The 243,793-nt window shown below is 37.7% G+C and overlaps 9 protein-coding genes and 2 long non-coding RNA genes across 19 annotated transcripts in view; 6 read left to right on the top strand and 5 right to left on the bottom strand.

The window, feature by feature from the left end:
* Window positions 1–224: 224 nt before the first annotated feature.
* On the bottom strand, window positions 225–98,442 carry LOC129741261 (myosin heavy chain 95F). Of its 7 annotated transcripts, none has more exons than XM_055732995.1 (16): window positions 98,317–98,442; window positions 97,403–97,641; window positions 78,688–78,885; window positions 18,498–18,931; window positions 10,023–10,096; window positions 8,826–9,945; window positions 8,593–8,757; window positions 8,305–8,528; window positions 8,051–8,248; window positions 7,490–7,922; window positions 6,963–7,425; window positions 6,804–6,894; window positions 6,545–6,684; window positions 5,904–5,951; window positions 1,848–2,086; window positions 225–1,729 (listed from the first exon to the last, which is right to left on the bottom strand). In XM_055732995.1, the coding sequence occupies exons 4-16, from the start codon at window positions 18,679–18,681 to the stop codon at window positions 1,374–1,376; spliced, it is 3,735 nt and encodes a 1,244-aa protein (XP_055588970.1). In that variant the 5' UTR covers window positions 18,682–18,931; window positions 78,688–78,885; window positions 97,403–97,641; window positions 98,317–98,442; the 3' UTR covers window positions 225–1,373. The 7 variants fall into 7 exon arrangements, with proteins under 7 accessions (XP_055588970.1, XP_055588977.1, XP_055588953.1 ...); XM_055733002.1 differs by having other exon boundaries at window positions 78,688–78,830; XM_055732978.1 differs by having other exon boundaries at window positions 97,407–97,641.
* Window positions 98,443–99,473: 1,031 nt separating this feature from the next.
* On the top strand, window positions 99,474–101,623 carry LOC129749820 (pre-mRNA-processing factor 17). Its single transcript, XM_055744913.1, has 4 exons — window positions 99,474–100,100; window positions 100,155–100,895; window positions 100,955–101,310; window positions 101,370–101,623. The coding sequence occupies exons 1-4, from the start codon at window positions 99,567–99,569 to the stop codon at window positions 101,545–101,547; spliced, it is 1,809 nt and encodes a 602-aa protein (XP_055600888.1). The 5' UTR covers window positions 99,474–99,566; the 3' UTR covers window positions 101,548–101,623.
* LOC129749828 (negative elongation factor B) lies at window positions 101,605–103,771 on the bottom strand. Its single transcript, XM_055744925.1, has 3 exons — window positions 103,510–103,771; window positions 102,348–103,440; window positions 101,605–102,287 (listed from the first exon to the last, which is right to left on the bottom strand). The coding sequence occupies exons 1-3, from the start codon at window positions 103,584–103,586 to the stop codon at window positions 101,694–101,696; spliced, it is 1,764 nt and encodes a 587-aa protein (XP_055600900.1). The 5' UTR covers window positions 103,587–103,771; the 3' UTR covers window positions 101,605–101,693.
* A 1,347-nt stretch (window positions 103,772–105,118) lies between these two features.
* On the top strand, window positions 105,119–107,970 carry LOC129755130 (pyruvate dehydrogenase [acetyl-transferring]-phosphatase 1, mitochondrial). Its single transcript, XM_055751471.1, has 4 exons — window positions 105,119–105,539; window positions 105,705–106,013; window positions 106,076–106,367; window positions 106,823–107,970. Exons 1-4 carry the CDS (start codon window positions 105,408–105,410, stop codon window positions 107,497–107,499), a joined length of 1,410 nt encoding a protein of 469 aa, XP_055607446.1. The 5' UTR covers window positions 105,119–105,407; the 3' UTR covers window positions 107,500–107,970.
* Window positions 107,971–110,226: 2,256 nt separating this feature from the next.
* LOC129757440 (ras-related protein Ral-a) lies at window positions 110,227–199,166 on the bottom strand. Of its 2 annotated transcripts, none has more exons than XM_055754668.1 (5): window positions 198,900–199,166; window positions 135,119–136,286; window positions 120,016–120,176; window positions 119,779–119,953; window positions 110,227–112,240 (listed from the first exon to the last, which is right to left on the bottom strand). In XM_055754668.1, exons 2-5 carry the CDS (start codon window positions 135,269–135,271, stop codon window positions 112,124–112,126), a joined length of 606 nt encoding a protein of 201 aa, XP_055610643.1. In that variant the 5' UTR covers window positions 135,272–136,286; window positions 198,900–199,166; the 3' UTR covers window positions 110,227–112,123. The 2 variants fall into 2 exon arrangements, with proteins under 2 accessions (XP_055610643.1, XP_055610651.1); XM_055754676.1 differs by having other exon boundaries at window positions 110,227–111,040.
* A 1,059-nt stretch (window positions 199,167–200,225) lies between these two features.
* Window positions 200,226–208,469, top strand: LOC129751105 (E3 ubiquitin-protein ligase Hakai). Of its 2 annotated transcripts, none has more exons than XM_055746401.1 (3): window positions 200,226–200,982; window positions 206,891–207,416; window positions 207,546–208,469. In XM_055746401.1, the coding sequence occupies exons 1-3, from the start codon at window positions 200,542–200,544 to the stop codon at window positions 207,758–207,760; spliced, it is 1,182 nt and encodes a 393-aa protein (XP_055602376.1). In that variant the 5' UTR covers window positions 200,226–200,541; the 3' UTR covers window positions 207,761–208,469. The 2 variants fall into 2 exon arrangements, with proteins under 2 accessions (XP_055602376.1, XP_055602385.1); XM_055746410.1 differs by having other exon boundaries at window positions 206,891–207,448; window positions 207,546–207,686.
* Window positions 208,353–209,415, bottom strand: LOC129751112 (phosphomevalonate kinase). Its single transcript, XM_055746421.1, has 2 exons — window positions 209,243–209,415; window positions 208,353–209,017 (listed from the first exon to the last, which is right to left on the bottom strand). The coding sequence occupies exons 1-2, from the start codon at window positions 209,323–209,325 to the stop codon at window positions 208,549–208,551; spliced, it is 552 nt and encodes a 183-aa protein (XP_055602396.1). The 5' UTR covers window positions 209,326–209,415; the 3' UTR covers window positions 208,353–208,548.
* Window positions 209,416–220,305: 10,890 nt separating this feature from the next.
* On the top strand, window positions 220,306–227,024 carry LOC129738454 (outer dynein arm-docking complex subunit 3). The gene is made up of 4 exons (XM_055729659.1): window positions 220,306–220,404; window positions 220,467–221,363; window positions 225,226–225,403; window positions 225,469–227,024. The coding sequence occupies exons 1-4, from the start codon at window positions 220,314–220,316 to the stop codon at window positions 226,112–226,114; spliced, it is 1,812 nt and encodes a 603-aa protein (XP_055585634.1). The 5' UTR covers window positions 220,306–220,313; the 3' UTR covers window positions 226,115–227,024.
* LOC129738452 (polycomb protein Pcl) lies at window positions 226,170–240,167 on the bottom strand. Its single transcript, XM_055729658.1, has 7 exons — window positions 239,947–240,167; window positions 235,204–236,117; window positions 235,030–235,135; window positions 234,592–234,960; window positions 234,292–234,527; window positions 233,438–234,227; window positions 226,170–228,812 (listed from the first exon to the last, which is right to left on the bottom strand). Exons 2-7 carry the CDS (start codon window positions 236,082–236,084, stop codon window positions 228,117–228,119), a joined length of 3,078 nt encoding a protein of 1,025 aa, XP_055585633.1. The 5' UTR covers window positions 236,085–236,117; window positions 239,947–240,167; the 3' UTR covers window positions 226,170–228,116.
* Window positions 240,168–240,245: 78 nt separating this feature from the next.
* On the top strand, window positions 240,246–240,877 carry LOC129745079 (uncharacterized). Its single transcript, XR_008737070.1, has 3 exons — window positions 240,246–240,428; window positions 240,504–240,604; window positions 240,670–240,877. It is a non-coding gene; the product is annotated as an uncharacterized LOC129745079 (long non-coding RNA).
* Window positions 240,878–241,252: 375 nt separating this feature from the next.
* The window catches only part of LOC129739248 (uncharacterized), a 2,821-nt gene continuing 280 nt past the window's right edge, over window positions 241,253–243,793 (top strand). Inside the window, exons 1-6 of the long non-coding RNA XR_008735777.1 lie at window positions 241,253–241,564; window positions 241,626–241,715; window positions 241,791–241,986; window positions 242,057–242,383; window positions 242,895–242,973; window positions 243,031–243,793. The exon at window positions 243,031–243,793 is cut by the window's right edge and continues 280 nt beyond it. This is a non-coding gene — a long non-coding RNA (uncharacterized LOC129739248). The remainder of the gene's footprint in view (window positions 241,565–241,625; window positions 241,716–241,790; window positions 241,987–242,056; window positions 242,384–242,894; window positions 242,974–243,030) is intronic.

Here is a 243,793-nt window from a genome sequence, read left to right as displayed (position 1 = left end):
ATAAAAGGAAACGGTCAAATACTATGTGGAACAAACCTTAGACTGCCTACTTTCACTTTCATGCTGACGAAACCTTAAAAAACTGGCTAGAAACTTTTGACACCCTGCGCGTTCTTTTCGAACAAAGTTAACGCACCAGGCGTTATGTAACATTCAAGGACACCCTGTAAAAAATTACACGCCAACGGCTTTCTTTTATTCTACTTCACTGACAAACTACCGGCTTGTGTTTAGCATTCTTTTAAAAAACTCAAGCAATTTATTATAGCGTATCGATCGGGTATCGGGATGTAAAACAACAAATCAAGAAAATCACTTGTGTCTAATGAAGCAGCAGCAGATTTCGCAAAGTTTACGTAGTTGTGTTCCCCTTCCAATGGTTTCATTTTTTCTGCTATTTTTTGTGGAGTTGTGGAATTGATAAAAAAGTTATCTCGCATATATAAGAGAGTGAAGAGAACGTTTAAATAAATCTTTCAGTTTCAGTAAAATATGACTACATACTCTGCTTCTCAAAGTACAACTGTATCGTAAATATTGTTTGATTTGTTTTTCGTCATATACATTGAACATTGGTTTATTTGTTGATGTGTGTTTGTTTTAAATATATTCAGCGAAATTTTCTCGCGAATCGATACTAAATAGTCTCTCACATACCAACAGATATATAGATTTTTGTTTTAATTTTTTTTGTCGTGTCAGAACAGTATAAGTTTTATAGCTTCTTTGAAGACAGATGTTTGCACTATTTTTTCTGAAGGAATTTTGTTTTAGTTTTGTTAGATGTTGTTCAATAAATAAAATAGTTGTCTCTATTCTTTTTCTCTTCTTTCAAAAATGGTAAACATATCGATGGTTTTTTTATAAAGGTTGTTTGTCTTTTACTGTTGTTGTTTATTTTAAAACGGTTTTTTTTTTCTAGATGCTTCGTCAAACCAGAACTCACACCTATACGCAAAATAAAAAAAAAGTTTGACTATTAACTATAATACGGTTTTGTTGAAAATTTCCCGAGCATTGGGAAAATTAACTCTCTGCAGACAAGTGGCTGAATAATTTCAATTGCAATATGGAATCGACTGAAATACTGTCAATCTGTTTCAAACTCTTGTGGTTCTCTCTACTTTTCGTTGGATGTTACCAAAAGCACCTGGAATGTACTATGTAATTATGAATTTTGCTTCCCGAAAGGGTGGAAAAAAGGCACCTAAACTCAAGACACTGGAAAGACAACTTTCAGCTAGAATTTTGTATATTTTATGTTTGGAACTGGACCACCCAAACTTACCATTTTGATGTAAATCAATATTAAAAATAAATATTTTCATAGAAGTTCAAAATCCTGTCTTTGAGGGAGTTTGTCTTCCCTCGAACTAAGCTCCCTTGCCAGTCTTCTTGTACGGTTTGCCACCGTTTCGTTCCCACTCCCGGTTGAACTCATGCTCTAGAATTTCGGCACCCCGCTTCCTGGTCAGGCCCGTCTCTTCCAGACTCAGCTCGCACATCTGCATATCGTCAACGCCGGCAACCAACAGAATCGGAGGCTTGTCGGCATGCAGCTCCATCTGGCGGGCTACGTATTGGCCGTCAAAGTGCGCATACCACCAGCCCCGTTTGTTGTTGTCCTCCTGGTTCGGACTGGGCCGCACAAACGGGATGCGGAAGTAGCGATGCACCATGCCGTTGGTAATTTCCTGCTTCGGCGAAAGACGCGGCGGCGCTCGGGATGCTACAAGAAAGAAAAGAAGGGTTGAACGTTGAAATTGTATATTTAAACTCATCACTCTCTGGAAAAATGCCGGTCCATTCTCAGTGCCAAACGGCATCCGCCCAAAACTCATACACACCTGCTTCCATGACGCTACGCGGGGCCCGCTCGTTCTCGTCCATTGTGGTGCGCTTGCGGTTCTTTGCCTTCCAGGCGTGGTACACCTTCAGGCGCCGGTGGAATTCGTGCCGGCACGCCTCCAGCAGCTCGATGTCGCAGCTGGTATTGATCGCGTCCCGCAGCTCCGAGTACTTCCACTTCGACAGGTCGTACTTTTGCTTCTCGATCAGCTGCTGATGGGCGCGGATCGCTTCAGATCTGATCGGGCCAAGCGAATGAAGAAAACAGGTTTTAGGATAATTTACGTAGTTTTACCGATATTAAAAGGGAGTGGAAGTTTCTACTTTATATATCATGCAACATTGAGTGGAGAAAACTTAATTTAGGGAACATTTTGTGAGACAGTTGTGTTGTTTGTATTATTTGTTAACAAAAGCTTGTGGGTTATTGATGTTGTGCTTTGTAGAACTGGAGAGTGAAATAAGGTGACAGATCCCAAATGAGTTGAATATTCCGAAACCAAAGTGTTGTTAAAAAAGTCTGTTAACTCGTCACCCGAAAACGGGTGACGCTTTCTTATACAAACTTAGTTAGCTTTCAGTTGGATTTCTAAGGAAATTCGAGATTAAGTGCACAAGTTCACCGCATTTATAAATGAGTAATCGTTCAGTTTACTTGATCGAGGATCCAATTAAGCCGATTAAGAACAAACATGTAGAATTAACAAAAAGTTGAAGGTCCTTAAACTTAAGTTACGATAAGGCTGTACTCGAGAAAAAAAGTAGAGGCACATTGGTTTGTTTGAAACACTCGATCTGATGGGTTATATTTATACCATTTTGACTGAAACATACTGAGAGAATAATGTTTGCTTTGGTGAATTTCAAACTGTTCAGAAGGTATTTCACATTAAAATTGAGATAAATTTGGAATATTTGCTTTCAAAATCCTGCAAATAACAGCGGATTGAGACTTCTGCAGGTTGAGTAAACTTAAAGCGTGTCTTCTGGTAGCTGAGAACATTATAAGTGGATTGAGACTTCTGCTAGTTGGGAATAAAGAAAGTAGAGTCTTCTGTTAGTTGAAAACATTGTAAGTGAATTGAGACTTCTGCTTATAAAGAATAATTAAAGCAGGTCGGGTCTTCTGTTGGCTGAGATCCCTAGGAAAAGATTTTGACTTCTGCTAGTTGAGAACACTATAAGTGGATTGAGACTTCTTCTAATTAAAAATAATGAAAGCATATTGGACCGTCTGTTAGTTGCGATCACTATAAGTAGATTGAGACTTTTTCAAATTGAGAATAATGAAATTTGATTGGATTTTCTGTTAGTTGAAACATTGTAAGTGGATTGAGACTTCTGCTAGTTGAGAATAAAGAAAGTAGAGTCTTCTGTTAGTTGAAAACATTGTAAGTGGATTGAGACTTCTGCTGAAGCAGGTCAGGTCTTCTGTTGGTTGAGATCCCCAGAAGAAGATTGAGACTTCAGATCTTTGAGTCGATTGGAAGAAGATTGAGACTTCTGCTGGTTGAGTAAACTAAAAGTGGATTGAAAATTCTGCTAGTTAAGAATAATGTTTGTAGATTGAGTCTTCTGGTAGTTGATGAGACTACCAGAATGAGACTTGTGCTCATTAAGAATAAAGGAATTAGATAGGGTATAGTTCTGATAGTTCAAAGCCTTGCAAGTGGATTGAGACTTCTGCTGATGTATTCGTTGCGCCAAAAAAGATTGAGACTTCTGTTGAGAATACTATAAGGGGATTGAAACTTCTGCTAGTTGAGAATTTCAAGTAGTCTTCTATTAGTTGAAATTTTTTTAAGTAGATTTAGACTTCTGCTAATTAAGAATAATAAAACCAGGTTGGGTATACTGTTTCGGCTCGTTGAGTGAAATGGAAATAGGCAAAGATTTTTTTGCTTTTGAATCGAATGAAAGCAGATCGGGATCTCGGCTAGTTGCTAAAGCTGATTGAGATTGCCGTCAGTTGAAAAAAAAAGAAAAAAAGGTTGAGAAATTTGCGAGCTAGGTAGTAAGTTAAGAATGAGTGTTTTATTAGATGAGTAACGTGAAAGCAGATTGAGACTTCTGATAGTCTGAAAGCAGTCTGAAAGCAGCTTGAGACTTTTCTAGTTTAATAAAAAATGATGGCAACTCATGCTGGTTGAATAATCTTAAAATAGATTGAAACTTTTGCTAGCGAAAGCTTGCTTATTGAGCAAACTATAAGTGGTTTGATGTTCTTCTGATTGAGAATAGTGATTCTGCATTGAGACTTTTATAAGTTGATCCATTTGAGAAAAATAAAATTAGATCGGCTCTTCTGTAGGTTGAAAACATTATAAGTGGATGGAGACTTCTGCTCATTCAGGTTTGTTCTTGTTACTTGAGAGATAAGTATCCATATAAGTAAATTGAGACTTCGGTTCGTTGAGTCCAATGAAAATAGATTAAGACTTCTGCTTGTTCAGAACAGTGGAAGTAGATCGAGATTCCTGCTAATGACGAAAATTGATTGAGACCTCCGCTAGCTCACAATATTAAAAATGTTTTTGCGATTTTAGCAAATTGAGAATTTTGTATGAATTCTAGTTTAGTAAAATAAAAGCAGATTGAGACTTCTGAGAGCTAAGAATTATGAAAGCAGATTGAGACTTCTTTTGTTGAATTAGGTTAAAACTAATTGACAATTGATTCTGCTTTGGCTAGTTCAGTAATCTTGAAGTAGATTGAAACTTTTGCTAGTAGAGAATAACGGCAGCAGATTGAGACTTCTGCTGGCTGAGAATACTATAAGTGGATTGAGATTCATCTAGTTGAGAATGATGAAAGAGGGTTTGAGACTTTTGCTTGTTGAGAGAAAGATTGAAGTTTCTGATAAGATAGATTGAAGCTTCTGTTGGTTGGGAATAATCTAAGCATATTGAAACTTCTACTGTCGTTATAGTAGATTCAGACTTCGTCTAAGTATTTAAGAAAAAATGATAGTGGATGGAGTATGATTTCTACTGGTTGAAAATAATGAAAGTGAATTGAGACTTCTGGTGAGTAAGAATCATGAAAGCGGAATTGAGGCCTCCGCAGGTTGAATAAAATTGATTGAGACTTCTGCCAATTGAGTGAAGTAGTAGCAGATAAGGACTTCTGATAGTTGAATATAATAAAAGCGAATCGATACTTGTGCTGATCCATATTTGAAAATAATGAGTGCAAAATGCATAAAATGATATTAGGGCATATTGTTGGGCTGCTGTTAGTTGAAACTTTAGATGCGAATTGAGACTTCTGCTAGCTGAGTACAGTGGAGGAAGTTGAGACTTCTGCTTGTTGGGAATAATGAAAGCAAATTGAGGTTTCTAATGGTTGAGAAGAATTAAAATTGATAACGAATTCTGGTGGTTAAAAATGTATGAAAGTGGATTAAGACTTCGGCTAGATGAGAATTATGAAAGTTTGAGACTTCTGCTATTTAGATTTTATAATACTTAAAAACGATAATTTGCTTTTTAAAAGAAAAGTTCCACTGGTCGACTTCTACTGGTTGAAAAAAAATGAAACAGAATGAAGTTTTGGCTAGTTAAAAAGTATGAACGCAGATTAAAATTTTTGCCATTTGGAGAAAAGGCAAGCAGACTGCTGGTCAATTGGTAACGATAAAGTTTAGTAAATTTGTCATTTTTTTAATACAGTCTCTTTCTTGTAGTTAAAATTTGATTTAAATGTAAAAAATAAGTACCACGATGACCTCTTTTCATCAACACATATTGAAAATTAAAGATCACGTTTTATTAGCCTTTAACATATTTTTTTAAAGTTTAGCGATAGATAGATATTAACAATGAAAAAGGTTAGATCATGAGCTTATCTACGACAGAGTACAGTTATCACTAACTAATGCGAATAAATAATGGCCAAAAAGATGAACGAGAAATACTACAGAAAACAACATAAAAAAAGGACCATACGAAAGGGAGGAGGTAAACTATTTTTAGCAATGCTTTTTCAACTAAGTAATTAACAGATTACAGAGCTAGAGAAAAAAAAAGGAGTTCACTAATAACAACGACAAATACCTGATCAATCGATTCGGATTACCCAAAGGCGTAACTTCTGGCGTACCGCTGTGGAAAATATGGTCGAATAACGGAATACATGGTTTGGATGATGTTATTCAATTTGCTACTGTGTAGGTTTGGTTTTGTTTTTGTTTTTTTTTTTTTTTTTTGGTATTGAGTTTCGAGCATTTTGAGTGGGATGCTTAAATATTTTCTATTTTTCTATGATAGCAAATGAATGGATGGGGACAGGTACGAAATTTACAGGGCTGGTGTAATTTTTGTTTGTGTTTAGAGGTGCAACGTTAAAAAAAGAACGAACTCAAGAAATGTGAAATAAAGTAAACTGTGAACTTTGTCATAAAAAGATAATCCAAAGGAAACAATATGTACATTTTAGGTCAAATTTTGACAAGTCCGTGTGAACAAAACGAAAGCAAATGACAGCATGAATTAGCTTATCTTCTAGCAGTACTTTGTACAGTTATTTCTATTTTTAAAATTACTTTTACCCTGTAGAATTCTAAAAGTGTGAAACGGGGAAGGGGCGAGAGAAAGAATACCGACTGAAGATTTCATCAGTGGGTAGAATCAGGTTTGATTCAACTGAATGAATGTTTTATGAGAAAACCAAAGAAGAAAAAGTTAAAAAGACATACTTTCTCAACAACGGAGGACTGTCCTCGACCTGGCCGTTGGATTCCTGGGCCAATCGGAGAGCGAGCTCGTGGTCACGCCGCTCCTGTTCCAACTGCTGGCGATAAGCGATGTCCTCCTGGGCTTCCTTTTCCAGTTGAGCCTGAAAATCAGCATTGAGGTTTTTACTCTCTGGAGCCACCGTTTTCAAATATTTTGGAAGGTAGTTTTCCTTCATCTAAAGAATTTCAAAAACAGTACAAGTTTTAATTTATAACACACCTGAAGTGCCAGAGCTGCTTTTCGGTCCTCTTCTTCCTGTCTCAAACGGCGAGCCTCATCTTCTTTACGGCGGGTCTCGATTTCTGCTTTCCTGTGAATTTGATAAAAACCATTTCATGAGTCAAATCCTAGTTGAAATTCCAAACGATCTGGTCTTACTTTTTCCTATTTTCTTCCTCCTCACGAAGCCGTCGCTCCTCTTCCTCTTTGGCTTTCCGTTCCGCTTCCAGAGCTGCCTGAATCTTGCGTAACCGTTCCTGTTCTTCCGCGTTCCGTTGCTCCTGCAGCTTGATGTGAATCATCTTCATCTGGGCGTCAATCTTGGACATCACTCCGCCGTACAGTCCGTCGATTTCGGCTTGGGTAATTTTCGGATTGCCCTTGATCTTTCGGACGGCTTCCTCGATGGCTCGCTGCACATCGGCCACCTGCCTCAGCATGTTGTCCCGTTCGCTCTTCAACTCGTTGGCAATCTCCTGCATCTTGCCCATGTTCGTTTTGATCGCATTGATCTTTATGATACCCTTGATGCGCGGTTGATGACGTTTACGCGCCAGATAGCCCCGAATCGTTTTCTGCGCAATAAGGACGCACTTGTTCCGGTAGATGATACGATTTTTTACTGGAATAATGAAAACGAACTTTAGTCTGAATCCTTAACCGAGAAAAGTTAACAGTAAACTTACATTTAATAACACAAATTGCACAAAACACGGACTTGATCCAGCGGGATCGCACCAGCCACTTCTTGACGTTGGCAACGATCGCCTTCAAATTTTCCGGATCCGACTTCATGATCCGATCGAACTCGACAAATTTCCCGGGCCGGAAGAATACCTTGGTGATGCCGAACTTGAAATCTTTATCGTTGAGCTTGAGCGAGTGCAGCATCGCCTCGCAGAAGGTACGCGGATTTAGGCGGGCCAGCTCAGGTGGAAGGTAGGATTTGTACATGTTGTACAGCTCGCTAAACGGTACCCGGGACGGGTAGCCGTACTCCATAAGCTCCAGCACCGAGGTGGTTCCCGAGCATTTCAGCTGCGCCAGGGCCAAGCTACCCTCGAATTCGTGATCGATCATGCGACTGTTCGGCTTTATACACCGGATGAAGTTGGTACCCTGTAAGGAAAAATAGGATGATCAAAAGTTCTGAATCCTATTTTATTCTTATCCTATATCCGTCTATAACCCATAACTAAAGTTCAAGAATTCTGAATTTATCGGCTTATCGGCTTAAGGGTACTCACATTTTTCTCCAGCTTTTCCATCAGCTCGCCCAACTGTGATTTGAACTTGGACCCGACGGAAATGAAGGACAACTTGCCCTTGCTCGAAGTAGCCTTGCCACTGGCAAACAACCGCTTCAACAGTGGATTTTCCGATTCCTGAACCAGCCCCTCCAGGGAAGCGTGCAGGGCATCGTTGTTCTTCTCGATAAATTGATTCTGAAAGAAAATTTCATTCAAACGATGAGCTAAAAACGGGTGTGAGAGTCGCTTACGGTATTATAGCAGACGGCTCCGGCAAAGTGGCGCACCAGGAAACCCTCGTCGTCCCGCAGCACCCGGTGAGCCTTCAGGCGGGAGGCTCGCGGCAAAGACAGCCGAAAGTGCCCTGGCCAAGCGCTGTGCACTTCCGCCGTGAAGTGCGCATACGACGGCTTCGGCAGCTTCGATTCCTCGTCCAACAGGTTGAAGATGCCACCCGATTTGGCTTCGATGAGTTCTAGAAACCAAAAAAAAATCACTCAGTTTAAATTTTATCAAGAATTAAGACGTTTAAAACCTACCGATAATATCCTGATTGTCAGTGAATTTAATCTCCGGAACGTTGAGACCTTCTCGCTTGTACAGGTCCTGTTCGGCGGCAAGAATGTTGTCGTTGAAGAACTTTTGCAACTTCTCATTGCAGTAGTTGATGCAGAACTGCTCGAAAGAGTTCACGGTGAAGTATTCTGAAAACAAGAGAACCCTTCTTCATTACGAACTTGCCTTCTACAGAATTCAATGAACTCAAACTCACCAAAACCAGCAATATCCAGTACACCGATATAATAACTAGACGCCTGGAAGGGAATGTTCTGATTGATCAGCGACACAATGTGATCGAACAATCTGGAATACAGCGCCTTAGCCAACGCATCCCGTGCGTTGTTTGCTTCGTAAATTTTAAGCGGCACCATAATTACCGTACCCTTGATGCCGCCACCCTTACTCTGCATCACTCGCGAAACCAAAGCCTGTCTCAGCTCAAACGGATCCAATCCGATAAGCTTTGCGGTGATGACCAGCGCCTTCTCGGAAGCTGAAGCCACTCGACAACCACCCTTGGCATCCTCAGGATTATCTTCGAAGTTAATGTTGCCCAAATGCAGCACCGCAGCCACCAGTGCATAGATTTCAAACTTCTGCCCATCCGACAGTCCCAAACGGGAGAGCGCCTGATCCAGATCATGGAAATCGTTGAAATCATCCAAAATCGGGTCTTTCAGCGAACCCTTACTCATGTGATCCTTAGACTTCTGTGAGTTCGGAATCTTCCGATCCGTCTCACCAGTAGAAAAATACTGGGTACACCCGGCCAAATACCGATAGTCATCCGGTTTTCCGATCAGCAGCTTATCCCTCAACTGCTGCGGCGCACCGGCACAAAGCAGATAGAACACATGGTAGTTACGTTCCTCCAGACTTTGGGTACAAATTCGGCTCTTCTCCAGCAGATAATGTGAAATGTGTCCTCCCACCACCTGACACTTGCTGTCGTAATGCACCTCGATAAACTTGCCAAAACGGGAGCTATTATTGTTCCTGGTAGTTTTTGCATTACCAAACGCTTCCAGAATCGGATTAGCGTCCAGAATCTTCTGCTCAATGGGTCCGGCAGCCGAAGCTGCATCGCACAGGTATTTCAGCAAATATTTGGTACTCTCCGTCTTACCGGCACCTGATTCTCCCGATACGATGATCGATTGGGACATCTTGAGCACCCGCATGTCCCGGATGGCCTTATCGGCGATGGCGTAAACGTGCGGCGGCAGCTCCCCCAGCGATTTGCCATTGTACCGCTTGATCGTAGCCTTGGAGTAGAGATCACGGATTTCCTTGTACGGGTTGACCGCTATCAGGATGTTTGCCACGAAGGTCTGCGCCGTGGGAAGAAACAGGGTGGTCAATACGTGACGACAAATAAGAAAACTAATTCTCAGGGACAAATACTTACATAGATTTTGTCCTTATAGTATCGATTTTTAATATTGTCTAGAAGGGTAGCCTCATTTAGGAACATCAATTCACCTGAAATGGATCAAATAAACTTTTATTAGAAACTTATATCATTTATCGAAAGACTTAAAGAACAGACGAATAGGTGAAAAGCCTATTCATTGAAAACCATTATTTCCTTTTTCTGCCTACGAAATCAGATAAAAGCACGCTTACCCGAAAGATTGACAAGGCTCAATAGTCTTAAACATATACAAAAGTGATTTTGAGTTTACTCGCATGCCGTTTGGTTGAAGAAATGAGCCTGCGACATTCCGGTGCGTTATGAATATAAAGGGCTCAAGAAACACGACCAGTCAGAAAAGGGTGGTCATAAAACCTGATTCTTACAGCGCGTCTAGAGATCCTAATCGACCATATCGAACATTTAAACCGATAGCCAAATGTAGACAGAAGCGAAACAAGTAAGAATTGATTGTATTTTGACTTTCCTCGGTATGAAACAGACAAATGGAAGGTATATTCCATCTATTTCGGTGTCTAGGAAGTTCACCTATAGGCTCGCGATAGAAACCACCCTCGTTAAGCAAGTAGAGAGTATCCAGGGCGTCAACGTACTCTTCATGAAGGGAGGTTCCCTCAATTCATTGATGGTAACAAACGAACGAAGACGTTGGATAACGACCCCGCACCGGAAGCAGAATCACCCGTTCACCCAATTCTAATTTAATTTGAAGAATTCTAGAGCTTAAATCTCCTCGATATCAAGGGTAAAAAAAAGGGATTCGAAGCGTAATAAGACAAGATGAATCTTCATTCAATAGATTCAACAAGTGTTGATTTGATAAGGCAATAGTCTTGGTGGCGAATCAAATAGTAGTAAGACTGAAGTCGAGAACAAAAATGTTTAAGATGTGGATGGATTCCGAAGATGTCGAGGAACTTAAGATGTGGTTATGAAATGCAGGTGTGGACGAATCTTGCTCATTAGAGAGAAACTCTATTTATTTTTTGCTCTACGGCAATGGTATCCCTTAATAATGTATAATTTCTCTGCATGGCAATCATGACAAGGCGGATCCACCGCTGATCACATCTCAAGTTCTCGCACATTGTCGGCACAACGTAAAACACGATGTGTTAATGCATCTTTTTAATATCACCGCAAGGCAGACAGAGTGGCAAGGAATCGTGACCCAATCTGTCCACTTCGCCGTGATTTCCGCTCATTCAAATACCATCTTACGGGATCGAACGATGATCTCGGCAATCAAGACCTTTTCCTCTAAGCGTTCTCACAACTGCTGCCTTCCCAGCATATTTCCGCAGGTCATGCGTAGCCATTGCCGGTGGTCGATCATAACGTCCAGGTGCCTAATCGGACTCTAGGAGACTGCACTTTCTCTTTCGGAGAGGTTCCATCAGTTTTACTTTCGTTTGGATGGCAATTCTTAACAACTCGTCGTACGAAATGCTCCACAGGATCAAACCTTGTGCGACCCTGCTGAGATCTCCAGTGTTTTCTCTCCATTGCTGTTCATAAGCTGTAGATTTCGATTGTGAGAATAGCCAAAACATATATGCAGGGATACTCACACTCGGTGTGATTGGCCTAGCTCTGCAGGTCAGGAGTATCAAACTTGTGGCATCAGAATGAAGCCCCAAATTAGGAAAATTGTTATATGATTTTAATAGCCGTAATTTTTATGATTATAATTTTAATGGCATGCTCGGCGGAATGAAAGCAAGAGAGAATTTTATTTTTTATCAATTAAATTTGAAAGAAAGGGCGATAGACAGGCATTAGTGCGCCAATATGCGAAAGCTTGATAGGTGTAGAAATTTTAGGCCAGAGGGCATGTTGATGAAAAGCTCCCATGAATTGTCCTGCCTTTGCTCTACACTAGCTAACTATACATGAGAAACTGGGAAAGAAAATTTCCATGTATAGCGAGCCCAGTGGTTTGAGAGCGTGGTTTCCATATGCGAGAACAGTTCTAGCGACGTTACGTTGCCATTTTTTCAGACTCGCTGCGAATAGTTGCTACTTGTCGATTTTTTCGCATTTCACCAGGTGTCAAACTTGGTCCGAATGAAGGTTCGATATGAGGCCCTGAGAGCCAAAGAGGTATAACTGCAAATTCATTGATTTTTATTTAACAACGCCAAACGATTCTTGATATTTCAAACCCTATTTGATGATTTTTTCAGATTTTTAGAATTTTATTTACGTGCTTTTACGTTCGAAAGACAAATACAACGAATGGTCAAATACGACAACTTAAAAGCGTGTTTTCTCTAAAATAAGCTTTCAAATAAAGCTTGCTTCATTTAGAATTGGAATAAACTTTTGCTTATATTGTGGAGCTCTTGGTGGACGGATTTGAAAGTTTTCGGCGCCCACGTGTCGGGAATTTTGTCAGCCTTACGTATGTATGTTTGACATTCCGCAAAACAACTGTAAATTTGAAACAATCAACATGTAAGCCGAAAGAAAGGAAAAAAATGTGCACAGTTATTTGGAATATATATTGTAGTATGCATTCAGGCTAGTTAAACAGCTGAAATTGCCAGAAACACCACATGGTGCGTTATCAAACGGTATAAGGGAAGATTTACGACGATTAGGAAGCCTCAAGCCAATCGTCGGAGTGGAACTGTCGACCGGAAACTGCGTGGTAAGATTTTGAAGACGATTAAGAGGAATTCCAATCTGTCGGAGATGGATTTCGACTCCGGGAAGGAATTAAGTCGTATCGAGCTAGCAAACAGCCAAATCGGACCATAAAACGGAATAGTGTGGCCAAAATTCGTGCTCATAAGCTGTACGACCAGATGCTGACCAAGTTCGACGGGTGTCCTCTGATGGACGATGAAACCTATTTCAAGGCTGACTTTGGGCAAATTCCAGGCCAAAAATTTTACTTGGCAACGGCTCGGGGGGATGTTTCAGCCAAATTTAAATTTATTTTTGCCGACAAATTTGCACGAAATTTTATTATTTGGCAGGACTTTTACCGTTGTGGCAAAAATACGAAAGTTTTCGTTACAAATAAAACAATGACGTCAGAACTATACCAAAGAGAATGTCTCCAAAAACGAATTTTGCCATTCATTGGATCCCACGACCATCCCTTAATGTTTTGGCGAGATTTTGGTAAACTGTCATTAGAGCAAAGTCGTTCAAGAATGGTATGAAAAGAAAGAGGTCCAGTTTGTTCCAAAAAACCTTAACCCACCCAACTGCCCCCAGTTCCGCCCAAAAACAAAACAGCTGCTCACAAATTTGCTCAACCGTCCGTAGCGAAATTATAAGGATTATTCCTACAATGAAATTGGAAAAGAAGTGGAAACAAATGGTACTGCTGGTGGTGACCGAATTTGCGGTGGAAAACTGAAGTGATTGGAACTTACTTGCTGGATTTCAACGTTCTTCTACGCGCTAAGGATTCAGGTGAAAACCATCCATTTTATTTTCCTCTTGTTAACCTTGCTCACTGTCATTGTTGATACACAGCTGTGTAGCGTCGCGTTAACTTGTCGTGCAACATTGCATTCACACGCTATCGAGGTGAAATATTTCACAGCTACAGTCAACCACTGTTAAATCGTAATGGATCCCGATGAAATTATCTGTGTAGTTTGTGAAGGAGTTGAGAAAGATCCGAATAAAGTTATTGTGTGTTCCCAATGTCACCAGTGCGCGCATTTCCGATGTAAAAACATCCGGGGAAACGCAGTTAGGAAAATGCAAGAGGCTGACTACTTCTGCAACACTGAATGCCAGGCCATGTACTTTAGGATGAGAGGGAACAAAGTAGCCGAAGATCGAGTCTTGAACGAGATGAGAAAGGTCCTGAGTGAAGTGCGCGACCTGAAGGAGTCTAACATTGCCACTCAAAATGAGTTGAGAGAAATTAAGCTCTTGAATATAGCTATTATTCTGGGTGTACCTTGTTTGGAAAACGAAACCACAGGAAACGTCGTTACAAATATTGCAACAGTCATAGGCTGCGATCTTCCGAGTGATGCGATTATCGAAGCTAAACGACTACGCTCAGCAAGGCCTGATGGCACGCATCCGCCTATAAAGGTTGTTTTTAAGGAGAGGAGGAAAGGAACAACTTTTCGCTAAAAAGAGACTGCGTGGCCCGTTGAATGCAGCTGAGCTTGGAGCTCAATATAATAAATCAACTGGAAGAGTAGTAATACGCGATGAATTGACCACACAGGGACTAGACTTGCTACGAGAAGTACGAGGAGCTCAGGAACAACTTGGCTTGCAATTTGTGTGGCCCGGCAGAGATGGAGCAATCCTTACCAAACGGCGCTCTGACTCGAAAATCGAGATTGTCCGCGCTAAAGAAGACCTACGGAAGCTCGAATTGTGGTAAGTGAAACGTGGGTGAAATCCGGTGACACACAAATATTCAAAATCAATGGATTCGATGCAATATTCTCCTGTCGTGGAACATCGCATGGTGGCCTAGCAGTGTATACACGTAGTGACTTGAACGTCGACCTAGAGGAAACAGATGAAGATGATGGTTTTCACTACATTCGAATACGAGTTCGCTTGGGTAACCGTCCTCTCCTTTTACATGCTGTATATCGTCCACCTGCATTTCGTTTCGCAAATTTCGTCGAGAAGCTGGAAGGTAAACTGTCTCTGAATAACCAGTGTCTCGATTCGATTCTCTTAGGAGATACCAACGTGCCAGTCAACCTATCGAACAACATTGTCGGAGAGTATCTGAGGATCTTAGAGTCGCACAACATGTTTATGGTAAATAATGCTGTTACACGGCCAGCTAGTGGAAATATTCTCGTTCATGTCGCCTGTTCACTGAGTATCTCTTCAACAATTAACGAAACTATTTGTACAGAGACAAGCGACCATAGTATGGTCGTTATTACACTGTTGACCAGCACCAATAAAGGAGTTAAATTCTTGAATAAAAGCATCGTCAATCACCACCAGCTGAACACGGAATTCGCGGAAGCACTACTAAACATTCCATCAAGCCTTTCTGCAAACGAAAAAGTCGTCTTCATAACTGACAGATATAACGAAATCCTAAGTTGCGCTACAAAAACAATAACAGTGAATGCAAAGGTGAAGAGGAACTGTCCGTGAATGTCCTACGATGTCTGGAAATTGATGTCAACCAAAGACAAGATCTGGAAGTACTGTAAACGCAACCCTGCGGACGCACCAGCTAAGACCCTTCTGAAAAACGTCTCAAACAGACTGTTAAAATTGAAAAGTCAATGTAAACGGTCGTATTACTTTCGACTTCTGCAATCGGCAACTCCAAAGCAATCTTGGAAATTCGTCAACGAAGCTCTAGGTCGTGAGTCCGAAGACCACAGTAAAATCACGCTGACGTTTGAAGAGGAAGTACAAACTGATCCAGTTCAGGTTTCGAATAGTATCAACGATTACTTCTGCAACGTAGGAACTCAACTGGCTTCAAATATCATCAGTAATAGGGATATTCAGCGTTCCAATAATATTCGCTAAAACTTGCCTTCCTTATTCTGTTGATGAAGTATTGTTGCAAATCAGCAATCTCGACTCCAATAAATCCCCTGGTCCTGATAATACCACCGTGGCCACAGTGAAAGCCCACCACATGGCGTTTTCGAATATTCTGACAGATATTTTCAATGAAATTATCGAAACCGGATAGATCTAACGTATCTAACTACCGGCCAATCTCTACGCTCTCCATATTGAACAAAGTCATCGAAAAACTACTTGTTGCTAGGGTAAGTGAATACCTAACAAGGTATGACCTCATAAGTCCACGCCAATATGGCTTCCGAAAGGGATGCAGCACCTTAACCGCAACTACTGAACTATTGGAGGACGTGTACGATGATTTGGACAGTCGTAAATATGCTGGCGCCCTGTTCTTGGATCTGAGAAAAGTGTTCGATACGATTGATCATTCGTTGCTACTACAGAAACTGGAATGGTATGGGATACGAGGCCAGCCCCTCCGGTTAATCGAAAGCTATTTATCAGCCCGTCAACAATTTGTGTCCTTAAAAGGAGTATCAAGCGTCAAAAGGCCCATAACGACAGGTGTACCACAGGGAAGCAACTTGGGCCCGCTGATGTTCTTGGTCTTTATCAACGATCTCCCGCTGATGAACCTGCACGGCAAAGTTCGGCTTTTTCCCGACGACACCCTAATCTCGTACAGCAATGCCAGTCCCCTTCAGATAGACATCAATCAGATGAAGACCTGGTGGAATAAGATAGCTAAAACTATGGACGAAGAACGCGCACACCACCGCCTAAAGAGCCGTGTTAGAGGAAAAAATCCAGAATTCCTTTGAGACCGTGACGAATAATTTTATCCGGATTTTTTTCAAGTATGAAGAAAACGCTACATTTTTATAAAAAAAAATATCTTTAATCCAATAATAAATAAGTGACATACAGGCAATTGTTTTTGTTTCAATTCTATCTGAAGCAAGCTTTACTTAAAGCCATTTGGCTCCAAGAGCCTCATATGATAACACAAATTAAAGTTTTGTGTCATAATTTCCAGGACTGTAAAAATAATTAAGGTTAACTTGGTGTGGAATTATCAATCATAAAATCTAACTGTTCAAGTTGTAGAAGAATATAGTTGATTCCATTGCTCTGTTTTCCTTAAAGCAGCATCATTAGCCAATTCGATTATGTTTTGTGACAGACTCATGGAGCTTTTCTCATCACAGCTTTATGTGAGCAACACCCCTGACCTACATTAAAAAGCCAATATTTACAGTAGAAAGTAATAGGCTGCTTTCTTAAAACACTAACAAATTATATGTTCAATAATTTTGCCATTTACTTGAATCATGTAACTGAAACTATGTTTTGCAACAAAAAAACATCACAAAACAAAAGGTGGTGGGCAGGCAATCAATTCTGAAGCGCTCTTTTCTAGATTATCTTAAAACAATGCGGATTGAAGCAATATTATAAGCAAAGAAAGCCGGTAAAAGTTCTCCACCAGATCAATCCAATCCAAAACAAGGTGCTGATGATGGTAGATACCTTCATCATAGACAGTTAGATGGATGCTAATTAATGACTGCCCTGGGCGATGTCATTAAGACGAACATTATTGTTGCTTTATTTTTCCTCTAGGTGTTCAATTATCTATATTCTGCAAGCCTCTACTACTGGCAAGAAGTGAAAAATCATAGTGCTTTGTTGTTTTCAAAATTGTCGATGTCTTGAATCCACGTGTTATGTCATTTTTTTTTTCGATTGTGTTATTTTTCTGGTTGGTCTTGTTTACGGTTTATGGTTTTCTCTCCACATCACGATGCGTGAAAAAGATGTCATATTTTCCATTGTTTTCCTTTGCTTATAACGAACTGAAACGAGCCAGGTGACAGCTAATTGCTGCAACGAGGCGAACTTCACGTTCGTTTGTCATCAATTAAGAGGACTGTTTTCCTTAATATAATATGTCTCGCGTGAGCTTTCATTACGTCGTACGAAACATCTTAAAAATTCACAGAAAATTGCTGCAAAAGTTATCAAAACAACTTTAAAATTTGTATTTCACATATAGAATATGTTGCAAATATTCTAAACGGAAAGAAGTTGCGACTATTTTATGTCAGTTTTCGTATTATTTCGTAATAAAACTCTTTGTTTACATTTTGATTCATACGACGTAATAAAAGCTCACGCGAGTTGTGATGTTTACATTGCGTTTTTTGTCAAATTTAACGCCTTTTAGAAAAACTAATGCTTGACTGATACTTCAATATATTTACTGTTGACTTTATGAGGGGTTTTTGTCGAATTGTTGATTGTTCTTCAAACCCCTAAAGTTCTTACAACGTGTTACAACACACTGAAAAAAAAACTTCCAATGTCAAATGCCAAAACACCGTCCAAAACTATACATCAAGAAACAAAAACCGAATTCAAAACATCAACAACAACCTTCCCACCGCCTTACTGGCAAACCGTTGATCACTGGTCGTGGGTAAATGTTGAAATGCTGTACATACACCCAAAGCATTTAACATGGATATGAACAGTGGTTAATAACCGTGTAGGAACATTTCGCGTGCTTTTTCCCCGCGCGATCCACACTCACTCACTCGCTCGTTTTGCGATGATACAATGCAACAATCTTCGAAGTCGGCTCCCATATGCTTTTGAGGCTCATAAATATACGGGGGTCGCCCCGGCACCTTGCGACATCATTCCATCCGGTTTGAACAACCAGTTAAAACCGGCGGCAGATCGATTCGGCAATAATTTTGTCGATACGGATCTTTGGTGGTTGTCGTACTGTTTATGATTTCATTCGATTTTTGATGGTTTGCAATTTTGATAGAGACAATTTATACTATCAAGAAAATCTGTCAGTTTTCGCTCACTAACTTTTTCCAGTGTCTATCTAACTTAATTGTTAGATCTAATAAATTTTCATTGTTTTATACTCACAGTTATCATCATGATCGGACACGGATTCGCAGGACGGGAAGATATCCTCCGGGATGCAGCTGCGCTTCTGAAGTTTGTTATCGACCGGAAGCACCTCGTACTCGCGGCCTCCGATTTCCGTGATCCGGCCCTGGATGTAGCCCTGCTGGGAATCCCTAGCCCATACCAGCTGGGAGTCCCACATGGTGGTGGACTCGATGATTTAGGCTCACCCGATCGTTTAGGGACGACAATGTGGCTGGCCACCGATGAAGTTTTTCAGAAAAGGGCTGACCCGATTCACCCCTGCCTACAACAAACGGTTGACCCGGTTTGCTCCCGTTCCTGGTTGTCCCGATTCCGTTTTTTTTTTCTTTTTCAAAAACTAAAGGCGAGCCACGACCACGACGAACCCGTTCAACCTTCTAGGCGGACACGAACTGTTAGCCGGATATCTGGAAGAGAAGGAAAAATGTGTGTGTGGAAAATGAGTGATTAGATAAGAGCGTTTTTATTATCTTTCTATTTGCTTTATGTCAAGTGGGGCCCTACCAGCTAGCTGGGCTAAGCTAGACCGGGGTTTTTAGAGTTACTCGAAATGAGTGAATCAAATGATCTAATAGGTTTTTAATACTGTTTTATTTAAAAAAAAAAACTAGTATGATTCAAGTTTGTAGCTCTTTCGACAATGTTTGTAATAGCATTTTCACGAGTCAAGATTTAATTTGAGAAAGCTATTCAACTCAATCCCAGTCGGTCTGGATTTTGTCAGACAAAGAGGATCGAGTGTGTCAATATGACAATACAAATAAAATCGTTTTAATTAGGTTGAAAATAAGTCCATGTTTATTCCACTTAAACCCTGAGAATAGGAATTGATTGATTGATTACAGAGACTTTAAACTTACTGAATAGGAATGCTCTTCAAGAGTATCATTTGATATAACATGAATTGGCAAAAGAAATCCACCGATATGGAACCATGGCAGTGAAAAAAAACAGAGTTTACTTAGAGTAAAGTTAAGCCTAAACCCAAGCAGATATCAATTGTGATCCTGAACTTGTTTCTGTTCCGTTCCAAATGTTATATCTTGATCCTAATCCTGGTGCTGATCTGAAACATCCTGATGTGCAACCTGATTGTCATTCTAATCTAAAACCTCATCATGATCTTGACCCTTATCTTTGTCCTGAACGTGAGCTTTATCCCGAACAAGATTCTGATCTTGATCTGGAACCTATATCTAATTCTGATAAGGTACTTTTAATTTCTGATCCTGCTCTAGAACCAGGTTCCTGGTCTCTGGATCCTGATCCAGAGACCTTACTTCTGGTTTAGAACCTGATGTTGATCCTTAACTTTATACAGATTCTGACTCTTAACCTTCTCCTGCATGAATATGAAATCATGGAAAAACAAGTTTTCATCGTTGAACACAGTTTTACTCATAGTTTACAGCAGTCTTATCTGCTGAATCATCCCAAATCCCAACACTTCTGTTCAAATAGATGTTCGTGTGATTGAAATCCATTGGAAAGCTGAAAGAATGTTTTTACAGTTTTTCAGAATTTTCTCACTTGTTCATAGAATAAGGTTGTCAGATTTTTTCAGCACGCATCCGGACCGGATGATTCCGGGCTGTTTTATATAAAAACCTGGCAAAATCCAAGTATTTGATTCACAAATTTTCAATCACAGCTAAGCAAAACCAGGCAATTCGGCAACACAACTTGTTTTCTTTTTAGTTTGATTCAAGAATGAGAATGAGAACAAATTCGGGGAAATCCGGGCTTTTCCAATAAAATCTGGGCAATCGGGTCAGGCCGGACTTTTCCCAAATTTTATATTAAATATCCGGGCCAATCAGGTTAAAACCAGGCAATTTGGCAACCTTATCATAGAAATTTAGGTTTGAATATTAAATTTTAAGTTAATCCCATTTTGGAGGCTCTGGTTCCATGTTCTAAAAACCAAAATTTTATTTCTATAAGTTTAGGATTCTTGATTTTCAGTTCTAATAATCATAAGAAATTAGAAATGAAAAGCTGCTTTGAAATCCTTGTTCGAATTCGGTTTTGCATTTCATATAAAATTTGAATCATGTTTTTCGGAAATCAAATGCATTTTCAATATTTTGATAATAGTTTTCTGAATATGAGAAAAGAAGAAGAAATTTGTTTTCTAATCAAATTCGAAGTTCTCAAACTTCATTCTAACACAAAATATAAACATTTAAAGCTTCTAAGTAGCGATCCGATATTGAAAACCAGATTCTGATTTATTCTTCTAAATTCACATTTTGAATCAGATTCACAAAACAGATTTAAAATAAACAATTAAAATAATGAATTGAGATTAAACCAGCACTACAGAATTAAAATAATATATTCATGAATGAGGCTCATGAAATTCTGAACTGGAATTAATATTCGGAAATCATATTTTTTGTACATTTCGGAAATCATATAGAAATTCGGAAACAGATTCAAAGTTCAATTTTTGAATTCAGGTTTAGAATTCAGATTTAAAATTCAGAAAAAGATTTAGCTTGTGAATGAGTTTTTCAATCAACATAAAATTGCTGAGTAATTCAAGAGAACATAAACTTAAAAATTTGCTTGTCAATTCAATTTCATGATTTCCAAGTTTTTTATCAGAATAAGATTGAACACACAATTCAGTTGAAAATCACAAATGTAAAGTAGAATTTGAGTTTATTTTCTAAGTTTTGATTCATGCAAAATATCCCAAATTATATCATTTACACGATTTTTGATACGGAATTGATTCTTTATGAAAAATATTTCCTGTTTAAGAAACATGTATCTGATCTTCACCTAAGAAATCTGTACATTTTTTTTATTTTTTCGGTGTATTGTTAAAATGATTAATATTGCAGCTTGTTTAAAGCCAAATTTCCAACTAAAATCATGAATTTAGGTCAAGTTAGCATCAAGCAATTTTTTTTGGGAAATTTTATTTATTTTCATCAAATGTTAGAATCTTGGAATTAACAAAAGAGTTTAGAGGATTGGGCTTGTTTGATGTGAGTTTAAAATAAGTTTTTTAAAGAAATTGAAGGCTACCCTAAACAGAAAGATTTAACCATCGATGAAAGCAAATTGCATATTTTGTTTCTAGAGGTTTCATTAAAAAAAATTTAGCTCACCCTTTAGGCTAAGGACAACTTTTCTAATGTTACTTTTTTAAGGTTTTATTAATGTCACTTTACCATCCTTGTGGGATTCGTGTCTTCTCTTAAGTTACAATTTCATACGAAAACTTTTCATAAGTACTTAAAAACGAATAATCATATTGTTACAAACATAAATTGTTTTTATTTTTTTTTCATTCGTGTGTTGTTAGACAAAAATTCGTGTGTTAGACAAAAATCAAAGGTAAAAATTAATCACCAAACCCCCCCCCCCCCCCCCCATGAGTCGGTTCTTCCTACGGCCCTGATAGTTTCTATAATACCTTCAAACCTCTACATATTAAGAGAGGGGGGCTCCCATCCAAAGTTAATGAATATGACACAATTCGAAAAAATTTCGGACCCGACGAAGAATGACCTTAATGGATTAAATTCCTATAAAAAAAGAAAAAAATCCGGAAATGTCTTAACCGATTAACATGAAATTTGGTGTGAAGCTGTTTTCAAGATCGGGAATGCTTTCTTTAATACTTTCAAATTTCTCCGAATCCAAAAAGAGGGAGTCCCATACAAAATTTACAAAAAATTTGTTACAATTCGAACAATTTTTAGAAACTACTGAACCGATCAACGTGAAATCTGTTGAGTAGCCTTTTTCAAGACCGGGATTTATATGATACTTTCAAACCCTTCCTAATCAAGAAAGAATGGAGGGGGGGGGGGGGGCTTTAGATCCCTATAGACTCAAAAACTACTGAACTGATCACTGTGAAATTTGGTATGTAAGAGTTTTTAGGATCGGAGATAGTTTCTCAAATACTTTCAAACAACTTAAAGGAAGGGGGGCTCCCAAACAAAATTATTAAAAATATGACAAAATTCGAAAAATTTTCGGAAACTACTGCACCAATAAACGTGAAATTTGATGTGTAGCCCAAACCTCTCCAAACCCTAAAAAAGGGGGGGGGGCTTCTATAAACAAATAACAAAAAAAAAACAAATGTTATACAATCATCGAAATATTTTTGTTTAAAATTGATTAACGTGATTTTTTGAATTGACAAATAAGCTTTAACCAAATTAGATGATATTCAGATATATATTGTATTGATAGACGCTTCCTAACTTCTCGACTGAGTACACTCGTATTCAACACAACATATTATCAACAAAACCAATGTCTTAGTGTTTCATAAAGATTGACACACATTTGATTATGTACAAATTTGTCTATATCGAAATACTCCTCCCGATTAAAAAAGGGACGATTTTTTTTTTATTTAAAGGGTTTATTTATTGTATTGAAGATCTCTCCTATTTTTTACTAAAAGGTGGCTCCATCAACTTTCAAACCTTGAATTAGACTCAAGGCAATCTAGAAGCTCAGATGCCATGAAAAATAGTTTGCTTTTGAATAATTTTGAAATTTAAGCAAAAAGAAAGTATATTTAAACTATGATAATTTTAACGAACTTAATATTTTCCATGGAAGGGGTAGCAAATCACACCGGGTCAGCTAGTGCTTTATAAAATCTTCTCATATTTTGAATATTTAATGTCCTTTTTCATGGCTTGGCTTGTATATAACGATTTTTCTCTTCAAAATTCTACTTTAAAAAAAAAAAACGAACACACACATATAGGATCTCAGTGAAACTTCATGTTTCTTTGAAGAGATCTAAATTCTACTTAAGACTAAGCGTACATCTTTCAAGGATATAATGGCTAGCATTTTACTAATGCTAATACCACCAACTCACAGAAAGAGTACTATGTTTGCCGTGACCAAGACTTGATCTCACGACATTTGGCTTAGAAGACTTGAACGCTATCCTCTAGGCCACGGTCGGCGGCAACTTGTTTTTGAAGATGCAAACAAGGCGAACAAAAAAATACTAATCAAAAAATTTCTTTCCGTTCAAAACATAAATAGCTCTTCCGCTCAATTCATTGTCATGTGTGCGGATGATCTTTAATTACACTTGAAATAAATTATTTGCTTTTAAAAAAGTTTCATGAAGTCTTGGAGAGCATATTTTATAATCTTGAAACTTTTCTAGGAAATCATAATTCAACTATTATATTCTCTTTTTAACGGTATAAATAAGCCAGCGTGTTTCAAAATCTGCGAAATGAATTTTTTGGACTTTATTAAAATTACTAAAGAATAGTCGATATTCCTGGATATGTAATGCCCTAGTCATTTGAGCTGAAGATTCGTCAAAATAAATGAAATCGTGAATGAAACAGGACTGATCTTGAACTGTTTAAATAAAATTAATAGTAAAATGTTACGAGATATTTTTTTTATTAGAAACCTTAGATTTCGATAGGAGCTAGTTTTTGATAAAAATTTTCAACCGGGCATATTTTCCAGCTCCAAATAAAAAATTAACGTAGAATGAATAAAACACGATATTGCCAATAAAAAACGATCGAACGAAATTCTCCCCTTTCTCTGGAGAATAAGAAGTTCCTTTCGTTAGAAAATAAAGATGTTATTAGCTATAGTGATTTCAATTAAAAAACAACATACTTTTTGTTTTGTGAGCATCTGGTTAAAATTTCTAATTTAAATTGATCGTTGCTCGAGTCCTTTAAGTATAAATAACCCATTTTTGTTCTGATCTTTATATATCGTTTCTACACCCACAAATAAGGCTCTACTCCAATAATGAACTTCCTTGGAGGTGGAATTATCGGCATAAGATTTCGGATTCATTGGCATAAGATTCCAGACCAGCATTAACCAGCTTTCTAATAACTCACTTTAACCTCCCAGCGCAACCGCGTTGCAGATGTCTGAGAGAAACCAAATAAAACATTGTCCCATATCCTACCATAAGTATCAAATTTTGTGTCGGCAAAAGGGGTCATCCATATTAACAATTCACTATGTTTGCTATGTTGACGTTACAATGCATCTGATTGTCATGCAATATTCCACTTCGGGGTTTAATGTGCACATGAAATCCGAAATTTTCACGCAGGTGAGTGCCAACCAGCGACAATGAAAAAGATGTTTGACAGATAGATTTGGTCAACATGAAATGTCGCCAAAATGTTTCTTATCAATAAGGATACTCTTAAAATAAAGGTATTTTCTTCAGTGTTAGGAATATGGAAATTTTTTTTTTAACAATAACATTTAATATTTAAGAGGAGAAATCACCGTGAATTTGTTTTTTTTTATGAAATGAATTTGCGGCTTTATCGGTGAGGGTTAAAGAGTTGAAATGAAAGACGGATAGAAGATCAGAAGAAAATTCTAAGGTGGTGAAAAGAGCGAAGAGCATTTGAAATAGAAGCTTGACCACATACTAAATTCTTTGTCCCACACCAATTAACTGTATTGAAGAAGTAGTACCCAATAGAGAAGGCACTACGTTTTTCGATACAGTTAATTATGGATGGTTCGACCGCCATGTGAGTGTGCACATGTGCCGAACGGACAAAAAATTTAGCATGTGGTTGCTCTGTTAAGTCTTCTATTGTGCGATATCGTTCCATCGATGGCTAGGTAGATTTCTTATTTTCGTTTTGTGCGGATGTTCCAACTGGATTGAGTTGTCGCATACGGTCAACGGTCAGAAATCTTGGCCTAACTATTTTCGATTATCGGAACGATGTTTTGTAATTGATTTTTATAGCCGAATTATTTTTATTATTTAAGAGGAGAAATCACCGTGAATTTGTTTTTTTTTATGAAATGAATTTGCGGCTTTATCGGTGAGGGTTAAAGAGTTGAAATGAAAGACGGATAGAAGATCAGAAGAAGAGCCTTCTCTATTGGGTACTACTTCTTCAATACAGTTAATTGGTGTGGGACAAAGAATTTAGTATGTGGTCAAGCTTCTATTTCAAATGCTCTTCGCTCTTTTCACCACCTTAGAATTTTCTTCTGATCTTCTATCCGTCTTTCATTTCAACTCTTTAACCCTCACCGATAAAGCCGCAAATTCATTTCATAAAAAATAACATTTAATCTGATCACATTTTTACTGTTCATAGCAAAACGAAGTTCATACGGGATCAGCTAGTTTTCTATAAGATTAGATTCACTGAATAAGGTTGCTTGATTGGCTGGATTTTACCCGAATGTTTTCACTATATTTGTAAAACAAAGAAAAAATTAAACTGCGTGATAACATTTATGTATTTTGCGTCCAAAAATGTTTTTTGAACCAAGATTATCCAAATAATCTCTCTGATATGTTTCGATGAAAAACAAACAACTTTTCGAGTTTCTTTATTTTTTTTAATTCAATTGAAGAATTCTCAAATTTGCCTGGATATTGCCCAGATTTTGGGTTATAAACTTTGGAATCGAATGCCTGGTTTTTTCAAAGTTTTTAGATAACATAGCCTGGATTTGCTCTACCCGGATAAGTGCGGAAAAATATCTGGTGAGCTTTGAATCATTTCCGATTTTCTGGTTCCAAATTTTTTTCTATAAAAATCAAAATTTTTTGCCTGTCTTCAGATTGTGGAATCTGTATCCCGTTTATTATTCTTGATTTTCAGTTCGGTTTATTATTGGGAAAATTCCTGATTCGAATCTTGGTTTTGCAGATAAAACTAAAATTTGATCTATTTTCCATGTTCGAAACTCTTCATTCCGGAATATAAAAAGAAAAAAAATTAAATAAATCATTTTAAAGATTTCGTTTAGAAATTTTTACTTTAAATTCTTATGCAGAATTGAAAGTTCCATAATGTTGGTCCAGAATTGAAATATCAGAGTTTCATCATTCGGAATTTTCATTCATATTCACTAGTTGAATAATTAATAAATAATTGAAAAAATATAGAAAATCAAAGATTCAAAATTTAATGAAGAGATTTAAGGATTCTGTTTTAAAATTCTCTTTATGATTCATAATTATTGGGGAATTTTGTTTAGAATTTAGATTCTTAAATCGATTTCAAATTAGGAATTCTGAATTTTTATTCAGGTTCAAAATGCAGAATTGAAATTAACCCTTTAATGCATGACTTTTTTTTTAAATGAGAATTGCAGTTATTGATTCAGTGAAATAAAAACATTTTAATTCAAATAATAAAACTGAACAGGTTTGAAGTCGTCATTTTGAGTATTAACACTAGAAAGACCGCACCAGTCAAAATGACTGGTTGGACACTTTGTTTGTTGAATATCTTTTGCATACTTTGCTTTAAAAATTCGCAAAAAATACGACTTTTCATGAATTTTGAATCTCTACAAAACTGTGTATTTTTCATTTCACTAACTCTTTTAATAAGCGAAAAAAATTTCGCCATGGACACTCGGACCGTGACCAGTCAAAATGACTGGTAAAATTCACAACCCTATAACTCAATCAAGATAAATTTTTTTCGCTTGCTTTTGGTTTCATTTGCACGCTACATTCAAGACAATGAGTCCTAGTTGATTTATGGTGGGCAGAAATGTGTCATTCGTTATGAAATTATTGATTTTCGATGCGAAGTCGTGATGATTTGAAAAAAAGTTCTCGGATTGGCCGCTGGGTGGCGCTTCAAGCACTTGACTCCCAATTTTTTTGGTCTGTTTTGTTGCTCAACTATAATCGAACTTTCTGTCAAAATTTTGCGAAATTTCATGAAGATTTTTAAAGTTATGTTAGATTTAATACATGTCCATCCGAGTAAACGAGTAGTTTTAGGTGATAAATATGTTTTACACTAAACTAGAATGAGTAAATTATTATGAATTGAGTACTTATTTATTCAAATTTGAAGACATCAGCTATGAAACTGAATAATTAAAATGATATTTCAACATGGGTGCACGATATATTCTTATATGTTGGTTATCCACCATGGGTGCACGGATTCACCGCAGTTTCTGCCCAAGTATGTATTCACATGCATTCTTAGATTATTTGGCTCGACAAATTTCCAATGCAAGTTCACTTACAGGTATTCCGGCATCCGTGTATAAACCTGGCCAGCTGGCAACTGATTGAACATTCTTATTATAAGAGGAAACACATCTTACCTGTCGGCAACTTATGTGGTTTGAACCCAAGAATTTTCTTGCCGATACAAGGAATCGAACCCAGTACGCCTGGCATACCTAGATCAGACTCGCGCCAGCCTATCTGATAGACCACATCGGATGTGGATATTTCAACATGGGTGCACGGAATGGCTGCCGCCGTTGTATATTATATAGAGTGAAATAGTTTTCAAATTGCTTCAGAACACAACATATTTTTGAGTTAGATATGATAGGTATTTGAAATGCAATATTTGTCAATCGAAAAACTTTTAAGGAAAAACAAATCAACGTGTACATTTGACAATGTTGCTTCATTATTTTTATTTTCACTGTTTTCCGTCGCATGACATAACTTGATGCATATAATCCCTAAAACTCACTCGGTCCATGGTAACCGTTTTCCAATTTCTTGGATGTTGATCTGATCTTATCAGATAAATGTACGATTGCAAAAACCTGTTTTGTAACAATAAATAAATAAATTTATTATTTCAAGATAAAATTGAAATATTTCTTTTCCAGGAATGAAAAAACGGAACTTTATATAAAAATTGTTATTTCAATCATTATGTCTCAACATGGAAGACATGGTTTCGACTTTGGTTTAGTTAAGATTTGTAAAAATGCTTTTTAAAAATTTGCAAAAAGTCCAATATTTGATTAAAACGCGGTGAATCCGTGCACTCATAGTGAAAAACCATGTATATAACACAAATTTTTATTTCAATCTATAAAAGTCTTTATTCTTTACCTTCAGCATGCAAAAAAATTGATTTTGGATGAATAGCGGTGAATCCGTGCACCCATGGTAAATTGCTCTACTTATAGAAAACATATGCTTCAAAACCTTCAATATTAGGTATAGTTTATAGTCAACGTGTTGAAAAATTTCAGAACGATGGATGCTAGAAAATATCTACTAAAACAAAATTGAAGTGAAACCGGGCACCCATGGTCAATACCCATAGCCATTCAACATGATTTTATAATTAGATTGATAATGTGTTTTAATTTTTTGCTAATTATTTAAAATATTCATTTTATGACATAAACGCATTCGTCAACTATGCCAAAATGAGGTGATTCCGTGCACCCATGGTGGAAAAATGTTTCCATTTTATAACAAAAATATTATAGAACAAGTTACAAAGTAATATCAAAAGAAAAAATTTCAAAATAATATGTAATAAAAAAATTTCCGTTTTACCAGTCATTTTGACTGGTCACGGTCAGAATAGGTATATTCAATTTGCTGGTCCTTTAGTGTCAAAAAGGTGCTTGGAAACTTCCAAAGCGATTTCCTCGCAACTCGTTAAGTGGCTCATATGACCTAATCAAAACAAATTCTAAGAAATATCTTTTTGCGTCAAAACAGATGTTGTAAGGGAACCCCTTTTCGTGAAGTCGGAGGGTCATAAAGATTGTTGTACAAACCATTCTTGGCCTAAAAATTCATGGAAATTCAAGTCATTGTGACCGCACGTTTTTTTTATTTTCTGATTTTCTTTGGGATTTGTTTAGAAAAGCCAATCAATTTGATCACGGAACCGAACTTCCGAACGTGACAAACCGGAGCATCCCCACTTCTGTTCGGTCGCTCCATACTGAGTCACCAGCACCGATTTCACCGAGTCAGTCAGCTAGTCGGTCGGTGTGGCAGAATTCCTATTATCAGCTGGAGGTTTTCTATCGCAAGGTAGTAGGTATACACGGGAAATGGCCAAGTTTGTAGCTAGTAGATGACTGCATACATATGTGGATATGAACGAGAAGTGAAACGAGAGAAATGTAGTGGACAGTAACGTGTACAATGCCCCGAACACGTATGAGCTCTCCAGGAACTTGCCCGTTCAAAAATATACTGTAGATAGGTTGCTTGAATTCGAACCGGGAGCACGCTTTTACTAGAAAGCTTACACAAATGTACTCTTCGCTGCCAGCTCTAGATATGTATGTAACTGTGGAATTGTGATGTTGTCGTTTGCTGCTGCTGATGGTGATGACAAATTTCATGACGATGATTGGCGAAATGAAGTGATAAATTACGATGAATATGACCTTGCAAATGTGTGCAAATGTCATCAGATTTCATTGTGTCGAATAGTAGAAAGCGATCGGGAAATGATGTTGATCATAGATATTAAAAATGGCAATGCCTGTTAATTTTTTTTCAAATATCAAAAACTTACAGGGAATGATTGTAGAAAACATATCTAAGATCTTTAAAAAATTCCAAAGGAAAACGAAATTTATTCACCACTAAGTGAATCGCAAACGATTACATTCAACGCATTATTGAACAAAAGAAAAAAAAATGCCAACAAAAACAAAAAGCACACAAAAAAAGTCATCGCATGTTTCACACCATTTGCCAGGGATAGTTAAGGGCTCATAAATATTAACGGCACTAGTTTACACCCCCGTCTAAACACTGATTAGCGCTGTTACAATTATGTTGTTTTTGCGCCATCGTGCTCCGTTAACACTTCCAGTTGTTCAGTAAGGACCGAAAAAAAAATCGATCATCGATTCGGAAACGGCTCGCCCCTGTCTTCAAATATGATAACTAAGATATCACACTTTACACGATTCGGTTTTAAAATTGCCAACCATTTGGGTATCCGTTTTCCTCACCTACAATGGTCGAATAACGCCAAGCAAAAAGACAGCAGAAAAAATCCCATATACGGTAAGAGGTGCACCAGTTAGTTTTTCTTTCTGCTAACTTTCACTTTATCTAATATCTTTCCAATGTCCGCTTGCCTGCCACACGTTCATTTTTCCCTGACAGGCGCCCAAGATGCATTTGTTCATGCACATAGCCGAGGTTCAATTGCAGTTCACCTCAAACGGAACACAAACCGGTTGCGGCACAAGAGTTTTTTCCCAGCCATCCGACCCTCCGTTGTCCGAGCTTTGGACGTATGTAACTTCTTCGAATGAATAAATGCATTCACTTTCCGTTACCGATCGACCAGCTTCATGAAGGAGACGCTCCGCGCAAAATTATGTTTATGCAATGGAAATTATTTTCTTAGCGAATAATAATTAAGGTAAGCTTATAAAATCTGGGCAAAAAGGATACTCGGATATAGATATGCGTTGTTTACAAAACAAAGACATTCGGTTCAGTGGCTACAGCTCCTATTCTTTGATCAGAAAAAAGTAAATTACCTGGATAACAATATCGATATGTTTTACTTTCGACTGATATGTAGATATTTCTCAAAAAGAGACAGTCAGATTCGGATAAGACATTTCTCCGCTGATGGCGACCGTCAAAAAGTGATTTAACAAATTTAAACGAGATGGCTGGAACAGTAGACATGTCGCGTTTGGACAACAAGCACCGTAGAGAATGCTATAGAGGTATTTCCTACAGACATTTAGGTAAAGACCTTTTAGCTTAACACCAACACAATTACGGAAGTGAGCTATGGTGCTTAATTCGAAATCTTATTTTTTTTTTCTACAGCCACAAATGATCTGTCATTGGTATGAAATTGTACACTCTTAAGTTGTTTGCCTTTTTTCACTGTCATCCTGAATATGTAAACAAAATACTCAAATCTAAACTTCTTACAAGACTCAGAAACATTCGTCAAAGTGAGGGAATCTAGCATTTAATTTGATGTCCTTGGATTGCTTGTAAAAAATACATTTTTAACACTAAATTGAATATTGATTTTCACCGAACTCATATATTTACTAGATATCCAAGCGCAAATCATACAGGTAAAGAAATGGTATTGATGTTTTTGATGATGATGATTTTTTGTAAACACAATACTCAAGTGTGAATTTCATTTGAAAAAAGCTTATGTTCAATTCAAACTTATAAAATCATTCTTTTAACTATCATTCGTCCCAGATTTTTTTTAACCGTTGGAGTTTTACACCCAAAGCAGAGATTTCCAAATTTCAATGACGATTGGAACTAACTTTATACCAAAAAATGTGCTGAAACGTCATTGCACGATTACGCCAAAGATGACATGATCGCCTTGTGACTACTGACACAAAGACTTGATCTCTCGAGCAAAATAATGCATTGCCACTATATACAAACATTCTAGCAAAACAAGATATTTTTGTCAGGGATCTTCATGCTTTTGGAAAATTCATCCCAGAAACATGGGAATTTAAACAAACACGCACACAGCGCTGGATCGATTCCTTCAATTTTATTCACGCTTGCTTCCTGGCGTTTGACCAGTGTTATCCTCTTTTGTCTTATGATGGGAATGGGAGGAACGAAAAATGGGTTTTGCTTCGCAGTTTTTCAACTTTTTTTGTTACTTTTTTATTTTTTATTTTCATTTCAAATTAATCAAAATTAATGTAAAACGTAATATTAGCATGTAATTTTTCAATTCAGCTGATTTATAATAGTTTTAAACTATAAAAATATGAATTTTTCCTTGTTTTACTGCCTTAAACTAATATAATTGAGCCAAACTGAAAATTTTTATGCTAATATAAGGTTTTACATCAATTTTGACAAATTTTAAATAAAAATTTAAAATAAAAAAGTCACAAAAAAAACCTTTCGATTTTGGCAACATTGGCACAGGTGCTCAATCAAGCCTTCAAATGTGGCGAACCACTTTGCAAATTAGGTTTCTTTCAATTACAAATTCTTTTATTTTCTTTTCGGGCTATCGATCACCTTAATTTTTCAGTTGGTCTTCATACAAGTTTTTTTTGGCGGGCTACATATTGGTCTTTTTTGATTTTTGGATAAAAAATCCTATTGCCCTTTCGGCATAAGAGGTTCATGAACTTCATATTTCTATATGGCCGATGATCTTTTTGAGACGTCATATTTCTTCATTGGGTTTTAGGCTACAGATTTTCTTTTTCGCTCGTTTGCTCTACTACTCTTTCGGGCTATCGAATACTTAGTAAGCATTATAGGCCTCTATTTATTTCCTAACCAGGATTGAGGACTACTGCAATAAATGCTCCGTTACTTCCTTGAACTGATGACCCCCAAAATTGTCACCCAAAATCAGTCCCGATAGTGGACCAGTTTGCCTCCAGGATCCAAGCCTTTTGTTTCAAATAATCGAAGGCGAAGCTCTTTTATGCGCTTCATTGCAGTACGTCGCCTTCGGATAGCATGGTATCATGCCTGGTAGATCTGAGAGTATCAATCTCTTGAAATACACGTCTTTTTGTCTCAATCAGTTTGAGATTTAAAAAAAAAATTGATGCGGTGTACACAGATATCAAAGACGCTTTGGGGCATTATTATTTGCCCTTTTTTCAAGGATCTGATAACAAGCGTAGGAGACGGAACGGAAATTGGATACGCTGATGACCTTACCTTTTTTGTAAACAGATTTACTGTAGATTTTCAAAGCATAGGATTTTACAAAATCCATCAAACGGATTCGGATTTCTTTTGGGTTCAATAACAAGTGTGAACATTTTGGTGGCTCTAAGATTTAAAATGGGCTGTAGCAAAAAACTCAAAATTTGTATGGTAATTTGTATGTTGCGCTGAACTCAAATTCCTTTGGCTCCATTTTATTGCTGAATTTTCAAAGATTAACATTGCCGAAGACAGTGAACCTCTACGAAGCGCCATTCAAAAGAAATGACAATTTCAAAATTGAACAATTGAATTTCATTTTTTTCACATCTTTTCAAATGGCACCCCTGCACCTTATTTTGGATACACAAAAAACAATAAAAAGGTAAAATTTACCGAGATAGCAAGGTGAACGCCCGTGGAAGCCAAAAAGGTATCTTCTACCTCTTCACAGCGAAGTAAAGTTTAGCTGTATTGAGCTGGGAAAAGGTACAATTCACCGAGAAAGAGGTAAATCCAAAAATGGTAAAACTTACCTCGTAGCAAGGTGAAGTTGACTTGGATTGAGCTAAACAAAATGGTACAATTAGTCTCGAAAAAATGTTACTATTTTCCGTACACGTGGTCCTCACGAGCCTGGGGAAGAAACTTAACCTGGACTTGCCTCTCAACATTTTTTTTTTTTCAAAACACGGTTTTACATTTCAACAATAATTATAAGTAGAGATGTACCGAATATTCGGCGCCGAATACAGCCAAAAAACCGTTAAGCGGAATATTCGGCTCACCGAATAGTTGAGGCAAGTATTCGGCCGAATAGGCCGAATAGGCCGAATACTTGTTATTCAAATTTTATACACTAACAGATTTATCAAATTTTTCAACTTATTTTGGATAATTTATAAAATATCAAAAAGAAATGTTGAAAATAATACAAAATCAACAAAAATGTATGGTTTCAGTAAATGAATTTGGGTGTAGCCGTGCATATTTCACTGTAGATAGCTTTGATAATCGTTTATTCCAGATTTTTTCATATATCCAGGCTTGTGAATAAATCCAATAAAGTCAAATCTGACCGGAATGGTCGGATATTATTTGAAATTCCCGAATTTTACCCAGGATTATTTGCTTAATCAAATAGATACCAAAATTTATCTGTGATAATTTTTATATTTTGCGTTAAAAAACGATTCGTTAGGGTAAATTTAAATATAAACATTAATTTTTCTTAGGTACGATTTCAACACTGCTGCTGTGATTAGATGAAAACATTAAATTTTAAGTAATTTACTTTATTTTTCCTCTAGTATGTTTGAGAATAATGCCTAGATTCTGTTGAGATATGTTTTTTTTACAAATATTTCAAAAAATTGTTCAGACCCGGCTGTGTAGATTCGTTTGGTAGAAAATATGGTACCTATTTTTAAAGTTAAAGATCATCATTTTTTTGGCAACTATTTTGAAGACATCTAACTAAAATTCGATATTCATCTGATTTAATATAAAATAAGCAATTTCAAATAGCTTGGCACCCGGTTTGAAACTTTTTGTCTCAGATTTCACAAGAACCCAATCTCTTCGATGACAAACGTCCTAGAAGTGACAATTCATCTTATGTCCATCGAACTATTGGTGAAATTTTGAAAATCAAAGAGACCTCAATTTAAAGAAGATCTGATGTTTTATACATCTGGTTGAAGATAATCGATTCAAAAACATAAGGAATATCAAGATGGAAAAAGTAGAAGAAAAAAGAAATTGTCGCTTTTTAATTTCTATTAAAAACTCAACAGAATATTCGACCGAATATTCGGCCGAATAGTTGAAAAAGTCAATATTCGGTATTCGGCCGTTCGCCGAATACCACTATTCGGTACATCTCTAATTATAAGGTTAAATATCGTATTCATCTTAAATTGATATAAATTTTTGAATGAATGAACAAAATTTATTTTTATTGAAGAAACCAACCAAACTAGGTAGCATTTACCTTTTAAACAGTAAATGGGAAAACGGTATTATTTATTATTTTGTAAGGTGAAAATTTACCTTTTTGCTAGGTGAATGAAAAAAAGGTAAAATGTACCGAAAAGGATGGGTGGAAAAAATCGACTCTCCTCACGGTAAATTTTACCTTTTTTTTTTATTTTCCGTGTAAGAGCCATTATACGTTGAAAACTAGCTGGCGTGTTTTCCCATAAGCAGGATTGTTTTCGTGTCATTGCAATCGATTGGTTCGATTGTCGTGAAAGTTAGTATAACGAGGTGTTTCGGGGCCAGAAATCGTTTCTGATAAGTTTCAAACCTCGTAAGCCCCCATATAAAATCAACTTAAAATAAGACACAAGCTTTCATTTTCCACGTGATTTGTATCAAATTTGGTACACTTGTATATTTTTCGGGAGGAGATGGGACCACTCCAACCACGGTAAAGGGAGGCGCTCCCATAGCAAATCGATGCAAAATCTCAATTAATGTTAGTGGCTTTTTCTTTCGTATTTTGTTGGCAATAATAATAGTCATAGTTCCTCCCATTTTCAATTAAGTTCTGTAAATATCGCCAGTAGAAAAATTGATCAAATCATTAATTACTGTTACATTCCTTTTCTGAGGTGGAGAGGGTCTTTTGAAACAATGAGCGATTTTGCTGTTCAAAAATTTCAAGGGTAACCATATTTATAAAAATTACTGGAAAAATGATCGATTTGTCCCGTATTCTACGTCGATTTCTTACACGCAAAATAATTTTCACTTAAAAAGTAAGTGACATGTGTAGTGAATTTTCGCCATACGTAATTTCATTTGAATTTTAAGTGATGGGTCAAGTGAGTTCACTTAAGTGACTGGTCAAGTGAATTACACTATGACGTTCAAGTGAAATTTATCTGAATTTCTAAGTAAGTTTCAAGTTAATTATCTCTCGCGTTTTCAAATAAAAGAACATTTATAGAACACCACTTCGATTTCAAGGACTTACATTACGCTTTCGCCATAAATTTATTGATTGGAAAATTCCATCGTGATCCCAAGGCAGATCGGTTACTGCGGATAGTGCGACTTCTAAATCTTACCTGCTGCAAACCAGAAAATCTGTCCAGTCCAACCCACAAGCTGAAACATGATAACACTTTTAAATAACTTTTTCTTACATCACGTTTAACCAAACTACCGCCAAAATCGCCTAGTAATGAATTGGGAAAATCCAAATCCAGCATAAGCTTTAAACGCTGCTCTTTGGAATTTGCCATTTTGAACTCTGAAAATAAACACAATTACAACCCAACATTCACTTGAAATTCGAGCGATGGGGAAGTGAATATTTTTTCTCACTTCAAATTTAAGTGACAACTGAAGTGAATGTGGATGAATTCACTCGAAATTTAAGTGACTGCCAAGTGAAATGTATATGTCGCACATGAATGGAAGAAAATTACTGAACCCTTGTTTTTCAGTGAAAAATCATGTGTATTTTAAGAGTGAATTTGGGTTCAGTGTATGGGACCCCCTCCCCCCCCCCCCTTCCCGCATATGGGAAAACATACCAGCTAGTTTCCAACGTATAATGGCAGTGCAGGGGTGCCATTTGAAAAGATGTAGAAAAATGAAATTAAATTATTCAATTTTGAAATTGACATATCTTTTGACCGACGCATCTTAGAGGTTCACGTTCTTGGGCAAAAATGCTATCTGAATCTTCAGCAATAAGATGCGTCTAAAAGATTTTGAGTTCAGCGCAACAATCCCTGTAGGATTTTTTGAACAAAAAAGTCACTTTCTTCATACTAATTCCCATACAAACTTGATTTTTTTTCCTACAGCCCATTTCAAATCCTAGAACCGTCAAAATTTGCACACTTATTATTGGGCCCCATCGGGTTCCTGATCGCGTTTGGTACTTTTTGGTCCGATTCTGACCAGTCTAATGTACAGTACACGACTAATCATTTGTGACCCGAGACGACTTCAAGTTCATAAAGTGAATGAACTAGACTAGCTCATCCAGTGTTTCGAAACACCTTTCCAAGTAATGTTAGTAATCCTCAATCCCTGCAGTTCTCATAGAATCCTGTTTCGAAATGCTAAACGAAGGATCGTTCACCCCACGACGGTTATCGCCACCGGGGTGGTAGATGGCTTAAATCTGTTTTACATTTTCCTACCCTCGACTTTCATTTTCCCTGCTTAGCGCCCAAAGACAGATACACCAACCGGTCCTCGGGTGGATTATTTATCGATGGAAAAAAAGAAACTAACCAACTACCAGCTAGTGATAGTTAGTGATTGAATTTTGCTGAACAGGATTTGCATCTTCTCGCCACTAGGCGAAGGCAATGAACGAAAGTACTGCTTGGAAAAGTGAATTCATGCTATATCATCCGATGTTGCAACTGGAAGTTGACTCAGCTTCACGTCGAGTGGGTGGTTTATCATTTTCTAATGTCATTAAGGAACCGGTAATGCAGTTTCAGCGAACATTTTCTGCAGCAAGGTCGCTTGTTCATGACCGTTAGAGTGAACCATTTCATTTCTCTCGAACCGGTAGGTTCGGAGTGAAAAGTTTTCAAGCCGTAGGCTTCAACTGATGTTTCTCGAATTAAAAACTATGAAAAAGACAAATTGAATCGTGAAAGTCATGTTGAAAACAAACCACACGTCGTCGTCGTCATGCGAAAGCCGGTAAACAAAAAATTACCATCAGCTTTGTTCAAGTAGTCGGAACTGAAAACTCACCTGTAGTTTTGATTCCAGCGCGAGGCAGCGTGAATTCGCGGCTCAAATCTCCCCCTGGATCGAATTCGAATAGAACGTGATCACAGGGGGGTGCTCATGGAAGCGTAACGCTACCGAGACTATTCGGTACTGGTGCGCAGCTCATCTGTAGACTCTTTCTCTGTCTCCCTTCTAAATTGAGCTGTAGATTAATTTTTCAAAAGGGCGTTTAAAATTAAGAATATTTTCGAACTTCTTCCTCTACGTGATGAAACGTTCAGAATCATTCGACCTTCTTCTTAATTTATTTTTTTCGATTGTTTACTCGATTTTGAAAAACTATTCCAGGTTTGGCTGAATCGCGAAGTTTGTTTCGTTTCCATCGCGTCTGTGGGCGTCACATGCTTTCCCACGTAATGACTGCGAGAGTTGTGAGTGCGAATAAATAAATTTAATCGTAACCCTGAATTAGGGTATCGAGTACGATACGGTTGGAAATGTATTGGGCACAAAATTGAGACTTAATGCCGGTTACAATGTTTTTTTTTTATTTACCGGTAACATAAAACTGACAAAATCTAGAACAGGAGATATTAGAATTTGTGACGCCTAAACTCATTTGTCTATACTTATTTACCAGCAGGTTTTGCTCTATAGTTTTAATTACAGCCCCTTCAATAGCAATTGCATAAGGTACATACGTCGCAACTTTAATTTCTCCCTTACGATTAAAAGTTGAATGAAAAATAATGCTTGCAACTCTCTAGTCTGCTGGTTTGCATGGATCGTGATGGGTGCAGTGGTCGATGTAGTTTAGACATCCGTTGACCTTTGAGCGATAAAACACAGAACTGATTTCTAGATTCAACTTAAACTTAAATTATGCCAAATCCCGGTTTATAATTGAGTAATTTAGTAATATTGACCAATGAGAGAACTAGAAAATAATTGTCGCTGGCTACGATTCGAAGACAATGAGAGCAAAATCTTGCGCTCTCTTGCATTCTTCCGATAGGTACGAATAAGGTGTCGTATAACGCGGAATTGGTGTAGTTTTCGTCACTTAAGAAATTAAAAAAATGTATGTATGTACAGTACCGTTCATAATTGTATAGAAATTGAAAGCTCGCGCTCAGTCATTTTGACTTTGAACTTCCATAACTTTTTTCTCAGATAATATTTTTTGATCAAATTTTCTGCGTAAGATAGATCAACTATAACACAATCATATCACGAAATTTGAGCTTTCTAAACATGTTTTGGGTAGAGATAAAGTAATTCTACAAAAATCGGACTTTTTGGACTTTTACCATTCAAACTACAATATCTCAGAAACTACGCAACGCTTTTTATTGAAATTTTGCAGATTGGTTTTTTAAATATAAAGTTAACATGTCTGAAGTTTTTGGAAAGTTTTATCGATGAAATCAAAAGTTATGCGATGTTCAATGTTTCAGGCATGAATCTTAAAATACGATTTCTTTAGAATTTTGGACGAATGTTTCCATAGGAAAATCGTATTTTATGGATAACAACCAGTAATTCTGTTTTAAGTAAAAACCTTAAACAATATTGTGACATTCTGATTTTAAAACACAAATTGACCATTTATTCATTTTTTTCTTTTTTTTTTTTCATTGCTTCTGTTAGACATTATTTGACTGATTTGTAGATGGAAAAGATATTATTCTCATGAATCGTCCAAAATTGTATAGAAATCGCATTTTTAGGTTCATGCCTGAAATATTCTACATCGCGTAACTTTTGATCCCATCGAAAGAACTTTTCAAAAACTTCAGACATGATAACTTTATACTTCAACAATCACTCTGCAAAATTTCAATTAAAAACTTTGCGTAGTTTCTGAGATATTGCAGTTTGAATGGTAAAAGTAAAAAGAGTCCGATTTTCGCAGAATTACTGTATCTCTGGCCATACAATTTTTAGAAAGCTCAAATTTTTTCATTTGATCGATCTCAGTTTTGCTCCTCCGCCGATGGAAAAATGGGATTAGTTTTAGTTCGCACTTCGAACTCCGTTTTGAACGATCGCAAGGAGGAAAAATGGAACTCAATACCAATTCCAAAGGTTTTCCCGGTTTTTTCACGGTTTTTTCCCGGTTACAAATGATGATTTTGCCGATATTTATTAAACTCGTTTTTTTATTAAAAATCATGGTGAATAAAAAGTTGAATGTAAAGGCCTCAAATTTCTAACCATTGTATCCCAAAACTTAACCGGTAAGAAATCATGATAAATACTTTCAACACGTAATCTTTTCGTGTCAAATTGACAGGTTTTCATAATTTTTTTAAACGAATCTAAGGAAATTGGCATCTAATCAAAAACCAAGTCCGGTTAACTTGAGCTTGAAACTATAATGTAGTATTTTTGAGCCACTGAGAAATTTTCTGGAATTTGTATAGAGTTGTTGAAACAAATTTTATAGTGGGGATTTGTCTTACAAAACTTAAAATTATCAGATTGCAAGAAAATATTTAGTTATTTTCTGAACGCAGTTAATTTTTTTTGTACAAATCCAAACACATGTTTTAGAAAAAAATGTATTTTTACTTCAAAACAATGAATAACCCTAGTCATTTGAAGTGAATATTCGTCAAAATATAGAAAATTTTGTATAAGACAGGACTGAACTTTAATCGTTTGAATGTAAGATATTATTTTGTCATAGGGTAAAGACCTTATATTTTGACTGGAGCTTGTTTTCGACACAATTTTTACATAAGACGTATATTCCAGCGTAGGAAACTTTAAGCAAAAGTTTAACGTAGGAACATTGAAAAATCAAGATCTTTTTCTGGTGAAAAAAGGATGCAACTTTGCTTAAAAACGTCTCACGCTGCTAAAAACTTTGCTTTTTGCATAAAATAGTTTTATTAAATACGTACATCGAGAACTGAATCAATTGATGTCGAAAACTAAAGCTGGTATGTAGTCGGAAACTAGATAACATAAAAGGTTATTAGGTACCACATTAAGGACCGCAAAGAAATCTACGCCAAGAAACACCGAAATTTGACACGCCATATATCTATCAGAAACCACTGGATTCAATTGTACAAACTTGTTGACATTGAGTTACCAAACATGTTGTGTTTAGTTTTGTCGATAATAGTTTCATTACTACATTTAAAACATTTGAGTTATGCTTATAAGTGTAGCACACTTGCAGAGATCGAAAAAATATGATATCTCATACACATCGCTTCGCAATTAGTTAAAAATGCGATTCAAACTTCTTTTGTTTACTAAAAAAAGGAAGGAAACATGAAAATTTTCCCGGTGAGGTGCTGAAATTCCCGGTTTTTTCCCGGTTTCCCGGTGCCGCGGTGATATTCCAAAGTTTTTCCCGGTATTCCCGGTTTCCCGGTTCGCTAGCAACCCTGTCAATACAATCGAACTTCATACAATCGAACTATGATTTGACCACGGTCAAAACAGCACTTCAATGGCAGCCCTCAACTTTGAGTTTGACTGAGTAATCGCAAAACTAAGTTCTGACCAGCACACTCAAAACTAAGTTCGACAACCGAATTCCAATTTGAACTTTTTTTATGCCTTTATTCGTAGCTACCCGAAATCCGCTTCGGCAAAAATGGCACGAATGGGATTAGTTTTGAGTTCGCAGTTCGAACTCCGTTTTGAACCATCGCATTCGAACTACATTTAAAAAAAGGAGCGTGCAGTTCTCATTTAATGGGTGTCCCGTTTCTTTCACAAGACAAAGGACTACCTTGAAAGGAGGCCAAACGCCAGGAAGCCACTGTTGTGCGTTTTTTAGTGATTGATCGGTGGCAGAAAGCCTATGACAAATATCCCTCGTCCTCGATCTGCTGAAGTAGTACACTGGTTAAGATGTCGGATTGACAAGACGATAAAAAAATGTTGTAAATTCGATTCTCACTTTCCTACGGCACTGTGTTTTTTGTTGTTGTTTTGTTTCTGGGATGAATTATCCAATAGGAAGAAAAACCCATAAAATGTTGTTCTTTTTTCGCTTGAATGTAGTGGTTATGCATCATTTTGGTTGGGAGCTAGGGTCTTTATGCCAATAGTGCTTTTTCAAACATATCATCTTTGGCGCAGTGCACATTTCAGCGCATTTACGGCACAGAGATCTGTTAAATAGACATTGGATTTTTGCAACCTCTTCTATGGGTGTACTATTATGAGATCTTGTTTGATGTAAATAAACAAAGGGTCTCATAAGTGTAAAACTATTTTTTTTCACCATGAATGGTTTTCATTTAACCTGATGCGTCGCCTTTGGCTCAATTCTCATGATCATTGATACTGTCGAAAATAAACGAGTACGGTATACCTAAACTTCTTTCATAAAAAATCTAATTTTTCCTTGCTTTTCCAATAATTGAGCTCGTGAAGAATTTTTCGCAATCTACACCTTTCCGTTTGACGGCCTCTTATCAGCGTTGCTCAGTTTCGTTCTGGCCGTTCTATAATTACATTTCGAGTGGTCTTACGATCCAAGAACTAATATTTCCTAATTCAGCATACAAAGAATGACAGAAAACCTCAATGGAACGCATTCGTCTTCTATGGCTTCAGCAGTTTGTTTGACGTAATTCAAACCTGAACTTAGCTACCGGTGCAAATATTCTAAACTAAAAGGTAGAAAAAGGAACTTATTTTGACATAGTTTGAAACTGGCAAAACGCGACACAAAACTCTAAGCGTGGAACATGATTGATCAATTTTAACGGAAATGCATCATAACTGCATAACACGCCACCGACAGACTGACAGACAGCAATTGGTGTCACGACAAATCCACGGTGGACTCCAGCGAGCGCATAGACGAAGACGACGACGGATGGAAAAAAAACCATGTTGTGTAAACAAAAACTGAACAGAGTAGTTATTTATAAGTAACAACAAACAGGCCCAGTGAAGGCAGAATTACAAGAAAAACGTTCAGTTTTGTTTTCCACAAGCTTAACACTTTGCTGCTGCCCCTCCCTCTATCATCGGATTTTGAAATCTGGGTCGAAGTTGGAAGTGTGCATTTTGTACCTTCCAATTCCAAATGGCTGGAAAACCGTGAACCATAGAAATTACGATGGAGTTTCACAACCAACAACTTCGATGGAAACATCGATGTGTGATATGGTACCCTCACAAATCAGAGTCAACTTTTGAAATGAAAAACAAACAATTGAAGTATTTCGTCAACTGTGTGATAAAAATGGTTAAAATTAAAGTTCAATGACCTTTAACCTTAATGAACATGGCTGAATATGAGCATGATCAATGAATTTAAAATCTATAGACTAACTTTAAGGCATCTATTAAAAATTCAATCACTGACCATATTGCCATGTTAGTTTTCTCCCGCCAACTTCAAAGTCAAACTCCCGAGAGTACCGAAAAATTAAACCTTTTTCCAAACCAATTGTTGTTCCCAGACAATACCGCAGTTTCCGAAAACAACAACGGGTCTCTAATATAATTTATGAAGTGCTGAACCAAATTGGTACCGCATTAGTCACAAAGATTACCATCAGCATACTATAGTATAACGATGATGATGATGATCATCATCATCAACATCATCCCCATCGTTGTTGTCGTCTTATTCAGAGCTGCTAGGTAGTCATTTTTCATCGTTTGTCTCTTCCTCCCGCACTTATCCGGTTCTCCCACGCGTATCCGTATTATTTTTGGGTAGTTTTCTATTTCTATTTAACTCTTTCAAATTTGAGTGCAATGAAAGTTTGCTTACACTTATGTCGTTAAAGGTGGTTTAAGGTCAATTGGTAAGTTGGAGATGGTGCCATCGGGAGAAATGGCGAAAGGCGATGAAACTAGAACTGTTAATAACGAAGTAGTACAGAAGAAAAAGAACACATATCTTCGGGTGGTTTTCGATTGATTGAGTTCAAATCTAAAATTTTCAACACTTTCACATAAAGAACTTGAACAAAATCTAGATCGAGGATAACAAGAACACACACAATTGTTTGTAGCTCTAGCACGTGTGGCATCGATTTATTCATTCCCACTACTTATGACTCAGGGCATTATATGTTCTGATATTCTGGAAAATGTCTTCGGCGGATATTTCAAGTCTTTTATTTTGCCTAATAAAACCCTTTGGCCTTTTTTCCTTAAATGGATGAATTTTAAACAGCCAAGTTTACAATTAATATTTTTCAATTATTTCGAAACCCCAGAAAACGAAATTGATTTGAAATTTCAAATGAAACCAAAATAATCACAGAAATAAAATACATTTATTATAACCCAGATTTAAAAAGAAACTGAATCCGAATTTTGAAATAAATTACCGATCAGATAAGTTTCTTATTAATGATGGTTAAAAAAATTTCAGTAAAATGATAATAATTGTTGTTTAGTAATCGTCTTAATTAACATTCCTTTTCTTCTTGTAAATGGTTATAAAATTAAGAATAAGAATATTGCATTTAATTTTTCTTAATACTGTGATGAACAAAACAGAGACGCGAAAGACCTAGTTTAATAGGCTAAATGCGTCTATAAAACTTAAAAAAATCATTTTAAATTGAAGGCTTGATTGAAAAATTACGTTGTATATTTGGAATTGGATGAAATATTTAAACAAGCTATGAGTTGTGAATTCTTGATTAAGCAAGAAAGAATTTATTAAAACACATACTTCAAGATTAAATTAAATTTGATCTAAAAAGAAAATCTATTTCACAATAATTTCACAATAATAACTTCAAATATGTATATAGCAACAAGTTCTGTTCCTCGCATTAAAAAGTTTTGTATTTTCAACAATCCTCAACAAATCCTCATTGAAAGCTTATACTGACAAAATACAGGTTGAGAAATGAGTGATTTCTTTAATCATTAATAAGAAACTGATAGAAATAAAAATAAGAAATTCAATGATTTGTTATAAATATTGAAATCACACAGCAAATCCTTTTTCCAATAATGTTGCGCATTAAAATTTTGCTTTAAAGTTGTTACTTCGAACTTTTTATAGATTAAAAAAAAAAAGAACGATTCAAAAAATGTTATTTAAAGAAATAAAATAACTGAAACGTTTACAAATTTTCAAGCGCAGGTTTTATGGTTTAAAACTTCTAGCATTGAATATTTTGACGCCGTCGAAGTACTGGATCCTGGAAAGGACTAAAGGTAGAAACTACGATTTTCTTATGAAAATTTTAAGATTTGTAGGCTTCCAAGAAGATTACGTTTTCGAAACACAATAATTCAGAATTGAAAAACAATGCGAAACTTATTAACATTTTTTAACATAAGATGATTTGAAAGATACATTCCTAGTTTCGGTGATATGGAGGTCTTAAGTTTACAAATTAATTAGTTTTCCTAATAAAGAAAAACTTTACGCTTACAATATCGGAAGACTGAATACCACCTTATGTGAAAAATGCCATGAAAATGATAATAATTACCACAGAATGTCAAAGTGTAATGCAGCTAGAATAGTTACAGATTGGGTAAAAAATTTGATAAGGAAAAAGTTTAAGATAAACCTGGTAGAACTAGAAGATTTTTTATCAGTAGATATTGATGATAATAATAAAAATGAAAAAGCAGCAATGTGAATGACGATTCGTTGTACTTCCCATTGCATAAAGCATTTCCCAAACGCGAATTTGTTCATGTTAAAAAAAGAAATTAGAGAAATGAGATGGGAGAATAGAAAGCGATATGAAAAATGTTTTGGTCAAAAGCTTAATATCTGTTAGGGAATTACAGGAAAGGACAGGTTTAGGTCTTTATTGTAGCATAGCTCTGATGTAATTTAGATTAATTTTAATTCCTCAAAAAAAAAAAAAAAAAAACAAAAAAAAATCAATCATGGATGCTCTAACAAATCTACATGAAAGTATAAAACTAATTCTTAAATAGTTGATTATACTCCATTGAATTTCGGAATCATTATGATTATGATGATAATGATGAATGATCTCATTTTCATATGTGATGAAAGAAATTAGAGAAACATGAGCTATCAAAGAACGAAAGAACATAAGCCGTATATATCATGAAAATTTCGAAAAAGATACAACGGCTCACCGACAGGACTTGAACCTGCAATCTCCGCTTCGGTACAACGGCGCGTTAGCCAATTCCACCACGGTGAACGTGATGGAACCGGCGAACACGAGCAATCGAGTTCTGCCGATCAACTGCTGGACCTTCTATCGAAACACCATGTATATCCCGCATGTGATCTTTCCCTCTATTGATCTCTCTTGTTTCTCTAACCCCACCCATCGACTCGGGATTTTAGCCGAGCGAGCACATGGTCGATTGCTTCGGGTTTGCCGCAACTTACGGTCAGATGAAGAAGCAATCAGTGCCGCTCAAGGTTCCGAGCAGACCAGTTACACAGGGAGGTGTTGCTCTGTTGAAATCAATACTAATGTTATGAAATCGCTTGGTACATCTTTGTACCTGAAAATGATCACATTTTCATATGTGATGAAAGAAATTAGAGAAACATGAACTATCAAAGAACGAAAGAACATAAGCCGTATATATCATGAAAATTTCGAAAAAGATACAACGGCTCACCGACAGGACTTGAACCTGCAATCTCCGCTTCGGTACAACGGCGCGTTAGCCAATTCCACCACGGTGAACGTGATGTGCTCGCTCGGCTAAAATCCCGAGTCGATGGGTGGGGTTAGAGAAACAAGAGAGATCAATAGAGTTCCCTCTATTGATCTCTCTTGTTTCTCTTGATCACATGCGGGATATACATGGTGTTTCGATAGAAGGTCCAGCAGTTGATCGGCAGAGCTCGATTGCTCGTGTTCGCCGGTTCCATCACGTTCACCGTGGTGGAATTGGCTAACGCGCCGTTGTACCGAAGCGGAGATTGCAGGTTCAAGTCCTGTCGGTGAGCCGTTGTATCTTTTTCGAAATTTTCATGATATATACGGCTTATGTTCTTTCGTTCTTTGATAGTTCATGTTTCTCTAATTTCTTTCATCACATATGAAAATGTGATCATTTTCAGGTACAAAGATGTACCAAGCGATTTCATAACATCAGTATTGATGAATGATCTAAAAAGTTCATTTCTACAGTTTTGAAAAATTGGAAAGTTATGATAACTTGCGATCTAAGTTGAAGTTGATAACTGAATTGCAAATCGAAACGTACAATTCAAAATAAGTTTAGATTCGCGAACATTATGAAGAGTCGTATAATGAAATATCTTAAGTGTAGTTGAATAATTTATAAAAAAAAAGTTTCTAACTTCGAGCCAATTTTCTGACGTATTTGATAACGTATTTTTAAACACCTTTTGTGTTGAGATTCAATGATTTCCCTGTAAATTCATTTGCAACATAAAAACGATGTTAAAAAGAAAAAAATAGGAGGAACTACCGAAGATCAAGACACTGACAGATCAGTGTAAACATAACATCAAAAACAAACAACAGACAGCAAACAACAGTATGACGATCGCTAGATAAAGTAAGATTAAATTAGTTCTTGTAAAATCGAAAATTATATAATTAAAAAATTTAATTTTAAGGTCCACTGAGGAGTAGCGAAACGCCAAAAGTAGCTCGAAACGTTTGGACCAACTGGCAAGTAATTTTCTTTTTAATTTTCGCCGAAAAAAGTCGATGAAAACAACAAACATTACTTACATATAAAAGAATTAAAAAAATTAAGTTTATTGATGTTTGCGTTTTTTTTTCACTAGTACGTTTCTGAGTATGTTCTCAGAATGACTTACTGGGCTCGCACTAATTCGTCGAGCCCAAATGAAAAACCATTTATCTAGTTATACTAAGTCAAGTATAGAATACAATACTAAATACTAATACTAAATAACTCAATATTGTTATTAGAACCATCTTTGCTCAATTGCTTTTACTTATAAGATGGTTGAAGCGGGAAAAACATTTTAATAATATCTCAAAAAGAAACAATAATCACATTTAATGCCCGAGAAAAAACCTCATTTTTGATTGCGAGTTGTAAAAAATCTATTCAAAACTAATGTTAAATTTATATATCAATGGAAAGCCAATAACTTGATCAACAAAATCCAGTCAAAAAATTATACGAACTCGTCCGAACTCTTAAGGTTATAACTTACTGAAAAAAGGCATTATTTTGGATATTTTGTAGTATATCTCCTTTCTTAGTTGAAATATGCATATTTGAAATGTTCCACAAAATTGTGTGTATCAACAATTTGAACAATTTTCTCGAACATACCAAGTTTGTAAATCGTATACTAAAAAAGATATTAAATTAATATCTTGCTAGCGGGGTTGCTGGCAAACCGGGAATACCGGGAAAAACTTTGGAATTCCATCTCATCACCGGGAAAAACCGGGAATTTCGGCACATCACCGGGAAAATTTACATGTTAGGAAATTTTTCACGGAGTTTCAAAATTATTTTTAAATTGATTTCTGAATTTAAGAGCAGTTTTCGCCAATCCCGGTATACATTTACATGAGGTAACACTTATTTTCGTTCATTAGTAACAAACAAAGTTTGAATAGATTTCCTAACTCATTGCGCTACAAAAACGAGATTTTTTTTCTCTCAGCAAGTTTGCTACACTAACAAGTATAATTCAAATGTTCTAAATTTTATAATTACACTATAATCGACAAAACTAAACACAAAACGTTTGTAAATTAACAATACTAAGTTTGTAAAAATTGGTCCAGTGGTTTCTTATAGATATAGAGTGTCGACATTCAGTGTTTCTTGGCGTAGATTTTTTCGCGGTCCTTATTATGCTACCTAAAACTTTTAATGTTCTTTATAGTTTACGACTACCAGTTTTAGTTTTCGGCGTCAAATGGTTCAGTATTCGATTAACACGTTTCATTAAATTATTTCATGCAGAAACCAAATATTTTGGTAGCGTTAGATTTTTTTAAGCAGAGTTACATTTTTCTTACGAAAGAAATATCTTTTTTGCCAGAAAAAGATATTTTTTTCAACGTTGTTGTTTTTTTTTGTTCTGTTTTTGTTTAATTGGCCTGAGGAGCGAAGCCTATATAACGTATTGATTTTTTTTACTCTTCCAACGTTAAATTTTTGCTTAAAGTTTCCTGAGCTGGAATATATGTTTTATTGTAAAAATTCTGTCGAAATCTAAGGTCTCTAGTTCAGCCCTGTCTTATTCACAATTTTCAATATTTTCACGAATCAAAAGTTCATATGACTAAGGCACTACTGAATTTATTTATTGTTTTGTATGAAGAAAAATATTTTTGTCTATAACCTGTCTTTGGATTTCTATAAAAAAAAAATAACTGCAGTAAGAAAATAACTAAACATTTCCCTGCAATCTGATGATTTTAAGTTTTGTAAGACAAATTCATATTCAAATTGACAAGATTATTTAATATTATATTTCGATATATTTTCTACAAATTTCTATATAAACAGTACAATTTTTTTCTTCAACTCAGTACAAAATTTATGAAAATTTGAAGATCGAGTAAGCTGACAGCTGACCTTTCTAGACAAATTGTTAAAATTGTGGAGCAAAACAATGAATATTCCAATTTCGTTGGATTTGATTAAAAATAATGAAAACCTGTCAATTCGATGCGAAAAGACAACGTGTTGAAAGACGTTGAGTAAGTTAAAGTTTAAAAGTTAAAAAAAAATTGTTAGACATTTTAGGCCTTATTGAATTTTTTATTCGCCTTGATTTTATATTCAAAATCGAGTATAATAAGTACCGAGAAAATCGTCATTTTTAACCGGGAAAAAAACCGGAAAAAAACTTTGGAATTTCAAAACGAAAAATCGCTAGCAACCGTGTATTAAATATAAACTCATCTTTAAAATTTACTTCAATGCCGGTAATGTTTGACCGAATAGAATGTAAAATTCCAGTTACATTTACTGAACTTTCGGTAAATTTTACTAAAAAAACTGTAATTTTCAATCAAAATATCTGAGATTTTACACAAAAGAGATTAAAATCGAGTTAAAAATGTACCATTGTTGAAAATTTTACCGGGTTCAGTCAATTTGTGTCGGTAGATCGAAGCATGTTTAAGATATTCAATTCACATAGCAGAAACGAACACATTTATCGCTGTAGGGATCTTTTCAGTGACCTATAAAGGTGACAATTACTCTGTTGTTTTTCTAAACATAAAAACAATTCACCTGAGGCAATTGCTTATTTATTTAGGTATTCACTTTCGATGTGCTCCAATTAATTGTTTGAAACTAAAAGTCGAGAGTACCCGCCGCCGTTGGCAGAACACAAATGGCTCGACAACAAGTGCCCTTTTTTCTTGCTAAGATTTCTAGAGTTGGGTATTTGTTTTTTACCTTTAGAAGGTACAGAGCGCAAAACAAAAAAATAACAATTCTCTAAATAGAAACTAAAGCTAAACCTTCTTCTATGAGAACACACACAATGGTTATATAAATCGTCAACAGTTCGCCGAAAGAATGGTTCACGTCGAAAGAAGAAGAAGAAGGCGTGCTAATTTGCATGGAATCTGCTGACTTTTTCTTCATTTCTAGAGCCACCTCACCAACCGACTGATGGAGATTGTTTGTGGATAGCTAACGATTGGAACGCCACACTTCTAGGGGAAGCCATTCTGATGTAAGGGTGTTGAGAAATGAGCTCTAGATCGTATCTGTGTAAGATCACTGGTCTGAATTGATCTTAATGGTGATTTAAGAGGGTTTTTGGAAAAGTGGTTGTAATCGGTGGAACTTTCCTTTTACGGTCGCCATATAATAATGCAAAATATTCAGCCCATTACCAAACCTTCTGGCGTAGGTTTGGATTAATGATACCATCGTTAGTCGAACACCTAATGTTCTCCATTTGTGGATTTGTGGATTTGTGGAAGACTAGTAATTCAAAACTAATTATAGTGGTATCCCATACAAATTCGGGAAGAATGCATACAAAAGTATATGGCTCTCCAGGTCGAAGACGTTTTGTCCGATCAACACGCAACCAATCCTAGGCCTAGAAATTTCTTACGTCTTTCGAGGTTTGAAATCAACTTAAAGTCATCGCACTTCGCCATTTGCCGGCAATGTTTATGCTTTTGCAGATGACCTGTTATACCACAAAACGGGTCATAGAGAAAATCGGCGGCAATCGTTCGTCAGTCAGTAGTGTTGTACCTACTTATTTATAGTGATAGAAGAGTGAAAAGTTGAAAAGTGAAGTCTCGGGCTCGGGCCCAGGGTATAACAAACGAAAAAAAAACACACCATAACCTAGATATATGTGCTCGATGGTCATGTTTTGTGCTGACTGACTATGTACCTCCCGATTTTTCTTCCGGGTGATTTTTTTCTCTTCCACTTTTGAGCTTCCCAGTCAATCCGTACCGGTGCAATGAACGCTCTATTCCTCCTTGGAGCCATTATTTTGCGGTTTCAATGTAAGGAGGGGCTGCTACAGTAGCGTAGAAAAAGGCTTCCATGAACTCTAGCTTTCCAGCTAAACTATGTACCTCGATGCTATTTTGTTTAGCAATTCACGATGTGGGTCAGTCAGCGAGTTTAAACTAGCAACAACAAAAAAAAAACAGGAAACTTTTGAACTGCGGGAGTGCAATATCTCACTGGGTCATTAGGAAAATTTCAGGCAAATGTATGCTATTGTGGCTATTGCAAGGTAGGGAATGATAAATTGAGCATAATTGAATCATCGGAGTGTTATTTATACGTCATATTAGACGTGAGCTGTATAGAACACCCCGTTTGGAAGGTTTCAAGATAAGCGATGGCGTGAAACTATATTCGAACGTTAGAATATACCGTATGCATGCCATGCAATGCTATTATTTATGATGACCGGAAAATGATGTACATATTGCAATTTTCATGTTCTAATAATCAGGAAATAGTTAGGAAATAAACTGTCTGAAGGACTCCAAGATCCAATAATGAAAACTTTGTAGTATCCTTCAGAAGATCTAAAACATGTTTGTTAAGCATAGAATCCAATGTGTCGTAAATGATCTGAAAAGTACGATAGTGTGTGTGTCCAATACAAATATTAAAAATGTGGAGTGGTTCAGTATAATTTCAAAATCAAAATAATTTTTGTTTATTTTGCTTGGACGTCATTAACGAAAACGGGTGTACCGTACCGATGTTTTGGTATCACAACATCAGTTTCACATGACGTCTCAATGTGAATTTGGTACCATAATGCAAAGACCTTTAAGACCTTTAAATGGGCTTTGACTATCAAAAAAATCAAATTCATCTACATAAGCATTTGATTTAAAAACTTGTTTATAGATTAAAAAAAGAGGGTTGAATGCAGGCTCAGCCCTTGGAACTTCAACTCTTCATTGAAAGTTAATGAACAACCTACGTTTTGCCTGTATAAAGGATCGAAGTTTAAGAATCCTCAAATCGTTTTGGATGCGTTTTCTGTGTTTGTGTACAGAAGCAAATTGAAAGTGCTCAACAATATCGTTTGCTGTTGTAGAAGCAAAACTTTATTTCAGTTCGGATGCCTCTCTGGGAGGTGGACTGAGTCGATTTGGGGTCATTTTTGAATTTCTCAACTCCTGGGGTCTGAAAAGTTTCGTTTTGGTTTAAAACACATCCATGATTTTTTGCAGAATTTTTAAGTACCATAACGTTTACATGAGTAAATTTAAACTTTTAGATTTATATGGGAAAATTAAATATTTTGTACTGAAAAATCAACATCATTTTTGTTATTTCTGTGGAACAGAGCCTACTAATGGTTTTTGTAACTTTATAAATTCTCTAAGGAAATTTTCCGCTGAACAAAAAATAAATTTGACATCACTGCTAGTGCCTCGCGAATATTACATGAAAAGGAGTCATGCAATACCTCGCTAGGCACCCAGCAGTGATGTCAATTTTATTTGTTGTTATTCAATGCCAAAAGACATGTCCCCATTCAATATCTTATAAATTTTTTGTCTTATAAGATACGAAGTAACGGTCTACGAAAAATTTGCTCAACGGAAAATTTTCTCTAGAGAGTTTATAAATTAAACCAAAAACCATTAGTAGGCTCGGTTATACAGAAGAAACAAAAAAATATGTTGATTTTTCAGTAATAAATATTCAATTTTCCCTTACAAACTTGAAAGTTCAAATTTACCAGAATAAACGTTACTTAAAAATTCTGCAAAAATTCATGGATAAGTTTTAATTCAAAACGAAGCTTTTCAGACCCCATGGTTTGAGAAATGACCCCAAATCGACTCAGTCTTCTGGGGAGACATTGATTGAATTTTGAGCTATTTTTTATCACTAAATCTGTGTCACAGAACATAGAATTTTGGAAATATTCTAAGGTTTCAAAGATTCTTTAAATTTTGTTCCTATTTTCAAAATTATAATTTTTTATGTTAGTAAAAACGTTGGATTTCTTACTTTGAACTGAAAAAAATATGATAAGATTGGAAAAGCTAAATTATTTTTCTCAAGTAAAATGTAAAAAGACGCAATTTTTCATGACTTTTTAATAAAATAGAATCACAGAATATTCGGGTAAAATCACAAAAACTCTGAATTTTTTTCGCGGAAACACAGATTTTTTTTCTGCAACCTTCCATATCAGCCAGTTTTTAGAAGAATACACCTTTGGTTTTCTATAGAAATTGAACTGATCTCTTTATAATAGCTCATATAGCTCATAATAGCTCAAGCTCATGTAAAATGTTGTAGCGTTATAATTAGATACGTGTAGCTGTTTCAATCCTACCAATAGAATGAAAAAAAAAACAAAGATGTGTACAGTGTCGGACAATAGAATAGGACCGCTCTAATGCAAAATATTCAAATCACCTTTAAACTGCCAATTCAAATGTAATAATATGCGACACCTAGCGGCAAGCACTTATTGTAGTATGCCAACTCTGTATACCGCACGTCTGTCACAATCAAAGCAATCCGTTTGTTCTACTCGACCAGAAAGCTGTCAGAGGGTGAAAAAAGTTGCGTCATAAAATACGACCAGCTCATTGGTTCGGCTGTTCCGGCATTTTCAGCGCTCTAGAATTGAAGAAAAGGTGTTGTTTTCGATGTTGTTTGTCCATTTTCGTGTCCTGGTAAGTATTTCCCATAAAATTAATCATGTAAATCATGAAAACAAACAAAAAATAAAGATTTCCTTTCTCCTACTCTGTTTTCAGCGAAAAAGCGATGGGTCGGCACAGCCAGACGGAGGTCTAGCGAGCGATCATCCGGAATTTGTACAAGGCAGCAAAAGCCAACGCGAGATTGCCGACTTAGGAAGGTCGAAAACTTTCGTTTTCAACGCGCTTCACAGCACCGGCAAACGGGAACTGACCGGCCGCCCCCGCAAAACGACGCCGAAGGACGAACGACGCCGAAGATCAGAGACGAGCTGAACTTATCTGTGAGTTCCCGAACGGTTCAGCGACGGTTGGCGGAGAAGGGACTAGGAGGAAAAAGTCCCCGGAAGGTGCCGATGCTGACGCCGAAGCACTTGAAGGCGCGGCTGAAGTATGCGAAGGACCAATTCGATTGGGTCGGTCCGGAAAAGGAGAAACTATGAAGAAATGTGCTGTGGTCGGATGAGACCAAAGTGAACCTCATCGGCTCGGACGGAAAGAGTTGGGTCCATCGCCCACTCGGCTGTGCGTATATGCCCCAGTATACAAATAAAACATTCAAACATGGAGGAGGTAGCATCATGGTGTGGGGGTGCTTTTCTTGGTACGGGGTGGGTCCCTTGTACTGGATCGACCGGATTATGGACCAGCATCTCTACGCCCAGATACTTCGGGAAGTAATGCTGCCACATGCCGAGTGGGAGATGCTCCTAAAGTGGCAGTTCCAGCAGGACAACGACCCCAAACATACCGCTAAAACGGTTAAAAAGTGGTTCCAGGATAATAAGGTAGACGTTATACCACCAAGTACTAACCCTGCAAATCGATCACGGTATGAATTTCCTTTTTTTATTTTTTTTTTACTATGAATTCTAAAGCGGTCCTATTTTATGTCGCGTTATTTTAGTCAGTTAGTATGCTTAAAACGCATTTTTGAATTAAGGACAATTTTTTTAACTACGGATGATTTTAATTTCTTCGAAGAATGGAATTTACAATTTGTAAATGGTTTGATGCACTTAAATAGAAATTTTTTCTCAAAGTTTTGTCACTTTCTGTTTTGGATTGAGCTGTGGTCCTATTCTATTGTCCGACACTGTATATAATTTTAAGAGTGTAAGCTGTCACACAAAAAACACACACGCTCGTTTTTTAACCATTTAAGGTTCTTAAATCCATTTTATGGTTTTCGTTTCGAAACCGCCAATATGGTTATTTTTCATCAATTTCAAAAATGCCACTGATGGCATGCCCAAGTAACACACAAAATTCAGATAGGTTTTATAATTTTTGAACACTAGTTTATAAAGGACGTATAATAGCCTTTATTGGTTTAAAAAGCATTTAATGATAACCTTTTTACAACTAGTCTCTAGGACATCTACACGCGCATTATATATCCAACTTATAAAACAACATTAAACTTCTGAGATTTGATTTTTATTAGGCACTTTGAGTGCCCTATAAAACATTTTTATATTTGAAAAGATGAACGATTTGAAAATGTTTAAGTATATCTTCCTATGAACCTGTTCAGATTTATAAAAGCCATTTCAAACCAATTTATAGTATTCGTGTTCTTATACGGTCATTACAAGTGGCTTAGGTTTTAAACAGGCAAATAAATAACTTTTCGTGGCGTCTATAAACCGTTTATGAGGAACTAAAACTTCTATACGCTGTGAAAGTTTTATAAAAATTATTCGGTCGAATAATTGGCTTACAACAGTCAGTCGTTTCTCAATTGACCAAAATGTCAACAATGGAAGGTTTTCTGTGGAAAAATCTGTAATTTCCTCCAATTATCAGGAACGGCATGCAGCATAATTTATTACCTGATAAGAGTGCGTAATGTTGTGGAAGAAACTCAGGTGTAAGTGAAGTATTTTGTTTGTTCTCAGCCGCAGATTTGTTTTATTTTTTCGCGAAATTAATCAAAAGATTATCCTAAAATTTTAAAGTGTGCTATAAGAAAAAACATATGGTGCATTATGTTATATTTTTCAACTCAATAAAAAAATGAATGAATGATTTAAAAAATGTCTTTTAACTATCCGCCAAAAATATTCAAATCAAATAGAACCTTTTTGATTTGCTTCAAAAAAACTCATTAAGCCTGAAGCAGTTTTGAAGGAAAGACTCCACAAACGTTTATAAAACAAAAAAGTTATTTAAAAGAAAAATAGTTTTATTAGCAGTTTTCAGAAAGCAAAATCGTTTTATAAGAGTTAAATAACGACTTTTATTAATTTCATATATTAGCGCCATTTGTTAGACAAATAATGGTGAATTTATAAATTATATCTTTCTAATTTTGAGAGTAACTCTTATCTCTCAACCCACACATTATAAACTTGGATATCCTTATTGCTGAGATAATATTTTAAAATTTATTTACAAACCAAAAGATGATTCAAAAGTTGAAAGCAAAATTTACCCGATCTATTTAATTGGATTGTTATTGTTTAAAAGAACGATTTACAGCAGGCCCATAATTTTTTTCACATTTTCTCATACCTATTTGCGGTAAATTTGAAAGCGCAAGTAAATAAACAGCATGTATTGAGCATTTCGGCTTAGAAAATAGCATTGAATTACCTAAAAACAATTAAGATATCCTTTTTGCTTCGTTTTTTCATTTTTGATTTGAATAAGATTCAATTGTTTTGTAAATTATTATTGAAAACCCAATTCCGGAGCAGAATTATTTGTAGATGAAAATAATATAATAAATAGGTTTTATAAGCGAAATTCACACAGAACTCTGAAAGTTGATTTGAATTGGCAAGGTTTTATTATTTGCTCTGCAGAACCTACTGCAGAAGGGCCTTTTTGTGCTACTAAGCGTTGTATTGCAGTTTTATAGATCCTTACATAACCGGACGAGGTTTTATAGCTTTAATTTATAGTTGGTATGGAGTTCCTTATAAAACCTAAATTGTTACTTGGGATGGGTTCTATTCTCATCTCGGTACTGGGTATTAAATGTTAATCTTTAAGTTGTCCACGTCATTTATTCAGTCTGTAAAGCCTAAATCGGCTAAGACGGTGTATGTCTTTTCAAAGAAGGAATTATAACCAATTTGGCAGTTTTCGAGCATTAACCACAAAAGGGTTGAAAAACTACACAAACATTTTAAAAGCTATCGGAAGCCGAAGCCTTCCAATTTTCTTGTTTTTCTCGCACGAATCAAATAAGTTTTGAAGTAATTCCTTGCTTATGAATTGGGAGAACGTGAAAGGTAATAAACTTATCGTATTTTTTTATCCTTTAAAATCCCAACCGAAAAAAACGTCGGACTGCCCGGAGAACATCACCCACTGAATGTGGTGGAAATTTTGTCGATATTGAGTCTGAGCTGAAGCTCAAAATTTCAATCTGAAAAAATAAAAATTCTTGCATGTTTGACAATCGTGTTTTTTTCTAATCTTAGGGGAGATAAGGGCATAACGAGCACCCAGGGCATAATAAGCACTCCCAAAAGTGCGTATTTTCTTAAACAAATTTTCATGAGGATTTGTTTCGTACTACCTATAGTATTAATTTTTCACCAAAAAAGAAATATACTTTTCATCTTTACAGAAATATAAAATAATAACCAGCTAGGTTCTCAAGTGACGAAAATATTATAATTTTTGAGCACCACCAAATAAGCGTATATTACCTTTAAATCATCTTGATCTGAAATGTACGCACTGCCACATGATCTACACATTGTTTCTCAATTTTCACCATCATCAATTTTTTTATTTTTCACTTTAATTCAATTAAAAACACGTTTTTACTTAAATTTGTTGACCTGGGGCGAACAGAGCACTTTTAAACAGGGCAAGATGAGCGTTTTCTGCCGTATATTCTAGCAGCAAATTCAAATCGATGAAGTCAACTGAATAATAGAGCTACAGCTTGACTTATTTCATCTGCCGATTTGGCCTATTGGTAAGGTGTCGGAGAGGTAATCAGTAGACTCGAGTTCGATTCCTGTTCGAGGGGATTTTTTTCACATACTATTCATGATTTTTTTTTTATTGTTATATTATAAAGCTAGTAGCATCATCCGTCAAACATAACACCAGAAACATAATGTATGAGCATGTGTTAATTCTTTGAATTCTACAAACAGACCAAGATTATTTTGTTATTGCTTTTTTTGATGAATCTACACGCTTCACCGTTTAGTGCAAAATGCATCGATCATGAATGATAAATGAAAAAAAAATCACCTTGACCAGGAATCGAACTCGAGTCTACTGATTACCTCTCCGACACCTTACCAATAGGTCAAATCGTCAGATGAAACAAGCTCTATTATTCAGCTGACTTCATCGAGTCGAATTCGCTGCAAGATTCCGCAGCAGAGAACGCTCATCTTGATTTGATTATTGGTGCTTATACTACCCCAGGGGGGTTCTCGTTATGCCCCTACAGTGACTGGTTTTCAGCTTTCGGCAAAAAATTTTAAAATGCATTTTTAAACGTTTTTATCTACTTTTTCAAATTTCATCCAATTAGAGAATAGACTATTTGAGTGTCTGAACACGAAACAATAATGTAATTCAAATATTATAGCTGTTCTCTGTGGTTAAATAAGTGTTTCCTTAAGGTGGCCATTATGCCCTTATCTCCCCTACATGTAAGGAAACGAGAAAAAAACATTTTTGCAGCTAGTCTTCCAAAATCTGAATTTTCTTTAAAATTAACCATTTTTCGACTAGTCCGTTTTTTTTATCAAGGTTGAGAAAAATAACCATATTTCAACTTCTCCCCGAAAAGTCATTTTATGGGTTCTCATGAAGAACTCATAAAATAAGATAACGCGGAAAAAGGTCAAATATGGTTATTTAAAAACTATAAATGGTTAATAAAATACGAGCGTGCATGGAAACATAAACAAGGATCAAAACAAAAGCGTACAACGATTCAATTCAAGATAGCCGTATGTTTCGTGCCATCCGTTGCACACAGGAGCCGCAGTCCGTAAAGGACCGGATCATTCCGCATCAGCTGATGAAGGCGAGCGAATACAAGTCGGTTAGAACGAATCGGATAAAAATACATTCTTCCTTAACTCCACAAAAGTTTCGATAACAATCCAGCCCCAACGGATTGAATGCCAAAACGAGCAAAGCTGAAGGTAGAACCAGCTTATTAATACCAACGGCTCCAACTCAGAGAGTGAAGAAATAGCGTTGCAAAAATTATTAAGAAACAGAGAAAAACAATGTTTGTTTTCTATTGGGCTTGGGCCTGCTGAAAAGAATAAAGCTTGCTCTTTACTCTTGCACAGATTTCCATAAGATTGACAGCTAATCGGAGTGAAATTGGAGTGAAGGCTATTGCTTTATCTGTTTAACACATGAGAAATCGTAAATTCTCGTCTAGAGCCAATCAGCTAGGATGTGGCCAACAGACCCAGTTGCAAGCAGTCGAAAGTGCTCCGGGCAGTCGATGTGCGTCCGTGGAGCAGTGTTGCCAGTTCCTGTGATAGTTGTCCCGACGGAAAAGCTGTGATATGGATGTTGTTCGTCTAGTTTGTCTGCTTGTACAATAATGTAGGAAATATCCTCGAAGGATTTACGCTTAGAGTTAAGTAAACGGAATCTCTTCGAGGAAACATTAGTATTTTTTATCATTTTCATGTTTCTGGGATAAATTATTCAACAGGATGAAAATTTCTGATTTTTTTTTTTGGTTTTGCTAGAATGTTTGTATGTAGTCATGCTCATGTCATCTTCGGCGCAATGTATGTTTTAGCACATTTTTGGCATAAATCAAGCTCCAATCGTCATCGAAACCATTGGATCACTTAATTGGGTGTAGTAAATAACTCTAAAACGCTAGTCAGTCTAAACAAATAAGTAGCAAAGAATTTCAACAATTTTATGATAATCTTATGCAAGCAAAACCAAAAACATCTTAACAATAACTGTAAGCTTATGTTCACTTCTTACCAAAATGTTTTTGCACGGATCTGCCATGTTTAACAACCATTTGGTGCGCCACTTATCCATTTGTACGTAGTTTACCACCCCAGAAAACCGGTTTTTCTTTCTAATCATTTTCCTCCTCCCCGAACATATGTTTCGTATTGCACGGCGAGAGCTTTCCACGCCACCAGCATCTTGACTATACTAACTGACTGATTCCGATTGAGGCGGAGAAAAATTGCGCACTTTTTCCTCTACTTACATTGTTCACTTTTTGTTTGTCATATTTACTAAATGGTGTCTACCTATCTCTCTGTTTTTTTTTGTTTTATTGCCAGCCATGTATTTATAACCTACTTCCGACAGCTGTTTCCCTTGTTTCCGTCGTCGTCTGAGAGTTTGTGATTCATCGTTATAAGGTACACAAACACTCTCGTCATGGTGTGTTTGGGGACCTGGCAAATGATGGTAACAAATTGAGCTTAACGAATCAGCTTTTCAGTCAGCTTAATCTTCGAAGCTCTCGGAAAAGGAAAGGTAAAACATTGCACATGTGTATTACGATCTTAATCACAGCTCTACCTTCTGCTAGCGTTGATACTAGGCCTACCAGCAAGTAGTGGAAACAGCTAAATAGATTCAATCGAAGGAATAAGCGATGAAACCGATTTCCTCCACAAATCCGCCACCATTATAGTTAAATGCATATTAATGAACCGGGTAGTTATGGGCAATTATCCACAAACAGAGTCAGTGCGTGTGTTCGGTTCGACTGACTGGGGGATGTGTTTGGTTGAGGTTTACTTTTTATGGAAGTTTTCTGGTACCGAGCAGCTTCAGCACCGGAACAACTTCTTTGACAGTGTTCTGTGTGAGTGTCTCAAAGTCTCAAAACCTCGAAGGGGGTCCTTAACTAAAGCAAGCTTTAATAATGTCGTTATATAAAACGCTCTGTTTCTAGTGAAACACTGACAGTTCCGATCAAGCACTTGATTAGTAGCTCTGCGATTCATACGCCTAGATTGATCAGATCAGTCAATCAACAGCTTTTCAGACGTAACACGAAAGAATCAAAATAATCAAAATTCTTAAAACGGAACCCCTAATGATCGCCAAACCAATGAAGATCAGCCTTTTTTGAATTCAATAATAAATAACTGGAATACTTCCACACAAACATTGTAACTGATCTCAACTGAAAACAGCAACAAAAAAAAACGCTCTTCAAGTAGCTGCTCCGGAATTCCAACGGTGCACGACTGACTGTTGGAAGCCAACAACAAAATAAACATTCCACCAAATGTTGCATTTTTGCTTAGATTTTTTCCCCGTTTTGTCTTTCCTCGTTCAAGATCAAGATCCATCATTCACTTGTTTTGCCTCCTTGTGGGATAAGTGGCGTTTGTTGCTTTTATATTTCGGGGGAAATTCGGATTCGGATTCGGATCTCTGGATAAAGTAACGGCAGATTGCCACAAATTTGTGGGGGTCTTGGCCGCGGCAAAAAAAATGGAAGCATATTGTTTCTCGTTTTTGAATCCACATTTGCTTTGGTTTTTTACAGCATGTACAGCTGAGATGAATAAGATACCGATGATTCTAGCCCCATCTCAAATTAACGCTCTTCATGATGGCTTCAAGTGTGCAACCGATCTTTGCCGAAAACGGAATCTGTTTCAAATGAAATCCGCCCTAAAGATTTTGATGACAAAATTTTTAGATCTGAAATTTGCGTTTTAAATCGTAGAGTAAAATAAATACTTTAATTTTATATCTGTACGAGCTGACCCGGTGGGCTTTGCTACACCTTCCAAAAATAAATGTACAAATTTACTTAAATTTTAATTTTGGTATATATTATTTTTAATCAAACTTCATCATAATACAGAGGCCACAACTTAAAAATGGGAGCTGCAGCTTGAGTCCCGAATTGCAATACAAAGATGATTTCATATTATTTACTGAAACTATAGATTTGTTTTTTTTAAGATCTGAAATTTGAGCTCTGCTTTTAAAGCTTCATGATTTCTTAAATAATGCCAACATAATTGTTTTCCTGGTTTGGATTCCCCATCTTCTCCCTTTTCCAAAGTGGAAAGGCTCACGAATTTCCATGAAACATTTGTCACATTTATTCGATAAGTTTTCAAGTTATGCCTAATATTCGTTCGCAAGAAACCCCTCTTAAATAAAATACGATCCATTTTTTGACAAATTCTTTCTTTATGCCAAAAAAACTTATCCCCTTCATGTTTTCTAATTTCTTCCCCCACTTCTTGAAGCAGGCTGATTAACCCGGCTCGAGTTTACAAAAATTTTGGAATTCCAATAAAAGTTAAAAGTTGAAATTTGTTGCATATTGTACTTGATGGAAAAATAATTTTCAATACCAGTCAATAGGATGAATTGGGGCTGAAGTTTTTGGAGTATTTTCCTAATATTCTGCCTTCCAGCACATCCAGCTCCCGATTAGCTTTAGATGATGGATTTTCTGGAGCTGAAAAAATAAGCTGTAGAAAAAAAACGGTGAAGAATATTTTTGAATAACCATTTTCAAATAGCTTGTTTTCACCTTCTTCGACCTTCGAAGCAGTTTAAATTAACATCCATTTTTTCAACAAAATTATGTGAAAAAATGTTCCGCCTTATGCCAAATTTGTAAATATTTGAGAGACATTACAACTTGAAGTGTTCCCAAACAGCAGCTGTCATGGTATGAAAACTGGTGATTTTTTACAGTGCAAATTACTTCATTTTTATTTATCTACGCAATTAAAAAATGCAAATAAAATTTATAAAAGATTCAATGAACCAAGGAAATGATTGGTTTGAAAAGAAAAATATGTTTAGATTTTCTTGTTATTCGGCCGAATCACAGTAATTATCTCTGCTTTGTCGTAAAGAACATATGTTAAGATTGCCAGAATTTTTTTCTGTACGTATCCGGGACGTACAAATCCTGGCTATATTATCTAAAAACCAGGAAAAATCCGAGCATTTGATTTCAAAATTGTCGACCAAAATCCGTACAACATCCGAAAACGTTTTGTCAAAACCTATAAATTACTTATAAAAAATCAAGAAAAAAAATTGAAAAAAGGTTACTCATTATATTTTATCGGCAGATTTTAAATTGTATATTAGGCTTTCAAAAAAACCTTTGATGATTATTTTAATGAAACATGCTTAAAAAATTTCGTTTTGGGTGCATAAATTAAAAAAAAAAATGTACAACACTATTTGGTTTTTTTATTTTATTTGAGAATGAGAATAAACCCGGGCAAACCCGTATAAAACGGGCAATCTGGCAACCTTAACATATGTCCTTATAGAACCGATTTGTTTTTTTTTTCAGATTCCAATTGAAGCATTTGGCTGTTTGTTTTAGAAAAATTCTGAGCATTGTTGGTGGTTATCTTCGTTTTCATTCAAGATTAAGTGATATATTTCAAGATTTAAACTTAACGACATTATATAACATTGATTTGAAAAGTAGATTTTTTGAAAATCGAATCGATTGAAAAGAAATAATCTGTACAGGCTACGATGGTTTTATGCATTCATTTTATTTTCTAGAAATTTTCATGTAAATATCACTCAAAATCTTATAAACTCAACTTACACTTTTATCAAAAATTATCCAAAAACCAGGCAAAATCCGAGCATTTGATTTTAAAATTGTCGACAAAAATCCGGGCAAACATCCTTGCAAATTTTGTCAAAACCTAGGAATTACTTATAGAAAATCAAGATTTTTTTTTATTTTTGGTTCAGCAGTTTTTAAATTGTGTTTTAGGCTTTCAAAAAACCTTTCATGATTATTTTCATAAAACTTGTTTAAAAAACTTCGTTTTTGGTGCGTAAAAAAATGCACCATCACTATTTGTTTTTTTTTATTTGATTCGAGAATGAGAATAAACCCGGGCATACCTGTATAAAACCGGGTAACCTTTACATATGTCCCTATATAACGGATTTGTTTTTTTTCAGATTCCAATTGAAGAATTTGGATGTTCTGTTTTTAAAAAAAATCTGAGCAATGTTGGTGGTGATCTGCGTTTTCATTCAAGATTAAGTGATATATTTCAAGATTTAAGCTTAACGACTATATCTGTTATATAACATTTAATTGAAAAGCAGATTTTTTGAAAATTGAATAGATCGAAAAGAAATAATCTGGTTTTATGTATTCATTTTATTCTCTAGAAAATTTCATGTAAATATCACTCCAGGCGCGGTCCTATGGGGGGGGGGGGGTGATCGGGGTGATCACCCCCCCCCCAAGCGGCAAAAATCCGTTACAAAATACCCGTAAAAGCTCGAATTTCTATAAAAAGTTGGAAGTTTTCTTAGTAGATGTGCTTTCCAATTTTAGAAATTTTCCACTCCGTGGGGGTGTTTATTCAACAAAAAAAGTTAATTTATCACTTAAAAGGCTCAATATTGAAAAAAATCGGTCCACCAAACTCAAGCAGCTGTAACTTAGGATTCCCTGGACTGAATTATACCGAATAACTTTTATTGATAAGTACTCAACAAAAGTGTGTTGTTGAGTGTTGATTTGGAATTTGCAATTGATTAAATGTAGGGACAACTTTTATTTTAAATTGTTACTAATTTCCCTCATATGCCTCAATTAGCACGAGCAAATCGCAACAAATTCTAGTATTTGCTTCAAATTCAGAGCTTCTGAATTCTTGATTTTGTTTTGAATTTTAATGAAATGAAAAATTTGGAAAAGTCATATAGGGGGGTGAAAATTGTAATAATACTGAAATACTTGAAATATTTGTTCCGCTTTCATCATACATTTATTGCCTACAATTGCAAAATAAAAAATCAGGTTCTGAATCACAGTAAAGATTCTCTTTCGCGAGAGTTTTTCAGCTTCAAATCCACCATTCAAATATGGATTATAAACTTAAAATTAATAACCTATATTATGAAACTCAAAAACAAAAATTTAAATTTCAAATCTGATTTTCTTTAATTCTGTTTGAAATCACATCACATCACATCAAACATTCATATTAAGGATGACTATGAAAAAAATACAAATACTGCCAAACAGAAATTGAATATAAATATTCATAGTAAGAGTAAATTTAAAAAAAATCCTCTCAAGAGATTTCAGCATCAATAAATCGAAGAAAGAGATTACGTTTTATGACTTTTGCGTTTCCTTTGAGTTTTTAGTGCCAAAAAGGAACAAAAAAGTATTTATATCAGCTGTTCCAGGAATTGGTGTTAGAGATAAAGATCTTAATTCATCTCTAGAACCCAAAATCTGCATTCAAAACTTTAACACAAGAAAACAAAATTCACATTTTCCGAAGTGCAAAGAATTTTAAAACTGATTTCAACTTATTTAGGAGCTCTAAATGCAAATTTGTATTATTTTATCAGCTTTTTTTTCCAGTATGAATTTTGAAAATACAAGGTTCATTGGAGAAATATGTGCACTTTTGAGCAAAAGTGTAAATTATAAAAAGAAAATTGAAAAAAAGGTATGTATGTATGTATGTATGAAAACCCACCAGTGGCTGATAGGTCTTTCGACCCGAGGCGGTACGGGAAGTCTCGATCGCATATTCAAATATTGTTCAAGCTTAACTCATAAACAATATTTGCAGCACAACCAAGGGGTCCGTTACCACTGGCTTGGGACAGGTTTGACTCATCTCACTCCCTTCCAACTGTTCGAAACAAATGAAAAATTCTGAAAAGGTTCCAAAGTAACCTACTCATTATTGTAAATTTGTCGAGATACTCCGGCTGGCTTGAACCCACAATCCATTGTATATCAGTCTTCCGATCGTTTGATGTCCTGTCCAATCCTCCCACTAAACCCCATATAGAGTTAAGCTATTTTGAACATATGAAAAAAATAATAACACTTTTTACATCTTACCTCTTTTCCATTTGAAAAGGATACTTGTTTTCATATAACAAAATTTTCCGGAAATATTTAAAAGGCATGAACGGGCTAGCCTGGATATATATAAAAAAATCTGGAATAACGATACTCAAAAAATAAAGTTATTAACAGTGAAAAAAGAAAATTGAAAAAAAGGTATTAACTTAATGATTAATTTTCATAAAGACTGTGAGTAATTTACCATTGAAAAAAAAATTATAGAAGTAAGTAGCTTTCCCCATTTTGTAAAATACGAAGATTATCTAGACGAAATCTGTATTGCCTTTTTTCCGGGAATTTGTTACTTTTTAGCATTCTTCCCTCTGACCTGCATCGTTGAATGAATAAAGGATAATGAAAAGATCTAACATATTTTTTGTTGTTCAGGTTAGTTTCTTCATCAATTATCATTGATCGATTTCACTCTGAACTGCTAAGTTTTAAAATGACTCAATGCCAGAAAATAAGAAGGAAAAAACAGACAAAAAAATTCGAGCTTGAGACGCAAAAAGCTTTCAAAATCAGTTTGCCACGGTTTTAATTTTTCCCTTGTGAATTAAAACTATCCCCTTATCATTCCATTATTTTTTCGGCAACAAGGCATTCTATCATGCAAAACAGTCAGAAAATCTTTAAGTGATTTTTAACCAACACTCCTGGATTTCTAGATCTACAGCATTTATGTCACCGATACTGGTTTCAGCTCATCTACACAATAATATTGAAATTTTAATTTAAAATCAAGCTTTATGTTTGATATTCTTAATCTGAAAGCTTGGCTATTTCTATTGCAAATGATTGAGACTGTTCACTAAAGAAGAGTATTAACATTCAGAGTTAACCCTTCATTTCATAATTTTCTTTATAATTCAAAATTATTTAAAAAATTGGTAATTATGTGAAAGTGAACAAAGATTATCTAATCACTTTTCTTTGTATTTTATTTGTTGTAATACAATTAAAAATTACAAATTTTGAATGGAAACTTTAAATTCAAGAGCAAATCGAATAAAATTCGGTTCCAGAATTTAGAAACTGATTTTGATAATCGGTTTTTTTTCTACTTAATTTATATTTAAAGTGTAGATTTTATATATTGTGTTTCCAAATTTAAAAATTATAATACTAAATTTCCAAATCACGGTTCAGTAAAATACCCCAATGAAGAATTGAATGCCCATTAGTTATGTTTGTTAATACGGGCTTATCGGTGAAAAGTAAAATACTTCCGATAAATTATAAATTATCAGAGCGCTAATATTGAGAAGCTCAGGAAAAAAATTATGATAACTTGAATTTTGTTTTCTACGTGTTCATCTCTCAACAACGTGTGTATTATTTTCATTGAAAAAATTACATTTATAACGAGAAATTTTTTAAAGAGCTCTTAAAGTGACAATTCTAAAATACCAGATATACCTACAAATAAAAAAAAAATATCAAAATTTTTCGCAGTGGTTATTAAAGATTCGGTGGTTGTTTTATAAAGGGGTAACCCCCCCCCCCCCCCCCCCCCCCCCACGCAATCCCTCCCTTCTCCTTTCGCTCACTCAAATGATTGTTTTTTTCATCAGATATTAACGTTCCTTTATATTGACTGATTTTTGAAAATTGGAAAATCACCCCCCCCCCCCCCCAAGAACCGACTCTAGGACCGCCCCTGTATCACTCAAAATCAATTGATGGTCACACCATTTCCATTACTTGATTTTTTTTACTATTAAACCTGGGTTTGGAAATTTATTACCTATTTTTATTATTGTGAACTATAAAATTTAACTTATCATATATGTTTGCAACAGGACAAATTTGAATACAAAAAAGATTTTATCTCTGACTTTGATTACAATCATGAACTATGAGTTTGAATAAGTTTTTTAATGTTCGAAATGGATATTTTTTCTAATCGTGAATTCACATTTAAAATTTTTTTTATTTATTTCGAGACCTTACAGCAAAAATTTTCAATCAACCCTCCAACCGAAAATGAAGAATAAAAATGTAAATTAAGAGGGGTTACAATTAACATTAATTAGGTATCATTTTACTAAACAATTTTTAATCATGTTAATTTTTGATTTGTTTTGTTTCAAAATTCGGAATAAATTTGTTGTTTTTTTATATTTTATGTCCTCTAATTCTATGCACTGATCCTTATGCCCGATGCTTTTAATCCTGGTTTTATTCATAATTTTCATTTAGAATTGTCTCCTGGTGATTTGGAAATGTTGATTTCAAAATTGAAACTAGACTGCTTAAAATTTATTTTCAAGCAAATTATATATTAATTGCGCAACACCCCAGGCGAGATGTTATCAATTATCCAACAGTGAAATAAATTACAGAAATCGTAACCATCTTAGAAAACGGTGCTGTAAAATTTTGAAAGTGAAATTTTTTTCGCCCTAGTTACGTTTGCTTACCGCTATGATGTTAATTTTTACTACTCGGTCATGAATATTCAAAGTTTGTGACTATCTATCTTTCTAGTGCGCTCAGCCTTTTTCTCAAAACTACCCCCATGTACGTAACATCAAAATTGGAATAAGGTTTCTGGTTTTATCATTCCGCAAAATACACACTTTTCAGCTTCTATTACAGGGGGCCTACCTACCCAGATAAAAAAAATGCTAAAGCCTCAAATTCACCCAGATACGTCCATTATTATGATTATGATGGTGCGGCTTGCTCTCTATCTGTGGTTTTGCGTTGAATAGTGTAAATAATCTCACCTGATGCGTTGAGATGAAGCAAACACACAACAACAACAACGAAAAAAAAACAAAAGCAATTAGGTGTTACAAATTGCAGCTTCAGAGAAGCCACCGACGCCATCAGGCAGGGGCCGGCCGCGTGTCTAGGAAATTTCTTGGCAAATGGGGATACTTTAGCTAGGGGCTCAATTCAACTTCTTCGCAATTGACCCGTGCTGTTGCCGTAATTAAGTCATAGTTCAGGTGTGTGTATTTTCTGTTTGTTTCACCCTTTCGCAGCTCATTGTCTGTCTAGAGCTGTGTTATTTGGCTAATGAATCATTTAGCAACCCTCCCGAAAAAAATATTTGTGCAAAACCTTTTTTCTTTGTAAACAATATCAAAAACAAAGTTTGTCAAAATTCCAACAAATCTCTACTAAAGGTTCTGTTTAAAGGTGCTGAATTTTCAAAAATGATACATAATCTATTAACTTAATTGTTGCTCAGCTCTGTGGGTGGGAGTTTCCCGCAAGCATCTTTTCCTACACGCGCATCTCTTGCGTATTGCGACGCAACACTTGCTCTATAGGTAGTGGTGATGCTGTTTTTTTTTTAATTACATAGACTTTATTGCACAACCTGCATAAGGGACCCTCCCCTGGTTTGGCAGAAGGTGAAGAGGAAAAACAATATTACGAAGTCTTGCTCATCTTTCCAGTCCGATGGGCAGGAGTAGGTGGGTGGTTTTAAGCCATATGTTTTGATCAAGAAGTAACCGTCTTTAATCATTGCCATACAGCGTTTTGTTTAGGTTTGAGTCTGTTTGAAATAAAAGTTAAGATTCAACTTGAACATATTCGCAGGATTAAAATAAAACCTGCAAAGATGGCAATCATTTAAATGAGATTAAGCCAAAAAGGAATTTTATATAGAACCATTGAAATGACTGAGGAGTTATCTAGAGAATCTTCCTTGTTAGGTTGCACAATGAAACTGGTCCTCGGCATTGATTTGTGCCAATATTTATCTGCATAACACACAACAGGTGTACCCGTTAAACTCCCTAAAACGTTTGATTAGGACGAATATTTAACCTCGAATGTTTTCACGGTCCAATTGAGTTCTTATTGAACATAATCCGTTGAACTCTACTGCTACACTTGAAATTCTTGCCGCCGACCGTGGCCTAGAAGAAAGCGTTCAAGTCTTCTAAGCCAGAGGTCATGAGATCGAGTCTCGATCACGGCACACATAGTACTCTTTCTGTGGACTGGTGGTGTTAGCATCAGTACGATGCATTAAACCCTTGAAAGATGTACGCTTTAGTCTTAAGTAGAATTTAGATCTCTTCAAAGAAACATGAAGTTTCACTGAGATCCTATTTGTGTGTGTGTTCGTTTAAAAAAAAAAAATTATCACGTGAGAGCTAGTTGAAAACATAGGTACTTGTATAGATGAGTATTTGCCACAATACTTCTAGATCTACGAGACTCTCATGTAGAAAAAAGCTCACATTTTTTGTTAAAACTCCTAAAGTATAAGTGAACCAAATGAAATCATGGAGAGTCATTATTTACGTGATTTGTTAGGTGAATGTAACGTTTACATTTATTTCTAGTGTAGCCAACAGCATGTATTGTGGATGTATTTTGGAAAACAACATAAAGCTCTTTTATAGTTCAGTACTCCTTTTGCTTTGAATCTAACATATCTTAGTTCACTTAAGGTTTAACTTTATAACATGAGAAACTTGTTCTGTGAACCCAATCCCAGCAAACATTTTGGTACCTATGTTTATTTCAAGAAACAACGAATAAAACTTACCAAAATAGCATATAACTACATACAGAAGTGAAGGCGATATATTTATAATGGCTGGATTCCAACATTAAACTTGCGATTTATCCTCCAACAAGTCAAATATACGAGTATGAATAATTTGAGAGAAAAAGTGGAGATTGGAACAATTGAAAAAGAAAGTCACGACGTTGCCGAGATTCGAACTAACGCCCTACGAATTCGCTTCCCGACGTCTTGCCACGAGGCTGTCTGGTGTAAATTTACCTATAACTTAAGAGAGGATCTCAAAACTCGGCAAATGTTCTCTTTTTGGGGCAAAGGAAGAGCCCAATCATCGTGAATAAGAACATTTCAATCATATTTTTAATCGCCAGTAACCAATTAGCAAATTTGCGAATTTTGAGCTTTATCATTCGCCCGATTCGTTTGAAAGGGTGTCGTAAATAAATCAGGTAAAGCCACTTATTCGAACATTTACACGATGTGTGATGAAAAATGCCATTTTGAACGGCTTTATTTCATCTATTGTACGATATCATGTTAGCTGGGATGCAGCTTTGCCTAAAGAAATTCGTTTCAATATGACGGTGAGGCTGCAAGATTTTTTTTACCAAAAATGTCATCTTTTTTACACTGCAGGTATTTTTTAAAAACTTGTCAATATAGTTTAAAGTATATTACAGCGATTGTGTGTTTACCACTGTGGCATCTTGAAATATGCCTTCTTTACTTTCTCACCACGAGAGTGTATGAATGACAAACGAAGTTAACACGTTCGTCGCCATGGGACCCATATTCGGGTGACGTGAATTTCCTGAGAAGCCCCGTCACATCAAAAAGCGTGTGACGCTCTCTTACTTAAGTTAGCCGCTCAGTGAAGCCACACGTTGCAAATCTTGGAATCTCCCTCTTTTTTCTCGCTCCGAGAATTTCTTTGGGCTTGGCTAGCAAAACTACCAAAATGAGCGTGGCGACGAACGTGTTAAGCAATCAATAGCACAACTGAACTTTGCAGCATCCAGCTAGTAATCAGGTCAGTTGTGCGCCAATCTCGAGATGAACCCTTAGATGGGGCGTCCAAGATTCCACTACAGGCTATTATCATGTTCGAAATACTTACGCATCAAATAATAACCGTTATATTGGAATCAATTTCATCAAGCTGCATTTTGTCCACAACAGAAAAATGTAACGCTAGTCGAAGTAATTTATGAAGATGTTAGCAAACCGATGTATTTTTTTTTTTGATTATCGTTTTAATATTACATTTTTTCTATGTAGAGTAAGATGGCGCAAAAGTACGAGTCGGGTAAAAGTACGTTTTGAGAATGTCACAAGCTGAGAACAGCAAAACTCCAAACTCTGGCGTGGATTGATAATGATTGAGAAAACCTTCATCCAGGTATAATTTTTTTTCGCAGGAATTGAAAATACTCCGAAAAATGAGAAGAGTAGCTTTTCTTGAATAAATGATGTAATATTGAAAATAACGCCAAACATGTTTGGGCAATCTAAATTCAAACATTCAATGAAAATGTTGATGTGTATCTTTAGTTGTTTTCAACCACTATCAAATGCCGGAGAAAGAATTTCATCTATATGTCTCTGTTTTTCACAATAAATAGTGAATCACAACAAACCATGAAGGGGCAAAAGTACGAACTGCAAATGGGGCATACGAATGATAAACAGGGCCTACTGAAGTAAATCTGAATGGAAGGTTTTAACTTTGTTTTTAAATGCACTGGAAACATCAGCGCATGTTTTTGTATCTACAAGACCTGCTCGCGCAAAAAATTGCTCGAATACGATAAGAACTGGATTCCGTAAACCAGTTGAATATGGACAATTAGTGGAGAGTTCCAAATTCGCGCAGGTTGGATTTGTATCAGAAGCGAACACAGAAGCTGATGCTGTAGACCAAGATTGATATGAAATAATTTTCCTCTTGACTTCATGCAGAATTGTGGAATTTTTAAAGGGTCGTACTTTTATCCCGCATCATTCGAACTTTTGCCCCAGAGTTGGGGTAAGAGTACGTTACGATAGCAGTTTGTCATTTTCACTACTGCTATCAAATGCGTCGATAGATTATTTTCGTAATTTTTTAGAAGAGAGGTAAAATCAAATCACATGCTGTTCTTGGTTTTTTGGTAAAACAACTGCAAAAATGAAATTGAATTTTGTCGAACCGTAGAAAACATAAATCACATACTATATGACTGCATCAACTTCAATCAACTAAGAACAAATTATGATATACTGGTCAATACAAAAGATTTAATTGAAATACTTAGAAATAATAGCATATCAGAAAATAAGGATCTGTCCGACTTTTTGAGAGATACAAAGAGGAACATCTGAAGATACTTAATCAATAAATGAACATCAAATGAAAGTTAATAAATAGTAAATGTTACTTAACTAATGAAATCACTAACCCCATGGGAATAAACGGCCGAATTAAATAACACGCGAACTGTAAATAAAAACAAAACAGTAAAAATCCACAAAACTTGGCATATTCTGGATCGATAGGTTTACAGCCAAAAGAAAGAGAGAAAAAAAACGGCAAAATTTTCTAAAAATAGGATAGCACTAAGAGCAAGTTCACTGGTGTTGGGAAAAAGTGGTAGTAATTTTGACATTTTGAAAATTTTACCATGCAAAAATCTTTTCAAGATCTTGGGGCGTTCTATTTTTTTACAACACTGTTTCTATTTCAGCCGTATGTGATAGAAATATTGCTATTTTTGCATCACAGCATGCGTAAATACAACACGTGTTGTAAAAAAATTAGAAGGCACAGATCTTGAAAATGTTTTTACAAGGCAAAATTTTCAAAACGTGCCGTAAGTGTCAAAATTTCTACCACTTTTTCCCAACACCAGTGAACTTACTCTAAGGTCGTACTTTTACCCCACCATACAATAATATCACAACCAGCGATGTTATTTCACATCAAGTAGTCAAAGTTTATCCAAATTGACATTTGATTTGCTGAACGTATCAGGAAGATTTGTTTTTCTGGTGAGTATGACCAATTTTCTCAAAAAAAACTTAGCAAAACTAATATGTGTCGAGTTGAGAGGACCAAGGACACCGGCAAAAATGAAAAAGAAAGAAAGATTTGGAACCATCCGTAGGAAAAGGTTAATATATTTTTCAATCGGACTATCCTCAAAGAGCTTATTTCCAATTTATTTTATTAGGAAAGAACTGTTACGGATAGAAAAACACACACTGGCTGTTTCTTCCTAAGGATACGGAACCTCGAACTTCAAATATTACTGATACGGTGCCTGAGTTAAATGAAAAATAGTTTGAACAGCTATCGTTTCATGGCAAATTATGTGGTCAGAAGTTCAAGTGCAATGTTTCGACAGGATTTCCATAGTTCCAGCTCAATCGGTGCTGCTGGCTATGTTTGGCACAGGAACCTGTCTTCTTAAGTCTTAAAAGATTAGTGAGAGGGTACTTTCTATCCGAACGACCCACAAAGGGCAGCTCTCACTTAGGATATGAATATTATGCAAGAGATGGATGATATTTTCAAATAAATTATCTACCAACAGTTTGAATATAACTGCTCATCTTAATTCTCATTCAATTTTCTGATACTTATACTGATACATTAAACTATGAATAATCGTGCCCGAATTTTTCTGCTGCGATACATACTTTTGATGTAATTCGTTTATAATAATAATTAGTTGCAAGGAGTTAAACATTGATAATTTTCTAATTATTGTATCTTCGAAGTTGAAAACACCATGAATATACTTTTGTCCAAGAAGAAACAAAGTTTCGCGGTCTTGAAAAAATTGACTCTTTACTAAAATCTTCGATTGAAACAGCATTCCCATATTCTACAGTTTTGTTCAAAATGTAAATAATTTTCACAATGGATTTTAACCTTTTTACTTAAGTCAATATATGGATCTCAAAAAAGTAAATTGTAAAAAAATCAGACTCAAAATTCAAAACAGATGGAAGCAAATTGAAAAGAATCACTCATGTTAAAATTGTCCTCAAATTAGTCAAATTCAAATTGACTGACGATTCACTAAAGCAGGGGTTTTTAGATCGTGCTCCGCGGAGCACTTGGTGCTCCGCGAAGCTTTTAAAAGTGCTCCGCGACGTACGCAACGAAAATCATACACCAACCGTGCAAAACTCTGATTTTTTAATCGTTTCATTTTCATCGAAGCATAACAAAAAAAATCAGAGGGCATCATATAGTACAAGTGAATAAATTCAATAAATGTGACTAAATAGCAACTATTTTCAGATTTTTTTTCGTTTAATCTTTATTCAGTAGGATTACAACACAACTGCAACTGGTGATGCATCAACTAGAAGCTAACATAATCTTTGAAAGAAGTCTTGGACGAAAGCGTTAAAATAATCAACTTTATTAAGGCTCGACCAAAAAATTCAAGGTCATGTTGCGAATTTAGCTGGTTATCTCGTTGAAAAACGTTGTTTCGCCTGTTTGAATTAAGATCGGAAGTTTGAACGTTTTTGTGCGACAATAATTTTGCATTGGGGGTCAAATTGAATGATGATCAGTGGCTCGTCAGGTTGGCTTATTTGGTTGACATTTTTCATTAAATGAATGACTCGAGTCTTTCAATGCAAGTTAAAGGAATGAAAATCTTCGATTCAACCAGCAAAATCATGGCCTTCAAGAGAAAAATCAAATTTTTGGAGGAATCGCTCAAAAATCGCAACCAAAATTTCAGCTTTCCATATTTAAGATGCATTCAATCAGAAATAACCTCGAAGTTATCCTCCAAAAATTTCCAAGAATTCAACGAACATTTGCTGCTACGTATTTTGACAATCAAAATACTTTTCGTTGAAAACTTTTTTTTTGTGTTCCTTGATGTAAAGTTAAACTAACAGGCCCACGTTTCTAAAAAGATCATTTACAATTACAATTATAATGTTTTTCCGCAGGATTTGTTGAACAGCAACATTTCCCTGAAGAGTATCATAAAAAGATCGAAGACTTAAAATTGGTGGAACAGCCAGTTTCTTTCGGTGCCAAAGAAACCAGAATCATTAATCTCGCAAGAATTTTTTTTTGTTTCGATTATAGTCGTTTTAACATCTTTATGTCATTCGCGACTCATATCAACGATGAAGTTGGCGGACAAGTCATTGAAAAACTTATCCGGTACAACTGTGATCGATGTTTACTCTTGGGCTCGAACTCACGGACATCGACTCAGAAAGCAACTGATTTGCCAACTGAGCTATATCACAAGCCCCTCGCAAGAATATGAATGCTTGATAGATATGACAAAGCTACAGGAATGATTGCATCCAAGAAGTCGTTGGAGGAGTTTTGTTGTCAACTGAAAAATGAATTTCAAATTTTGTCCGATAAAGCAAAACTTATTCGATTGCCGTTTTCCACAGTTTATCTATGTGAGTCTGGATTTTCCACATATCTCGCAACGAAGACAAAATACCGATGCCGACTAAACGCGGAACCAGACGTCAGGTTACAACAGGTGACACAAATTGAACCAAACATGTTACAGCTTGAAAAATCGAAGAAAGCGTATTTGTTCTTTTGAAATTATTAATTTTTGATGACACATGTTTTTGTTAATAAAAACAAGACTATTCAAAAATTAGCCATTCATTACAGATTTTATGGACTACGATGACAAGACTTACCTTATTTAAACGATAAATACTGTCAAGTTTTCAAAATTCGGGTTTCTAATTCTTTCAAAAATGCAGGTGCTCCGCCAAAAAATTTTTATTTTAAAAGTGCTCCGCCGAACAAATGATCTGAAAACCCCTGCACTAAAGGCAACAGTTTCCCAAATTATAGACGAAAAGTGTTTTTCAATTGCAACCTAATCGAATCTGCAATTTTTTTTTAATATAATGGCACTAAGGTCGTACTTTTACCCCACCATACTATAAATTATTTTCCTGAATTCCGAAAAAAATGTTCAAAGAGCTGAACACTCAAAGAGAACCTCTTAAGGAATAAAAATTAAATTCATCAAAATCACATAGAACAATGATTTTTTTTTTCTATATTTCTATTAAATTCTCAAGTGACAATTAATTCCCGAAAGCATCAAATTGCAAACGCGAGATCGGTACCAGTACAAATTCAAATCTCGAGCTCAAATTCGGCATCATTGATGATATTAAATTACTAACTTAAACAGTCACCGGATCCAGGTAAGTGTATTCAACTGCCAGGTGTACTATTATATACTTACCAAACATGTACCATTCACAACCATTCTCAAACACTTTTGCACAACAATTGAAAATGAAAAAAAAAGCGCAACAACACCCAGATAGATTGGTGCAATTAATGGGTGTGGGGAAGGCGGATTGCTGCTCTCAATGGAAAACGGAATTCCCACATTTGGATTTGAATTGTATATGGATCGGCTTGCCCAGGCAGCTGAATGATGCGCAATTTCGGTGGACATGTATTTGATTCTATCCTCATTTAACGAAAATTCAACCAACTACCTTTAAATAAATCTGGAAGGTAAATTTAATATTTTGTTGCCATCTCTGCCAGCTATAATTGAAAGTAATTCGTGTAGGCCCTTGAGACCGAAATGATGTGTCGTTGGCTAACACAGCCCATGCCTATCATTAAGTGATTGAAAAATTGCTGCACTCTCAAGTACCGAACCACTTCAATTTGTTTGAAATCGATTGATATGGGTCCAGTCGGTCGGTGCCGGAGCAACACTTGTTTCAAGTCATGTACTTGACAGGTGAAAATTGTACGGAATCTCTCTGTATACAGTCAGACGAACCGTTTAAATTCCTGTGTGCCGGGATAGAGCACACGTCATTTTGATTGCTATCGGTCCTACAAAGAAACAAGATTGCCAGGTCTTTATCAAAAAATGAATTGCTTCAACGAAGGTGAAGGAACAAATTTTCAGCCGGATTGCTTGTCGAACTTCGAACCCAACACAATGGCGATCCTGCCAGTCATTCGTTTCGAACGTTTTCAGAGTGCCGTTACCCTATTGAGCCGATTATTTCACGGATGATACGAATTGGAGCAATTCCAGACCATCATCATCATCATCAGAATCAGCAACATACGTCGGGGAGCTTTATTATTTTTTTCTTCGCTCAAGGAACACTCATGTACTGATAACTGCTGCTGCTGCTGCTTGCAAAGATAAGATACACATTAGACTGCCCCAAATTTGTATGGGAAATTCAAAACCTGTGAAATGTTATGCGCTGCAGGCTAAAATTGATCCTAGGCCTAGTACTAGATCTCATGCCAAATTTGGGCCAGATTGGATCACGGGAAGGGGTCGTTCAACGAGCCTGAAGTTTGTATGGGATTTTGAGACATTTTGTTCGGGAGAAACATGAAAAACTAGTTTTTCATCAATAACTTTGGTTCCCGTCGGCCGATTTCTTTCAAAAACGGGTTTTCTTAAAGCCTAAATTATGAGAAACATTTCATCTGAAGACTGCATATCGAAAAAAGTTAAGACAAAAAAGTTATTAGGCTTCCAAAATGGGCTAACTTTTTTTACGGTGGTATTCATCACTGCTAATGAGGCGTCAATAAGTTCGACCGCCCCGACTCATTTACAGTGATGAATACCATCCTTAAAAAAGTTAGCCTATTTTGGAAGCCTAATAACTTTTTTGTCTTAACTCTTATCGATATGCAGTCTTCAGATGAAATGTTTTTCATAATTTAGGCTTTAAGAAAACCCGTTTTTGAAAGAAATCGGCCGACGGGAACCAAAGTTATTGATGAAAAACTGGTTTTTCATGTTTCTCCCGAACAAAATGTCTCAAAATTCCATACAAACTTCAGGCTCGTTGAGCGACCCCTTCTCGTGATCCGATCTGACCCAAATTTGGCATGAGATCTTGTACTAGGCCTAGGATCAATTTCAGCCTGCAGCGCATAACTTTTTCAAAAGTCGGGTCATTTGTGGCACTCTAATACACATCTAACTGATTCTGGTATGAGTGCAAGCAAGCATTGAACGAAAATTCTTCTGATAAGGTCGTCGAATGTTGCTAGACGTTGACAGGAGAAATTTTCGATACAAGAACAAACTACGGTTTTTGGTGACCATTTTGCTGTACTTTTTCACTCTTTCAATATCAATGTTCCGATCGGCTTATGTTTCACAATTTTATACATGAACAATTGGAAATTTTAGAGTGCTTTAATTTAAAAAAAATCACTTGTCAAATGTAATTGGGATTGGGCGTTTCGTTCTAACAAAATGGGAAAAAAGTTCCGTATCTCAGGAATAAAATCAGGTTTCTCTGAAAATCATAGGAAACATTAGTGTCAGTAGCTACAGGTGAAATTGTCAGCCATTTTCTTTAGCTCTATTAAAATTTTGTTCTTTAAATTCATTTCGACTTTTGGGCTGATGAAATCATACGTTTTAGAACTCAGTTCAATTTTCATTCTTTTTATGTTATTTTTTAGGAAATTATGTGAATTAAATTCAGATATTCCAATCAACATACTACAGTTATTATTAAGAACTAAACGAAGATATTTCATCACTTACCTACCGTTGATTCGGCAAAGTCCTCTCACCCAGCTAGGCAGCAAACACTTTCGATGATTACGGCTGGTGGTGGTTTAACTGTTTCAAAGCTACAACAATTCACGGCTGGCCGTACGTGAAGCACTCCGATTTTGTTGATAACACTTCTCCGAATAGTAGGGCGATTACACTCGATTCAATTCTTGGGATTAGCGGTATCTACCGATAGAGACAGTTAAAACCAGAGATTGGACAAATATCTTAAAACTCAGTATGTTGCAGTCCGACCACAAGTTGAACGATGAAGTTTTTATGACGAATACCGAAGACTGACAGCTGACTTTGGAAGACTTGTTAAAAACAAGAATCTTAAATTTTGATGCATTTTCAGAAAAAAATTATATCGAAGACTAATGCTAATTGAAAACAAGCGAAAAACAGGTTCATTTGAGGATTTTTAAAACAAAGAAGGCAGAGGATGATTCATATTCATCAGAGTTGTATTTTTTCTTGATAAGCTTTTAGATTGTTGTTGGCAGTCATGCTGATAAGTTGGTTAAACGTTATAAAGTGCTAAACAAATTGAAAATTCAAATAAAACAATTTACACAGAATTAGCTTAGCTTAGCTTAGCTTAGCTTAGCTTGATTGACTGCTCACATCCACCTTAAATCGTTGAACCTGATATGCTTTATCAACAAAATTCAATTTATAATGCATATATTTTTATCCCTCGTTTCAAAACCTTGCTCGATCAAAAATAAATTACTTTAATGAAATCAGCTTTACAAAATATGCATTTCAAATTCCACGATCGCAGGCGTGGCTCAGTAGAACAAGTTCCACATCGCCAATGGTTGCTACTCCGTGATTGACCGAGGCCACCAATTTTGTTCAAAGGTCAAATGAATGGTGTCTGGGACTGACAGCACATTCACAATGCCCAAAACTGATGCTCTCTCTTTAAATATCAATAACGGCGCCGGCCACGTCCTAGCAGTCAATAGATAGATTGGAAGAAAGAGAAAGGGATGAAAGAATGATTTTGTGCTTTAGGACCGAGGTCACCTCTGCATCCTAGCAAATAATTTTGGTTTGGAGTTTGGGTAAAAGGATATAATCAGGAGACACTTTTGACTAGTGCAATAGTTTTGGTTGTAAATATGCTTCTGTTGTTTAATATAATTAGATGAATAAATAATGAGAACTTTTTTTTTTCTTTCTGTTTATCCATTTTGATAGAACAAGAATTTACAGAGAGGCTGTGACCGTCGATGACGGAAGTGTTTAGTTTCAGCGGAAAAAATCATGTGCCTTTAAACCCTTATTTTATAGTTCGTTTGTCCTTATTATTTATGTAATCCATCAACTATCAAGAAGTTTTTGGACGTTCTCGACGTGTTTCAAGAGAGTGAAGCTCATCTTATCTGAAAATCTGATCCAGTTCCTGTCTTCCTGGAGTGGTGTCGGCCGCTCATACTGATCGTGGATGAACCTTCGGAGTCATTCATTCATGTTTTTTGGTCCGCAAAAACGTCAAAGCTAAGTATTCTCGTGATTTTTCTAATCAGTCAATCAAAACTTCTATGTAGGGATTTGAACTTTAACACTACGATGTTTTCAATGTAGCAAATTATTAATAAATATTTGTGCCATATTAATAATGTCCCAAAAAACATTTCGTCATTTGGATGCGATGATTATGAACCATCCAATCGTTATTTCACCAATTCAAATTTTAAGTTCAATTGCAATGTTTGCATGTTTTGTTGTGGTTGAAGAAAAAAACGGGAAGTCGGTGATGAATTCTTCAATAAAAAATGCTGAAAAATTAACATAATTTTTATATGTGATCACAGTTTCCATTTCTGTTGAAATTGATAAAAGTTCTATTTTTACGAGTTTTCTCCAACGGTTCAATCAATTATGTTTTTTATTTCATTCTATTTCTGAGTTTTTCACCAAATTATTAGAACTTCTAAACTATTTATTGGTTATTAAATTCCCACATAAATATGATTAAGAACATCAGTTTGAATATAATTTTGAACTTTAAATGATGTTAGCAACGACTATCAGAGATATGAAGATAAGAATAAAGTTTATACATTCAATTGACTTCAATTGTGTTTTATTCATAATTACCATTCAAAAACATTTTTTCTTATCTGGCTAAGTTTTAATATATTTTTTTTATTAACAAATAAGGCGTTTTACTTATAAAGAATTCATGTGCCATGTGAGTATTTTTCCTAGCATTATGTCAGTAAGAGGGGGGTAGATGTTATAATAAAACATTATATTTCAGCAGAAAAAGCTATCAGCACAACACTAGTCAAAAGTGTTTCCTAATCATTTCCCTTCCCCTACATTCCCAACCAAATTGTTTTGCAAGGATGCAGAGGTGACCTCGGTCCTTAGGCGTAAATTTGTTCTTTCATCCCTTTCTCATTTTTCCTAATCTATCTATTAACTACTAGGACGTGGCCGGCGCCGTTATTGATGTTTATAGAGAGAGCATCAGTTTTGTGCATTTTGAATATGTAGCCAATCCCAGGTTCCGTTTATTTGACCTCTGAACAAAATTGATGGCCTCGGTCACTATCGGAGTAGCAACCATTGGCGATGTGGAACTTGTTCTACTTAGCCACGCCTGCGATCTTGGAATCCGAAATGCATTTAATTGTATTTAAACCAAATTTAAAAATCAATCACAGATTATACAAGAATACTTTCAAATTCTTCATACTGTGACCGCCCGAGTTGTACCCGGTCACTTAAATGCCACCCACGTCAGATTAAAAACAACTCTCCTCAAAATAAACCTCTAAAGGTACACCGTCCGCTCGAAATTTACTTCGAATTTCGCGTAATAACAATTACAAAACTTCGACCGATCACTTACCCGTCTGAGTAATAACTGCCTCTCCTTCGTAGTTCCATTGTCCACCTCTTCATTAACTTCACTAGGGTGGTCTGTCACAACGCCCCCCTCCTAGCGAATACTGCGAATGGCACATTTGTCGTTTTCGCGTTATTTGTAGTTTCTGCCATTCGCGAAAGTTCCCTTTTTAGGGGATTTAATTTGTGGTTGTTTGGTCATAGTAGAACGGTTTCAGCAAGCTGATATGGAACCGTCCTCGCTCCTTTCGATTGTGTGGGTGGACCAAACAATAGACATCTTCATGCAAAACTTTCGAAACCTCATAAGGCCCTTCGTAGACCATGAAGAATTTTCTTATTTCTCCATGTTGCTCTGAAGAAACTGGATTAGCTTTTACCAGGACCAGACTACCCACTTCAAACTTAGGTGACGGCTCTGGTGCTCTGCGGTTACGTTCCTTGGCCTTACGGATAAGAGTTGCCCGTACGACATCTAAGTTTACCCCCATGTACTCCTCGGAATTTGTCGGATATTCTACCAGATTACGTAAAGGGTAGGCTGTGACCGTCGATGACGGAAGTATTTTTTTTGTGAGGAAAATTTTCTCTAGCGTTTTTTCTTGGAAATTTATTCGATAAACATATTTCTATTTGTGGATCTATCAGGAAAAGACAAACAAAGTGTAGTCTAGATTGTGATAGATGCTGAAGTGCTAGAGAGAGCTCGAACTAAGCCCTCCGGATCAATCCAGCAGAAGTTTTGTCAAGCGATTATCCGAAATGCAGGGAGAACACCGGATAGAAACTTAAGATAAGTGGTGTTTTATGTAAAAGAATTGAACAAAGATATTGTTACCACCAGAATTTCCATTTAAACATAAATTGATATTTCAGATACGAATTTGAATTTTTGACAAGTGCTAAAAAGCTGATAAATGATTCGTTGATCGATTTGGTTCTTTAATGTTATACTACACAAGTAAACGATAAATTTCGAGTGCGTCAGAGACTAAAATTTAAAGAATAAACCTTGAAATTGCGAATGGGTGCTGGCACTACACCTTCCGGAAAGACTGAGGAGTAATTTCTTCAAAGTGACCATGACGAGTATTTCCATTTTATTTTTATTTAGGTGTTAGCTGTATAATATTGTTTACTTGGATGTACTGGCTAAAATTATCTATCAAAACATTGCAAAGTTACTATATTAACTTTACTAATAAGCCGAAATCAAAACTTAAAGAAAAAATCATTTAAAATTTCTTGCTAATAATGTTTATAAATGAAGGTAGTGTTATAATGCTTTCGGCTTCGAACTTCCGCCAAATGAAGGAATTCTGACACGAAAATCGAACTTTCTTTTTAGTGATGCAATGAATTCTAAATTCAAATCTTATTCTTTCCGAATAACATACATACATGCATCTATTTTGATGAAATATCCAATGAGATTTTAAAAAGAATTAAGCTCATTTTTAGGCTTTATTGTACAATAGCGATATTATTATTTTTTTTTAAATTTTCATGGTTTTTTTTATTTCGTTAACTGGCATTATGAAAGCTAGAAAAGCTATGTAAACATTTTTTTTCTAGATTTAGAAGCTGTTTTTTTCGACTAGATTGATGAGAGTTGTTTTTGGAATTAAATTTTAAATGATAGACAGAAGAATTAATTCATTTATATAACAAAGTTGTTTAAATATTATTTATTAATTCCATTATTGTATCTTTGTTGATGTTTATATCACTGGCGCTATGGATAGAGTTCATTTATTAGGTAGATAAAGAACGTCTTCATTATTAAAAGTTTTTATACCTAAACATTCTACCCAAAACAGAGATTATCAGTCTGTTATTATGAATGATCGAATTTTCATGTTCATTCATCATCGTTTTACTTGTTGCAATTCAAATTAGGGTTTTCATAGTCAGCGCTCAAATAAAAAATCGGTTAACCGTCAACTTGATATGCCATTGGATTATGCCACTATATAAAAGAAATATTTTTACAAATTTATGTTTACACTTGGTAATAGTCGCTAATTTTTTTTTATCACCATTTAACCTAACATACTCATGCCTGCTTCTATAGAAACTTAATGAGTCAGGAAAATAATATTTATTGTTCATCGCAACACTAGTCAAAAGTGTCTCCTAACCAATTCCTTTAACCCCTATCCCAACCAAAATTATTTTGCTAGGATGCAGAGGTGACCTCGGTCCTAAAGCACAAAATAGATCTTTCATCCTTTTCTCTTTCTTCCAATCTATCTATTGACTACTAGGACGTGGCCGGCGCCGTTATTGACGTTAAAAGAGAGAGCATCAGTTTTGAGCAGTGTGAATGAGCTGCTAATCCCAAGCATCATTCATTTGACCTCTGATCAAAATTGATGGCCTCGGTCAATCACGGAGTAGCAACCATTGGCAATGTGGAACTTGTTCTACTGAGCCACGCCAGCGATCGTGGACCTCGAAGTGATTGTTATCATAATATGTTTTTCGAACAAGCAATGCATACATTTTCTACAACCATGCACTTCGGGTTTTACGGTTTAAGGTGGATGTGAGTGGTTAATCAAGCTAAGCTAAGCTAAGCTAAGCTAAGCTAAGCTAAGCTTTGATAGAACAAGAATTTACAGATATTTTTACTGTGTTAAAGTTTTAAAAACTAATAAATTTAAACCTGGTCAAATTCAATGAAACTTTAATTTTTAAATTCAGAAAAATATATTGAAATAAAATATTACATGATTTTAATTCATAAATCTTTCTAAACATTATTTAAAAAAATTATAACAATAATCTAAAAAATATTCTTTTGTTTTATTCAAACCAAATAAAATGTTATTTAGGCTGATGCCTAATCTACTCCACAGTGGAACACAATTTAGACTTGGAGTTGGATCTGTTTAAGAAAATCGAATAGAACAAATGATTTTAAGGTAAACTCGTAAGAGATCCAACAGACAATGAAAATAAAGCGTGCCTTGAGCCAGATTTTCCATAAACTAATTATCTTATAAACTATGGAATAATAAAACCATAACAGTAATTTAACAACGCGCTATTCAAGAGTAATTTTATTAAAAAATGGAGCTGAGTGAGTAAATAAGTTAAAATTCCACGTAGATGTTTGTTGATAAGATTAAACACCTTGTCAAATAAAACAATTTACACAGAATTGAATAAAAACCCACAGATGAACAGATCTGTTGCCCTGTTGAAAAGTTACGAATCAATGTTTGAGGACCTCATTCTTGAAAGGGCGCACCCTGCAAACATGGAATAGTATAAGAAATGATAACTTAAGTCGTTTACAATGGTGTTGCGAATCGCAATTTCTACTGCATAGTGAAAAAATCGTATAAAATGTCGTCTGAAGTCAGTTTAAATCGGATATGATAGAAAGTCCGCCATATTTGTAAATTTTGAAATGATTTTGCTTCCGCCCGGACTACACGCAGTGATGTCAACCTTCCAGATTTGGTCTGGATCTTCCAGACTTTTTGGACTTTCGTCAGACATTTTTTAAGTTCCCAAACTTTTATCATTTCTTCCAGACGTTTCCAGACTTTGAAGTTTGGACAAGAAATGATTTACAAAACAGTGAAAATTAAAATTTGTTGAGATGAAATGGCAGGAAATGATAAGATTTATATTGGAAAGTGATGAATGCTACAAAGTTGTATGTAAAACAGGAAGTTTAGCAAAAAATGTGCGCCGCTATTACCCACAATGTTTCTATGATTGATAGTGGTGAATAGAATGTATGAATATTACACGAGGAATGCGCATCTGTGTAGTATAGCGATCTGGCGACCAAAAAAAAGTTCGTCATCCAGATAGTTCCACACATTTCCAGACATTTTTTTCAAAATCTTCCAGACCTTTTCGAAAAACAGTTGGCATCTCTGACTACAAGTGAGAAAATCATCGTCATGTTCTCTCTGCAACCAGCAATGCATCCAGATGGCTAAAAATCATATAGGAATTGAGTAATATTGAGCAATGAGAGATCTGTAAAATATTGTCGGACGTTGGCAGCGATTTGAAGGCTATAAGAGCAAAATCTTGCGCTCTTTTGAATGTTTCCGGTAGGTACGAATAAAGAGTCGGATAACGTCCAATTGGTGTAGTTTTCGTCGCTTACGAGAGAAACAAAATTTATGTATGTATATTGCCTCCACTTTGGTAGGTATGAAAATGCTGTTTTTTTGTCAACTTTTAAACGATCTTTCTATAATGTATATGGAACGTATAATAAAACAGAATATGAATATAACTACAAAAATGCGATCTCAAAAATAAATAAACCTATATTTAATTTGTTGCTAGATGGGATACAGTTACATGTAAGTTGTGAACTTGATAAATTTCTCTTATTAATTTCATCTTCATTCTTTACGAAAAAGGAGCTATCTAACAACTTTGGCCAAGTTAGAGGAACCAATTGATTACAGCCAGTTACAACAGTACCGATTCTAGGCTTCCATAGTCCTGCATCTAATACTTCATGAAAATATTAAAGGGCGAAGACGAAATTATTGCGATACATTCTACAGGGCATACATTTTTTACCATTTGGCATGACATTTTCGGTGTCGCAATAATTTCGTGTTCGCCCTTTAAATTGGTCTAAAATTATTTATTTATTTATTTATTTGGTAACAAATCAACGGATCACATGTTGATCCCAATGATTAAAGGTATATAAAACAAGTCTATTAAACTTTTTAGGACATGTGTTATGGGAAGTCGACTTACCGTAGGCAAAGCTACGAATAAATGATTCTCAAAACTTTAAATTTTAGTTTGATTTATAATTTAGGCAACATTTTACCCCACATTTCCCTATTACATATTGCGATCAGATATCAATTGTCACTTACGGCATCCTCCATGAAGGCGCTGCAGCGCACTGTGTGGCCACGGTTCGGCTTCATCCTCTGCCCTGATGTGAGCAAATTTTTCTTCGCCGCCTTCGGTGTTGGTTTCGGATCTGCTGTCGTCTTCGTTTTGCCCAAGTGGCCAATGCCACTGATGGATAGCAGCCTGCGCCTCTGTTGACGTTCGCCGGCCAACGCAAATGCTGATGCTGTGATGCAAACTGGAAAGCAGCTTGTGCTGCTGGAGCTGATGCGTCTGGGCACCACCGTCGTTGCTGCTAGCTGACCTGTTGAGTGAGCGCGGTTTACGCTTCCGTTGAATTTGTGCGGCCGACCAGGCCACGGATGCCACAGCTGACAGTGCGGCATGGAAAATCCTGCTGACGTAGTAACCGACCGGTAGCACATGAGCCACGAAATGATGGTCGAACCGAAAAGGCACAGTGGATGCTGATGTGGTGAGAAAATTCCTGCTGGAGCTGCTTTAAACCGACGACACCAATCACCTCGACCGATGCTGCTGCGGACGCAGCGGATTGCGAGCACCTCGGGGACCGATGTCCCAATTGATTCGATCGACGATGGGATCGAAAACGTGAAGCTGGCGCCGCAGGTGGCGATTTTCCTGCCGAAACCGCCTTAAATTGTGCTGCTAAAGCACCGGAACAATCCCAAACTGGATTGCTAATTAATGTTGCAATTGCTGGTGCAGTGGAGACGAAACTGGTGAGAATGATGTGTGGCTTGTGGCCCCCCTTGTGCTGCCACTGGAATAGCCAACTGCCTGCTGAGAAGCTGCCAATTCGCCCTGTGGACGATTCCACCGTCGTTTCTGCTGGTAGCTAATCTTGGCCACCACCTTGGCCTATCTGCCGATGTTTTTCCTTCGGAGGTTCTCTCCGCCGGAAGTCAATCGCCGGATGTGACGTGTAGTGATGAAATGCACTGGGGTATAAAGAAAAAAAGGGGCCTTTGTAGACCCCTTTTTGCATGGGATTTTCCCCGATGGCAATCGTTCCGGGCGTGGCGGAGGGTTACTTTTTGGATTCTCCTATCGGATCGGCGTTGACCTTGCTCGGCCGTTGGTGGACCTCGAAATCGGAATATAAAATCTGCGGTGTGCTCCTGCGATGTGGATCCGCTTTTTCTGATGCTGTCGCTCTGTTGCGGTTCGAGAGCTTCTTTTTGTCACACTCGAGGGCTATTTATGCCCGAAACTCGGCGCACACGCTTTTTTTTCCGACAGCCAGCACGCTGTCACAAATTTTTCCGTCCGACACTTCTCAATTTTCTCCCGGAACTGGATCTGTCAGACGGGATTTTTTCTTTTTTCGTCCCTGTAGGAATTTGCCGACTTCTGCTCGAATTCTGTCAAACCGTGCTGGTTTGTGTTCGAATTTTTTCCGATCAGGGATGCAATCGGTTTATGTTGTACGCTTAATGTAATTTAGTTAAGGGATGGGTTTTATCAAAAATAATGTTGCCATTCGCTCATATCGTATCGAAAGTATCATGACTAACGTAAAGTAAAACTTATATGTAACACATGTTGAGACTCTTTGTGGGAATTTCGAGGCTCGAGGCATAGAGTAAGGTTGCCAGAAATTTGTCAACACGTATTCGGGCCGGCACAACCGAGTTATTTTATCTTAAAACTTGGATAAATCCGGACAATATCCAGTCAAATTTGATCGAAATCCAGGAATTACTCAACAAAAATCGAGACAAAAAAAACTTGAAAAAAAAATTTCTATCAAAACTTAACAGCAGATTTTAACAGCAGTTTTTTTTTATATTTTAGGCTTCCATAGAACCTTTCATAATTATTTTTATAAAACTTGCTCAGAAAATTTCGTTTCGTAAATAAAAAAAAACAAAACATTTGTTTTTTTTTTGGTTCGATTTGGCAAATAAGGTGAATAAAAAGCGCCATATCCGGGATTTTTCAATGAAATCCGGGCTAAGTAACCGGACTGGACTGTCCGAGCAAACCGGGATAAATACGGCCAATCTGGCAGGCTTACTCTAGAACCCCTTTTTAAGACTCTTTTGAGTTTCTTTTTCACACTTTTATACTTGTTATTAAGCAATTTTCAAACTTTCTTGAGACTCTAAAGAACAGTTAAAAGACTCTTTTAATTTTTTTTTTTAAGATTGTTTCGAGATTTTTCTGACTGTTGTGAGGCTGTTTTTAAACTCTTCTGAGACTCTTTTACAGATCTTTTAGGATTCTTGAGACACCTTAGGGTATTTTCGAGACACTTATAAGACTGTTTTGAAACTCTTTCAGGTATTTTTGAGACTCTTTAAGGACTTTCCCAGAGAAGATTGAAACTCATTTAACACGTTCGTCGCCACGGCACCCATATTCGGGTGACGGGTGTATTTCCTGGGGGCCCCGTCACATCAAAAAGCGTGTGACGCCCTCTTACTTGAGTTTACCGCTCAGCTTCGCCACACGTTTCAAATATGGGAGTTCTCCCTCTTTGCATTCTCTCTCTGAAAATTTCTTTGGGCCCGGCTAGCAAAACTACCAAAATGAGCGTGGCGACGAACGTGTTAAGCTCATTCTTTGAAGCTTTCCTTGACTTTCTTTTGAATCTTTTGAAGTTGTTCTCAAACTATCTTCAAACTCTTTAGAGACATGATTTAAGACTCTTCTGAGACTCTCCTAAGACTCTTTGGTGTCTGTTGTTTGGCTCTATAAATGCTCTTCTGAAAATTCAAAAAGTCTTTGAAAGCAAAGGTTTGGAAGAGCATTTGTATTATAAGCATCAGGCTATTGTGTGTTCAATAGAAATAGATATTCTCTACAAGCTGGAGATGCTAATAAAACAAATGCGATTCCAAACTTTTGCTTCTGACATCGCGCAGGGAAAAGCTAGAAGAAAACACACGTACCTAGTAGAATGCGCTGTATGTGCTTTCATAGAAATCGTTGTTTTTAATGCAAACATGGAAAAGTAAAATTGATGTATCTCGCTTGGATACAAGTGAATACAGACGGTTGTACCTAATTCTTGAAGACGAAATCTTTGACTTCATTTTGCATCTAAAGCGGGCTGCCCGATGTTGCCCAGTGTTTATAAAGTTAGGCGTGAAAAAGCCCTATTTTCGGTAATCTTTTTAACATAGCTTTGCAGTATCACATTTTACAAACTTGAAATATTCAACAAAGTGGTGTATTTTAGTAAGACAAACGACTTTGTGCAACATATTATTAATTTTAAAATTAACTGAAAAAAGTTTTTATTAAAAAACTGATTTTTAGAGGTTAAGTTTTTTATTTGGCCGATATCTCTGAGAATGATTATTTTATAAACTTGGCATCTGAGACAAAGTTGTAGAAAATTGGATTTTAAACAAGTTTGTCCAAGACATCAAAAAGCTAAAGGCTATAACAATGAAGTTAGAAATTTTATCTCACTTGTAGGGGGATTCATCAGAAAAATAATATTTTTTTTTATTATAGAACTGATTTTTTTTTATTATAGAACTGATTTGTCAGTCAAACTTCTCCGAAAACACCAATAAGCGTAAACGTGACCTTAGAAAGTTATAAGCAACGATCACGTTTTTCGCATTTTTTACCACTGTGCTGTGGAGCAAACGCACATTTTAGTCATACGAATTCGACCTTTTCTGAATTTCATCTCCAGAATAGTTCAGCATAATCTTTTACCTCTACCTCTACGCAAAATACTTTTAACATCTGTAATTTTGATCCTTTTTTTTAGTTTATTTTTACGACCTTATTGATGAATGTTATGTTCTCATAGTGAGAACATTTCGAGATTTGAAAACTATAGATGGATAGCAGAAGATTAGAAGGAAATTACAGGTGTTGAAAATAAGCGAATAAAAAATTTTAGGAAGCATTTTCACCACATACTTAAATTTTGTTTATTTTTAACACCTGTAACTTTCTTCTAATCTTCTTCTATCCATCTATAATTTTAAAATCTTGAAATGTTTTCACTATGATAACATAATATTCAGCGATAAGGCCGTAAAAATTAATTTCAAACAAAAGTTCACGGTGATTAATCTTAATTAAGTAATTTTGATTCAGAATCAAAAAATTATATATGGGTGTGAGTAGTAAAAAAAGATGAATATTATGGATTTGGTTTTAAAATGGTTTTGAATTTGTAAACGGTTGTTGGGGAAAAAAAATATTTTTAATACCTTTTTTTTAATAATAGCTGCACAAAATAAAAACTCAACAAAAAAGTCGAAAATTACTTCTTCTAATATCATCTTGGGAATAAGTGCGATATTTATTGAAATAAGCATTTGAATAAAGTTTTGAAAAATCCATCAAGGTATGCAACGTAGTTTAAAAAAAACTAGTACCAAGTTTTTCGGAGACGGACAAATTTTGACACTCTATAAGCCGTTTCAAATAAAGAATTTACAAAAAAATATTGACACTCAAAAAATTCTTCACATGAAGGTCTCGTGAAAAAGCGTATAGTTATTCGCCACTGTAAAAATAACGTGAAATCTATGTAAATTTTAATTCGCAAACAACTTTTTTTAATGAATTTCTCAGAAAGAAATTTGTGTTAACACATTGCGGACCAAATACGAGACGAGGTGCATCGTTTTTTCGGTTGCCGCTTGAATGCTACACTAAGAAGCATAACTCAAACGTTATGAATCTAAAATAATGAAACTTTATTCTATAAAATTTAACACACACTACCAGTAAATCAAAAGTTCTAAATTTTTAGTTTTTTCCAGTGGTTTCTGAGATACAGATAGTGTTCCGAATTTTGTTGTTTAACGGCTTCGCAGTCCTCAATGTGTTGATATTGCTTCAAAAAATGTATTCCCCAAATGTATCGTAAATCTGGGGTGAAATTATGAATCCTATTCGATTCGAGATACTCGTTTCGAGTTCTAAATTTTAACATACTAGATTTCGAGTAAACCGGGTAATAGATCATCTCGAAACGTTCCATTCGAATCGAGCTCGTTCAAGATCGGTAATACCAAAGTCGGTCGAATCGAACGAAACTCGATTGTTTCGAGTTCCATAATCCCGCCCCTGGTTTTAGGATCTTTAAAATTAGAGCTTCTAGTTCTGATTACCTTAAAATGTTTGAGATTTGAAAAATTTGGTTCGAATAAAAACAATGAGTTTTAGGCAACCTAGATCGAAGAAAGCAAATTTTATCACTCCAAAAATTATTTACATTAAGGTTGCATGAAAAAGTTTAAAGGTATTTGTCACTGTAGAGAATAAGAGTACTAGCAAATATTATAACTTATAATCCGAGATAAGGTTTACTCGGAAATTACATTATGTTTAAAAAAATTGTAGGCTATCGATATTTTCAGTATTGGCTCCTCAACTACCATGTGTGTTGAGACAATAAGAAATGAGAGAATGGCGAGTTAATTCTCTCCCATGTAAAGGAAAAACATCGCATCATTGGAAAGACAGAGAAAAATAGAAAGAGAGAAAGCAGGATATCAAAGATCAGTCTATTAACGAATTTTATCGCGAATGGTTAGTTTTTCTGTCATCCGCAAAAAAAGGCGGGTGAAGTGAAACCAGTGTGAAAACGAGGAAAGGTTACGACAAATGGCGCAGTCGGTAAGATATTATTTATTTGATATTTCGCAAAAAAAAATGAAATAGCGACCTGGTTCCGGTTTACCCCGAGAATTAGAGGTAACGCCTAAATAATAATAAAAAACAATGCGACCCGGTTCCGGTAATTTCCAAGAACCCGAGGTGACGCTTAAAAGAAACACAATTATAGCGACCCGGTTCCGACGAACTCGAGGTGACGCTTTGAAAAAAATGCGACCCGGTTCCGGTATTTTCCGAGAACCCGAGGTGACGCTTGATGAAATCAATAATTTAGCGACCCGGTTCTGGCGAACCCGAGGTGACGCTTCGATGAAAAAATGCGACCCGGTTCCGACGAACCCGAGGTGACGCTTTGAGAAAAAAAAATGCGACCCGGTTCCGGTAATTTCCTAGAACCCGAGGTGACGCTCAATGAAATCATTATCATAGCGACCCGGTTCCGGCGAACCCGAGGTGACGCTTTATGGAAAAATGCGACCCGGTTCCGGTCATTTCCGAGAACCCGAGGTGACGCTTAAAGGAATTATAATTATAGCGACCCGGTTCCGGCGAACCCGAGGTGACGCTTTGATGAAGCAAATGCGACCCGGTTCCGATGATTTTCGAGAACCCGAGGTGACGCTCGATGGAATCCTAATTATAGCGACCCGGTTCCGGTGAACCCGAGGTGACGCTGTGGATAAAAAAAAAAAAATAAATAAATAAGTTCCCTGGTTCCGACGAACCCGAGGGGACGCTTCAAAAAAAGAAGGCGAAATGGTTCCGGCGATTAAAGAAAATCTGAGGTGACGCTGATAGAATCATGATTATAGCGACCCGGTCCCGGCGAATCTGAGTGTCACTTCGATGAAAATAAAAGCGACCCGTTACCGGTTTTTCTGAATGATGTTATTAAAAAAAAAAACGACATGTCCTGAGAATTTCCGAAAAACTGTGGTGACGACTGTTGGAATCATAATTAGTGAGTCGGTTCCGGTTCATCATGAGGTGACGCACTCATGAATTTTCAAAAAAAAATGTATATTCCGAAGTATTCTCAATTGATCATACGCTCGCTTGATATTGAATACGTATGAAGCTCGAATGTCAGCACATGTATCACTATATAACACTGGAAATTATGTCGGGTCAATGCACTAATTGTGGATCAAAATTCAAGCGTTTTTCTCGAAAACAAGCCTAACAACGAATTAAGATAATTAAAGAATCTAAAATTACAACCTAGATCCAGAGTGAAAATCTGTATTAAAACATTAAGACTAAACTTTGAATAAAAAAAATAGAATACCATGCTCGAAAATTAATCATGCTTAGAAAGCTAAAACTGACTACGAGTCTGAAAGCTTAATTTTTAGTACAGTTTGAAAACTTGATTATTACATGTCAACAGAATCCTCAACAAGAATCGAAGCTCTGTGTGATGTCCAATAATAAGCAGTTCAAACGGCTAAAGATGAAATCTGTAATTTTATAGAACGAACACAAACTTGAACAAACAACGGTTGAAAAATTATTTTTTTATTTTGTTATAAAAATCTAAACATGCACGAGAAGTTAAAACAAAATGAGAAATAGTTTCTGTAGTCAAAAGTTGTATTCCGGAATATACACTCAATCAAAATAACGATCTAAAGTGTTGTTTTGTTTGTTTAAATATTTGAATAGAAATCTTAATTATTCATGGGTGTTTGTAGTATGAAGTCAAAATTCGGGGCTGGGACAACTGAACGAAACAAAATGGAATGATTAATTTATAATAAGATCAAAACCTGTAATATCTGATGAAATTTTCCAATGATTCATGAAGGAGACTTATGCTACATTTTAATATAAGTTCAACATAAGTTTAAGGCCGTTCACAGTATCAGCAAGAACGATCAACGCCAAGAACGATCAGCAAAAGCAACACTCCATCCGATGGAGAATGAGAACGGTTCAATTATATCGTCATTGAGCTCGTTGCTTGAAGGATTATTTCAAATTATTCACGGAGCCTTAGTTTATTAGAACAAGCAATTGCCAGTATCCGAAGGGCAATCAGGGATTGTACCTTCTTCGATTAATAGTAGGACTATAAACAAGTCGTTCATTCAAGCTGAAATGCTGTTATGAGAGACGAACATAACTTCAATAGGTATTTGTTAGGTTAATCCATGGTATTAATGGGAAAAAGCGAAACCTGAAAAGTAGTAAAACAGAATTGACAAACAAAATAATCACAAATCAATACTAAGTGCACTACGGAATTTTCTGGATTAAAACGTTAAGCACGAATGATAATGGTTGAACAGATTAAATAAGTCTACCCACAAATTTCTCGCACTGGTTAATAGGTATTTTCTTTCGATTACGGTGGTTCTGCTATGACATATCGTTTAGTGATCCTTGAGAATCAGCAATGGAAGACACACATTAGAAAAGTGTTATCAAGCAATGAGTAAATAATCTCTGCTTACAGATTTCTACTAGTGATATTTTTCAAAACTAATCAATCTTCAATGCTGTTTGGTTTGTGATGTTCATCGCATTTAACAGATTAATTTTTCTGGACATCCAATTTGTAAACCGACCAGTCGCCAATAAAGCGACCAGTTGCCTGAAGTGAACGTCTTTATCAATAATAGAAGGGTGACTCTCTTCCGGTTATTTATGGGTTATTCGAATTACATGTTGATCAAGCAATGCAAAACAGAAGAAAGTTACATGAAAGAGGTTATAGGAAGAAGTTCGTATGGCTAACGTCACTTGAAGCTATAAATGGAATTTATAATGGCTCGAGTAGCTAGTAATCTGGGTTGGACAGGTGAATGTAAAAACGAGGCGTAGTCGAGCATTCTCGACAAGAGTTTACGGTAACAAGAATGAAATTGTTGTAACGACACACCATCATAACATACCAAAGTTGAACTTGAATTGACTGTAACTTATATTTTATTAAATATTAATTTGACTTAGTGAGACAGAAAATACTTGTAAACGAATGTTTCAGAAAAAATACATTGATTTGAAAACATTAAACTCACACTAATTTTATTCAAGGGTGAAAATTGCAAATAACTTAATATATTTCAGGCTAAATTCGACGAAAATAAAAAAGATTGGTTCACAATTTTCTGACATTGTAAACATAGAAAAAGTGAACTTACTCATCCAAATTTTGTAAAAAGAAATTTTAACTATGCTTTACGAAAATTCAAGCTCTAGATATTTAAGCTCTAATATCATATTATAACAATGCATACCTAGGTTTATATTTTCCAAGAAGAAAATACGAATTTATATTGAAACAACTCAGCCAGAATGAACTGTTACAAGCTACAAGCCAAATGCTATTACTTGTTGAGAAGACTAGTTATAGTACTGATAATAGCATTAATTCTGACGAAATGAGAGGAAACTGAATTAGATTTGGAAGTAAATTAAAAAAAAAAAAAAAAGATTTTCGGCAATTCATAAAACCACTTAAAAAAAAAACCTCTTTGGAATCTTTTGAAATAGATAGAACTCGCAAAACAAGTGTATACAAAGCTAATATACTCTCAATTAGATAGGTAATATGCTCACTTGAGATCGAATAGGTACAAATAAAGCTGGAATATTGGCGATTTGCTTTGAGAATATCCGGAATACAGGTTGCATTTCGGACCCCTTCGTCGTCTTTCGCCAGTGCGCTTCAGGAACATTAGGGCTTGACCTACGTTCCGATTCCGATGAGTGATAGCGTTTGCTGTCCACCATAATCAGGATCTTGTGTAGGATGCCGGGAGTTTATGGATATCTTCAAATTCGCAGGAGTCACTTGTGCTTGGACTATTCTTCAAGGATGTGTCTCTGGTTGTCAAATAAATTTGTTGACATTTCTTGTCAAAGTCTTGGCAAAAAACAAAAAAAAAAATTGCATACAAGCAAAAATCGATCTGGCCTCTACTGTAAAGGCGTTCAAGATTGAACGCAAGATACATTAAGTGAAATATACACGCAAAAAAAAAATCGATCAAATTAAAATTTAACATTTCATGATAAAGCATAAAAGATAATGAAAAAAAAAATGATGATTTAACGTAATTTAATAAGTTTAGAAGTGTAGAATAGAATAAATACATAGCATATGAAATATCGTTCTACAATCGGATACAATTTTCACGCATTTTGAGGAGATACTAACGATGTTCAATTAACTATTTTGTATAACTCAACAAGGGCACTATTGTTTAAAGAGTGTCAAGAGTAGAGGAAAGGGGCAATGTAGAGAATAAGAGTACTAGCAAATATTATAACTTATAATCCGAGATAAGGTTTACTCGGAAATTACATTATGTTTAAAAAAATTGTAGGCTATCGATATTTTCAGTATTGGCTCCTCAACTACCATGTGTGTTGAGACAATAAGAAATGAGAGAATGGCGAGTTAATTCTCTCCCATGTAAAGGAAAAACATCGCATCATTGGAAAGACAGAGAAAAATAGAAAGAGAGAAAGCAGGATATCAAAGATCAGTCTATTAACGAATTTTATCGCGAATGGTTAGTTTTTCTGTCATCCGCAAAAAAAGGCGGGTGAAGTGAAACCAGTGTGAAAACGAGGAAAGGTTACGACAGTCACAACTTGTTTTTTAATTAAATTCACAGAAAATTACACTTTTACGTTAAAATATAATCAGTAAATCTGTCGTTAATTAAATTTAGGATATTGATAATGAGAGCAGCTCCTCGTTCCGAACTTTAAAAATGTTAAGAGATTCGAAAAATTTGATTCGAACAAAAACACGGAAGTTTAAAGGTACATATATCCTGAATCGTATAGATAAATTCCAACACTCAAAAAATTCTTCACGTGAAAGCTATGAGTAAAAGTACATAGAAATTTGACAACTTAAAAATAACGTGAAATTTACGAGTTGTAGGTTAACCAGTTAACTAACTTAATTTGAAGCGAAAATATAATGCTTTAAAGGTTTGCATTACTTTTTATTCAGCAGAAACTCGGATTTTTTAATATCTTCAGGATTTTCGGGATCAATTTTCGCCGAAAATCTAGAAAAAAAAAGTCAACAATAAAGTTTTACTGAGTTTGGTTTGGTTTAGGGAACTTTTTTTTGTAGATATTTGAAGTTTTGAATACATTAATCAAATAGACAGACTTCCATAAAGATACATGCATATGTAGAAAAGGACAGTTAGTCTGTAATTGAAATCATTGGAACAAAACAATATGGAAATGGAGGGGAACATGAAAAGTCCAACTGCGTCATAAAAACTTATCGTTCTTCCCAGTGCAGTGGTCGGACGTGTCCATCTTCGTCTTCAACCATCTCTACCGAGGTACCGTTCGTTCAATGGTTCTCTTCTCTTCCACTTACCGACTGACTGATTCATCAAATACGTGAATGATCCGTGGGTTGTATTGTACTTATGCCGTACAAAACAGCTGTAAATCAAGATAATCTCTCTCCGCGCACTTTTGGGACGCCATTCACCCAACGTTTCCCTTTTTTTCAAACACCAATTTGATCACTTTGAATTTTCACCTTCTATGTTGGACACTGTCTAATTTTTATCATAGGTGCCACACTCTCCAAAAAAATATGGTTTTTAACACCTGGAAGAATAGGAAGAAACTAGCTCATGACTTCTGGTTGGTTTCATGGAACTCGAACCCAGCAGTAGCGTAGCACTAATTAGCTTAACAATAATTCCCGTAGGTTCTTGCACTTATGCGCGACGGTCGAAGACAATGTCCGCGTATGGCCTGACCACGAACGGTGCACCGCCCATTCTAATGAGGACAGGTGTAAAAAACAAAAAAAAACACGCAAACACAACCGGAAACGTCAATAGCCTACTACTTCCTGTCCAGAATTTGGACACATTCTGGTAATGATTCGATTGCTCTCTCTCTGTCTTTGCGACCGGTTCCGCTCGAATCCGATTCCGGTAAAGCACCACATCCACTACTCATCCATCAGTCGATATGGAAAAATTCGCCTTTTTTAATAACCGTGAAACGATTGGCCCAGGCCAGCAGTGTTGTTTGTTGCGTGAAAAACAAACAGTAAAAATAAGAAAAATTTGCCACGGGAGCAGTTCTGCTAGCTGTTTTCCCCCTGGACGGAATAGAATGCACACAATAAACGGGGTTCCAGTCCGAACGAGGTATCAGAAGCAAAATAAAGAGAGAGCAAACGGTGTTGCTTTTTTTTTTGTTTTCCCCCGTTGTATTCCAGAGCCAGAGCTAGAGGAATCAACTGAAAGACCCAAAACACGGATTACACACCCCGGGACCGGGAACCAGCACAGCACACAAAACTAAAACCGAACCGACCGACTCAAACGTCAAACGGGAACTAACCGGAGCCAGGCTCGAGCAAAAGCTTTTTTGTGAAAACGCAGCAAGCAGCTGGCTGAAGTTCGATTTGGCTCCAGCAGTCGCAGAGCGAGAAGCTTATTTTGCTTGCTTGCTTGCTGTAGTTGCTGGGTTTTTCTGCTGTTTTCCGTTTTTGGTTTCACTTGAACTTCAGTCAAGTGAAACCAAAATCTAGAGCAAAGCGTACCTATACTGATGGTACTGATGCAATTGTTCGACGGTTGGTGACAACGAACGTGTTACGTTTTTCTTGTGAAGATTATATTATTTTTTAAAAGTGTGATTGGAACCATATGTTTTCATAACCGCAAGCCACCCCCTCGCTCCTAGTTACAATACTGAACTTTAGAAAGGGTGAGCTATTGTAAAAGCTGAAGCTGATGCATAGATCCTGAAGGAAATCAATCATAACCTCGACAGCCCCAAAAACCTAAATTTAATAAACAAAACTATTCGATACCAGTTAACGGGGGTGTTGAAATTTAAAATATTAATAGGCATTTCAACATAACAAGATAATTAAGAATCTGATGTTCTTCTCTAAAATGAACCACACGTTTGTAACGAATACGCGCCACGTGACAGTCGTTCGGAGCTTTTTCCCTTTCCGGATTTTCCTGTGAGGTCTGTTCAATGAGAAATTTGAATCGCTGTGGGCCAACGCGAAGCGATCAAAAAAATAATTAAAAATATATTTTGGTTCAATTCGGGAAAAAATGCGCTGTTCTGGAGACAGAAAATAAATTTTCCAAGTAATTCAAAAACTCTTTATAAAAAGCAAACAGTCAGCCTTAATAAATATCTTTCCAACCAGTCATTAATAAAAACTCTATAACGCGAAATATTAATGTTATATTTATATTGATCCTTCATGTAGGGAATAGTATCTAGGTAAATAGATGAAATTCAAAACGATCTGAGTGTTAAAATCTTTTTAAAGCGTTCTTCATATTCAAGGGTAGAGAGGGATTAACGGAAAAAGCTCCTCATTTTCGTGCAAATTTCACTCCACCTTTGACGACATTAAAAAAAACTGGCAACGCTGCGCGAGTTCCACAAAACGACTTCAAACGTAAACAATCCTTTCTCCGCAGGTTAATTTCCCGATGTAGCATCGTTATTACTCCGGAATTTACCAGTAAATTAAGTGATCAAAGACCATGCTAGGACTGCAGGCATACGCCAGCGAAGGAAGTGGCAGCGGCAGCAGCAGCGAAGATACGGACCAGGAAGAATCGACCAATCAGGCAGTGAAAGCGAAACCAGCTCCGGACCCAGATGCACTAGCACATTTGAAACCACTTCCGACAGATAGCGCTAACTCAATGGCTAAATCGCTCCAAGTATGCGCGGCCCCGCTCGTCGTCCCAACCGGGCAGGTTGAGGTGGCCCGGATGTTGGCTCCCTCCACAAACGAGCTTTGCTACAATCCGCGATTTGAGGAGCTGTTTGCTCCGGTTGCGGGTCCGGTTAATCCGTTTCTGACGGAACAGATGCGAGCTCCGAAGAATATGTTGACGGGTTTTGTGGAAACGGCGCATATAAGCGATTTCCAGTTCGAGAATCAGCGCAAGACTTTTCACAGCTACGGCTACGCGCTGGATCCTTCGATTGATGCGATTGCTGGTAGTTCTGGGACTTCGGCTGTAGTGGAGAAGGTCGAGGAAGGACCCAGTTACGTTGGGCATCTACAGGTTACTATCTCTATCAATTTTGTTTTATGGAATTTACTGAAACTTAATTTTCAGGCTGCCTACGACACCGACGGAAAAACCGTCTTCGAATCGGCGAAAGCCAATCGTTCCGGGGACAAGCGGAAACGCCAGAAAAACGACAAACCAGAGGATGTGGAAGGTTTTTTGGGTCCTTGGGGCAAGTTCGAGGATGAGCAAACGATCGCTCGACCGAGCGAGCAGGAACGAGCCGAAATAGAGGAGATGATGGCCAAGAAGCAGCGACGCAACCGGGTTGTAGAGGACAAACCGATAGAAGAGAAATCTATTCTACATATAAAGGATTCCGTGGATTATCAGGGTCGATCGTTCCTGCATCCGCCGCACGATGTGGGTGTCAGCTTGCGGAAAGGAAGTGCTCCGGATCGCTGCTTCCTGCCAAAGGCCCACATTCACACCTGGACCGGACATACGAAGGGAATTTCGGCGATACGATGGTTCCCCAAATCCGCTCATCTTATGCTGTCCTGTAGCATGGATACTAGGATAAAGATTTGGGAGGTTTATAACGAACGGCGCTGCGTCAGGACCTACTCGGGTCATAGGCAAGCCGTTCGGGATGTAGATTTCAACAACCGGGGCGATAAATTCGTGTCTGCCGGCTACGATCGGTATCTGAAGTTGTGGGACACCGAAACGGGTGACGTTATTTCCCGCTTCAGTTCCCGCAAGATACCGTTCTGCGTAAAGTTCCATCCGGATTATAACAAGCAGCATCTGTTCGTAGCGGGGACGTCCGACAAAAAAATTATTTGTGTAAGTTTTGCTAAGCCATTTGTTTTGAAGGTTGCTAAATTGAAAATTTTCATTTTCAGTGGGACACCCGAAGCGGAGAAATCGTTCAGGAGTACGACCGGCATTTGGGAGCGGTCAATACGATTACTTTCGTTGATGAGAATCGACGATTTGTGACCACCTCCGACGACAAGAGTTTGCGGGTCTGGGAATGGGACATTCCGGTCGATATGAAGTATATTGCCGATCCGACGATGCATTCCATGCCGGCCGTTACCCTGTCGCCGAACGGAAAATGGTTGGCCTGTCAGAGTCTGGACAACAAGATCGTCATCTTCTCGGCCATCAATCGTTTCAAGATGAATCGGAAGAAGTCTTTCACCGGACATATGGTTTCCGGGTATGCCTGTAACTTGTCCTTTTCGCCGGATATGAGGTAAGTGCGCACAATTCATCATTAATGTTTCGATTTAACATTCTTTGTTTCGTTTCCAGCTATCTGGTTTCCGGCGACGGCGACGGCAAATGCTACATCTGGGACTGGAAGACGACCAAGCTGTACAAAAAGTGGCAAGCGCACGACAACGTCTGTATCGCCACCCTGTGGCATCCGCACGAGGCCAGCAAAGTGGTGACGGCTGGCTGGGATGGTACCATCAAATATTGGGATTGATTCTTCGGATACAACAACATTTTCATGATAACGTTACGGCGTGGCAATCAATATACATTTACACGTTTAAAAACTAGGTTTATTTTGTTTCCATTCAGTGCTTATCCTAAGAAAAAATCCTATTCGTCTGTAATCTTCAAAAATACTCAACCGTAGTGCGGTCCCGGGGTTGGAACGCTCTTCAGCGGCGAATCAAAGTCTGTGTCCATCGGTTCCGGTGCCGGTTCGTGATGAACGGCCATCACCCGCTTCTGAAGATTCTCGTACAGTTTGTGAACATTCTCATGGTGTTGGGCATTCGGCTGGAGCGCCTTCATTAGCGTCTGTAGCCGTCCTTGGGGCAACTTCTGATGCACGTACCACAGCAGCTTCAACATGTGCCGGGTAACATTGTCCCGGGTCAGCCCGGCAAACAGAAACTCATCGAACAGTCCGGTACAGAAGTCCTCGTTGGAAAATTCCTCCGCCATCGGAATCGTCAGAGCAATCAACGAATGCAGGAACGGATCCTCGTAGGCTCGATCGTCTTTGCAGGACGAAAGAATGGCCATCACACGTAGGATTCCAACACGATCCTTTTGGCGAGCCGTGTGCAACGTGTAGTACATAGCTAAAATTGAAGCAACCGAGCTTTCCTGAATGTAAGCTTCGACGGCGTCTGGCGCCGGACCGGAATGTTCGATCGTCGTGATGGCACTCTCGCGCTCATCCGGCGGGAGTTTGGCGTGCAGATTGCGGACCTATAATATAAAAAAAAAAACCTTTAAATGGAAAGATTCCTTTAACGACATTCAACTCACCTGGTCATCCACCATCAGGGACATCAGCGCTGGCAGAAATTTCGTCACCACTTGGCTATCGAGCTTCGGTTCCTTAAAGTCCTGCGAATCTATCATAATCCAGGCGGACAAACCCAGAGCCAACATTCTCAGCAGCAGAATCAAAATAGTATTATCTCGCGGCAAACCTTCATTGTTGATCAGATGCTGCAGAATTTTAATCGCAGATGTTGCCAAGAAATTGATCGCGTACGGGTCGCACAACGTCATCGAAAGATCACCCAAAACTTGTTCCTGGCCCCGTTTAATGTTGTCCAAGAAACCCTGAAGCTCCCGGGACCGTTTGATATCGACATTCTTCTCACGAATACAAGCGTCCAAACACCAGGTAAACTTGTGGCACGGATCGACCGATATGATATCCTGAACTTCCAGATCATGTAGCGCCATCAGCAGTTCAGCCCTCAAAGTACAGTAATGGACATTTCGGGTGCGAAGGAACAAAGTTCTCAGAAACTGCAAAACCATGTCGTACAATTTGACGCTGTTCCCTATCATGTGGGCCAACTTCTGAACAACTTCTCCCTGACGACGCACTTTTGGCGTCGGAGTGAAGAACAAATTGTTCAAATTTAAATGATCAAACAAAATGTGTTCCTTCTCGCGAATATACTGGGAAAGCAACGGCGAAACTTCATCCCCAAACAAGGACTGATTGTCCCGCCAAATCTGCCGCTTAACCTCGGTGTCCGTATCCTGATACAGCTCCCGATCCCGCACCAAAATCCTCAGATATTTATCATCGATGTGAGCGGTATTCCTCAGGATGCACATAACGACCGGACGCAGAGCTTTCACCCGAACCACCGGAAAGCTCTTGACCAGCAGTTCCTTCAACTTTCGATCCCGCTCCCGACCTTCCTTGGCACCCACTTCATTGATGTGAGCTATCAACTTATCCCTCAATTCCTCCAGAACCGAGGTGTGAAAATCCAACCTCCTCACTCCGTGCAAATCCAACAGAGGAAGCATCGGTCGCAACGATGGTAGCAGAATGCCGTTTTCCAGCTGGAAATTTTCAATTGCCTTGAGCGGGTCATCGCAGCAGGACAATCTGTCGATTTCGAAATCATTTAAAAATTAAATTATTCCTCAAAACATGAGACATTGAATTTTTACTTACGCATCACGGAGATAGGCTTGCCCGGGAACGTTTACCTCTTCCAGGCCAGTGCCGGCAAATTTCGGGGGCGCCGACATGTTGACGATTTCTTATTACCAGCAGGTTTTGATTTCCAATTTAAGTTCAAAGAATTGAGTCCAGTTTTCTACATGAATAATCGATTTAGGTGGAAAAATCTCGGAAAAACTTCCAACAGACAGCCAAAACACTCCGCCCACCGCACGCAGAAAAATCTCAAAACAAAACAGACGCCATTTTTGTTGTGTTTGATGTTTTGATGCGCGTGTCAAAGGCGTCCGATTTTTAAGACGTTACCCTGTGTGAAAAAATGTCTTGATTTTTCCCGTATCCCAACAAAAGATGTTTTGGTTTTTGTTTTTCTTATATTTCAACGCTGTGGACCTGGAATCTGTTGGAAAGCTTATTGGAAGGTCGTTGAACAGAGCGTCCCTGTCCAGACGTGTTAAAAACGCCACGAACTTGAGGTTATGTGAGCCACTTCCTTCTTTCTTTTCAGAAGCTGCAACAGATCCAAGGTTGGACGCAGTGACTCCAAAAGACCCATTGAGACCTCTAACCACTTCCGTTCCCTTCGACCGATTTCTTCTGAAAACAGGTTTTCTTAAAGCCCGAAATATGACAAATATTTCATCCGAAGACTGCAAGTTATTAAGCTTCAAAATTGGGCTATTTTTTAAGGGTGATATTCATCATTCTTAATGAGCCGGGCGGGACAGTCGAAAATTTTGACGCAGCATTAACCGTGATGGATACCACCCTTAAAAAAGTTTGCCCGGTTTTGAAGCCTCATAACTTTTTTATCTTAAATCGAATCGAATTGCAGTCTTCGAAAGAAATATTAGTCATATTTCGGGCTTAAAGAAAACCTTTATTCTAAAGAAATCGACCGAAGGGAACCGAAGTTATTGATGAAAAACTGGTTTTTCATGTTTTTCCCGAACAAAATGTCCCAAAATCCCATACAAACTTCAGGCTCGTTCCGATCTGACCCAAATTTAGCATGCGATCTTGGACTAGGCCTAGGATCAATGTAAGCCTGCAGCACATAACTTTTTCAAAAATCGGGTCATTTGGGGCATGCACACTGAGGTGTTGGTACTAAAATGCCATTGAAATCAAAGGGGAGCTCACGTTTTGGTTTCAAAAAGGGAGTTTGACCGTTGCTGCAGTCTCTTGTTTTTTTTAATCTTTTTTCACGGGTTTTTAATTGACAGCACAGTCATTCATCCCGGTGTAGTCTCTTGGTGTTATCAGACATGGATAAGCATTCAATTTCAATAGCTTTTTGAGTTACATTTATTATTATGCATGGCACTCAATTGTTACTGCGAACTTCAAAACTGCGTTGTTTGTGACCTCCAAATCAATTTCCATTCTGCTGACCACTTTTCAGCTGAACTTTGTAAGGACAACTGCAATTGCATAGATTAGTTCCTGAATTTCAATGCAGTAGACAAGGATTAATAAATGTTTACTTTTTCCGGGATTTCAGGCCTTCAGTTTAGTTCATTCTGAAGAATGAACCGCCAAACGTCTGATAAGTTGTAAAATTTTCCAACTGGGGATCTACCCAAATGACAGAAGCACTCCGGTAAATCTTCGAGTGCAAATTGCAAAATTGTGAGATCAGATGTGCGCGAGTGTTGTCCGGGTCGCAGTCGAGTGAAAATAGTGAAAGCAAAATTCGACCACGAAAACACCGGAGGTCTGCGTTCTTTACCTCCGGCAAATGGGTGCAATAAGTAACTAGAGGTGCTGCGTAGGAGAAAATCCGCAGCTAGCGTCAAATTCAGCTGGAGTAGTCCCAAAAACCAGTCAGCCGTCTTACGAAATCGTAAACCAAATAACACCACCACCACCAGTCGAGTCAATTGAAGATGTCAAATTTTACCCAGAAATTACTGATTTTCCGGAACCATCCGCTAACCGGGTCTCTCGGTTGCCGCACGTTTCACCAGGCCACTGTTCGTCGGGCGCCAACCGGGCCTCCGAAACTATCACCATACGATGTAAGTCGATATTCTTCTCGAGGGAATCCTCATAAATTAACCTTTATCGGGTCCTGCCTGCTGTTGATATGACAACCTTGAACTCAAACCAGAGTGGGTTTATCGAGCGAAAAATTTCGCAAAAAAAAAAGTTTTGTAAAGATTTTTTTTAAATTGTTTTTATAGGTGAACTGCATCCTGCGGGCAAACGAACATACTCAGGACTTTACGAGCGGTTCGGTCAAGTGCTATGATTCGAACCAGCTGGCCTCGAACTCGCCGATCGAAGATTGCCGTAGCGAGGGAAGCTGCGTTCACACTTCAGGTTTATTGGTGGGCATTTTCGATGGACACGCGGGCCCGGCTTGTTCCCAGGTTATCAGCAAACGGCTGATGCGCTATGTCGCGGCTTCGTTGGTTCCTCCGGACGATCTAAAAGGCCATCTGCTCAATGGGGCCCAAAGTCAATCATTCATTAACTGCCATAATGACAAGGTTAATAACTTAATTCTGAAAAAATATCAAAATTTCTAACAGCAGGTACCTTTTCCTTGCAGCTCGAATTTGTCAGCGAAATAAAAGACATCTACGAAAAAAGTTTCAGCTTGTTTGCCAACGAGCTGACCAACACAACGCTGGCCGGCTTTCAGATGCATCAGGTGCTGGAGAATGCGTTCCTGCGGTTGGATCAGGATCTGTCGAAGGAAGCGTTCGAAAATCCGAGTCTGCGAACAATGTCGGTTGCGATGAGCGGTGCGGTGGCCGTCGTGGCTCACATCGACGGTCCCCATTTGCATATCGCTTCGACCGGGGATTGTTCGGCTGTGTTGGGAACTGTGACCGATACTGGTAAGTGGGCTTCTGAATTCCATTTCATATGTCGTCAATGTTTCGATGACCCAACTTTCCAAGCCATTCATGCACAAAATTTTACTTGTTTTGCTGGTCAGAAACAGGATTTCTTCCTGAACAATCTGGGAGTCCTAGTTCTCGTTAGTGAGCCTTCTTCCATTTTTCCAACGCAGGCACATACCCTGCTTCTGGATAAGAAAAAAAAATCAGTTCTGTTGAACAGTTCAAACTAGAATGATTTATTTTCTAAAATTTTCTCCCTTCTACACTCGCTAACTGACGTGTGCTGATTTCAGAGATCGTCAATAAATTCCTGCGCACTGCGGATGAGAATTCATCGACTATGTTTGATATCATGGTTTCATTCAACCAAGAATAAATTGATCATCAAACTTCCCCTGCCACCATGAATCATTTCTTAGTAGATCTCTCTGATCTATTGTTTCTTGCAGGTCAATGGATCGCCAAAAAGCTGACCCACGAACACAACAGCGACAACGTGGGTGAAGTTCGGCGGTTGCTGAACGAACATCCTGCCGACGAGCGTGATACCGTCATACGCGGAGAGCGATTACTGGGCCAGTTGGCGCCACTCCGTGCGTTCGGTGATTTCCGTTACAAATGGACCCGGGACCAGCTGGAGCAGATGGTCGTGCCGCAATACGGGGAACATGTCGTTGCCCCGTACTACCTCACCCCGCCATATTTAACAGCCCGTCCGGAGATTACTCATCACATCCTGACCCCTAGGGACAAGTTCTTGATCCTAGCGAGCGATGGCTTGTGGGATGCCATGAGTCCAATGCAGACGGTTTACCTCGTCGGCGAACACATGTACGGTAAAGCCTTCCTGCAGCCGCTGAAACTACCAAAGCACGATGTGTCCTTAGGGGAAATCAGTCAAATGTTGACCACCCGGAAGGTGGGCCTCCAGAAAAAACCGCTGGATCGTAACGCGGCCACCCATCTCATACGGAATGCCCTCGGGGGAACCGACTACGGGGTGGAACACTCGAAGCTGTCCCACATGCTATCGCTGCCGCAGGACATCGTTCGGCTGTTCCGGGACGACATCACCATCAATGTGTTGTACTTCGATTCGGAATACCTGCGGAACTGCCCCACCTAGCGGCACGAGTTGCAGCCGAAGAAGCTGTTCGAACCTGTCGTCCTGCAATAGATTGAGCATTTGGGAGCAACTCACTGGTGGAGAAAAAAGGCCGCCGCGTACCAGTTAACGATCGAAGCCTTCTAGTGTTACCTTAACTACTAATCAGAAACCGTAACTAAGTACTATTTAAACAAATTCGTTGTTGTATTTTGTCAGCATAAATCAGCGAAGCTCCGAAAGCGTATTTGATCGCCAACTACAAAGATTATACTACTAAATAGAAGAACAAAAAAACCACGCATATTATATTTCTCAGTGTTGTGAACTCTATCAATATTCAAAATTCGGCTTTGTGTAGGGGAAGTTTTTATTTCGTTTAACTAGACCGGAGCGCATTCCGAACTTCCCGCGCTATTATGTTGATATTATAAGAAGTGAAAAGACGAATCGCAGAACTTTTACAAATAAATATTTTCCAACGTTTTAGAATGGGGTTTGTTTTTTTTTTAATATGACCATCCATCAGAGGCAAAATAGACAGCACATCGGCATTCCCTAAGGAAAAGTCCTAAGTCCACTCAACTTTTACCAACTCAAAGATAATCCATCCTAGTTCACTTCCCGTCTTCAGGGGTGAAGCTCAACAAAACATGGTCATTCGAACCGGGTCATAATAAGTCAGAAAGCATTTCAAGTGGCTAACGCATAAAACTTGCTGAAGTTGCATCTGTCCAGTGGAATGCTTTATGCGATCGAATGCTTACGATCCGGTTCGAAGGACCATATTTTGTTGAGCCTCACCCCTCGTTACGTTTTAAGTTTTTAGATATGCAACCCCGGATCCCTAACCTTGTTCAAGACCTTGTTTGACGGGGGTCCTTATTAAAGAAAGCCACGTTCTTGACCTCTTCAAAACGACGAAGAAGTCCCTAAGGATCTCCACAGCAACTTTTTCGATAAATGTCTACTCAACACGTCGACAACTTATTTATTTTCATAGTATTTCGTCTCACGACATAACTTGATGAACATAATTCCAAAAATTAACTCGGACCATGGCAACCGTTCTTCAATTTCTCGGACATACCACATTCGCCAAATCACGCGTTACTTAGTCCAAACACCTCGTCCGAAAAACACCTGTTTTGCAGGACAGCCGTCTGGCACCCTCGCAACATGTCTTACCCAGCGTATCCGGCCAGCCTTCACCACCTTCTGGATACTGGGTTCGCCGTAGAGTAGCGACAACTTAGTGGAACTAAATCAATGCATGACTGACACGTAGCAGCTGTTATAATCACATTGCTCCCGGAGTACGGAATCACGAAAGAAATCTTGAAGGAATGAGTCATAACTAATAACTTTGGTTCGACGACCTTCCAATGACTCCTGTTCCGAAGATCTCTACGTGGTACGAAGTGCTTTCAAATAGACGACAAACCCCTTTAGCTCTCGTTCCAACTACCTTCCTTGTCACAATTTCGTCGAACTTCCAGTGGAATTAGTTCAACGACCTTTCAAAGGATTCCCGGCTCGATGACTCTGGCCCGATGACCTTCCATTGACTCCGGAACAACGTTTTACCGCTGGCTGCAACGATATTTCAGAGGCTTCCTGGCTCGTTGATCTCGTTGGCTTCGGTTGGTCATCCTTACATGAACACTAGCGTGTCTCTAGAAACTCCAGAATATACAAGATCATTCTCGCTCAAATCTTATTCGATCACCAGTCCGCTCACTATTAACATCGAAAGCGGGAATGTAAACGCGGTACTTTTCGCTAGAAATCAAGCAATTTGCATCGTTGAAACTACACAGGGTTTCAACTGTATCGATCAATTAGCAACTAAGGTACTGTTATAGCGAAAAACATCTCCTATTCACACCGTCATTTTTTTATTCTGTAAGGGAAAATATATACGCAGTACTCAACGATAAACTTCTCGCTGGACACCATGCCATTCGCTTTCTCGAAACTATCGAGGACAACGTTCAGCAACAAATCGTGATCCTCTGGAAACGTCCTTTCCAATAACTTTGATTTCAATAACGATGATGCCTTCCGGTTCGCTGGTCTCTGCCTGGTACAAAGAACCCCCCGCGGCTCGATGACCAAAACGTGGAATCCTGGTTCAACGACCAATCCATTAACTCGACTACCTTCCATGGCTCCGATTTGACGTTTCACGTTTAAAACTTATACGATCACCATTTCATTCACCATCAACATCAGGAGCGGGAATGTATACGCGGTACTCAGAAGTAAACATCTCGCTGAAAATGAAGCCATTTGCTACCTTGAGATTGAAACTAAAATCTGCAACGCATGGTTTGGACTGTATCGGTCCAAAAGAAGCTAAGGGGTTTCGTGAAATATGTATGTTCAAGCGATCAACATCTCCTATTCTCACCATCATTTTTTATGAGTGTAAACACAATATTCAGTGGTAAACATCTCGCTGGAAATAAAATGGCATTCGCTTCCTGAAAACTTTCAAGGATAACGCGCAACATGAGAATTTTCCGGCTGTTCGCAAAAAATACACCCAATGGAATTCCATCGTGCCGACATTAAGAACTCCGTCAATGTCAACATCGGGAACAGGAATGTACACGCAGTACTCTATTATAAATTCCTCGTTGGAAGTAACTATCTCTAATCTCATGAATACTTACTCCAGGTAAATCGCTCAACAAATTAAAGGACCGTTCGGATGAATAATTTCCCCAAAGTTAACGCAAAATCTTCTAAATTTTCTTCACCATCATTGTTTGTTTATTTTTCAATAGTCTTTATTCACTTGTTTTGTTGAGAGATTGTTTTCTTTCGGCATGTTTGATTTAGTTTGTTTTTGCTTTTTGTCAACTTTTGCTAGCACGTACGACGACTGATACCTGTCTGGTCTCTCACACCACATTCTGCGCGCCCTTTTGTTTACAAAGTCTAACTTACACACGCTTTACACCTGATGCGATAAGCAGTCAGTCGGTTATCTGTTCCTATGAGTGGCATTTTTTTTGTTTGAATATTATTCGACCAGGTAGCAACCGACCGAAATGGTTTGAGGTTAGGTTTGTGTTTCATCAATACTTTTTCTGTTTGTCACTTTTTAAAAAAAGAACCGAAAAATGTAAGCTGCAAAGCATGTGTATTTAGTTCTCGATAAAATTTTGTACATCGATTGTTTCTTTTATTTTTTAAATTTAATTAGAAATTTGATACTCTGAATTTCGATGTGATAACTTTGATTAACGTAAAAAATGTCCCAGCATACGCACTGGGTTTTATTAGGTTTAAACTTGTTTAAGGAAGCGGCTCTGAGAATAATGCGTTGAATAAAATATCATCGGTTGTTGACGAAGGTGAGGCGTTCACTCACCGAAGCACGGAGTGGCTGCTGGATCTACACGACATGTACGGTAATGTAATGGTTTTTGTTTGTTTCAGTGTGTGTTCACAGCAACTGACAGCATCGACGTTTCTCGCCCTTTGGTTGTTGCACCGTTTCCTGGCTTTTCTTCTTGCGGTTGGAAATATCCCGAATCAAATCGTAGAATATCTGAACCCCGGTGAGGTTGTTTTTTGTGAAAATGATTACAAAAGGAAAAAAGGCACATTCAAGAAAAGATTGGAAAAAATATCATGTGTTGAAAAAAAATGAATCCAATATGGCAGCCAAACGCACGTACAGCAAATATGGCGGACACTCTCTTGCTTACACTTCGATGCAGACACGCACACTCTTGCGTTTAGCTTTTGCGGCACACTAGCAGCAATTTAAGAGGAATCCGGTGATGATTTGTGAAGCATCAAAATTATACTTATCCGTTCAATGGTTCTTATTCCGCAAAATTACGAACGGTCATTTTAAAACCGATCGCTAGATTTCGGAAACAGAAACACTGAACAGAACTACACTGTAACTTATACAAACAAACTAACGATACATACTAGCGCAGCACAATAGAACAAAAAAGAAACAATACAATGGACAATGTTATTTGTGGCAACGCTGTGGCGATGAGGCATTTACGAAAACAATTTACAACAGTCGAAGAATACGTCCAAAAAATAATCGTGTAGAACAGAAATAAATAACACCGAAAGCATTAAATGTACACCAATAGATTTTGTTTGCTTGTTTCGCTCACTTAGCTTAAGCGATTTTTTAGTCTGATTTCCATATTACTCTCTTTCTCTCGTATATCATTATGATCAATACTTCTGCTTAGCATATTATTCCTAACAAATAATCTTCGCTACGACGACGTAACTCTGCTCTTCGTTTCATCATACGGTAAAGTTCTACGCCTAAACTTAAAAACAAAACCTAAGATAATAAAAACCAGACACACGGTTTGCTTCTATTATCCCATTATGCGCATAAACGATAAGTGTAAGTGTGTGTGTGGTCTGAACTGTTTCTGAGTGTTTTTGTTGTTATACGTAGTTTTTTGTTCGCTTTCTTCCTCTTGGCTAACGCTGTACCACATTCTTCTAACCTTTATGGATGTATTTGTGTGTGTGAGTGTTTAACAATTCGAGTGCGTTCGCTTTTACTTTTTCCCTCTTCTTCTCTAACACTGAGCCACTCATGCGGGTGCTCTTCTTGCTATCGCTCTCTATCTCTCTCTCTCTTTGTCTATATTAGTGTGCATTTCAGTTTCCTTCGCTTCGATTTGTCTTTGGCGCGCCCGTTGGTCGTCTTCGAGTCTTCCGTTTTCCGCGAGCGTATTTCGCGCATCAGATCGAAGAACACCTGCGAAAGAGTTGGTGGGAGAAACAACGATTGAGGCGACAGCAGATACTACCACTAGGTGGAACATAAAAACTAGTAATCCCCTTCCAATACCAAGGTTTTAAGGTTTGGTTAGTCATGCTTAAACCGCGACCGTCTCATGTCTTTTAATTCTAGAAAATCCATTAATCAAAACATAAAACCAATCCGAGACTAAATTAAGAATTTAAAATTAAAAAAAATCCAGGAGGCTGCTAACTTAAGCAAATTCACATTGGAGAGATACGCTGGACACTCCTCTAACCTTCAACATCCAATACTCACTTACAGATATCGAGGCCCCAGTGATGTAGTTTTGAGAATCAGATGATAGAATAAAGATTCGTTTTTCGCTTTTGGCACGGACCAGAGTGTTCCATAATGCCAAAGGATAAAGGTTCAATTCCGACAACGGTGAAGGGATGACGTACTGCTTTCTGAGGCCCCAAGAAACTTAGCTCTTATCAATCGAAACAAGATTGAGGTGATGAAGACATGGATTTTTTTTTAGTTGGTAACCACAGGTGGTAAATCCCGGTTTACGGATTGTATTCCAAAGCACGGCGAGCTACCGCGTCCCCCCAGTTTGCTACTCTGGGTCCATGGGTACAATGGGAAGACTCATGATATACTCCGTGTATACCCCCTACTCCCTAAACTCCACCTGGGGCCGCAGACCTGGTTCCCACCTCGAACTGGTTAGTACACTATACTTCAATAGTGGGAGGTCTATTCGCGCTAATGCGCTCCAAGGCAATACTCATTAACGAGACCACTTTCAGCAAAACCTCTCATCCTTGCGACTCGACGCCTGAACTCTCCTCTAATGACTTGAGAACCGACATCTCCTCGCAATGACTCGAGATTCCCACACAAACCTCTCCTCTTCGCGACTTGAGGCCTGATCTCTCCTCTAACGACTTGAGATCCGACCCCTCCTCGCATCGACTCGAGGTTTACCTCTCCTCTGCACGATTCAAGGCCCGATCTCTCCTCTAACGACTTGAAATTTGACCTCTCCTCGTAATGACTCGAGGTGACCACTTGTACCCCTCCTCTTGTTGGTAAGGGGCCTGGTCCCTCCTCTTACGACTCGAGACCCGACCCCTTATCATAAAGACTCGGGGTTTATCACACAAACCTCGCTGCCTGAAGGTTTGAGGCCTGACCTCTCCTCTAACGACTCGAGGACCGACCTCTTATCTTCAGGGTTCGAGGTTTGCCACCTTGCCCGTCGTGTGCCTGATCGAGAGCAGCTTATCCTAGACTCGCGCCTGTCACGGCACACGCGCGCGACTTAACGCAACGACTCAGATGAAGACATGGATATTCACATGGAAGAGTACAGATGAGTTTAATAAGGTCCGTCGAGGACGAATTAGCATAGGGCAGGATGAGACTAAGGCTCCAATGACGTTCTAACATAGCTATAGACGACAATTTCGAACAGTTCTGATTTGGCATGCTGTGTAGAGAAGCTTCATGAGGCTAGGATGGCCAAAAATCTAAGCAATAACTTTTGAAAACTAGGTAAAAGAGTTATAGCCGCAGATGGCAGAGGAAAACCAGGTGAACGATACATTGTTGAATTGGTTCTATGAGCTGTTTAGGGACGAAGTTCTTGGCTAAAAAGCGCACGTGGTATTTACAATTTGATCGGAAAACCTTCATCCAAAATGCAGCATCGAAATGTGAGTTGCAGACCATTTAGACTCGTGTTGACGTGCAAAACGATGCCGTACTACTTCTGCCGGCAACCACCAATACAGTCGGTAGACTAACCTTAGTACCTGGTTTGATACCCAACAATGTGGAGTAGTCAATTTGTCAAGCCACTTCGGAGGAACCAGCATGCCTGGTTCAGCACCAAGAGCGGGAGTGGGTTCAACGATCTCCAAGCTGACCTCGTTGAATACTAGCTTGGCGGCAAGTGAGGAAAGAAGCTGGAAACCAGTTATGAAAGTCAACTTGAATTTTCTCTCCCCTTTGTTGCATTATGTCAGTATTTTGTATCGGAGTTTGATAACATTTACAAGTTTACAAAGAAAAAAATTCGTTGTTCTGACACTCCTTGATATTTAGGATCAAACGATGGGTCCACCTTCCTCTTTCTAAGCTGTTCCACAGCTGCTGCCAGTTGTCCGTGGAGATATCTCTGGCTCGTGTTCTCACGTTTTGCGTGATTCTTTTTTGTAGCAATAGGAGTCCTCCACCAGCAAAACCGATATGGGCATGACTCCCGCTACAACGCATGCAGCCTCCGACGAAACAGTGCGTTATGATGACCTGCAAATTCATTCGCCTTTGTACACTGTTCAGCTTCTGCTGGTTACACTGGATGTTAAAACTAGGTTTCAAGACCCAAAGATTGACGAAACCACACTAGAAATTATCCTCCGCTGACTACTTCGGATCCCCGATTAGTTCGCTAACATCCTCGTAAGCTGTTACCGCCTTCTTGGCCACACTTTTTTTTTTCAGGATTTTCATCCTTTAGGATGATTCATCCTTTTCTTGGCCACACATACTCAACGTGGTTTTTAAAGCAGCGCCAGTCGTCAATCATCACATCTAAATATTTAAGCTCGCGCTTTGTTTCGATAGTACATGATCCAACTGTAATCCTGCCTGTTTGCGGTGAAATCAGGTGTGATACCAGGACCATCTCGGTTTTGTGGTGAGCTAACTGCAAACTCTTGGAGTGCATTCAGTTCTCTACCGCTTCTACAGTCTTTGAAGCTCTTAGCTGGACGATTTCTGTTGAGTAACCCGTCGCTAGTAGCACGACGTCGTCGACGAAACTAACCAACTTTACTCCCTCTGGTAGGCATTTTTATGAGCGAAGACGACATCGCTGCCCAGCTGACACATTGGAGGCGTTGCGCACGTCCAGTGTTACTTCCGCACAAAAACGATCCCCTTTTCTCTTCTTGAGTCTCGCTTTATCAGCCGTTCCGATGACAGTTCGAATGGCGTCGACTGTACAACGCCCTTTTGAAAAGCCGAATTGAATGTTGGACAATCCGGCTTCGTCCTCGGTGTACCGCTGGATACGATTCAAGATCACCTTTTCCAGAACCTTTCGAACCGTATCCAGTAGGCATATTGGTCTGCATGCTAATGGGTTCCCTAATGGCTTTCCTGGTTTGGGCAGCAGAACCAGCTTCTGCTGTTTCCAACCCTCTGGAAACATCCTTTCCTCAATACGAACGATCGGTGACGATCGGAACATTTCGGGAAATTCCTTAATCGCGGTCTAACTGCAATGTTCGGGATACCACCTGGTCCCGGAGCCTTTTCCAGCTGAAGGGAGTTTGCGATGTCGCGCAGTTCTTCCAACGATATTAACTCCTCCACGATCGTATCCCAGTCATACGGGACTTGCAGCCAACTATTGATATTATGTTGAGGGAATAGTTCTCTCGTTATTTCCCTCAGTTCGTTAGGGCACATTTCACATTTCGATTTTCCTAGTCCACCAATAAACTGGTGGATGTGAGTTTTTACGATTTGCTCTTCTCGACATTGCTGCATCACAAGCACGTGTGAGTACTTTTGTCAGATTTTCAACCGACAAGTTAGACAGGTTTTGCTCCCACTTCAACACCTCGACAAAGACATTCCGGTCAAATTGTTTTGTCCTCCAGCGTCGTTCACCTACCATTACCTCTCCTCTGACTGACTGTGCACTCTTACCCTCACGATAGCGGATTGCAAATTGGTCGCTATGAGTGTAGTCCTCGCTTACCCCTCAATGACTTGTCCATCTGGGACTAGCAAATGTCCAAATCCATCTTTAAGGTAGGTCCTATTATTACCTATTATTAGTATAGACTCTGTCCTCTGGCTTCCGTGGAGAACTATTCTATTCTTGGGCCCACGCATTGAAATCCCCCGCGATAATAACGGGGCTTCGACCTGTCAGCACCTCAACTATCTTATCCATCGTAGCGTAGGGATGCTGGGCTGGTAGTTCCACCTCCTCGTGCTCCAAGGCGGAAACGTGTCTGCAAGTCCGGCGTATTGCAGATGTACGGCTAAGAGAACTATCACTAAACCCACTAGAGGGCGTCGACGGGTCTGGCAAACCCGCGCGGAAGAAGTGGTGCACCCAGGTACTTAGGTACCAGCACTCGGGTGTGAGGGTGAGGGTCCAACACGCGTTCAGGGGTTAAGGCCCTGAAATGCGGACGTGACCGAAGGGAGAGCGATCGCCAACTCGTTTTGCGTTTCGGTGGGTATAGACCCGACTCGCAAAATGAGTAGATGCGCAAAGTGGTGGCCAATGGTGGGTCAATCACTTAGGGACGTGTTAAACACGTCAGTGCCAGTGAGGTATGCCAGGAGGTGTCAGGGTTCGACACGCGTTTCGAGTGCGACCTGATGAGACGGTCTACAGCTCGATTTGCGCTTCGGGGTGTAAAGCACCCGACTTGGAAATTGAGTAGTTGCACTGAGTGGTGACTTAAGTCGACACTAGAGAGTTCGGATGAGTCTGAGTCCTACACGTGGCTTAGGAGGCTCGCCTCCTGACCCGCGTGTTCGAACAGAGAAAGTGTCCTCGACAACTCGCTTTGTGTTTCTGGACTTTCTGGACTAGATCCACAAAGTTAGTAGTTGCACTGAATGGGATCCTCTTTTAACACGGTGAGATGTCGGTTCCTAACTCGTCAGAGGAGGGGTTGCGCATCGAGTTGTGTTAGAATGAGGTATTTGCTGAAAGAGGATTCGGAAACGAGTACTGCCTTGGAGCGCATTAGCGCGAATTGACCTCTCACTATTGAAGTATAGCGTGTCAAACAGTTCGAGGTGGGAACAAAGGTCAGTGGCCCCAGGTGGACTTTATGGCGTAGGGGGTACAGTGTTCGTTAGCATTGTATCATGCGTCGTCCAATTGTACCCATGGACCCAGAGTAGCAAACTGGGGGGACGCGGTGGCTCGCCGTGCCTTGGAATGCAATCCGTAAAAAAGATTTACCACCTGCGTTAACAACTAATAAAAAAAAATTCATCGTAGCGGTAAATTTCGCCAAGGTCCACTTCGGTGGAGCATAGCAGCTATAGAGAAGATCCCATTGACTTTGACTATCACGAAGTCTTCCTCGTTTGATGTGACCACTTCTTGTAGGGGAAACTTTTCTGTCCTCCCTAATGCGGCCAGATTGGCACTATCGATCATCCAATTTGGGCCATTCAGGGCTCTACATATAATAGGGGTCTGCTACTAACGCTATGTTTAGCTTCTCTTCACAGTGGTTGAAGTTGATTTGGATAACTTCAAAGCCCTTGGTATCGCTGCTAGCGCCTTTTGGTAGGCAGAGAACCTTGGGTTGCCATGTACACGGTCACGAGTGCAAATAAGACACTTCGCCGGCTTACTGCAGCTAGCCTATGTGACCGGATTACCCGCACCTCCAGCATAATCCTCGTCTGTTAACTCACTTGCAATCAAACGACTTGTGATCGTAATCCATGCATCGAAAGCATAGCTCTGGTTACTGGGAGATGGTTATCTGACAAACTGACCATCCCACCCTTAGACGCCAGCACTCGAGTGCTGCGTTGGCTGCTCACAATTGCAACCTGTGTTCCGGATTTGGGAGGACCCTGTCTCAATCGGATCGAAATCGGATTCTCGCCGATCTTACACTGGTCGACTAGTGCTGTCCTGACTTCATTTTCTGTCGTAATTTCGTCGAGGTTTTTGATACGGATGGTCACTTCGTGACATAGCGCACGCACCTCCACCTTCCTGCCTAGAACTTCCTCCGCTAGCAGCTTGAAGGATGCACTTTTTGTATCTGAACATCGTTTCAACCAGCAGATGGCAGTATAACTTTGGACCATTTTCACGGAAGCCGGTTAGTGGGGGGCCACGGTCTGCACGCACTGTAAAGGTGGTAAAATTAGTCAAATAAAACAGAATCCCGTAAGATCAATCCGGAGACTACCTAAGGAAGCGAATATTTCGAGTTCTTCCATGCAACGATTGTTCAAAGATGACTTGAATGCATTATAAAGGGTAAGATCAAAGCGCCATTTGATTAAATAACGAATTAAAGCACTGCGACTTGAGCACTCGAAGCGATTGCTGTCTAAGTTGAAGAATAAAGAACTTCATCGCCGTTGTAATCAAGAGGCGCTTCAAAGCAAGACTCGGGAACAAATATGGAGATGGATTGGGCACACGCTGCGAAGAGATAAGAACGAGATTTGCAGAGAGGCGCTTGACTAGAATCCAGATGGGCATCGAAAAAGAGACAGGCCCAGAAGCGATCGTACTACGATTTTCGTAGTACAGTAATTTCTTCGATTGATCAGACGGACATCGTACTGTAGATGGGCCATATTGAGCCTGAAACCGGTCGATAAAAAAGGTAATTTTGAATCCTTTTTTTTCGTTTGTAAGAAAGTTAAATGTCGTGTCCTGAAATACGTCGTGTGTTAAATGTGTAGGGAATTTCTTACGTTGGCACAAATCCGCTTAAAAATGAGTGAACCAGTAGCTCTTGGCGGCGTAGCCTAGCCGCTGAAATCCGCACAGTTGACAAAAACCTTTGGCTGGCAGAAAATCAAGAAGACGCTGGCTCCGGATCGCCAGCAGTGGAGATCTTTTATCTCGGCCCAATGCGTCGGGCAAACGGCGCCGGACCATTAGGTAGGTAGAAACAAACTTTCATCTTATTCAAATTCGCAATATATTATTAATTTATCACTAGCAGTTAGTATTTGAAGCGTTAACGAAACCACCAAACCAGGCACCAAACACTACAAGCCATACCGGTGTTGATACTGTTATGTTCAGGCTTGGCAAAACTCATCGTCATGAGGCGTGAAGCTGTGACTGTGAAGCCTCTTGGTCCGTCAAACTCAATTGACTGTTCCTTAACGACCAGTCACTTCGTTTGCCAGTCATTCAACCCTCAGTCGTTTGAAGCTGAAAAATTTTCATAGTCAGCATTTACCAATCGCATTCGAACGAGTCGTCGACCGAGCTGAAGACGAAAAAGAAACGCATTTATTATTATTGTTACTCCTGCCAGCAAGCCGAAGACGACCGAAGACGAAAAAGAAACGCATTTATTATTATTGTTGCTCCTGCCAGCAAGCTCGTTTTCAGTTTTTTATTGCTATTGTTGCTCTCTGCCAGCAAGTCGTTCAATTAGTTGTACCTGCCGTCAGCAGCCGGTCGAAGTGTGATGAGATTTGCCAGTCACTCTCAGGAGAAATGTTGACCATGTGTAGGAGCTTCGCCAGTCGATGATGGAGAAATGTTGATTGTTGTCGTGCTTTATCCGTCATGCGAAAAGTGAGGCTCCGTCAATTGAGAACAGTGCCAGTCGTTTGATGAAACAAAACTAGTCGGGTCAAGCGTGACGGGCGAAATTTACCAACACTGGTTATGTTTTCAATCTCAAACCACCCAAAACAAAAAAAATAATGTATGTTAAAATAGCCCAAACCAAAGCCAAACGGTACCAAAAAAAAAAAAAACGTGGATCGGTCACACCAAAACTCACCTTGTCCACATTCTCACGCGTCTTCGCCGAGGTTTCGACGTATGGCACTCCCCACTGTTGGGCCCGACCTTGGCACTCGGCCAGTGGCACTTTCCGTTTGTCGTTGAGGTCGCACTTGTTGCCGACCAGCAGGAACGGGATGTTTTCGTCATTTTTCACGCGCAGTATTTGTTCCCTAAAATTTGGAAAAAAATGTAAGTTCAACTGTTCATGTTTAGATTCAATCCGAAAACTTACCGAAACTCTTGTGTTGCCTGAAAACTGTCGTCCTCGGTGATCGAAAAGACGCACAGGAACCCTTCACCGCTACGGAAGTAGTTGTCCCGGATGGCGGCATAGTCCTCCTGGCCGGCCGTGTCCAGGATGTCGATCTGTACCTCTTCGCCGTCCAGTACCACCTAGAACAATCGTTAATTTTAGGATCTTTAAGATTAAATTTTCAATATTGATTATAAGAATTTTTCACATTAACAGTATTCAAAGGTTGAAATACCATTAAAATCCCATTCTTCATTTTGCATTCATTTTGCAGAATTTTTAAGTAATGTTTACATGAGTAAATTTGAACTTTAGGTTTCTATGGGAAAATTTAATATTTTGTACTGAAAAATCAACATTTTTTTCTTCTTCTGTGGAACCGAGCCTGCTACAAATTTTTGAAAAAATATACGGAAATGGGAATAACACAACCACTTGAAAGCGTATTTTTTCGAAACAAGCTTGGCTCCAAGGGTCCAAAAACAAGCTTGTTAATCATATCAATGCAATGATTTGATGTATCTTTACATTTATTATTTTGATTGTATTTACCAACTCTCTGATTGTTGAAATGTGAATGAAAAACACTTGTATAAAATCTGACACCTTTTATTGGTGTCATTCACAAGTCGTCTTCACTATCGCTATCGATGTTATCGTGTTGTATAACAATGTTGTCAATTGACGCGATATCATCTTAAAAGGAGAAGGCTTAAATCTGAGTATTTTTACATTAAATCAAATATAGTGACAAAATCGGGTCAAAAAATGTGACAAAATCGGGAGCAGACATAATCGGTGTGTGACAAAATCGGGGATTGACTTCATATATAAAATGGATTTCTGTCTGTCTGTCTGTTCCCTATGACTCGGAAACTAATAACTACAGAGCCGATTTGCGTGAAACTTGGCAAATATTGGAGGCCAGGAAAGGTTCCTATCATGGTTTGAGACCCCTCCCCTACACAGGAAGGAGACGGCCCCCAAATAATAGACAAATTTTTCCATAACTCGAGAACCGATCAAGCAAATGGTAACAAATTTGGCATGGGAGGGTACTTGGATGCGATAAATATTCCTACGATTATTAGAGACCCCTCCTTTTTCAGTAGGGAAACAGGAAAGAGGGAGGGAGGGCTCTCTTACAATTTGATACATAGCTCAAAAATTATTCAAGCAAATGGTAGCAACCAACAGGAAAACAAATTTGGCATGTGATGGTGTTAGGGTACGAAAAATGTTTCAATCAATATTTTTCACCACTACATTCTTCAAGTGGGAAGATAGGAAGGGTGGGAGGCTCCCTTACCATTTTTTGCATAACTGAAAAACTAATCGAGCAAATGGAACCAAATTTGGCATGGGAGGATGTTTGGGTACGATAAATGTTTCCCTGAATCTGTGATATCCCTCCCCCTTCCAGTGCACACTGGTACAGAACATCAATCTAGCGGAACTAAATTAATAGCGCCTAGCAAGGCCGGATTAAGGGGGGGGGCAAAAGGGGCAATTGCCCCCGGGCCCCCCGGCTCAGGGGGCCCCCCGAGGGGAAAAAAAGTTTTAACATTCCTTTAATCATACTACTTCAATTTCTACAAATCTATGAAAAAACTAGAAAATCGGAATGAAAATTTGGAATATATCTACTAAAAGGGCCCCCGGGAATAGTTTTTCTCTTGAATAAGTTAAGGGGGGGCCCTAGAGTTAGCAGTGAAGAAGTTATCCTGCATGTTGCGAGCTAAGAATATCATATCTCGGTATTGAATTTGAAAAATTAAATTGTGAACCGAATTCGTAACAAAAATTAAGAAGAATATGAGGCAAAACACCTAAAATTTTATTTTTTCTATCGAAACATGTCAGTCGGAATATTCTGTACAGAACAGGAAAAATTTAGAAAAACATCTCCTCATTTTCATTGCATACAAACGTCTTGCAAAATGATAATGTTTATCATTATTTTAACTTTCCAAGTAATGCTTACTGCACAAATTTCGCCAAAACTGTCTCACTGTGCTAAGAGAGAACAGAGAAACTTTATGAAAAGCATTTCAGAATCTTACCCGCGCAGTATCCGGGTGAATACCAGGTATTATTATTATAACTTTTCACTTTTCGATCATTATTATTGAAATTTCCGTTGGTTTATAAATTCTTAACCCTTTTCCCTCCCAATTTTTGAAAATAAATTCTTAAAAAAAAACTGTAGTTGTCTAAATTGGACCAATCAACAGTACAGATTTTCTTTATTGACTGTCCATCGCTATTTCGGTCTTAGGCTGATGTCATGCTGAAGCAACTAGCAACACGACCTTCAACGCAACGTTCACACGACAAACCAGCTCTCATTTGATCTCCATGGAAAAAGGGCAAACCTGTCATACTGGTCGCTTTGTAAAGCGCGACAAATCTGATGCCAGTGTGTTTGGTAGCGCGACTAGTAGGAAATCCAATGGGAATATTGTTTTTTTCTCGATTTGAAGCAGTGATTCCGGGTTTTAAGCACAATAGTACGAAGATCTGTCCGAACTTGTGATAATAAACTAAAAAATATCTGAATCGGCGAGAAAATTTTCATGAATTCTTAGTTCCGGCAAAAAAACAAGGAATTTTGTCGGTTCAAATTTCGGCATTCTTGCAATCCGGGTCGTGATTTTTGATGGCTCCCGAAAGAAAGGAGACGATTCAAAGCATTATCAGCTGTAGAGAAGTGATGATTTGTAGGGAATTTCAAAGCGACAGGTCGCGCCAGCATGCCATACCAATGCGTTGCAACGCTTTCTTAGTGGAACGTTGCGTTGTGTTGCGTTGCTAGTTGCTTCAGCAAGACATCAGCCTTAGACTTGAAATTCGCAATGAAACATTTTCAACTGATTTAATCAAAATTTTATCATCTACTGAAGTCAATATCCTGCAGTCAGCACAGTATTTTAAAAATGATCACTCTCGAATTATTATAAAAATGATCTCATAGTTAAGTTGCAAATATCATTGAGTGATTCTCTTAACATGAATATTTAAATTTTTTTAATCTTATCTTTTCCAGATTCAATTTATTGAGATTTTCAAGTCTTCTGTTGTTTCTTCAGCTACTGAGGTTCAGTTTCATGTTTTTTCTCTGAATTTTGAGAACTCAGGATCTTTTTTGAGGTACTAAACTCATTTGGATTCCTTATCTGACTTTTTCAATGATAGCTGATTCTGTGTTTGAACATTTAATCTCGAATATGATTTTTTTTTCAATCGATCATTTTTGCACTTATACCTCCTTGGCTTTGGGGGCATCGAATGAAACTTCTATCACATTTAGAATAACGAATTGGTAAAAAAAATTATCTGACGAGAATCAAATTCATAAACATTTCATGATACGTTTTTTGTGTTCCAAAGATATTAAATTGAAATTCACATTTGGTGCAATTTCTGTTTTGGCTCTGAATGCAACTTTAAATCTCTTATTTTTATTTAATTCATATTTTGTTTCTTAAAACTTGATTTGAAATTACAATTTGATTTGAGACACTGAATTTTGGTTCTTAATATAACATGATTAAAAGTTTTGAATTCTTTAACTCTTATATCTGTATCTCTATGGAAATTTGTTTATTTTTTTAAAATTTTGTATTCAATGTTTCAAATCTTCATGATACTTCCCAATTGTCATGAGGTAAATATTTCTCGATGAATCACAAACCAGATGATCAATGATGAAATGGAAATCATTTAAAATATCTGTTCGGTAATGTTTCTAAATCATAGAATTAAATTCAGCATTTTGCAGCTCAAATCTAAGCTTTCATTGTTTAAAAATGTCTTAACTCTTCCGCAATGTTTGCACCTGATTAATTAACAATTTTTTTTAAGGTACCAGAAACTATCTTCTATGCAGACGACATGGCAATTTGAAGGCTGTAAACTGAGCTCATATCCAGTTCTTTTACACGTTTAAAATGTTTTGTATTCTCTGGAATTGCATTTGAAAAAAAATCGAATCATAGGGGCCCCCCGAGATAAATTGCCCCGGGCCCCCCGATGGCTTAATCCGGCCCTGGCGCCTAGGGATGAAAAGATAGACTTTTGATGTCTTCGACAACATTGCATAATTTTACAAGGCTCATACTTTGAAATAAAATATAGAATCGAGGGGTCCACCAATAGCAAGATAAAAATGCTAACTTTTTTGTTAAGCATTTTAGAGCTTTGGTTTCTTCTACAAAGTTGTTTATCTTAACAAAATACATAACTTTGCTGAACAAGTCAAAGTTCTACAACTTCATTCTAAGGATTTACTATGAAACTAAGAAAAATACCTTGAAAAAACAGTTTTTTAAATCTGAAACGTTGTAGGTAAGACAAAACAATTTTCAGTCTTCGAAACAAAGTTGTAAAATGTTAAGTTCTACAATCGTTTAGAACATTATGATGTGTTTTGAAATTGCTGAAGCGCTGTAGAAAGCATTTAGTGTAATATATTAACGATTTTCAAAGGAAATTTTATCGAATTGCGCAAATTTTCGCACTATCAGTGGATTTTATTTTTGGTGTTAAGAGGAATCATTACCATATAAAACTAGCGTGGAACTCGGTGGAACTCGTAGCAACTTTAAGATTGAAAATCGAGTATTTTGTTCACAAATATCACTTTTTAGACACTTGTTTTTACAACATTTGCTTCGGTCAGGTGTGGTGTATGTGAACGTGTTGACAGCTCTGGTTTCAAAATAGTCATAAATCCTGTACTCAAATTGAATACAATACAACGAAAACTTATTATCTCAAAAGTGTTTTTTTTAGGTAAATAGAGCCAAAATAGGCCTGCCACCAGCTACTGAAAGCTGAAAGCTAGTTTACTTTTGGAGTTAAATAACTTTCACGTGTTGGTACAGTTATCATTTACATAATGATGTACTAGAACAGATTCTATTAATAAATTTGAAACGGAAAACCGGTTAAATCATCTAATTATCTCTTATTCTCAAATTCTGCAAGTTAATTGATGATATTTGTGAACAAAATACTAGATTTTCAATCTTAAAATTGCTTCGAGTTCGCTAGTTTTATATGGTAATAATTCCTCTTAACACCAAAAATAAAATCCACTTTGGCTGATAGTGCAAAAATTTGCGCAATTCGATAAACTTCTCGTTAATATATTACACAAAATGCTTCCTACAGCGCTTCAGCTATTTCAAAACACATCATAATGTTCTAAACGATTGTAAAACTTAACATTTTACAACTTTGTTTCGAAGACAGAAATTTGTTTTGTCTTACCTATAACGTTTCAGATTTAAAAAACTGTTTTTCAAGGTATTTTTCTTAATTTCATAGTAAATCCTTAGAATGAAATTGTAGAACTTTGACTTGTTCAGCAAAGTTATGTATTTTGTTAAGGTAAACAACTTTGTAGAAGAAACCAAAGCTCTAAAATGCTTAACAAAAAAGTTAGCATTTTTATCTTGCTATTGGTGGACCCCTCGATTCTATATTTTATTTCAAAGTATGCGTCTTGTAAAATTATACAATGTTGTCGAAGACATCAAAAGTCTATCTTTTCATCCCTGGGCGCTATTAATTTAGTTCCGCTAGATTGATGTTTTGTACCAGTGTGCAGTGAGAAGATAGTAAAAGGGGGGACTCCTTCACAATATTTTTACAATAACCGAGACTATTCAAGCAAATGGAACCAAGTTCAGTATAGGAGGGTGTTTGATTACGAGAAATATTTCTATGATTATTTGGGACCCCTCCCTTCTTGGAAGAGAGTAATTCGAGCAAATGAAACCAAATTTGGTATGGAAGAGTTTTTGAGAACAAAAAAGGTTTCTATTGATATTTGGTACCACTTTCTCCTTCCAGAGGAAATGGAAAAAAAGGAAGGGGCTGCTTTACATTTTTTTGCATATGGGATAGCATGTGATATGAAAAATGTTTATATGATTATTTGAAACCCCTCCATTCTTCCATTGCATTGAGGATACAGGAAGAGAGGAGAGAGGCTCTTATAAAAATTTTTGCACAACTCGAGAACTTATCTAAGAAATTGAACCTAATTTCATATGAAAAAGGATTAGGGCTCCAGAAATGGTTCTATTATTATTTGAGAGATCACCCTACTTCTAGTGACAGGGTGGCCACAACTTTTCATTAAGAAATTTCCGGTTTTCCCAGACAAAAACTCAAGGTTTTCCAGACATTGATTGTCCATTTTCGTCGGCATATAGCAACATTTTCAACTTATTTTATTGATTTGGTTGTTTCATAACAATCAAATATATGATCACTTAGACGAATTCGATTCTATTTTAAGGTTTTCATCACATAAATGAGAAAAAACATCCTACACAAAATCGTTATGGGATTTTAAATTATGTTTACAAATTTTTTGATGTGTTACAGATACAGATATCAATTGTATTACGACAGCTCACAAAATCTACGTCTCTAGAATTTGAAATTGTTCTGAGGACGTTCAATCATGCAACTCCCTTGTCACAGTAAATTCTTAAACATTTTGTTTTCAGCCGTTTTCACAGTCAGTGACTAATGCATCTTCAAGAGTTATGTACATTTATGCAAAACATTTATCATACTGATCACAGAGGATTGTTTATAATTGCCTATGTTTTTCAAAACACGGGGCAATTACGAACACTTGTTACTTGGCATTTTTGATTATCTAAACTTATCTTCAATGTTTAAAATACCAATAACCGTCAAGGTCTTGGAAATAAACCATTGTACATAACTTTATCAGTTTCCTAAATCTGTGTATATGAAATTGTATGGACCAGATTCCTTGTCCCTTTGTGAATACAAAAAATTCGCCATGGCTAATTAAAGGTAAATTTTTAAAGATCACAAATCGAATCTCGACGCAGTGTTAAGATTCCTCTAGAAATATTGCCAACACTTAAACCTTTTCCGTAACAAGAATCTAAACAGTGTTCATTACTACCTCTATTAACCTAGCTAATTATTAACACATATCCGAAGATTTTCAGAAGAACTTGTCTTCTGATAAAGCTAAGTTTTAGAAATATATTATTAAGAATTGAGTACAGATTTGTTACTTGTTGAAAAAGTCAATATTTGCAAAAAAAATCTTATTAAATTTTTGAATCGTTACTTGTATTTTATGCAATTCATTGCTTAAAAAATTAACTTTTAGACGCTGAAAAACATTATCGAAAAGCGATAATTTTTAATACAAACTATTTCTTGCCTGCAAAAGTACAGTCCATGATCTACTTCATCAAAAATGTTCAGTCATTTCGCATAGTCTTAGACATGTAGTTATTTGCAAGATACATATTTGCAAAAATTGACCATTAATGGATTTCTAGAGGATTTCTCAAATTTTTATAAATGTGTGTATGCCACTCGTTGAAATAAACTATTTTTTCAGTACTCGACGTAATTATCCAACTCAGAAGCCCCGTTGGATGAATTTACCACTCCTGCTAAAAAAATAAACTTTTTGCAACTTGTTTCAATGAATAACTAGGTAATTGGAAACCATTCACCAAACATTGTTTTTGAATCTTGAATTCTGACTTCAAAAGTTTTTGAAAATATGGGCAACAAGTTACAAAGCCTTTATTAAAAAGTTTAACATTTCTACATCCTCTACTACATGCGACTCTATATTTGGTTACGATCTTTTTTTTAAATACTTTTTGCATGATTTTGTACTTTCAAACATTGCAAACTATATTTATAATTAAAAAAAAACTGATATCGTAAATTATTTTAACAATTCAAATTATTGAAAAACAGATCTGTTTTTTGGCAATTAAAATATTTCCATCAAAAAAATTCTCAACGTTTTCATTTCTCAGTTTACCATGCAGAAAAATGTGGAGTTGATTACAGTGAAAAAGCAACAATTAATTGTTCAACATATATTTTTATGCAGAGTCAATTTCTCGGGGTAATTAGAATAACTGTTCCGGTTAATATTAGAGTTATCAAATATATTGTAATGTTTGCTTGAAAACAACCCCTGTATCAGGAAAATAATTTTTATAAACTTCTTCAAACACAATCTAAGCTAAAACTCATTTTAAGGATTTATGAAAAACAAGTTGAAAAGTGGACAAATAAGGTTTTAAAAATCAGAACAAAAAAAATTTCAGAAACCATGAGCTGAGTTATAAAAGCGAATAACAGTACGACGATCGCTATATAAAGTCCACTGCGGAAGAGCGAAACGCCAAAAGTAGCTCGAAACGTTTAGATCAACTGGCATGTAATTTTTGTTTTAATTCTCGCTTAAAAAAAGTCGATGAAAACAAAAAATATGTTGTAAAATGCAGATTACAATAAAACATGATATGTACATGTTTTCAAATCTGTAAATCCTTTGTTTCCCAAATTGATTGTGCTGTCCTGAATTCGAATCATTTGTTGGATTCTGTCAAATCTAGTTTTGGTTATATTGGGTATTGAAACTTAAAAATTATTAAGTTTTGAGTAAAAGCATCATTGATAACTAATAAACCGACAAAAAAAAACAAAAACAGATTTCGAATTTACCGAATCTAACAGGTTTTGAATCCATTTGATAGAGGATTAAGATATCATTGAAGAACATTTATGAGCTTTCGATATCAGAGATTTAAATTCTATTTACAACTTGGTTGAAGACTAATTAAATAAATATTTGATTCATTTAGATTCATTTTGATTAATAAAATATTCCGAAATATCCTTAAATTCTCATATTTCACAAGACTGTGAAAAATAAACTTAAAGGACGCCTCAGTTTTCTCAAAAGTTTCAATTATTCACGGTCTTCGTAAAGTTGATCATTGATCCGAAATCTACAATTTGAGTATATCAGAAAAGTTTTAAAATGTGGCTGAAAAATTTCACCCCCCGGACAAACGAAAGAACGTCAATTTGGTGGACTTAAAGACGAAAAGAAATTCAAGGAATTTTTTCCCTAAGATACGTCACTCAAAACACTAATATGTATATTTTTAGGAAAGTACCATGTAATGTTAAATCATTTTAAGATTGACAAAGTGTCTTCTATCGCCATGAACACATACTTATAAAAAAAAGGATCAGGTTGGAAAACAGTTCATTCGAAATTTTCGCAAATTTTTAAAGGAATCTTAGCACATTCAAGCTTTAAAAAGTGTAATTTGAAATTTTCTGGATAAATTATGACCAATGATCAAAAAAAGTTGATTTTCCAAACAGTGCATTTGATATGTTTCCTTTTTAACGAAGTAAATTTTGAGCGATGTCAAATTTATTATTATTAAGCTACAAAAACACCGAATCGTGCATAAAGATGATTGTCTTGTGTTCAATTTTTAAATTAAATGCTATCACTGGAAACTTATAATATTAGCATCTGTAGCATTTCCATTCGAAATTTAACTTTAATTTGCTTGATTATATGTGATTGATAGTTAAAAAAAAAATTGTTATAATGTGCCATACTTGAACAAAATTTAAGAGACTTTTTGAATTCCCCATCTCATTCTTCGAGGCAGATTTGAATTCTAGGTTCTGGTAAAATTAGTTAATTTAGAGGTGGTTGAAGAGAAAACAGAAAATAGTTTGAAATTTTCAAACTTATGATACTCTTCTTACACATTTTTGAACTATTGAATTCTGACTTGGAAATTGAATTTTGATTTTTGGATTCAATCCCTGATTTTGGAACTAAAACTAGATTTTGATTTCATTTTGTAAATTTTCCCGGTTTTGGGACTGGATTCCCGGTTTTTCCCGGTTTTCCCGGTTCAATTTTCAATTCCCGGTTTTCCCGATTCTGTGGCCACCCTGAGTGAGTACATAGGAAAAGAGGTGGGCCCAAAAACAATTTTTTTCGCATAACTTGAGAATTAATCAAACGAATGGAATAAAATTTAGCATTGGAAGGCATTTGGGTATGATACATGTTTCTATGATTCTTATAATTTTTGTTATGATCTTTTTTGAGTGATGTTTCTCGGTGATTTTATAGAGGAAAATTAGGCAGTTTTTTAACGTTTTCGGCTAACTTGTGTTCTTTCATCATCAGAAAAATACCCCAATAACATCATCGATTTCAAATATCGAACGACGGTCGTTTAGGAAACAAGCGACAACAGAGTTGTGAGTTCCACCATTCGTGTGCATCACTTTAGTTTTTATCATACATTGATTAATTATTGTTAACATTTTTCTAGAAATACAGTTTTTTATCTAATGATGGCCGAACACAATTAGACCGAAAACGTTGAAAAACAGCCTAATTTTCCTATATAAAATCACCAAGAAACATCAATCGAAAAAGATCGTAAGTATTATGGTGATCGAAATCAAATACATATATTTTGGTTGTATCGCATAAGGACTCATCAACCAATGGAACAAAATTTGATATGAGAAAGCTTTTCAGTATATACGAAAAATTGATTATTTGATTAGTATGATTATTAGAAACGCCGACCTCCTTCAAGTAGTGAGGGATAGGAAGGAACAAGGACGGAGGGGACTCCCATACAACGTAAACAATCGTAGAAAATTCAGAAAATACCCATTCCCGATCAGGAGAGCATATCAAAATAATAACTAAAACGTATCTCACCAAGATCAGATTTCAGTTATAATTAAGTACTCAAAATTTCGATTTCAAGTTTCTCCAATCTGGATTATATCTTATTCTGATTTACAGACTTGAATGGGGTTGAGCTCATTTCAATGATAATAATTTGTTTCGGATTGTCCTAAAATAAAATGATTTTATCTAATTTTGATATTGCGATTTTTTTCTCGCGCTAGAGTTTTCACACAAAAATTTCGTCAATCTCCAATTTCGCTCTACGATTTCGCTGTTTTCTCTCACCGTCAAATGAGTATGCCTTTTGAAAACGAGAACTATCTAATCAGAGCAGTCATGCCATTCCAAATTGGAAACAAAACGTTTGAAAAAATCATGGAACTTTTTCGAAATTTCAAGGAATTTTTTTTAATATTGTGAAACTTTGCTTTAATTATACCTTATATTTTTTCTAGATTAAACAAAAGGTTCGCATTTACAACGAGGAAAGGTTGGTAAAAATGGACCCACTATTAATATCCATTATTCAAATTCGTTAGTTTGAATTCAATTGTGCTAAAATCAGTGCTTTTTTCAATTTTTTTTCAGTATCAAGTATTATTGAACTGTTTTCAGGAATCGTAGCTATTACCTACTATCTCTGAGACAGCGACGTGTATATCTCGAGAGTTTTCTGGGTCGAAATAAGGCTGTGATTTTGCAAGGGGCGAAGTTAAAGTAGAGAGCCTGGCAGAAGAGTTGAAGACATGCGGCAGACTCGGCATCGACCCCAATCTCAACCACTTCTGAACCATGTTAATGATTCCTTAAAGCTTCTCGCAGATTATTGTAACAAGAAAATAAAACTGAAAGAATAATCTTTTATTTATTTTCAAAATCAAAATGCTGAAAAACTTTCAGAAATTCCTTACAAACTTTTTATGGCAGCCGGTCGAAGAATAGCTTGGAAATGGACATGGTTTCTCTCCAAAAATAAATATGTTGTGTTGACTTTCAGACGTTTAACTCTTTCCTTCCCATGAGGTTTTTCACGTTTTAAAAATAGAAATATTGATTTACAACTAAAGTTCTAAAACAAAAGATGCATAATTTAAGGCTACTTTAATGATCCATACGATAAATTAGGGTTTTGAGGTGGATCATAAATGCTCCATTGGGAAGATAGCAACAAATAGGGTGTAAATGAAAAACAAGAAATAATTGCAAAAAACATGGAATTCCATTACCTCATTGATCAGAAACTAAAACGATCCTGTTTGGTAAAAAACTTCATTGGTATACCCATCCCTCGATGGTCTATTTATTGAAATATTTGAAATTTTCATTTTTGCCTTGAACAATGGCCGCCATGACACTTTTCGCCAGGAAAGGTAAACATGCCGTTTTTTGAAAAAATCACGAACTTTTACAAATATTTCGAGACATGTGGTCATTTTAGAAGATGAAATAACTATCTTGAAGCGAAATTTTTTTATACGGCATGATTTTCATGAGTATTGATGAAAAGCTCCGCAAGAAGAAAAGTACGTTTTGTTCCCAGTGTATCACCAGTGATCCACTTTACTTACTCGAAAATTTATATGTTTTAGTTGAAATCTAAGTAAACCATCATTTGATTCTGCTTGCATAAGCAACCTTCTGCACGTCAGCATTTTTATTTGAGGAAAATACTAAAAACTCATCAAGTTATTGAACAACAAATGATGACTTGATTTAAATTCGAAAAAAATCCGACTTTTTTAAGCTTTTGATCTGCCGAGCAAAATCTAGCGAATCGATTTTCTTCAAATTTCGTGCAATGTTTCTTCACTCATATCTACACATTCGATTAGAAAATGGTGTTGATCCAAAGCGCCCAGTTCAATTGCGAGCTGTGCAAAGTTGTGGATCACCTGTGCTACCATGGGAAGGAAAGGGTTAACTAGGGTCTTGATACGGACTTTTTTGTTACTTTGTCCGGATATTGACTACTTCACCAGTTGTACGGATCGGACGATCCGAACATTTATGTAGATTTGGGATATTTGACAGTCTAGTGTGATTCACTGAAATTTCCCTAAAGAAACGTCGTCACATAGCAAACTTGTCAACGGATATATGTAAACAAATAACTCAAGAACGTACAAAACAAGGTGTTAACCAAGGTTCTTAGATACACTAGGTTCTCCGACTTTCACAGTAAGTAGGCGAGGAGTGAGCGGGGCTCTCAATGAGTTTGTTTATTTTTTGCTCAGCTTTGTTGGTAAACAAACTTCATGAGTTCCGTATAGTTGCATAGCCTACATAGCCAAAATGGCTGAATCGGGAATTCGTTATTCGGGAACACCTCCTGAATATATACCCACCTTGTGTATGTAAATTTTTTACCGATCGAAGAATATGCAAGCGAATCTAGTTATTCAAGAAAATTACAAAATACGTACAACTTTTTACGAAACACGGACTGCCGCTGGAAGCATAATTGTCACATGTTACATTTTGATGTGTGAGGTATTTTGATGTCTACCGGCTTCGTTGCGATGAATATTTTTATTGTTTTTAATAAATACATGTTTTTAGGAGTGAACATGATGTTTCTATCAAAAAACGGCAAACAAAAATTTTGAAACTAGTCCTCCACCCGATCAGGAGAGCATATCAAAATAATAACTCAAACGTATCTCACCAAGATATTTACATCTGATTCAGTTATAATTAAGTACCTACTCAAAATTTTCGATTTTAAGTTTCTCCAACCTGAATTATATCTTATTCTGATTGACAGACTTGAATGGAATTGAGCTCATTTTCAATGATAAAGATTTTTTTCGGATTGTCCTAAAATAAAATGATTATATCTTATTTTTATATACGTACAACTTTTTATGAAACACGGACATCGAAGTCAACGGCCCAAACCGCAAATTTATGAGTTTCACTCAACAGATCCATAAAATTGAATCTCATTTTTGGAAAACCAAAAATGGAGCATGGTTTTAGCAAATAATGTGTTTTATTGACATTAAACTAGAAATTTTTCTCGAAGCACTCATATCTTGATAAGTTATAAATTTGATAGGTTTTGTTCTGCCCAATATCAGACTATGCTATCTGAACGAGATATAATCTTGAACGGAGCATATCTAAATTGATATAATTTAGCTATGATCGCATAGATTTTTTTTTATATAATTTAAGATATTTTAACATCCTACGAGTACTGAATAATAACTCATTTAGATGGGAAAAAATAAGTATAAAAATATCTCATCTTGATATAATTTAGTTGTTTCCTCCTAATCGGGTTGTGACACCCCAAAACAGTTGGAACTAATGGTAAAATGAAATTTGAATAAAAATGAAGACGATTGATTCCATGAAACTATGGATTGTGAGAAGTTTCCGGATCAGACAAAAGCTATCATGCCTTGAAAGTAAAAATTGGTATCATTTTTCACGAACAAAGGTGGTACAATGCTAAAATATGAGTCTCACTTTTCATATATGTACGTATATCTCGATAATCCCAAGTGCAGGTTTCACTGAAACCTTAATGGTGCCTTGTTTAGCCAACGTTTTGAAACGAAATTTGAAGGCATAATGACGCCACTTTACGGTGTAATTTACTGCTAAAATTTGGCATCTTTGTGCTTCCAAAATTCCTTTTAAAAAGAAACTAAACGAGGTATCAAAATACTTTATGTGAAACCAAAATTTAGTAGAACTGTGCTATCCGTATATAAGTATATAAAAAATGAGCGCCAAATTTGATCATTATACCACAATTATACCGAATTTCGCAAAAAGACATAATAAAAAAATGGGAAAATTTTACAATAATGTATGATCGAGTTGTTATCATATACGCAACAACAGCAGTAAAAAACCGGCTTCTGTTATGCAAACAAAAGAGGTTACGATATTCGTGATACACATTGATGTTAATTAAATTGCCTTAAGTTCTGCAACTATTAGTCAATGTACCAAATAATGCTCTAATTTTGATCTAACTTTGTTTCATCTATGAAAGTGAATGAAATCTTAATGATGCCTTATCCAGCTGTCGTAGCAAAATCAACACCTAATTGTGCTATCATTGCCTTATTTTGAAATTTACCAGTTATTTTGACTGAGCACGGGCCGAGTTTCCTTGGCAATTTATTTTGCTTTTCAAAAGATTAATAGAGATTCAGAATTCATGAAAATTCATATTTTTGCGAATTTTCAACACGTAGTGTGTTTAAGATATATAAAACATAGAAAGTGTTCAACCATAAAATAAGCATAACTTCAAGATACCTTCGATCAGAAGGAAATTATTATTTTTTCTATACATTTTAAAAATTTCACTGCCCACTTTGTTGAATTATTTTTTTGTTTCGACTAGGTTGTGGTGCGCTGGGTACCTACTTATTAACAATGCTCACCCCAATTTGAACGGACTGGAAGCCCATTCCAAAATCTATAGGTACCTACTTAAAACCAATTGAGAGAGAGCACATCAAAAACAAAAACAAAAAACATGAAGAAACACCTCACCTTTTTCCGGTAGCTGTCGGCTTTGGTCGGTTCGTAGTCTTCCACGAACTCGTCATACATGAACTGCAGGGTGAGTGCCGATTTGCCAACGCCACCGCTGCCCACCATGATGACCTTGTGCAGTGCCGGTCCCGCGGTCGGTTTCTTGGACATTTTTGCCGGTGTTTTTGCTGTACAATTGCAGTAGTAGTAGCAGTAACTTGTAGTAGTTAGTTGTTAGTAGAGTGATGGCTATCACAGATCTTCGATCTTCACAACACACCGCGGTGCAGTCAGCACTGCAGCAACAGAACACAAAACAATACAATACACACTCGGTTCTTTCCGGTGGTTGTCACACTTCTAAACTCGGTTGATTTATGCTGCAGTTCGCTACTCTACTCTTCGCTCTAGGTTGCTTCGGATGAAGATTGAGGTAATATATTTCCACCAGTAACAATTATCACGTTCCCGGTAACACTATCAAAGTCCGCTAAACGGATACAGATTCCTACACTAGGTACACTGAACACAGACGAGAAGCTTTTGCAGCGATTCAAATCTCTAATATCGTACGTTTCGTTTCTTATCTTCCAGGTTCTTCTCTGACGGCGACGGGGCGTCGTCGTGATGGGTAACAAAAATTATCACTCAATGACCCAATCACAACGTTCACACATACACAAAACAGATTCTACCTTCGCAATCAGCAAGCGCTATTGGCCGTTTTTTTATTTGGTCTGTCTATCTTTCTAGCTATCTTCCTAGGAACCGGATTTGAGCCGGAACCGTGTGATTCAATTGTCGATCGACAGTTATGCCGACTTTGGCGTTTTACGGGGTGTTTCGGGGGCTTCTTCTCCGCAGCTCACGCAAATTTTTCATCAGCCTAATGGCGTCATCATAACCATCATTCGTGTCGGTCTCATCAACAGCAACAATCGTGACAATCGCACGACATCATCATCATCGTCGTCGTTGTTGTTGGTCCATCATCATTGGCTGGTTCCTCCTGCTCCAGGTCAGCTAGCGGCAATTGATGCGGTCACGAGGGTCCCTCGATAGCTAAATTGTTGCCGCATACAGCAGGTCATACAGATCCCGGGGTAGTCCAATGTATGTTTAATATCTCTGGACAACCTCCCCTCTTGCGAGTGCGTTTCTGTGGGGCGCTCTCGAGTCTCGAAATCTGCAAAACAGAACAAGCGAAATCAAACGATTAGTTTTTTGTTTGGGCATGGGCAGACAGCAGATAGGTTTAAATTTGCGTCGATTAATTTGCGCTATTTTTGGATGATCCGTCGAGATTTAAGCTGGAAATAGTTTGTTACAGGCCCAGCTCAGCTCATGGATAACATATGGTTTGCATTTCTTCCCCTGGATGTAGAACCACCAAGTGGCTAGCATAGCGTTAACACTTGAAGATACTACATATTCGAAACACAAACATACAACCCCGAACGGTTTACGTAAACCATTTGGAGTTTCTGTTTTGTTTTTGTTTTTAAGACTTAATTTAGTTTGGTGAAATATTCGTTTGTGTTAAGAGGAAGGGCAATCGAAAGGGAAATCTAATATTATTCAAGAATGGCGTTTCGAGGTTGAAAATTATGATTTTTACTAAACACATGCCTTTGAAAACAAATAAAGGTTGATTGGAAATTGATCAAACAAGGATGAAAATAAATTTGTCGACCAAATGAAATTATGTATTCTGTTGCATATGTAGCAGTAGAGTGCCCCAAATGACCCGACTTTAGAAAAAGTTATACGCTACAGCCTTAAATTGATCCTAGGCCTGGAGTTTGTATGGAATTTTAATACATTTTGTTCTGTAGAAACATGAAAATCCAGTTTTTCTTTAGTTACCTTCGGTCAATTTCTTTTGAATACGGTTTTTCTTAAAGCCCAAATTATGACCAATATTTCATCGGAAGACTGTATTTCGATTAGAGTTAAGAGTCTGGCCCAAATTTGGCATGAGATCTTGTGCTAAGCATAGGATCAATTTTAGCTTGCACCACATAACATTCAACAGGTTTTGAATTTCTCACACAAATTTGGAGCTGTCTAATATACGTATTTTAAAACTTTTCCAACCCTTTCACAAAGTTTCATACAACTTCCTTAGTCACTTTCGTATTCGCTTATGTTTTTTTGTTCTTGGGATTTTCATCCTCTGGGAACGAAAAACTGCTGCTTGATCTTATGGAGTACAGTTATGATCGGTTAGTAATATAGTGAGCGAAATAAGAATAGTACCACTATGTGTTTTGCTTGTTAAAATATGAATGATTTAAAATCACGAAAATTTTCTTCTACAGTTTGTTCTGAATTGTTCAACGGATAAATCGAGCATAAGTTTACTTTTTTTGGACGTATCAATTGGCGTTGAGGACCAAAAATGTGAAAAAAGGGGTGCGAAATAAGAATAGTACCACTTGAGTTTTTCAACAAAAACAAGATTATTTTAAAAAATTTATCGTGTAAAAGTGAATAATAATGCTTCTACGAATTATTTGAAAAGATAACTGCATTTTTAGGAGTTTTCTAGAATGGCGAAGGTTTTCAAAGGTATTAAAAGGGGGTTTTAAGAGGTGCTCCTCTAGCGTTAAGAAATTTGATATTTCAGCTGTAATTCTTTACCAGACTACTTACTTTCTTCATTAAAATGACGTGAAATGAAGAAACAAATATTAGGGGTTTATTTTGAACAAGAAAAAAACAGATTGGAATTCAAAAACTTGAATTTTTTTCAGTAAACCACACTCATTCCAGTTTCAAGTCGTAGATGGCAGCACTGTCTTGCAGTTAAAACCAAATCAAGTCTCAATATTGATTTTACAGGTTTATTTAGGCCCATATTCATCATTTTGAGGTATTTTACCATCACAATTTTGAGGAAGTTCACGCTGCAGAAAGCTTTTCCGATATTTGCAAAAGAATCACCAGCACAAGAATGTACAACGGCCATAATTCCAGCTCATCTCAACTTCCGATTCAATTGCGAATCATACCAATAACACTGTTAGCCGTCTGATCCATCAAGCTCCATCGGAAAGTACAACTTTATTCTGATTATCGGTTCAAAAAATTCACTTTTAGTGACCTTGATGCAATTCTATTTTTTTTTATTTAGTGATCTTAGAATTTCCAAGGCGTTCACACGGTACCATGTACTTATTTCTGGACCAAAATCACCCAGCACAACGTAATTAATCCCGGATTTTCGAACATGGCCATAAATTCGGTTAAATTGCAAGATAGTGCTGCCATCTATGACTTAAAACTAGAGAAATAGTGTTTGAATATTAAAAAACATTAGTATTTTTGAATTTCAACATGTGTTTTGGATTCAAATTCCTAATAATCCCAAGAGTAACTCGTCTGTAGATGACTTCAACGTTGATGAGCTGAATGTTTTTTTCGCTGAAGGTCACATTCAACTTTTATCACCATCTAATCTAATAATTGGAATCTCTTATATAATTAATAATCAATAAATAATAATAATCAATTCGCATTTTTGCAACAATTTTACAACCGATTCGCGAACAGTTCCTTTGCTACCCTTAAATGATTTTGGATTTAAATTTTCTGCGATAACCGAAAATGATGTGATCTTGTCTATATTTTCAACCAAATCAGGTGCCGTTGGGCTTGATGGAATACCAATTAAATTTAAAAAGCTTATTTTACCTTCAATTGTAACCCAAATTACTTACATTTTTAACCTAATTAATTATAACAACCGACATGTTTCCGAAAGCGTGGAAACTTTCTAAAATAATACCATTAAGAAAACAGCTTCGATGTAGCACCTTAAGCAATCTTAGACCAATAAGTATCCTTTGTAGTTTATCAAAAGCCTTTGAGAAGATATTAAAATGCCAGATGAACTATTTTTTAAGTATTTACGGTTTGCTTCATCCATCACAATCCGGTTTTCGCGCGAAACATAGCACAACAACTGCACTTCTCAAGGTGCATGAGGACATACTTTCAATTATTGATAAAAAAAAGGAGTAGGTTTTCTACTAACAATTGACTTATCTAAAGCTTTCGATAGGGTGTCCCATGTTGAACTTTCGAAAAAATTGTCTTACAAGTTTAATTTTTCAAGAAATGCTGTAAATCTCATTGCATCTTATTTGAGCAACCGTCAACAAACCGTCTGTGTCAACAATGTGTTCTCAAGTTTTTCACCTGTTCTTTTCGGTGTGCCACAAGGTTCAGTCTTAGGGCCTCTATTGTTTACAATGTTTATAAATGATCTGCCAGAAACAATAAAATCTTGTATGATCCACATGTTTGCCGACGATGTCCAGATCTACCTTTGTTCAGCAACTCTTACAAACAGAGAAATGGGAAATTTGATAAATAACGATCTTTCGCGAATTAATCGGTGGTCCAAAGAGAATTTATTACCAATAAACGGAGCAAAAACTAACGCAATGTTCATCAGTAGACAGCGTGATAATAGCGAGATTCCTAATTTGTTTATAGATTCGGTTCCAATAAACTTTGTAAGTTCTAGCAAAAGCTTAGGAGTGACAATTCAGAATAATCTTTAATGGGATGCACAAATTCATTCTTAATGTGGCAAAATCTATGCTTGCCTTCGTACCCTCCGCATTTTGGCCAATATGCTAACAAGTAGCATCAAACTTCGTCTGTTCAAAACCTTAGTTTATCCACATTTTATCTATGCTTGCGAATTACTTCTGAATGCATCTGCAGCATCTATTTACAGACTTAAAATGGCACTGAATTGTTGTATTCGTTGGATTTATGATCTAGGAAGAATCTCAAGAGTAACTCATCTTCAGAGTAATTTGATAGGATGTAAATTTAATTGTTTTTTTTTAAAGTACGGTCATGTATTGCCTTGTTCAGAATTGTTCGTTTCGCCCAACCACAGTACCTTTTGAGAAATTAGTTCCGTTCCGAAGTAGACGTATGCTTAATTTTGTCATTCCCAGCCATAATACATCACATTATGGCAATAGTTTCTTTGTACGTAGTATTGATGTTTGGAAAACTTTTCCTAACGATTTAAAATCTCTTAATTCGATTGCAACGTTTCGTGAAAAGTGTATTTTATGGTTCAACAGAGAAAATAATTAATGCATTGATGTTTAGGCTATAATTTTACTTTATTTTTTGTAATTAGATTAGTTAGCTTTTTGAAAACCGATTGCAATAATTGATAAGGATTTTTCTTACTTTGCAAGTATCAATAAATAAATAAATAAATAAATAAATAAAATAATCGTTATGTAACTCCCTCAGTATTCAGTCGAGCTAATTCTCCCGATCCAAGACCAACTCTCAAATTTCGTCATACGCAGATGAACGAAATAAGTAGAAAAATTTACGAAATACAATCTAATACCATCGGGACTGATCAAATTCCTATATCGTTTCTGAAATCACTCCGTCCGTACGTACTGCCTATTCTCTGCAACCTCTACAATGACATCATCGATTCTAATAGGTTCCCATCGATTTGGAATTGAGCTCTGGTAACTCCTATTCCAAAGACATCTGCTCCAACTGACCCTAAAGAATATCGTCCTATAAGTGTTTTCTCTGCGATCTCAAAAATCTTCGAAAAAGTTCTAATATCTTAGGTGACCGAACATCTTGAGAATGCCAACCCGACTCTGCTTGCTAAGCACCAGTTCCTGGATACAGGAAAAACTTCAGCACTACTACCGCTCTGGCAGTTTCGACAAAGGTCACTGGCACAGTAATGGTACTTGTCGATTTTTCATAATCTACTTCAGAAGAAGCTACGAAACGAATTCCTATTTTTTTCTAACAGTTGATCAGAAATGTAATACTTTGTTTCGAATGTACTTAAAATTTTCTTGACCTGATAACGCAATGTTCATCAGTAGACAGAAACTTAAAATTTTCTTGACCTGATAAAAAGGCTTGTGCTAAAAGCTGTTGCAATTACAATTACTGAAAAAATACATAATATGATTTAAAAATATGTACAAGTTGCAATGTATTGACGACTTGTAGGCCTTATTATTACCCGGCTTAGAATCAAAAATTTCATCAAATTGAGATGGCATTTTTTGGAAAATGTAGTTTTAGTTTTTGAAATGCATTTTTCTCAGTGTAGAATTTAAAAGAAATCAATATCACTTTTTAGTAAATCATTTTTCCAAAACTTTTTCATGAACCACATTTGTGAAGGAATTGTAATTTTCGAGCTAAAAATGTTTATAAAATGTTTGCCTGGAAAGTTTGACCCTTTTCAAATGTTAGCCTAGATAATTTTCGGGAAAACTTAGTATGCCAAGTTGCTTTACTAGGTAAGATATTTATGCCCACAAATGACAACTTCGTGTCGATTTGGCGTGAAATCCTTCACAGGCATCGCATTATGAAGATATTCGGCATAATATTTTCCCGAAAAAATCGTAGGAGACGTCGACACGATATGTATGATGGTTTCTTCGGTTAGTAGGGATGTAGACTTTCATGCTTTGTACTTTCAAGCTTTGAATTCGACGATTCAGCAAAACAGGGAGCTTATGTCCCGATTAGATAATTATACCACTAACAAACATTCGAGATTGTGTTTTTACAATTTAAAACCCCATCTTTTTAACAATTGATTGCTAGGTGCCTTAATATTTCTTCTAGATAACATATTCACCTCCAATTATGATTGATGTTTTAATTTAAATTCATTACAGTATTGTTCCATTTAATTTTATGTTAAAGAGGATGTAACTTTAATTCATCGACGTTTTCCGACGGGCTTTAGAATCAAAAACGTTTTTCCAAAAAGTTATTCCAAGCTGTTAAAACACGTTTTTGATACTACAATCCGCCGAAAAACGTCGATGAAATAAAGCAAGGCGATAGACAAAATTCCTATTGAGAGGATATGTATTCAACTTTTGAAAATATCAAAAATACAAAATCAAAAGAAGATGATATATGTTGATCAGGAGCATATTGTACTCAGAAAACTTTATGGTTTGGCATGGTTCTACAGAATGCCAAAATTCATTTACTCTGTGGGCTGCGAATAATTTTCAGTTTGGTTTTGAGAAAAATTTCAAATCTTAACCCTACTTAAACCTCCTTCGCTTGATCCTTTGCTTTAATTACCTACTTCTTTATACGTATACTTTTAATAATTTAATAATATTTTTTTGGAAATAACGTTTTGCAACAAAACCCCTGTTGTAACGAACGCGATAACAAACTGAAAATCGATAGATCCGTTTCGTTCGCACTGCAAGTTTTCCCGCTTGTAGGGCGAACCATGCTTGACCTACTAATTGTGATGGTAGATGCAACTCTATCTGTATCTACCACTTCATAGTAGTTGGCCGGTGCCGAACAAAAATTTGGTATGTGATGATAATGCTTCTAATAAATACTACCCGCTTATTTTCATCATCTTTCATTTCTTCAACATTCTATGCTTCTATGAAATATCATAATCCTCAGATGCTCTTACTAAAAAGAAAATCACTTTTCACCGATAAGGCCGATAAAAATTAAATAACAAACATAAATTACGGTGATTAATCTCTTCATAAAATATAATAAAAAATATTGGAAATTGGAAAAATTAATAATTTTAATTAATTAATTTTCTGTATGTTAATGATCACACAAGAGGTCTTAAAAAGTAAAACTTTGAGAAGAAATTCGGTTCCATATTTGGATTTGTCTTCCTTATTCCCTAAAGTTTTCCAATTTTGAAAAAAAAACTGTATTTTGTAAACCTATGTATTTTATCAGTTAAGTCTCTAATAGGAAAAAGTATGTTGCATGAAGTATGAAACATGTTACTTCACAGATTGAATCTTAAGAGCCACTTTCGGCGAACCTCGGCTCGCCAATGAATAAAAAACAAGGGTGTGTCATGAACGGGTCAACGATTTTAACGTTTTACCTCTAATTGGTTAGAGGTATGATTAGGGTGGTACACTATTTTTTAAATAAATTTTTGTTAAGCTTGAAAGGACTTCTGGGTTGTTAAAAACCAAATCCATCGCAAAACCTTAAAAATATTCATTTTTTACTCAAGTTGATTTGACACATATGTGGTGTCGAATCACTACTATCTATCATCATTTACAGGAATCACCTTAAACGGTCGCCAGCCATCAACCGGCACATTTCGAGCATGAAATCTTGGCACATGCTCAGGCACGGATCATACCAAGCATAGCTCCATGATGGGCAGGAACATTATTGTTGCTGCCAGCCGCCATGCCGCCGTAATGACATGAATTGAACCGCAAATGAATAATCCGTACCCGATGACGAATGTCAATGGCGACTGGAGAAATGGCACAAGCTTTCAAGCTTTCACATTTGCGGATAATTTTTCACGAAAGAAATTCGAACACAGTTCATATGTGTGTTTGTTTGCCCATGTTTCAGTTTTTGTTGAATTTAAAATGATTTATTGAAGTTTTACTTTCGTTTCGTGGAAAGTAAAAACATCGTTCTTTTGCGTGTTAGCCATCAATTTAGAGGCTCCATCGTAGGTATGCAGACTGGCTGCACTCTATAGGACCTAATCCTTGGTTGGAAAGTCTAGCCACCTGAACGTGTCTTTGACGTAGAACAGAAAACCCGACCAGTATATATTTTTAAATTGAAATCTCCAAACAGAAATGTAGTAATACGGGTTTTCAAAAATAAACATGCCTCAACAATACATAGTCAAATCGATAACTACCGGTAAAGTACCAATTGTACCGCTGAACCTGACACAAGATTCACGTGGCGTCATGAAGAGTGAGCTGTACCTAACCTAACATGGTTCTTCCTTGTTGCAAAAAAAACGAAAACGAAAACGAAAAACTACAATGCAGCCGGTCGCGTCAGGTCGTGTAGGTAATTTGTTTTAAGTACCAGCTAGTAAAAATTGAATTACCTCCAATTTCGTCTTACCTTTGCTTTTTTTTGATAAAAGTTCGTGGCATGGCCCACCGCCGTTGTTACAGAAGTTGGGTTGATGATAGCCATGTTTTACGAAATCGAACATTGGGAAAACTAGACTAGCTTCTAGTTTTAAATTGGTCAGTCGGTGCTTATCGACGTTGTTACTCCAAATCGGTTATTTCATGTTTAATTTAGGTTACCGCAGTCGAACCGATTTAATAATGAGTTTAACTTATACCAAAACTGGATAGGAAATTCTTCCCTCTCTCAGATACTCCAAGTGAATTGTATCAATGAATTCCGTGCGCCAAAGTATGTACAGTTGCGTCCAAAAAAGAATGAAATCGCATGAAGCTGCGCACCCATTTCCAACTTTGACAAGCTGCCATTTCTCTCTCGGTTTATATTTTTTCATGAAAACTTCACAAAATCTAGTTCAACTATCCAACTAACACTCCACAAAATTTGAAGTCTTTTTAATGACGAGAAACAAAGATAAAGCTTTTCCCGTAAAAAAGGGAAATTTGGAGTTGCTTCACTAAATTAGCTGTATATTTGATAATTTTCAATGAAAAATCTTGAAATTTGGCCCAAAGATGTAAAAATGTTTGATCTAATATCAAGCCAAGTTTCGTCAAAATCGATGAACGTGATCAAAAATGGTGCCGGATTGAAAATGAGGTTCATTATCGCCCAGCAGACGATTTCATTCTTTTTTGGACGGATGTTTGTATGGAAAACATCGTAATCCATGTATTCTTGGTTTTTTCTTACACAAAACCAAAAGTTATCACAAAGAATGTTGTAAATTGCTTACAACTTCATTCGTACTTTGTTTCTAAAGAGAAAATGTTTCAACAGGGTTTAAAATAAGAAAAACAGAGTTAAAAAAATGACCTGCTAATTATACCGATAAACAAATTTGATCCACAATTAAAGCGAGTATTCTATTCGCTCTTTTGTTTCAATACCAGCTCGGTTGGAACAATTTATATTTCTAAACAAAGCAAGGATGAAGTTCCTATCAATTTACAACATTCTTTATAATAAATGTTGGTTTTGTGGAAGAAAAACCCAAGAATACATAGATTACGATGTTTTCCATACAAACATCCGTCCAAAAAAGAATGAAATCGTCTGCTAGGCGAAAATGAACCTTATCTTCAACCCGGCACCATTTTTGATCACGTTCATCGATTTTGACGAAACTTGACCTGATATAAGATCAAATAATTTTACATCTTTGGGCCAAATTTCAAGATTTTTTGATGAAAATTGTCAAAGATACAGCATATTTAGTGAAGCAACTCCAAATTTCTCTTTTTTACGGGAAAAGCTGAATCTTTGTTTCTCGTCATTGAAAAGACTTCAAATTTTGTGGAGTGTTAGTTGGATAGTTGAACTAGATTGTGTGAAGTTTTCATGAAAAAATATAAACCGAGAGAGAAATGGCAGCTTGTCAAAGTTGGAAGTGGGTGCGCAGCTTCATGCGATTTCATTCTTTTTTGAACGCAACTGTAGGTCGCCCTACCAGCTCTTCATTTCCATAACTAACAACACCCGACTGCGCTTCCGTTATCTAAGCAAATATGTATCAATGACCTAAGGCCATCACATTCTGACGACGACGGGAAGACCGAAGGAGAAGAAGAAGTAGGACATATCGATGTTTCGCTTCATCGCTAAAAGCAGGAAATTACATTAACATTTCTCACTCGGCTTGTGGCGCCCTATCATCCGTTTTTGTCCATTGCAGCATGGAATGTGACGGAGCATAAACTTTCTTTCACTTCTGCTGGTACACCCTTCTCGCTTCTCGTCGTCTGACGATCTGGATATCATCCAGAGCGAACCGGCCACTGTAACTGATTCCCTTATCTTTGATTGACATCACGGCCTGTGCCTTTTACAAAGTTGTGGTGACGTGATACTGTCTCTTACTTAATCGGGAAGGGTGATTGCGATCCAGTCGTAAAAAAAGGATACCAACCGCATCATGACCGAATTCCCCGACCGAATGCAATCGGCAGCGGCCGGTTGGGGTTTATGGTACAGTTGGTACAGTGATCCCACAGCTGTGGAATTTTCATTTGAAAAAAGAAAACATTTGAGTCAAACTTGTCTGCTGTCCACTCGAGTGAGAGTTGTTTTGCTAGGCTCGAAAGAGTTACTAAAGGCTGTCCGGATCAAAAATGGTCGAACTAAATTGCGTGTAAATCGATTTCGAAAATTCGGAAAATCAAAATATCTTTCCTTTTGAAGTTCAATATGTATAAAAGACAGGAAAAACACTCAGTTAAGATTCCGGTCGAACTAGTCAAAATTGTCGAGCCTTTCGTTTGACGCCTGTCATCAGATTTTGTACAGTCACTTTATCCATTTTCTTCGCCGCAGAACGCCAGTTTTCCTTTGAACTTCTGCTTAAATATTGTCCAATATTTTTTTCAATTGGGCGAAGTTCTGATGTGTCGGTAGGGTTTTTATCCTTGGGCACAACCTGAATGTTGTTAGCGGCATACCACTCCATGACATTTTTTCAATAATGGTAGGATGCCGAATCCGCCCAAAACAGCACAGACAAGTCATGTTTCTTCAGGAAAGGCAGCAAACGCCTTTGAAGACACTCTTTCAAGTAAAATTTCCTGGTTGACGGTCCCGGCTACTACGAAAACGTCGCTTTACAAGCCACAGGTACAGATAGGCTTGCCGAACGAGATACAGTTGCGTTCAAAAAAGAATGAAATCGCGTGAAGCTGCGCAGCCACTTCCAACTTTGACATGCTGCCATTTCTCTCTCGGTTGATATTTTTTCATGAAAATTTCACACAATCTAGTTCAACTACCCAACAAACACTCCACAAAATTTGAAGTCTTTACAATGACGGAAAACAAAGATACAGCTATTCCCGTAAAAAAGGGAAATTTGGAGTTGCTTCACTAAATTTGCTGTATCTTTGACAATTTTCATTGAAAAATCTTGAAATTTGGTCCAAAGACGTAAAAATGTTTGATCTAATACCAGGCCAAGTTTCGTCAAAATCGATGAACGTGATCAAAAATGGTGCCGGGTTGAAAATAAGGTTCATTATCGTTCAGCAGACGATTTCATTCTTTTTTGGACGGATATTTATATGGAAAACATCGTAATCCATGTATTCTTGGTATGTTGTTCCACAAAACCAAAGTTTATTACAAAGAATGTTGTAAATTGCTAAAAACTTCATTCGTACTTTGTTTCGAAAGAGAAAATCTTTCAACAGAGTTCAAAATAAGAAGAACAGAGTTTCAGAAATGACCTGCTAATTATACCGATAAACAAATTTGATCCACAATTAAAGCGAATATTCTATTCGCTCTTATTTTTCAAAACCAGTTCTGTTGGAACAATTTCTGTTTCTAAACAAAGCAAGAATAAAGTTCCTATCAATTTACAACATTCTTTTTGATAAACTTTGGTTTTGTGAAAGAAAATACCAAGAATACATGGATAACGTTGTTTTCCATATAAACATCCGTCCAAAAAAGAATGAAATCGTCTGCTGAGCGATAATGAACCTTATTTTCAACCCGGCACCATTTTTGATCACGTTCATCGATTTTGACGAAACTTGGCCTGGTATTAGATCAAACATTTTTACATCTTTGGACCAAATTTCAAGATTTTTCAATGAAAATTGTCAAAGATACAGCAAATTTAGTGAAGCAACTCCAAATTTCCCTTTTTTACGGGAGTAGCTTTATCTTTGTTTTCCGCTATTGTAAAGACTTCAAATTTTGTGGAGTGTTAGTTGGATAGTTGAACTAGATTGTGTGAAATTTTCATGGAAAAATATCAACCGAGAGAGAAAGGGCAGCATGTCAAAGTTGGAAGTGGCTGCGCAGCTTCACGCGATTTCATTCTTTTTTGAACGCAACTGTATATCTTGGCAAAATTTGATAGTTTAATATGCTTGAAAATGTCTGTCAACTTTCTCCTTCCGGTTGCTGTATAATACTCTTGTCCAGGAAGCTGTCTGAAATCTGCCTTGGCGTAGGTTTCGCCGTCAATTACCACTCAATCAAACTTTGTCAACAATGTCGAGTACAGCTTTTGAGATGATGATAGATCCGCTAAAATTTTCTCTTAAGTTTGATTTTTTTTTTTTTCATTTTGAAACCAATTATTAAAAATGTGATATTCTATGGTTTGTTAAGTTACAGATACCAAGGGTGTCATTACAGTATCATTCATTTCTCTGAGAATTTAAAACAGTTCTGAAGTGCCTTCAATCATCTTGTAAAACGCTCGTTACAATAAATTCAAACTGATTTCAACTGTTTTAAATTCAGTAATTGATGCAATTTCAAGTGTAATACATTTTGGCTCAAATCTGATCTCACTGATTCTCAAAGGATTGTTCATAATTGCATCATATTTTTACAAAATACGGGGTAGTTATGAACACTTGTTTTAGGCATTTAGTGGTATGAATAAGTTTTAGCAATTGCTTCGGTAGCTTTTACTTTGCTCGAAATCAATCAAAGCAAAAGTCCAAAGCATTTGCTTAGTTTGGTATGAATAAACATTTGCTTAGCGGATGTGTACTAAAATCTTAGAACATAGCTTTTGCTTCGAAAAATAGAGCTATCCAACCAGCAGAATCTGAAGTTTTCTAAAGTAAAATGAAAGAAGACGATCAGAAAATTGCAAAGTACGGCTAAAAGAGCCTTGAAGTCGACGAATCGGGGGTGTAACAACGACCGGTTTTTTTTGGTTAATTTGTGCTCGTATGTTGATGTTTAAAGAAAAATGAATACATATTCAAATATTGTCAAACAAAAAATGGCCTAACTTTAATATTAATCATAAGTTCTCCCCCACCCTCACCCCATTGTATAAAAAATAGGCATTGGGCGCGCATTTTAATTTAGATATTTTTTCTTAAATCTTAGAATTATATAAAAAGAGAGATCTGTATAATGTTTTAAATTATTACAATTTATTTTTTACTTAGAGCCAATTGGAACTTCATCCACTATAGCCGGATTTTTTTTAACTTGAAATATTTACTAATTGATTTGTTTAATTTTATCTTAGACGAATGATTTTATACAACGACAAGAATATGAAAAAAGTTGGGTTATCACTTCGACTTTTCTTTATCCATGTTGAAAATGCCTTTTTGAATTGTTTTGAAGTGAAATATTGCTAACTTAATAAATTCATAACGTTTTAAATAATTTTTTTATTGGAAAAGTCTGCTACCGAGCATGCTTAGAAAATAGAGCAATTGCTTGGAGATTTGCCGAGCAATTGCTTTAGATTCGAGCTTTATTCATACCAAACTAGCTTGTTCTAAAAGTAAAAGCTCCTGACTGAGAAAACAGCTGTCAAAAAAACTTTATTCATAACAACCGAAGCAATTGCTTTAAGCGACTGCTCGACTGCTCGATTTAGTTCAGCAAAAGCAATTACTAGGTTTTTTTCATACCACCCATTGTTTGATTACTTGAACTTACCTTTTTTATTAAAATACCAATAATTATCAAGATTTTGGAAATAAGCCATCTACATAACATATGAAATGTCTAAACAAAAATACCCCAGGGCTAATCAATGGTAATTTTTGGAAGATCACAAATCCTATCGAGACGCAGTGTTTAGAATCCTCTAGAAATATTGCCAACACTAAACGTTAATGCCTTACAAGAAATCAGAGTAATTATAATCATAATTACCTTAGTTACCCTACCATCTCCGACATACTTGTCTTCTGTTTTGTAACCCGAGTTATAAAACGAAAAATATTTTTTCTACAATTTAATAAAGATTTTTTTTCTATTTTGAAAAAGACCATAAATTGAAAAAAAAATCTAAATAATTTTTAATTCCTTTTTAAGTAGTTTTTTTTATAAACAATTAATCAAACATTGTTTTTGCAACTTAAATAATTGTAAAGTTCTCATTTCAGAACTTGGAAATCACGATCTTAATTGAGAATTCTTGTTGCGAAAATTTGAAAAAATATGGGCAATATTTAAGCTACACAGATTAGAACTCACAGTTTTGGAGATTATTAAACAGGATATCAATGTTTGAGATATAAACATATAATAATGATACATTTGATTCAATTGATATTCACATACTGTATTTTTAGTCAAGAAATTCCAATTAAGAAATGCAAACTTATGGAAAAGGTATTCAAAATTATGGTATTTAATTTTATGATAATAAAATCAAAGTAAAATTTTTCAAAATAAATTTTCGAAACAAAGGCACCACTGTTCCTTGCTGATGCCCTAGTAATTTCTCGTTCCGTTGCTTTACAGATTTGAAAACATTCTCCCTGAAATAAAATCCACATGTTTCTGGTAAGAAAGCTAACCCTCTTAAACAATAAAACATTAGGAAACATTTATTGATTGATTTCATAGCGTAGTAAAATTGTAATTTTGCAGTTTAAATCGATTAAAACTCGAATTTACCTGTCCAAAATTTGAACACTGTTTCAGAACCCATGAGAATCAGAGGTCAGTTTTTTCAATCAGTGATTCAGAATAAAACTGTACCGGATATTCCGGCCGAACATTACCAAAATTTTAAATTTTTCAAATATTCAACGCAACAAATAGTTGGGCCTAGTATTCGTCCGAACATATGCAAATTTTGGAAGAAGTTTTAAAATTAAAAAAGACAATTTGTTTGAAAAGTCATAAATTTTTTAAACAAAACATTTTAGAGCATTTTTGAATCCTCTTCTGCATAAAACCCATATATGGTCTCATTTTTTTACAGGTTTAAAGCCTGATTCAGTTCTGCAAAAATTTATAAAATTTATCTTATTTCTAACACTTTTTAAAGAATTTTTTTTTTTGAATAAATTTATAAGTTAATGTAGAGGTACACCTCAGGTGAAAATAAAATTGAAAAATCTTATTTCACCAATACCTTAAAAAAAGGAGCATAATATGGTTTTGTAACATGGTGGAATCGATAGGGAAGGATTTTGAACCGGTCTCAGTTTTCGAAACCTCTTAAACATGTTTGAATTTCGATTCCCCCGATTTTCACCGCGGAAATTGGCTCACATTGGAATCGGGATTGGAAATCGAAATAAAACCAGTTTAAAGAAGCTTTAAACGCTGAGACCGTTTAAAAATTCAGCCACAAAGAGAAAATATTTGTCGTTTGTTTTTTTAGTTGTTGACAAAATAAGATTTTTCATTGCCATTTTTACCTGAAGTGTACTGCGAACTTTAGAGGTGAATCGAGTTATTACTACCGATACATTTTTCTAAACTTATTCATAATTCATGCAGAAGAGGGTTAGCTTTCTTATGCAGAAACATGTGGATTTAATTTCAGTGAAAATGTATTCAAATCTGTGAAGCAACGGAACGAGAAATTAACAGGACATCAGCAAGGAACAGTGGTTCCTTTGTTTCAAAAATTATACCGTTTTGAATTCGAAATATTTGTCAGATTCGGTCTAAAACTGAATCAAAGCAATCGAAAGATTCCTTTTAATTCAACCACGGTAAATGAAAAGTTCATATACCAATATTTCGATAGCAACTTACTACCTTCTTCAGTGAACGTTTTCGATTGATTCACTGAAGAAGGTAGTAAGTTGCTATCGAAATACTTGTATATGAACTTTTCATTTACCGTGGTTGAATTAAAATGAATCTTTCGATTGCTTTGATTCAGTTGAATCATTCAACCAAGTAGGCTCACACTCACAACACAAGAGAGTGAACATTTTTAAAGAATTTACATTCCCCCTTATTCTGCGCCGCGCGTGAGGTGACGATAGTCGAGTCGAGCCGGAGTCACGTGAGTCTTGTCACCTTATTCCCGAAGCCGATGTGACAGCGGTTCATGCCTAGCTGACTACTAGATTAGGATAAGAACTCAAAAAGTTAATTCTAAAAGACGTTTCTCACCTAAAGCGACTACTGGAATCGGGTGACTAGGGTGACTCGACTATCGTCACCTCACGCGCGGCGCAGAATAAAGGGGATTGTGTCTTCTATCGACATAAACACACCCTCATGGAAAACGTAAAAATTATCACTGGAATTTTTTATTCCTTTTTTAAATTTTCGTCACGGATCAGGTTAGAAATCAGTTCATTCGAAATTATCAAAAATTTAAAAAGGTATTATATAGAAGCTTCAAAATAAATTATGACCAGTAAAAGAAAAAACTTAATTTTGAAGGCACAATTTGAAAAAAAATAGATCTGGTTTGGTTTTTTTTTCCAAAAAGTGCGTTTAATAGGATATGGTTTCCTTTTTAACTCAGCAAATTTTCAGCGCTGTTAAATTTATTATTACCTACAAAAAAACACAGAGCGGTGCGTAAGAATGATTGTCTTGTGTTTAACTCTTGTAATTGTAAACTAGGTAGAATACTAGCATCTTTTTACATTTCCGAATATGCAACAGATTCCAAATCTAACTATAATTTGCTTGTTTTGATATGATTGATAGTTTTTCTGATGATTGTAACGATGTCCGATATTTGAACAAATTTTAAGAAACTTTCTGAATTTCTAATCTCATTCCTCGAGGCAGTTTCAATCTTTAGATTCCGGTAGAGTTAGTGAGTTGGTTTCAATAAAGAGGTTATTAAGAGAGATCACAATTTATGATATTCTTCTTACACATTTTTTGAACTGTTGAGTTCTGACTTAGAAATTTAAATTATGATTTAGAATTTGGGTTGAATATCTGATATTTGAACAAAAATGGAGTTTCGGTTTCCTTTTGTTAATTTTTCCCGGTTTTGGGTCTAAATTCTCCGTTTTTTCCCTTTTTTCCGGTGCGATTTTCAATTCCCAGTTTTTCCGGCAACCTGGCAAAATCTGGGCATTTGAAATTTTTCAACGCAAAATCCAAACAAAACAGAAACCAATGATTATTTTCAAAAATCGAAAAGGCAGTAAGGGAAAACACCTCAATTTTTTTCAAACGAAACACGTCACGAGCTTTCAAATCGTTTTTCAAACTTTCAAAAAACCATTTTTTCTAAAGTTAGCAAAAAAAAGTGACCACTTTGAAATCAATTGTAATTTTTTTAATTATGTAATTAAATCCAGCAGAATATTAACTTGATTTTAAATATAGATTCTGGATACAGGCTAGAACGTAGTTTGCTTTATTTATCCATTTTACTTTGAGAACTCGGACTCGTCCGAATAAATCCGAGGAATCTGGAATGTAAAAACTACAATATATAAATTATCATTTTCTCTCAACAATTCAATTAAAAACATATTTTAGGAATTCCCAGTGAATCAAATGTTAAGTTTTGAATACTGCCCGGTTTGTTCACTTATTTTACCAAATCAAATAAAAAACACAAATTGTGTTGTAATTTTTTTTTTGCATCCAAAATGAAATATTTAAGCAAGTTTAACAAAAGGAATCATGAAATGTTTTTTGGAAGCCTAAAATATGATTTAAAATCTGCTGATAAGTTTTGATGAAGAAATAAAAAATTCAATTGTTTTCTTGGTTTTTGTTGAGTTGTTCTTGAGTTTTGAACAAATTTGCCCGGATATTGCCCGAATTTTTTATCGACAATTTTAAGTCAAATGTACGGATTTTGCCAGGTTTTTACATAAAACAGCCCTGATTTTCCCGACCTGGATACGTGCTGAAAAAATTCTGCCAAACTTAAGATAGATTCATGTTTTAATAATAAAAATTCCAGATTGTTCATTCCGGGCAGGGCAGTATAAGGATAGGTATTATTGATATAAAAAACGAGCTATCTAGAATAAATTTTTTAATCATTAAATAAATTAGCTTCAGTTTAAACATTCTTCACCCCTTTTCCGAAAATAAACTTTGAAAAAAAAAAAATCAATGTTAAAGAACACTACTGTAGTTGTAGTTAAATTAGACTAATCCCCTATGCTGAGTTTCTCTATAAATTTTCCACACCGTTTTCAGTCTTCGATTTGATATTCGGATATATGCCTAAGCTTTTCTTACTGATTAAACCGATGTTTTACGCTTTTGATTTAGAGGTACTTTAATTTGAAATAATCCTCTTCTGAAGTAAGTATCCTGAATTCAGCATATCATTTTCCAATTTGTCATTTTCATTGTTTTTTCTTCGTCATAATTCAAGAACTAAGCAAGTAAAAAGAACCAAATTTGGCATGTAATATTTTCCCGATAGGAGATTTTTATTAAATTTCAATTGTCTTTACGATAATATCGTGAAAATAATGTTGTATCGCAATAAAAAATGTAAAACGAAATCACGAGTGGAAGCAAAAAATGAAAATTGTGTTGACTTAAAGTTCGAAACAGTGGATTCTAAAGGAATATCGATTGATCTTGCATTTATGATTAAAAGTAATTAGAAAGTGGGTACAGACTCGGAAACTACAGGTTTACGTGAAACTTGGCAGGTGGGGATATTCAAGGCCGGAGAAGGTTCCTATTATGGTTTGAGACCACTTCCTCTCACAGGAAGGAGGATGGGTGCCTACCAAACAAAAGCTAAATGTTTGTATAACTCAAGAACTGATCAAGCAAATGGTACAAAATTTGGCGTGGGAGGGTATTTGGGTACTAGAAACATTCCTACGATTGTTTGAGATTCCTTTTCTAGTAGGGCTATAGAAAGGGGGAGTGGAAGCTTCTCTTTTAATTTTTTAAATAACTCAAAAAATAATCAATCAAATGGAACCAAATTCCGTATGGGATGGTATTAGGGTATGGTGAATGTTTCTATGAATCTTTGGTATCCCTTTACCCTTCTAGTGGGAAGATAGAAAGAGGGAAGGGGGAACCAGTGTTTATTATACATAACTGGAAACTATTTAAGCAAATGGGATACGAGGAATATTTCTTTGAGTGTTTGAGACTCATGAGTATTTGGGTACTAGAAACATTTCTACGAACATTTCAGATCCCTCTCCAGATCCCTTTCAGATCTTCAGTAAGGAGATAGGAAGGGGGAGAGTAGGCCTCTCTTACAATTTTTCACATGACTCAAAAACTAATCAAGCAAATGGAACCAAATTTGGTATGGGACGGTATTAGGGTACAAGAAATGTTTCGATGAATATTTGACACCCATTCCTCCTTCCGATGGGAAGACAGAAAGAAGGGAGGGAGGCTTCTTTACAGAACTAATCGAGCAAATCGAACCAAATTTAGCAAGCGAGGATATTTGGGTATGATAAATGTTTTTATGATTATTTGGAACCCCTCCTTCCTTCTACTGGTGAAATAGAAGAGGGGTAGGGGGCTTCCATATAACTTTTTGTACAACTGAAGAACAAATCGAGCGAACGGAACAAATTTTACATGGGATCATATAAGGGTACGATAAATGTTTCCCTGAATTTTTTATATCCCATTACCCTTCCAGTGGGGATATAGGAACAGGAAGGGGGGCTCCAGTATTTTTTTTACATAACTGGAAAACTATTCTGGCAAATGGAATACGAGGAATATTTCTATGATTATTTAAGACTCCATCAATTCTTCCTTGGGAAGATAGGTAGGGAGGTGGGAGGCTAGAATTTTTTGCACAACTCGAGAACTTATCTAAGAAATGGAAGGTTTTTGGTACTAAAAATGGGTATGATTATTAGAAACGCCTACCCCCTTCAAGTAGGGACGATATGAAGAAGAAAGGGAGGAGGGCTTCCTTCACACCTTTTTTTAGCATACACCGAGCACTTACACATTATGTATGTATTGATAAAAAAAAACTTAAAAAAATCAAGAAAAGAAGTCTGTTTCAAGGTTTGGCAAAATATTTAGACTTGTCAAGTTTTTTGTATTGAAATTGTACTATAAATCAACTTCTGACGATCGCCATGAGGGTAGAAATATCATGATCAAGATCTTAGTAAGATGAAATCAAAAATTAATCACATTCGTTTTAAAAACGGGATAGGTGAATGCAACTTTTGTTAAAGGTAGTGAAACTCAATCTTCTAGCGTTCTCTCCGAGTGATGACTTTTGGTATATCAGTTCCAAACTCATCAGAAATTAAGGGGGAATGCTGGATATTTGAATAGGTACCAATCCCTTTAAAATTAGACCAGCTAAACAGTGGCATCCAAGCGGCCTGTATCCATCTGTCAGACGGCGTACAAATAGTTGCAAATTCCTGCCCGAACCAGGAATAACACCAAGTACAGACATATATCGAACCGGTAGATGTTGTAGCGGTTGTTTGTGAAAATCATCACGAATTTATTTTAACGATACGTGTAGATAGAAGGTGTGTGCGCGATGTGTTTCTACGGATTTGGCGAACGCCTTCCGGAGGACGTTGTTTATATTAACATCACAAAAACCGAAAACGCAGCTGCAGGGTTTATTAGTTAGAGGAACCCCAGTCGATGCGTGCCTGATTGTGTATATTAACTAGTAGTAGCAGCGATCATGTAGTAGAATACATTAGCCGCCAGTGTGTACGAATGTATGCAACAAACTGGTGGCCCTATTTCAAACCATTATGGATACAATTCGACAGCCTGGTCCAATCCACGGAGTTCAGGCCAAAAGGGTTAAATATATGTGTAATTAACGCCGAAGAACGTGCTGATTGATACTTGGATACAACAGCGAATAGACAAAGCTTCTTGTTGCGAGAGAAACGAAATTAAGATTGAACGCGCGGATTGTTGGCCAACATTGAGATGTGCTAAATGAAATCATAAAAATATTGGTGGAAATTGATATTTGTACATTTTCCGTCAAAATCAAAATATCACCTCTTCTACCAGACACAGTCAGATTCACATATATTATTCGAGATTTTTATGTTATATGGCGATCGTCAGAACTTTATTTCACATTTTTACAAGCTATCTCGATTTAAGTCGTGCCGTTAAGGCTCTCTGGCAACGCACACAGGATTTCATTCATTTTAATTTCTCAAAGCTTTGGTCAGCAACTTTGTCATTCTCGTCACAAGATTATTAATCGTTACAACAAGTTACACTAAGTTGAAAAAAAAACAAAAAAATACGCCATTCGTGCACTCTTTCTATAAATCAAACTTCAAAATCTCAATCTCAGTACGGCGAAACAAAGGCTAAAGTAAAAAAAAATACCACCCGTACCAGGCGTGTCGTCGCAAATTGCCCGTTATTTTACGCCGATTTGGACGACGATCCATGTTTGGCATGGTGACCAAAAATCAAACCCCGGCAAGCATACGGGCATACCACCGGTCATTAAATGGGAAGTTGCGAGCATAAAGTCATACATGTACTGCCATGCCATGAGTCATCAACTGTATGTACGGAAACTTTGAGTTGAACTCAAAAGTGTAGGGGCGACTGCTTTACGACAATGAATCTTCTGTTTCTTTGTCCAGCCAAAAAAAAACGGTTCATAATTTACTGAGTCGGCCTTTGACAAAATTTTGGTTTCGTGACTTGGTCATTTGAATATGCTTTCGAAATTTACTTCGAAAGGTTTTCGAATGCCTTACAAAATTGCTCGAAGGAGAGAAATTTTTCTGTGATTGGAATATCTTTTTCTACATTTTGATCCGACTTCCCATCGATCGACAAACTTCCACTTTACGACATTATTTTACGCCACACCAGAGAATCGATTTGCACAAACCCGAAGCGAATTCTTATGTCATCGTAAATAAAAAGAAGTCAGCCAGTAGGTTGTACATATGTAAGTAAATATGTAGTTCTACTGAGGGTACGATACGACACTTTTGCTCGACTCGTTTGTTGTCACCACATTTTTCTTCGCTCGGTGGGTTTTCACGCCTGAAGCTTCGCCGTGTATGAATCAAACAAAAAATTTCTTGTAAGGCTTCTTTTTTTTTTTTAAATAATTCTATCTAAAGTTCTTGTGGTCTGGCTTTTGGAACTTTTGCCATTCAAACTGTAATATCTGTAATATCAGAAACTACAAAACCCCCATCATTGAGATTTTGCAGAATGTTTGTTGAAGCGTGAAACTGCAAAAATCCTGCCCGCAGCAGCCTTAAAAATCTGCGCTTCATAAGCCAATCTGTCTTTTTTCACCAAACAAACAATCATAGAAGCTGTCTTAACAATCTGCGCTTTCGAATCTCCCGTCTTATTTACCGGATGAACAAACAATAAGAGCAGCAGCCTTAACAATCTGCGCTATTCCAACCTCTCTGTATTATTTACCGGAGGATCGAACATTCAGCAGCATCATCCTCAAAAATCTGCGCTTTCTAAGCCAATACGTCTTTTTCCAAAGGGAGGCTAAATCAAAACGAACAATGAGAAGCAGCAGCCTTAAATATCTGCGCTTCCTTAGCCAATCCGTGTTTTTCCACCGGGAGGCCAAATTAAAACAAACGAACAACAGCAGCTTTAAATATTTGCGCTACCTTAGCCAATCCGTCTTTTTTTTCCACCGGAAGACCAAATCAAAACAAAAAATCAGCACCAGGCTTAAAAATCTGCGCTTCCTGAGCCAATTCCGTCTTTTTCCACCGGAAGGCCGAACCAAAACCAACAATCAGCAGAAGTTGCCTTAAAAATCTGCGCTTCCTAAGCCAATTCCTTTTTGTTTTCCACCGAAAGGCCGAACCGAAACCAATAATCAGCAAAAGCTGCTTTAAAAATCTACGCTTACAAAACCAATCCGTCCTTTTCCATCTGAAGGCTAAATCAAAATAAATAATCACCAGCAGCAGCAGCCTAAAAAATCTGCGCTTCCTAAGCCAATTTCTTTTTTTCCACCGGAATGACAAATCGAAGCAAACAATAAGCAGTCCTAAAAATGTCATTACTGCGCTTCCTAAGCCAATCTGTTTTTTTTTCACCGGCAAGCCAAATAAAAAAAAAACAATCAGCAGCAGCTGCCTAAACAATCTGCGGTTCCTTAGCAAATCCGTCTTTTTCCAACAGAAGGCAAAATCAAAACAAAAAACAGCTGCAGAAGCTTTACAAATCTGTGCTTCCTAAGCCAATCCGTTATTTCCACCGGAAGGCAACATCAAAATAAACAATCAACAGCAGCAGCAGCCTTAAATATCTGCGCTTCCTCAGCCATTCCGTCTTTTCTCACTGGAAGGCAAAATGAAAAAAAAAATCAGTAGCAACAGTCTTAAAAATCTGCGCTTCCCAAGCCAATCCGTTATTTCCACCGGAAGGCAACATCAAAATAAACAATCAACAGCAGCAGCAGCCTTACTTATCTGCGCTTCCTCAGCCATTCCGTCTTTTCTCACTGGATGGCAAAATCTAAATAAGCAATCTGCAGTAGCAACTTTAAAAATCTGCGCTTCCTAAGCCAATTCCGTCTTTTTCTATCGGAACCGGAAGGACAAATCAAAACAAACAGTCAGAAGCAGCAGCCTTAAAAATCTGCGTTTCCTAAGCCAATTCCGTCTTTTCCACCGGAAGTCCAAATCAAAATAAACAATCAGCAGGAACACTCTTAAAAATCTACGCTTCCAGAGCCCATTCCGTCTTTTTCAACCGGAAGGCCAAATCAAAACAAACAACCAGCAAAAGCTGCCTTGAAAATCTGCGCTACCTGAGCAAATTTCGTCGTTTTCCAGCGGAAGGCCATATCAATACAAACAATCAGCAGCAGTAGCAGCCATTAATATCTGGGCTTCTTAATCCAATCCGTATTTTTTTATCGGAAGGCCAAATCAAAATAAACAATCAGCAACAGCAGCCTTAATAATTTGCGCTTCACAAGCCCATTCCATCTTTTTCCACCGGAAAAAAGACAAATCAAAACAAACAAACAGCAGAATCTGCTATGAAAATCGGCGCTTCCTAGGCCAATTCCATCGTTTTCCAACGGTTGGCAAAAATCAAAACAAACAATCAGAAGCACCAGCTTTAAAAATCTGCGCTTCCTAAGTCAATGCCGTCTTTTCCACCGGAAGAAAAAATCAAAACGAGCAATCCGCAAAAGCTGTCTTAAAAATCTGCGCCTCCTAAGCCAATTCCGTTATTTTCCACCGAAAGGTTCAACCATAACAAACATTCAGCATAACACTCTTAAAAATCTACGCTTCCAGAGCCAATTCCGTCTTCTCCACCAGAAGGCCAAACCAAAACAAACACTCAGAAAAAGCAGCCTTAAAAATCTGCGCCTCCTAAGCCAATTCCGTTATTTTCCACCGGAAGGCCAAATCAAAATAAACAATCAGCTGCGACAGCCTTAAATATCTGCGCTTCTTAAGCCATTCCGTCTTTTTCAACGGAAGGCCAAATCAAAACAAACTGTCAGCAGCAGCAGCCTTCAAAACCCGTGCTTCCTAAGTCAATTCCGTCGTTTCCACCGGTAGGCCAAATCAAAACAAACAATCAGCAGATTGCTTAACAATCTGCGCTTCTTAAGCCATTCTGTCTTTTTTGAACGGAAGGCCAAATCAAAATAAACTGTCAGCAACAGCAGCCTTCAAAATCCGTGCTTCTTAAGTCAATTCCGTCTTTTCCACCGGTAGGCCAAATCAAAACAAACAATCAGCAGTAGCAGCAGCCTTAAATATCTGCGCTTCTTGAGCCACTCCATCTTTTTCCACCGTTAGGCCAAATCAAAATAAACAATCAGCAGATGCTTAACAATCTGCGCTTACTAAGCCAATTTCGTCTTTTCCACCGGAAGGACAAATCAAAGCAAACAATCAGCAAAATCTGCCTTAAAAATCTGCGCTTTTAAGCCCATTCCATCTCTTTCCACCGGAAGGTCAAATCAAAAGAAAAAATCAGCAGCAACAGTCCTAAACATTGGGGCATTCTAAGCCCATTTCGCCTTTCTTCTACCGGAAGGCCAAATCAAAACAAACAATCAGCGGCCTTTCAAATCTGTGCTTCCTAAGCTGATCCATCTTTTTTCACCGGAAAGACAAATAAAAACAAACAATAAGCCAAATCTGCTAGAAAATCTGCGCATCCTAAACCAATTCCGTTGTTTCCACTGGTAGGCCAAACTAAAACAAACAATCAGCAGGAACACTCTTAAAAATCTGCACTTCCTAAGCCAATCCGCCTTTATCACCGGAAAGCCAAAAAAAAAAAATCTGTACAAACAATCTTAAAAGTCTGCGCTTCCTAAGCCAATCCGTTATTTCTACCGGACCGCCAAATCAAAACAAACAATCAACAGCAGCAGCAGCTTAAAATATTTGCTCCAAATCAAAATAAATAATCAGCAGTAGCAACCATAATAATCTGCGCTTCCTTAGCCAATCCCGTCTTTTCCACCGGAAGGACAAATCAAAATAAACAATCAGCAACAGCCGCCTAAAATTTCTGCGCTTCTTAAGCCATCCCGTCTTTTTCCACCGGAAAGGCATATCAAAACAAACAATCAAAAGCAGTAGCCTTAAAAATTTGCGCTTCCTAAGCCAATTCCGTCTTTTCCACTGGAAGGACAAATCAAAATAAACAATCAGCAACAGCAGCCTAAAATTTCTGCGCTTCTTAAGCCATCCCGTCTTTTTCAACCAGAAGGACAAATCAATATAAACAATCAGCAGCAACAGTCCTAAAATGTTAGGCTTTCTAAGCCTATTGTGTTTTTTTCCACCGGAAGGCAAAATTAACACAAACAATCAACAGCAGCAGCAGCAGCCTTAAAAATCTGCGCTTTCTAAGTAAATTCCGTTTTTTCCCACTGGAAGGCATAATCAAAACAAATAAACAGCAGCAGCAGCCTTAAAAATCTGCGCTTCCTAAGCCAATCCCGTCTTTTCCACCGAAAAGACAAATCAAAGCAAACAATCAGCAGCAACAGTCCTAAAAATCGGGCTTTCTAAGCCATTTCCATCTTTTTTCCACCAGAAGGCAAAATCAAAACAAACAATCAGCAGCAGCAGCAGCCTTAAAAATCTGCGCTTCCTAAGCCAATCGCTCTTTTTCACCGGAAAGCCAAATCAAAACAAATAATCAGCAGCAGCAGCAGCCTTAAATATCTGCGCTTCTAAAGCCAATTCCGTCTTTTTCCATTGGAAGGACGAATCAAAATAAACAAAATAAATAGCCTTAACAATCTGCGCTTTCGAATCTCTCCGTCTTATTTACCTGAGGAACGAACTATCAGAAGCAGCAGCCTTAACAGTTAATGGTTTTCCAGCCTCTTCGTCTTATTTACCGGAGCCGGAACTATTTCTAAACATTCTGAGCATCAGCCTTCCAAATCACACACATATAGGATCTAAGTGATATTTCGTTGTTAAGATTTAATTTACTAAACACTAAGGCATACATCTTTCAAGGATATGATGGCTGGCATGATGCAAATGCTACCTATGCAAGGACCAAGGTTCGATCTCACGGCCGCTGGCTTAGAAGAATCGAACGGTATTCTGTAGGCCACGGTTAGCGACAAGTTTTAACGGTCGCCATGTAAGTATCTCAATATTTTCAAAGGTCACTTTGCTAAATATGTAACAAACCACGGCAACTTTGTTTCTGCCATGGCGACCGTTAAAAATTTGTTCACGGTTCCTTTTACAAATGCTCAGATTAGACGCATTAGAGTATCCCTCTCTAGGGGTATATTTGGAAAAAGGCAAAAGATATTTTTTACATTTTGAAGAGAGTTCAAATCAGAGTGATTATTTAATCCAAATTGCAATATCGGTAACAATTCAGTTGTCATTCTGAAACGGATCGATACATTCAGCGCAATGGATTATCGGCAGCAGGAGCTCTGGTGTGGCTTCAGCAATCCATATACCTACAAATTATTGCTCTCTGCACATTGCTTCCAAAGGGTTTAAATCGCTGAGCTTCACAAACATAACATTACAACAAACGAGCATGTATGTAGCTTGTGGCTTGGCTTGGCTGTAGTATGTTTAGCTACAAAACGTACGTCCGGACGACCAATTAATCGTCAGCGGTAGCGCGATTCGCGGAACTAATTTATATCCGATTGAACCGATGTTTTGTTACGGTTTAGCCATAATAAATCTGGGCTTTTAGGATACCCAGAGCTAGACGTGTGGATTTTATATATATTTATTTATGTAGCATATTCATTCTGCCGATAGAGAAGGGGTAAATTGCTTCTGACCATCATCGATTCCTGCTCTGATATTAATATTATTACAACAGCGACAACCGGTAATGATTTCTTTTCCATTTCGGAACTACTCTTCCGTTGAAAAACTTTTTCGTTGCGTAAAGCGTACGGACTGAAGGCGTATTAACTTTTTTATGGACCTCAGATTCAACGTTTTTCTGATGAGTGAAGAAGACTATCACCATTTGAAGCCCAACTTAAAATTCAAGCAATCGAAAATAATAATTCTTAAGTCAAACGAAGACGGGTGTTGGCATGGTTCCGACAAAAAGAAGATACTGATGACCCCCAACCCCTTCAAAGACAGTAGTTATTACCAAAGTCGTGGGAAAAAATGCAGATTTTGGTTGATGTCGAGGTTTTGTTTGGTTTCATGACCATGAGATAACTAATAGGTCCATTGCCATTAATGTCTCGGCTAGTGTAGTTCAAAGGTTTTTGTTTCGTTCTGACTTCGTTTGATACAAATAAAACGAACCAAATTAAACAGAAGACAAAAAGAAAGAAAAAAACACCGTAGCCAAAAACACCCGCTAAAGATAGAATTCTTCTTAAGAATTAATTTTTCCCAAAATTACCGCTCCAAGCCGTTGTTGCGTTGCTGGTCGTCAACTTGACGCAATTTTTCTGGGGAACTAATTTCCAGTCGTTATCTGGTGGAAAGCGCTTGTTTTTTTCGGGCGTACGAGCTGAACCATTCACTACTAACCGGCTGGCCGGCCGAAGTTCAACGATTTCATTAGTGGCCGCGCGTAAAACTTTGCGGAACTGCTTCTCCTCCTTATTGTTGTTGTTCCAAAATCGAATGAACGGAGAAAAAAACTGCTGAAACCGTTTTAGCACCTTTGGAGGTCGGGGGGAAAAAGGCGGCGGGAAAATTTCACCGGCGATGGTCAGTCAAGGTGGAGCCGGATCGAGGTGAAGATACACCGAATAACCGAAAACAGAAAGAAAAAGGTTCCGGAAAAAGGGTCCAAATTGTGTGGCCAATATGTACTAGTGACTATACCTACAGGCTAACTGGCTGCTTGCCTTTTCAAAAAACCCAAACAAAAAACGAATAGGTAGTAGATAATACGAGCAAAGGGTAGGCACACCACGCCAGGAAAAGCAACACGCGATGAGTGGAAGTTCAAGCAAACAAACCAAGTTCGAACCGAAAAAAGCGAAAAACGAAACGAAAAGTTGAGAAAATCAATACCGAACCGATGAGGCAGGCAGGCTTTCGCTTTTCACTAAAAACTAAACAAAACAAGAAAAAAAACTGCGCGGAAAGAGTAATTGAATCGGATTGATGTTGATAGTTATATGGGCTTTGAAGTCGAGGATAAAAAACGAAACATTAGCTTTTGACAACGGGAGGCGATAGTTTGGGGTTTAAATTGCAGCATCGGGGTTTAGCATTTTTTAGATTTTCAAACAGTTTTAGAAAACATTTGTGGATGATACAGTTTTAGACAGCCTTAGCTGGCTAAAAGCGTAGGTACTTCAGTGATTCCGCAGATGATGTCTTTAATTTTGGCAGCTTAACACAGACTTGTCACAGTTCCGCAAAAATTGGTCGATTGAACCGTATCATGTTTTTCTTTCTCCTGCACGTGGAGACGTAAAACCTTATATTTTTTTAATTAATAAGGATAAATATGGACTATCCACAACATTCGCAGCAAATATTTTTGTGGGTAAATTTCTCAACAAATTTGTTATAAGTTTGACTATAAAATGATCATATGAATCTCACAAAAAAACAGCATTTACATACCAGAATGGAGGTAATATACAAAGAAATTTTTAACTTCTGACCTAAGAGATAAGAATTATATAAATGGAACGATATTCGAAACCTTATTCGGACATACTGAAAGAATGCAAGAGAGCGCAAGTTTTTGCTCTCAACGCTTGCAAACCGTTGCCAAGGACAATATTTGAAGCTTTTCTCATTGGTCATTTTTTTCAAATTTACCATCTGGTTTTTATCAATCTGATTGCATCTGCCGACATGGCGGAATTTTATCATATCCGATTTGATCCGACTTCAAGTAACCATTTTCACGATCGTTTGCATATTTTGTAGGAATTGCGATTCGTAGTTGGCGTTGAGCTATCATTTATAATGCGATTCCATGTTTGCTGGGATAGTGGTTTCGAGCGTCGAATGCCTCTCCGAATTATGCCTCGTAAGGGCTCAGGCCAACCCTGTACCGAATCTTCATAAAGAAAAGCCTGGGGGACTATTTCCAAACAAGGCAATCACCGAGAGACTGAACTTGACATGCTTGCCTGAGCAGCTTTTGCTAGTTGCATTTATTGGAACGATTGAATACGGAGAATCAAGCGTATTTGACGACAACAGAGGTTAGACATCTGTAGCTCTTAAAAAAAGCGTAGTCAAATCCGAAAAAGAAACTGTGCGATTATCAAAAAACAATCGTATGCGGATGATTTTGGCGAGAACGTTCAAGAAGCCAGAGAGACCCGTAAAGGTGACAGCTACAAATAACTGTCACACAGTGAAAAGTTAGAGACCCTACGTTCAGTGCTGCCTCCTTTTGAGAGGAGGTATCATAACAGGCGGCTGAAATATCTTGTACACTGAATCTCGGAAATACCCAAACTTGAGAACTTTCCCCGCCAAGCCGAATGAAACTCTCTCCCTACAGGTTTGGCTATTGGAGGCATAACCCAAAGTTAAGCTCTTAAAGTAGAACTCATCAGAAATCAAAATAAAAAAATTACTGCAGGTACGGGAATTACACTCATACCATACATATAACCGCTCGACCACCGGAGAGTTGTTGAGAGAGGTAGCTACATCATCGTATATGCGAGACTTTCTGCGAATGAAGCGGGAATAAAAGTTATCCCCCAAAAAAAAAAACAGTTCTTCGCTTTGAACTTACCCCCCAAACCTAAATCTGCCACGATGGAGGTAACAGAATCAGATGCGCTTACAACAAAAACCCCCCAAAAAACAGTTCTCCGCCTGAAGGACAAGTTTGGCGTATTGGCAAGCTGTGATTTTTTCACAAACTTAAGTTGTCAATCTTGAACTTAGGTTTGGCGGGTGACAGTTATCAAGTTTGGGTATTTTCGATTTTCAGTGAAGGGCAGAAGTATGGAGGGGGTTTACGATGAAATTGCCACACTATGAATTTGCTCTAACTTTTTAACCGATGGGTAGAATTTAATGAAAATTTGGGTGGACTTAGTTCATAGTGCATTGTTTACATCCTGCAAGTTTTAAACAAGGGGCTGAAGAAAACAAAAATTCCCGTACCAAGTTTTCAGTCAAGAAACCCGCAGGAAGAAGAAAAATCAAACGAGTGAAACACGTATAGAGGCAACATGGCGTCCTCATTGCAAAAATTTCAACCAGAGGCAATTTTTTAATAATCCTTAAAATAGTATCTGCGGCTCGGGAATGTCAATCAAAGGGATCTTTGGTAAAATTAATAAATTATGGTTGGGCACAAAATGCAGAGTTTACAGCATAATCCTTGTTAAAATTGATTCTAAATCTGCAGTATGACAACAACAGATGTGTTTGGCAACCAAAATGTTACCCTATTTCGAGTCTGTTATGGGGTGAAGTGTTGAATTTCGGGAACCACACTGACGTTCTGGTACCAAAAATTTGGTACGGTGCGTTTGTATGCGATTTGACAGCTGGTTCAGTCCTCTGGTTTTAAAGTCCTACACGGAAAAAAATTGCGTTGCTATTCCAAAGACGTTGTCATGATAATTTTACCATTTCTGCGTCATAGTATTTTCAACCACGCAAATTATAACATTAATTTTGTAAAAGTGCACATGAAACATTATTGAAATTACTATGTACCTGGTAATTTTCGATAACTGTCAATGTTTGTTGTCGAAAATACTATGGTCATGATAGTTACATCATAATTTCTATTACAACTAGCGTCCGCATAGTAATTTAGACATTGTGGCACCAATTCATATCAACAAAATACTACGCGCATGGTACTTTTGAGAACAAAACATATTTGACTCAAAAACATAAGTGCGTATGATAATTTTACTATGGTTAACATTCTTGTTGTTTATACTAATTCAGGGTTATTAATCATCAAACCCGTTAGTAAACAATCAAATTTTGAGCTGCTTTCAAGTTTCATAACTTTGAAAATATTTCCAGAGCATCGGGAGAACACACTAACATTGACCGACTTGTGTCGGAAGTGTGGATTTTCATGTCTTAAGTAATGTCATAATGTATGCATGCAAATAAACAAACAAACATGCATAGTAATTTTACTATTTTAATCAAGCTCCTCGTGCATACTAATCTTTATCATAACACATACTAGTTTCATCATGAAACATATCAATTTCACAAAGCATGAAGTAAAACAATGCATCATTTCATTGACAATTTTACTAAAACGCAGTCAAATTTACTATGCGCAGCCAAATTGAGCACATGGTAAAATAGCTATGCGTAAGGTATTATAAACAACAAAACCTATTTGACTCAAAAATATGGTTGCCTGTTGTTCATTTAAACCACGGATTTAGTAGTTTTACTTGCTTTTTTTTTGTGTGTATGATCAAAACTCGCGGAAATTTAGTCGAAAAACAGCTCGTGCGTGATAAAATCTTGCGCATTCATCACGAGAACAAGGATCTCTCGCATCGTTCGATTGCTAATACGTTGGGAGTCGCAAATTCCCCTGTGTCGCGAGTGATTAAGCGGTTCGAGGAACGATTGACCACCGATCGGAAGCCCAGAAGTGAAGGAAAAATTATTCCGTACAACACCAAAAATCACAACCACGTAGTTGAGGCCTTCACCCGAAACTCGAACGCCTCCGTTCGGGATGTGGCTAAGAAGCTGCATCTAAGACGAAATTTTGTCCAAAAGGCCGAAACTAAGGCTGTGCTTCGAACGTTCAAGGTACAAAAGGCCCCTAATCGTGACGAAAAGCAGAACAAGTCCGCCAAAACCCGTGCCAGGAAGTTGTATCTCAACATGCTGACGAAAGTTGAATGCTGCGTCATAGACGACGAAACATATGTGAAGGCCGACTTCAAACAGATCCCCGGCAACCTGTTTTTCACGGCCAAGGATAAGTTCAGCGTACCGGAGCATGTACGCACTCAGAAGATGTCTAAATTTGCGAATAATTTTTTGGTTTGCACGTGCAGAAAGCAGAGTGCACCTTTCGTGACCCAGGACACGATGAATGGACGGGAGTACATGACAGAGTGCCTTCAGAAGCGGCTGCTCCCTCTCCTAAAGGCCCACAACGTCCCAACAATCTTCTGGTCAGATTTGGCCTCATGCCACTACTCCAAAGGCGTGCTGAACATGTGCAACCCTCCCAACACTCCGGAGCACCGCCCTATCGAGAAGTACTGGGCGATTATGAAGCAGCACCTTCTTAAACGACCTAAGGAAGTGTAACCAGTCGAGGAACTGAAGAAAGTATGGGTTTACATGCAAAAAACGTTGATTCACAGGTTGTGCAAAATCTTATGGCCGGGGTTAGGGTCAAGGTGCTGCCATTTGCGTATGGACTGTAAATAAAATACGAGTAAAATGGTAAAATGAATTTTAATAGTTATTTTTCGATCCCTGAAAATTTGATGGCAATCGGATGAAAACTCAAATTTTGCGATTCAATTTTGTGTGTGACAATTTCATCGTGGACACCCTTCACTTGTCACTGAATGGCTGATATATGATTGAACATCAACTTTAGGTTTGTGTCTTAACTAAATAATTCGTAAAAATTCTAATGGAACGTACAAAAATACACATTAATTTCATTTTGAACACAGTATTTTCAGCCTACTTCCTTTTTTGCGTGCAATTAATGAACTAGTTGGCGTCAAGAGGTCTGGGTGATCAATAATTTTCTCCTAAGCTCTAATCATCACAAGTAGACGTCGGACCTTGAGTCGCTAGAGAGGAGAGATCAGGCCCTGAGTCACTGAGAGGAGAGGTTATAGAATATAGAGTACACACTGAGAGTGAATTTTTTTACGAGTAAATTGCCGTGGAATGCATTAGCGTGTATGTATTTGATCTCCCACTTTAAAAGCATAGCATAATCGCAGTTCAGGGTGACACCAAAAATCTAAGGCGTCATGTGAACTTTATTCTGTGATGGAAACAGCATAAAATTTCTTGAAAAGTCAAGACAAATTGGATCTTTTAACATTTCACTTGACAAAAATCAATAAAAATTAACAATCTTTTCATGATTTTCTAAAACAATCTACAGTTTATGTTGACACAAAAATATATTTTTTGAAATACCTACATAATTGAAAACATCTGTGATACAGTGAGGGGCAAAATAAAGTGTTCAAATTATTTTTTTTTATTTCTTTTATTTTTCTGGTTAAAATTCAACGAAAACACATCGTAATAATTTTTAAATTATTATTTATTATGTTCTTTTCAAGTTTTGTTAATGTTTCACTGGTTTAAAACAAATTTGTGTCTGATAGAAAAAAAAGTTAATATTAGAAAAAAACAGGGGCAAAATAAAGTGTCCAGATCAGTACAGCTTCAAATAAATCAAACTGAAGGCAAATAAGAACGATTTAACAATCTCTACTTCAGCCTACAACACCCTCTGCAAGTGCTTCGGCATACACGGAAAAAAATTGAGTGGTCATCCCAAAGACGCTGTCATGATAATTTTACCATTTCAGCGCTATAGTATTTTCAACCACGAAAAGTTTAACATCGATTTTGTGAAAGTGTGCATGAAACAATATTGAAATTACTATGTACCTGGTAATTTTCGATAACTCTCAATGTTTGTTGTCGAAAATACTATGATCATGATAATTTCATCATAATTTCTATCACAACTACCGTCCGCATAGTAATTTTGACATTGTGGCACCAATTCATATCAACAAAATACTACGCACATCGTACTTTTGAGAACAAAACATATTTGACTCAAAAACATAAGTGCGTATGATAATTTTACTATGGTTAACATTCTTGTTGTTTACACTAATTCAGGATCATTAATCGTCAAACCCGTTTGTAAAAAAAACTAATTTTGAGCTGCTTTATAGTAACATAACTTTGAAAATCATTCCAGAGCATCGGGGAAACACACTAACATTGACCGACGTGTGTCGGAAGTGTGAATTTTCATGTTTCAAATAATGTCATAATGCATGAATGCAAATAAACAAATAAACATACATAGTAATTTTACTATTTAAATCAAGCTCCTCGCTCCTCCTAATCTTTAACATAACACATACTAGTTTCATCGTGAAACATATTAATTTTACTAGGGACGAAGTAAAACAATGCATCATTTCATTGACAATTTTACTAAAACGTAGTCGAATTTACTATGCGCAGCCAAATTGAGCACATGGTAAAATAGCTATGCGTAAGGTATTATAAACAACAAAACATATTTGACTCAAAAATATGGTCGCCTGTTGTTCGTTTAAACCACGGATTTAGTAATTTTACTATGCTTTTTTTTTGTGTGTACTTTTAACAAGGTTGTGCAAGTGTTGCCAGTTGCCAGTTGTTTATGAAACGTCAAAATACACAAAACAAACAAATTCGAGGGGCCTCGCGATGGAAACTTATCGAAATTATATTGATTTTTGAATTGGACACTTTATTTTGCCCATTATTTTTTTGGAATATTAACTTTTTTTTTTCTAACAGAAAAACTTTCTTTTTTACCAACGCAACATTAACAAAAATTGAAAAGTACATAATAAACAATATTTTAAAAATGACAACGATGTGTTTTCGTTGAATTTTATTTAACCAGAAAAATAAAGGAAACGATAAAAAATAATTTGGACACTTTATTTTGTGCCTCACTGTATCTGTGAATATCTCAAAAATTTTGTGGTCTGTGACACAAAATCTGTAATGGAAATTTGCTCAAAATTCTGTGAAATTATAGTTCTGTCTGCACCCAAAATTCAGCCTCTGTGCCAATGGCGTGTAGTCAATTTCATAGCATCATTGGTACAAGAAGATAACGCGACCGGCACTGATTCGATTTGCGCCCACCGGCATTAACCTCCCAGCGTAACCGAATTGCGTATGTCTGAATGAAACAAAATAAAAACGTTTTCGCGTCCCTCCCCATCGCATCACAAGCCGAAGAAGGATGGAAATAAATACCGGCCAACACCAGGCAGCCAGCGAACCGAGCACTGTGCGTGTGAATGTAGCAAAAGCAACAACAAAAACATACTTCTAATTCAATCAACCGGCAAACACGGCTAAGCTGTGCGTGTGTATGTAGCAAAAGCAACAACAAACACATTATTTCAATTCACCGGCAAACAACACCGGCCAAGCTGCCCGGCTTCAGCAGCTGTGTATATGTAGCGTGTGTATGTAATAGCAGGCAGTAAGCAAAGCACAGTTCTCATTCAATGGGTTTCCCGTTCCTTCACTCCCGTTCCCTTTCCCGTTTCCATTTTAAGACAGAGGAATGCATTGAAAGGAGGCCAAACGCCGGGAAGTCGCCGTTGTACGTTTTTTGTGATTGATCGGTAACAGAAAGCTTATGACAAATATACCTCGTCCTGCATGAAGCTCGAATAGTACACTGGTTAGAATGTCGGACTGGCAAGACGATATAATTGGTAATGTGAGTTCGATTCCCTCTACAGCGCTGTGGTTTTAATTTTTATTTTCTTGTTTCTGGGATGAATTATCCAATAGGAAGGAAATCCCATAAAATGTTTTTCTTGTTTCGCTTGAATGTAGTGGTCATCATTTTGGTTGGGAGCCGAGTCCTTATGCCAGTTACGGTTTTTCAAACATACCGTCTTCGGCACAGTGCACATTTCAGAGCATTATCGGCACAGAGATTTGCTAAAAAGGCATTGGATTTTTGCAACCTCTTCTATGGGTGTGTGATTTCGGCAACCGTGCGTTGGGACCGGCCTAAGTGATACAAGCCTTACTCAAAGTTTTAGTGCAATACGCAATGAAATTAGCGCTTAACACTTGTTCTTACACTTTTAGTACAGAAGAATGTATCGTAATCTAAACATAATTTGCAAATATTGAACCATTTTTTTTATTTTGCCATCAAAATAGTTCACCATTCGTCAGGCAAAATATTTATAACACCATTCTGAGTCACCAAACAATCTCGAGTAAATAAACTCCGGTACATTATCAACAGCAGATAACATTCCGAACCTGGGTACTCGACGCCCGTCATCATAATCATCTTTTTTAGTAAGATCGTTCACATTTCTTTTTTTTTCAATTTAAATCATAAAGTTTTATGACTCAACCGACTCTCACTCGACGTACAGTATAATGGGGACATTTTAACGAGAACAATGCGTTTCATATTTAAATGCGCATTCCCACGGTACTTTTACACTTAACAGGAAGGGGAAGCCCTTTATTACTTAATGGCTTTCGACGAGAGGAAAACAGGGAAAAACCTCGGAAATGGACTTATAATTATATTTGTTTTCCAACTTTTGTGAGATATGCTGTTGTGAGGAAACAAACAGCATAAAAATTAAATAAAATCTAGCCAAGATGAGGTGAAAAACTGTATAGATTACTACTTCTCTACGAAATCGAACACAGTTAATCTATTTCCAAATATATTCAATTTCTTTATATAAATGCCCAAAACTCCAACTCGAAGATGAATTTTGTTTTGGAACTGATTATAAAGTTAATGAAAAAAATAACAATCTCAAAATAGACCAAGGAATGAAATTCAAAATTCAGGGAAGTAAACTAAAAACACTATACAAAATTTTAATTTCAAGTTTCACTTTACAAGACATCGTATTTAAAAGACGTCTTACCACATAACCAACAGAAATGACTTAATCGCAATAGAACTCAATTTCCAACTCGCTCTCAACTCAACCGACGAAGTTCAAAGTACGCCCTTAGTTAACCTTCTCGGTACGGTGCAAAAAAAAACTTTTCACTACATCATCCCTCAAGTCAAGGTGATGGTGTAAGGTTGAACTTTTTCCATCATGAACGTGACGACGGTTTTATTCATGTATGCTGGTGGGAAAACGGTTTAACTTGTTCAAACGTACATACGTAAGCTACCGAGTACAGGTTTATGGAATTGGCCTCAAGCCTGCTTTCTACCGACCCTAAGTGCCTCATGTAAGTATATTAGACTGAACCAGTCAGACTTACGGCGCTAATTTACATTCAATAGCTGTGCTGTTTGGCATCTCAAAGTATGTAATCTGCCATGCCCAAGTAACTGAACTTTCAATGGCTAGTTATGTCATTGTTATTGTTGATAGGGATTAATTTCTTTAGACTATAATTCGTTGAACGTCAGATGTTTGACACCATTTTAAATTTCAGTTATTTGCGATAAAACAATGGCGGCAGATATGCGAAAATGTAAACAAACACACTGTCAGGAGAACTAACTCATCTGTTACTAAAAAATTACGTAATGTTGAGGTTGAGTATTTTCCCGATACGTATAGTGACAACAGAGTACATTATTGTTCACGGCTAGTTACATCCAACCCAATAACACCATCGAATCGATCGAGTTTAACTGTAGAAACCTATATATTTCGAAAACTCATTCAAAACAAAAGTGAGTGTCGTAAAAATATATGTTCCTTTAAAACTAGGTATAGCCAATAATGATGTTGTAGTGTAGTTGTAGTACATCGCAAAACGGCTCCAAAACAGAAATCATCAGGCTGGTAAACGGCCGCCTTTTAATTGCTTCATTACTCAGCACCAGTTAGCTAATAGCACACCAGTGCAAGCTTATCCGAACCGAGAAAGCATGGATCAATGAGTGTTCACTCTTGAAGAAGGTATAAGAACACGGGAAAGAATTAGAAAAGTTTGTGGTGACACTACCCTCGGCTCCTACGGGTAGTTCTTGATGGAACAGTTCTGAACCGCTACCTGATGAATCAGCCCCTTTGGCCGCGTTTATCTAATAAATAATCACTCGGGCCGGGTCATACGAGGACAGACAGCTCAATATTGGCCACTGCCAACTTTGGCAACAGGCAGCGGAGAGTTAGAGTGTTGCGGCTCTAGGGAATGACTTGTAACAATAATCAATGAAACTACATGGCTGTCCTCAGCCCTGCGGGTATGATGTAGCAGTTTTTTCCCGAGACGATAACCACTGAGCATTTAAGTTTATCTTGATTTCGGATGTGACTATTTCGAGACCTTAAACCATGAATAATGATTCAATCAGGGACAATGTAAGTAAGAAGGCCCAAAGGATATTAAGGCGAAAAGGTACATATTTCACTTTTTCCAATTTTCAGTAGAAAAGTTCCACGAACACAAGACATGGAGTTACTGTACAATAAACTGAGTCGATTTGGTGTCATTTTTGAATTTCTCATACCCTTTGTTTTGGTCCAAAACTCATTCATGATTATTTGCAGATTTTTTAAGTAACGTTTATAAAAGTAAATTTGAACTTTCAGGTTTGTACGGGAAAATTTAAAATTTTGTACTGAAAAATCAACATCATTTTTGTTTCTTCCGTGGAACCAAACCTACTAATGGTTTTTGTGTCAGTTTAAAAACTCTTTTAAGAAAATTTTCCGCTGGAAAATTGTGTCGAAGTCCGTAACTTCGTATTTATTTAGGCAAAAAAAAAATTCACTAGTTTACAAAATTTAAAAAAAAATCGTGAACTTTATTAACCGACCAACATTTTTAATGTGAAACCGAGCGCTAAATTCGAAAATGAAATTCAAAAAAATCTCCGTAGAACAGTTTTTAAGTTATGCTTCAAATATGAAATTTTGGAAAAATAAAAAAAGTACTTGAACTTAGATTCAAATATCTCGGACTGTGTAACATTAATTTGAAATCTCTTTTTTGTATATTAGAGGTGAATAAATTTGCTATCGATCATTTGAACTTTGAATCATTTTTACGTATGATCAAGAGTATTGTTTATATTAGTGACTTTATGATAGAAAAAAGTAGTTATGGTTACTTTACCACAACAGTAATAATCGCATTTTTTAATAATTTAACGAATCGCAGTGTACTAATCATAGTATAGGAAGAATTAAACATAGTAAATCTTACTCGCTCCAAGTCAAAATTGATCACATGCTAAATTTCAGATAGACCTGGCCATAGAGAGGGGTTGCTGGAGCTTCAAACGTGAATAGAATTGAGATATTTTGCTCGGGAGGAACAAAAAATACTGATTTTTTACAAATAACTTTTTTCTTCACAAGCCGATCGCTTTTTATGGACAATTTTCTAAAAGTCTAAATTGAGACAAATATTTTACTCGAAGACTGCAACCCGATTGGACTTGAAACAAAAAAGTTATTGTAGTTCATAAATTGGATTTTGGCTGCAAATTGTCGTCTAACAAGCAATGAGTACTTTTAACGCATTGCGTTTTATACGATCGGCTAGTGAAGAAAACTGTTATTTGTGAAAACCAGTATTTTTTGTTCCTCCCGAGCCAAATACCTTAAAATTCTATTCACGTTTGAAGCTCCAGCAACCCCTTCCCATGGTCAGATCTATTTGAAATTTGGCATGTGAGCTTCGAGTAAGCTAAGGATCAATTTTGACTTGACTGCGATTCGTTAAATGCAAAAAATAATTTTATAGTAAAGTAACCATAACTTCTTCAATTTTCAACCGATTTTGAAAAATAACCATTTGAAATCTTCGTTTTGAATTGGCATTTAAGACCAATAGAAAATCAGATTTTTTAAATTTTACCATCAAGTCTAAAACTATCGCTGAAACAAAATTTTCTCTAAAAAAACGTTTTTTTTTATAATTATTTCTATCATAAAGTCACTAATATAAACAATACTCTTGATCATACGTAAAAATGAAGTTCAGGTGATCGATAGAAAATTTATTCATTTCTAATATGCAAAAAGGAGATTTCAAATTAATGTTACGCTATCCGAGATATTTGAATCTAAGTTCAAGTACTTTTTTTTTTATTTTTCCAAAATTTCATATTTAAAGCATAACTCAAAAACTGTTCTACTGAGATTTTTTTGAATTTTATTTTCAGATTCAGCGCCCGATTTCACATAGAAAATGATATTCAGTTTACTTAGTTCAAAAATGTTGTAAACTAGTGTTATTAGCTGTTTAACAGGGGCATTTTGGCATTGAAAAACAATAAATTCAATTGACATCACTGCTGGGCCTCGCGAAGTACCTACTGCATTAAAAGTATTCATGCAAAACCTCTCTACACTAAACCAAATCTGGAAATAAAATTTACTGGGTCATTTCCATAATTTTTAAATTTAATCGCTCAAATACAAAGTAATGATTTATCACGTACAAGTTATTGGACAATCCAATAAATTCTACAAGTGTATTTTATTAATGAAAAACATACCACAAAGTATAGGAAAAACAAATGAATTCCATGAGCATAATAATCCTAATCAAATATATTAGAAAATCCAGTAATTTGAAAATTCATTTCATTGTCTAGAATAATCATTTTTATCAAATTACGATTGAATTACTTTCATTGGAAATTCCTATAAAATTTATCGGAACGCTAAACTATATGCGCAAAATTTTGCGCTTACTAATAAAAAGTATTGGATTTTCTATAAGTGCAAAAATACTAGAATTTCCAATACAGTTTATAGCTCGATTTTGCTCAGTGTAGGCACCCAGCAGTGATGTCAAATGAATTAATTGTTTTTCAATGTCAAAAGACATGCCCCCATTCAATACCTGATAACTTTTTTGTACACTCAGCCGAATAAAGAACGTTGAATTTACCTGGATTTTCACGTAGCCAATCGTTACGTGAATTTTTGCTTGGTTTACGTGAAGCACTCAGAAGTTAATAAAAAATCACATCATCCTCACGTGAAATTCACATAGTTGAATGCTGTCAAAGCAAGGACACATAAGATTTACGTGAAAATCCAATGATCCGCCAAGTACAGGGGGATTTGGTGCATTCTATGTGATGTTCACGTAAACCTGAATGGCTCATTCACGTATAATCTGTGTGAAAGAATATCAGTTCGCAATATGGCGCGGATCCGACAGTTGGTGCTTATAAAGACAAAAAAACTGAGAGATGTAGAAGCTGATATTGATTTCGTAAGTACTAAAATTTTATTGTGTGGTTGCTATTTCCATCTTTGTTTTTTTCAACAGGATTTGAAATTAAGGCAGCTTAGACGGCCAAGCAACCGCCAAAGGACAAAACAGCCATTTTTCGAAATTATGTGTGATTAATTAAGGGAAGTGCATTCTAAAAAGTGCCAGGTTAAAAGCGGAAAGTGCATATGCGTTATGTAGTGTTGTCGAATAATAAAGTTTACTTTGAAAATCAAAACATTTTATGTTAAAATATTCGAAAAAACCTCCCTACGTTAATATTACAATGAAATCTACGTGATTTGCATGTAGCGAACGCATCCCTATGCACATTGAATCAACGTTGATTTCACATACCACTCATATGAAAATTACGTGAATTCTACTTGCTGCGCGAGCTCTGTTTGCTACCTGAAATTCACGTAGATTCCACGTGATTTTCATGGTGGCAAAAATCCATGTACATTTTCACGTAGCGTTCATGTGAAGAATTTTTTCGGTGTATATGATAAGATACGAAGTTACGATGTTGGACGATGTTGTTCAACGGAAAATTTCTGATGTGAACGTTAATTAAAAATTCTGCAAAAAACATGGATAAGTTTTAAACCAAAATAAAGAATCTTAAACCCCAGGGTTTGAAAAATTAAAAATTTACCCCAAATCGAGTCAATCTAGTGTAGCGTATCGGAATTTTATTTCTTTTGAACCTATTGTGAACCTACATACATGTAAGAGAAGCGACGTCTGATCCCTCCAAAAATAAAATATCTGGCCACATTGCCGAAAACTTGGACAAAAAATCCTCTGCACTGTTTTCTGGCTCAATGCTCAAGCTTTAAAGTCAGTAAATCTAACAAACAACACTTGATTCGATACCCGGTGGATCACGATAAACGGTACGAATGACTTGAATTTTGTTTACAATCAGATAGTTGTCTAACTACGAACACGAACCACCTGAGCAGAGGAAAAAAAATTGCTCCTTATCATAAATCAGGGTGGCCAACGAGTTCCCTTTTTGAAATTCCCGGTTGATTTTTCCAGTTTTAATATATCTAAATAAATTTGTTTATAAGATTTTTTGAAAAAAATAGTAGCCGTTTTTATAAAAGTTGAACGTTAATTTTCCGCAATTGATTTTTGAAGTTGAAAAAAAAATTCAGATTACAGTGATGTTCGTAGGGATTTCTACAGGAAATTGCAGTATTATTAGCAGAATAAAATAAAAAAGGATAAGTAAATAATTCTTATTATCCTATGCACAACTTTATCCTGTGAAATCTTGTCAAAAATTGTTACCTTCTTTTCAGTCTTTAGCAAAAACTTAGCTTCATTAAGAAGAAATCCTTATAGTTAACATGGTTTTGATATTCTCTCAAATTGTAATTTACTATTTAGCTGTGTCTTCTAAATTCTGAAATTTTTAATATATTTCAAGAATTTCGGATTAAATAACAGATGTATAAATCAAAACTTAAATTAATGTTTGGATTCATAATTCGAAGTTTAATTTTAATTTCCGATATCTAGCTCCGGAGTCACATATAAAGTTTGATGTTAATTTCTTGGTATTTCAATTTTTCCTTAAGAACAGATTCCACTGAATCTTATTCTTACTAAGCATTGTAAAATTTTCTTTCGATTCTTAATCTAAAAATAAATAAGGTTTTTTGATTGGATACTTTTAATTATTTTTTTAAAAAATACGCTTTAAGATCTTGAGTGTTCAGTGCGGAATTTTGAATTTGGCGCTTTATCAAATTATTGAGAATAAATTTCCAGTGCGACCTAAAACTGTATATTTCTATTTAAAAAACTGTAATCCAAATTTTAAAAATTATTCTTAGGTGAAATTTGCTTTTTAAATTCTGACTTGGAGAATAAATTTTTAATGAATAAAATTCCGAAGTTTTTTTCAAAGTGATTCCATGGGGGCATATTTGAGTATAATTATAATTAAAATGTGTACCTACTGAATATTGCGATTTTTTATAATAATACCACGAACTCAATTCAAAACAGCCTAAAACAGTAACGTAAAAAAATTGTTTTTGTAAAATTATTTAAAAACAACATTTGATCATAAGACCTTCGTAAAATTTAACTTTTCAAGAGAGTAAGTTGATTTACAGGTGAGTGAGGACTGAATGAATACTAAATTCATATCAATCTTTTTCCGTTCTATTAACATTTCATCTTTATTTGTTCAAACGAATTGATTCGATTTTTTGGTCGGACTCTTCAAAATGGTTGTCCCATTTCAAATATGTTTGTTACATGGCGGCTCATTCTTCAAGTTTCGATTCAGAACAACCTTTTTTCTGAAAAAAATGAGTTCCTGATGAAGTTACGAACATCATTGTTTTCGAGATGTGAATTAAATCAAAAAAATATCTGATTTCAACGTATGAGTTTTAATTGTTTTCACTTATTTATTATAACAGTTGAGTCGCCGCGACAATAACAGCTCCCTTTCTTACTAACACAACACATTTGAAGTGAATATTCGACACAAAAAAAATTATGAGTTTAATGCCTTAACAAATTATTTATAAATAAAAAAAACTTATCTCTTCATCCGTAATTCAGCTCTTTTTCCAAAGATTTGAGAAGAAAATGCACTATCGTACAAAATATAAAATTCCTCTATCAATTACCGCCATAAAAGTTATTTATCAAAACTTAACTTATTCAAGCTTCGCAGTAATCAAAATTTAATAAAATTCAATGATAACCAGATATTTTAGGAAAAATCTAAAGTCATTCGGCGCGTATTGTTCGATAGCAAAAAAACCGTATTCAGTGGGTAATCGAGCCGAATTCAGAAAATTTTCACGAATTCCTGAGCTCTCTCTCATGAACAAATTTCGACGAATTATAGCTTCAATTGCTTCTAAGACAGTTCTCTGAGATCCATTTTAAAATATTCTTGCTTTCAGAACAGCTAACTATTTTTGACGAGCTATTTTAACCTATAGGTAAATTCCAGTGAAAAGATTACTGAATTTAAACAAACAGTTTCCATGAGGAGTGCTTCATTTCATAACTATTACAGCTGAAATTCTCAGAGTTCCATTTAGGTGTCTTGTTTCGGAAATTGTTTTGATTCTTTCCGTTTACCCTAGACGATTATCATTAGCTCTCGATTATATTGTGTGTTCGATTTCAGAATGTGAATTGTTGTTTTTTTTTAATTTTATTTTTGTTTTGACGATCGTTAACTGCTGACAAAATGCGTCCACCAACACGTTTTTTTTTTTTTTTTTTTTTTTTTTTTTTTTTTTTTTTTTTTTTTTTTTTTTTTTTTTTTTTTTTTTGTTTCGATTTTAGTCGTTTTACCATCTTTATGGCATTCGCGACTTTATCAACGTTGCAGTTGGCGGATCGTTATTGAAAAACTTATCCGGTACAACTGTGTTCGATGTTTACTCTTGGGCTCGAACTCGCGGACATCGGCTCAGGAGACAACAGACTTGCCAACTGAGCTATATCACAAGCCACTACCAACAATGGTGATGATCAATATTTGTTCCCTTCACTTTCGATCGCTGTTTCCTTCATTTAAGACATTATTAGTGAATCGTATGTGGAAGTCAGTTTTTCGATTCTTGGGTTCTGTTTTATTGGTAATAAAATTTATTGTTTTTGTTGGTACTTTAACATTTCCGAAGATATCTTAACTATTTCTATATTGCAATATATTCTAAAGGTACAACTTTTTCCAAAAGAAATCAAGAACAATAAAATTTCCCGGGCGTACATCAACCTTACGTTCGCTGAGCAACTTTTTCCGCGCTCCATTGTCAATTAATTTACGGAAAAGCTACGTCGTCGGATGTCGGTTTTCACTTTTAATTTAATTCAATTACATCAGAGGCATCAGCAGAGCAACAGCAGCAATAAGCATCATCAGTAAATAACAGAAACTCACAGCAGCAGCTGCAGTGGTGAAGCTTCAAAATATTGCAGCAACAACAACAGCAATCGCATAACAACAAACCACCACACCACATTTGGTTTGGGGTGGTTGTGTATTGTTAGTTTTTTTCGTGCTGCATGTAGTTGCTTCTCGATTTTTATTTTAAAGTTGCTCTTCTACGCTATGCGATGGCTCCCCGCCGCCTTCGCCACGCGGAATTGCATACAATGGGGAATGAACTGCTCAAAACGCGAAACTTCCACCCCCATATCCGGTCCACAATCCATTCAGTGGTAATTGGGTTCGGAGAAGAGAGTGGCGGCGCGCGGGCGGTGTTAAGTGACTGAAAATTCACAGAAGGTAAATCACATGCTTATAATCTTGGGCGGATCTGGTCGGAAGATACCGAAATCTTTTTCTTTGAAGGTTGTGGACTACGGGGTGAAACACAAACTAATAAGAATAAGATTTATCAGTTTGGAAAGTTTTAGGAGTAAAATCTTGCAGTCTATTTGTTCATTAAAACAAGCTTACTCAATACGTGTTTCACAATTCTTTGAAAACGATTCGATGCTTTTTAGAAGCCGAACGGTATTCGAGTGAATTCTCATCTCCAGTGGATAATAACTGATTCGGTTGATGATCATGGTCTAATTATCAATCAATATTATTGCCTGTTACGTGCTCACCAGTGTAGATGCCTTGTTTGTAAATATAAACAGCGTCATATTTTGTCCTTAACCCTCACTAGGTTCCTTATTTCGTACATGGCTTGGAGTTCCTCTATTTCCGGAGAGCTTAGTAACTCATTAGTCTCCACTAGCAAATGCCACACCAGTGATATCGAGACTTGTTATGCTGGCTGCCTTACCCTGATTCACATTATAAGTCACAACTCAAGGATTAGAGTCCGCTTTCCATAGATGTGGTCTCTTGTAATGGTCCTAAGGCTATACCTGTTGGGGCCTGTCACTCAATTGACCTTGATTCTTGGGGGATACCTATGAATGTATGTACGGTGGTGAGTAATACATTCCACTTGTTAAATCCTTTGAAAATAATGCGTCGATTGATTTCCGACGATCCGATCCCACCAGCATGCGCAAGGCTCGATAATCTGGCATTTTTTCTTGCGTATTTGCTGAATTTATTTTGAACTCTTTCCCATCTGTTAACGTAAATGTTGTAGTAGGGTTACTGGCTTATTCCATCGTATTCCAAACTAATCCAACGTAAATTGAGACGATTGTGTGAGAGTCAATCCGTTCACGGTAAATTCTACTGACCATTCCAAACATGAAGTTTGATTTGGCCACCACCTGCTCTATTTGTTTCGTGAAATTCAGTTCTATGTCTATCTCGACTTCAATTTCCTTTACAGAGCTCTTCCCAGTAATAATCAAGCTGTTTTCAAGGGATAGTCGTACATGATATCTGGAATTTCAGAGAAAAGTAAGTTATACTTAATTTTGAGCCAGATTTTGCAACGGTCTGATAATCGGTACAGTGCATTTTGCAAAGTCGAACATTCCTTCGAGTGGCGAACAAATAATATCTAAAAATATTCCGATCATCTGCGTATATCAGCACAAACACATCCTGCATTACCTCGGGAAACTTTTTCACAACAGTGATTAAAAGAAGAAGTCACAAATGACCACCTTGGGGCACACCACTGTTGACCGAAAATGCCACGGATCTGACGTTCGCCAGCTTCACATTTTGAGTTCTTTCATATAAGTATGAATGTATCCATTTAAGGCAAGTATTGGCAATTCCATTCCTGCAAAGCACGGAGAACACTTGGCTCCACCTTTAACCAAACGTGCTAGCTTCATTCAATAGATTCGATCGGTATTTCTATACCGGATTCAAGGTTGCCGAAATCACAGATAAATCTATAATTTCACAAAATTTTGATCACAGGATCAGTGCTACAGAAAAAAGAATTTTTGAAAAATTCACAGATTTAACAAAAATTCAAAATTTTTAAAAAAATTTTTTTGTCTTAATTTAAATTTTGGATTATTACCTTTGAATTGAAAAAATATCATATCATTGGTTATGTTAATTATATTTTCTTAAATAAAATGTAAAAAAGATTCAATTTGACATGACTTTTGAATTAAAATAATGGAAATAGTATCACAGAAAACAGTCACAGAATTTTTCGGTAAAGTCAGATTTTTTTTTCGTTAAACACAGAATTTTTTTGGCAACCTTGTTCATGGATTGATGCTCATGCATTTCAAGGAATTCTTGAAAATGCATAAGGAAGAACCATATGAGTTCGACATGGATCAATGAAAAAAAAACGCAAAAAGTGAACTGGTCTATAAAGCAAGCTGCACTATCAGGACACACACGCTCTCGATAAGTAGTGCATTGCGATCAGCGTTGCCACATCCAAAACTGTAATTTCGAGCAAACAAATATTTTTCAACTACTTTTTTGACAAAAATCTTTATCAAAATCTGTACTCACGATATATGGAAGCTCCGTACAGTTATCACAAAGATTTCTTAATTTCTAACACTCCATAGTTTGTAAAAGATACAGTTTTAAATACTTAAACCGTTTAAAGTCTCATAAACCTATCTCTTTGATAAACTATAAATATTTCATCAAGTCAGAGTCATTTACTTGGCATATTTGAAATCACAGTGCTATGAATAACATCGAACACCAAAGATCTGTACAAAGCTGTACCAAAATAATGTAATTAGCACGTACAGAATCTGTACTAATAATAGATACCAAAACTCAAGTTTTCTAAATAAATCTGTTATCAAATTAATCGAGAAAAAAAAGAATTAAAAGAGGAAATTTCTCACCATTCATTTAGGTTAGCAGGAAGAGTGGGAGCTTATAGTTATCGGTAGAAAGAAATCTCCCGCGTGCTTTCAGTTTTAACGGAGTATATGCTCAGAACTAGAACCACAGATTACACTAGAACTTACTGGAAGAAAATAATTGAAGGGCTCAGAGTTGCTAATTTTTGTTGCATTTCCGAACAAATTTGTTCGAAAATACAATTAGAGGGGCGGTGAGCCGGGGGATTGCGAGGGATTGCAATGGAGAGAAAATTCTTTGCATTTGGAATGGTAATTATCAAAATCCCACAACTGCTTCACAAATTGCAACAAGTTGCCACATTTTCTCTCTCTCTTTCTTTCTGAGCACTGATTTCTCTCATTTTTACTCAAATTTACTCATTTTCCCGCACAATTGGTCCCAATTTACCACAATTTCAATCATTGGCTGCACAATTCGTATGAATATTGACGTATCTTCTCTCTTTATCTGCAGTCCTCGGCGGTGAACTCATAAATATCAAGACAGGGGACCAGGGGTGTCAGGTGTCCTGATTTATCAGGATTTGTCCTGATTTTCGAGAGACCGTCCTGATTTTTCAAAAACGCTTGAATTGTCCTGATTTTTGGAAATTGGCCCTTAAAATGTCCTGATTTTTAAAAAATATCCAAATCATGACTAAATTTATTGTTAAATTATGAGAAAATAAAACAAATCTTAAATAAAATAATTTAACCAGTTAAACCAATGAGATTCTTTGATTCAAATGTCATTTAAATGAGGTTTTTCGATATGACTTGCAGGCCATCCAAGGTTATTCTCGCTTCAGTTGCATAATTCGAGGCGTTTTCAGCACCTATATTTCGCCTTTAGTTATGCAATCTAAGCAGAACTGCATTTTGTTTTCACCAATTTGGTGGTGTCCTGAAAAATCCTGATTTTTTATTCGCGGTGTCCTGATTTTTGACAAAACGACCTGGCACCTCTGCAGGGGACGCCCAAGTAACACAGATTATGCCAACTAGCATTAGGAAGTTTTATTATGGTTTAATTATGGCATTTTTTTGTGCAGCTCGTTTTATGACGGTTTTATTATGGTCATGCAGAATGCTTATATTTTTTTTCGACCATATGTTTGCAGATGGTTTTGAAAACGCTAATAAAACTTTTATTAAACATACTGTTTTAGTTATTTTGAAAGAGTTATTAATGCTTTTTCAAAACTATAATAAAACACAAACTTAGAAGTTTGCTCCAAGCTTTCTTTTGCATGTTTTATAATAGCACTCAGTGCCTGATTATTAAACCGCCATAAAACTTAGTGACAGTTCTCGATCAAAATGTCAAAACAGGACACGCTCAGATTAGACAGCACATATTTGAATTGGGACTCCCATTTTTACACATTTTTGGTAAGTTATGCGTGTTGGTTTTGAGTTTAAATTAAAAAATTACATCTTTGAAAACTTGAAATCACCGAAAGTGGTATGAATATCTTTACAATATGAGTATTGAGTGAAAGGGCCCAAATAGTAGGAAAAAAAAGCTTGACGCCATCATTAATTCAAGATGGCGGCTTCCTCTTTTATTTTCAAAGCTGAAAATTACTGAAAATATCGTGAAACCTTCACAATATGGTTATAAGGTGAAAGTAATAAACGAGAAGAAGTCAAATTTCGTTGCCCGTCGCCATCTTAAATCCAAGATGGCGGCTACCACTCAACTTAAAAATACTGTAAATGACTGAAAATCGCATAAAACCTATATTATAGGGGTATAAGTTAAAAGAAATCAACCGGTAGAAGTTGAATTACGCTATCTGACGCCATCTTGAAATCCAAGATGGCGGTTTCCGCTAAACTTTAAAATGTAGTAAATGACTTAAAATGACATGAAACCCAAATTGGTATTGGGTGAAAGGGATTAACGAGTAGAAGTCGAATATTGCTATCTTACGCCATCTTGAAATCCAAGATGGCAGCTTTCTATAAACTTAAAAAATGCTCTAAATCACTGAATATCGCATGAAACCTCCAAAATATGGATATTTGTCAATTGGGATAAGCTATAAAAAGTTTATTTTTGCATTCTTACGCAATCTTGAAATCCAGGATGGTGGCTTCAGCTGAACTTAAAAATACTGTAAATGAATGAAAATAGCATGAAACTCCTAAATATATTGTATTGGGTGCTAAGGCTAAATGATAGAAGTCAAATATCTCTTTTCGCGTTTCTCTAAAAATCTGTAAGTGACTGAAAATCCCACAAAAACTACCACAATACAGACCCCGTTCGTTTTTGGCAACATTCGATTTTGGAAACATCGAATTTGGCACATGTGCCAAAATCAGACGGTTAACAGAAACAACATAACCTTATAGTTTTCGCTAGAATAAGATCAATAAAATTTAGACATAATAGCATGATAGGAATAAAAGAATTACATAAATGGCAAAAAAAAAATCAAAAACTATAAACAAAACAAGAAAAGTTCTAAATGCATTAGAAACATAATGAAAAAATTATAAAAGTGATTTAAAATGATCTAAATTGTTTTAAAATAGTAGTTTTAATGTAGTATTACGTGAAAAATAGTTGTGTTCAAGCGATTTTCATTGATTAACAGCATTTTAAATTCAGTGGAAGCTGCCATCTTGGATTCCAAGATGGCGTCGGAAAGAAAAAAATCGACATCTTCTAGCTTAGCCCTTTCATTCAATACTCGTATAGTGGTGGTTTAATGCGACTTTTTGTCAGCATTAAGCATTAAAAGTTGAGCGGATGCCGCCATCTTGGATTTCAAGATGGCGTCGGATAGCGAAATTCGACTTCTACTCGTTTAGCACTTTCACCCGATACCCATTTTGTTGGGGTTTCATGCGATTTCAAGTCATTGTCACCATTTTAAAGTTCAGCGGAAGCCGCCATTTTGGATTTCAAGATGGCGTCAGACAACGAAATTTGACTTCAACTCATGATTTATTCCACGGGTCATTGAAAACCAATCCCTTTTCATTCAAAAAGTCTGTCCTCATTTACTGTACTAATGATTAACAACTCAGAAATGAGGAACTCAACCTTAGCGTGTAATTGGTTTGCTTGCGAGAGAAACGTCAAATCGTAGCTTTTTTTGGGGTCATCATTAAACCATAATAAAACTATGAATTGACTCACGCCATGTTGGTTGCAAAATCGAAGGGTACAAAATGACGCCATGTTTATGGATTCACAATGCCAGCATTGGAAAATATTTTTTCAGGCCTTTTTTCCATCAATCCCATCATGATTGACCATCAGATTTGACGAGGCGCATTTATTTTAAGATGCTATTTCATATACATTTTACCTAAAATCTTGACTGGCAGTAGAAAAGACGCTCATTATATGGGTAAAACATTGGTTTTTTAGCTATTAATTTTACCAGATTCATATCTGAATAATGCAATCATCATTCATCAACCATTACGGTTGCTGGAAAAAACAAAAAAAAAAAACTCCGAGAACTGACAGAACCGAAAAAACAAAAATTTCTAACATGTTTTATAATAGCTTTTTAAAAGCTTTGGTGACCAATATTGATGACTAACAATGATTGGTCATGATGACGTTCCTAGGATAGGACCAAATAGCCTAATTTTGGCTTTATTAGAGTCCAGGTGATGTTATAGAATGTACTTTAGCTTTTTATGAAGATTAATGCTATGGTCCAAACGACATTTTGCTGACCATAATAAAGCTAAAATTGTTACTTGGGCGGTGAGCGAAAAAGTTTGAAAACCACTATTCTTAACCGTATAGTTCAGACAATTTAATGCAGATCAATTTGTCTAAACTTTTCAAAACTCTCCAATAATTTCACTGTAATAACAATGTTTCTGACCGTTAAACACTAAAAATAATTCAGAAATCAGTTCTACAAGATTTATCACGAAAACTGAGATTTTGTGTGTTTGTAGTAACTCCTTTACTTCTAACTAACTAGAGCATGCATTTCATGTAAAATCTAAGTGAATCATTAGGAAAAAATTCTCCACATTTTCCAGAAGAAGAACTGCATTGATAAGGAGGATTTTATTGGATTTAACTTTTTCTTGTCTTCTGGTAAATGATAATGGTGCTTTATTTTAATTCTTTAATTTTAGTTTGTTAATCCTTTGGTAATTAGCAATAGCTCTGAACACCATTTACGCAACAACGAACTAGGTAAATTATTGTAAATTTTATTCATTATTTTGTCATTAATGCTTACTTTTCAATTTCTACAGGATTTCACAAACCAAGCTGCAAAAATTGAAGTGTGCTTATTTCTAAGAAAAAGTGTAGTGTTTGTGATATATACACGCTAACTTTTGGCTACCCCTTAAAGGCGTAAAAATGACCCGTTATTGAGAACCCTCGCGATCTGTCAAATAACGGGTCATTTTATCGGATCAAAATTACCCTTTATTTCGAAAAGCTTGAGTCCAGCCATAAAGGGTAGTCTTGGAACTTTGTAAATTTTTGAATTTTATTTGCGCTTGTGAAAATTTACCTGTGCAAGGGGAACTGAACTGGATGAGGAGGATTCGGTAAGTTTTTTTTTCAACGAATTTATTCTCAATCAAATAAATAAAAATATTTCCCAACAGATGGTCACAGAGCCAGTTGAAGGAAAACTGCGAAAACTATGTGGGAGCTGCGGATTCGTGAAAAATTAAGCAACATCTCTTCCAATCTTTGGCTGGTTGTAAGGTAAGCTCAAACAAAATAATTAAATTAATAGTAAAACCAAATAATACAAAATTTGAATGACTTTCAGAATTCGATTCCGTCATCATGATGAAGGTTCAACTTTGTGTGTTCCCAAGCAGCCAAATTGGGACAATGAATGATACGCAAACTATTTATAAAAATTTTGCTAGTGATACTTAGTTGCAAAATAAATAACTATTATCATTAAAATGTTGGTTTTGTTTTGATTTTGATTTCCTTGCATGAAACATGATTGATCCTGTCACTTGAAACTGCTCACATCCCGCAATCGAGCTCTTTCCAAATAAGGGGTAATTTTGACCCGCTACAAGCGTTATCATGCTGAGTACCCCTTAAAGGGTAAAGGGACTTTATCCTGAAAAAGGAGTTCTCCCAGTCTTATTGAATAACGGGTCAAAAGTATTCGTTAAGGGGTAGCCAAAAGTTAGCGTGTAGTGCAAAATATTACGGAAATAAAGTTTATTTCTATGAAATTTAGTTCAGTTTGATCATTTAAAACAATGAAAAAAAACTAACCTCAAGTTAATTTGGATACTCAAAACATTCCCAGTATCATACATTAACACATCGCCTTGAACTCACTAAAAATTCACGTAAATTGGTAGGTGATTTTCATGAAGGACGGATTTTTAAAGAGACACGTTTGTGAATTAATTTCGTAGCATCAACGTGAAAATCAATTGTATAAAAATTATGTTGTTTTTCACGTAGCCGCTACGAGCAGATTTTTTTGCGTGTACAGTTTTTTCGGCAGTGTTGCTAGATTCTTTTAATGAAATAAACAATAATTCGCTATTCGGGACGTAATAACAGTTTTCTCTCCAATCGTTTTGCGTACTTCAGCAAAGTTATAGCCAGAGAATTTTCCAAAATTCATAAATAGAAATTTCACTTGCATAGCATGGAAGGAAATTTTTTAAAAAGAACAAAAAAGTGACTTCCTTAGAAAAAAATATTACTTTTTTTCATAGAGAACTTCGAATTAAAACATGCGATACCCGTATTCTATAGAATATTAGTGCGTATAATTAAATATGCATTTACAACCTTTAGGAGAATTTTGTTACATTTATGCTATATTAAAAAAAATCGGTATTTCTTACTGTGTATGCTCGAAACTCTATTCAGAAACTCGTCAGAGAATAAAAAACTTGAAATTCTCACTACTGTTTTTATTGATTTACGAATATGTGAGCAAGCAGATTGTTTGTGGTGCGACAAGTAGAAATGTAATCGCATGTTCAAAGAAATTAAAACAAAAAAGGGTTGAAACAAAATATAATCGAGGTTGAAGTTAACGTCACTCATCACATTTTTAACATTTGAGAGGTTTGATATGATCCTTTATTTTGATTGCTTGCTGATTTTACGCCTCGCAATTGTCATTGGAAACGTTGGCTTTGAATTCTAACTCAGTGACTTTCAGAGTGCGCCCTAACACCCCATGGGGGGCCGAAACAAATTTCTGTTGAATTTCTATAAAAATTTATTCGAAAATACTCCTAGGGGGGCGGTGATCTCCAAAAATAGCGAGTTAGGAGGGTGGTGAGTGTAAAAAGCTTGAATATCACTGTTCTAACCGATCCAAAGAAGCTAAAGGTATTTTAACTTTAAGGACCCACATTTTTAAGTTTAGACCTTCTTTTCTAATCAAATTTCTACATAGCCATTGCCCTCACAATTGGTTTGATATGGAAGATTTTCTTCTTGACGCTCCGGATAAGTTCATACCAAGTTGAAGCTTTCGCTCTTTTCATTAGCTGAACTAAACCATAGGCCATAGAGGCCAATTTCTCAACAATCTTTTCCGCTAGCTGTCCTAGTGACACCAGCAGCGAGCAAATTTATGCTTCACATCATACTGTGTACTGGCTGACATGCCCCCACGACATGGATTGGCCGTCATAACTGCGCTTTTTGCCCCCCCCGTCCTCGATACAAGACAAATGCCTCCAATCGAGCAGGGAAATTTCTCTCACTGGTGCCGCTCCTTTTTTGTTGCTGTTCAAAAGTCGTCGTCATGTGACAATGCGAAATGAAACTTTTATAGGCCGATTCCGCTGGCTGGCTGGCTGACTGACTGACTAAAGCTGGTGACACATTGGATACGATTTTGTGTTTGCCGACTGTTTCAGTCGTTGTTATTATTGTTGTAAGGGAAGATTCCTCTGCACCCGAGAAACCGAGACGAGACCAGTCTTGGGAGACGCAAGAAGCTACTCTCTTATTAGATAAAGTTTCGAGTCCCAGCGGAGGGGCAAAACTAAGTAAATGAGGTTAATAATAAGGTTAATTGTACAGCACGCCTCTGCAGCAGTTCTTTGCTACGCTTGATATCATTTATTTCTGTTAAGAAGCCACTTCAAGAATGATGATTCATTAAAAGTCAAAGAGTTCTCTTGAAACAAGAATGATCTAGACCTAAACACTTTAACAATTTCTATAGGCAAACGTAGCTCCTAACTTCAGTTTATTATTGCATTAGATGGATTTTTAGGCATTATTTTTATTTTTTTTTTTTTGATTATCTGAAGCATGCTTTTTGCCTTTTTTCTTTTACCGTATTTTTTTTCACCTGGAGGCAAACTAGAGGCAACCTAGGTTCGCTCTAACTGCTGTCATCGTGCTCATTTATTGCTCGAGAGGCAACCTAGGGTCGCTCGAAAAAGGGACGGAGTCGCCCTGAGAAAAAAGTCAGTTTTGCGAGAAGTTCACCAATACTCTCAACGTTGTTGTCAAAACATTAAACAGCTGTTTTTGACTGAAAACAAAACAGTTGAAATAATGAACGGGCAAATGATTATTGCCGGATTCCCAGTTGTGCTGTCAACGAAAAGTGTTGTTTTTTTCGGCTGGATTTTTATTCTCGGGGTTTAATTAGAAAATCGTTCTAAAAATCGTGATTTTGGATCGAGGAAGTATAGTTTGGAATAGTGATTATAGAGAAACAAACTTTCAGTTGTTTTTGGTTGTCACGGGCCAGAAAAACTTTTTCAAAGTGCGGGAGGACGCTTAAAACAAAGTGAGGTTAAGTGATAAAGATGAGTGTACTAGAGCCTGGGGAGGGCAAACTCCCCAGCCCACCGAATGAGTCAGTAGGCGAAAATGCAGGAAATAAGAAGACACCGGAAAATTTTGTTTACACCAACATGGATTGCGGTCCATACAGGGTGTATGTTGAACTTCGGAACCCCACGGAAGAGACACCAAAAATTAACAAATTTACCCTCGGGTCAATGCTGCGATCAAAGGAATATTTCAAACGTTTCATAACGGATATGAAATATGCTGGACGGAACAAAATTTTGATTTTCATGAGCACATTCAATAGGGCGAATCAACTCGTTAAGTTTTTAAACGAACCTGACCAACCCTACAGAGCTTACGTACCAAAACACCTGGTGTGCATCACAGGTGTATTGATGGGCATACCGGAATCAATCAAAGAGGAGGATATTTTGGCTGACATCGAGTGTGATGTACCAGTCCTGGAAGTAAAGAGACTGAGCAGATATCAAGACAAAAAAAAAGTTCCGTCAAATAGGGTGAGCATTACATTTCGAGCTAATGCTCTACCAGATCGTGTCAAATTGTTCTGTTGTGCAGCACGAGTGAGACCTCTCATACAGAAAGTAGTGGTCTGTCAAAATTGTTTACGGACCAATCACAGAACAGACAACTGCAAGAGCGCAAGGCGTTGTCAGAACTGTTGCGAGAAGCATGACAGCGAAAATGATTTTCGAAATTGCCAGAGCCAAACGAAATGTGCCAATTGTAGAAGTGAAAATCACACTTCAATGAGTCCGGATTGTCCAGAAATTAAACGACAAAGCCGGATCAAATCCCTTATGTCCAAGCGTAACGTTACTTTTGTGGAAGCAGGTGAACAAATCCCTAGATACGGGGCAAACATGTACGATATTCTCAACAATGACGAATTTCCAACATTGGACGAATCTTACCGAAGTATTGCTGGAAGCAGCTCAACATTAGTGGAGCAATGGGCGCAGACCAACAACGAGAGGACGCCCATTCGTCCTGCAGTCAAAATCGGAAATTCTAGCCAGTCAACGCAACAGAAAGGAGTTAAGCGAAGGAAACAGGAGGATACCAGGGCATTCCAGACAACAGAGCAACGGAATGCTATCATCGAGGCAACGAGCTCAAACCGTCGGATGGGAGCAGCTACAGGAAACCCGTACAAGGTTGACGACAACGAACGTTTTGAAAATACTGTGCAGCAAATGCTCAACAAGCTTCGAAATGAACAACAATCAACACTTATGAGATTCTACGCCGATTTCATCGCGCAAGTCGGCGACGACGAAGATGCGAAAGCAAAATTCAAACAGTGTACAAGGAAGTATTTCGATTTGGCCAGCGAAGTCATCAGCAGGTAATCCTACATCGTCACCAAGAAGGTAAGCACCCCCATAGTTCAAACCAGTAAAAACTCAATCAACAAAATGTATAACGAACTAAAAATATTTCAATGCAATGTCCAAAGCTTAAACAAAAATAAGTGCGAAGTCTATAGATCTATGGTAGATGGTAACTACGATTTTGGTTTACTATCAGAAACCTGGATTGACCCCCTTTTGGAAAATACGAATAAATACAAAATTAACGGTTACCATCACATATCGAGTTCTCGACTTGATGGTTATGGTGGAGCAAGCATTCTACTAAAAAAAAGTTATAGCTTCACAGAAATTAAAGTACCCAATTTATCTGAAAAGACGCAGATAGTCGCTGTTTCAATTTTAAGTTTAAAAATACTTCTAGTATCGGCTTATATCAGTCCCTCGATTCACTTCAACGACTTCAAAGATGATATTACCCGTTTGTTTGATAAAATTGAGCCATTTAGACAAATTCTCCTGGGCGGTGATTTGAACTCACATCATAAAGACTGGGGCAACAGTCATTCTGATAAGAAAGGATTGTTCTTGCTTGAAAAAATCAGCGAACTGAACTGTACCATTCTGAATGATGGATCACCAACATTTGTTCCTGTAATGCTCAATAAACAACCATCAGCTATTGATTTAAGTTTTTGTCTCTTGGATTTACCTTGCCAGCCAAAATGGAAAGTTCTATCCCACGGTGTAGGAGGAAGTCATCATATGGCAATTGAAATTATAATAGAATATCAAAAACAAGGTCAAATTCGATACATTTATAATAAAGGCAATATATTGAAAGAGGTTGAAGAGCTTGAGGACTCTGAGGTTTCAAATATAACTGATCTTAAAAACCAGATTTCAAAAATTAAAAAGAAAAACAGAAGGAAAGACAATAAAGTTCCGAAGTATTGGTGGTCAAAAGATGTTGAGGAAGCTTGGCAACAAAAAACTGAAGCTCGCAGGCAATTTAATAGACAGTCGAATTTAGAAAACCTATTAATATTTAAACGAAAATCTGCGATATTTCAAAGACGGAAAAGGGAGGAAATGAAGGCCAAATTAGACGAATTTATCGATGAAATTGGACCCTTCACGAGTTCTAAAGAACTCTGGTTCAAAGTTGGAAGACTCACAGGTAAGCGAATTAAACAAACTGAAAATAACACTCTAATTGACGATCCCACTGCGGCCAACCTGTTTCTGGATAAGCACTTTGGCCCGCATGAACATCACGACTGGATTAATCCGTATCCTATCGCTACCAACGCAATCATCAACTTTAGTAAATGGTCCAAAATTCTCCATTCAAAAAAAGTTCATTCTGCTCCCGGTGAAGACGGTATATCATATGAAATCTTACGTAAACTTAATCCAACGGTAGTATCAAATATCATAGCAGAACTTAACCAAATGTGGATGAGAGGGTTTCCTAATGACGAACTAAAAACAATCAAAGTTGTGGCTATTCCTAAGCCTGGTAGAGACCAATCAAGTCCGGAAGGAAAACGGCCAATATCACTCATACCCTCACTCACTAAAATCGTCAACTCAGCTGTGTTGACAGATCTACAACGGCATCTAGAAACCAATAAGATCCTACCAGCAACCTCGTTCGGGTTCAGAAGGAACATGTCCACAAACACCGCTATTTGTTACGTTGTGAATGAACTTAAAAGAAATAGCAGAGAAAACAACCTTTCAGTGTTGATTTGTATTGACCTTTCAAACGCTTTCAACGCCGTCAGAACAGACACATTACTGAACACACTTAGCAAATACGCCGTTCCAGCAGACCTTACAACATGGATTGGTTCGTTCTTGACCGATCGTAAAATAAATTTCCATACTCGAACAACTATTATATCTAGAAGGATAAGTAACGGCTTGCCCCAAGGCGACGTTCTTTCCCCGACGTTATTCAATATCTACACGGCAGAGCTGCATAGTATAAGTATCGAAGGTGTGACCCTGGTTCAATATGCCGACGATTTTGAAATCATAGTAACGGCAAAAAAATGGGAAATTTTAGAGAATACAGCTCAAGCATTTATTAACCTGTTCATAGAGGCCTGTGAGCGTTTGAACTTAAGTATTAATCCCCAAAAAACCAAGGTAATGGTTATTGGTCGCACCAAAAGACCATTTACGATTTTTGCTAATGGTACCAAACTCGAAACTGTAGAAAAACACCTCTATCTGGGTGTGTACTTAGACAAATCCCTTAATTTCGGAGCTCATATTAAGACAGTAAGAGATAAAATAAAAGATCGCCAAAACATGTTAAGAATTATAAGTGGAACAAAATCTGGTTCCCATCCACAGGTCATGGCTAAGCTTTATCCACCATTGAACAGAAGTATACTAGAATACGGTTGTGTGGTCCACAATAATGCATCAGCTACAACAAGGAAAATACTGGACGTTGTTAACAATCAATGCTTGAGGAAAATCACCGGAAACACGAGATCCACGCCATTGAATGCGTTAGCTGCCCTAAGTGGACAGGAACCGTTACATCTGCGACAAAACATGGTTACAGGAAGAGAGATCGCCAGATGTTTCCACCGTAATAACATTGTTGGTCAACAATTGAGCATGTTGTCAAACCATCAGATAGATGATCCAAGCAAGTACACATACATGGAAAGAATTTATATGGCTGATAAGGAGTTGTTCAGCAGAATTTCACCAGTGGTTAAAATAGAACAACACGCGAACGTGACGATTAATATACATCTTAGCGAGGACACAATAGTCAAAGCTAATACCTGCACAAGGAGACTAAAACAGATGACACTGTGTGTCATGTATGGTAAATTCAAGAATCGAGGGAGAATCTTCACTGATGCTTCGAAAGAATCGAATCGTTGCGGTATTGGTGTGTACATAGAATACTCCAACAAAAGGCACTATTTTCGATTGACCCAAGATTGTTCTATAACAACAGCTGAACTTACGGCTATTTGGTATGCTATGAAAGAAATAGAGAAGGAAGAGTACTTATATTTTGTAGTTTACACAGACTCAAGATCATCTTGCCAGATACTAGAAAGGGCCAGGGCAATAGGAGAAGGTGAAAGCCTGATTGCGGAAATTTTGAAACTAGCCGAAAGATGGGGTACTGCATTCCAATGGATACCCAGTCACACGCAAGTAACTGGTAACGAAATCGCGGATGGTTTAGCGAAAATGGGACTGAATGAAGAAACACTGTTATTTGATAATAAACTACTGCTCAAAGACACATACTATATCTTACAAAATAGACTTACATGGCAAACTGAACAGTGGTACATAAGAGAGTCGAGTCAGAAAGGAGCAAAATACTTCGCAATACAACCAAGTTGGCCCAAAGAAGTTTGGTATAAAAAGCAACAGTTCAAGGGGAGAGAAGTGCGTCTGTTAAACCGCCTTATGACAGGACATGACTTCTCTAAATACTGGTTAGCTAAGTGGCACATCGAAAATGATTCGAAATGTGAGCTTTGTAAAGTAGATGAAACAGCCGAACATGTTATTCTTCATTGTCCAAGATACAACAGCTTTAGAAGCATTCACTCGTTCGATAATAAATTCCAAACATTGATTGAGTTATTTCAAACTGGTAACATTGAACTATTTAGGGAGGTATAGGTAGCCAATTACGTAACAGAAGCAAAGCTTGATTTATGAGAAGACAAAGAGTCAAATCGCACAAAGATGTATGGACTGCTGGGCATATAGTCGTTGTCACTGGCCCATTTATCTGGAGCAGAAAGCTCCAAAAAGAAAGAAGAAGAAGAAGAAGAAATGATTATTGCCGCGATTTTGAACCTCTCAGCCAAGGAAAATCGTACTATCTGCAGTCCAGTGCAATCCGGACACGAAAAACGGCAATCCGGATGTGAAGAACTGAATGAAGAAATCCAGAAGGGAGAACAAAATGACAGCTGCTTGTAAACATTGCGCTCGTTCTCACGCACACCTACGTATGGAATAACTCGAAACCCGAAACTCGTTTTTCTATTCTGACAGTTCCAGAGCCAAATCCGGAATCAAAAAAAAAAATACGCCATTTGACTTTGAATAACGAAAAAATAAATGATGGTAGCTGATTATTGCATGAAAATCCATTTTTGAAGTTTGATGTGTAAATAATCTAGTATAAAGATTAAATATAGAAATTTGAAGTTCTGAAGAAAATTTTTAAATTGATTCTAGTGAATTTTGTATATTTTTTTTATATTTTTAAATAACCTAGTAAATTTGTACATTTTTATCATAACTCAGAATTAAACAAAGTTTTCTCAACTATGTGTAATACATATCTTCTTTTGCTGAATTTCTATATAGTAAGCTTTAAAATATGAATCAAACTTACTTGAAATTATTATAAGTGGAAATTTGACTAGAGAAATGTGTCCTTTGTCCCAATAACTTCAAAAAAAGTGGTTCTAGACTATCCAATGACTTTTTTTTCTCAGGAATAGTAAGTTGGACAGATGAGATTAAAGTGGGATCTGATTTTTTTGTGTTTCAATCGTTTTAAATAGACTCCGTCTTATATAGAAAAGATTTGTTCAAGAATATTCATAGAACCTAATTTTTTTTTATCAATTTTGCCAATAATTAAAAAAAAACTGCTAAAATTTCTCGGTTCTAACATGATAATATAAAATAATGTAAATATATGTTTTTTAAACAAAACTCACAAAATCTAAAATGTGTTAAAAATCGACAATTTTTCATGAATGTTTATATAGTTTGTGTTCGCCACTTCGACACAATTTTAAAAATGGTCAGCTTTTAGCTAAATCGATCTTTGACAACTGATAAACTAATGAACCTGCGTGAAACTTAAAAAAGATTTATAATCTTTTGATAATCTTCAGTTCAAACAAGGAATCAGATCTCGTTTCTCTTCGAGTGTGCTTATTAGGAAATAGTATGGATTTTAATTAAAAAAAAGGAATCAGATTTCGCCTAGATTTTGTATTTTCAGAGATACAACGCTTTGAAAAATTAGTATCCTTAATATTTTTAAATTTCTATACAATTTCTGACATCATAAAAAACGGAAAATACGAAGATTCAGATCCCCTGGCCGTTTTTTAATACCCAAACGCCCAACTATTGCGTACCCAACTTTCATGTTTGTAAATAAATGCTTGGCAACAATTTGTCCTGGTTCAAATTTAAAAATAATCAATCAATCAATGAAAAACTTTCGGGAGTCCCCTTCCTCGTCCCATTCTATTCCATCAAATGCGTAACAACGAGGACGGCGCCTTCGCCTGAAGCCCGGGAATCGAAAGGGGACTCCCCCTACCTTATGGAGCCACTTCCGGCTTGCAGCAGGGTTGCACAATATTCACCCGGGGAGGTAAATACGAACTCTGACAAAGATAAGGAGCATTTGGGTTCCCTGTCTGTCTACACACCCATCAACCGGATGATTGACGGTGTTTAAATATCCATTACAGCGCGGATTCGAAGGGTCAATTTTCTTCGGAACAAATTCACCAGCTAGCAATCATCATTGTCGTCGTCTTCGTTGTCCGGAATTGGATATTAGCTGGTATTTTCCCTTTCTGAGTTTTTGGGGTGTGTGTATGAGACATAAAATCAATATTTATCACAGGAACATTGGCGCAGCCAGGCAGCAGTGCCACTTGTTCCCCGAACTTTGTGGAGTAATGAGCCCCCCTCGGAAAATTACTGCTGCCATTATCCCAGATACTTTGCAGGCCACTTTAAACCCTCCCTTCGCCATCTTCCTGCGCCGCAGCTTGAATTAGAGAGCGACGAGGGGAGTTTCCATTTTTCACTCGAGATACATTCATTTTGGACGCGTCTACACTTACACTTTTTTTTCTGCCGAAGCTAATTTGATTCAGCTCCACCGAATAGAGGATCCGAAATTCCGTTATCCGGGGCAATCGGGGTTTCCACTGCGACGAATTCTTGATCTTACGAAAGCGACACTTCCCAAAAAGCTTACCAATCCTAAAACGGCACGGAATGGAGACTGCTGCAGAAACTTGACCGTCAATACTTTCGACGCGACAGAAAAAATACGCGAACCGTCCGATGGGCTAGTAAAATCCTATCTGCGATGGTTTGGGGCCGCGATGATGATGTCTGCTTGCTTGTGGGGGGACCAACAAAAACCGATGCGAAAACGAAGATGAGTGAGAAGTGAGAAGACGTGAGCAGCTGGGTTGCCAGGTACCCTGATTTGTCTAATTTTGAGTCAAAGTTTCAACCCTTCGTCCAAATATATGACACAGAATTTGCCCTAATTTTTGCTCGGAGATTTTACTGGTTTACAAAATTGAAGGTAAACGTAATATTCACGTAATCTTGCTAGTATGCGACAAATGCAAAACATTTCAAAAGTGTAGCATGAGTTCTAAAAATCCGTTCGAAAAACGTGGGCCAAATGATTAAAAAAAATTAACAATTGGGAAGCGTTTATATACTTAATAAAATCTATAGAGTTTTTTTCGACTTTCCTCACGCACCCTTACTGCGTGTGTACGGAGGAAACAGGAAAAATATAACCTCAAACACTTTCTCAGTACAAAACACGGAGAGCCGCTCGGCAAATGCGATCGTTTTTAGGGTTATTTTTCCCAAAATTTAAAGGTGGTAGTGAAACCTGTGGTGAAACACCCATTTTGTCATGAGCACTATCAGTGGCAAATTGGACTAAGGTATTTAGATTTTTTTTTCAAAATATAAGATGTTTTCAATTGAATTAAACATTTATTTGCCTTTATAATCTTAAAGTCTGGCAGCACTTCCGAATGAGAATGAGAGCTCGAGTGAGCGGCAGAAATTTTCTCATTTCACACATTCACTGCAACGGTGAAAGCAAAGTACATTAAAATAAGAGGTATCTATTATATTGCCATTTTATTCTCGCGCTAGAATTTTCACACAAAAATTTAGCTAATCTTCAATTTCACGCTACAATTTCGCTATTTTTCTCTCACCGTCAAATTTGAATTATACAGCTGAACTGAAAAAAGTCTTTTTTTACACTAAACAACAGTAAAAAAATGATAAATTTTTCGTCTCCTGCTTCTTAAAACTCACTAATGATTGATTTGTTCTGATCGTGTCTCGCTACACCGCTACAAATCATTTACACCGCCAACAACTGTCAAAATCCCGTTTTTTTTGTGCGGTGTAGTCGTCGTCGGCTTGAAAAGGAGACGATGCGGCGGAAGGTTTCGGTCATTTTGAAAATTTAAATTCTGTCCATGAAAGTTATTTAACTTTTCCTGTGTAAAAGTGCTATTGATTTACACCATTCCTTGGAGAAGCAGCAATTGATCTTGCGGGCAAGTTAATTGAGATAAGTGCGTGTCTGTCCGAGGTGCCAGGGTAGTGGAAATCGAAGGTGCCGGAAAAAGTGTGAATCCCGTCAATATTGCCAGGTAAACAAGTTTGGAAGTGAAAAAAAAAACCCGAGTGCCAGTGACCCGGGCTGGGAGCGGGATGGATTCTGATGATGGAAGCACAACCAAGGGTAAGGGACGTGGTCGGGGTCGTGGTTCTCGGGGTGCGTCACGGGCTCGGGGTCGAGGACGTGGCCGGGGACGCGGCAAGAAAGCTTCCCGTGTTATTTCTTCCGACGAAGAGGAGGACATTGGTTCCCCGGAGCCGGAGAAAGATTCAAACGATTCGGCCGAAATCGCTTCCCCGCCGAAGGACAAATCACAAACGGAAGGGGATTTGATGGCGGAACCGATGCTGGAGAAGGATTTGTCCCTGGAGGAACCGACCACGACGACGGCCGGGGCTGGTTCGATTGTTATCGATATGGAGGCCGATATTTCACAGCTGGAGGCACCGACTTTCACCACCATTTCCCGAGGGCCACCGGAACCGATGCTCAGATTGGACTGGGACCACAAGGTCAATCTGATTGGGGAGAAGGTAAGTTTTTTTTTTTAACTTTATAACAAAAATAGTTATAAATTGTTATAAGTAGAGATGAACCGAATATTCGGCCGGCCGCATATCGCCCTAAAACCGTTAGGTCCAATGTTCGGCTCACCGAAAAGTTGAACTAAGTATTCTGCCGAATATTTATTTTTAAAATTTAATACAATAACAGACTCACAATCATAAAAAAATTATAGTTTCAGTAAAACATCTTAGGTGAATCACTGTAGATTTTACAGGAGATTGCTGAAAAGTATCGCTTTATACTTTGATTATCGTTTATTCAAGATTTCCTTTATATATTCAGCCTTGCCTAAATCTAACGAAGGATTCAAATAAGTCAAATCTGGCCGGGATGCCCAGATATTGTTTAAAACTTCCCGGATTTATTCAGATTATTTGCACATATCAAATAAATAATCGCAAACTTCACTTTGAAGTTTTTAAGATTTTCTGTTCATAAGGGATTTTTGAAGAAAAAAATCAAAATGAACATAAATTTTGTTTAAATCAACTATTTTGAAATATATTGTTCAAATTTAACCTTCATCTAATTCGATATCAAATAAGCAATTTCAAGTTGCTTGGTTCTTGTTTCGGCATGTTTTGTCCCATATTTCACAGGAAATCAATCTAATTAGTGATAAACGCTCTAGAAGCGACAAGTCATCTGATGCCCTTTCAGTCATTGGTGACGTTTTGGAAATCAGAGTCCCCTACTTGAAAAAGATCTTGTAAATACATCATCTGGAAGAAAATAATCGACTCAAAAACATGAGGGGCATTAAAATGGAAGAAATAAAAGAAAATTAAAGTAAATATTCGTTTTTGCTTTTTTTCATTAAAAGCTATTCTATAGCGAATTGATTAATACGTACTATGCATCAAATATAATGTTGTTGAATTGAATTCGTCTTGGTAGGTACATCTTTGTACCTGAAAATGTTCATGTTACAGTTTTTACAATACTAAAAACTGGAGGTATGTTTTTTGTTTAAAGCGTTCAATCGTTGTTTGAAATTTATTTAAAATCGCTAAAATACCTTGAGAAATAGATAGAATTTGTAACTGTGTTCTTCAAGAACTCAGAAACTACTATAGACCGATTGATGTAAAATTGGGCATGAAGAGTAGCATTTTTGGAGTTAAATGTTCCAGTTTTGTGAAAATGTGTACAATGTATACATTTTCACAAAACTTGACGAGAACCACTCGTCAATCGATTGAATTTAAATGAATTTCATCGTACTTTCCGATAATTATGTACGGAACCCCCTCTCTCTTAGATGGCAGGGACTCAAAACATCACTGGAACAATTGTTCACTCGAAAAACTACATCATGTCAAATTCCATATCAATCGGTCTAGTAGCGAGCAAAACAATATCGTCAGCTAGGTCAAGGTCGTTTAGTTGCTCCATTTTTGAAGGATTCCACGGCAATCCACTTCTTCTTCCACAAACTTTACCGAGAGTACCATGGCTCATCGTGATAAAGGCTTTCTTGATTCTATACCACTGTTGTCCGACTGTATCGCCTGTCGGCAGTTCCGAAGTTCGGGATTCAAGCTGTTCAACGTATGCCCTTTTCACCTCTGGATTCTCGCACTGGCGGACGTCGTATCGACACCCGACTTTTCTCCACGCGCAACTCTCAGTCGTATCTCGCCAAGGACGAGGTGATGGTCAGATGCAAAGTCTGCGCTTCGTTTGTTGCGGACATCAAGAAGGCTCCTTCTCCATTTTCGGCTGATGCAGATGTGGTCAATCTGATTTTCTCTGACCTTTTGTGCTGGTCGATGGGGGAAGAGCGATCCACCGATCACCATGTTGTTGTTACCACAAAATTCTACATACAGCTCTCTGTTTTCGCTCATTTGTCCTAGGCTCTGGCGTCTTCGCCATACCGATCTGTTGTATTCTTAGATAAGTGAAACAAGAGGATTACTGTCTAACGGTATTCATTACAACTTGTTTCTATCGTTGTCAGAATATGAATGGTCCAATTTTCATGTTTGTTACTGCATAGTCATGACAGCAAGCCATGGCTAACTTGACTATTCCTTGATATCTCCCCCTTTGAGAGAAATCGTAGTGCATTGTAGTCCAAGTGGGAAGCCTAAGATTTTGGACTGGACGGTCAGGAGACTGGGAATGGATAGTGACAGGCTGGATGAAACTATCATGGCGTCGCTTCGTGCTCACTTCAGTTGGGCTCGGAATCTGCAGCTTAGCAAGATGCAGAGTTGTTCGAACCGGTCTTTTCAGGGAAAAGTTCAGCAGGTGCTATTCCTTCTGGAGCTTTCGATTCGGTGTTGAGCGGTACGTGGACAAAAGAATTTGAAGATGCTGGAAAGTTTCCCTACTTCCCCCTTGGCGAACTTCTTAAGATTCCTTTTCAGTGTTTCAACGAACCTATCAGCTTGTCCGTTTGACTGCGGGTGATGCGGAGCCGTGGTCAGGTGGCAGACTCCGTTTGATTCGCAGAACTGCTTGAACGTTGAGCTCACGAACTGGGAACTGTTGCCTGATACCTTGCGAAGGTTTCTTGAAAGATCTCCAGTGTTGCGGTGGTTGTTCAACCACGGGTACAGAAAACTTCGGGCCACTTGGAATATGCGTCAACGATAGCTAGGTAGGACCAGAGTAGTCGACATGGATGCGCTCTCGGGGCTTCGTTAGAATCGGCCATGACAGATTGGTTTTCTGCAACGTCGAATATTGGATTTCTGTTGCACGGACTGGAGCAGTGTGTTGAATGGGATCGATCAGAGATTGAACTGATCGATCGTCTCGATGCCGAAGACGTTAAGCTCCGGGTTGGTTGAAATGAAAACTCGGCCTTGCTTGGTGATGCCATGTTACAACTTCCGGCTCTTGAATAACTGGTTGACCAATTGTTTCCCAGACCTGTTCGGAGATGATTGTAATGTCCGACGCGCACAGTCTAGTTGTACCTGGACTGCGAAGTTGTTGAGATCCCCTTGATGTATTTCCGTTTCGTGGAGTGGTCCAATCGATTAACCAAAGTGTCATTTGATTTGTGTCCCTTCTTCATGCACTGGCTGCAATAACGATGTTGATATGGGCAATTCTTGGCGTAATGTTGGTCTCCACACAACCAGCAGGGTGTTTTCGGGACCTTCTTGCTAGCAGGCTTCTAATGATCGGTGATGCTGTTGACGTTCTTGTCGTTTCCACACTTCTCGATCATTTTTGTGTCTTGTTTGACATTGTTGATCCGACTGCACTCCTCAGAAAGTTTTCCAGCGTCAGAGTGGTTCCATCACCGACGGGTGCGGATTTTTCTGCTTCAAGCTTACCAATCAATCGTGTCCGGATGTCAGCATTGCGTGGTGACTGGAGACCACAGACGAACCGGAGCGCCTCAAATTGATCGTTGGAGAACTTCGTCAACTGGAACGCATCACAATTTTTGTTGATGGAGGTCGCGTAGGTGGAATAGTCATCAGCATCGTTCTTCACGTACTAAAGACACTGATTGCGAGCGTTAAAGAGCGATGTTTGCCTTCCGAAAAGTTTCTTTAATTTCTTCACGGTTTCTTCGAAACGGAATACTCGGGGGTGCTTTGGCAGGATGCTATTCACGTAGCGTTTGTGGAACTGCGTGCCAAACTTACGGAGAAGCAACTTCACCTTTGCGTTGTCGTCAAGCTGCTTGCCGTCTTCCTTGAAAACATCTTCGAAGTGCGCGTACCAGGATCATCTTGTCCATTGCCAACGCAATAAGTTTGTCTTCAGAGTTTTTAACCGTGCACGAATCTCTCTTGAACACAACTCTATGTCCGTAACTGCATATCTTGCTTACGGACAATAAATTCGTCTCCAAATCTGGAATACACATAACTTCCTTTATGTTCAAAGTGCTACATTCTCCTAAGGCATCTGCTCGGAATGTAACTCTTCCCTAGGGCACAACAGAACTTTCCATATTGTTAGCTACGACGATGGATTCCTTGTTCGATTTCACACAACATTTCGGCACCATATACGAAAAGTGCCTGCCCGATTTCTGTGGACACTCGTTTGCACTGATAGCTGACTTGTCTGGCATCAACTTCTTCGATTGATTTGGATGGTTACCATAAAACGCTTTCTCACAACTCGTCGCTAAATCATTCGATCTCTTGACGTCCTGCAAAATCTTTGCTCGTATAGTGTCTGCTGTCATATTGATTCCTGACGCCTCGAGACCCATCGCCATTCGTTAATACTGCTTCGGAAGTCCCATCAGGAGAATGTTCGACATCCATCGGTCGTTGACTTCGGACCCGATCTCAGCTAGCTTGTGCCTCGTGGTCATCAGCAAATAGAGGTATGCGCCGACCGATTCACAATGTATTGGCCGTACCCCGATGATCTGCCGAAGTAGACCAGATTCCCGAAGATATCCGGTTTCTTGAAAGGCTGCTTTCAGACCATTCCAGGCGTCCTTAGCTGTCTGCACGTTCTGTACCAAGCTGTAATTGATTGGCTTGATACTCAGACAGATGGTTGTCAGAGCGCTTTCCGACAATTGCTGGGATGCTTCATGACAATGACATATGACAATTGCTTCACGAATGAGCACCATTTTCATCGCAAATGACCAAGAGCTGTAATTTTCTTGGCCACGCAATCGCTCCGACAAAGGTAGGGAAATGCTGCCACCTGCAATGTGCGCCTTTGCAATCGATTCGCTCGAATACTTGCTAAGGAATTCGCTTGCTGGCCTCGAAATTGCCCCGCTTCGCGCTTGTTGGCCATTCGGGCCGCTTTGTTCAGTCGTCCTCTTATCGAACACCGAAAATTTTCACCACTTGTGAGAAATTGTCCAACTTGTTATCCCGTTGTCATGACACCTGCTTCTGGGCTCATAACCTTATGGAAAATGTATTTGCAGACAAGGTGGGTATATATTCAGGAGGTGTTCCCGAATAACGAATTCCCGATTCAGCCATTTTGGCTATGTAGGCTATGCAACTACGCGGAACTCATGAAGTTTGTTTACCAACAAACCATAGAAAAGCTGAGCAAAAAATAAACAAACTCATTGAGAGCCCCGCTCACTCCTCGCCTACTTACTGTGAAAGTCGGAGAACCTAGTGTATCTAAGAACCTTGCTTGCAGAGAAGTAAAAACACCAGTGGTTTGAACGGGATCTTTGACAAGAGAGATTTTTATTAAAATTCTCAAACATCGGACTACTATGACTAGTTTATTATTCTCCGATTACTAAAATAAACACCATCGAAGCACAATCGTTTAGCGATTATTGTAAATGCAATCATTTACTGGATTGCGATTGACGATCACTTGCGATTAGATTCAGTCCTCAAACAGCTCGGAGAAATTCAAATGTGAACAAATTTACTATGATTCCCTGTATGTGCTGTGGGCAGTTTTCTCCAATGAGGTGGAAAGCGTATACCGGTTGAGTTTTTCCAAGGGAAAGAGATGACTGATCTTTGGCGTTATCACAGGCGAGTGATTTTTTTCGGTGATCCAAACCATGGTAAGAAAATGTTTAAAACTTTTTAGGAACCATAGAAGGTGACCTTAAAAAATGGTGTTTAAGAACGAAAAAATTTAAAGCGATTAAGAAATTTGAACTTTTAAAAAATGACTATGATTTAGTGATAACAAACTTCGCATTTTCATGAAAATTTTGGATACCGTAATGATGCCTCATTTTGCCTGCGGTCACTTTCAAAGTTGGTTCATCGGTCTGACCAAGGGGGAAAATTCTATTTTATGTTTGTCCTAAGCAAATCCACGGAGGCTCTGTGGGATCATCTTGTACTGTTACAGTAGCTACAGTAGCTGCAACTTAACTTTTGAACTATTTTATCCGAAAAACTGTTTGTGACTGATCGGTTTTGGTTGTTTCCTTTCCTTCAGGTCCTCAACCCGATGATCTACATCTGCGACCAGTGCGACAAACCCATCCTCATCTACGGTCGGATGATTCCCTGCAAGCACGTGTTCTGCCTCCGCTGTGCCCGCTCGGAGAACCTCAAAATCTGCCCCCGCTGCAAGGAGAAAGCGGTCCGGGTGGAACAAACCAATCTTGGCACCGTGTTCATGTGCACCCACGGAGGCACCCGGTACGGTAGCAGCGGCTGCCGACGAACGTACCTTTCGCAGCGGGATCTTCAGGCCCACATCAACCATCGGCATGTCACGAATCCACCACAACCCGTCCCTCCACCGCCGCTAACGGTGGTCCAGCAGCAGCAACAATCCATCACGGGACCGGTGACACCGTCGTCCCAGATTCTGGACCCCAAGGTGTCCTCGGTAGTTGCCGGGGTTGGAAGTTCCCCGGTTCGGAAAAATTCCAGCGAACAAATGAACTCACCACGAGCTTCCGCTCGGGATCGGGAACTGAACTACGCCACCAGTGGATATGGTTCAACCAATTCCGGTGAGTTTTGGCTTAGAAAAAACAAGTAACATGTGAGTAACCTTTTTCCTAACTATGATCAATCGAGTTGAGTGATATTTGAAGCAATTGAGTGGTACTAATTAGATTTTTGACTTTTTTTGCCAACAGCTACCCAACTGATACACAGTATGTCGATAGCTCCCCAAACGGCCCATCTGACCGGCGGTGGAGGTCGATCCAGCTATACTCAACAACAATCGTCACCGCAGCACTCGTCCATCGCCAGTTCGGTTGGGGGGACCGGTTCCGGAACGACGGCGCCACCACCCTCCTGGAATCAATCCTCAGCATCATCATCCTCCTCCTCGCAGTACTACCGATAGGTTTTCGGTAGCGTTTTCCGAACCAACCATTTCTGTCTGTGTCCGTCGGGTTCAGTTGAAAAGAATTTTCAGCCACAAGGCTTGGGATTGGATTCATCATTTCAAAGTGCTGTCGCCGGCTATAGAACAGTAGTTTAACAAATTTCTAAGAGGTATTGGAGCAATTTGTCTGTTCAAGATTACGTGACAGAGATCATACGCGAGAAGATGAAGAGCGACATCTGATTTGAATCATTTTCGCAATTCATTATGTTTTTCATAATTAGATAGATATTGTCGCTTTTCTAAAATAAATGTAAGCGCAATGTATTGCCGCTACGTTTACGTTTGACCATTTTCTTATAAGTTTTAAGTTCTATTTGAAATGAAGTTATTTTTTGCTAAACCGAAACAATCAGTTTTTTAGGAGGATCTCGTGACTTGAAAAATTGTAAGCATCTTACACAAAATTTGTCTAGAAAAACTTCTTATCCATTCTCTCAATGAATAAGAAAATAAAAAAAATCATAGGAATGTGCAACGATTTGAAAACAAAACAAAAAAAAACCGAACCCGCAAAGTAGATTCAGTGATGGTGTTTTTCACAACTTTTTAAACACAACGTTATTGACCCGTGAAAAAACCAAGAGGGTAAATGACTAAATATATTTTCTTATTATTTATGTCTTAACAATGATGATGCAAAATAAATATAATAAGACTAAGCGTAGCTTTGGAGAAAATTATTATAGAGAAATACCTTGAACCACCTATCTAAAAATATGCCTCCGAGAAACCGTCCACGAGATTCATAACAAGGCCTCAATGCTGCTCAAAATCTTCTCCACCCCACTACCCGGTTCATTTTCAACCAACAAATCCCACCCGGTGAAATCGTCCAAATCACACTCTGATTGCACATCGTCCACCCCCGATTGGAACTGCCAACCCCGACTTATTCTGGTGGCATCCGATGCCACTATGCGGATCGTTCGAACCCTATCTCCGAAAGTTTCTCTGAAATAATCGATATCAGTCTTCCGTCGGATGTCGCTCACGATACAGATCTCCCGGTCCAGCTGCATACAGGCACGTTTGCAGAAAAACCCCGGATTCTGAGACCGCTTCTCGTCACTCCACTCGATCATCTCCCGCCGGTACTTTTCCTTGTACGGTCCATCGCTCAGCAGCTGCCCGAGATCCAGACCCAACTTTTCCGCCCAGCTCCGCTTGATGGGTTCCGAGATGCGGATGATTTGGGCCCGCTGCGTCGACAATCTGCCATATGGAGACAACAAACACACTGATCTCATTTGCTTATACGTTATCCGTAACTTCCGGCCTTCAATAACTTGCTAAAACATCCAACTCTCAGAGATCTACTATGGTTAACGATCAAAGTCAGTTTTCAATAGGTTTATCCCAGATGTATTCTCTCTAATTAAACATTCCGGATTGCCACGTAGCAGCTTTGAAGGCCTAGAAGTTAACCACCAAAAATACCTTTCAAGTAACCGCTCCGTTAGGTAGTCTTTGCCGGATTTCCGTTTCCCCGAAAACAGCAGAACTACACGAGGGTTGGTCATTTCGTTCTACCCAAAGTTAAGTACTATTCAAAACGGCAACTATACTATACAGGTACGTACTGCAATAAAAACCTAATAACTTGTTGAGCGCTCGGGGTTTGTTTACGTTAATTGGGCTTTGTTATTGTTTACATTTTTCCGAGACAAAGATCTCTCTTTCTGTCAAAGCGGGACAGCTTGACTGCGTTTAAGGCGAAACTGATGATTTCGAAAATTGCGGTCGTATTTATCCATTTGCATTTTGTGTTGTGAAGAAAAATCGTAGAGACAATGGACTGAGCAGAGCGCTATGAGACCCATAAAAATTCCTCAAATTGGACAACAATTTCCTTTGGAAACCTTTATTCAGCTCATACGGAACTTTGAAAGCCCATAGTGTTGCTATCCCGACCAAAATTTTAAGATTTCTTCGAATACTGCTTCTCATATAATACTGCTTCCAAGCCTTCTAACATGGGCACGGCATACTCATTAATGAAATAACTCCCGGCAATATTTCTCCTTTTCAAGATTCGTGACCTGATTTCTACTCTTGTGACTCGAGATTTGAGCTCTCCTTGTAAAAAATAGCATTTTCAAATTTCAGATATTGATGACTTCTTTGTTGGTTTATAAGGTGGAAATTTCACTTCAAACCATAACAGCCCGGTGTAATATGATGCTATCGGTTGCTACGATGAAATGAATCTCAACACTCATCCTCAACACAGGCATTCCTCAGTCTCCTAACTGCCTTCGGCAACTCCTCCTGAAGATAGCGCCGCTCCTGTTCAACGCACGCATCACAGCCTTTTTTGTAGCTTAACGACTTTCCATTGCACCAGTTTGATGACCTCCAGCGGGATTTGGAACGACGACCTACTATTGCACCGGTCCGACGACCTTCCAGTGGCTTCCGGTCCGACATCTTGACGCCTTCCAGTGGTTCCAGCCGACCAGTCTTGTTTTGAACGCACTCTAAAACGGTTGCTTTTTTTTCTTTTGCTCCGTAAATTTCTCTCAGTCAGTTTTACAAGACTTTCTAAATCACGGACTTCTTTTTCCTCTTAGTAGTTTTCCCACGCGTCGTACAAAGAACTTTTCTAGTGTATCGTTTTCGATATATTCTTTGCCCAGAGGGCCTTTTCTCCAACAAGATGGGGGACCCTCCTCCGGCTTGGGGGCATTCCTCCCTCCGGCCCAATAATCGAAACGCAAGAACGGTTCCCGAATGGCTGGATTCCCATGGCGAACACGGGAAAATTCTTTTTCTTCGTTTAAAATCTGTTAGCCCTTCCAAGCTGCCAAAGAACCCATTCATTAACTGCACCTCTTTCGAGCAGCTAGTGGGTAAAATCGAAGAAGGTAATCCAATCGATGGCGGTTTCAACTACCTGCTCAAAGTACGGAATCCGACCCAAGCTGTGAAAGTGATGAAGCTCAATTGCCTCACCGGTGGAAATCCGATCAACATCGAACAACACCCAACCCTAAACTCGTGTCCCTGCGTCGTCTCTTGCAATGGCGTCGACGGCCTCAGCGACGACGAACTTCAAAAATCCCTGGCTGATCAAGGAGTCACCAAGGTTTTCCGCTTCCTAAGGAAGACGGGAGATAAAACCACTCCCACCAACTCCAAGGTTCTGTCCCTCCCCCGCATATCTATTTTGAATTCCTCCGAGTGGCCACCAGACCGTATTACCCAAGGCCGCTCATGTGCTACCGATGAGAAAAGTTTGGTCACTCCAAGAACCCATGCCCCAACACCCCCATTTGTATCGACTGCGGAGAATCAAGCCCACACGATGAATGCCCAAACCCCCCACACTGCGCCAACTGCATAGGCAACCATTCAGGAATGAATCGCTCCTGCCCCCTCTTCAAACAAGAACAATCCATCGTCCGGCTGAAGGTTGACTTCGGCCTCAATCATCAGCAACGAAGATGTTCCGCCAACAAACGAACAATCATCCGGAAAATGCTCCGTCTGCCCAAACTGCCAACAACGAGAAGGGCCTCCGAATAGCCGAATTTGAGCCTCTAGTCTCCCAACTGAAGGAGCAGCTGAAGCAACAAACAAAGGAAACGTGACAAGTGACAACGAATCCACTCTGGTAGGCAACTCTACCACCTCCCAAGATTCCGAATCCGAAGACTCAAGATCCAACACTGAACGTCACACGATGACCCGCAACATGCAGTGCCACACCTCAACTCCAAAACGTAGCCAACACAATAGCTCCATGGATAGTCCCCCCGACAAATGACGAAGGTGAGTCGCCAAAAGAACCAACTTCCCGAGGCCCGACCCCCACAAGCGGCAGGTAAACCCCCACCCACCCCTTCATCCAAACGGTAAGTCCTTTCGTCACTTTAAAGAAACCCTCTTACCCACACACCACATTCCCTACTTCATATTCAAATGGCCAATTCAAACCCTAATAGCCACCCACACAAAAATAGAACCCAGAAAACCCAGAACCCAGAAAAAGTCCACCAATTTTGCAATACAGTGGAACACCCGTGGTCTTGTTTGTAGGCTTCCAGAAATCCAAATGAATATCAAGAATTACCCCCCCCCCCCTAGTCTTAGCTATACAGAATATCCGTAGCAACACCACAATACCCGCAAACCTCATTCGATGATACCACCTTTACACCGTCTCAAACTCGAACACCAGCCAAGGGGCCGGACTTGCTATTAAAAATAACATCCCCCATCAGCTATTGAACATCAATACCGATCTTAACGCGGTACGCGCTCATCTACAAGCACCACTTGAAATAACTGCTGTTTCCCTCAAATGTACTATCATGACTTCGTCGACAAACTATAAGATCTCTTCCCACAATTACCCCCACCCATAATAATAATGACCGACCTCAATGCACACTCCACCTTTTGGGGAAGCTCCCACACCTCCTACAAAGGATCCTACCTAGAAAATCTTGCTGTTGCTCAAAACCCAACAATCTTAAACAACTGTCAGCCTACCCGTATTGACGCTGCCACAGGTAACATGTCCGCCTTGGACCTCAAAAAGTCCAAACACCTTAATGAAATATAACCCCCCCCCCCTCCCTCCTGAAAAAAAAACAAGAATACAAAAAAATATATTTATACTTCCATGACGTCAAACAACCTACTTCGGGACAAGGTTGCTGATCTTCGCTCAGAATGATTTTTTACCATCATACTAGTCTTAAACGATTTAACTCCTCACCATGGAATTTTTCTTTACAAACGACGCTTTTCAGCATCGAACGAGCGTCGTTTGTTTTTCTTCCCCTCTTTAGAGCAAGTTCACTGGTGTTGGAAAAAAGTGGTAGAAATTTTGACATTTTGAAAATTTTACCATGCAAAAATGTTTTCAAGATCTTGGGGCGTTGTATTTTTTTTACAACACTGTTTCTTTTTCAGCCGTATGTGATAGAAATATTGCTGTTTTTGCATCACAGCATGCGAAAATACAACACGTGTCGTACGTCTCGGTGGTCGAGTGGTTAGCGTGGTAAGACCTTAACCGCTAGCCCACTGATGGCATGGGTTCGATTCCCATCTCGGTACTGGGTGTTAAATGTTAATTAAGTTGTCCACGTCATTTATTCAGTCTGCAAAGACGGTGTATGTCTTTTAAAAAAACTAGAACGCCACAGATCTTGAAAATGTTTTTGCATGGCAAAATTTTCAGAATGTGCCGTAAGTGTCAAAATTTCTACCACTTTTTCCCAACACCAGTGAACTTGCTCTTAGTGATCAGTTATTTTCTGAGTTACTATCGGTAACCATCAAACAATCACCATCCGCTCTTAATGAAAACATTGCGCCTAGACGGCGTCGAATCATTCGACGTCTTTTTGATTCGTTGTCGAACATGCTTCTCCACGAATGCTTCATGGTGCAAAACGATTGCCCAAAAGCCAAATCTATGCCAAGATTGGGGGGAGTTAAATGCAAATATGTGTCACGGTCTTTATCCCGGGAAGTCCCTCTTAGAAGCATGCTTCCCTAAGGGTCTGAGTCTGGGCATTGATTCTGGGTCATACTCATTTGCGTCGCGTCGAATCAACTCGCGAAAGAATTCTGTACCAACACGTGAAAAGGATCTATCTCCAAAAGTAAACGAAAACCATTTTCAGTACCTCATGATAGGCCAACAGTTGCCCTACTTAACGGTAAATCCCTTTTGAGAAAATAATATTCCGTTACATTGAAAACTCAATTTGAGTAAAGGATCTATAAACATTCTAAAACCAGAACTGCCATCACATGGATATACACCCTTTACTCCGGAACAATTTTTCGCTACTACTCCGCAAACAAACTCAAAATAATCAATTCGGCTCTTTATTCAACATAAAAACATAGTTGCAAATGGATGCGAGCTTATAACTAAAGCTAAAAATAAGAAAATAGCAAAGGGTGTATAAACAGGTTAGACAAAATATTACGTGAGCTAGGTTCTATCTACGATAGCGCGATGTTTTTTCATGAAAAATGATATTCCTCTATTCTAACATGGGATGCTTCTTAAAAATCGTTTGTCTTTCATAAAAACCAAAAATTTGAAGTGATTTTTAATAAGGGATTTAAGATAGGTTGTATTCTTCTCAAACGCGTTTTTCTTGATACGCCATATATGGAGATAGATGCTTTTTATGTGCTGGTAAAGATTTGTCACTTTATTCAACATAAAAACATAGTTACAAATGAACGCGAGCTTAAAACTAAAGCTAAAAATAAGAAAATAGCAAAGGGTGTATAAACAAGGGAGACAAAATATTACGTGAGCTATCTACAATAGCGCGTTGTTTTTTCATTAAAATTGATATTCCTCTATTCTAACATATGGAGGATGCTTCTAAACATCGTTTGTCTTTCATAAAATACGAACATTTCAAGTGATTTTTAATTAGCGATTTAAAAAAGGTTGTATTTTCTTCAAACGCGTTTTTCTCGATTCGCCATTTATGGAGATACATCCTTTTCACGTGTTGGCAGTGATGTCAACCTTCCAGATTTTGTCTGGATCTTCCAGACTTTTTGGACTTTTGCCAGACATTTTTTCAGGTTTCCAGACTTCCAGACTTTTGACATTTCTTCCAGACAATTCCAGACTTTTGGCTTAGGACGTAAATTGTTCTAAGAAACTATGAAAGTTCAAAATGGTCATGGTAAAATATGGCAGTAAATGATTAGAATTAATAAATTTTGAATGCAGAAGTGGTTGAAAGCTATAGGAATAATGGCAAATGCTAGAAGTTGTGCGTTAAATTGAGAGTCAAACAGAACACGTAAGTGATAGTGTCAGAAACAAACGATTAGTGGCTATCTGCAACATTGGGATCTGGCGACCAAAAAAAAAAGTCACCACCTACTCAAAAGTAAGCTATCCAGACTTTTCCAGATATTTCAAGACATTTTTTCAAAATCTTCCAGACTTTTTCGAAAAACAGTTGGCAACCCTGCGTGTTGGTACAGAATTGATTCAGTTGCGAAGCAAATGTTTGCTGGAGTAAACAATAACTGCAAATCGGGAGGAGAAAATCAACAAGGAACGCTAGGCAACACAAACAGAACGAAAAATTATTGGACACTAGCTGACCCGGTGTGCTTTGCTACACCTTTCAGAATCAAATGATATTTTCAGAAGTCATTCAAATTTTTATTGTTTTTGGTATTATTTTAAATCAAATTATGACGAAATTAATAAGCAACCACTATAAAATGAGAGCTTCAGCTGGAGTTTCAAATTGCAACACAAACCATAACTTATATTCTGAATCTTGATTTATAAATTTGTTTTAAAGATCTGATAATTTTCATCTGTTTCCTTAAGATTCGCCCTTAAAAAGAAGGGTCCCAAAATAATCGTTCGTAAATAATCTAACTTATAAAGAATGGTTGTTTTTGCTTGATATGTTTTGGATTTATGCTAAAAAACTGATAAGAGAGCCCCCCTGTCCTTCCCTTCACCCCCTGCTGAATGGAGATTGTAATCTTTAATAAATATTTTTTTCGTTCCCAAAAATCCTCTTATATCAAATATAGTTCCATTGGTTGATAAGTATTTAAGCTTTACAACAAAAATTGTATGGAGCCCCTTTCTTTCTTTCCCTCTCTACACTGTAAAGCATAAGAGTCTATAACAATCGTAGAAACATATCTCGTAACCAAGTACCTTTCCATGCCATATTTGTTTACCTTTTGTTGGCATCGTAAGCATAAATTGAGAACATATGCTAACAAAATTGTATTGGGCTCTCCTCCCTCCTCCCATGTACCTTCTCACTGAAAGGAGGATGATGTGTCAAATAATCATAGAGTCATACCAAAATGATTTTCCATGTTAAGTATTGTCCATTTCTCGGATTTTGTAAAATAAAAGTTAAATGTAAGCTTCCCTCTTCCCTTCCTATATTCCATGCCATGCCAAATTTGGTTTTATTTACGTAGTAAATTTTTGAGTTTTGTATAAACTTAAAAGGAGTATCATCCCCCTTTCCGTTCTCTTCTTTCAATAGAGGGGTGATAACTTAATATTCATAAAAGTATTTTTCGTACTCAAATACTTTTTGATGCCAAATTTGGTTTCATTTGCTCGATTAATTCTCGAGTTATGGAAAAAAAAAATGGAACCCCCCCCCCCCTTCTTCCTTTATATCTTACCACTTAAAAGGTACGGCTTCAATTTATAATAGAAACATTTCTCGTATCCAAATACACTCACATGTCAAATATGGTTCAATTTGCTTGATCAGCTCTCCAGTTATACTGAAAATTGTAAGGGAGACCTCGCCTCCCCCTTTTCATCCAGCTCTTCGAAAGAGTGAGGGATACCAAATATTCATAGAAGCATTTCTCGTACCCAAATATCGTTCCATGCCAAATTTGGTTCCATTTGCTGTTTTAGTTCTTGAGTTATGCAGTAAAAATTGTATGAAACTCCCCTCCCTCTTTCCTTCCTCCTCGCTGTAAGAAGGAAGGGGTCTCAAACAATCATTAGAACATGTCACGTTCCCAAATACCCGCCCATGCCAAGTTTGGTTCCATTTGCTTAATTACTTTCTTAGTTATGTTAAAAACTATAAAAGAGGCCCCTCCCCTTTTATATCTCCCTACTGGAAAGAGGGAGGGGTCTCAAATTATCATAGAAATATTTTTCGTATCCAAATACCCTCCCATGCCAAATTTGGTTCAAATTGCTTTATTAGTTTTTGAACTATATAAAAATATGAAAGAGGCCCCTTCCCCTTTCAACTGGAAAGAGGGAGGGGTCTCAAATAATCATTGAAATATTTTTCGTATCCAAATACCTTCACATTTCAAATTTGGATCCAATATCTTGATTAGTTCTCGAGTTATATGAAAAATTGTAAGGTAGCCCCCCACCCCCCTTCCTATCATGCCACTGAAAGGAGGGAGGGGTACCAAATATTCATAGAAATATTCCTCGTTCCCAAATACCACCCCATGCCAAATATGATACCATTTGATTGATGGGTTCTCGAGTTATGCAAAAAATTGTCTTTTGTTTGAGAGGCCCCTTCCCCCCTTCATGAGAGAGGGAGGGGTCTCAAACCACAATAGGAACCTTCCCCTGCCTCCAATACCCCCACCTGCCAAGTTTCACGCAATTAGGTTGAGTAGTTTCCGAGTCTATAGGGAACAGACAGACAGACAGACAGACAGACAGACAGAAATTCATTTTTATATATATAGATAGTTCACTGAGCCGGCGCTCTTATGTTGCATGTTTTGATTCATTCGCGAGCCAAAGCCGAACAACGTCGTTACTAGGGTTACGTCGGTAACAATTGAAAATTTTAAAGCAAACGAAGCGAATATTAGTAAGCCTGCTTCGGGATGAATAAGCCACTGGAGCTTAAAATCCCTTGAGAAAAGAAAAGTTCTAGCCGACGGCCACCACTTAGCGCTACGACGACTTTCCACGGTAATCCGCTCGTAAATCCTCCAGTTCGACGACCTACTAGTGATTCTGGCCCAACGATCGTGTCGTGGCTCCAGTTCAACGACCTTCCATGGGTCCAGCCCGACGACTTGTTTGGTTTTGGCTCGACGCTCCTTATTTAGCCCTACACCTCACCATTGCAATGGAACGACGACCTTTCGCTGGTTTCCGGCTCGCCAACCTTCCAATGGTTTCGGACCTAAAGCTTTGTAACGACTTTCCAGTTGACTTCTGCTCGTTGTCCTTCAATCGGTTTCCTGACTGGATGGCTTTCCACTGCTGATTTTTCTCCCCCCTTCCACAAGTGTTCGGCTCATGATTCATCCCATAAATACTTCACCTACAGTACCGTTCATAATTGTATAGAAATTGGAAGCACGCGCACTGTCACTTCGACTTTGAACTTCCATAACTTTTGACTCTGATGATATTTTTTGATCAAATTTTCTGCGTTAGGTAGATCAACTATCACACTATTATATCAGAAAATTTGAGCTTTCTGGAGTTTGTGTGGCCTGAGATACAGTAATTCTACGAAAATCAGACTTTTTGGACTTTTCTCATTCAAACTGTAATATCTCTGGAACTACGCTACATTTTTTATTGAAAATTTATTTGCAGAGTGATTGTTGAAATGTAAAGCTATCATGTCTGAAGTTTTTGAAAAGTTTCATCGATGGGATCAAAAGTTACGGGAGGTTTTTCAGGCATGAACCTAAAAATGCGATTTCTATAGAATTTTGGACGATTGTTTTCATAGGAAACTCCTATTTTATGTTTAACAACCAGTAAGTCTATTTCAACCAAAAAATCAAAACAATATTGCGAGATTCTGATTTCAAAACACAAATAGATCTTTAATTTCATTTTTTCATTTCATCATTGCTTTTGCCAGACATTTTCTGACTGATTTGTGGATGGAAACGATTATGTTCTCATGAATCGTCCAAAATTCTATAGAAATAGCATTTTTAGGTTCATGCCTGAAAAATTGTACCTCCCGTAACTTTTGATCCCATTAATAAAACTTTCCAAAAACTTCAGACATGCGTACTTTATATTTCAACAATCACTCTGCAAAATTTCAACAAAAAATGTAGTATAGTTCCTGAGATATTGCAGTATGAATGAGAAAAGTCCAAAAAGTCCGATTTTCGTAGAATTACTGTATCTCAGGCCACACAAACTCCAGAAAGCTCAAATTTTCTGATATAATAGTGTGATAGTTGATCTACCTAACGCAGAAAATTCGATCAAAAAATATCATCAGAGTCAAAAGTTATGGAAGTTCAAAGTCGAAGTGACAGTGAGCGTGCTTCCAATTTCTATACAATTATGAACGGTACTGTATCTGTCTTTTATACAAAACAATCACCATGATCACTTATACATTGTTTTCACATGATAAACAAAGATCATGCGTGTGTTGTTATACATCTCATCGATTGCTTCTTATTTAATCTGCCTAAACGGTGTCCACGATGAAATTGCCACACTATGAAATTGCTTTAACTTTTTAACCGTAGAATGTAATGAAAATTTGGGTGGATTCAGTTCATAGTGCATTGTTTACATCCTGAAAGTTTTGAAGTCCTGTGATCAAAACTCACGGAAATGGAGTCGAAAGAACAGCTCGTGCGTGGTAAAATCTTGCGCATTCATCAAGGATGTCTTGCATCGTCCCTTCGCTAAAACGTTGGGAATCGCGAATTCTACGGTGTCTAATGCCACTACTCCAAGGACGTGCTGAAGTGGTGTGCCGACAATAAGGTCAATTTCGTGCCGAAAATGTTCAACCCTCCCAACACTCTTAAGCTCCACCCCATCGAGAAGTACTGGGCGATTATGAAGCAGCACTTTCTTAAACCACCTAAGGTAGTGAAGACAGTCGAGGAACTGAAGAAAGTATGGGTTTACATGCAAAAAACGATTGATTCAAATGTTGTGCAGAACCTTATGGCCGGGGTTAAGGTCAAGGTGCGGGCGTTTGCTTATGGACTGTAAATAAAATACGAGTTAAATGATAAAATGAAGTTCAATAGTTATTTTTCAGGCCCTGAAAATTTGATGCTTATCGGATGAAAACTCGAATTTTGCGAATCAAATTTGTGTGTGGCAATTTCATCGTGGGCACCCTTCAGTGTATCTCTACTAAAGTGTCACAAAAGTTTTAAAACTTTTATTGCAGGGATGCAACACGCGGCCCGCTTAGAGGTATACACCGTCTTAGCCGCTTTAGGTTTTACCGACTAAATAAACGTGGACAACTTAAGATTAACAATTTAACATCCAGTACATCCAGTATAGGAATCGAACCCATGTCACAAGTGAAACTGCGATTACCGTGTCACCACGCTAACCGCGTGTTATCAATTTCTTTCATCAGTAGTATATTGAGATAAAATAGTTTTAAAAAATGGTAGTAAAAACTAAACTAAAATTTTATGTTTCTGAAAATTTTAAATTCTGGTTCTGTATCCTGGCTCAAAATAATATATATTTTTTTATTCCAATGGGATTTTTTATTGTTTGTTCTCAAACTCATCCCTATTTCAGATTGCCTAATTGATTCCAGATTATGAATCTTGGATCTCTTGTTAGTGAATCATTAAAATACATTTTCAAAATCATTCAAATTAAAATGAAAAGAAAGGGGTGTATGAATAAAAAAAACAGACTTAAGGTAATAATTTTCTCTTTTCGGAGGTATTCGCCATTATCAATAAATTTGAATTTCGAATTAAAGTTTTCATTTTTTGAAGTGACTAGAAGACACTAAGTTTAACAAGAATGACAAAATTCCCTTCATACACATCGAGGCACAACAAGTGGACGAGACATACCGCCACCAAACAAACAACCTGTGACGCCCATCGTAAGGTCACCTGGTAACATTCCGGCTCTACCCGGCTAACTACCTACTGTTTGATCGATACGACCAGGGCAGAGTCTATCAAGGAATTTTCACTCGGTTGTGTGGCGTAATTTTTCTTCCTTTCACTTTGGCAAAGTTTAAATACGTTAAAAAATTCCACCATGGCTACCCCGAAACCTATTCTGAATGTGGAAAATTTGGCCCTGACCAACAAGAAGATAGCCGAACTGAAGAAAAAGGTTATGCTGGCCGGTAATTTTGAAAAAATAAGTTTCTTGGATGCGATTGGGTAATTTTTTCACAATCTATTCCAGAGGGTCAGAAAAAAGCCTACACCGAGGAATGGGCCGATTCAAAAAAGTCCCAGAATGAGAAGATCAACGAGCTGAAGAAAGAAGTACGCGATTTGACCAATAAACTGTCCTACATCTACAATCCCAATAGTGCAAAGGCTCAGAAAAACGTGCAGGAAATCAAACGTCGAGTAAGTTTGCCACCGGGAGCGAAAACAGTGCAGGAAGCTCTTAAAATCATAGATTTGAAAATCATTGACGTGAACAAGCAAGCAGACGCTAGCGAGGCTCGGTACAAGAAGCGAGAACTTTACTACAGGAAGCTAATGGAGCAATACAATGCGTTGCTGGGTTACAAAAACTCCAAAGCCGATGGCAATAACCCTCCAGAAACGGTCGAAGAAGATGCGAATAGGAAATTGATAACCCATCTGGAGAACGAAATTCATCGCACTTCGGTACAGTGGATGGAAGCTGAACACATAAGGAAGAAATACCGTGGCATTAAAGCGTCTCTGATGCGAGACGCGGAAAAATTTGAAAGCTCTCTGTTAGAACTGGAACAGGCAATCACGGAACAGGGAGCAGAAATAACAAAGCTAGAAGGCGTACACAAGGAAGCCATTCAGATGCGAGACAACACAAAAGCGATTCTTCAACGACAGGAACAGACAACGCACTACGCCAACAAGGCTAGGGAGAAGCAGGCGCAGGATTTCCGACGGCAGGTCGAGGAGCGTAAGGTGGAACTGGAGCGGTTGGAGCGGAAAATTTTCTCCACCGGCAAGACGATTGTGCACCAGGAGAGTGTCCTGTCCGCTTCTGGGGATCATGGCCCTCGCGGCGAGGGAGACGAACCGGACAAGGACAACGCCTCCGAGATGGAGCAGAAGTTCAAGAAGCTGATGCAGGCTACAGGTACTGGGTTGTTTTATTTTTGGTTTTTGTAAGAGTCTTTTTCATATCCATGATTGTTTTTGGAAACTCTCCAAAAGACTTAGGATATGTATTCAAAGTAACTCACGCACGTCAGAGTATCCACTCCCATAGGATTTCTATCCACCAAAGCATAGCCGAATGAGGAACTACCAAGCTAGAATCCCGTCACGACCACACCGGATGGTTTTTTGCTGCAGGCAAGACCGTAGCTGAGTACGTGAGACCTTTTAAGCCTCACCACACGTAATGTGTGGTGTCATACAAGATCCAAGGCCTTCCTTTAGCTTGTCAAGTTTTGTTGACTATCTCTCTCTCTCTCTCTCTCTCTCTCTCTCTCTCTCTCTCTCTCCGTTTATCATTTCTCATGATTTGACTTAGATCGCGCATGATTAGCGAGATTTCGTCGACTATAGCACGCCACGAATGTTCGTCGCGAACAACATTTCCAGCGTTCAAATTTAGAAGTTTTTGACGCCTTGAAACGAACTTGGGGCAGAAAAGATAGCATATTTTGCAGATTCCTTAGTATCTACGCATTCTGGGCACTATTGCGAGCTGATAAGCTTGAACCAATGAAGGTATTGCTTAAGCACCCATGACCCGAAAGGAACTGCGTCAGATGTAAGTTTTCCTCTATACTTCCGATTTACACAGTCTGAAAGTCGCGAGATTAGCCTATGCGTCCATCTAGGGTTGTTCGATGCGTCCCATTGCTTCTGCCACTTGGGCATTAACGCTGCTCGTTGAACTTTAAGCATTCCTCTAGAAGTTCTTGCATCGTAACACTGCTGATCCTTCGACACTATTTGACATGCGCACCAAAACTTAAGCAGTTGCCGACCACTACTCCGAGGTACTTCAGCGACTGTTTCGAGGATGTCGTGTGTCCTCCAAAAATAATCTTCATGTGCGGCACAGTTTTTTTGTTGGTCACAAGCAGAACTTCGGTATTATGGCGGGCTATTTGAAGCTCAACTCCTTCCATCTAGATGCCGACCCTTTCTATAGACACCGTTGCGAAGTCTTCTACCTCCTCGATTGTTTCGCCGGTTATCATGACGCAACGTTCAAACCGCTTTGATTGCTTTGAGGTCTGCATAGTTTAAAGGCACAGTTTGTCTCACAAGGGTCTATATTTGACCTTTTCTTGCGGAACACTACCTTTTCCTTCAAGTGACGACCCCTGCCCATGAAGAAACTGTGTTCGACGGGCCTGCGGTTGGTTCTTCACAAAACCTAGATGATGCTGATCAGCATCAACAGGTTTGGCGACCTCTTCGGTCCTGCGATACGGTGGAGCTGTCTTGCAAATGTGTTGTTCAACTTCTAGAAAATCAGTTGTGTGCAGAGGCCGCTGAATATGCGATATATCATCGAATGCCGAACCGTCCCTTTAGAAGCGATCGAGAAGGACGTTTATTGTTAATGAAGGCACGCCGAACGTGCTGAAATACGCCAGAGAAGCCTTGATACGTTGAACATACTGATATGAGTAACAAACGATTTGGCGAACTGTAACGTAGGTATCGCATTTGCCGAGGAACTTTTGATAATCATTAGGTAACCATAAATATTTTTGTTTAGGTTGATATTAATCTACGGCGAATAGCTAAAAAAACGAAATCGAATCTTTCTAGCATCTTTTAACATCTACAGGGGGCTGCATGATAATTTTGAAAAGAAAACAATAACTTAAAACTTAATTTAAACATCATTTATTTAATTCATCAATGTAATGGTAATAACAGTAATATAAGTAATGTATACATACAACAACTTGAAATCCATTGGGGACAATTGGAGGTACTGTAATAAATAATAATAATAAAGGTGGTGCAAACAAAAACTAGAATTGGATAGAAAAAAAAGAATACTAGAAAGCATTATTCCTTCAGGTTTTTAGTGAGGGAATGTTCGACAAAATTGATTCAAAATTGGAACAAATTGAATAGTCTCCGACGTTTAATCGTGCATCAGTATTAGATCGATATACAACAATGGCTTATGCCGAACCTGAAGATTCTTATGGTATAATAGTAAAATATATCAATTTTACTTCAAAACAAATCAGATTTTCAAAATTCATTGGTAGCATTCGGTTTTTTGTCATTGAACTTAACCACTCGTAGCAGACGAATGGGACGCATATCTTACGAGGCCTGCAGAGCTCATTGTGGGTAATTAACCCCAGGCTTTAGCTAGATGGCGTTCCAGAACTTCCAAACTATCTTGTTTTGTAGAGCAGACTTCGATCTTCAATACACTCTAGAGACAGCCAAGTCCATAGGGTTCAGGTCAAGCGAGTCAAGGGGTTCAGGTCAAGGTTCACTCCGAGCTCGAAATGAAGCCTCATTTTTTTTTGTAATCAAAAATGCTGCTGAAACCGAATTGTGTCCAAAGTTCGACGACATGCCGTAGAACAAGTACCGATTAGTAGATTGGTTGATTCTTCAGCTAGTTCGGTTGATCTTCACCAGGGAAGTGCGAGTAATTACGAGTAATTCCGGCACAGACCTTCAACAATGTAGGTTTCTGTCGCCTGATGGCCTTCAGTACGTCGGCATAGGTTCGTGATCTTTCTGAGAACCAAAATCTGTCGTTATGTACGGTGAAGAGTGTATCGGTAGAAAGCACGATATTTTTGAACTTTTCTTGCACGGCCTTGAATCCATAGACATCTTCGACGTGACGTTAAGCAAGTCCAGGATAATTCCACCTTCGGGAAATCGCCGAGTCATATCGTTTTCTACGTCTTCTGTAGACAGTGGACATATATAATATAAAAAGGGGTTATTTCGAGGACCATCTTTCCTCGGGGTAAAAACCTTCTCAAGGGCCGTCATTGAAAATTGCCGTTTACAAAGATACAAGATATCTCGTGATAGCTGTGTTGCAATTTATCCGGGTTTCTCCTCTAAAAAAGGTCGCTGCTCGTTGCGAATGTCAGTTGAGGCCGTACATCGGCTTTTCGATTGATGACCCTCTGGACGAATCTTTTTCCACGTCCACGCGCTTGGTCCAAGCAGTGGATTTGATGAAAGTCGTTCCTCCTTTCTTTTAAATAGAAGTTCTCCGATGGACCGACGCATAGGGCTGAGATAAAAGATCTCCCCTGCTGGAGATCCGGAGCCAGTGGCTTTACTTGCTGCCAGCCAAGGTTTTCGTCAACTGTGTGGATTTCAGCGGCTAGACTACGCCGCCACGAGCTTCTGGGCATGTCAATTCTTCGATACCCATCTGGATTCTAGTCAAGCGCCTCTCTGCAAATCTCGTTTTGATCTCTTCGCAGCGTGTGTACAATCCATCTCATCTTACGTTCCCGAAACTCGATTTCTAGCGCCTTTTGATGACGCCGGCGATGTAGTTCCACGTTTGAGATACAGTTGCCAGGCGACCAAGCGCGGATAATATTCCGTAGGCAGCGGTTCACAAGAACTTGCAGTTTTCGCGTTCTCGGATTTGACGTTTGAGTTGAAGATTCGGATTTGTTTCGTAGAGATCTGGCGTTAGCGCCAGATGTTCCGGAGACTCGCAAATGCAAATCGAGCTTTCCTGATCCGGGTTTCGATGTCTTTCTTGTTACCACCATCAGGCGTTATCTAGCTAACAAAGTACTGGAAGCACTCTACTTTCTCAACCTGTTGTCCAGCTACCCAAAATAGGAACGATTTTCTGTGTTAATGACCATAGACTTGGTCCTTCCGACATTGACTTTCGAGACCCGCTGGCTTATATCGAAGTAGATAATGTTTTATTATTTAGGCGAATTCCTAGTACAACTTTTCAAGGTCTGCTGAAGTGTAGTAAAAAAGTATGCAAAATTTATTTTATCGTTCAACAGGTGTCAGCGCAGCGAGCGAGGTCGTCGATCGGTTCCTCGCCCAACGGGAAGCGTCGGCCCGGCTCAACTATCTCCGAACCGTTACCGAGAGCGAAAAGAAACAGCTGGAGGCCCAACGGGAGCTGATGGGAGCCCAGCTGGACGCGTTCAAGTTCGCCGACGTCAAGGACAGCGATGTGTAAGTTTTTGTTTCGTGCTTCTTCACCATAGTTTAAAAATTGTAATTTTATATTCAACTTACAGCAATCAGGAGGAACTGGAAAAGGTTAAAAACTCCATCGAAGAGCAGAATGCTCGCCGGGAGGAGTGTGAGAAAGCCATCGACTACACGAAGAACGTATTCAATACCATTAAGGACGCACTCGTGGAGCTGCTGTTGAAGCTGCGAGAAATAGACGATAGCATGGATACCCAGTATTTCCGAATAACTCCGACAAAACAAGTGGATCTGATGGAACTCTCGTCCGGGAACATTTCGGTGGACGAGTTGGGGAACATGTTGGAGGAGCGTATCAAGCTGGGTATGATTGCCAGTGGGCATCCGGGCCAGGAGGCTGTCGACAGTGGCCTTTCGGACGAGGAAAGTGAAGGTCCGCGGCCATCGAGTGCGCTCCAAATTCCAACTGCCAGCCCATCGGTAGGAACATCTTCGGTGCAGGAAGATCGTGAGAAGCCACCGGCCTATCCTCCGGTTTATGTCAATCTGATTGCGGGCCGTACGACGGCACAGATTTCATCCGCTTCGCCAGGTCCTGGAGCGACCGTTGTCCTGTCGGATGATGAAGCGGAGGTGCCGTCGAGGAGTTACCTGAAACGTCAGGCTAACATGATCATCGAGGCGAAATCCCGTCGTAAGGGCTTCCGAATGCCAGCCCAAAAGAGACGCTAAATTGCCGTGATATTCACTGAACGAGAAGGAAGACACTCTAGCAGGGGTTATTAAGTTAGGATTTCTGTTTTTTGCTTTTATTTCTCATTGGTGCGAAACTTCCGTTCACGACTGGAATCCGAAGTGGATTTTTTGCTTGAATAATTTACATACAGTTTCGACATTATGTTTGAATTATCAGATTTAATTTATCGTTTGTGTTTATCGATCCCAAAAATATGGAATCATCTCCCATCTCTCATAGTTTGATTATTTATTGTGTTATACATTAATTATACTTATATACTTTTCATAAAAGACTATACGACCATGTAGTTTTCGTTTGCGGTGAAACTTGTTTGGCTAGGTTGGTCAAACGATTAAAAGCGAAAAATACACCTTCCTACTACCTAATTGGTAATCCGTTTGTCTAGATATAAAAAAAAAACATACATTCAAGTGTTTTTGTCATACCCCACAAAGTTCAACAGAATCTATCTATAATCGAATAATGAAATATAAAATCGAATTTCCTTTTCCCCGCGGTAGGTGGGAGCGTTTTTTGAGTTTTGAACCCCAAACTTCACCAACAGAAGTTAGATTATGTTTTTTTTGTTTGTTAAAAGGAAAAAGGAAACTACAATAATTTAAACAACATCTAATCTAATTTGTTTTAGGGCAGCCTTGCGATCGACACAACAATTTGTGTGCATTGTGACTTTCGATAGATATAAGAAGGTAAAATCCATATAATCAAATAAAGTATATCTAACTTCGTTCCACAATGGAAAAAAGCCTTAACTTTTGGGGTTTATTGTCCCGGAAAGAAAATAAATCGATGCTTTTTGCTTCGTACTAAATTTGTGTTGCTAATATTTTAAATTTCTACAATGGTTATTACTTAAATTTAACTACTGTTTCTCGGGATAATGGAGAGATGAAAGGGATCCGTCCATTTGGGGTGTGCCCTTTTTTGGAGTCGATCATTCATCGCACGGTGCGCACGGTATTCGTTAAAGTTATGTTTGTCTAAAATTTATGTATCACACTCTAACGGGCAGTGTTCGATATTTGTCAAGTTAGTATCTCAAGATAAAATCACGCTCGAAGAAAAACGGATACCCATTTGAATGAAATTACCATCTGAATTTCAACAGTTCAGAAATGTTCGACATTTAATTTATTTGGCTCATAATTCCATTATTACAGAAGTACGCAACTGATTCAGAAACTTTCCTTCCATTTGATGTTGCTTGCGCGTTGTCAGAAGTAGATTATAAAAATGTTCTTTTAGAACTCCTGATAAAACTTATGAACATGTGGTTTAATCTGAGAACGATTCAAAACCGTTGTTCGTAATAATTTAAAGGTAATTAATTTGCATTACAACTTTGTACAATAAGACAAATATAAAATTTCAATTAATTTTTAAAATAAAGTTTAACCATAATCATCATTAAAATTTACTAAAAAAAAATTGCATAGAGTGTCACAAGTAGCTCAATCTCTTGATAATTCAAATTAATGAAGATCGACCGTGATTAAGTTATTTGATACGCAAAGGAGAATTAGTAATACATCAATGCAATTGTTAACTAAAGTTGTGCTAATGAAAGCTTTTCTAATTGGGTTGCAATAACACAATAATTTTCAATGTTAATGCAAATTCAAATTCCTATACTAAGCGAATAAAACTGTTCAGCACATGTTGGAACATATGATTGTATAATTCACAATTATTTTTGGACTCTCAATTCACTTCGATGATATGATTATAACATTACACTCAGGAAATATTCTACTTTCCATCGAAATTCATGAGACCAAATATACGACTACATTTTGAAGAAAACTAAACTTCCAATTTGGAATGTCGAAACCTTAGTTCCCGTACAGGAGCAAACGCTCAATAACCCCTCCCTTTCCAATCCAACAATTTTGTACAATCTTTAATGCCCATAGACCTATACGTTCGATGACTGCAGCAACTCCTCCCTTCCCCTTAAAGATAGTTTAAACAAACTTACATAACCGGTGCCGCCGCGCAACCTTCCCACTCGATCAAATACTGCACCTGGCCGGACATTGAAACCCGTTTACCCTTGATGGTGAACTTCTCCCCGCTCATGATCCGATGAGCGGCACCAAAGTAGTGACTGAGAGTGGTTTGCAAGTTTGTCGAGCTGCTAGGAGCGGCAACGACGGCTCCAACAGTGGGCGCCACCACACCGGCACCTTTCACCGGAGATCCCGGTAAGCTGTTGACCGGTGTTTGAGAGTTTCCTGTCGTCGTCGGAGGTTTCCGGGTGTTTTCGGCGTAGTTTCGTTCCTGCCGCTGCCGCAGTCTTCGTCCGTGGGCCGGATTCCGTTTTGGTGCTGAATGCGAGGTTGATGCGAACTGAGATGCCGACGGTTGCTGCAACGAGGAGTTTGTGGCCGCCGAAAACGTTGGAAGAGCTACCACGTTCGGTTGAGGGATAGCAGTAGCAGCGGTGGGATATGAACAATTGGCGGGAGTGCTGTTTCCCGAGGAGGAGCAAGAGGTCGATGAGGAATTCGAGGTACCCGTTGCTGATGAGGGGAGCAGCTGGTTGAACGATAGCTGGCCACCCGTCCAGCTGCCACCGTCGACCGGTTGCGCGAACAGCGATGCTATCAGGCTTGACCCGGGAATGGTTGTACTTGGGGTGGGAATAGTTGTTATTGTAGTACCGATAACCTGGAAGAACAGAAGAAGATGAGGGTTATTTAAACATCTTGACTAATCTCAATTTTTGGTGGGAAGTCTCTGGATGAATTTATACTTGGTTTCAAATCTCTGAGAAAAATAAAATTGGTAAGAAGTCATCAATCTTTGAAGACGTGCCAGACTTATTTCTGATCCAAAGTGTATTTTCTCAAATTGTAAATGACTGGCATGTGCGTTGAAGTTCAATCATGATCAATATTTATCTTCATTCTTGTCGATACATGATGAACAGTCATCAATCTTTAAAAACTTTCCGGACCTATTTCTGATCCAAAGGGTATTCGTTCAAATTGAAAATGTCTGGTTTGTGTGTTGAAGTTTACTTATGAACAATTTACTTGGTGGGCAACCATCAATCTTTGGAACATATCCCTGGTACAAAGGGTACTTTCTAGAATAAAAATGTGTAGCATGTGAGTTCACTTAGAACAATTTTATCTTGACTCATCTCAATAAAGTCTGCTTCATTTAATATTGGAACACAAACAATTGCGTGTAGTTCAGTCATTTATTAACGAATTCATAATTTGTTTTTCATACAAATGTAGCATTTTCTTTACTCTTTCATAAAAAAAAATTAAAAAAATTATTCATTGCTGTTTCGAAGAAATTCTCGTACTTTTCCCGTAATACGGCACATTATGCGGCGCCCACCCTTTTCGTGCACCGTTTTGGCGATTTGATTCCACCAGTTCTTCATTTGAGTCATGTTCCTAACAAGTTTTCCCTTTGCCTTAAGCCTCCGCTTCGTGATTGCCCAGTATTTCTCTATCGGCCGGAACTGGGGGCAGTTTGGGGGGGTTGAGGTCCTTCGGTATTACGCTGACCCCGTTCGTTGCGTACCATTCCATAACCGTTTTGCTGTAATGGCAGCTTGCGAGGTCCGGCCAAAACATTACTGGACGGTCGTGGGCACGAATAAACGGCAGAATCCGTTTCTGTAGGCACTCTTTTTTGTAGACTTCTGATGTCATTGTCTTGTCAGTGAGAAAGACTTTGGTTTTCTGTCCACAACTGCATATCCCCTGCCAAATCATGTACTTGCGGGCGAATTTATCCGCAAACACGAACTTAAATTTTGCAGGTACATCCCCCCGAGCCGTCGCCAAATAAAATTTTTGACCTGGGATTTGCCCAAAGTCCGCCTTCACGTAGGTCTCATCGTCCATCAGAATACATCCGTCGAACTTGGTCAGCACTTGGTCGTACAGCTTTCGAGCACGGATTCTGGCCACATTGTTCTGCTTCAGCGTCCGATTTGGCTGTTTGCTGGCTCGGAATGACCTTATTCCTTCCCGGAGACGAATTCGTCGCACCGTACTGTGAGCGGCCTGGAACTTATTGGCCAAATCGCGGTCTGAAAGATTGGGATTCCTCTTGACGGCCTTGACTCCGACGCTTCGAATGCGGCTTCCGAGCCGTCGTCAATGTTTCCTTGTACTGCTTGATAACACGCCATACGGTATTGCTGGGCATTTTAAACTGTTTAGCTAGCTTCGATGCCGACAACAATGGATTTTCAAGAAAACTGTGCACAATTTGATCTCTCCGTTCGGCTTCCATGGCGGTTGTTTACAAAATGCTATCGTTTGGTGTTATGACATAAATACATGGTGAAAGGTAATGAATTTCCCGACACGTGGGTGAAAAAACTTTCCAAATCCGTCCACTAGGAGCGCCACAATGAGCAAAAGAATTTGTTCCAATATTAAATGAAGCAGACTTTATTTCTAATCCAAAGTGTATTTTCTCGAATTGAAAATGCCTAACATATCTTGATGAAAAGTCATCAATCTTTGGAAACTTTCCAGACCTATTTCTGGTCCAAAGGGTATTCTTTCAAACAAAAAATCTCTGATTTGTGTGTTGAAGTTTACTCATGAACAACTTTCTTCTTGACTCATTTCAATACTTGGTGGAAAGTCATTAATCTTTGAAAATTTTCCGGAGCTATTTCTGGTCCAAAGGGTATTTTCTCAAACAAAAAATGTCTGGTATGTGCGTTGAAGTGAACAACTTTCGTCTTGACTCATCTCAATACTTGGTAGGAAGTCATAATTCTTGGAGAAAAATTTTAGACCTATTTCGTTTCAATGGTTGATTTCTCAAATTACAAATGTTTGTCATGTGCGTTGAGGTTTACTCATGAACATTTTTTATGTCGACTCATTTCAAATTTTGGTGGGAAATCATTAATCTTTGAAAATTTTCCGGACCTTTTTCTAGTCCAAAGGATATTATCTCAAACTGGAAATGTCTGAAATGTGCGTTGAAGTTGATCCATGAACAAATTTATGCTCTTTTCCGAAAAAGTAAGGTTTGTTAGCTTTAAAATTGTAACTTGGCAACATGCCCTGGCAATTTCACTTTCAATCGTCAATCTTCACTCAAAAATGAGCACAAAACGCGTCATTCGAAAGAGCTTCACTGTCAATTCCCTCCCACACCAGCTTCTCTTCACATTCGGCAAACGCTAATTTCACTCCGCTTTCACCTCGGTCTCCTTCGTTCGAAACTGGCAAACGTCAATTTCATTTCAAAACGAAATTCGAGCATATCCCTTTCAGTGAAAGTTTCATTGCGTATACTCGCATACCTCCGAAAACAAAGCCGGCTGATGCCGGCTGGAAAACAACAATTTGCTGGCGCCCAAGGAAGACACCAACAATTGCTTGAAGATGCACACGGTGCCAGGCCGACATGGCCGGTAAACGCATCAACAAAAATACCAACAATTGCACGGGGCACATCAAGAAATCTGTTGTCACGCGACTGGTGTGTTTGTGTATGCTATTTGCTGCCTGTTTTGCTGCATTGAAAGTCTCGTTTGACGTCGAAATTGATGACTTACTGATTGCGGGCAGTTTCAAGCATCATTGAAATTCTCTTCTGCTGACTTTTGAATTTCTTTCTTTCACCCGAGCAGTGAATATGAGAGGATTCACTTTCATTCGAGTAATGAAAGTGAACTGCTCGAAATTGAAATTTGTTGGAGTGAGACGAATAAAGGGAAATTTCAATTTCATTCTTTCCTTTCGACGATGCCGAGTCCTGCTTGGCAATCCTACTAAATACACTCTATAAGGGATTCGACTAATCTCAATGCAGAAATTCATCACGCTTTAAAAATTGTTCGGCCTATTTTTTTACCCAAAGGGTTTCCGCTCAATCTGAACATCATGCATTTGATGCGTTTTAGTTTACTTATGAACAATTTTCCGTTGGACTATTATGGAATCTTTTCCAAATGGAATCTTTTCCGATCCTGCAAAATGCCTTGCCAACCCATATTGACAAATCTGAATACTTCGTAGAACGTCATCATTACTTTTACTTTCAATGTGATTCGCGCGATTGCGCGTAGTCTGCTGCGACCTAAGGTTGCTTCAGCTGTGCGAAATTTAACTGAAGCGAGCATCGGTTTCGTATGTTGACAGAGTTTTGGGCGCATCTTCACCATCACCAGCTAGTGGACTGACTCGATGTTGGCACCTCGAAAGAATCTGACGTCGATGATGCCCGAGAAGTGCCGACTGTCTTTCAAAACGTGGTCTATCTGTGATTGCGTTTGGTACGGTGATCTCCAGATGTACTTGTGTGCGGTGCTGGAAAAGGGTACTTCGTACGGTCATTCATTTGGAGGCTGGAGCGCGCTGAACCTTCCAATTGTCGGTTTGAATTCCTCCTCGTGGCCGACCTGAGCGTTAAAATCCCCGAGGACGATCTTGATATCACCACCAGGACGTTGTTGCACTCCGCACGCCGCCCCTGACATGGAGAAGAGACGCATACGGAGCCCCCTCTCTTAGTCAGCATGCGACCATAGCATTTTTAGTTATGTGGGAATCTTTCAGGTAGATCGCACTAGTCTTACTAATTCAAAAGGTGGTCTCAAGGTGAAGAGCGTCCGAGGCCACACAGGCCGATATGCCTACTATATGTGGATACAAAAGTGCTGAAGAAATTGATTCTAGAATCGATTCAACAGTACACCTAGAGTAGGTCGGACGCTCGATCTAACAGATTGAGTTCCAGGAAGCCAAAAGGAGTAGAAACTGCTTTTGGGCGGTAGTTATCCAGATAAAGATCCCAACATACCTCTGTAGACAGGAAGCTAGATATTTCAGAACTATCAGCTACGGAACTTGCCAGCTCGTCAACGGAGATCACAACGTTTTCATCAACCACGTATTTGTAGAGCTATGACGAACTACAGTCCCAGAATTCACAACGAAGTTTCTAGTTAAAACAGATTTAATGTCGAGTGACGAACTATATCGGAGGTTGTCAAACAACCTGTCACTGTAGTTTTTAAGTGGACAACGGGATGCGCTTCTCGATTCTGGCCTTGGTAAGCCTCGAACAGATGAGCTTTAAACAATCTGTGCTAACACCATAGGAAAAAATAGCACTGTTTTAACCTCAAAGCTATCCCGTTTCGAAAATGGTTGATCTTGTGATTTTTGGATTGAATTTTCCTTTCAAAATTTCACTCATATCTTCCCATTATCCCACGATTCCGCAAGTTTTATTTTATTCAAACAATTGAATTAAAGAATTTCAAATATTAAAAAAAAATATAGTGAAAAACTTACCGTGCTCTTGCTGAACTTGCGGCGCTTGTTTTTTGTCCCATTCAAAATGTCCCGGGCGCTCAGTCTTCGTTTGACGATACGCGCTACGCGTATCTCGCCGTTCACCAAATTACTACTTAAATGACTAACACTACTGGTGGCGGTGGTGGTGCTGCTGCTGCTATTAGCCTTCTTTGTCAAGTCTTTTGTTTCGTTGAGTTTCGACAGACTCGCGGTGCCGGCTCCGTTGTTGACGACCGAGCTGGGAACCGCGGATGGTTGATGGAACGGGTTGTTTTTGCCGGTGAAATCTTTGGGCGGTGGGATAATCACATCCAACGTGTTTCTGGTGCTGTCATCGGAGGAATCGTAAATGTCGAACGATTTCTCGCTGTCCGTTTTTTTGAGCCGGGCCTTAAAAGCCCTACGGTTACCGCTGGCTACACTACCGGCGTCGCTTTGTGGTTTGGACGAGGAACCGGTACCACTGCCGAATAGTAGATGGAAACCATCCTTAGCATTGGAACTGAACAGCGAATCACTTAAATTAGAACTAGCGCTTTTCCCTGTACTGTTGTTGTTGTATATTGCACCGTTACTCAGCCGGTCTGGAAGGATTCCGCCGTCGCAAATGTCCCCGCCAGCGCCAGCACCGGCCGGGCCATCAAAATCGGAACTATTTTCCTCCTGATTGTTTTCCTCAAACAGCTGCTCCGGAGTTTCATCTTCGGACACTAGTGGAGAGCAAAAGTTTACTCCAGTCATTTTTTCCCTGCTCAACGCATCGTTGACGAACGATTTTTCTAGGGCTCTGTAAAAAAGAATATGGTTATTTTTGAACGTCAATTCTCTAAACATGAGCCAATTAAACTTACACTCGAGGAAGGAAACGAAATACTCGATTTTCCACGGACATCTGGGTGAGCATGTGTTCGGTGATCACTTGCCCGGCAGGAAGTAGTACGTTTGGAGGGTTCGGTGGCAGTGCTACTCGCAGCGTCCACATCGTTGTAGCTTTCTTAACCTCGCCGCCACATTTGAAGCGCACCGGATCATTGGACAGTGTTTGGGTAATGATTTCTTTGCGCGCATTCGGCGATAGCTTTGTCATCTGGAAGAAAATATGTTGTTAAGTAATGCAACTCATAAAATTAAAACGATGAATCTTCTCGTACCTGATCCGACATTTGCAGCGTTTTCCAGTTATCCTCCACGTAAGGAACGATTGCCTTGGAGACGTCGTAGAATCGACGCCCATTGCGACTTATCAGATTGTACAAGGCCAAATGGATCAAATCCGGCCAGCTGACTTCCAGACGCCTCACAAACTCGTGACCATGATTGCAGATGGAACAGATGAAGAAATAGAACCGATCCCCCAGGAAGATCGGATACTGCAGGCTGCGAATACAGCGCCCGTGGAACCACTGCTGGCAGCGACAACATTGTATCATTTCTCTCAGCCAGTCGCCGTCGTCGCCGCAATAGCAGTACTGCTGTTCCCGGTTGGTCAAATGCTGCACATCCCAGATAAGCTCTTCAATCTGGTTTTACATAAAAAAAATTTAGATTTTTTTGTACCACAGCTTGAACGGTTTTGATTAAGTACTTACATTGTACGGTAGTTGCGATTTATCCGTAAGGGGATCTAAGGATTCTGAAATAACTCCGGAACAAACGTAACGAATATCCCTTCGTTTACCATTTGGAGACATACACCTGCAAAAGGGTTAAATCAACAATACAGTAACAAAAAGAAAGCTTAAACAATGGTTTGCTCAACTCACATCCGACAAAACCAGTAGCCGCTTCGCTCGAAGTTCCCGTCCATACATTTGATGTGATAGCCGCGGCCACAGTTTTCGCACAGCTCCACGGTATCGTCTGGTCGGTTTCCCTCGGCCTGTCGTTTGCAGACGACACACGCCGGCGAATCGTCCGCTTCGTTGCCGCTGCTCAGCTTGGTCAGCTCCCGAAAGTCGGACCAACACTCGGTATTATCGTTGAACCGCACCAAACACTGGCTGTTGCCGATCGCTATGATGGTGCCCAGATAAAACTTGCCATCCTTGTGCTCCACCAGGACATCCTCTTGCGGTTTGAATTTGGAGGGTCCGTTTTTCTCCGGCGTCACCGGTAGTTGCCCGAGGGAGGAAGTCGTCGAGTCGGGTTCCAAATCCGTGCTAGCCCGTTTCTCGTTGGTAATAATTCTTGTAGGATCGATCTCTTCTTCATTTGCCGTACCATTGTTATGGCTCTCATTGTAATGGTTATTGATACAGATGTTAATGCGGTCCAGCACCATGGTTGACTGCTTGTGGATATTCCCGTTACCAACCGGACCCGGCGGGGACGAGTTACTTGTCTGGTGCGAGGTCAAAATTGTTATCGAGCTGTTGTTGATCGTACTCGAGGGACTTCCGATGCCAGGGGCAGCTACTATCGGTTGCGGTTGATTCGGAAACGTTCCGGAGTGCTGACCGTTGAGGAATTCGTGGATTATTATCTGCTGTTGCTGATTTGTGGATGGTGCGCCACCTTCCACCGGCAGTGATTTGAAGTGGTAGTTGTTTGGATCCAGGGAGCTAGACGATTTGTACGATGGATTGGACGGCGGATGTCCGTACGGTACGTTGGGCATAAGAAAATTATCTCTACCAGTTGACATTTTTATGAGGTTTCACCTGTTGACGTTCTGAGGCTGCGGGAAGCAACAATTACGATATAAAATTAGTTTTTTTTTGTTAACTTTCATATAGGGTTTATTTAGAAAATAAACTGTATGTAATGGAAATGAAATCTTTGACTAACTTAACATTAATTACGCAAAATATTCTTGAGGAACTCAAGGAAGGTGAAAGCTATGTTTTTTTTTTACAGAGGTAATCGAATCAGTTCTCTAACGGTAAGTATATTTTGTATGTCTTTCATTTAAAAAAACACTTGCAGAATTTATTGAGATGGGAGATGTCAAGACTGTCTCGAGACGAGCCATCTTCTAGTGTGGACTAGCCTTTATTTATTTGGTGTTCCGTCTCACGGCATCACATGATGAACAATATTCCTCCAATCCGTTCGGTCCATGGCAACCGTTCTCCAACTTCTCGGGCATCCCACATACGCCAGATCACGCTCCACTTGGTCTAATCACCTCGCTTATTCCCTGCTCTTCTCGTTCCTACCGGATCAACAGCGAACACCTATTGTGCAGGACAGTTGTCCAGCATTCTTGCAACATGTCCTGCCCAGCGTATCCGTCCAGCTTTCGCTCGAATACTCCGAGTGTGCGCAGGTCCGCTTCGAGCAATATCCACGTCTCGTGCCCGTAAAAGACAACCAGTCTAATGCGCGTAGTGTACAGGTTACACTTTGTGCGGGGGCTAAGTTTTCTCTACCGCAGTTGCTGGTGGAGTCCGTAGTAGACACGACTTCTGCTGATAACTCGCCGGAGAATCTCACGGCTGGTGTCATTGTCTGCGATCACCAGTGAGCCGAGATAGACAAAGTCCTAAACATTAACCCAATCCTTCTTGCTTCGCGTTTCAGTTGCAATAGATTTCCTCTACCGCCGCAGATGATCTGCCAACTACATCAATGTCGTCGGTAAAACAGATAAGTTGACTGAAAATGTTGAAAAATGTGCACCGCATTTCGTCCACCGCTCGTAGAATAACACCTTCTAGCGCCACGTTGAATATCATGCCTTGCGCGATTCGAATGAATTCGACAATTCACCCGAAATTCGCACACAGCACTGCGTTCCATCCATCGTCGCCTTGATCAGTCTGATCAGCTTCCCGGAAAAGCCGTTCTCGTCCATGATTTTCCATAGCTCGTTACGGTCGATCGTGTCGTATGCTGCTTTGAAGTCGATGAATAGATGGTGCGCAGGGACTTGGTGTTCACGGCATTTTTGGAGGATTTGCCGTAATGTGAATATCTGGTCCGTCGTAGACCGTCCCTCCATGAAGCCGGCCTGATGACTTCCCACGAATCTGTTTGCTTATAGTAGGATTCGAGACAACACTTTGTAGGCGGCATTGAGGACAGTGATCGCTCGTTATTTCTAACAGTCCAATTTGTCGCCCTTCTCGTAGATGGGGCATATTACCCTTTCCTTCCAGCGGTTGATGTTTTGTGTCCCAGATCCAGACCATCAACCGGTTTAGGCAATCGGCCAACTTGTCCGGGCCCATTTTGAAAAGTTCAGCTGCGATTCCGTCCTTTCAAGCCGATTTGTTGCTATTCAGCTGACGAATGGCTTCCTTAACTTCACTTATCGTTGGAAGTGGCTCCTCTTCGTCGTTCGTCGTCTTGGTCTCCTGCATGTGCATTGTTCAGGTGTTCATCGAAGTGCTGCTTCCACCTTTTTATCACCTCAAGATGGTCCGTCAGGATGCCTCCGTCTTGTCCTGGCCCATTTCGGCTTGCGACACAAAGCCTTTGCGGGATGCGTTTCAGATAGAACTTTCGTATTTCTTGGGAACGATGTAGCCGCTCTAGCTCCCTGAGCTTCTCCTTCTCCAGGCGGCGCTTTTTCTCCTGGAAAATTCGGACTCGCTGCCTCTTCCGCTGTCGGTGGCTTTCCACGTTCCGACGGGGCTAATTTGCACTACTGCCACCATCGCGGCGTTTTCTTCGTCCATCACCCTCCTACACTCCTCGTCGAAACAGTGTTCGTTACACGTGGCCGTCTCCGCAGCGCTGTTGATGGCTGTCTTGATGGTATCCCAACAGTCCTCAAGAGGGGCTTCGTCCAGCTCTGCTTTGAGCGATTGCGTGTAGTCTGCTGCGACCTCGGGTTGCTTCAGTCGTGCGATATTTAACCGAGGCAGGCGTCGGATTCGTATGTTGTTCACTACGAAGAGTCTTGTATCGAATCTGGTATCGTGTATCGAAGTAACACCGAATACAGCCGGCACTTCGTTCTACGATGCAGCACGAAGTGCCGGCTCTATTCGGTACCTTTTCTCGGATACAGTTGATTGGTGAGGGGCAAACATTTCAGTATGTAGTCAAGCTTCTATTCAAAATGCTCTTTGCTCTTTTCAACACCTTAGTAACTTTCTTCCTATGCTCTATATCATTTCAAATCTATAGTACTCATCGATAAATAATAATAATATTTATTAATGATCCTTTATATTCTCATCGATAAAGCCGCTCCAAATTTCCAAAAAACAAATTCACGGTGATTTCTCCCATTAAAAATTGAAATATTCTTAATAAGTGTTAATACGTTCAAAAAAAAAGTAGAATAATTAAGTTGTTTTAAAAAGCAAAATAAATTCACTAATATTCACAATAAAAAAATCAAATAGAGAAGCAATAGAAAATGAGCTTTTTCTCATACGGGCACACAAGCGCCGATTCCAGGGAAAAGCTATCTCGAACAAATTAACCATTTTAACGAGGAGCACTTCGAACCATTTGAAGATGTATATGCTCGAATTAACGACTTCTCGGAATTGATGACAGAAACAGGCACGCTTTGATTCCCATACGCGAGACTAGAAACATAAAAAACACCAAACGTTGAAACGGATCAAAGTAGGTAATCCATCACCAGACCACGCAGAGAGAGAGAGAGCGAGAACAGCAATGTCACAGCACAGCACAGCCTATTTCGTTACATTTTGGTTTTGGTCTGGCTCTGGTGTACTTTCGCGTTATCTTCCGCTCAATGTGCGATATGTATGTGGTCTGGACACAACATATTATTCTGGTTTGGTGTGCAGCGAAAATGAACGCAAACATCAACTGCTATGTTTCGACGCCTACTACCTCTACTATATGCTTTCGTTTTTCACTTTATGCTTCCCGTTTTTTCTTCATTCATGAAACAGCGATGAGTTGGTAAATAAAGGTTGATTGGAAAATTACTACCAACTGTTGGTGAAAGAATTGAGAATGCATTTCAAATAAATTTTTAAAAAAAGAATACGAATGGGTATTATAGAAACTTTTAACAGTACAACTTGAAATGATGTGAAGAAGCGATATAAGATTATGGGTCTATCTATACACAGTTTATTGATAAGAATGGTGAAAGAAAGTGGGGTGTTCCTCTGATACGATTTAATAAAAAGGCAAACCTCAGCATAAAATTTTCAATATTCAGCGTACCGAACCGTATGCATTGCAATTAGTACAGCGGAATTTGAACTTCATTTTTTTCACTACTCCTCCATCAGCATATTTTTATCGTCGCGTTTTTACTTCTTTCTTATGTTTCTCCGCCCAAGTAATTTCGGTATGAGTAGAGGGCGCTTGTTTTAAGTGCAAATTATGCAATTTCTATCCACTTTTCCGAAGCAGCCGTCAATTAAATACCCTATCAAATAATCACGGCTGCCATTTTTGATAATTTGAATTTTCCCCGAGATATAAAATTTTCTCCTCGCGGAAAAAATACAATCACAGTAGCCCTCCCAAAATGAGCAGCATTACATGAACCGAACAACCATTCTTCGAAAAGAGAACCCCGTTTTCCTATGGCAAATTTCGCCCCCAAATCAAGCTGCACTTACCTGCTAGCCGACCGGAAGCTTTCCCGCAATACACGGCCACAGGTTTCCGGTTTATCTGGAACGATTTTTCGCTTTCGAAGTCGGGAGATTATCGGTCTTCAGAGGAAGCCAAAAATTCCATCAGCAAATACGGCGGTTGCCATCTTTTTCTTGGTGCTGCACTACTTTTCTTGCTTGATGTCTGCGCTCGTCGTTGGCTCGCGACTTTTCCTTCGCACCGCAGCGGCCAATCTGCTGCCGGATCTCATTGGTAACTCATCGGGATATGTTTTTAGTACAACTTTTTGACACACGCTAACTTTTGGCTACCCCTTAAAGGCGTAAAATTGACCCGTTATTGAGAACCTCCACTATCTGTCAAATAAAGGGTCATTTTAACGGATCAATATTACCCCTTATTTCGGAAGGCTTGATTCCCTTCAAAAAGGGTAGTTTTCAATCTTGTCATTTTTCAAACGTTTCATTTGCGGTCGTGAATCGTGGTAAGTTTTATTATTATTTAATGTAGACATTATTCATGAACATTAAGATATTAATTTGAATAATTCCCGCTACAGATGATCTTGGAACTAGGAAATGGTGTTTCATCACCTAATTTGCAGCACAAAGACGGTTTCGTATCGGCACTTCAAGCCAGCCGATGTTGTCGGATTCTAACGTAAGCATTTTCCTTCAAATTTATTAAGCAATTTTCATATTACAAAAAGTTTAATTTTCTTTCAGTTTTCGTCATCTCGATACCGCTACCGCTAGGAAAACGTCCAGGGCAAATGGGAATTCCGGACAAAAAAATCGTAACGGAGGACCGGCATTTAAAAACTTCCTATAATTATTAATGAACAATCTTATTCCAAATAATACATGATGTTTTTAAATATAGTAATTCAGTTTTATTTTGATTAGACATTTCATTGCTTTTTATTCCATTCAACAAGCCACTGCTCACATCTCTATCCAGCGCAAGCGTTTCAAATAAGGGGTAGTTTTGACCCGCTAAGGCGTTATCATACTGAGTACCCCTTAAAGGGTAAAGGGGTTTTATCCGAAAAAAGGAGTTCTCCCAGTCTTATTCAATAACGGGTCAAAAGTATTCGTTAAGGGGTAGCCAAAAGTTAGCGTGCAGTTTGCCGGGCGGGGAACTCAGTTGAGCTGTCAGAAATGAATTTTAGTACAAAAGTCCATCGAGAACAGACCTAACCGATGCCTAAAATTGATGAATCATGTTAGAAAAAATGTTAAGAAATAACCCGCATAATCAAAAACCGTACAACCAATCGTCAGTATTATACTGATCTGATAACGGTAATCGTTGCTGTTCGTAAAATCATTATTCGTGTGTCCAAACTTATCCGTATACGCTAGAGATTATTCCAAATTATTTTTAAAAGATACAGTTAACAGTTTGAAAAACTATAGTGTCGTGCGTCTTTACTACAGTAGGAGACGCGCCTTCACTGTTTCTTTCTCGAAAAAGTGATTGTCACCGGAATTAATCGGAACCTGGATAGCCGTTCCTTCACGGGATACCCGAGTCCCTCGACGTGTATCGGTAGTGGCTGTTTGGCATCGATTGTACCAGGTTTTCTACCGGATCTGCCATCTTTTGGGAGAAAAATTGGTAGGCAAATTGTATATATTATCACGATTTTTTACAATAATTTTTTGTTTTGTTTTTGTAGTCAGTGCGAGATGTTTCAATAAGCGGAACCGGAAGGAAGAATTCCTAGATGTTCTCCAAAGGAAGAGCCAAATTCAGATCAGAAACGTAGGTAAAGCTAAGAAGATTATCCTGAACTTGATGATTAATGTTTTCTAATTTGCTATGTGATTTTGTGTTTTTTTAGGTTAGTTTTGATTTCGCTGAATTGGCGTTTCCGGAACAAGCTGTATTCGCTTGTCGGGGGCTCGGCCGTTACCACAACCTCGAACGAGTCGGATGATTGGAGATGGTTGTTGCTAATCTTCAGCCATGTCGCATAATCGGGAGAATAAGCATCCCATGCACCAAAGAAACAACGAAAGCAGGAGAGCTCCTGGCAGGTACCATATCAAATTCGTTTAAAAAATAATTTCCGTTGAATTATTTCTATTTTCGAATCCATCCATACAGCTCGTCAAAGTCCAGCAAAAGAACCATCTCACTGGATGAGCACCACAACGGCAGCAGCGATAGCGAGTTCGGGCGGAAGAGCAGCAGTAAAAACAAATTTGTTAAAGTGATCGCTCATGACGGGTGCTGATGAAAAACAGCTACGATTATTGTCGGAAAGGTGGGCAACATTTTTATCGCCAAGGTATGGACTCAGTAGGAATAAATTATGAACGAGGAGGCAGAAAAACGTGGCGGTCAACACCATCAACACAGCCATGTAGAGATTTCCATGCCATCTTCCTCTCCGCCGATATCGCAACAGCATTTTGAAGGACTTAAGAAAAGGTAGGTTTAATTTACAAACTAGCAAAATTAGAATTTTATTTCGAGAATCAGTATAAAAATCGAAAAAAAACTCATTAAATGTATTTAAATAAAATAATATGGATTCAAAGTCAAACAATAGATCAAAGTTTAAAATATTGTCGTGAGATTGAAAAATCTGATACAACATTCAAACAATTCAAATTGAAATTTCTGTTTTTTATGTTTTTGATTCACTGAATGGAAAATAAAAATTGATTCGAAACTTTTAATCAGAAATTCCGTTCTTTGAAATATCAATAAATTTAGCGAAAATGTAGGTTCGTTACGTCACCACAAAATATCAACTCTTATCTCAGATCAATATATGAACGCTCCCAGATTAAATGTATACTTAAGATATGTACTTTTAAATTTTAATCAAAGATTTTTGGAAAAATGGTTGGTTTTTGAAACTTTATTTAAAGTTTATGAAATAGTTCTTTTTTTTTCTAGCCAATTAATATTTATCCAGGATTTACTTTTGTTTCAGATTTTCAAATGTCCATTCGTGATTTCTTCTTTGCACGATGAAGCCCGCATCTGGCCTTCTGGACTCACCGCAACTGACGGTAAAATTTAGTAATTCTTTCTTAATTTGATTGTAATTAAGTTTATTTTTTTTTCAGATAAAAAAAAAAATCTCCATCGGTAACGTCGCACATTTCGAAAGGGTAATCGGAACCTGGAAACGATCTGCCCTCTCCCGTAGAGATTGTTAAAAAATATTCTGGAACCTATAGTAGGGGTTGATGTCATAAGCATTGACCCTCTCACAAAGGGGATTTCGCTTGTTAAGTGTTGTACCTTTTTTAAATTTATTTGGTGCTATGGATTTTTACAGCTGGATATCATTCATCCCCAATTTTATACCTACATATTTAAAAGCTACCTAAAATTGAAGAAATTGAAAAAATATCCAGGAGCGTAGAGGATTAGGTAATAATCATTCCAATAGATGTGAAAATAGAAACACAGCATTTCAATACAGAGTTGAAATTCCTTAACAGATATGTATGAAGATATTTGAAAATTGAGATTTAAAACTGGTTGTAAGAATTGATATTCGTTATTGACATAGTTTTTTGACTGTATACTCAGAAATAGTATAGAAAATTTAATATACAAAAAGGCACTTACGTCAGAAGTCGCATGAAAACCAACTTCGAAAAAAATGAAGTACAAAATACAGAAAGCTAAATGAGAAAAAAATATTCCAAGTCATGTTCCGAAAACCATGAGATATGTATTGGATCCGTAGATCTTTTTTTGATAAATCGTAATTAGACATTTATAAAAAATCATTTGCTAAACAAAAGCAATATCTGTTGGAAATTTTGAACATAATTTAAATTTTTTGCAAAATCTTTTATTTTATAACGTCTGCACAAT

Source organism: Uranotaenia lowii, chromosome 1 (genome assembly GCF_029784155.1).
Source record: "Uranotaenia lowii strain MFRU-FL chromosome 1, ASM2978415v1, whole genome shotgun sequence".
In the NCBI taxonomy this organism is placed as follows: Eukaryota; Metazoa; Arthropoda; class Insecta; order Diptera; family Culicidae; genus Uranotaenia; species Uranotaenia lowii.
The sequence above is the reverse complement of the archived record's forward strand: the minus strand, read 5'-3'. Positions and strand labels throughout refer to the sequence as shown.

Coding starts and splice junctions, on each gene's coding strand:
- LOC129741261 (XM_055732995.1), bottom strand. CDS start 18,681: ATGTGGGACTCCCAGCTGGTATGGGCTAGGGATTCCCAGCAGGGCTAC. Junction 10,097..18,497: donor GTCCGATCATGATGATAACT/GTGAGTATAAAA, acceptor GATCCATTTCAG/GTGAATTGATGTTCCTAAAT. Junction 7,426..7,489: donor TGCAATTTGTGTTATTAAAT/GTAAGTTTACTG, acceptor TCATTATTCCAG/TAAAAAATCGTATCATCTAC.
- LOC129749820 (XM_055744913.1), top strand. CDS start 99,567: ATGCTAGGACTGCAGGCATACGCCAGCGAAGGAAGTGGCAGCGGCAGC. Junction 100,896..100,954: donor CCGACAAAAAAATTATTTGT/GTAAGTTTTGCT, acceptor TTTCATTTTCAG/TGGGACACCCGAAGCGGAGA. Junction 101,311..101,369: donor TCCTTTTCGCCGGATATGAG/GTAAGTGCGCAC, acceptor TTTCGTTTCCAG/CTATCTGGTTTCCGGCGACG.
- LOC129749828 (XM_055744925.1), bottom strand. CDS start 103,586: ATGTCGGCGCCCCCGAAATTTGCCGGCACTGGCCTGGAAGAGGTAAAC. Junction 103,441..103,509: donor CAAGCCTATCTCCGTGATGC/GTAAGTAAAAAT, acceptor CGAAATCGACAG/ATTGTCCTGCTGCGATGACC. Junction 102,288..102,347: donor CCCTGATGGTGGATGACCAG/GTGAGTTGAATG, acceptor TTTATATTATAG/GTCCGCAATCTGCACGCCAA.
- LOC129755130 (XM_055751471.1), top strand. CDS start 105,408: ATGTCAAATTTTACCCAGAAATTACTGATTTTCCGGAACCATCCGCTA. Junction 105,540..105,704: donor CGAAACTATCACCATACGAT/GTAAGTCGATAT, acceptor TTGTTTTTATAG/GTGAACTGCATCCTGCGGGC. Junction 106,368..106,822: donor GGGAACTGTGACCGATACTG/GTAAGTGGGCTT, acceptor TGTTTCTTGCAG/GTCAATGGATCGCCAAAAAG.
- LOC129757440 (XM_055754668.1), bottom strand. CDS start 135,271: ATGTCCAAGAAACCGACCGCGGGACCGGCACTGCACAAGGTCATCATG. Junction 120,177..135,118: donor CCGACAGCTACCGGAAAAAG/GTGAGGTGTTTC, acceptor CGATTGTTCTAG/GTGGTACTGGACGGCGAAGA. Junction 112,241..119,778: donor CGCGTGAGAATGTGGACAAG/GTGAGTTTTGGT, acceptor ACTCTTTCGCAG/GTGTTCTTCGATCTGATGCG.
- LOC129751105 (XM_055746401.1), top strand. CDS start 200,542: ATGGATTCTGATGATGGAAGCACAACCAAGGGTAAGGGACGTGGTCGG. Junction 200,983..206,890: donor TCAATCTGATTGGGGAGAAG/GTAAGTTTTTTT, acceptor CCTTTCCTTCAG/GTCCTCAACCCGATGATCTA. Junction 207,417..207,545: donor ATATGGTTCAACCAATTCCG/GTGAGTTTTGGC, acceptor TTTTGCCAACAG/CTACCCAACTGATACACAGT.
- LOC129751112 (XM_055746421.1), bottom strand. CDS start 209,325: ATGACCAACCCTCGTGTAGTTCTGCTGTTTTCGGGGAAACGGAAATCC. Junction 209,018..209,242: donor ACGGAGCGGTTACTTGAAAG/GTATTTTTGGTG, acceptor TCCATATGGCAG/ATTGTCGACGCAGCGGGCCC.
- LOC129738454 (XM_055729659.1), top strand. CDS start 220,314: ATGGCTACCCCGAAACCTATTCTGAATGTGGAAAATTTGGCCCTGACC. Junction 220,405..220,466: donor GAAAAAGGTTATGCTGGCCG/GTAATTTTGAAA, acceptor AATCTATTCCAG/AGGGTCAGAAAAAAGCCTAC. Junction 221,364..225,225: donor GAAGCTGATGCAGGCTACAG/GTACTGGGTTGT, acceptor ATCGTTCAACAG/GTGTCAGCGCAGCGAGCGAG.
- LOC129738452 (XM_055729658.1), bottom strand. CDS start 236,084: ATGTCAACTGGTAGAGATAATTTTCTTATGCCCAACGTACCGTACGGA. Junction 235,136..235,203: donor GGCTACTGGTTTTGTCGGAT/GTGAGTTGAGCA, acceptor ACCCTTTTGCAG/GTGTATGTCTCCAAATGGTA. Junction 234,228..234,291: donor TTTCGTTTCCTTCCTCGAGT/GTAAGTTTAATT, acceptor TCTTTTTTACAG/AGCCCTAGAAAAATCGTTCG.